Source organism: Doryrhamphus excisus, unplaced genomic scaffold (genome assembly GCF_037039965.1).
Source record: "Doryrhamphus excisus strain RoL-2023G ecotype Guam unplaced genomic scaffold, RoL_Dexc_Guam_v1.1 HiC_scaffold_24, whole genome shotgun sequence".
Classification (NCBI taxonomy): Eukaryota; Metazoa; Chordata; class Actinopteri; order Syngnathiformes; family Syngnathidae; genus Doryrhamphus; species Doryrhamphus excisus.
The window spans coordinates 711,957-942,406 of NW_027621862.1; the positions used below are offsets into that span (position 1 = coordinate 711,957).

General features: G+C 41.7%; 9 protein-coding genes and 2 long non-coding RNA genes across 18 annotated transcripts; 7 read left to right on the forward strand and 4 right to left on the reverse strand.

The window, feature by feature from the left end:
• Nucleotides 1-2,072: 2,072 nt before the first annotated feature.
• LOC131109946 (cadherin-related family member 1a) lies at nt 2,073-12,750 on the forward strand. 4 transcript variants are annotated; one of them, XM_058062520.2, is made up of 18 exons: nt 2,444-2,477; nt 2,566-2,661; nt 2,795-2,940; nt 3,016-3,066; nt 3,691-3,780; nt 3,859-3,945; nt 5,069-5,185; nt 5,386-5,529; nt 5,623-5,701; nt 5,773-5,873; nt 6,357-6,563; nt 6,655-6,807; nt 6,878-7,042; nt 7,113-7,180; nt 8,037-8,265; nt 10,154-10,408; nt 10,647-10,849; nt 11,668-11,812. In XM_058062520.2, exons 1-17 carry the CDS (start codon nt 2,459-2,461, stop codon nt 10,842-10,844), a joined length of 2,205 nt encoding a protein of 734 aa, XP_057918503.2. In that variant the 5' UTR covers nt 2,444-2,458; the 3' UTR covers nt 10,845-10,849; nt 11,668-11,812. The 4 variants fall into 4 exon arrangements, with proteins under 4 accessions (XP_057918504.2, XP_057918503.2, XP_078644945.1 ...); XM_058062521.2 differs by lacking the exons at nt 2,444-2,477; nt 10,647-10,849 and adding an exon at nt 2,073-2,279 and having other exon boundaries at nt 11,668-12,750; XM_078788819.1 differs by lacking the exon at nt 10,647-10,849 and having other exon boundaries at nt 11,668-12,750.
• Nucleotides 12,751-14,507: 1,757 nt separating this feature from the next.
• LOC144895249 (uncharacterized) lies at nt 14,508-16,067 on the reverse strand. Its single transcript, XR_013625743.1, has 3 exons — nt 15,867-16,067; nt 15,180-15,788; nt 14,508-14,833 (listed from the first exon to the last, which is right to left on the reverse strand). It is a non-coding gene; the product is annotated as an uncharacterized LOC144895249 (long non-coding RNA).
• An 836-nt stretch (nt 16,068-16,903) lies between these two features.
• On the reverse strand, nt 16,904-20,094 carry lrit1b (leucine-rich repeat, immunoglobulin-like and transmembrane domains 1b). Its single transcript, XM_058062380.2, has 4 exons — nt 19,837-20,094; nt 18,943-19,403; nt 18,525-18,830; nt 16,904-18,391 (listed from the first exon to the last, which is right to left on the reverse strand). Exons 1-4 carry the CDS (start codon nt 19,956-19,958, stop codon nt 17,352-17,354), a joined length of 1,929 nt encoding a protein of 642 aa, XP_057918363.2. The 5' UTR covers nt 19,959-20,094; the 3' UTR covers nt 16,904-17,351.
• A 1,099-nt stretch (nt 20,095-21,193) lies between these two features.
• Nucleotides 21,194-23,669, forward strand: rgrb (retinal G protein coupled receptor b). The gene is made up of 7 exons (XM_058062383.2): nt 21,194-21,531; nt 21,611-21,767; nt 22,230-22,351; nt 22,488-22,641; nt 22,710-22,827; nt 22,892-23,005; nt 23,080-23,669. Exons 1-7 carry the CDS (start codon nt 21,456-21,458, stop codon nt 23,218-23,220), a joined length of 882 nt encoding a protein of 293 aa, XP_057918366.2. The 5' UTR covers nt 21,194-21,455; the 3' UTR covers nt 23,221-23,669.
• A 2,294-nt stretch (nt 23,670-25,963) lies between these two features.
• Nucleotides 25,964-28,531, forward strand: slc18a3b (solute carrier family 18 member 3b). Its single transcript, XM_058062195.2, has one exon. The coding sequence runs from the start codon at nt 26,388-26,390 to the stop codon at nt 27,957-27,959; it is 1,572 nt and encodes a 523-aa protein (XP_057918178.2). The 5' UTR covers nt 25,964-26,387; the 3' UTR covers nt 27,960-28,531.
• Nucleotides 28,532-28,926: 395 nt separating this feature from the next.
• On the forward strand, nt 28,927-39,335 carry chatb (choline O-acetyltransferase b). Its single transcript, XM_058062194.2, has 15 exons — nt 28,927-29,059; nt 29,279-29,366; nt 31,366-31,557; nt 32,474-32,592; nt 33,932-33,985; nt 34,061-34,241; nt 35,088-35,265; nt 35,341-35,510; nt 35,569-35,669; nt 35,741-35,869; nt 35,931-36,053; nt 36,133-36,274; nt 36,351-36,413; nt 36,494-36,631; nt 36,711-39,335. The coding sequence occupies exons 2-15, from the start codon at nt 29,328-29,330 to the stop codon at nt 36,969-36,971; spliced, it is 1,890 nt and encodes a 629-aa protein (XP_057918177.2). The 5' UTR covers nt 28,927-29,059; nt 29,279-29,327; the 3' UTR covers nt 36,972-39,335.
• Nucleotides 39,336-50,289: 10,954 nt separating this feature from the next.
• Nucleotides 50,290-67,298, reverse strand: LOC131109258 (poly(ADP-ribose) glycohydrolase). Of its 2 annotated transcripts, none has more exons than XM_058061029.2 (17): nt 67,250-67,298; nt 66,729-66,809; nt 65,969-66,663; nt 65,762-65,878; nt 65,240-65,326; nt 65,003-65,077; nt 60,972-61,064; nt 60,337-60,491; nt 58,655-58,734; nt 58,509-58,569; nt 58,351-58,426; nt 56,920-57,067; nt 55,310-55,388; nt 54,754-54,862; nt 53,588-53,693; nt 52,245-52,373; nt 50,290-51,770 (listed from the first exon to the last, which is right to left on the reverse strand). In XM_058061029.2, the coding sequence occupies exons 3-17, from the start codon at nt 66,596-66,598 to the stop codon at nt 51,601-51,603; spliced, it is 2,115 nt and encodes a 704-aa protein (XP_057917012.2). In that variant the 5' UTR covers nt 66,599-66,663; nt 66,729-66,809; nt 67,250-67,298; the 3' UTR covers nt 50,290-51,600. The 2 variants fall into 2 exon arrangements, with proteins under 2 accessions (XP_057917012.2, XP_057917013.2); XM_058061030.2 differs by lacking the exon at nt 67,250-67,298 and adding an exon at nt 66,882-67,239.
• Nucleotides 67,299-67,602: 304 nt separating this feature from the next.
• adam9b (ADAM metallopeptidase domain 9b) lies at nt 67,603-77,034 on the forward strand. Its single transcript, XM_058061027.2, has 22 exons — nt 67,603-67,791; nt 67,894-67,952; nt 68,029-68,108; nt 68,173-68,233; nt 69,429-69,505; nt 69,599-69,791; nt 69,860-69,922; nt 69,988-70,059; nt 70,123-70,292; nt 70,389-70,479; nt 71,976-72,106; nt 72,196-72,367; nt 73,125-73,214; nt 73,345-73,540; nt 74,259-74,370; nt 74,484-74,664; nt 74,745-74,831; nt 74,893-74,998; nt 76,067-76,202; nt 76,273-76,366; nt 76,517-76,554; nt 76,634-77,034. The coding sequence occupies exons 1-22, from the start codon at nt 67,725-67,727 to the stop codon at nt 76,740-76,742; spliced, it is 2,385 nt and encodes a 794-aa protein (XP_057917010.2). The 5' UTR covers nt 67,603-67,724; the 3' UTR covers nt 76,743-77,034.
• Nucleotides 77,035-80,892: 3,858 nt separating this feature from the next.
• Nucleotides 80,893-83,828, forward strand: chst3b (carbohydrate (chondroitin 6) sulfotransferase 3b). The gene is made up of 2 exons (XM_058061036.2): nt 80,893-81,083; nt 81,914-83,828. The coding sequence occupies exons 1-2, from the start codon at nt 81,004-81,006 to the stop codon at nt 83,136-83,138; spliced, it is 1,305 nt and encodes a 434-aa protein (XP_057917019.2). The 5' UTR covers nt 80,893-81,003; the 3' UTR covers nt 83,139-83,828.
• A 33,527-nt stretch (nt 83,829-117,355) lies between these two features.
• On the reverse strand, nt 117,356-189,711 carry LOC144895252 (uncharacterized). The gene is made up of 3 exons (XR_013625747.1): nt 189,415-189,711; nt 179,635-179,842; nt 117,356-117,377 (listed from the first exon to the last, which is right to left on the reverse strand). It is a non-coding gene; the product is annotated as an uncharacterized LOC144895252 (long non-coding RNA).
• pax2b (paired box 2b) lies at nt 177,238-201,337 on the forward strand. Of its 4 annotated transcripts, none has more exons than XM_058061039.2 (10): nt 177,238-177,563; nt 178,572-178,737; nt 179,199-179,396; nt 181,584-181,663; nt 181,802-181,921; nt 189,439-189,614; nt 192,953-193,067; nt 198,108-198,209; nt 199,609-199,695; nt 201,181-201,337. In XM_058061039.2, exons 1-10 carry the CDS (start codon nt 177,521-177,523, stop codon nt 201,300-201,302), a joined length of 1,209 nt encoding a protein of 402 aa, XP_057917022.1. In that variant the 5' UTR covers nt 177,238-177,520; the 3' UTR covers nt 201,303-201,337. The 4 variants fall into 4 exon arrangements, with proteins under 4 accessions (XP_057917022.1, XP_057917021.1, XP_057917023.2 ...); XM_058061038.2 differs by having other exon boundaries at nt 177,239-177,563; nt 178,560-178,737; XM_058061040.2 differs by having other exon boundaries at nt 177,241-177,563; nt 178,560-178,737; nt 201,162-201,337.
• The last annotated feature ends 29,113 nt before the right edge of the window (nt 201,338-230,450 follow it).

The window sequence follows — 230,450 nt, forward strand, 5'->3', positions numbered from 1 at the left end:
GTAGCCCAACGTGCAGGTGTCTCATTGGTGATGTTGGCACACGTAGGAGCGGTGTTTAAAAATAAATAGTGAGATCACGTTCCTGTTGTTGTACACGCACTGAAGATGGGAGGTGTCAATAGAAGGTGGGTAAATAGGTCTATAATGTGGAATGGGCCATAAATTGGCATCAAAGACATTTTTAGATTAATGAGCAATGAGGGGCTGTAGTCCATTTGTGTCCTTATCATACTTTGACGACCCCCCCCCCCTTACAACTTGTTAAAACTACATTAAGAAAATACTATTTCTTGCTATGAAGTATTTGTCATAATTTGTAATTAAATATCAGTGTAATATGAAAATACTGGCTGGCGACCAGTCCAGGATGTACCCCGCCTCTCGCTCAAAGACAGCTGGGATAGGCTCCAGCATACCTGTGACCCTACTGAGGATAAGCGGTATAGAAAATGGATGGATGTAATATGAAAATATAAATAAAATACTACATATATGTAGTATCCATCCATTTTCTGTACTGCTTGTCCGCACAGGGGTCTCGGGCATGCTGGAGCCTATCCCAGCTGTCTTGGGGCGAGAGGCGGGGTGGCCAGCCAATCACAGGGCACATATAGACAAACAACCATTCACACTCACATTCATACCTATGGACAATTTGGAGTCGCCAATTAACCTAGCATGTTTTTGGAATGTGGGAATCGAACATCGGTCTCCTAGCTGTGTGGCCTGCGCTCTAACCACTCCACACCGTGCAGCGTTTGTGCGTCAAACGCTATTTTTACAGATGTGACAGTGACATGCATGACACCTTTTTAACAAGGATGCAGAACTACCCTGCACGGTAACTGAGCTCCATTAAACATGGCCCGAATTCGGATGATTTTGATATGATTTTTCCCAATCATATCCTGCTGTTCATTTTTTTTTTTTTAGCCTGCTTATTCGGCAAATAATTCTGGAGGGAAGGATTAGTTATCATTTGGAAACAAACATTCTCTCCATCCTGACACACTTTGTGTTAAGAAGGCTCAACTCACTGAGGGGGAAAAACACAAACAGTGCAGAAGCTTTGCATTTAAATGTTTTGTTTGTTTGTCTCAGCAGGAGACGAATAGGCCACTAACAGCTTTGTTCAGTGTGGAAATGTATGCTCGTTTTTTTTTTTTTTACTTTCTTCTTTATCGCCCCTAAATTCTGCCTAGCTACAACTGGCAACCACAAGGTGGGAAAAAAAAGTGTTGATTAAAATGTGAGATTTCTGGTTTGGGAAAAAAGCCGTATGGGAAGCCAATGCAGACTATGAACTATGGCAGCGCTACTATGAATAATAATACATTAATATGGAGGTGGGAGTGTGCAACATTATTGGAAGCGGCCAATAAGTGCTTTAGGCACACCTTGCAATCCAACCTATCTCAGTTTCACAGCGTCAGTGACTGATGTGTGGCTACACAGCTGCTTGCTACCTGTTGATGTCCAAGCAGAAGCTGCTGAGATTCTACATTGGATTAAGGATTTGTCAGTCAAACTTGCGCTTTTATTGATGCTCATTGCATTTGGCTAAGTTCCCCAAGTACCTGCGATCGGTGGTTCCACAACGTAACTCCTCCCCTGACCAACAGAGCCAAGAAGGTAGCGCTCGGACACAATCCTCCGTCGCCTTGCTGCACCGTGCCTGCAGAAATAAACAAACGTGGAAAATAGAGAAAAACTAAAAACAATAATAAAACCATAAAGATTTGTCTTTAAATATATGTACATATAATTTATATAGATGTTGTTTTTAATTATAAATGATTTGTTTTTATTATAAATATCAAAAGGCAGCTGCATAGCCCTGATGTGAATAGACAAAGATAAGTCATTGTGACTCCAAATTACCACCATATTACAACATAGGATAATAAAGACTCCTAGTCTCCTACTGTAAGAGACGCGTGGATTTAACACGTACGCAAAGGTGTGAGCGCCACATCCGCGCTGTGAGAACTCACTTCCAGGATGAATCCGAGCTGCACCGTACGTAGACGTCTGCCGAGGGATGGGATGCGTCACTGGATTAGCGCCTTGTGAGTCGCAGCCTCTTCTTCTTCTTGCTCCCTTCTGAGCTGCCTGGAGAAGAGAACGGTACTCTCACAGCTCACAACTCAACTCTCCACGCCGGCCCCAAGAAGCCTTTCCACATGGTCCAGTCAGGCCTCGCCTCCCCGCCAGGATGAAGAAAGAGAAGAAGAAGATGTGTCTTTTCACCTTTGTCCTCTTGCTACACTTTAGCTTGGGTAAGGTTTGTTTTCTTTTTGTCTTCGGGCCTGGATAATACTTCTTAGGCGATTAATCCTGCAGGGAAGGTCCATCTTAGCGCGTCACACCCACCCTGACTGTACTTTGTATTGAAATGTATATTCTTGGGCTTCTTTGAACACATTATTAACCATTCATATCTGTTTCCTTCTTGCCTATGCTTTCATCCTCAGCAAGTAAGTCCACAAGTCAGCGCTTACTATTAGAAATACTCTTGATGTCATATTATGTACATGCTCATTTTATGTTTGATTCCCCACAAAGGACTATTTGACTATGCCCCGTATTTCTACGACAACGGACCCAGCAGTACGAACGGGAACATGGCTTTGTTCAGCATCTCCGAGGATACACCAGTAGGTGAGTCACATAAAGGCGTATATTTGATAAAGCTGTAGCATCCTTTTATTGTGAAATGCCCACAGTGGAAGCCACTGATAATAACAGGTCCAATACCCGATGGATTGATATATTTAAAAAAAATCTTGCACAGGAACACAGCTCTACACCCTCAATGGTACAGATCCAGAAGGAGATTCCATACGATACGGTCTGATGTTTGAAAAGGGCTCCAAGGAGTATTTCAGTGTTGAGCCCAAATCAGGAAACGTCACGCTAGTCCTGGAGTTGGACAGAGAGGTGAGAAGACACCTCAACTCTCTCAGGAGCTTTGCTCGACATTAATGACGATGTCTTCATTCATTTATTTTGCAGAAACAAGACGAGATTTCATTGCTCGTCAGCATCACGGACGGTCGGAATAAAGTGAGTAAGCGGTGCTTATCATCATTCAGGGTCTGTCCCCACAGAAAGGTTTTCGGGTGGAAACATTCTTTTAGCCAGTGAAAAAATCTAATAACGGCGACTTGTCGTTTACGTATAGACAAGCAAACCGCTTCTTAATGAAAATGTTGACGTCACTGCACCATCGCCACCCACGTATGCGTCACATGACCAGAAGTGACAAGGCGACAAGTCAACAAGTTCAACTGGCATGGTGGTGCCGTGGCTGGTAGAGTGGTCGTCTCCCAACCTGAAGGTTGTGGGTTCGATCCCCTGTCTTTGGGCAAGATACTGATGGTCAGTAGGTAAATGTCAACAAGCGGTTTGAGCACCTTGAAGGACCATTTACCAAGACCACCACCCAGTTGTATTGGATTGGATTATACTCCAAAACTTTTACATCGTTTTCACCCAGCAATCTGTTTCCTTTTCCGACTAGTTACTAATCCAGAACAATGTAGACTCAAATTGTCTTCAAATCACTCTGAAAAAAAATTCCCAGGAACGTTTGTTTCCGTGTGGACAGGCTTTCAATGCCAGAGGTGTCCGATGCTAAAACCAATCCCAGGTACGTCATTCCAATACAGGAATATTTTGTGTTTTCAGGTGGTGGAAACCGTGAGAGTGTTTGTCACCGACGCCAATGATGAACCTCCTGAATTCCAAAACCTGCCTTTCATTGTTAATATCCCAGAGGTACGGCGTACTGGCATCAATACCAACCACATTTTGGAAAGAAAAAACCTCCTGACGGTCATGTCCTGTCTTCTTCAGGATGCCGTGGAAGGGAGCAGCATCTACAGAGTTCAGGCACTGGATAAAGACATGGGTTCAGGGGGAAGCGTCTCCTATTTCCTCCAGGTAAACCTGCGGATTTGAGTATTATGCAGATGATGTGGCACTTGTGATGCTTTAAACCGCTTTTGCGTTTGAATTCAAATAAATCCAAGGCTGCTCTAGTTTGGATGGAGATGAAAGAGCAAAATAAATTTGAGCGTGATCCTTTTTTCTGATGCTTTCATCGTTTTTCAGAAAAATATCGGGGTTCCTTTGGAATTTGGATTTTCAGTTTCAGGACCAGCAGTGTAGCAAATGGATGGATGGATTTCATTAATCCCAGACTCCACTCCAAGAATCGTCCATGTGGTAGTGGTCCTATGTGGTTCCTGATATCCGTGGGGACAAGAGTTCTTGTTCAAAACCCAGAACGGTGCTAAAATGGACGATTGGAGTTGCAGGAACCTGGCAAGGGTAGAGAATGGTTCTTCAATACCTGCTGAAGTCTGGTGCATGTCCATGACTGCCAGTACCAAGAACGTCAGAGATACTCAGTATTACCCAAGCCTGGTTGTGGTGAAAGAGGCGGGGTCAGAAGGTCTAGAGACTCTAGAATTTTCCAAAATATTTCCAAAGAAGGTGGCTGGGTTTTGGAGTGAAGAGCTCAGACTCTGGGTGTCAGATTATAGGTCTCCTTGAGAACCTTTCAGTGGAGGCCTTCTGGGTTGCTCCAACTGAATATGATCCAGAATATGATAGACGTCGCTTAAAAATGTCATTTGTTGATCCAGGGGGAGTTATTGGAGTTATTAGTTATTGGAGGATGTCGCAGGAAAAGACTGCATTGGGGACATTGGGGATCCCTTGGAGGTACAGACTGGAGTTCCGTTGTTTTCCTGCACATGAGCAAATATTTCCTTGCTCAAGGTCGAGCTGACATCACGGGGAGCGGTCATGTGGGTGGGAATAGCCCAAAAAAAAGGGGGCATTTGAGTGATGAAACAGCGTGTGCAAGAGAAACGATTAATCTCAAATGAACAGTCAGGAAAATGAGTTACTTGAGTTGATTAAAATTTTTAATTACATTTGAGCAACACATTGAAAGCTTAATGACAGCTTATGTTTGCTCGGGTCCAGCAGATTAAAACGCGAGAGACAAATGTCCGCTGCTGTAGTGAAAGTCAACAGAATTTAACCCTTTTGTCAGCCATCGTCAGTTGCCAAGTTCACCATCGACAGCCACAACGGGATCCTGAGGGTGAAACCCGGAGCGGCGCTGGACTATGAGACCACGCCGACGCACTTTGTGACCGTGGTTGCCAAGGTGAGAGGTCACCGTTGGGTGTTACGCTTTCAGATCATAATCTACAATCAAATACATTAACTAAAGACTCTGGAAGTTGGGTGTTGTAACCACTTCTGAAGTCACTTTGTGATCAACCACTCTGGCTTATTTATGGAGAATCTCTAGCAATACGCTTGATCGAGCTTTCTTGAGCATTCTTGATGATTTGTTTCCTTCAGGACGGAGGAGGGAAATATAAGGGTCAATATCAGGTTTTGACCTCCACGGCCACCATAACAGTCAACATCCTTGACGCCCAAGACTTGCCTCCATCCTTCGTAGGAACGCCTTACTTCGGCTACATCTACGAAGTCTCGGTTCCGGTGAGTTGCGCCTCTGGTCTTCCACTCATCACGTCATCAAGAACACATCAATGACTAAATATGCTGAAGTTTGATGTGTCTCTTGCCAACCAGGGCTCTGAGATATTTACCGTGTATGCCAGAGATGGCGATCAAGGCAATCCTAACCCCATTTATTACTCCATCATCGACGGTAAGAACGGATAAAAATCATTGTGCACTAAGATGACTCTTTCTGCAATAATACTTGAATATCCGTTTCAGGAAGTGATGGCGTCTTCGATATAAACGGCACAAGTGGATGCATCACCTTGACAACACATCCATCCCTGCTCAAAAATGAACTCTACGAAGTCAAAGTCAAGGTAGCCCTGATAGCTTGAAATCATTTTGGTTGCAGAGATAGTGTGCAGTGTTAATTTCATTGATGAATAATTTAAAGTTAATAACTGAGACCATAACTAATCAAAACTAGAAATCCAGTTCCATGTAATTTTGTCGTGTACATGATAGCCACAAGTTAGGAATATAACCAAACTGTGTTTGGTACATACAGTAAGTAGGCGATCCAATAAGAACAACTGTCTTTGTGAGATCGGACTGTTGGGAGTTTCTACTGCAAAAATCATAGAATATTTTGCAATTTTGTAGAACGTTACACGATGCAATATGTCTACACCAGGAAGAAAGAGAAGCATAGACGAATCACATGAGCCATTATCACTGCTAAAAACACAACCAACATCCTTTTCGATAACTAAAACCAAAATAATGACTACAACTAAATCTAAAACTGCTGCCAAAATAAACTGATGGCATGTGTTGACCCGTGTAATGTTCACACCAAGGCATCTGAGGTGGGTTCCGACAATCACTTGTTGAATGACTACGACATTGCTGTGGTGACGGTCCGAGTGGTGGACCTCAACAATCACCCGCCCACCTTTTATGGCGAGAACGGACCACAGAGCAAGTTTGAGGTCACCATGTACGAGCACCCTCCTGCTGGGGAGATCCTACGTGGGTTCAAGATCACCGTCAATGATTCCGATCAGGTCTGAAATCTGTAGGTTTTATACAGTATATTATATATACTGTACTTATGATTTACATTCATTTCCCTTTAAATATTTTTGGGTTTCTTAGGGCGCGAATGCCAAATTCAAACTGAGACTAGTGGGACCAAGCAGAGTTCTACGAGTGGTTCCCCAGACGGTCCTGAATGAAGCCCAGGTCACCATCATCGTGGAGGACACATCGGTTATCGACTACGAGAAAGGACCGACCCTCTCGTTCAAGGTCAGAACTCATATTAAAATCTATTTTTATAGTCTGTATTTATGATTAGTTTACCATCATGATCATGCAGCTGCTGGCGGTGGAGATTGACACGCCCGAGCGCTTCAGCGCGACGGCAGATATCGTGATCAACCTCATGGACACTAATGACAACACTCCGTCGTTCACGTCGGAGTATTACATCGCCAGGGTGGCAGAGAACTCTCCAGGAGGTTCTAGTGTTGCAGCTGTCATGGTGAATCACAACCAAAGTGTTCTTCTAGTGTCTCCATTTGACATTATTATGGTCTTGCTTGCTCCCGCAGGCAAACGATCCGGACTCTGGACCCTGGGGTGAAGTCAAATACACCATTTATGGATCAGGGTCAGATTTGTAAGTAAAAAAAAACACAACTGAGACTTCCTGGTAGTGAAGGTGCTGATCCATATTTTGGTTCTGGGCATGGAGGGTAGCAGGGAACGAGTACATTCAAGCACAATAGCCTCGCCCTAAGATGGCTGCATGATTCAGGCTAATCTCCTAATTGGATTGGAGGGTTAAAAATAGTCGGCGCGGCCCATCTCACATTGGAGAGAGCCAATTAACATGCAGGGTGACAGCTGGAGCCTGAGATGGAAAAGCAAAGAGAAAAGGTGGCAAAGAGAAAGTGCAAATTTATGCTCGTCTGCAGGCAGCCACCAGAGTTAATTGTGTGAAAGTTTGCATGCGACTCGTGAGTTATAAAATGGCAGGAAACGACGTCAAAGTGCCAACACAAACCACCAATGCAACTCTTATCAATAATAGAAGAAGAAAGAACGCATGTCCATCGTCTTCCATTGGAATTACTTTTGTGAGTCATTATGGAGTATAAGAACACAAAATGGGGATGAGATGGACACTTGCTATAAATGAGGACCCGTTACGGATAATGCATTCTTGGCGAGTACAAACATGAAACGAGTACATCTCGTTATGATCCGTAATCATGTATTGAGTCTTCGTGCAAATAGTGGTGTCGGCTCTCGACATAAAAACAACAAACCGGGGCTTTCGGATTTTCCTACTCTGCTGTTTCCGGGCACCCAGAACGCTGTTTCCGTGTGGATGAGAGGCTGAAAAGATGAAATTCTTTGCTGTTTTGACCTGAAAACTTTTCCATGTGGATAACCCCTTAATCTCTCACTTTAGAATTATTGATCTTCTTGTTGGATTATTGACTGATTGGCGTGGTGACCCCTTGGTGCAGGTTTTCCATCCACCCGTCAACTGGCCTAATCTCCACACAGCCGTGGACCACCCTGGACGCCGAGGTTCGCTCCAAGTTCAACTTCTATGTAAAGGCCGAAGACTCGGAAGGAAAGTACAGCCTGGCAGAAGTCTTCGTCACCGTGCTCGACATGAACGACCATTCGCCCGAATTTGACGACAAACTGCTGGAGAAGACCATGGTCATCGGCACGCCGGTCAAAGTGGAGGTACGTGATGACAACTGAGGTTTTCATTCGTTTTCTACCGCTTATCCTTAGGCATCATTTGAATTGAATTTTGGTTCCGATTCCTCCTTTCGTTTTTGGGTTCCTAATGATTATTGATTCCGATTCTTTTCATAGGTAGCGTCATAAAAAGTCTGTGTGATTTAAATGAGGGTGCTAAACAAAGTTCTTGGATGAAATGTCTGAACGTCTCCATGTTTGATGAGAAACTACGTAGCAACAGCGCTACCACTGATGCTACAGAGCCGTATATTCAATCACCACTCATCCGCCTTTGCACAATCCTATTTTTTTTGCACAATTTCAGCCAAACTAGCGAGCACCGTCGCACATTTTTTTACATGGTTGAAATGGATGAACAAATTCTTCCTGCCGCGTCTCCGAGAATCGGAATGTCAGAACCGGTTTCCATCGATGCTCAATGCCCAACCCAAGGTATCACTTCCAGTCTGGCCTCTCCAAACCCGTTGGTGATAGTGGACGGTTGGTAGTCCAAGTAGTCCAAACAGAAACTGTAGTAAATTTTACACTTGATCAAACTTACTTAAGATGTGTAAGAGATCTCTGGATGAGACTTCAAAACATGATATTAGCTTCCACTTCGCTCGTCCACGTCCCTACTTCCTGAAGCTGCACTGTCATGGGAATCGTGGGAAATGTCGTAACTATCAGACGCATCATTGTACAAGCTGTAGGGTTCAAAGCAATTATCATATTGTAATGAATTTAAAATGATGTTTTCATGGTTGTTTGGATAAGTGTTTCTGTGGGCAGAAAACAGGTCATAGTTTTATTTGAAATTCGTTCACATTTATCGTATTAATAACAGTATTTATCAGTATCTATCGACCTAAATCGTATCTTTACTACAATTGACTAACTTTACTACTGGGTAGAGCAACAATTGACTAACTTTACTACTGGGTAGAGCAACTACACTTAATTGGAATTGAGGAAATTCCATAGAGATTAAGGGCACACTCACACAAGGCCAATTGTGCCTTGGCCCACTTAACACCGAACGTCCAGCACATTTGGATAGTGTGAGCGCACTGTTACGCGCCCCATTTTGGCACCATTGGAAGAGGCACTTGAGGCCTGGAACGATTCCACACACACACACACACACACACACACACGTGTGCAATGTAGCCACTGTAATGCGATTGCTCCTTGCTGGTTCTTAATGAAAACAGACACAATTCAAAATAAAAATAACACAAGTCAAACCCACAGTATTTTAGCTCACTCATGATTTGTTTGCATAACAATGCCGTGTCATTTAATTCATGCAATGCCACAAATGTCGCAAGTGTTGCGGGAGCGAGCAATAGGCATGCTGACTGCACCCGTGAACCAGATGTTAATCTCTCTACCATACGCAGTCTCCAAAGGTGTTTCAGAGAATTTGGCCCACACCCAACCGGTCTCACACCCGCGGTCGTTGACTGGTTGGCATAACTGCTGAATTTCTGCACAAACTGTCAGAAACTTTCTCAGGGAAGCTGAGCTCGATGTTTGTTGCCATCATCAAGGTCTCGACCTGACTCCAGTTTGTCGTCGGAACCGTCAATGGCATCTGGCACTTTGGAGAGGTGTTATTTTCGCCGATGAATCACAGTTTTTACTGCGTAGAGCAGATGGCAGACGCCGTGTATGGCGTCTTGTGGGTGAGGGCTTCAAGTGGCCCGTGGTGATCCTGAAGCCACAACTGCCAACTCATGTGACAGCATGAGGCAAATGGCGATGCCACCAGATACTGCTCACTAACAAATGTACAGTTAGCCTTTTGGGTCAATAAAGACCAGCACGGTACAAATGGATCAGGGTGAGTAGACTCTAAAATGTTCAACGTGTGACTGCTTTGCAGGCTGTGGACGAGGACGCAGAGTCTCCCAACAATGTGGTCGAGTACTCCATCATGACAGCAGACCCAGACAATGCGTTTGACATAAACGCGGAGACGGGCGAGATCCAGCTGAAGCCATACATCAAGACCATGGAGATCGTGCACAACATCACCATGCAGAAGGACTGCAAGTGGTCGCTGGTAGTGCAGGCCAGAGACCTGGGTTCTCCGTCCTTCAGCACCACGGCTGTCGTCAACATTGACATCACCGAGGCGGTAAGACCTTCACTTCTTCTGCAGTTTAATGCTGGTAGCTCATGCTGATGTAGAGTTCTGCATTGTAGCATTTGGGTTGCTGCCTTGCTATGCTGCAGCTTATGGCATGGCACCGTTACGTTTGTCACAACAATGTCCGTTACCGTATCGTTCTGCTCATTCACTTGTCTTTTCATTGCGTCAACCTTGCATGTTGACAATGTTTCTGGTTTTGTGTGTTGTGCATCGTGCTTTCCAGATCAAGGAACGCGTCATTTCATACTTCATGGGCCTCAGCAAGCGTCCGCTGACTGTTTTCGGCATTTGTTTCAGCCTTGTCATCACTTTCATTATGCTAACCGTCTGCATATCCACCATCCTGTACTGTAGTGCTGTGAAAAGGTCCAGAATCAACCCGGAGAGTAACTATATCAAAGTGGTTCGCAGACCCAAGTGAGAAAAGTAATGCACTTCACTTTGTGTCTGTTCCATCTTTTTTATAAAAATATATTATTCCCTGGTTGGCTATGTCGAAAGAGTACTGGAGCATGTTTGGAAAAACTAAAACTTGTCCACTGAAATACATTTTTATCCAGGTGCTAGCCAGATGCTAGCCAGGCGGAGGACCATTGATCAACAGAACACTCGGTTGATTATCCATCCTTTGATCCATTTTATGTACAACTTGTCCTCAGTGGGATCATGGGTATGCTGGAGCCTATCCCAGCTGTCTTTGGGTGAGTGGCGGGGTTCACCCTGGACTGGTGGCCAGCCAATCACAGGGCACATATAGACAAACAACCATTCACACTCACATTCATACCTATGGACAATTCAGTCTCCAATTAACCTAGCATGCAAATTTTTGGAATGTGGGAGGAAACCGGAGTACCCAGAGAGAACCTACACATGCACGGGGAGAACATGCATTATTTATTTTTAATTTATCGGTTTATTATGATGAATATTACTTTTAGCCGCATCATGTTTGACGCTTGTTGCTGAGCAAAACGTGTGACTTTAATTGAACCAAATATGCATGCAACTTTTTGTTAAAGCAAATATGCTCTTGTACTCTGATGGGCCCTGTTCAGCCGCATGCCAAAGTCCAATCCACTAAGCATCAATGCACTGCCAGACGCACTCCTAGCGTCCTAGCGTAAAGAGTATTGTGCGTAGCGTAGTTGTTTGGGCCTCCTCAGTGCTTTGCTCACCCATCAATCATGCTTTGAAGCAGTTGGCGCTTGGATGATTCCAATTGTATCTGTGCTCTTTTCCAGACTCCTCTCAAGGGGCCTATGGCAGCCTTTTTAATGAAAAGTAGGGACAATCCAATGAAAGCTTTAGGCATGCTTACATTTATCATTAGCATGTTGGTAGGAGCCACTGTGCTCGTCTCCACGGTCATGTACATGCGCAATGCAAAGTCGCAAAACAGGATCACGCCGGCACGCCGTGTCATCAGGAGGCGGCCCAGGGACCAGCAGCCCTGGACTTTCCGTATGCCCGTCTTCAGATTTGGTAACCCCTCAGAGAAGTTCCTCATGGACGATCCAGAAGGTATCACCAAGCAGGAAAGCCCAAGTAGGCCAACCCCACCCTGCGCCCCGTGCCTGCCCCCACCGGCCCCACCGGCCACACGTGCCCCCGAGAAGCTCCGTGCTGTCCCGACTATATCGGGCACATTGGCCAGCAGAGGCTCAAAGAAAGGGAAATTGAGTCGCCGCAAGGAAGGCAACATGAGCTCGGCGTTGGTGTCTGAGTTGAAAATGAGGCTCGAGCAAAAAATCAACGAAAACAACCAAGGTTACTATTAATTCTATTCAAACAACCTATTCGTTTTTTCATGACGTTGCTGGATTTTGGTTTGGCAAAAGACGTCCATGACGGCAATGAAGGACTTAATGAGGGTTCATGTGTGGCCAAGAGTGAACTCCTCAGCTGACCTCCTTCCTTTCTCGGTAGATAATCACCACACTGCCATCTTGAGGAAGGATTACATCATCTTATCGACAGTGACAAGAGACAGTACTGAAAATACATATTGTATTTCCTCAAATAGTGGCCTCCGCTCCAATAAACACAATACTCCAATTAATCACTTCATGTAACACAATTTAACGTCCACAACAAATAATTCCACTTTCTATTACATAATATAACAAAGTGCATCATATTTATCACAAATACTGTATATATTGCAAAAAGCATGATACAAATAAAATAAAATATTTATTATTCTAATAATATATTTGTACAAAAAGTAGATGCAGTAATCCCTCGTTTATCATCCATGACAGTCGGAAGAAAAGTAGGATTCAATTTTCATCGTTACAACATAGAAAACCTGTTTATAACTTTCTACATACATTATTAGAGCCCTGTATAGATGAAATAATATAGTCATTTTTACACTATTATTCTTTGTTTACATTGTTTACATGACATTGCGCAGGCTACGGGTTCACTGCATAGACAAGACAGCTGCAGAGCTACCTAGTTAACCTCTACAATTTACTCATTCTAAGGGGTTTCAAACGGACTGGAGAAGGATAAAGAAGCCAAAAACTTAACCACTTCCACACAGAATGTGAGAAGAACCGCACGCAATGTTCGGCTAGTGACCACAATACAACATATAACTTGTCTTTCAATATTTTGGACGAATGATAGGCCATAGTCAACCGTGAAACATTCATTTTTCTACCGCTTATTCTCACGGGGGTCGCAGGGTTGCTGGAGCCTATCCCAGCTGTCTTCGTCCGAGAGGCAGGGTACACCGTGGACTGGTGGCCAGCCAATCCCAGGGCACATACAGACAAACAACCATTCACACTCACATTCATGACCTGATGAAAGCATACTTACGGAGAAATCATCTTACAGTTTTAGAAATGTTTCACGTTTAGTGTATTATTTTCCCATGCTGAATAGTGCTGAATATTTCATACCTACCCAAATTATCACGAGAACATGCCGAAAGCTGACATGTTTGCTTCTTTTGTACGATTACCATGTGCCACTGTATCGTCCTGCTGTAACACAAGCAAGCTAGCAGTATTTGCATTTGTGTAGTTGTATTATAAAAACATGCTTTTTTATCGTTTCAATTTTTAATGTGTGTACAGTTCTATGATTACATATGAAATTTGTACCTCCACAAATGGGGAGGAGGGGGGGCTTAAATGTATGCTTGGCATGTTCAAGCGCACTCTGCTGTGTATTGCAACTGCATGTACTTTTCCTTTGTAGAGAGTCAAAATATATGCACAAATGTTCACGGAAATTTCGCTTTAATGCCTTCAAATGTTGGCAAGTTACAGTCACGTGGTCCTTGTATTAAAGTATTAGCTCATACTTGACTTTGTAATAATACTTGGACATATACAACATATGAACTAGAAAAAACACTGCCTGGTTCTTGGATGTGTTCTTGGATGCATATTTGTACTGTCTTTGTATCGTCTTCATTTTCAATAAATATCACAACATAAAAATTAGGCTTGTGCGCCTACTTTTTTATGCCAAGGCTATAGTCCATCAGATTATTAGATTAATGCAAATCCTTAAAACATCGTCTGTGACGCAACAGGATTACCAAGGACTCATTAAGTCAGTGTGAGGTGGTAAAATATTGATCTCCCTGCTAATGTTGCTTCTTATTGTTGCTAATAGCGCACTGAGCTATTTTGATAGCATACTAAAGGTTTATGGACATCGATGATTTTCATTTCATCCATCAAGATCATTTCAGATGAAATCGTAGAACTAAAAAAAATATTTAAAAATGGTATTTTCCTTGATTTATATGATTTTACAATAGAAAACAAATGTAAATAAATGTTGTGTATTAGTTACATGAATAACTTTTGTATTCATGTTCTACTAAAATAAATAAAACGTTTTCTCCTGACCAATCAATGTGCAGGACATGTGCAGAGGGAGCTGTTATTAAATGGAAATATCATGTCCCGCTGACAAGGGTTCAGAGAGAAAATCACTCTAATCTGCTTAGCGGTGTATGGATAAATGCACGAAAATATATTGCTTACGTAACAAATCCTTTGAGTGATTGTGCCCAAAAAAAAAAAAAAAGAATGATGGCTCAGCATTTGTCTTTGACTGTCTCTTTTTAATCTGGAATGACACGATTATTCACAATACAATTTAAAATACATATACATTCAGTATCATAATAAAAATATATATAAAAACCCTTTGGAACATTGTAAACTCAATAAAATACAACTGAATGAAAATACTTCTTATAACAAATAGGCAGTTGAGACGATTACATTAGAAGAGATGAATCATCTGCTTGGCAATGCGGATGTCAATGGGGCAGCCATTGGTGGTGCGTTCACTGGGATGCCAATGAAGTTGTTGGCAGTGCAGGTATCAAGTCCTCCAGCCGCTCGGTGCAATAAGGGTGGAGTTAACCGTCTCCTACGTGGAGAAAATTGAGCAAGATTTATGCATGTTTTCGGATGCTACCCACTGGAGCTTGGTTGAAATAATTCAGTAGTACGCTGGATCAGTGGTTAGCACCATGATTTGGTCACTGGTCTCGGTTAAATACAAAGGCCCTATTCTGGAAGGTAACACGGTATTAAACTTATATAATGTCGTAGTAATACCAAAGCTGACAAGTATTGTCATGCATCCTCCAATGCACAAGTAGAAGCCAGATCTGTTTTTGTGGAGATCTGAACTGAACTATATCACTTGCAGGTCTGAGTGCTCTGACAGCAGGTTCTAATGGATGACAGTATGAAAAAAAAAAAAATCTTACCGGTAAATCCTCTTATAATCTTCTGACCGTACATCCACTCACTGGTCGGGCCTTGACTAAGTATGAAAGCGTTGTGTTTGCTCCGAAAGGCACGCTGATGTAAGTCTCAGGGGCAGAGGCCAGCAGCTTTGTGCATGTTTCAAAATGGATCTCGTGGAAAAACGGGGTCCGAACATGTCAAATGTCAAAGAGTTTGTCAGAATGATGGGAGGACCAACCACTCGGATGAACTCCATAAAACCTGAGGCGGTAGTCACACATTCATGGGTAGTTGTACAACGCTAAGACCACATTGGAGAACAAGTCCTTTTGCCAAACTCGCTCTGCCTTTTGGTAAAAGAGCCAGTACATGAACACATCATTAGATATAACAGTAAGTTAAATCTAAGTACGTCAGTGAAGGTAAGTGTTTCAGTGCTTGTTCTGGCAGAACGAAACAAAGTCCATGGTCATGAAGTCAGGTTGGTCAGCCCTTCCAAGCTTTTCATGTCTATTAGGGCGATGTCGGAATTTCGCCACAGGGCACCACAGAACAATCCTTGAGGTAGCAAAAAGTGGTAAGTTTTCCAGATAGATTCTCTGGAATTGTTGTCCATGCATATCAAAGACCTAGAATGGCAAGATATGGTTGGACTGAGAGGTAAAACTTGGTATAAGCAGGTATTCACCAAATTAGAGCAGACTCACCTTCCCAGGGTCTCATCAGCAAAGGTTCAACCCTTCAGACAAGTTGACGAGCCATGATTGACAAGACAGAACACAAAAGCCATACGTAACACGGCACAAAAGGCTTCCATGTTCTCTTAGGAGCATGTAAACCAGGCCCGTTGACTGCAGGACCATGCGGTCTATGTGGACCAAAGCCTATTATCTTAAGCCTCCTTGACGTAACACTTGAGGATGTGAGACATGCGAGATGAACTCAGGTGTTTTTTGCTCCTTCAAGACATACCAGCATTGAGCTGTTCCATTGTGTTGGGATTGTTCGGATACGTGGATCGTAACAGGGCCACAGAGCCCAACGGGAGCCTGAAGTGGGCTGAAGCCCATAAGGTTTCGCGGTGCGGAGAGGAGGGATGGCTGCTAGGGGGACAGATGTCTGGAGGGGACTGTAATCTGACCTCAATAATCTGCGACGTCACTTGTCTCGCAGGTTGTTCAATCACAATCAGTTGCAGTCTCCTTTTATTATTTATTCCATTTACCTAAATACATCATTGTACTTTTAGGAGTACTAGCGTCTTGTGGATGGTATGATGGTACCTTTGTGTCCTGGTAGCAACACTTATGTTGGAGTTCACCAATTATAGCTCAGAGGAACATTAGTCGAGAATAAACCATGAGGAACAACAATGGACTCCTAGCTAGTTTTTATTCATTCATTTTCTACCGCTTATCCTCATGAGGCTCAGGGGGGTGCTGGAGCCTATCCCAGCTGTCTTCGGGCGAGAGGGGGGGTCCACCCTGGACTGGTGGCCAGCCAATCCCAGGGCACATATAGACAAACAACCATTCACACTCACATTCATACCTATGCACAATTTGGAGTCGCTAATTAACCTAGCATGTTTTTGGAATGTGGGAGGAAACCGGAGTACCCGGAGAAAACCCACGCATGCTAGGGGAGAATACCGCTATTTTGTGTACCTAAAATAATGAAAAAATTGAGTACTTGATGAGATTTAACAAAACCTGGGACGTAAGAAAGAAGCAGGTAAAGCAAGTAAATACAAAAAAACTTTATTTACAATGCATGCACACATACAGTAGATGCCTCCGTTGACAATGTTTACAATGTTTAGAAAAAGTGTGAGTTGTACCTTGAGTGGACGGTAAACCTGGCACATGACGATATAAAAGAGAATAACAGTCGCTTGGTCTTTCTAAATAAGGTATCTTCAGGGTTTTACACAGTGTGGAAGTTACATGGTGGATAATATTACGGGTTGTAATGCAGTAGTTGAAAAGTGCCATTTGTACACATGAACACCACATGTAAATAACCCTTTCGCTGTGTAGAACTTCCCTTTTTTGCTGACCAATACATGGTTATTCTTTCACAGTATTTCCACAAGGCTGTAAAGTTATTTCATCCATCCTCAAAGAGGGATCGGTCTTCACTACTCCAGTCTCAAAGTGCATCCTCTAGAAGGTTGAGGCAAACATCGGGTTCTAGCAGAAGTACTCGTTTGGTGGCCCCTCAGTCCTAGTAATGGCCTCCGAGTCGACACTCGACCTGGCAGAGAGCAGTCGATTGGACTCATCGGGGTTCAGCCGGGTCAGATACTCGCCTTCCATCCCTTTAGCTTTAGCCCCGGGTCCCAGAGTCTCAAAGGTGACATAGGAATCCTGTATTTCCTTGGATTGCCTGCCCAAGAGTTTCTGGCAGCGCTTCTTTATGGCGCCACAGCACACGATGAGAGTGAGGGGCACGGCAATGACGCAGGCCACCGTTATGACCACCACGTTGATGAGCTTCTGGGTGCCGCTTGCGCTGGCTGCCTCATCCGTTGAGAAGATTACACACTGCTCCTTTTTCGGGATCAGGCCTTTGACGCAAACGCAAGCAATGTACTTTGTTTTTGGCACCAAGCCCTCGATGGTGATACGGTTTTTGCCTGCACCCACATTGATCCGACGCATGTCCCGCTCGCCAAACACGGCGTACAGGACACTGAACTCGGTGGTGTTGGTGGCAGTTGGGGCTCTCCAATTCAGTGAAACCGTGTGGTCGGTATCGCCGATCACCTTCACCGAACGCACAATCCTTCTCTCCGGAGCTTGTAAGGATGAGGCATTGGCCACCATGTTGCCCAGAGGGCTCTGCTCCATCTTCTCTCGAGAGCCGTCGGACACGCTGTAGCTCTCAACATCGTACTTCCCAGTGACTCCTTTTCCATTGAGGGGTTCAATGATGGGTTTGCCTGCCGAGGAAGTCGGGGGAGGGACATACCTGGCGATCAGTTTCTCCTGGTATGCGGCCCTCCCAATACTGCCGGCTTTCTTTCCCCTGGATCTCTTAGCGACCGCACCTCCTCCACCTCCTGCTTCTTCAGAACGAAACGAGTCTGTGATCACCAGGGAGATGATCGCGTCTGCTGTTCCGACAAAGTTAGCCGCTTTACACACATACTTTCCCGAATCCCGGTAGGAGACTGCAGGGACGCTGAGAATGGACCAAATGATTCCCTCCTTTGAGATCTCTTGCTGAACTGAAAATAAAGAAAGGGTTTGCAGGGTAAGCAGATTGGCACAAAGAGAATAACTTTAATCCCATTGACGCTCGTGCAGAAATAGATGCCATTCTAATCTTGGCACCGCTGGATTTGGTTCAGGAGAACTCACTCGTGCCGTTGATTTTCTTGCCGTCGGCACGGCTCCAGGACAGCTCGGGGATGGGGACGCCGACCGTACCGCAGCGGAGGAGCACGTTGTTGCCCAACGAGCTACGGACACGTGCAACGGCCGTGTGCACCCGCGGGCCCTGGCACCTCTGCAGCGCTGCTTCGGTGAAGAAAACTCCAGATAGACTCTCGGGGTCTGCACACCGCAGCCTGGGGTCTATTAGAGCCACAGATGACCTCGGTGACTTCTGAAACTGGACCAGATCGTAGAGCCGGCAGTCGCACAACCAGGGGTTGTCATGGAGACCTGAAACGCAAACGCATCCGTTGATCTCCGTTCTAACCAAACAGAGCCGTTTTAATGACGCTAATCCTCCCAAGTGGCGTCAAAAAGTAAATATGATAGCGAGGAGCCTCACCAAGGATGAACTTGGAGGAGTCCACATCCTGTGACGGTTTGACGCTGAGCCACAGCGAGAGGACGTCCACAGGGACAGTGGTGAGACTGTTGCTGGACAAATCCAAGTAGGTGATGTTCTTAATGTACATAATGGACTCGGCCGGGATGGCGGAGATCTTGTTGTTGTGCAGGTCGAGCAGCTTCAGGTTGGGCATGTCCCTGAGGGACTCCCACGGGAACGAGGTGAGGGAGTTCCCGTCCAGCCTCAGCTCGTCCAGGGTGGTAAGACCCCGGAAACTTTCCACGCTGAGCGAACTCAGGGAGTTGAAGGACATCCACAGGAACTCCATGCTGCCAAGGTAGCGGAAGTTGTCACTCGATATCCTTGTGATGGATGTCTTCTCGATGCGGAGCTTGGATGTGTCAGTGGGGAAGTTTGTAGGAATGACGCTGATCTCGGGATCATTGCAAAGTACACTTCTGCAGGAAGTAAAGGACAACTTTTGAAATGTGTTTTCTTCTTACTCCGAGGAGCATAGTATGTTTTATGACTGTTGGTTAGCATTAATGTAAATATTACAAAATACGCCTTTTTCCTTTATCTCCCTAGATGTCAGAATGTGCACCTGATCAAAATAAGGATTGCTCCCTATTGGAAACAAGTGCCATTCCAGCTTTGTAATGTACCAGCATGCAGATTAAAAAGATGCTATTTGAAATAAATAGTTCTGCAAAAGTAGTGGCCCATTGTCCAGTAACAAGCAAAGCAGATTAAAGAGCAACTCCAAGTTAATCCTCCACTACTGAAACAGCAACGGATAGTCAATATAAACATATATATACAGAAATACAAAAAAATATTGAAAACAATAATAATGAGCAAAGGGTAGAACTTACAAATAATCATATTTACCTTGCTTTTGATCCATCGCTCAGTTTGTGGAAGAAGCAGCTACACTGTGCAGGACACGAATTGCTCATGAGCGGGAGAAAAACCAAAGCCGCGTAAAGAGCACAAGAAAAATGTGGACGCATTTTAAATGTTACTACTTCTAGCCAACTTCTAAAAAAATAATTTAAAAAAAAGAGTTTGTTTAATTAAGGGGACCTGAGATGCATGCTGGTGCCAGGCGGGCTCTCAGCTCCATTCTGCTCCGCCTGCAGTGAATCCTCAGATAAAAAGGATGCACAGGGATTAAAGGAGAAGCAGGAGGGAGGAGGAGGAGGAGGAGGACTTTACTTTGGGGTTATTTTCATTCACACGATTAGAGCGTGGCTTCCTGGAAGCTGATAGGCTGCACACTTGTCACTTTTTTCCTCTTTCCAGTGTTGATAATGAGATAGACTGCAACACAACTACAGGCTGCTGGTGTTGCAGAGGCTGCAGTGTTTTGTTTTGTTTTTTTAATCACCACTGGGTGGAAGTACTGCGACAATTAGAGGGTTGGTGTTATTGAAATATTTGAAAAGTACTGCAGTATTATTTTTTTATTTTAGGGATAATTATTTAAAACTAACTTTTTTATTAAATTAACATTAATGATTGTATTTTGTAATCAATATATCATATGATGGAACAGAATGTTACACATTTAGGTAGGATTGGCCCATACCAATCACATGGATTAACTATGGATTAATTATTTTCATAGCTTATTTCAACCCAAACAAAGCCAATATGCTTGTTTTACCAGAACATGAACAACATTCTGGTATCCACAATTTACCTTTACTATTTCACAATGCATTTATTTCCATTCCTCTCACATTATTAACTGAAAATCTGAATGAAAAGCAGGCTTATTCACCTCTGCTGGGCCCCTGCAGCCGCATCCGCTGCCTTCTGAAGCACAGATGCCGACACCAACGCTTGGTGGACTTTTTCCAGCTAGGAGACCCGAGTTCAATTCCACCCTCGGCCATCTCTGTGTGGCATTTAAAAAACATGCTAGGTTAATTGGCCACTCCAAATTGTCCATAGGTATGAATGTGAGTGTGAATGGTTGTTTGTCTATATGTGCCCTGGGATTGGCTGGCCACCAGTCCAGGGTGTACCCCGCCTCTCGCCACCCGAAGACAGCTGGGATAGGCTCCAGCACCCCGTGACCTTTGTGAGGATAAGCGTTATAGAATATGAATGATTGAATAATTATTAATTACTAATGATAAAATGTGTTGCATGATTTTGTTCAGTTACTTTTTTTACTTTGAAATGAGTAGTAGTTTAGACGTGTAGTTGTACTTTCAACTACACTGCAGTCCCCACCTCCCTGCTTGCAGTGAAGCAACATGTGAACTCAAAGGAGGGGTGAAGACCCTCACATTTGAAGGGAGGGGGGCAAAGGCTTCTTGTTAGGACATTCTTGGGCGGATTGCTGCAGCTTTAAAGCAACTTAAAATCTCATTGTGCTGAGTTTTTTTCTTTCTTTCGCCATGTGACAGGAGTGTAACACAAAGCTTCACTTTGTAGGAGGACAAACATTGCAGCAGCAGCAGAGTACTTCGCTTGGAAGTTAGCTAAAGTGTGTCAACATGGCAGCGTACGTCTTACCTGAGGGCTTCACGGACTTTGACATGTTCTTGTTCGGTTCGGCGCTCTTCGTTGGCGGTAAGTAGAAGCGAGGACCACCGGGGAAAGTGCTAGCTCTTGGCTTTGCTAGCTGGGACCGTCCTCCATCTGTCCACAGGGGTGCTCGGGTTTCTGCTCAACGCGGTCACCGTCGCCTCTTTTCTGGGTGTCCGGGAGCTGAGGACCCCCAGCAACTTCCTGGTCTTCAACCTAGCCTTGGCCGACATTAGCCTCAACGTGAACGGACTCACGGCCGCCTACGCCAGCTACCTCAAGTACCACCACACGACACTACTTAGTCCATTAAAATATATGTATATATATGTATTATTCACGACACAAAATAGCTAATAATTCATCGTTTATTTTTAAAGGTGTGTTGTTGTAATACTATAAGCCTCATGGAGAGTCACAATGTTTTTGGCCTAAATGCCCAACAAGCAAAGTTCATAGGGCACGCGCTACAGGCCCACAAGCCAATCACATACGTCGAATGAGAAAGCCACGCCCATGAGTCTGTTCTTTGTTTACATTGCAATCAAGTATAGAATTTATGGCGGGAGGAGCAGCCATCTTAGAAAGATGACCAGAACAAAACAAACATTAAAAACGACGAAATAATTATAAAACTAAGGTTAAGCCAGATTGGATATGTATGTAATTTTCTAGTCTTGATTACTGATTAATTTTAAAGATTTTAGATACAATTTGAACTCATTTAAATTTTGTTTATATAGACATTGGCCTTTTGGTCAACAAGGCTGCGCCTATCATGGATTTCAAGGCATGATAGCTGTCCTGGCATCCATCAGCTTCATGGCGACCATCGCTTGGGACCGATATCACCAGTACTGCACCAGTGAGTGGCACTCACACTATATACGCGACACTATAGTGTATTTGTATGTGTTCGAGCACATCTGCTCTTGCACCAAATGGAGGGGCTGGTGGATCAGCTTTCCAGGTTTGCAACATGTTGTCTGTCACCAATGCAGGGCAAAAGCTCTTCTGGAGCACCGCCATGGTGATGAGTGCCATCATCTGGATCCTGTCCGTCTTCTGGGCCGCTGTGCCCCTTATGGGCTGGGGGGTGTATGACTTTGAGCCCATGAGGACCTGCTGCACCCTGGACTACACCAAAGGAGACAGGTAGGGGAGGAAAAACACCCAACAAAAGTGGAATGAGTTTTTAACAATGCTTTGCATCTTCTCACTAGGAATTTCATCACCTTCATGCTCACCCTGGTGTTGCTCTACCTGACCTTCCCCGCCTTCACCATGCTGTCGTGCTACAATGCCATCCATAAACACTTCAAGAAGGTCCATCAGCACAGAGTAAGACCTCTGAGACATCTGGAAGCATGCGCTATCATCTCTAACGTGGCTTTACTGTTGTCAGTTCAACACCAGCCTGCCCCTGAGGGTAATGCTGATGTGCTGGGGTCCGTACGTCCTCATGTGCATCTACGCCTGTTTCCAAAACGTCAAGGTCATATCTCCAAAGCTGAGGATGGTGAGTGTCATCATCTTTGTTGTCCAAGCTTTCTCTTTAATAATAATAAAACCAACTGCTCTGCTTCTTCTCAGGTTCTTCCCGTGGTGGCCAAGACCAACCCTATCTTCAACGCGCTGCTGTACTCATTCGGAAACGAGTTCTACCGAGGCGGCGTGTGGCACTTCCTCACCGGACAGAAGCTAGCTGATCCGGTTCTGAAGAAGTCCAAATAGTCCAAAAAAGTCATCTTGTTTGGAGCTGCTCATATGTCTGCACGGTTGACATACACAATACTCTCAGTACAGCTGAGTCATGATGAAACTGCCAGTAAAGACGCGCTTTTATTTAGGCAGGACGTTTCTGATGGACAAACGTATTGACAAATATCATTTAATTAGTGGGTGGAGTCAGTTTACAAAAATATTGAATTAATAAGCGCACCTGTAGTTGAATAATCACAATTAATGAACAACACTACTGGATACAACAGATCATTGAATTTAACATACTTGAGGAAAATGACGTGCAGCAGTCGGGACGAGACTATTACAGGCTTGACTATGTCAATAATTGATGAAAACATTGCTTGTATTGCATTTTTTTTCAATTACACTTTTTACCTCTAGGCCCCTCACATACAAGTCTAATAAAAATGTGAACAATACACTTTTTCTTTTTTTTTAACCACATCAATAACATCACAGATTGTGTGTGTGTTTATATATACAAAGAAATTAATTTTAATTCTTGCTGGGAATCACCAACTCCAACCACTTCTGTCTGAGCTTGCCATGTATAAACATTCCCTTGGAGCCATAGCTAACAACTTTAAAGACCGCAAACCAGAGCTGTGGGGAGGGCAGCCCTACAGCACATGCCCATATAATGAAGCCTGTGACATCACAGGGAGCCGGTGTTAGAAAAAGCTCTCTGAAACCGAGCGTATTGAGCCATCCCAAACTTCTCTCAGGGCTCATTTCCAAATACGCAAACCTCATTATCTGAAACTTTGGTTTCGTTTAGAACGAGAATACAACAATCTAACTACATTTATAGTTCATAAAAGTGGAAAAAGCATACTGTAATAGGTCATGATGCAATTCTAATGCAGAGTTGACTGAGGATGCGGAAGATTAGCGCGGCCTTCTGAGAAAACTCTACCAACAGCGAGGGCGGGTGGGGATTCCACGCAGCGCCTGGACTAGTGATCCAATTCGGTCTGAGCTCGAGTTAGAAGAAGCACTAATAGCTCACTCAGGAGAACACCTTGTCAGGGACGGATATAGCCACGCTGCAGACGGAGAACCTATGCAGTCTTAATTCATTGCATGACAATTTTGGGGGGGCCAAAGTAATTTATTTTTTCATGGGGCCCAGAATTCCCCCCCTCACTGCCCTGTAATGTGCATAAACACTCATTGGAATCACTTTAACAGCAATAATCATCAAAAAAAAAAAACTACAAATTACCGTAATATGTCGTATAAACACACAAAACAGTGTAAAGCCACATAAGGAAAGAATCTGCAGCCCACAAAGTTGAGAGTGCTGTTTGGAGTAACGTCCATGTGTCTCTACCGCCCTCTAGTGGTAAGCATATAAACATGCAAGGTTTACATCCTGTCCCCTGATGCGAGCATGGTCATTTAGAGCCGGTTTGAAACCATCTCTTTAATGCAGGGGTGTCCAAAGTGTGGCATTTGCAGCACATTGTATATATACATAATTTAAAGGGGACCTATTATTGTTTTTCCCCTTTTCTGATCTATAAATGTTGTTTGGATGTTGTATTATTGTGTTAAACTATGCCAAAGTTTCAGATAGGAAGTGAGCCCTGAAAGAAGTTTGGGATGGCTCTGAACGCTCGGTTTCAGAAGGGTGTGGTGAAACTGTCCCTTTGTGATGTCACAGAGGAGCGGATTTCCTTATATGGGCGTGTCTTTAAGCCAGATAGGCTCTGCGCCTGCCTACAAGCTCTGCAGGAAAGACATTTGTTTACAATTCCTAAAGACGCCACCAATCGGGAACAAGAGTTATCGATTCCCTACCAGGAAAAGATATGGATTTGAATCTGTCAACGGCATTTCACAATGGACTGTTTTGTGAACTTGGGCCAGTATGGAGCTGGACTAGCTGACAAACTTGTTGAAGCCCTACGCAGTCGGCACCAGTAAGGGCCTTCATTTGGAAAATGGATGTATAAATGTGTCATAAAAATGGTTATTTGTCATAATTGCAGATTCAGCAAAGGCCTGACAGCGGCGGAAGTGTAACTGTGGAAGTGAAACAAGAAGTGAAAACTCAAGACTACTACTACAACTACCCCCCCTTCCCACAAGCAGCTGTATTCTTCTACTCACCATAGTTCCCATTTTACTTCCCCTTTTGATGCCCATCTTAAGGTTTCATGCTTACAAAACACATTGTACACACAAAGCCCAAATAAATCATCCATAACTATAACTACAGAATGGTCAGCTATACCCCAGGAAGGAGACAAAAGGATAGATAATCTCTCATAGAAAACAGTTTGTTATGCTAGCATTAACATCCAATTAAGCGTACTGTGTAATCCGTGCTGTGCATTTCCCACTTTCCACCACAAGAGGTCACTACTGTTTTCACATTGAGTCCACACCAAGCTTCTTAGCATCAGTTTATTTTCTTATTGTTTTGAAATACAACTTGTGCCGAAGTGCTTAAATGCTCCTCGTTGATGATGTTTACTGTTTTTCTTTGCAAGAAATTGTGGTAAAAGTGAATTTCTTCCAGCGACGTAACTACTTTACCGTAATATAAATAATAAAGTGTGATTATCGTTATTGCATAAGGAGTTTTACTGGAATGGGATGCTTTATAAGAAGGAGGAAGAGGAAGAAAAAGCAAGATTTCGGTTTTCAATGGAGTGTCTCTCATTGGCTGAAGCGTCACGCTGGGGCGATTAGCATAAAGGGGGGGCAAAGTGTCGAAGGGATCCAGTCATGTTACTGGTCCTGATGTCACTTCTCCACCAACAGAGACAAGGAGGAGGGCGGAGGGGACCAAAAATAGCGGGTTAATGTGGTCCGATGCCCAGGAGCGCAGCACTGGTGCTGTCAGAGCCGAGCGCCAAAGTGCCACAGGTGATGAAGGCTGCGAGGATGGAAGTCTCCAGGCGTCCCAGCCGCGTAAAGCCTGCCCGCTCGGCGCACGGTGCCGCGTAAAAAAAAGGACCGTCAAGCATGGGACGCGCTGAAGAAGCCGATGGCTGCGATCTTCGCCGCGCATTTTACGCACAAGCGAGGTGAAGACGGCGTCGAGGCATGACACGTCGGAGGCGCTGAGAAAAAGCACAAATCTGCACATTTTTTGACGTTAAAGACTCACCGAAAAGAAGAAGGCGAACAGGAAGCACATCGTCATGAACGCCGAGGGTGGATCGTCCGGGCTGGCCGAGTCCGCCGCGGTCAAGCTGTCCGAGATGGGCGCCCGCACCAAGCAGCTGGGCACCGCCATGAGAGACCCGCACCAGCAGAGGCGCATCATCCTGGTGATCGTGTGCGTGGCTCTGCTCCTGGACAACATGCTCTACATGGTCATCGTGCCCATCATCCCGGACTACCTGGCCGACCTGGAGAGCGAGCAGGCGGAGCACGTCCACGTCGTCCTGCACCCCAACACCACTGCGGGCAACAGCAGCGGCCACGACGCAGGCAACAAGAACAACCTGGACATCCAGATCGGGGTTCTGTTCGCGTCCAAAGCCATCCTGCAGCTCCTCGTCAACCCCCTCAGCGGGACTTTCATAGACCGGGTCGGCTACGACATCCCGCTTCTGATCGGGCTCACGGTCATGTTTCTGTCCACTTGCATATTCGCTTTCGGGGAGAACTACGCCACCCTGTTCGCCGCCAGAAGCCTGCAGGGTCTCGGGTCCGCGTTCGCGGACACGTCCGGCATCGCCATGATCGCAGATAAGTACACGGAGGAGGCGGAAAGGAGCCGGGCGCTGGGCATCGCGCTCGCCTTCATCTCGTTCGGGAGCCTGGCGGCGCCTCCCTTCGGCGGGGTGCTCTACGAGTTCGCGGGCAAGCAGGTTCCCTTTCTGGTGCTCGCCTTCATCTGCTTGATGGACGGCTTCCTGTTCCTCACCCTCATCCGGCCCTTCTCCAACAGGACTCGAGAGAACATGCCGGTGGGCACCCCCATCTACCGGCTCATGATCGACCCCTACATCGCGGTTGTGGCCGGCGCCCTGACGGTGTGCAACATCCCGCTCGCCTTCCTGGAGCCCACCATCTCCAACTGGATGAAAACCACCATGCACGCCACTCAGTGGCAGATGGGCCTCACCTGGCTCCCCGCCTTCTTCCCCCACGTGTTCGGCGTCTACATAACCGTCAAGTTGGCCGCGCGTCACCCGAACCTGCAGTGGTTCTACGGCGCCCTGGGGATGGTCATCATCGGGGCCAGTTCGTGCATGGTGCCGGCGTGCAAGACCTTCGAGGAGCTCATCGTCCCGCTGTGCGGCATCTGCTTCGGCATCGCCTTGGTGGACACGGCGCTGCTGCCCACGCTGGCCTTCCTGGTGGACGTGCGCCACGTGTCCGTGTACGGGAGCGTGTACGCCATCGCGGACATCTCCTACTCCGTGGCCTACGCCATGGGCCCCGTGGTGGCCGGCCAGATCGTACACAACCTGGGCTTCGTGCAGCTCAACCTGGGCATGGGTCTCGTCAACGTCCTGTACGCGCCGGCGCTGCTGCTGCTTCGCAACGTGTGCCAAATGAGACCCTCCTTCTCGGAGAGGGACACCCTGCTGGAGGAGGCCCCGCAGGGGCTGTACGACACCATCCGCATGGAGGAGAGGGCGGCCAGGAAGAAGGGCTACAGCTCGGCGGGGAACTGCCTGCCGGTGGACGAGAACGGCTTCGACGCCTTCAAGGCGCAGCGGTCCCAGTCGGAGGAGTCGTCCGGCCCGGACTTCACTTGAAGCGGACGCAAGTCGCTAAAGACGCCCACTGGCCCCGTCCCTTTGTCAAGATCAACAAGTCAAATTGCAATACAAAACACTCAATCATAAAAATCACTTATGTGTCAACTTTCTTTTGATCTCGGTTGTGGTTTTATTGTGTCCAGTCGATGTTGGTCCGGAGTGTTTGTGTCTATAAAACTTATTGTCATGTACAAATAGATCAATGTGGGACCAACTATAAAGAGCACACAAAACAAGCCTATATTTTTAGTCTTCCGGAGAAATCAACTATTTTTACTCATTAAAAAAAAAGGCCACATTTGAGTATTTGTTGGTGGAATCATTTCATTTCATTTTTAACCAAAAAATAAATAAAAAAAAGGCCTAGCCGTGTTCTCATATTTTCTGCCTGTTTGTAATGAAATGTATCATCAGCACAAGCGGGTTTGTACATACGTGGATCGCACAAACATGCACAATGTAGACTAATGAATCAAGCGTGGACCACTGAAAAGTGCGAGTGAGTGTGTGATTATTGATAAATATATGTGTTCATTTATCGATTGTGGGTTTAATAAATCTGTTTGAATCTGCCAGACGGCTGGTTGTGTCTTTTCTTATTATTATTATTATTATGAATTTATCATCACAGGAAATAAACATAAAGTATTTAACTTAACTTAATACACACATAAACACAACTTCTGGTGTAGTTTTGACAGTTTTTTGTCCTATAGAAGCCTGCAATGAGTAAAAGTGTTGATATATTCGTATGTATGGATTTAATAGCTGAATGAGAGGATGCTGGGGTGGGAGTCAGGCTGGGATGGGATGGGGTGGGGGTCAGATATTGGATGGGAGGAGTTTCTCGCCTCCTGGGTGGGGTGGTAGTGTTGTGGTCGTGATGATGATGATGGAGTCGGGGTGGGGTGGGGTGAGGTGGGTAGGTAGACTATCCAACACCTTCCTCCCTTCAGCATCTTTCTCTCATGCCGCCTTTTCACGTGGAGCGTCACCATCGAGCCTGCATGGAAGAGCGTGCGTGCGGAGTGCGCCGGGGGGACATGTAGCGGGGGGTTCTCTCATGTGGGTCTCGCCGGTGGACCTCGTCTGATCCGGTAAGATGAAATTTAATTGCTAATTAATTGCTAAAAGTGATGTACCTAATTGCTATTTTAAAATATACTTTGGTTAAAAACTTTCATATTTATGTGGTGTGTACGGTACTATAGAATGGATCAATTTGAGTTCCTTTACTGCATGAAAATATATAATTTTGAGAGTGCATGAGGAAAAATATTTATATTATAATTATTATCATGACATATTCCATGCAGGGTATCAGCGGTATATTTGTCCTGGTTGCGTCGGACAGTGACAGTGGTGATGCCTCTTCTGGAAAGAGACACGGCCAGCAACCCAGAAGTATGCCTCCTATTTATATTTTTGTATTTTTATTAATTAAATTGCTCATTTTTAGATTAAACACTCACAGGTTTAATAGAAAAAAAATGTATTGATGTTGGAGATACAGTGATGCTGCTTGGAGCAGCAACTTCAGCACTCGGGATAGCTCCCTGCACTACATGCAAGTCACCGCTAGAGGCGCAAAAAACACAATATTAGGTTCTCCCTTCAGAGATATAACGGCAAGGTTTCTGGCATCACTTTATGGGTAATACAGTCATGGAAAAACTATTAGACCAGCTTTGTTTCTTAATTTAATGTTTATTTTACCACTACAAGTATGTTTCCTGGAGAACAACAACACGGAATGCCTAAAAGGGAGCAAAATGCCATAGCTACCCGATTGGTTGTTGTCAATAACCCATAGAAATGACGGATATGCACTCTTAAATGACACTCTTATGAGCTATTTTTGTTGTCATCATTATATTTGTACCTTTAGTTGTGCCAGGTAATAAACTGAACAAATAAACCGAAGAAACAAGGTTGGTCGGATAGTTTTTGTTCATGACTGTATAGTCATAAAGTAAAACAGAAGCAGGAGCGCTCTGCTGTTTTTGAAGGATCTTTTGCAGAAACTGAGCCATTTTTTAAAGCTTTTGAAGGCTTGCTGTTTGAGGATTGTTTTGCTTTTTGTCCTGAGCAGGGCGCCCCTGTCATATAAACGATTGTTGTTGCATAACAAATTCCCATAAACAGCCGATTGTTCTTCTCATACATTTTTGGGAATTGAGAGCTATGCCGTTTTTAAGAACCTACTCCAAATAAATTATTCAAATGTGCAAAAAATCAGCAAAAGGCAAAGCTCTCTGTTGTTTTTTGTAATCTACACCAAACACTTGAGTCAATCATCATATATATATGACAGGAACAGTCTGCTGTTTTTAAAAATCTGCTTCAAAAAAACTATATAGTCAAAGATCCTAAAAGAGGAGCGATGTGCTATTTTTGGGAATCTACACCACATATGTGACAGGACAGCTATGCCGTTTTTAAGAACCTACTCCAAATAAATTATTCAAATGTGCAAAAAAATCAGCAAAACGCAAAGCTCTCTGCTGTTTTTTGTAATCTACACCAAACACTTGAGCCAATTATCATATATATATGACAGGAACAGTCTGCTGTTTTTAAAAATCTGCTTAAAAAAAACTATAGTCAAAGATCCTAAAAGAGGAGCCCTGTGCTATTTTTGGGAATCTACACCACATAGTATGTGACAGGACAGCTATGCCGTTTTTAAGAACCTACTGCAAATAAATTATTCAAATGTGCAAAAAATTTGCAAAACGCAGAAATCTCTGCTGTTTTTTGGAATCTACACCAAAACACTTGAGCCAATCATCATATATATATGACAGGAACAGTCTGCTGTTTTTAAGAACCTGTTACACAAAACTCTAGTCAAATATCCTATATATATACAACAAAACCACTTTGCTGTTTTTGGTAATCTGCTCCAAATAAGCCAACAATCATCTACATGACAGGAGCGTGCTGCTGTTGCTAAGGAGCGATGTGATGTTTTTAGGAATCAGCTCCAAATATGCGAGTCAAAGATCCTCATTTGGAGTAATTAATGGAAGCCCACACTTATAGCTTTACCTTTCCAAAGCTTGGGTCAAACTTAACAGCTGGTTGCCCACGGCAACGCTATGGTAATGATCAAACATCACACAGTACAAGACTCTTCATTTGCATTTCCCTGCCTTAAAAAAAACAAAACTACAGTATCTTCCCGTCCCGATAGAGCGGCAGAATTTATTGACTAATTGGCCTTGAAGCATTAACTATGAATTATTAACTGTCTAATAATTACAGTGGAAAAGGCGACGCCCCTTTATCCATCTCACTAATGAACAATCACTGCCAGATAAGAGAGGGGGGGGTGAGACTGAACAGCTGTTGTGCTTTTCATGAGGATTCTAACATCCAACCTGTGTGTCTACCACATGAGGGGTTGCCAAAGGTCCCCGTGCCCCCACTCAAGCAAACCCTGGACACCTACCTGAAGTGTGTGCAGCACCTGGTGAAGCCTGAGGAGTTTGACAAAACCAAGGCCGTCGTGGAAAAGTTTGGTGCCACCGGCGGCGTTGGAGAGGTCCTGCAGAAGAAGCTCCTGGAGAGGAGGGACAAGATGGACAACTGGGTATGAACTGACGTGTCTCAATAGTCGTCAAGGTGTACAAACATTAAAAAACATTTAAAAAATTGCCACACACAATTCTCATGTTAGACATGAACACCGTTATTTTTTTGTGCGTTCTAAAGATATACAAACAGTTAAAACAAGACTGTTAACAATGCACATAATCGCGAACACCTATTCCGGCTATCTAGTTCTGAAAAAAAAAACCCTCCAAAAGCTTATTAAATGTGACCTACTACAGTCATCATTTTTTCGGCGCTCTGTATTGAGTTGTGGACTCCTATAGAGCAGCTACACACAATAACCCACACATAAAACCTTCTGGATCTCCCAGAATCTGCACCTATTCGCTCACTCCCACACCCTAAGTACTGTATTGAAGCGCACTTTGCAGATCAAACACGGGCCATTCTGTATCAATTCATTGATCATCTACCGTATTTATTAAGTCAAGTCAAATCAGGTCAAGTGTATTAATCACTAAAAGTCTCAAAGGGCCAATTGGGGAAAAAAGAAACCTTGAGTGGGGGCCGCAGATGGGAGGAATCGAGTCGAGTGGGTGACATATGACACATTAGAATGAAATACAAAGTCAATTCAAATAACATAATAGTCCAGTTCATAGATGAAGTGGCATCCATATATTTGATATTAGCTCAAAAATAAATGGAAGGATGCGGTAAAAGAACAAGTAAATAAGATTCATCAGAAGAGAGTTTGGTGGCAATGGGCCACAATCCAGCCAGCTTCAGTGATATCCATCACGCTCCCACTCTGGCTGGCGTTCACCCACGCACCTTTCCATCCAGCAGGGACTCGGTGTAATGGGAGATTTATTTGCTTGCACGCAGACCTCCGTTCTTAACAGTCCAAAAACACTCCATGAATGTCAGAAAAGTATTCATGTATCCTGCAGGTGTACGAGTACTGGCTGGAGGATATGTACCTTAGCAACAGGTTGGCTCTGCCGGTCAATTCCAGTCCTGTCATGGTGTTCCCAAAGCAGACCTTTAAGGATCAGAAGGACGCTCTCAGGTACGAAAGACCTTTACGTTTCATTCATTCATTTTCTACCGCTTATTCTTACGAGGGGTGTTGGGGTGCTGGAGCCTATCCCAGCTGTCTTCAAGCAAGAGGCGGGGTCCAATCTGGACTGGTGGCCAGCCAATCACAGGGCACATATAGACAAACAACCATTCACACTCACATTCATACCTATGGACAATTTGGAGTGGCTAATTAGCTTAGCATGTTTTTAGAATGTGGGAGGAAACCGGAGAAAACCCACACATGCACGAGGAGAACATGCAAACTCCAAAAGGAAACGGAGGAGTAGGAAGAAGCAAAGCTTATTAAATCCTACCCCTCCATCTGGTACTTTTACAATCACTAACTGTTACATTTGTTCACTTCCTGCTTTCCTAATATAATTTAAGTTTTGTTTTTTGTTTTTCTTAATGTATTTTATACATTTTTATTTTTTATTTAATTTTATTTTATTTTTAATTTTATTTTATTTTTAATTTATTTTTATTTTTAATTTATTTTTATTTTTATCAGATTCCACATGTCCAAAAGGAGTAGGAAGAAGCAAAGCTTATTAAATCCTACCCCTCCATCTGGTACTTTTACAATCAGTAACTGTTACATTTGTTCACTTCCTGCTTTCCTAATATAATTTAAGTTTTTTGTTGTTTTTTTTTTAATAATGTACCAACGTTTGAGATTTAATTCTGATACTTTATCTCTGGGATACATTGTGTTCGATTCCGTGTAAGTCCAGTTAATATTTTAGCCAAGTACTTTGGTAGAGTCTGAAGTGGACTACATTCAAGACTGATCGGAAACTAAAACCCACAAGAGAACACCCAAAATGTGCCCCAAATGAGCGACGGTGCGGCGAATACGAGAAAAGTCGACTGATCATCATTAGCTTTTGTCAGCTTCGATGCAGCAACTGAATATTTCATATTTCCAGAGCACCTGCTATCATCTAGCGACACACACGCTTATTAGATTGGGAGTGACAAGTCCAAGCTCTCCTTTGAGGCCGCTGGTCAGGCCTCATTTAGGTACGTGGTGCTCGGCGGACGCCCCCCCCCCCCATCCCATATCACATTGATGTGGCTTCGGAAAACACAATCATGGCAAAGACGAATGACGTGCGGCATACGAGCTGACAAGCCTCGGTGTTTCCCCTCGTGTCGCCCACCCACGTAAATGATTCCCAGTCCATGAAAGCGTTCCCTGTGTAGTCCGGTAATTTCCACTAATGTCATTAGCGCCGGTCCTTAAAGAGACGGGAGTGCGCCTCATCATGGCTGCTCACCGGAAGAGGCCTGAGGGAAAACCTTAACTTCCTAATTCTTTTCAGATATGCGTCTCGTCTCATCGAAGGTGTGTTGGAGTACAAGGCCCTCATTGACGCGTAAGTCGATTGACGTGCAAAAATACATCAGATCGCAATGAAGACTCAACGTGAGTGCCCACGAATGTCTCTCAGGCGAGCGCTCCCCGTGGAGTTCGCCCGAGGCCAGCTGGCTGGGACTCGTCTGTGCATGGAGCAGTACTCCCGCCTGTTCACCTCGTACCGCTACCCAGGCCTGAAAACAGACACGTTGAAGGTCCAGATGAAGGCAGCCTCTTCGACATCGGAGCATGTCATCGTAGCGTGCAAGAACCAGGTCAGTTGTCCCTTGTTTGAATGCTTCCAGATCCCAAATGGAATTCCCGCGATATAGAATTCAATATTTCAGCATGACTTTGGAAATACGGTTTTTAACATGATTGGAGTTCTGGAGACATGAAACAAACCTATGGTCACCTTTAGACCCCTAGTATCATTGTTTACAACACACTGCGAAACTCTTATGCCGCATAAACTCAAAACAGCCGCTAGCTAACGAGCTAACCTTGAATTTATTTAATCAAACTTAAGAGAAAAAAAAACCTTGGCCTAAAAAACTGGTGCCTAGTGACCAGAACACAACATATCACTTGTATTTCGATGTTCTGACTACCGATAGACCATAGTACTACCACAAAACAGCCATAATTTATTTCGGAATTTTGGAACAAACACGATATAGCAAAGGAACGATAATCGAATGGACTTTCTCTTTTCCAATCGTAGATCTACAGCTCCCCCGAGGGTTCAAACGATTAAGAACCGTCTTCCACAACAAACAGACTTCTGTCTTCAGAGCTAATTTATTAATTAGAGCTTCAGTTGCTAGTTGCTACTAAATGCTAGCTATTACGCAGGCTTCCATTCCAACTTGTAAATGGGCGAAGTTCAACAAGTCTGTTTTGAACGAGGTGTCAGGGTTTTTAAACCAACAAACCGAAGAACAACAGAGTCCTCTGGACATGGTTCTGAGACCTTAACTCAACTGACTTAGGACTGATCCGATTCTTTGAGTTTGTTTACCTGATTACCGGACATCCGAGACCTATTTTGGGGGGCGACGTTTGCGTCTGTCATGTAACCAAATGAGATGGTTATGAAAAGTCGGATTTTCCCATTGCAGTTTTTCGTGTTGGATGTCGTCACCAGCAGCAAGCCGCTTAGCGAGACAGAGATCTTATCCCAACTGGAGAAAATCACGTCAATGGCAGGAAACGAGGAAGAAAAATCCCCTCCTTTTGGTATCCTGACATCTGATGGGAGATCGGAGTGGGCGGAAGCCAGAGACACCCTAACAAAAGGTCTGTGGAAATGTCTCACAGGATATTAGAGCTAAGATGAAGACACATCAACAAGCCACTTTGTCTGTCCTCCAGAAAAGGACAACAGGGAGTCTTTGGGACTGATCGAGGGCTGCCTCTGTGTGCTATGCCTGGATGAAGCCGGTGGGACGAAGCCTAGCGACACCAACCGAGCCTTGCTGATGCTTCACGGTGGCGGTCAGGAGAAGAATGGCGCAAATCGCTGGTATGACAAGTCCATGCAGGTAAGACCGATGAAAGATCCACAGTTTGGTCCACATCGGGTGAAACACTTTCTCTCAGTTTGTTGTAGGCATGGATGGCGTATGCGGAGTGCTGTGTGACCATTCCCCGTTTGAGGGTGTTGTCCTGGGGCAATGCTCCGAATATCTGACTAAATACATGTAAGTGTTGCCACGAGCTGCAGGAAAGGACTCCGTAAGACGCTGAATAATGGCTTTCTTCTTCGAAACAGAGCCGGGACTCCATCAGAGGCTGTGAAGCAGGCCAGTGCAAGAAAGCTTCCCGCTCCGAGAAGACTTCTTTGGAAATGCACCGCCCGAATCCAGGGGCTCCTTGCGGCATCAGGAGAGCGACTCCAGAGGTAAATCTACGTTTTAAAGACAGGGAGTCCACAGTTGACATTTTTTGTGTCTTTCCTCCAGGCTGGTGAATAATCTGGACATGGATGTTTTCAAATTCAAAGATTATGGAAAAGAATTCATCAAGAAGCAGAAAATGAGTCCGGATGCTTTTATACAAGTTGCTCTGCAGCTTGCATTTTTCAAGTAAAAATAATCACCCAAAAATCATCAACTAATTTGACTTCCACAAAATTACGATGGCTGCTATGTCTTCGTGCTGCAGGTGCAACGGAAGGCTGGTTTCCACGTACGAGAGCGCGTCCATGAGGCGCTTCCGAAATGGCCGGGTCGATAACATTCGCTCGGCCACTGCTGAAGCTTTGGCCTTTGTCAAATCCATGACGGATGAAAGGACCGCTAACACCGTAAGACACTTTTCTTGCCGTTGACCTCCATCTTCTTACCATCAAAAATATGACTGGCCTTTATGTTTACTTCCAGGATATAGAAAAAATGAAAAAACTAAGAGATGCTATTCACGCCCAAACCAACTACACTATTGCAGTAAGTGGTATTAAATAACTACTTAAGTTACGATATTGACTGGATTCAGCTTAAAAACACTGAAATGAACCCATTTTAAGGCCATTACAGGAATGGCAATAGACAATCATCTCCTTGGACTACTGAAGACCTCCAAGGAGCTCAACATGGAGCGACCGGAGATCTTCTGCGACGAGACCTATCTCGCCAGTAACCAGTTCATCCTTTCTACTAGCCAGGTTTGGTTCACTCTACAGATCCAAGATCAGATCGATAACCCAGGAAACGCTGCGATTGATCATTTCCTTCGGTCTTCAGATGTCAACCACTTTGGAAATGTTCTGCTGCTACGGTCCGGTGGTGCCCAACGGCTACGGTGCCTGTTACAACCCGCAGCCGGATCACATCGTTTTCTGCGTGTCGAGTTTCTGGGAGAGCACGCAGACGAGTTCGGCCGTTTTCGTCAAAGCGCTGAATGAGGGCCTGCTGGAAATCAGGGACCTGTGTGGCGCCGTGACCAAGGTGGCGCAGGAAGGGGGTGGCCAGGAAGGTAGCCGGCCTCACAGATCGGTGACATAGCTCAACTTAAGCCGTCTCGACTCTTGCACGCATTTTGCCTCCGCATTGTCCCGCAGTTTTCCGTGACAATCCGTGTCAACAATGTCAATCCGTGTGTATTGTTCCCACATGGGTACGCGTCATCATCAGCGTTATCATCACTGCTTCCTGCATCAGTGAAGCAGTCCTGGCATCACCCCATTCTACGTTATATCCTCAGCTTACTAGATGTTGAACTCATGCAAAAACGAAAAGTAAGTGGAACGGTTGGAAAAAAAAAATGTCCGCCGTGATAGAAGAGTTTCGGCTAAAATGAAAGGAAAGGTATACAAAACTGTGGTGAGACCAGCCATGTTGTTTGGTCTAGAGACAGGAACCAGAACCGGAGGTAGCAGAGACGAGGATGCTGAGGTTCTAATTGGGAGTGACCAGGATGGATAGGATCAGGAAGGAGTACATCAGAGGGACATTACATGTTAGCCGGAGGAAGCAGAGATAAGGATGCTGGGGTTCTCATTGGGAGTGACCAGGATGGATAGGATCAGGTAGAATAATTATAGGTGCTGCAAATTAGAACATTTTGTCACGCAAAATTGCACAACGCCGCACAGCCAAAATGCGTACAAATGTAATGGAGGCTTTAAAATATGAGTTTCCTGGAGATGATCATTGAGTTGATTTCACATCAAGATAGGCCTTAACTCAGTACCGTATGTCCAGTAAATTACGATATTTGACCGTGTGTATCGTGTGTTTTGGAACTAGGCAACCACTTTGCCATTTTTAGGAATCTGAAGCCATGTTCTCTGTACGCCATCTTCTCTATCAGACTGTGACTGACAGCAGTGATATATTTATTTATTTATAGACAGTATTTATATACCATGTGTGTGTATATTTATGTATTTATTTATTGATATACTGTGTGTACATTATAGCGTAGTTCATATAAAGAGTAACGTAGCGGGTCAACTATTTTTGTTGAGTGTTTGTTGACTATTTGAACGTGACAAGATTGCAAATGAAAGCTACCAAAGAGACTGTGATGCTAATGCTAGCATAGAAAAAGAAGCGTGGATGTGTGTGTGTGTTCACGATAGCGATAGCAATAGTAATGTACCTTTAAAGGAAAACTGCACTTTTCTTTGGAAGTTTTACCTCATCATCCACAAACATGTTTCTCTTTACTGTGTGTTTAAAAGATATAAAAACAGCTAAAAAAAAGTGGCAGCTACAAATGCTCCATTACATAATCCGAGGTTGTAATTATACATTGTGGATTTATTGGCTGTTTTGGATGTTTTTCCGATGGTGGAGTCTGGAACACTGACGTTTAACCGAGGCAATTGAGTTCTGCAGTAGTTTGGATGTTGCTGTGGTGTCTTTTGTGACCTCTCAAATGAGTCGTGGCCGTGCTCTTTTGGGTTAATTTTGGTTGGCCGACCACTTCTAGGAAGGTTCACCGTTGTTTTCACCATTTGTGGATAATGGCTCTCACTGTGGTTTGCTGGAGTCCCAAAGCTTTAGAAAGGCTTTTCCGCACTGTGCTGCTATTCACTAATATTTCAATTTGTTTGTTGATCTGAAACATTTCAGTGTGGAAAAAAACAGAAGGGGAAGTATATCAAAACTTTTTGAATGTTTTTCCAAAAGGCTTTCTGAGTAGAATAAGCGCGTTTATGTCTCACATAAGGATTGTGGAAGACAGGCGAAATAAAAAAAGTGCAGTTTTCTTTTAAGCAGGCTCCAGTGTAAAAGTGGCGTATGAGGCAAACCACTGTGTTTATGTGTACAGGATTTTAGTTGTTTATTTTTTAAATCTAAAGTCGGGTCAATGTGCAATATCATATAGAAGTGCAGTGAGTCTTTATCTAGTTATATCACCATAAAGGAGCACATGTGCAATATTTAATAGTCGATTGTTTAACGGTTTGATGTTCACTGTGTAGAATGGGTGTTTTAACGTGGGTCAAAAAAAAATAACAATTGTCATCATGCCAAATTACGATGTTGTCATGTGTCTGTGTAAGTTGTTATTTTAATCATTTTTTAACATTCACTCAGCAACAAATGCATGATCATTATAATTGTTCAAATACTATATTGTGACATAAAATATATATTATTAAATATGCAGCTTAAAAAAAATGCAGCCTTAATATAAAGACAGTATTTTTGATCATATATCCAAACAATACTATCTAGTATATAGAAGTACTTATGTATAGGAAATACTAATATATTCCTATTTTTATTGTAAGCTGTAGGAAATTAAATTATGTTGGATTTGTGATGGCTATGCAGTAGTATTTTCTTGAATTAGGGTATTATGTGATTAAATTGTACTGTAATACACAACAACAACAAAAATAAAGTGACATGTAAAGCGTTAAATGGTTTTTCTTTGTTGTTATTTTTTGGCTGATAATTGGTCGGAACTCAAACTGGACTCTTTTGTACTGAGCAACCAGACCACTCCACTGCTTAGACCACTGAACCGGGTCGAGCGAGTACTCAAATGCTACATGGTAAGCCAAAACGTTGGTATCAACCCGATACCAACTTATGCTTCTCAAGTCTGATGTGGTAATGATAACCAATAACTTTCTTATATCTATTTTTTAAAAATTTTGATCTACCTAGATCCTGCACACCTAGAAGTAAGAAGGACTCGATCAACTTTGGATTTGACCAACTGTACCGGTTGATTTGTCCTCATCAAATATCGTGATATTACTACTACCACTATCGGGAGAACCAGAGTACAGAGCCAAGCAAAGCCCAGCAAGGAGCACTATGTTCGGAGACATGCTCCGAGCAGCCCTTGTGCCGCTATGGAGGTCAGGAGAACGGCAGGAGTTATTTGGTATGCTCCAGTATGGAGTATGACGCCACAGAGTTCTCTGCAAACCGTTAGCACTGTTCAAATACTTTAGTAACACATTTGTTGTGTTTTACTACGGCATCAACACCCTCCCCAAAAAACAGGCTGGATTTGCATAAAAGCCAACAATTACTTACCAAACTACCACCATCCTGATTTGCATTCTAATATGTTTGAGATGCAGACTTCAAGCAACGCTTGGAGATGGATTTGGATGCGGATCCATTTTGCAGAAAACTAATGGCCTCCATCATACATTTAATAAGCACTCATCCATCTATTTTCTTGCGCCTGCTCTGTAGAGCAATAACGCTCTCCTTCGTTTCCTTTGGGGGATGGGGGGGGGCAATCCGGGCTTCTCGGGGGTCGTGGGTTATGAAATAGAACAAGCATGGAAGGTGTTGAGAAGATCTTGATTGACCTTGTCGGTTCTTGGTTGCAACAATGAACAAACTCTACTATCACGCCGTAAGCCAGGCGTCTTATTATGGCTGTCCACTCTCATTGTAATTACCCAGAAGACCCCGAGGCTAAAAACATATTGTGTCTATCAGCTCATACCTCCAACACCCGCTGTGCAGCTTCCAGTTTATCGACAAGGGCGTCAACCAGGGTCGCTAAAGCCAATGCCGGCTGCGACAATGTCCGCTTTGGCTACACGAGGAGCAGCTACAACGGCTGCAGGGCTTTGACGTCCTGATCAATGCCGGATGCCCACCTGGGGAGTGATGATGGGAGAACATTTCCGGACTTGTTTGTAACCCGGGGAAAGCCGGGGACTGTTCTTCAACGCCGTTGAGAAGTGAGGCAGTAGACTTCTTTAAGAATATGACTATGGGTTATTATTAGTCATAGTCACGTTGAAATTATATTACTATTCTGGTCACTAGGTGAAAAAAAGTTATCCTCCCATTCTGTGTGGAAGTGGTATGTTTTTGGCTTCTCAAGTTTAATAAATTAGAGGCTAACTAAACCAAACCAACATCCGGCGTAACAAAGTCCCGCACGGAGCACTCATCTGAGTGCCGGTGTCGCATACAAAAAACTTCCACCCAGAGAGTTTGCTTTGCTACGTCCATGCCGGCTACTGAACGCAACCTGCGATTGGCTGGCCACCAGTCCAGGGTGTACCCCGCCTTTTGCCCGAACACAGCTGGGATAGGCTCCAGCACCCCCACAAATCCTCGTGAGGATAAGCGGTAGAAAATGAAAAGTGAGTATAAAGGTGACTATAGGGGTGTTGTTTCAATTCTGGGGGCTCTAATAATAAAATCTATAAAAATATTAAATTTGCAGTACAGGACAAACAGACAAGATTGTCAGGCACAATATTGTACAAAAACTGAGAGCGTGCATGCAAACCAAGGCAACCTTTTTCACGAAAACTAAATGATACAAAAAGCAGCTATTGACTGTTCTTCAATCCAAACACAGAATCAGCTCATTTGGAGGCAGCCATCTTTAAAAAGCTGACATTTTATCTCCAAAACGGAGCACCAATGATGCTGACATTTAAAAGGGAAGCCCAAGAAAGAGGCACCCGTCATTGTCGCAATCATTCAATTAAGGCGAGGCGTATATTATTAAGACGTCACTAAGGAATTGTGATAATGGCCTTTGTGGCATTTCTAGAGAAAGCACTCCTGGGGAAGAAGCTGTATTTACAAACCATCTTGAAGCCTAATTGGCCAAGAAATGAAGCCCCATTAAACCATAGGCGCCGATATTGTCTTTGTTTGTGTACTGTACATATATATAAAGGTTCCAGAAAATAATACTTGGCTGACAGATTCCACTTATGGTGAAAAAAAAATGTTATACTTTATAGTCATTAGGATTTCAATCGCAGCCTGAGCTGCATTTAGACTTTGCCTATTTGCAATACTGGTATTAAAATGACTCAAGCTGTCAAACTTGAAACTTGCAAGCCGATCCATTGAGGCTCAATAAAGCCAGCAGGACCGCATCATCTGCAAAAACCAGAGACCCAATCCGGGGGTCCCATGTTTATCCCGGGATCACACTGGATCCGTCGCAGTTGCGGTCCTGATCCAATCCGTCACTACAGCTAGCGTCCGTCAGTTCAGTCAGTCTCCTGACTACACAAACTGGACGTTTGAGCGTCACCCTTCATCAAATACAAACATAGGCGTGAACTCTGAACTACGGTCCGTCACTTTTAGACGTCCGTGTCAAACCCAAACAACAACAACATCTAGCCTTTTATACAGGAAGTTCTTGTCAACAATAGCCGTACTCGCCCTGTTACACAGCCTCTGTGTCTGAGATTTTGGTGTTTTTTTTGGTGCCTTTATGGTGCCCCTGTTTTAAAAGCAAAGCCACTTAACCGCTTCTCACTTCCTGGTTGCTAAACACTTGACTTCCTTACGTCCAAACACCGTGCCTTCACCGGTTCTAGCCTCAGCAAATCATGAGGAACTGGATGAGGATGCACCCGGACAGAAAATTGGACATAAAATTGGTAGAATAGCCGAGGTTTTTCCAGGCAGGGATGGTCTAGTATGCTAGTGTTCCCACTTCTATAGTACGTACTACATAGGTACAGTAGGTACACACAGGTAGTGTGTTAAGAAGACCTGTTCAGTTCGTGTATCCTCTGGAAATACTATGTTGTTGACAATATTACAGTTGTTGGAACTCATCCTTATTCATGTAAAACTATTTTCAACAATATTATTTCTTAGAAATGTTATTTGACTGACAAAAGGTACACAAACCGTATGCACCTTATTGTGAAGGACACTCAACAGGATGCTGCGTGTCCACCATCTTGACAAAACAAAGTGTTGCTCCTGATTTCAATAAAAAAAGGTGAACATTTAAGTTCCGGAAAAGTTTTCACTTTGCTCCACGTTCTAATGAGGCTCTGTGGATGACAACATGACACCCATTCATCTCAAGAGTACATTTATCGCTCTCTGAAAGTACTTTTTTTTTGCCTGCAAACAACAATCCATTGCTGATGTAACAGAAGCACCTCCACTGTAAATGTAGCATCTTCTCGGCAACAAATAATTCATTTTGTGATTGGAGGATCAATAACCAATTTGTAGATGACCCAGTGGATAAGGATCAAGATTGGCCGGGGGCCGCGTTTCAGTGTGCGGTGTAAATCTCGGCTGGTGGACGTGACGCTCAGGCCTGCCACGGCCGCTACTCTTGGGGATGATTTATGCCCCGTGGTCCCGCGACACGTCATCCAGCACCGGGACTCTCATCTAATAGAGCGGGGCTAATTTAAAGGGGAAAGAGGTAGCTGAGTGAAAAGTGGAGATGGCAAGAGAAAAGGCCAATGTGTTGAGTCAGGATGGGGCGTTAAAAAAAAAAAAAAAGTCATCATCATAATGGATTTTATTGAAGGACTGCGGCGCTCGTGGGAGCGTCATCCCTTGTGCCGTTGCGTTCGCTTGCATGCGGCGATGAAGGGACAAAGTGAGAGGTCGGATGCAAGTGAAGATCCTAGAAGGTAAATGGTTGTGCCAGGCGCTCATCTCTGACATTAGAGTCAATCATCCACAAAAGAAGCGCAAAGAGGCAGTCGCGTAAACGTTCTCTTCATATCAGAGTAACAACCGTTAGCTCGCCTGCCCCCCCGGCTAGCATGCTCCGAGTGACGGACATGACGGGATCTGAGGCGACAGCAGGGAAAATAGTTGGATGGAAGGAATTCATTAGGAGAGCCCATCTCGGGTAATGGCGAGGATTCATGAAGTGGCCGTGGCCTCCGAACGGAAAGGACGCCTCATAAGGTCTGAAAAGTGAAAAGCGCCACCAGGCAACTAATAGGCGCACTGTCACTCGTACGAGGCATGCCTTTGCATGCGTGTATACACTTTTTGTAATTCCGACACATCCGTTAGAGCCGCTGCGCCAGATGTGAGATGGCGTGAGTGTCGGCGTTCCGGATGCGGAGTGACTGAGAAGGAACTAAAAGAGGCGTGCTTCAGTGAGCGCTCGCGTCCCAAGAGGACATTTGTCCTCGTATCGCCGTCCCTGTGGAGTTTTCTACGTGGAAGTGTGACAAAGAGAGGCCCCCCTCGAGTCCACAGCTGGCAGTGACTCCATTACTCTGGCGAGTCCGGAAACTGAAGCGCATTCTATGGAGGACCTGACCAATCACACGATACATTAAGAAGGGCAATGTTGGCCTAACAGGTAGAGGAGTAGAGGTGTGAGGGTCCCACTGACACGCCCCCTTTTGTGACCTGGCCAATTACACGATACATCAAACCAGGAGGACTGCTGGTCTAACAGATAAAACACAGGTATGCTAAACGGTAAACTCAAAAAATCGGTAAGATTGCCTTCATTGCTTGCACTTGATCCAGAACCAAAATGGTACGATGTTCCCGATTTGCAAAGGTCAACATTGAAGGGCCCAGAAGTGAAGTCAGGGTAAAGTCCCAGTGACAAGCTGTTTTTTTTCGGCTAGCGGCTAGCGTCATCACATGACCAGCGACGACCGAAAGGTGACTAGGTGTAGCATTCCTTTGTATGTTGCTATGGGAAATCAATGCGCCCAGGAAGGACATTCCCGGAATGCTTAAAGGGACCAAAATTTGGCATATATAAATATTATATGTACCTGTTACTTCATGGTCCTACCATGGTTTTTCCTATCCTATCCGAACATGGTTTGCCCAGACGTTAGTTCTTTGAGTCCTGAGAACAAGCCATTTTCTGACTGGGTCACTGAAATTAAACATTAAGATGGGGGGGGGGGGGGGGGGGGGCTGCTAGTCCAACGGATGAAGAGCAGAGGTATGAAACCTTCTGGTGTTCAGAAAAGAAGGTGAAACTCTAAAATTGGATGTTATCACTGTTTGCACTTTATCCAGTACCAAATAGCTATTGGAGAAAATTGAGATTGAAGGTTCCAAAAGTCGATCCTTTGAGGGTAAAGTCCCGCTTTCTGACTCGGCCAATGACGGGATACATGAAGAAGGTGGGACTTCCGGTCCAACAGATGGTAGAGCAAAGGTCTGCGCTCTCACTTGTTGGGTATGGAAATATGACGTTGAGAAAAGGTGGTGACTTTCCATCCTTAGGTAGAATTTTCCACAAAAATCCAAACCCAAAAAAGCTCCAAAGGGTACAAACCAGTCCCAAGCCAGCAGCTCCTAAAAGTATAATACTTATTCTTATTTTTAAGCAACTTTTAAGTAGAATCCAGCTATACTTTGTCAAGTAATCACGGATATTAACAAGCTGTGAAAGCGATCTATAGTAAAAAATTTTGAAGTGTAAGCTCCGGAGAAAAAGTAGACCGATGCAAAATCCCATGTAGTCGCTACCACTTTTAAGTATTCAGAGAGATCCGGTATGATGAGCCATATTAAGAAAGTAATGGGCCACGCTGATGGAAGTAAAAGCCTTCCCAGGTTTGGCCCAGGTGCCGTCTGCCTGATCTTGAGCTCATTTATGTTTATTTACTTCCAGGGAGCTGTGAAGGTAGATGAAGCATCGGGTGGCGAGAAGCGAGCCGTGCCCAAAGTAATGGTTCCCTCTTTTAATGAGCGGCTGGGGAGCGCAATATCTGGTGACAGAGAGAGTCCCTCAGCTGAGCCTCCGTCACACCGGAGAGGCTGATCCTAAATCTTGCCATTATGGCTACAGGCGCCATGACTATATCTCACGCGGGAGAGATGTAACTTCAGATTTTTACGAGCGCTTGGGTAATTGAACAGCTGGGGTGTCTAATCCACTTATCCGGAAAGAAAGTGTATCCTAATGAAATGACAGGTGAATCTTCTTTAACCCCTCTTTGCTTTGGCTTTCGCTCTTTGTTTGTCACGTTTGTGGAACGCCGCCGCTCGGGCCAGGAGTGATGGCGTCTTTGGGGAAACGTGTCCCGGTGTAAATAAGTCTGTGTGCTTAGGTTGGGGTTCATATGTAACCACAGACAGGTTTTATGGCCCCTTGAAGTCCACTTTTCAGAGACACTAGCCCACAAGACAGCTCTAATGTCAACAGGGACGCTCCATAACAGATCCCAAAGTGACGGATATCTGACTCAGGGAATTGACTTTTGTTAGGGGGGGAGATCGTTCACTGTTTGCTCTTTCTCATCCTTCTCAATTTAATGTGTACCTGTGACAAATGTTCAGCATGTTTTGTTTCAAAATGAGGGCTGTAATTCATTCATTTGTTTGTTTTCTACCGCTTATCCTCACGAGGGGGTGCTGGAGCCTACCCCAGCTGTCTTTGGGGTGAGAGGCGGGGTACACCCTGGACTGGTCGCCAGTCAATCACAGGACACATATAGACAAACCATTCATAACAATGGACAATTTGGATTTTAACCTAGCATGTTTATGGAATGTGGGAGGAAACCGGAGTACCCGGAGAAAACCCACACATGCACAGGGAGAACATGCAAACTCCACACAGAGATGTCCGAGGGTGGGATTGAACTCGAGTCTCCTATCTGTGAGGTCTGCGTGCTAACCACTCGACCGCCGTGCAGCCTGACTGTAATTAATAATCCATAAAAACACAGCAGGATGTCCTCAAAGCCACCTGCAGCCTCAGCGCCGATTCGAACCCCACTGGAATAATAGAGCTTTCAAACGAAAGGTTCCTATAACTGGGAAAGCTGTCAAAAAAAAAAAAAAGTATCACACACCGAGGCCTGAGAGCAACTCATTTACTTGTGCCCTTTTGCCTCTATGGGCTCCAAATACATCCTGTCTAACATCGGAGGAAGTGGGTGAGGGTGGCTGTTACCTTGTGTGCTGTCACCATAAACGTGACAGCTCCATAACAACTCGGGTGCAACGGTGGAGCCCTGAGGTCCACTCTGCCAGTGCTTTTCATAGCGCCACTGACGTGAAATCCAACCGAGACACGTGATGGGCTATTCTGTGTGCCGGTTCCACTGCTGGGCCAAGTGATGATTCTGTGTTGCACAGTGTCGTCCGAGTACGGATCGTAAAATCTTGGAGTGGACGAGTGACTATGAGACCGGGGTTCGGTTAATTGGCAAATGAGATCTGTTTCTTTGTCAAGATCACAGTTAGCTCTGCTATTAAAAACAACAAGTCAACTATTAGCCAATTACGGACAAAATCTAACAAATCAGATTTGGCTATTAAAATTCGTAGTCAAACATAGCCCTAAAAATAAAGATATGCTTCACTTCTTACCAAAAGGCAAAAGGTTTTATTTATTTAACATTACTTTGGTAAATACTGTTGTATGATGACAACCGCTTAACCTGGGTTACTGTTATTTGGATAGTTTCCATTACCTTATTGACCTGAATGTAAGACGACAATATATTTTAAGACAAAACACAGTGAACACTGTCATGTGTTTTTTATATTTTTTCATAACATTTATGAGTGTTATGAGTGAAAACCGCCATCATAACTTCTCCTCTGTCGTTTGCTACGTTGTTAACAACCATTTATAACACATTTTCCCACTGCAAAACGTTGTGCGAGTGCCGGGAAGACAAGCTCTGAGTCGTTTTGACCTAAATTATTAGTTGGACTGTATACATTTTTCAAAACCAATCCTGAATATTAATATTTTCCGGACTTCTTTGTGGGGAAAAATGTACCCTCTTATGTTTGTGTCAATGTAATATAAAATAGAATAATTGAAGAAACTGAAAGCATGGAGCATATCTTTACAATTGAGACTTGTTTTGCTGCCATGTGTTGCCACTAATCACGTCCTGATCAGCGCCAAAAGGCTGTAAAATGTGCCCTTTGAAATGAGTGCGAAACATCTGGCATCTTTGGCAGTTTGGAAACATCTGCTTGAACGCAACCCTTCCATCGACGTTTGAATTCATCACACTCTTTTAAAATATCATCCCATTTAAAATATTTAAAACACGTGTTTGCTAGCAAAATAATTTGACTTCAAAAAAATCAACTTTGAACCGTTTGCCAAGGAGCAGCATATTATTTTCTCTTTATGAAATTACGATCGGTCTTGTGCGGACGGGGAACAGATGGTGTTATGTGCAGACAAGTCGGTGAGTGGAAGCCGCAACAAGTGTGCAATTAGATGCCCGAGGAGATGACTTCAGGTTGAAAAACATTGAAACATAAACCCAATCAGCCTTGTGCTGAGAGCATTAATAGTTCATCACTGGTGAGTTGGGACACTTTGACAAGCTGGATGCTAATATGGTAAGCGCTATAAGGAAATGAGCATGAAAGCTAATCATCTTTGGAAGTGGTCAGCATAATGTGAATTTTCTCTAAATGAGATGCTGATGTTGACAAAAAAACAAAACAAAACAGTCACTTTTGCCAAGGTAGTTACCCTAACGATCAGGCTCCACCTGACCTCCGAGCTGCAATGGCCTTGCTCCGTCTTTCATTCAGTATCAATCACATGATGGTTCAATGACACGTAGGCAATCTAGGAGCAAAAATAACTTCCCTCACTCAATCCTTGACCTGACCGAGGTGGCAGTCAGTTTGGTTAAAAGCTACGGCTATCACATAAAAATGGATTTTTTTCCCCTTGCGATCAATTGCAGTGGAAACGAACTAAAATGGCCATCGCTGTCACTGATGAATAATTGCCACTCAGAGAGAAGCCCCTGTCCTACACTACAGGAAGACGATGAGTTTTTGACTTCAGGGCATTTACGCCACAAAAAAAAAAAAAAAAAAATGCAAGCAAGTTTTGGCAGCAGGGAAAGGAAGAAAGGAAGTTGCCTTTGGACGAGGAAGCAGCTCAGCATGCATAAAGCCGTGGGGGGGGGGGGGGGACAATTACCATCAAACGTTCGTGGCTGTGCCGACAGAGGAAGTGTTTAGGTTCAGACACGCTCACAGCTACAACTGCGTGACTCAGAGGTCATCCCAGACCACGGCAGAATTCTCAAGTGGGGTGAATTTCAAGGCAAACACTCTGGAATATTATTATTTTTATGGAATAGTTGAAAGGAATCTTGCAGGAGGGGAATAATAGCCGGTAAACTATGCTTCCATGCAAAAAAAACACCTACTCAGTTAAAACAATGTCCTGCTAGTTGCTTTGCTTGCACCTGCACTAAGTATACTGGTCACAATTGTACTTCTTTAGCCAGCATCTAGTTTAGACTGACTAAACATCCCTGGTAGCAACCAGCTAAGACTGATAACTGATTTTTCGAGCACAAACCATCTGAGACTCAATCGACATCAGCTACAAATGACCACTTCTTTAGACAGCAAACTTGTTGAGACTTAATTAAAAACCAATGCAACAACCTCTTTCTTCAGTCAGCAAACTACTCAATCATCTACTGAAACTACGTCTTTAGCCAGCAAACTAGTTAAGACACAATTAAAAACCGCAAACAACAGCCCTGTTCATTAGCCAGCAAATTAGCTGGGACTGACTTGTAACTGTGTTAGCCAGTAAACCCGCTAAGACTGATTATGCATCCCTTGAAACCAGCCCTTCTTTAGCCGGCAAACTGAGACTCAATCAACTTCAACCGGGAACTACCACTAACTTAGCCAGCAAGCTTGAGATGCAATTAAAATCCGATGAAACAACCCTCTTCTTCAGCTAGGAAAGCCATTTGAGACAAACAGAGTCCATTGAATCAGCATCAGCATCACTTGAAACCAACTCTTTAGCCAGCAAATACCCTTCTTTAGCTACCAACACTGTAATGCAATGTAATGGAGATTTCCGTGATGCAAAGCTCATTTGCTGCATGTTACAACGACTGTAACGCTGCGGGTGTTATCAGCAGCTTTACTTCATGTTCTTTCTCTCAATAAAACCATGCTGTCGAGGAATCCCATGAATAATTTGCAAATGAGAGGCTCATGACTGGGAATCCTATTTTCGTCTTAAAGGCCTCAGTCCAAACAAATGTAAACCACAGCTTGCAGGGGTTTTTCATCAAACATATCAATATTCATCAAATAACGCCTTTAATCTAGGGCCAGCAGGATATTGGCTACGGGGGGGAGTTCCAACTAATGATGATAAAAAAAGGGCGTAAATAAGCGCAATTAATTTTAAATGGGCCTTCGTATTCATAATCAAGAAGGAGGTATTATGAAAGGCGACCTTCTTGGAAGGTACAGCAAAAGGAGCTAAATTACATAAGCTTTAAAATAAGAATGTGGTATCCGAGTGTCGGGAGTTGATTAATAAGTAAAACAATACACATAATTCCATGAATAAAGACTGAAAGTAGTTCACCAGTTGGAATTGAAGCAGACATTACGATGAAAACTTCATCATCCATGAGTGATACTGGACAATGATGGGCGCCGTAGAAGGGGGGAAAGTCAGGACAATTCCAAGGTCCCCCGACTGCCAGGTGGCCCACAAAATAAGTAATTACTAATAAAAACACAATAACCAATAAAAGAGGAAAGAGACAACGTGATTTATTTTCATATTGCTGCAGCCCTGCTATTGGCTAGATGATATGAAAAAAAGAAACAAAATTGTAGTACTTTCCCGCCTTACTGCAATAATAAACAAAGTATCTACATATCTAGCTATCTAATAAGAGGTGGGTGCCGCCACTGCAAATGGTAGCCAAAGGTCAATCATGCACCGGGATGCCCAGACATCTCATTTTTGAACTCCCCAAGCTACAAAGAGACAGAACCAAACCCCTCCAACCTTATGAGCCCCATGCAGACAAACAGCCCGCTGAGCTCCATTCATCCACCCCCCCTGCTCCCACGAGGAGGCCCCTTCAACACACACTGGTGACAACACTGCTTTAACCTTTGGTAAATAATATTTAACCCAACACACTCCTCATCTGTCGCGGCTAATTAGGCGTTGAACAAGATAAATCACTCTGTGAGAGGAAGTGGAGACATGCAGGCAATGTGTCAAATCATCACTGAGTCAACTTACCGTTTTGTTTTTTTAAATAAATAAGAGCTCCTGCAGAGGTGCTGACAAAGAGAAACAAGAATGAGTAATGAACACCAACCTGAACGGCGGATAGTTGCTTTCTTGTTGATGCATCTGATGCGACGTGGCGGCCTTGGTTTCCTTTTCCAGCTTGCCGCAGAACTTTGAGTGAGTCAGCGCATCGGCGTTATTAGCTTGTAACTCTGCACTGCGGGCGAAACGTCTTTTACTAAAATATTCCACCAGCATTGCTGAATAGCTTTGTCACATGCTAAATACAGCAGGAAGGTGTCAAGCCAAGTTACCTCAAAGGAAGCTGTATCTCGTTCCTTTACCCTTACCTTTGACTGGCTGGCCCTCCACTTAATGAGGTGTCATGTACAGTTCACATCAGAACATAAGACCTTATTAAACGGGTGAAGTAAGAGATGAGAGGGGAGCCGCATGGTCAGAACAGGAGCAGCTATCGTTTATTTTGAACTGCATGAAGTGCGTCACAATTAAACACTTAAAACGATGCTTCCTTGTGTTAACGAATATCCAATTAAGGACATTATACAGGCTTTTTTTCCCCTGAGATGACCTCAAGTTTTCCAGTGGTGGGCCTGGTTAACCTCGAACGTGATTTCTGACAGCCAAGTCAATTAAGGCTGGATTTGTGTGGGTGTAAAAAAAAAAATAAGACAAATGAAAAGGTAAAATGACAGAAGACGGATGGCAACCTTTGCTTCACCATTTGAATCACAATTGTCGCATTGAAGCTCTATCGACAAATTAGCAGCAGAACAAACACTAAGTCACACTAATCACCTCCATCATGAACTGAACGTGTTCTAAAGCCAAAGGGAGAACGTATGTGTTCGCCCTCCAAAGGCACGGTGACTCATGGGTCACCTGGCATTAAGAGCCGTCCGTGGGGACGCATCGTCTGGACGGAGTCGCCTGGCGGTGCAGCGGCGAGGAGCTGACCTGCTGGTAGATGAACGAGTAGAGGGTGGTGTCAGGACGCCGACCGCTGCAAGGTTTGCACACGGTGATGTGGTACTCCACCAGCAGATCATATACCTCCCCTGGGACACCAGGCAAAAAAATAAAAAAAAGGAAAGACATTGACACATGGCACATTCCATTCATGGTGTACTCAAACGTGAACATTTTGGGAACCGCTGTCATGCACCATAAATGGTAAAATAATAAATTATTTAATTGATGACAAATTATTACTAATATTATTTATTCAAAATTGCGGGAGCCAGGCAACAACATTTTGTTGGCAATTTCACTGCTGTGCTTTTGTGCAATGATAATAAAGGAAGGCCTGCAAACGCCTCAGGATCTGCTAGGAGTAGCTGATACAGCAAAAAAAACAGAAAAATAATAGCACAGACAACATAGTAATAGTGCATGTACCATTTTGCTGAAGAGTTTTTACCCCGCTTTAACCATATTTTCATACTTTTTCACTAAAGCCATGATTAGGAGTGCAATAAAAAGTACAGTTGCATATAAACAAGAAGCAGGTGGGACAGTGGCGAGCTCCTCACCGACACTGATGTTCCTCAGAGTGAGGAAGGAGTGCATGTCGTGGACATCTGTCATGAGCTGGCTGTCTCCGAAGGTGAAATAAGCCACATCGCGTCCCGCCTCGGCAGCTGCCAGCATCTGGAGCAGAGCTAGGTCGCAGAGGAAAGGAAAGTCGGCGTTAAAAGTCGGCGAGGAGAATGTTTTTTCCACAACCTCTGCCTCGCCTATAAACATGTAACCTTGTCTTACTTATCAAAAGAAGATGTTCAGTGTGTTTTACTTCATTTGAGTTTTATTGTAGTGGAAACTGTTCAAGTTTGGATAACTCATGTCGACAAAAGTGGGACAGGTGCGGCCTCTCTTCTTGCTTTTCTTCATTAGGGTCTTCTGAATCACTCTTGGTCCGGCCCGTCACCCAGGACCTGTTTGGAGTTTCATGTTTTCCCATTTGTGAATAATGGCTCTCACTGTGGTTAGCTGGAGTCCCAAAGTTGTATAAATGGTTCCAGACTGATAGATCTCAATTAATCTAGTTTGATGAGTTGAAACAAATTGTGACAAAAAAAAAAGAAATCAGGAAGAGGGCAAACACTTTTTCACCGTTACTAAAGCTTTTAAATTGGCGACAATTTGACCGCGGAACAAAGTAAACAATTGCTTTGAAGTAAGAACAACCTGGAAGTGAACCGGTGTCATGGAGAAGTGGATGGTGTTGGACTTTGGTGGCTATATGTGTATTTGCTAATTGAAAGGGGCAGCAGTAAGTGTTGTGGCATGAGAACTAGTTGGTGTCGCCACAATAATTAAGGTAAATGTGACAATGTCAATCCAAACAGTGTTACTTTCGTGTTGTGTGCTAAATCATTACCCAATTAAAAGACAGACTATAGGAGAGTACGGTGGATCCGTGGGGAAACGTTATAAGAATTACCAAGATTTCCCCGGGAGGCACATCATTAAGGAGACAGTAGGTGATAGGGCCTATGGAGGGCTGCATGTTGCTACAGATAATTAACAAATATGCATGAAGTGCACGCGTTACATCAGCTTCCAGCATCTCCTGCACAGAGACAGAGGTGTAGCACTTCTGCTGAAGAGCAAGTGGCAGATGGATGGACTAATGCAGGCGATCAATTTCACTATTAATGAACCGTATTAGCTCTGTCACTTGATCAATAGGAGGATGACGATGAATAGGCCATAAGTAAATGAACGTATTCCCGCAAGACAAATGAGCGCGCTCGAGTGCCGGAGCCTCTCGTTCTTGACATTTATTGTGTTCTATCTATCTGGGAAGATGGCTCGGCATGAGGGGGGGGGTGAGCGCAGGCACTACTTGCGTCGGCGTCATGACACTACTTGCCTTTAAGACGGGTGTCGCCTCCGAAAACCCCGCAGCCCCAGTTTCCTGTTGCTACCGCTGCCAGATTGTCGCTGTGCTGGTCAGGGCGGTCAAAGCCGCAGTAGGCCTGCGTTAGAAACAAAGAGCAGATATGAACCAGTAGAAAAACACATTTGTCATGAACATTTGCTGGACTAACTGCCAACCAGTCCAAAGTCAGTCCTATGAAATATTATATGGTACATTGATTTTCATATATTAATTCTTGCTAAAAAAGGCCCCCGTATTTGAATAAAACCACCAGTGATTGGTCAGCTGCTGCCACTTGAATGCAGAAGGAAATCCAGTGAAAAGTTGGCAGAAGTTGGCTCCAGTCCTGCTCCAGGTCATCGGGAGGCCTCGTGAGAACATTACATTACATTTCAACACAATCCAATGTAAACCGAATAAAGAACGCAACAATGTAATTCTATTTGCCTGCAGGCCTACGCTTGACAAGTCATTCAACGCATGAGCACATACAGGTTGGTCCACGGTGCTCGGCATACCTTATACTGATATCATATATCAACCTTCCGCAGCCACGGATGACGGCACCTCAAGTGCACGTCGCTAATAGCACGCTGACCTCAGCACTTTCATTTTTACACTGGACTTTTTAAACAAAGACAACGTGGACCACGCCCGCCGCCGCCCCCCCACCACCACAACCTCTTGGCCGGTCATAAATCCTTCCGGAAGGAAGGGCAGACCGTGGCATTTATTGTCACGGTATTCCAAACGGGATTGATCTTCGTGTTGGGCGCATTCCTCACTTGCTTGTCAGAGCTGTCAAAAACCTCCAAGATGCCTGACAGCAGACTTGACAACATCAACATCTTCATTTCCTGTTACAAATGGAGGTCTCTACCTGGGAAGACTGCTGCTTTCACAGAGAGACAGCCCGTGTTTAATTGCTATTCAATACACATATCTGTTTGGATTACATGCATGGAATACGCTAATATTTATTATACTGGGAGATGTCTACTAGACTATCAAACACGTGTATTGACACCATAGCGATGGTCAGGCCGAGTGGCGTCGACATAAGTGGCTTCCACTATATGTGTTATGCTTATTTTAAGTTAAAGACCCCCAAAAAACTAAATAAATAGGCAATAAATAAATAAATAATAAGAAGAAACCTTGTTGAGCTCCCGGTTGAGTCTCTCCGGATGAAACTGTTCCAGAAATGTTCTGAATGGCATCGCGTCAATGGCCACAATCTCTATGCACCTTCTGTGCCAGTCGTCTCTGAAACAAAACACTTTGTCACATCATACTGTATTATACAGTATAATACATCACATCATACAGTATAATAACTTCCAAAATGCTGCTTTATAAACACTGTGCGGAAGAAAGTATCTTCAAAACAGGTTTCTATAATTAACAAGCATTATGGGAGTCAGAAGACACTCATTTCACTCAACGAGATTGGGTCTACGCTAAAGACACAAGATGACATTAATGTTACTTTTTCAAAAAGTTCAATGGAAAACTATATGAAAGTATGTTGTAATCTAATTTAAGGCCTGCAACATCACTCTGTGTGTATACTGACGGCCCCGCCTCCACCCACTGAGACACAGAGACTGTTCATAGTAAACCTTTACAACACTTTCATTACAACACGCACACTTAAATCAGCAAAATGATGTAACGGCAGGGCTAAAAATAGAGCATTATTACAGCCAGTACCTCGGGGTTGTGTCCTGATGGCTGCCGATGAATTTGAACGTCTGGGAGTAGCCTGTGTATTTGCTGTACTGCTGTGCTCCTGCAAATATTTAAAAACACACTTATTAGCCACATGTATTTGTATTAATGTCGTGTTGGGTAATGGGGATGTTATCTGGGGTGGGGTCGGGGGGGATGGAGTTGTCATTGTTACAACATACAAAGTCTGTTTGCGTGTGTGTTGTGTGTGGGGGGGAATGTCACTATTAGCTCCCCCCCACTCATTAGTGAGCTGGCTGTCAAGAGCGCTTGCTGAGATGCTCCACACGCTGCAGTCAAGTGATTAGCAGTGGGGGCTTGGTCCGCAGGTACTGTATATTGGGGAGGGGGGGGTGAGTGACAGTTCTCAAAATAATCCTGATTTCATCTTTTGAGATCAGCAAGAATATTAACAGACATTTCCAAAAGGTTCTGCCTTTCATGTGGAAATGGAGGAAAATAAAGAGAGTTTGGACTTAAAAGGTCTTGGCTGAATCTCTCCTAGTTGGCATTTATATGTTTGACCGCGCTGATGTTGGGCCAGATATCTAGTAATCAATTCAATTAGGCCGATTTCACTGCCGCTGCTGTAAGATCTATTACCTTGCCTCCTCCAGCGTGCCCAAAAGCATCAGCAAGGTAATATGATTTAGCACACGGCCACAATGTCGCTACAGCTGGGATGCCGTAACAGGGACGAGAGAGATATGAGCAAAGGGAAGGGTGGGGGATGAAAATGATTGGAAGGGAAAGTCCATTAGTGAAGCAGATATTGGGCAGGTCCCTCCAAGACACATTTAATTCTGGGCTGCTGTAATAAAGTTAAGTGGCGCAAGTGGAGGTGACTCCATGAGAGTGACGCCCCTTCCTGTTTAAGCCCCACAGGGCAGGACACCAGTCAGTAACCTCAACTTTCAATGATCGCAATCAAGCCACTGCAAAACTGTGGCGGGTAACAAGACAATGCAAAAAAAAAAAAAAACACCAAAAAATGTGGAGTCCCAGCAGGAGGTTGACGATCTGCAGATTTGTCCCGACCCTTTGCACGACGTGTTGCCGCTACTCAAAGCCTGAAGGACAGTCTGTGGTTGAGAGCCAATCAAGAGGAGACAGGGGCAATTGCCATAAACATCCCTTCGCCCCTTGGAGGGTTGAGGGGCACAGGGGATCAATCATCCCGGGGCCGACATTTTCCCATGGTCATTAACTCATTCCACACCAAATATGTATTTATATGTTTTTATTAAACCGAAAGCCCGATCCCAAAGATGTATTTAGACATCTTTTTAATAAATATATTTTTGACTCATCTGTGACCAACCAGTTGAGAAATACTTAACATAATGAGTGCATGTGTGTGGGTTACGTGGGGCGTGGCTTATGCGCTCAGAGTGGCAAAAAGGGCGGGATGTAATGATTGATGTCCCCTTTAAACAGGTTCCACTGTATATATTTCTACATTTTGACGATACGACAACTCGATAATTTATTTGTGTGGAAAAAAACTGTCTTACATTCAGGTGAGTATGATAGAGGGTCCTTGAAGTGGACGTCGTAGTTTAAAAAGGGAGACGGAGCCAAGGGTTACACACCTGTGATGATTAGACATTCATCATGATCCAGAGCTTCAGTAAAGAGGCGAGACACAATAAGCTCCGGGTTGATCAGGAAACGGATCTCCTCTTGAACCAGGCCGGAGCTGGTAACGCCCCCTCCGACGTACTTATTGGCAAAATCCACCTACAAATCAACAAGAAATAGGATTTTTTTCCCAGCAATTTTTCTGACAAAGCCCTTGACAGGCTGATTGTGAAGGTGGCCTGAGGTGGCCGACCCCCAACATCAAGACAAGTTCCCCTTCAGGAAAACCACTTGACGGCAGTCCTACGGTCTCACATTGCTAAATTGACTGCAAAGGGGAGCATGAAGGATATCCCCTGTAATCTTTCCAGCAGGAAAAGATCAATGGGCCAGCATTTATGATTCATAAGAGCAGCCGCTTTCTGTTCACGCAGACACGTGACAAGTCGGAAAGCAGCCACGCGGAACTTATTATTCTCCATTTGAAGACTGGAGAACCGCCGTCGCAATCCCTGCAAGGAAGCCACATCTCGGGGCAGAGCTTCCCAAACTGGTCCCTCAGCTCCGAGGACAGCGAGGCAGGCCTCCAAAGTCTACTTTGACAGGTTGTCAGTGTCCACTGCTCCGCCACCAGCAGCCATCAATCGGAGCCGTGGCGTTCCCGGGGGCTCGTCAGCTGTCAGCCGGTGGCAAACAAAAGGTGAAAGGCAGAGCGGGCCGTACTGACAAGAGAGCAGGAAGTATGGACGACGCGGAAGCGGAGATGGCTCGGAGGCCTCGACCCCGTTCCCGGCGCACCCTCCCAAGGCCTTTGTAGCAGCAGTAAGCATTTTTGTGAAGAACTGCGGAATGCAGCGACTCGGTGATAGCATGTCTTAAAACTGTGGGTGGGGAACTGTTTCCATGAATTATTGTTCAACTGTTGGCCGCCCATGAAAACCTGGTAACAATGCACTTTAAAAATGTGTTTCATCAATTTTGACCAAAAATGTGTACTGCATGCAGTTGCTTTTTTGGGCGGGTGACGTGACGGCAGGTCTGGCTGTTAAGTGCAGCTCATGTCCTATCATTTAGCTTGTTAGCTTCCCCTCGTGAGTGAACGATGCCAATTAAAAAGGAGATTTTTATTGCGGCTGCAACTCATTGATCCGTGACAATAGTCAGTACATCCGAAATCAGAGGAGGTGTTTGCTCAGTTGTGGTGTCGTATAAAAAAAAAAGGAAATGCCTGAAAAATGTACTCATCTCAACAGTCAGTGTCTCGGCAGCATTTTTTCTGCAGGTGCACGTTAAGCTGTTGCCCAAGGGTTCAGAGGCGGAGGAACGGTTTAAGCGTACAAGACTATTCAAGGGTCAAAATTTGTGCTGTGCACCAAAAATGTCATCCCAGAACAGTGGGGTGGGGGACTATGAAGTGGTGATCAAGTCCTACACAATCATACCTGAAGCATCCCGTAGCCATCATCCTCAATGGTGCCTTCGCATGTAATGTGCAGCTTTGTGAGTAGAGTCTGTGAGCTAAAAGAATGAATACATTAGCATTTCATATACTGTAAACATGAATGCGAAGACTGTAATGATGGCATTCATTTTTGAGCACCTTTCCCAGTCTGGAGGATCGTCTAAGGTTTTTCTTGTGAATGTCACCAGACCAGTCGGCTCTGAAAACGGAGAGCATGAATGTCCAGCTCATTAATATCTGGGCTAAATTTCAACACTTTGCTATACAAACAATACAACACATACTTTGCTCCGTGACACTTCTGAAGTAACACAAGAGGGTTTTCAACTTCTCCATCTTCCTTGATGAGGACCCTTCAAACAGCCTGGAAGCAAAGAGCACTTGGGATTTAATTAAGTGCCTACCGGTGGTCGCATTAGATACACCCAATTTTGACTGACACACTTTGGCAGAATTGTTGATGCAGCATCTTGTTAAGACTGTGCCGGGTATCTAACGTGAGTGTAAAACCAGAAGCATTTTTTTTAAGCAGGAGGGTTGTTTGTGAGTTCACAACTCTCTGAGGATATAAAAGTGTCGCAGAGATCCAAGTCTACGGCCTCGTGAGTTCGCTCATGCTTTAACATTTGACAGGAATGAGTTCATCCCTCGCTCACTGGCCGATTATGTAGCATCTCCTCCGCTGCCACAATGGAGTTGCCTTGGGCTTGCCACCATTTGTGCCACTTTGTAGCACTCGCACTCATACACAAAAAGCAATACGCATAGCTTGGGGATACATTAAGGTGTCCCGTGTTGCTTTTAAGCCGAGAGAGGGGTCAATCCCCTCCTTGCTGAAAACCGGAAGGCACAGTGATGCTGCTCACGGCGAGGGTTTGAATGCACATTAAAGCCAAGCTGTAAAGGCTCCCCCGCCTCACATGGCAACATAAGGAAAATGACATGACAAAAGCTTGATGCTCTGAAAGCCCCCCTCCTCCCACCTGGGGGCCCCCGAGTAACTCATTCATCGAAGTCTCATTTTGGTATGGTGTAGGTCCTGAGGGCAGAGCTGTCTTTGACCCGACTTGCTGGTGAGAGCAGGCTTTTAGTGAGGATGGAGAGCAATATAGTGTTCTCTAGGGGATTTTACATTGATATGCAATTATATAATATACAGTATGTGGTAATTAATGTGCTAGGTAGGGATTTACAAGGGTTGTAAATGTATTTGGTGGTTCTTGAATGCACCATTAAGTATACTGTATTTTCACCTCACATTTAGTCCCAAATGCTGATACTATGTGGGACTTAGACTCTGACTTAAATTCTGCAAAACCTCAAGTTAATTGACGCTATTTATATTGTGCTATATACGCTATTATATTGACGTTAATTCACGCTAGCAAACAGCGAAGTATAATTTTATCTGTGAAAAACAAATTCCAGGCTCGGACTGGTGGATGGTGGATCTGTGTTCATTTGGTGCTTTTAATTTTATGCTCGATACATCTAAGGAGTTACAGTATAGCTGATTCTTATCGATCCAGGAGCCTGCTACTGGTGCAGCCGTTTTGCTCGCTTGTCAAACCATATATACAGTCACATTGGTTCATCATTAATAACCTGAATGTATACATTGTAATATAAAAACGTGAATTTAGCATACATATAAGACAGACATGAGGTGTCATTCCATCTGTATCATAAAAAAACATTTGAAGTGAAGGAGTGGAAAGAATGCCACTGCACACTGTCATAGTCTTCTAACCCAAACAGCCAATGGCATTCTCCGTTTGAGTCGATGCTAATCCAATTCCCTCCTCCTTTTAGGTAATTACACCGCCACGCCAAAGGAAATGAGTGATGACACTATCCAGGCACTTGTACGGAGTTAGGTACCCCTGCACAAACATTTTTAAAAATATAATCACGCTTGGACACTGTCAGAGATGTATGAACGTTCCGAGATTTGTAATGCTGTTACCGAAAGAAGTGGATGTCTGGGTAGTTGCTGTACTCGCTGCGTCTGGAGTTGCGCCGCGGGAAGGTGCAGAAGAAGGCGTTGGCGAGCAAACAGGCCGCCTGCTCCTGCGACATGGTGATGGAGTGGCTGGCCCCCCTCTTAAGGAGCGGTATTGGCTGGGAAAAAAAAAAAAAAAAACGGGTGGTGGGGGAAGCAGGGAGGCACGACCGAGTGAAGGTCAAAATAATTTGCTTAGTCCATTTGCCAAATGAGATGCTGAAGGATGGCGCGTAAGAGTACTAATTTGGCGCCACTCCCGCATCCTCTTGAATCATGGTTACAATCAAGGTCCTCCAAGCATAGAGTATTAGTGGGAATACTGTTGTTTAGATATACAGATCAGTTTTATGTTCTTTGGCGAGCCGTTTAACTGTTTAATGAACCCAGCTGGTAACCCGTTTAATACATTTATTTCAATTTAATTAAGGGATTACCAGCTGGTTGGCTTCACTGAAGCACAACCCACCACAACGCCCGTCAAGACCGTTAAACACGTCACTAGCACACGCCTTGACCTCGTGGAGGATCATTAGTCATGCCGTGACCTTAGCGTGGCCACGTGGAGCCGGCGACCACTGGTTAGTGATGGCCGTTACCTTGGTGCACAGTTCCGACGCCCTCAGTGCTAATTGCACCATGTCTGGCAGCAGGGAGCCAAACAGATGTTCCGCTGCATCAGGCTCCAGGATCTTGGAAATGGAGGAAAAGAAGAGAGGGGGGGGGGGTATCAGTTTATGGGTGTGTTGCTAAACTTACAAGTGACACTACTAGCAAGTCACAGTACAAAGTGAACAGCGATATTTGGGCTATAAAGGGTAGAACTGGTTTTGTACACCTTGCAAAATGAATGAGAGTCTGCACGTGGTTCAAATTAGACATGCACAATATCTTCTTTTTCAAACCAATTTTTTCTTTACTTTTGTAAAATTTTGATTTAATTGTAGTTTGTGCACACCTGGAAGTCATCTTCTTTCTCTTTGGGCTTTTCCATTGAGGGCCCGCCACAGCAAATCTCCTCCATCCAACACAGTCTTCTGCATCTGTCCCTCTCAAACCAACTACCCTCATGTCCTCCTTCACTACATCCATAAACACCTGGCAGCTCTAAACACAGCATCCTTCTACCAATATATTGATTATCTCTCCTCTGGACATGTCCCAACCATCTCAGTCTGGCATAAAGGACTTTATCTCCAAGGTCTGTAACATGTAATTTCCCTCTGATGTACTTGTTCCTGATCCTATCCATCCTGGTCACTCCCAATGAGAACCTCAGCATCGAAGTAAGGTGAACAAATGTGGATTTGACTGATTTTACGACCGCATCACTACTATCAGCGCCTCCTTAGGGTGACATGTTCTTTACCACTTTGTAGATCAGATGTTTGTTCACGTACGCATCCACTGCTCCTGCGTGTGCTTCAGTATCACTCCCCATAATATGCCGAACAAACACAAGAAGTGGGTGAGAAGTCATATTCAGTTGTTTTCTTATGTGAGCATACAGTGACGGAGGAAAGCAGACATGAGTGGCACAGAGTGACTGGCTTTGACGCTTCCTTTTAAATATTTATCACGGGCCGAGCGCACGTGCCACGCATCACAAAAGCCGTTGACGGACAGTTCTCCTCGACCGTCTGCCCGCCGCTCGTGTTTGCGGTTATGAGCCTGTTTTATTCCTTCTCGGCCCGAGCGGATTGTTTTACTGCTCGGACCGGCGGCGGCTAGAAACAGGAGGTGCGCGCGCGTCAACAAACACATCTCCGCACGGCAACATTGTCAGTTTGGCGTGATGTACAGACCCAAATCAAAAGACGCGCAGTTAGTTCAGCTGATTTGATGCGCTGCCTGCCGCTGATTTAAAAGGGGGGGGGGGGGGGCTCGCCTCGTACCAGCTCTACTCTATCCGCCGCCTCGCCCTGCCAAGTGCCTTCATTTATCACGCCTGGAGGAGTGCAGCTCATTACTTACGACAGTGTTTAGTCAGGCTTGCTTTAACCATAGCATAAATGTCCCAGGCCTGGCAGCCTCCTTGTCCTGGCAGGTCCTCTGCTGCCCTTGGACATTTGCATTTAAACACCCACCACCGGATAGAAGGTTTAACGACTTGGCTCGGCCTGGCAGTCCTGATAAGATCTCGGCTGTGATTGATCTTTGTGGCATTTCTTCGCCAGTGGGGGCGTAAATATGTCATATATTTCTCAAGATGCGTCCTCTACGTCCCCATCAGTGTTAAGTTGTGGCTTGTTATCATTTCTCTCACATCAGGCAAAAAATATGTCATTCGTTCTGGTCAGACAAAAACCAAAACGTACGTAAACAGAAGTCATTTTTACGATGGGAAATAATGTAAATCCAATTATTAAATTAAATGAACATTTTTAACAAACATTTCCCGCATTCTTTGTCAAATTGCTGGCACTGGCAACTTTCTTTGGCTCCGTGGCAGGTTATTTATTCAATAAAAATACATAACAGTGAGTCGGCAACACATAAGCATGTGGTTTGGGCACCTGATTTCGCAGAACAATACAGTATACAATACAGTAACAATACTTTCCAGACTGTAACAAGATACTATTTTGGACCTTGTGGCTTAAACAATCATGTAGCTAATTTACGGCTAAATGATCTCCAGGTTCCCATTACGCTTATAGTGAAAAAAAACATTTCCCATATCACCAGAGCTAACGAGGGAAACTGGGAACACCGAATGCAGGTAGCATTGCAATGTTTATAGTGTGTCTCTGTGTAAATATCAAATACTGTATGTGTCACAATGTCGACATTGTCCTATATACAATGGTGTGAAAAAGTATTTGCACCCTTCCTGGATATAGGAGTGTGTTGTTTTGAAAATGCTTCCGGCGGCCGCAACGGATTCAGTGTGATCCTGAGGTCACGGATGATCGGAATTGGAAGCATGAAACCCTGACGGGAATATCCTTAAGAAAAAGTGCTAAACAAAAATTTCACTCAAGTCAAACGTTTTACAAAAATATGGAGATTTTTTTACCATACCTGATTTATGACCCATGCATGTGACGCCCGATTGACTCGACACTAAAAGGGGGGCGGACTAGAGCGTTCTCTAATGTCAGCCATTTTCATTCCTGACAAGTTACCAAATGTGACCTTTTGGTGAGAGATTCAATTATTTCCCCACACTCCCAATTTCCTGGTGGAGGGGCGGCCACGTTGGTTTCCACGTGAAATACTTTTTTTTCTTTCTTTTAAAATAAGATTGACAGTAACAATTTTTTCATCACTGTATCTGCATTGTAAAGAAAATCTTCCATGTATTTTTCTCCTATTTTCCTGAAGTGGGATGGCATCAAAATGGCATCAAAATGTGATGGACTCTCGACCGGAGAAAATAAAGCGTCTGATATGTCTCACGTTACAAGCTCAGGAGAGATTTCTTGTCTGTCAAATGGAACCAACTAATGGAATATTCCCAGATCCTCTCGAGTCACACAGCCCTGCCGGAGTCGTCGACACCAGATGACGCACGCTTTGCCGCATCAAAACTCTGGCATGATGGATGGCCTTTGAGAGGTGCGCCACAAAAAAACACTGACAAGCCGGAGCAATCGTCAACCAGATGTGATTCAGGGCACCTTTCAACTTTAAAAATCCCTTTGGTCAGGACGACAGGTACACAAAATCAACCTCTGTGTTGTGGCATATTAGTGTCCATTAGTGTTCAACAATGTACTTATAAGAGCGCGTTTAAAAAAACAGTACAATCTGATGGTGTTTTCAAGCAGCTGAATGGAGCGTTTGATATCATTCATCCTGAATTCGAGAAAGTGTCTGATATCATTTATCCTGAATTCAAGAACCACAGTGTCTAATGAATTTTTCCTGAATTTGTCCTGAATGTTTCATTTATTATCATTACATTTATGAACCATATACTTATATAATTTAGAATTAATTAATTAATCATTTTGTGAGCACCACTGATATCATTGATCCACAATTTATGATGAATCCATTCATTTATTTTCATTTAATGAGACCCGCAGTGCAATATAATTTATTGAATTTGTTAATTTATCGTCATATAATGAGTCATTTAATGTGAACCGCAGTGTCTGATATAATTTATCCTGAATTTGTTTTTATTGTCATTTAATGAGAGCTACTTCCTGATATCATTTCATGAGAATCACTGTTTCTGATATATAATATGCTAAATATTTTATATAATAAGAGCCAGTGTCTGATATAATTTACCCTGAATATATTAATTATAATGTCACAAGAACAACAGTTTGATATCAATTGAATTAATTAATTATTCATTCATTCATTCATTAATTCTTATACCGCTTATCCACACTAGTGTCACGGTATGCTGGAGCCTATCCCAGCTGTCTTCGGGTGAGAGGCGGGGTACACCCTGGACTGGTGGCCAGCCAATCACAGTGCACATATAGCATATACATGCAGTCAAATTGCATATAAAACAAATCGCCCTAAAAATGGCCTTCCTTCTCGTTTTCGAGCAAGTGTAACCACGTGATGTTCCTTCATGTAACTTTGCTAAGCATGCTGGAAGTAAATGACACCATATTCATTACACAAGTGAGGAATCATAAGCAGTCAATATTTTGCTTACCTTAGTGCAGTACAAATGCAACGCAGTGAAGTCCCACTTTTTGGCTGTGGAAGTGCAGTATCTCAATATTGCGCTCTGCAAAAGACCAAAACAAAAATACATGCATTATTACTGCGTTAAAGTAAAAATAAGAATAATATGTGCTTTAAAACAAGCACACGTCCAAGCGCTGCGTGCCAGTCACGTTTCTGGATTAAGGGCGCCACCTAACGGCGTCTTTTGGTAACAACAACTTGCCTTCAACTCGGGAACGTTGGAAATTCTTTTGGTTAAAGCCTGCTTTATCAGGTCCCACCGACTCTTATTCTGAAGTTGTCTTGTTTCCTGTGAGGGGACAGACTTCTTTAGAATCATAATAAAACATTTCTACAAAATAAGCTAAAATGTATCAGGGAAATAGTATGTATTATTTCACACATTATCACAACTGTATATCAATGTTAAGGGTGCATTCATTCATTTAGGGTCGCAGGCATGCTGGAGCCTATCCCAGCTGTCTTCGGGCGAGAAGCTGGGTCCACACTGAACTGGTGGCCAGCCAATCACAGGGCACATATAGACAAACAACCATTCCCACCCACATTGATACCTATGGACAATTTGGAGTCGCTAATGAACCTAGCATGTTTTTGTAATGTGGGAGGAAACCGGAGTCCCCACGCACGGGTAGAACATGCAAACACCACACATAGATGCCCAATGGAGACCACGACAAATAAAATATAAGCAAAAACAAGCGTTAATGTGTGTTGTAGATACCTCATCTTGAACAGGAAATAGATTTCTGCAAGAACAAGGCATTTTGACATGGAGATCGTCCCAGGTATCTTCAAATGCGGCAGGAAATGGAACAGTGGCTTGACCAACAAGGTCTGTCTGTCAGTAATAGAGAGCAAAGTAAGCACGTGTGGTAAAACATGAGACAAACGATGCGTTTCTGTGATGTAATGAAGAAGGATCTGCAACCCTGGTCATCACAGTGTGCACGCCGAGAGCATCCTTCAGCGGAGGAAGTCGTCTGCCGCATTCAGGCATCCTCCTCAGCTGGCCTGGCGGCGTCCCCAACCAGGTGACATCAGGCCCGCTTTTCCCTGATGCATTCCCATCGTCTGTATCCCGTTGTTCCGGGCACGGATCCACCTTGCGTCGACTCAAAGAGGAGCCAGCGGACAAAGCCCCCGAAAAGAAGTCTGTGATTTTGGTGAAGCCGCCCGAGCTTGTGGTACCCACTTTTCGTGTCCCTGGATCTTGGCACATGCATTCGCTGTCTGAATCTGATAAGAGTATTGGGACAAGGTTGTCGCAGTCTAGGTCTTGTGGGGTTAAACGTTGCGTCTCTTCATCCGAGTCGGATATGACTTGTGGTGAAGTATTTTGACCACCAAGAGAGCGAGGACAACTATCTTCATCCATCATTTCTGTATCCTCTTCATCCTGGCACGTCTCTGAAGTGCTTGTTCTTGGGGTGGGCTTCAGCAGCCATCTTTCCAGAGTGTTTCTCAACCGGGTTTGCTGCCTGGGGCTGATCCTGTGATGTGAAGTCTTTGTCCTGACACCTCGTAAAGCATCGGTGTCAGACTTTGGCCTGGTATCCATCTTATTGTTGTCTTCTTCTGGCTCTAATGTCCAATTGTCATTGTTATGAATGCATGGCGATGAGCCTGAAGCACAAAATGTATTTTGTTTGAAAACTGGGTGTATAAAATGCCACAAAATGAGTAATTACCTTGTAATGAGGACGGTGGGGACGTTGGGGCTTCTATCCTGGCTCTTTCCTGGAGGTTCAAAGTCTGTCAATGCATTCATTCTAGAAAGAACCAAAACAAAATGCAGTCAAACAGAGATACATTACAAAAACAAACAAGGTCTTTATACTTACAAAGAAACTTGACACGGATGACTGTTTTTTTCTGAGGTTCTTATCAGTATCACATGGCTATTAATAATATTTAATTTTATCTGCAAAACGTATTGTAAAATAGTGTTCATTTATGTTTACGTGAAGCAACTGGCTTTACATCGCATCACATCACATCAGGTGGCAGCTAGCTACCGTAGCTAACTAGCATCCTAGTTAGCTTTACACGCGTTTACACAGCTAAAGCCGTGCTTGGATTAAAACGCACATTATGGCTTAAATATTGAGACATTTTCGTTCAAAGTATGAATGTCAGGTAGAAACAGAACCCTTGAGTATGCCGAGAACACCTGAGTTGTGTGGTTAACTTGAAACTGGCTTGGACTTACGGGTTGGGTGACGTCAAATCTCGTAGCATATCGCGACAGCTTCACAACGAAGTCGGCAGCAGGCCTGTTTTTTTTAATTCAGTATTTTGTGTTAAGTTGGTAATATTCCAATTCAAACAGATAAAAACAATGTCGATTTAAATTACTTTGAAGTTATCTTTATAACAAACAAAATACAATTTGATGTATTTTGTTTGTTTTTTGCAAAACTTTATTTAACCATATTTAGACACAAAAATACTAAAATAATTGTGGGGAAGTGGCTGGAAACAATAATAAAAATGAGTCACTTTGAAGAATCTCGCTTTTTAATAATTGTTTGCTGCCTCCACTAAAAGACGACGTCAATAGCCACGCCCACTATGACGCACCTGGCCAGGAGAAGGAAGCTGGTGTTCGACGATTCACTTAATTAAAGCCGGACTTTGGACTTAAATGAACACTCTGGCCTGGACTTAATCGCCTCTACGAGATAATGACCAGAGAACCTCTCGCCATCCTTGTTTTATTGCTTTTTTGCACTCCTGGAATTGACAACACAGGTGAGGCGTTTGTTGCCAAATCCTCGAACAGAGAACAAGCATTAGCTGAAGAACACTGAAGATGTGCAAATATTGATTTACCTGTTTAATGTTCTCTTACAGATATTACTGATGGGCTTTCCAACTATTCCATTGTGCAGCCTCAGCTGCTTCCTGTACAGGTATGTGACTATGATTTCAAACAACATTTTTTTAATCTTCAATAAACATGTAATGACATAATGTGTATTATTACAGAAATCTGATGGTGATGAGGACATTTCATATGCGCTCAAAATAAACAACAAACCGTACATCCTTCATCTAAAGAGGAACAGGTGAAGACATTTGAGTAAATTGACACGGATTGATTCTTGTTATAACACATTTTCTTCCTCTCAGAGACTTTTTACATCCTGATTTGTTTGTGGCTGACGCCCCCACTGCGACACATCCCAAACATGTGAGTTCATAAATCTCATATTGTCTTTTAAAACTTGCACATTCTGCATCATATGAAATGATTTGATGCGGTGAAAGTGAAAAAAAGTATTAAGATACAGTACAGTAATTGCAGTTTACTTTCACTTTTACAAGATCGGCCATTTTGGAGAGCATATAAGCATATTCGGGAGTCAAATTGGTAATAGTAATGGTTTAATTCATCTTTAATACTTTAATATACAATCACAGTGAGCCCATTACACAATTCTGCATTTCCAAATCGCAGCAGGAAGAAGCGTGTTGTATGTTGAGTACTTTAAATGTGTACATGTTGGTAGGTCTGCATTAAAATGAAAACCTCTAGTTCCCCGCCACGGCCCCACCCCGGGGGCCCGTCCAAATATTTGAGAAGTACTGTTGTAAAGTAACTTTTAAAAGTACAGTAGTTTTGTTGGCTACTCCACCCATATCTAAGTAGATAATTCATGCCATTTCAAAGAAGCTGGTGAGGTCATTATGAGCTCTGATGTTGTGCTCCTTAAAGGTAGGGCCTAATAGCCTTATAATATAAAAGGATATTTGTTGTTTTGTTTCTTTCAATATAATATAATTTGACATTTTTTTGTTTCTTCCAATATAATTTAATTTGACATTTTTTGTTTTGTTTATTCCAATATATTATAATATTTTTTGTTTTGTTTATTCCAATATAATATAATTTGACTTTTTTTGTTTTGTTTATTCCAATATATCATACTATTTTTTGTTTTGTTTATTCCAATATAATATAATTTGACATTTTTTGTTTTGTTTCTTCCAATATTCATTCATTCATTCATTTTCTACTGCTTTTTCCTCATTATGTAATATTTTTGTTTTGTTTTTTCCAATATAATATAATTTGACATTTTTTGTTTTGTTTCGTCAGATATAATTTGATATTTTTTTGTTCTGTTTCTTCCAATATAACATAACATAACATATATTTCCATATACAGTATATCTATCCACTTTGCACTGTACATACATATCCCATAGAAACCCATCTATGCAGTAAAAAATAGATAATGTATATGGTTAGGTTTAAGTGTGGAGTGGGGGGAAAAAACAAAGTTACAATTTCACGAGAAGCGTTTGCGGCCTAAGGGTAAAACTAAGGGTAAACGTGTTTCTGTATTTTAAGACACCCTGAAGACACTTTGATTTCCTCGTAGGTGAGTTGTTATTTTCATGGACAAGTGGAAGGCTATGAGGATTCAATGGTCGCAGTCAGCACATGCTACGGACTGAGGTTAGCATACATTTTGTGTGGAAAAACGTTCCTTATTTGGGTTTTAGCCTTTGCTCACGTTGTTGTTGTTCCATGTTTACCGTTTCTCTGAAGGGGTGTGATACTTTTTGCAAACGAGAGCTATGGACTTGAGCCTCTTCCTCAGTCTGCTGAACATGAGCACCTTCTGTACCGTCTAGCTGACTTTGACACGGGTCCTGCTTCCTGCGGAGTCCTCCACGAGGACACGGAGACGCAAAGCCATGATTGGTTTGAGGCTGGGAACTACATGGCTGCTCTGCTGCGGGTCTCGATGTTTAACATTTGCGTTGTTTTCTCGTTGAAGGGACGTTTCTAACTGTGTTGTTTCTTTAGACAAAACGCAATCTTCCTCAGACCAGATATGTGGAGCTGGTCCTGGTAGTGGACAACCTCAGGGTGAGTTTTTATTCTACTGTAGAACTACAAGTAGTACTTTATATCATGATTCATTTCATCAACAGTATCAGTTCAGGCAACAAAATGAGACGGCAATACGAGAGGAGATGGTGGAAATGGCCAACCTACTCGACGGGGTGAGAACTTTCAAACGGAGAAACCATTTGGTTGAGTTTTGAATCACGTCTTTGCTGTTCTAGTATTACAAGCAACTCAACATCCGCATCGCCCTGGTGGGCTTGGAGATTTTTAGAGACGCCAACCCTTTCCCGGTGGAGGGCTCTGCGGGCGACGTGCTGCGTAGCTTCGTCCGATGGAGGCGGTCAGAACTGTGGCCGAGGAAACGCCACGACATGGCTCAGCTTCTGGTGTGAGTTGACGCTATGAAATGATGAAATATCGTGTACGTCTTACTGACGCTCACATATTCAAAGTTGTTGGTGGTCTTTTTGTTGATGTTATTTAGTGGTCGGCCCGGTTCATTCCCAGGAAATGTGCTGGGGATGGCTTTCGTTGGGTCGGTGTGCTCCACTACCAGCGCTGGAGGAATCACTGTGGTTAGTCTGACTGCCCTTTTGGACTCCGAACGCATCATCACCACGTGGAGTTTCATTTTCATTCATTCATTTCCTACTGTTTGCCGTCACAATGGTCGCAGGGGTGCTGGAGCCTATCCCAGCTGTCTTAGGGCGAGAGGCGGGGTACACCCTGGACTGGTGGCCAGCCAATCACAGGGCACATATAGGCAAACAACCATTCACACTCACATTCATACCTATGGACAACCTAGCATGTTTTTGGAATGTGGGAGGAAACCGGAGTACCCGGAGAAAACCCACGTATGCACCGGGAGAACATGCTAACTCCACTGAGGGTGGAATCGAACTCGGGTCTCATCCCTGTGAGGCCTGCGTGACAAACACTCTTCTCCGTGTGTACTTTAACTCATTTTAACTCCCTTTTAACTCATAATAAGTCGTGACTATATGGAGTTTATCTCCATTTAAAGGGGATCTTTGCCCGTCATTCACAATCCTTATGTGAAACATGAACACATATATTTCCCTTTTCTGTACGTTCTAGCATGAGAAAGTTTAATATGAGCTAGCTAACAATGGACATCATGGGAAGTACCTATTTTGATGCTAAAGCCCTCATAAAAAAAACGTAAAAAAAACACCAACTGTGTTCCATTTTTACATAACGGACTTCATATTAATCAAGTTACAGCGATTATTATTGTTATAGCTAGCATAAAAAGCTATATGGCGGACTAACACGACCGCTAGTCTCGGCGTCACTCATAGACGGAGGAGTGGATAGCTAGCGAATACCTCAATTTCACAATGAAGACTCAACAAGCATTCCCTAAGACTTCCAGGCTACTGCCGAAACCCACTTTCTAATTTTGTCGGTATGGGAGTTGATAATAAATTAATAAACCATTAGTACTTGAAAAGGGCGGCACGGCGGTCTAGTGGTTAGCGCGCAGACCTCACAGCTAGGAGACCACTCCGGTTTCCTCCCACATTCCAAAAACATGCTAGGTTAATTAGCCACTCCAAATTGTCCATAGGTATGAATGTGAGTGTGAATGGTTGTTTGTCTATATGTGCCCTGTGATTGGCTGGTGACCAGTCCAGGGTGTACCCCGCCTCTCGCCCGAAGACAGCTGGGATAGGCTCCAGCACCCCCCACGACCCTCGTGAGGAAAAAGCGGTAGAAAATGAATGAATGAATAGTACTTGAAAAGTGGTTAGGAGTTACTACTACTACTATTTTGCGGGACTCACATGTGGGGAGCGTGATCTCTAGCATGGAATCTGATACTCATTGGATTATTCATGGGGAGCCCCATTGACTGTGGACTAAGGAGAAGGCAGACCAGTTTGACAAGACAAAACAAAAAAACACTGAAGGGCCATGACAAGGCAGATTTTCGGTGTGGACTTCCTGGAAGTCTTGAGCAGTGCTAAATATGTCATGCTAAATATTATTGTAGCGACGGGATATGTGTTTATTACTCCGGCTCACATCTGGTGTGTTTTGGCAGTTTGGTAACAACCGGCTGCTGTTCGCCTCCACTGTCGTGGCCCACGAGATGGGTCACAACCTGGGCATGAATCACGACAACACCCGCTGTGACTGTGATGGACAACCATGCATCATGGCCGCCAGCGCCAGGTAAATATTCCCATTAGGAGCGATTACGTGGAACGTTGTCGTCGACGTCAAAGGATAAATAACGATGCTGTTTCCTTGTTGCCGTTTAGTGGTTCCACAAGTTTCAGCCGCTGCAGCGCAAACGATTTTGAGGCACTCGTCCTCAGCGGGAGAGGGGCGTGTCTGACAAACCAGCCCTCGCTCACGGATGTGGTTGACACCGCAGAGTGTGGCAATGGCATGTTGGAAGAGGGCGAGGAATGTGACTGTGGAACACCTGAGGTAATGTAAGATCAACAAACTTTTTTTTGGCGTTGGCCCAGTGGTGGGCAAACTACGGCCCGGGGGCCACATGCGGCACACCAAGTGTTTGAATCCGGCCCGCCAGTTGCTTTCTGAGTATTTCATTACATTACTCTTGTATTGACACTTAGCTATAACGCGCTCGCTTGCTACTAGCTGGCTAGTGACTAGCTTACTGTGCTTTTATTTACGAGTTTGGAAAAGTTAACGCGAGGTGTTTTGTTTCTACGACGTTGCTATGTGAAATCGATGCACGGAGCAAGTAAGTTTGGCTAATGCTAATCATCGCTCGCTGTGGCTTGTGCATGTGGTGAAGATGTCTGCAACGCTAGCTAGAGTGTCTGCTGTGGAACACGGACTCAAACAAAATGGTAGCAACGCTCGCATAATGACTCCATCTTCACCACATACACAAGAATGGACAGACAATAGCTCTACCTTTGTAGACGGCCATTACGGTCACTCCTGAGCTGTCGCGTTTTATCTGTTTGGATATCTTTAAAATGCACAGAAAAGACAAAGATCACATTAGGATTGTGTATGATGGGCACATTTAAAAAAAAAGTCAAAATAAAATATAAAATAATTATTTTATTTTATTTTATTTTATTTTATTTTATTTTATTTTATTTTATTTTATTTTATTTTATTTTATTTTATTTATTTATTTTTAAACAAACTGTAAAAACAAAAGGAAACAGACATGCCCAACATTGCAATGTTTTACATTCTCCAGGAATGTCGGAATGACTGCTGTAACGCTGCCACTTGCCAACTGAGTGCCGGGTCCACCTGTGCCCAAGGTGAATGTTGCAACAACTGTCAGGTGAGCAATATATAACATATATATTTTTAGTTAGCGTGCTAAACTAAATGACTAATATGTACACAATATGTGTGCAAAGTGCACTATTAAGTTAGCTTGGTCCTTAAATGTGATGGTGTCCTCGGTCCAGCTCAGAGTGTCGGGGACGCCGTGCAGGGAGGTGGTCAACTCCTGTGATCTTCCAGAATTCTGCAATGGCACCGGCGCCTTCTGTCCCGATGACTACTACATGATGGACGGCCTGCCCTGTGAGAACAATGCCGCGTACTGCTACGAGGGCCGCTGTCAGACATACGACTCGCAGTGTAAACGCCTCTTTGCACCTGGTACGGTTTTGCTTTTGTTTTATTTCTATTTTATTTGCATGCAGCAAAACACACACAAGCATATTAGGGATAATGCAATGTTACACATAATGCATATTTGAGTATGAAATGAGTACATTTCATCATTATCCGTGTTTAAAGAATGCTCACTCTGGACTGGTGGCCAGCCAATCACAGGGCACATAAGGGCAAACAACCATTCACACTCACATTCATACCTATGGACAATTTGGAGTGGCTAATTAACCTAGCATGTTTTTGGAATGTGGGAGGAAACCGGAGTACCCGGAGAAAACCCACGCATGCACGGGGAGAACATGCAAACTCCACACAGACATGGCCGAGGGTGGAATCGAACTTGGGTCTCCTAGCTGCAAGGCCTGCGTGTCAGCCCACATCCCTATTTATTATAGATAAAAAACACATTTCCAGATGGGATTAATTGTGAGTTAACTATGGACTAAATTAGATTATTGTAAATATTATGTACTATATGGAAGGTACACTGTGCTGTACAAATGAATTGAAAATACTCACCATGTTCTTATACTGTATGTAACACATTAACGGAATTTTGCTTTCATTTTTTTTCCAAATCCGATTATGATCTGTGGTATTAATTCAAATGTATCATAGGAAATTTAACGTATGCGCCATCTAGCGGCCCCCCATGAATGAAACTTTACCTTAGTGGAGGTCTGTTGGCATTTTTTGGCAGATCCGGCAACAAAGGCGGCAGACACTTGTTTCCAGCATCTCAACACAAAAGGGAACCTATTTGGGAACTGTGGGATCACCAGCAGTGGAGATTATATCAAATGTGCTGTGGCGTGAGTATTACTATGGAAGTAATACTCATTGTAGATGATTGTATTGTACAAATGAGGCTCTTTTATGATGAAGGACTGATTATATAAATAAACCTGACCTGACTTGATTGCAGGGACGCCATGTGCGGGAAGGTGCAGTGCACGAACGTGGACGTCAACCACCCTCCTCCCGACGCGCACGTCAGCATCCAAGTGATAAACGGGTCTACTTGCGTCAACGCCGACTTCAATTTGGGTCCGGACGTGCTGGACCCGGCCTACGTCAATTCAGGGAGTCCTTGTGCTGAAGGCAAAGTAAGCAGTAAGCAGTGAGGAGCGCAACCAGGAAGTAGACCCGTGAGCGATGGCATCATGTGACTTACCTCTACTTGTAGACCTGTGTTGATTTTAAGTGCGTGCCCGCCTCGGCTCTGCTGCCCAACCTGGACTGCGACGCCCAGCGCGACTGCAACGGCCGCGGGGTAAGGTCCCGGCGTTTCTTTGGCGCTCTCTCGTGGCGTCACGCTAGTTGATTGTCTCCAGGTTTGTAACGACCAAGGGAACTGCCACTGTGACGACGGCTGGAGCCCACCAAACTGCAACAGGGCCGGGACAGGCGGCAGCATCAACAGCGGTCCTAATAAAATGGGTGAGAGAGAGAGTCGTTGTTTTACCAATGAGATCATATTCATTGAACGATGTAGTTATTGTGGTTGCACTTTGCATACAAAAAAACACACGTTCAATACCTGACATGACAGAGTGAGGCAAAAAAAAAGTTCTCCTGCCACCCGTGTGGAAGTGGTACGTTTTTGGCTTCCAAAGTTTAGAATTTAATTGGTTTTAGACTTTAATTGGTTAGCCTGCTAGTTTGCTATAGTGTGCTATAGCCATGCTATTTCATGCCTATATTAATAATAATAATGATAACCTCCATATTCAGAAAGTCCTAAACAGGTTTTATATGCTCTAAAACTACAAAAGTATTTAATTTTTTAACCTAGAAATTAATTTATCGCTGTCGGGTCTGGAATAAAGTCAAAATATTGTAGGAATTACGTCATAATTACGAGAAGAACATTTCCAAGAAAAAGGATGCTATAGTTGAAATTTAAATTTGATAAGAATAAAGCCAAAATGCGAAGACAAAAAGTAAAAAAAATTACAATAATAAATAATGTCATTATTAACTATAAAAAAATAAATAATAATTCCATATTCCAATTCCATATTCAGAAAGTCCTAAACAGGTTTTCTATGCTCTAAAACTACAAGTATTTAATTTTTTAACCTAGAAATTAATTTATTGCTGTCAGGTCTGGAACCAATCAACCGCTATAAACGATGGACGACTGTACAGTGTTATGAAAATAAAGTTATAATATTATAGGAATTAAGTCATAATTACGAGAAGAACATTTCCAAGTAGAAGGTTGCTGTAGTTGAATATTTAAATTTGACAAGAATAAAGCCAAAATGCGAAGAAAAATTACGATAATAAATAATGTCATTTTAGTAAGCATGGAGTTGAAATATTAAAATATTTTATATATTTTTAAAGTCCTAGCAGTCGTAAAGATTATTTTAGAAGAAAGTTAAAATATTTTGAAAATTAAAAAAAAAAAAACAGCAAAAATGGGGAAAAACAACGGCAACAACGCCATCGAGGTTGCATGTTTTTCACCAATTTCCACCCTTCACAAAATGTCTGCCTCAGACTTCTCCCTCAGAAACGGCCTGTTGATCTTCTTCCTGGCCGTCGTCCCTCTGCTGGTTCTTGTCGTTCTCCTGCTGCTCTTCCTCTTCAGGAGGGAAACGTTCAACCCCTGCATTAAACCATCCCGGCGTTCCAGGTATGTGAAAACATCAGCCCCGCCCACGTCCATGTCCACGTCCACCCATTTTTAATAGCGTTCCTCTCAGGTCCAGTCATAGCAGCAATGCTAATGGACGTTCAAACGGTAATATGGAGACACACGCTACAAGTCGTATTCCCAGGGACGTTCCTCCTCAGAGGGTAAATATTCTCTTTAACCGCCATCACTGATTTGTCATTTTATTTTTGCAGTGCATCGAGCTGGTAAATATATATATTTTTATTTTTAAGTAATTTGCCCAACGTTGGTGCTAGACCGCTCAGGTTGATGCCCTTTTCTTTCATTTTTAGCTTGACTACCCCCCGATGTCCTCAGCCCCAAACGCCGGGTAAGACCATGCAGGCCTGAGTCCATCGTGTATAGAAGTACATAGATCTCCAAATATTCATTTTATCTTTCAATTTCAGGTATGGAGAAGTTGATTACTGGAACACAAACTCCACCTCTGCGCACGGGCAGGCACCCAGGCAGGGCCCCGGGGTCCCTAGACCAATTCCCTCCAAATCACCAAAATAATAACTACTTTTATACAAAACTTTTTCTTGGATTTGCAGTGTTTGTCGACCAGATGAGACACTTCGGGATAAGAATGGATTTAAACTCACTATATAACATGGTGTAATATCATAAATATTTATTGGGATCTATGTTATTAAATTCTTCATGAATGAAACTGTAAATGTGATATTGTATTTAAAAATAATGTTATATTTTCCTAACTATTTTATTGATTTTTGTGCATTAAAAAAGAGATGAGAACTGTGACAAAACATTGAGCTGACATTTTCAATTCAAGTTTTGGAGCTGTCGCACGGTGTCCGAGTGGTTAGCATGTTGGCCACACAGCGAGGAGATCAGGAAGACCTCTGCTTGGCCAGCTCTGTATTGTCCATAGGTTTTTAATGTGAGTGTGAATGGTTGTTTGTCTATATGTGCCCTATGATTGGCTGGCCACCAGTCCAGGATGGACCCCCCCTCCCCCATGACCCCCCCAAAAAAGAGAGAAGACAACAAAAAAAACTGAAAATCCACCTGGGAGCCTAAAGATGTAAAAAAGTGTAAAAAAGTAACAAATGTATTTGAAAAAGAAATGTAAAAAAAGGTTCTCCTCCCATGTCGTGTGGAAGTGGTAGGTGTTGGTAAATTTGAGGTTAACAGGATTGATCGCTGACATCACAAACAAGGTAAACGGAGACAAAAGAACCAGCTCTCTCAAAGCAGACTAACTGATGCAAAGCCCCCCCCCCCATGAACAAACATGGTGGAAACAGGTTAAAGACCCTTCAGTGGGTAACACACCAACCTGCTCATTCTCCTGATGTTACTATTGGATTGTTTGTGATGTCAGCGATCAATCCTGTTAACCTCAAATTTACCAACACCTACCACTTCCACACGACATAGGAGGAGAACTTTTTTTTTTTTACATTTTTTAAAAAATACATTTGTTATATGGTTTGAGTAATAATAAACCATAGTCTACCACAAAGCTGCCATAACTTATTATTAAAAAATACCGGGGAAAAAATCCGGAAAACTGCAATACTGCGAGGGATGACTGAATATTGTCTTTAAGAAGTTACTTCACTAAAATACACACTGCTACATTTGTAAACAGTGACTTTTGCAAGTGCTCCTCATGTGTTCAAATCTTGTGCACGTTGGTATTTTGTCCACAAGAGGGTGCCATTCCCCCTTTGTTGTCTACCATCATCATAATAAACTGTGATAATAAAACCGATTTTAAACAACTTTTAATGTTTGGGATACTAAGTCAACATCATTTCTGCGCCACCTGGTGTGCGTTTACGCACTTTATTTAGCTTTTACGATAAATTCAGGAAGCGGTGGGAGGTCTCGCCAAAAAAGGAACCTTCCCATGTGACCTCATGAAACGCAACAGTTGGTCCTAAACTTTTTATTCAGTTCATCGTGCGGAGTCGGACCTGCAACTGCACCCCCCACCCCCCTAGTTCTTTTTTTTAAACCAACATGCTGCCTGATCGTCCACATCTTTGAAATGCAGCCTGCACCCACACCTTATTGGAATGCTCTTTGTTCCTCAAGAAGTGAAGCCATGGGATTAATAATCCGAGCAGGATTAAAAATACGTGGACAGCGACACATCGGCATGGTGGGTATGCGTGACGGATTTACACCTGATCAGTGAATGCGTGGAGACTAAAAAGCAAAGTATTTCATTGAAAGTAATTGAATTATTTAGTCATGACGAGTAATTTAGTCATCATGTAAACACAGACGGTATCGGTCAAAGGTTTTGACTGCTGGTTTATGGCCCTATTAAACCCTTAAAAGGGTCAAATAAAAATCTAATTAATTAATAAAATTGTTATGTTGCCTTAAAAGTGGTCAAATTTAATTTAAAATGTTACAATAAGTAAATAAAATAAAAAATATAAATCATGCATGTCCCCCAAAAGTAATTAAATCATGAAAAAATAAAATATAAAATAAATTAAATGAAATAAATGCATGTAAAAAATTTAAATTACTGACATAAATGTCCACAGTGTCAAAAATCATCATGTCACCGTGAAAAATGTAGACACACTCCCTCAACGCGAATGAATGAGATAATGTGGACAAACGTCTGACTGGTTAAATTGGGATTATTCTGATTATTGTGAGTATTCAATAGATAAAAAGGGAATTTAACAAAGACTAAATTATAATAATTGCTGAAAAATATCTGTGGCAACATGTACAGTTAGTAGCGGTCAAAACTTTGGAGTTATGTTGCTGAATGAGAACATGTGTCCACATTTTTAATTGGTTTCCATTGTAGGCGTGTCGTATAAAAACTGACGAGATTATATATGCCAGATTGGGTCTATGAGATATAACGCTACTTGTAATGTCTTCTAAATGTATTTTATTTGTATTTTTGTTCATTTTGCCATTTTTATGTTTGAAAATGCTTGATTTGGGACAATAATAACTGCTCTGTATATGAATATGTTTTGACTAACAGACCGTATTCAACCATGAAATATTCATTCATTCACTTTTGAACACCGCGAGGGAGCGACGGACAGTCATTTTTCAAGGTTCTCCTCCCATGTCGTGTGGAAGTGGTAGGTGTTGGTAAATTTGAGGTTAACAGGATTGATATAACGCTACTTATAATGTCTTCTAAATGTATTTTATTTGTATTTTTGTTCATTTTGATGCTATTTTTGTTCATTTTTATGTTTGAAAATGCTTGATTTGGGACAATAATAACTGCTCTGTATATGAATATGTTTTGACTAACAGACTGTATTCAACCATGAAATATTAATTCATTCATTTTTGAACACCGCGAGGGAGCGACGGACGTCATTTTTCAAAAAGTTGAGTTTTGTGTGTCACATTTGAAGTGTACTTCAGATGGTGTAAAAGACTGGCAGGAGGCTGCTGTCCGTCCGTCTGCTTGGAGAGATTTACGTTTGACCCCGTGACATGCAAGTGACCCCTGGAGTTTTTACGTTCGGCGGGGGTTACTTTAGTGTGAAGAGACCTTTTGTGGTTGCGGCATGCAGCAGGGTGGTGCAAAACTAAGCTCAAATCTTACTTCAGAAGCAGTGTCCGCGCATGCTGAGTGTTTAGACTGAGTGCAGAACTTTAAAAAAAATAATAATTTGGACGTGCTTATATGTTCTCAAATGAGCCGCGGCGGAGGTTCGGGATAGGAAGTGAGTGGGATTGGGCAGAAATAACTCAACATGACATGGAAAGGAAGGAGAACTGTTGAAGATAAGCAAGTCCCACCAGTTATTAATCACAACTGCCACTTTTCACAATAGAAATAAACTGAAAAACTCTGAAATAATACATTCATTCATTCATTTTCTATACCGCTTATCCTCACTAGGGTCACAGGCATGCTGGAGCCTATCCCAGGGGTCAACCATGGAATGGTCGCCAGCCTATTACAAAGCACATATAGACAAACAACCATTCACACTCACATTCATTTCAATTGGCGACAATTTGGAGTCGCCAGTTAGCCTAGCATGTTTTTGGAATGTGGGAGGAAACCGGAGTAAACATGCAAACTCCACACAGACATGCCTGAGAGTGGAATCGAACTTGGGTCTCCTAGCTGTGCGGCCTGCACGCTAACCACTCGGCACACGCACAAGCTAGGTATCTACAAACGTACGCAAAGATACGTGTCAGTTATTGACAACCACCCAGAGTCCAAATAGAAGCGGTAGTTTTCCCAACAGAGCTAAAAAGATCTCCACAGGAAGTTGCCAGTTAGGGGCACTAGGCAAGAACAGGAAAAAGGGGGGCTGGGTAGGAACTAAATTTCGACCCTGCAAATAGTTTTCGAAGCTAATGAGAGTCCTATTTAAAGAACACCAGCCATGGGCAGACTCCAGCCAGCCATCACCAGCGAGGTGGGTGGGCACATTTCCGAGATGCACGGCTGCACTTAAGATAACACACACTTCCTGGTGGTGGAGGTGGTGGTGGAGGTGGTGGAGGTGGTGGTGAAGGTCTGACTCGGCCATGCTAATCTTACTTCTTCTCCTTCTCAGGATGTGATATTCATCAGAGCGGTCATGACTCTGCAGCAGCGACTGTGACTTGCAAGATCAAGTATGAAGTGAACGCTCATGTAGGCTTCACTTGCAGGTGGGAACGTGGGAACGTGGGAACGTGGGAACGTGGCAACGCGTCCGCGGCGGCTAATCCAAATAACGGCGAGGCTCTTTAAAGACCGGCACAGAACCCGTTAGAGAGTTGGCCCGTAGAAGCATCCAAGAGAATGAGGATCAAGTACACCATACCCGTGGTCTTCTTGGTGGCACTCGTGATCATCGAGAAGGAGAGCAACATCATCTCCAGGTGAGTCCGTACGGGATCGATTCCAAATTGGACCAAAGACGTAACGTTAGATTTCGTACATTTCTAGCAATACCAGAAATAGCTTGAGCAGTTTGAAGTATCCTTCCATTGGGGCAGGGACCCAGAAACACCTGTGTGAAAGGGAATCCCGCATTTTCCCACCCTTTCCCTTGCGGAAGTGACCCAGAAACACCTGTGTGAAAGGGAATCCTGTATTTTTCCTTTGCGGCAGGGACCCAGAAACACCTGTGTGAAAGGGAATCCTGCATTTTTCCACCTTTTCCTTTGAGGCAGGGACCCAGAAACACCTGTGTGAAAGGGAATCCTGCATTTTTCCACCTTTTCCTTTGAGGCAGGGACCCAGAAACACCTGTGTGAAAGGGAATCCTGCATTTTTCCACCTTTTCCTTTGAGGCAGGGACCCAGAAACACCTGTGTGAAAGGGAATCCTGCATTTTTCCACCTTTTCCTTTGAGGCAGGGACCCAGAAACACCTGTGTGAAAGGGAATCCTGCATTTTTCCTTTGCGGGAGGGACCCAGAAACACCTGTGTGAAAGGGAATCCCGCATTTTTCCACCTTTTCCTTTGAGGCAGGGACCCAGAAACACCTGTGTGAAAGGGAATCCCGCATTTTTCCACCTTTTCCTTTGAGGGAGGGACCCAGAAACACCTGTGTGAAAGGGAATCCCGCATTTTTCCACCTTTTCCTTTGCGGCAGGGACCCAGAAACACCTGTGTGAAAGGGAATTCCGCAAAGGGGTGTCGAAAGCATCTGCATGCCATCTGTTCTGTGTGAAAGAGGCTTTAAAACTTGTGATTCCTCTGTCAGGGTGTCGGATAAGATGACGTCGAAGCAGACCCCCCAGACCCCGGTTCAACCAGGCGTCCGGTTCAGCACGGCGAGGAGGCGCAACGCTTCTGTGGCTTCGCTCGGCAAACTGAGCTCGGCGGTGACGCTGATAAGGCGTCGCCCGGACAACGACAGCGACTACCAGGCGACAGCCAACGGCAAGAAGCACATCCTCCTCCTGGCAACCACCAGGACGGGTTCCTCCTTCGTGGGCGAGTTCTTCAACCAGCAGGGTGACAACATGTTCTACCTGTTTGAGCCTTTGTGGCACGTGGAGAAGATGCTGACGCTGGAGACGGGCGGAACCAACGCCACGGCCGCCGCCAAGGCGTACCGTGAGGTGCTGCGGCAGCTCTTCCTGTGCGACTTCTCCCTGCTGGAGAGCTTCATCCACCCCCTCCCCGTAGACCATGTTACCGCCTCACTTTTCCGCAGGGAGTCCAGCAGCTCCCTGTGCAGGGAGGCGGTCTGCAGCCCCTTCGTGAAGGGGGTCTTTGAGCGCTATCACTGCAGGAGCAGGCGCTGCGGGCCCCTCAACCTCACCATGGCGTCGGAGTCCTGCCTCCGCAAGGAGCACAGAGCTATCAAATCGGTCAGGGTGCGCCAGCTGGAAAACCTGCGCCCCCTTATCGAGGACCAGCGACTGGACTTGAAATTCATTCAGCTGGTTCGGGATCCCCGCGCCGTGCTGGCGTCCCGCATGGTGGCCTTTGGCGCCAAATACAAGAACTGGAAGCAGTGGGCCACGGACGGAGATGTGCCCATTGACGACGACGAGGTCAAGAAGCTGAAGAGCAACTGCGACACCATCAGGATCTCCGCCGAGGCGGGCTTGAAGCGCCCGGCGTGGCTACGTGGACGCTACATGCTAGTGCGCTACGAGGACATCGCCCGTTTCCCCATGAGGAAGGCCGCCGAAATGTACAAGTTCACCGGGATCCCCTTCACGCCCAAAGTGAAAGCGTGGATCCTGAAAAACACGCGGGCCTCCAAGGAAACCGGTGGCGTTTACTCCACGCAGAAGAACTCCTCCGAGCAGGTGGAGAAGTGGAGATTCACGTTGCCCTTCAAAATAGTGCAGGTGGTCCAAGAAGTCTGCGGACCCACGCTAACGCTTTTTGGCTACAAATTTGTCACAAGCAAGGAAATGCTAACGGACAAATCCATAAGTTTGATCCAGGATAAAGTCTTTGACTTTTTATAGACTTTTCCAAACTCTAATATTTATTAGCTTCTAGAAGTTTTTTATCCTGATATTTAACATATTTAAGATAGTCGGTGGATGTAGTGTTGAGCACGGGTAAAATATTAGCATCCTAGCCTGTTCCTTGCAGGTCAAAGCTAGCTTTGTTTGTGCACTCCGGACTATTCCGTCACTCCCAAACACAACGTTCCTTGTCGTGAGAGCAAATATGAGCATTCCTTAAAGAGAAAGTTAATAGGGGTTGTAAACATTAACAAGCTAGCCCTGGGAAACTCCGCTAACTGTTTATGTTGCGCAGCTCCTGACTTGGCTTTTTAACGTCCAAATTAAATAATAAAGTGGTAGCTTTATAAATAAATAAATAAATAAAAAGAAACTGGAAGAGGAACTTCCCTGGACATTCCTCTTCCTGTGCGCTTTGCAGGTTCATGCAACTTTAAGCTAACTGGGAACTTTGAAGTCCCGGTGGTGACTTTAAGGACCAATTTGGCCCAAAGCAGATGTTTACACTGCTGCCCGAATGCAAACATGGCGTCTGCAGCTGGTTTGCAGATTGGTGCAAAGTTTGTTTGCGAGTCTCCCGTCTGTTGACACACGTCTCCTGGCTAGTGATGGACACGGACGGAACCAAAAGGAGGTCTTGATGCTTCCTGGTGATCCAGATTGGGTCTTCTTCATCGCAATAAAGTTGCTTTTACACACGCTTGTAAGTCCTGTCATTGCAGACCAGGGCGCGTGGTTAGCACGGCGTCGCTTATGCTAGTTTACGACTTTGCCGCTCTTATCTCTTGGAATCATCGTTGAGCAATGGCGGCGTAATAAGAGAAGTGAATGTAGTCCATCAAACACAAATGACCCACTTCTGTTTTTTGGTTACTTCCTGGTTCACGCTATATTTGTGTGTTTTCTTTATTCACTAGGCAACCAGCTAAATATTGTTTGAATAAATATCATACTTTTACTTCTTTGGTTTCAGGGAATGGTGGCTGAATCCGCAAGCTAACTCGCTAGCAACCTAGCTAGCAATCTAGCTAGCGAACAATCAATATAAAACCTCAAAGCTTACCACATTTAGTAAAGTAAACACATATAATGATAACTATTAATGCTGTAATTTATAAGAAAAGGTATAACAATGTCCAATTTTATTACATTTATAATAAAAATACCAATTGAATGCTATAAGTTAATGCTACATGCTAACAACTTACATTTGTTTTTGTTGTGAGCTCACTGAGTATTTCTTCTCAATAGCTTTTCAAATTGTATGAAAGATTAAAACAGCAATATATTTGTTCATGAACTCAAACATGAATTATGAAAAAAAATAGGAATTATGATGATAAAATAAAATTATGATGGTCTATGCTGGTCTAAGCTAGTTTAGCTGGTGGACCATGCTGGTTTATTCTGGTTTATGCTGATGGACCAGCATAGTCTGGTCTCCAGACCAGCAGGACCAGCATATGTTGTGTTTTCGTACTGGTATGCTGGTCTCCAGACTAGCACAAGTTGTGTTTTTGTGATGGTCATGCTGGTAGCTGGTTTCCAGACCAGTATACCAGCACAAAAACACAACATATACTGGTCTTGATGGTCTGGAGACCAGTCTATGCTGGTCCATCAGCATAAACCAGAATAAACCAGCATGGTCCACTAGCTAAACTAGCTTAGACCAGCATAGACCATCATAATTTCCATTTTTTCAGCAGGGAAAACTGCAAAAATTCCCAATTTTTTCATAATTCATGCTCAAGTTCATGACCAAAAATATTGCTGTTTTAATCTTTCATACAATTTGAAAAGCTAGTGAGAAGAAATAGTCTTTACAATACTCGTTGAGCTCACAACAAAAACAAATGTAAGTTGTTAGCATGTAGCATTAACATATAGCATTCTATAGCATTGATAACATATGCTGGTCTCCAGACCATCAAGACCAGCATGAAAACACAACATATGCTGGTCTATGTTGTTTTTCCAGCAGGGTTTTTCCATCAGTCAAATGTTTGATTGTGCTATGTGAGTGTGTCAAGAAGGCCTTCTGTGAGACTGAATTTAAATAACAATCCCCAGTATACGTATCTACATAATAACAGAATACATGTCTTTGCCAAGGTTGAATTCCGTGGCTACAAAAGCTAGCGGGCTAGCGCTAAAAACATTTCAAATCCCATGTATTCTTCCTTTTACAACATCGAAGTAGCGTCTTAAGACTTTTGCACAGTACTGTATGTAGCGCCACAAAAATGTACATTTTTTCCGGGGAGGGGGGGGGGGGGGGGGGGACACAGGCTGGTCTGTCTGGCCGAGGACGGCGGCTGTGGAGAACTACTGTGTGTTTACCACGGCGGTTTGGGCTATTTACGTTTGGCAAACTAGTCATTAACTAGACTTTGGATATCATGTGGTCGGCCCGAATGGCCGTCACCCCGCCCTGACGTTTGTACACCATTTCTCCTTCACACTAAATACTTTTCTGCCTTTTTAACATCGGTCACTGTCAAATTACTTTTTTTTTTTTTTTTTTTTTTAATACTCATAGCATAATTGAAGCGATCCTTTTCTGTACGTGGATGCAGGGTGGAGTGTGAGTGGGATTGTATAAATAGAAATTATTCACACACACCCACTCGCCCTCCGCCAGAGGACATTAAGTTGACACGCCCTCGCCACATCAACCCCAAGGAGGTTGGAGATTTAAAACAAACGTGAGTCGGGCCATGCATCAAACCAGCAAGGAGTCATTGCGGCTGCTCAAGAGTTCCAGGAGGCTGCTTGACCTTTGCTTGGGTCGCATGTGGAATGCGTATCCACATGGAAAATCATAGAAATATAATAAACAGTTTTAGCAACATTTAAGCACAGTTTCTAGCAGGGGTTTCCATACTGAAGAATCCAACATTGACATTTTGTAAGCGGTTTTTGTTTCCTTTTCTACCCATAGACTCTCCTCTCTTTGTGTTATTTTTGCATTGTTACTTATGTTTTTCCCGTCTATGGATGTCACCTTTTGTTATTAAATTATTTTTATATTGAATGTGTTCTCTATGCTTTGGGATACAAATAATTACTGTAGTAATATAATGATAATCCAAATGTGACCAGGTACATTTTCACAATTATCCTCTAATCATGAATAAAGTATACAATAATGTGATAATACAAACATACTTAATACTAAACAAGCTGGTAAAATTTGGTTGAATACTACTTCCTGTTTTTGCTTTAAATTTTAAAACATTGTAATGATTTGTTTGTCAGACATGCTTAAAGGAAAACTGCACTTTAAAAAAAAAAATTGCTCATCATCCACAATCCTTATGTTTTTCTCTCCATTCTAAAGATACACAAACAGATAAAAAGGCACATAATGGGACACAGCTATTCCACCTACAAATTCATTTTCTATACCGCTTATCCTCACTAGGGTTGCGGGCATGCTGGAGCCTATCCCAGCTGTCTTCAGGCGAGAGGCGGGGTCCACCCTGGACTGGTGGCCAGCCAATCACAGGGCACATATAGACAAACAACCATTCACACTCACATTCATACCTATGGACAATTTGGAGTGGCTAATTAACCTAGCATGTTTTTGGGCGACATGAAGCCATGTTGGATTTTGGCCCCCGGAGACCAAAAGTGAAGCCGTGACCCCATCCTGACCCCATCCTGACCCCATCTGACACTCAACAGAGTCCCCAAGCAAAATACACTCCAATGTTTGGTTCTACTGCTTTTCTTTCTTAGCTTTTATCGCTTTTAGCCGTTATGACCTCATTGTTTCTACACAGCCTCACCTCTTACTAACTTATGATAACGATAACATGAGGCCATGATCATGTGGTCCAGCATTCCCACCACCCTCGTCAGGATAAGCCGTACAGAACATGGATGGATGGATAATAAAGCTTTTTTAGGGATGTCCCATATTGGCTTTTTGGCTAAAAAAAACGATATTGTCCAACTCTCAATGTCTGATACCGATATCAGCCGATACCGATATGTGTAACGTGATATTGCCCATGGTGGAATGAACACACATGTGATGTATGCAGTATTTTTACGATATTGGCAGTGTAATAAATCTAGGATGTATTTTTTGATTGATATTATGGAAGAAAATGAACTTTGACAATCAGCAGGTTTGTATCTGATTTAATCTGACAGTAATTTCATGTTAAAAAAAATAGGTTGCATGGCAATAATGTACTTTTTTTAAACTAATTATCATATTATTAATATTAGAATTATCACTTATTGTAATTTATTAGATTTTATAATTATAATAGATTTTTAGCAACTCTAATAATTATTATATTTTAGCACAGTTAAATAATATTAATACATTATTAAAAATATTGATAATGCCATTCTCAATAAATAATAATAATGCAAACATAATTTTACACAATCATATATTATAACAATACAATATAATATTTAATTATCCAACAATAATAATTTTTTTAGCTAATTTCTTCATTATATTATTAATATTATATTTATTATTTATTATAATTAATTTGTTTTCACAAGCATTATAGAATATATAATAATTATTATAAATACATTTCTGCCAAATGAATAACACACAGTTAAATTACATTAATAATAATAATAATAATAATAATAATAATACAATGCAGAACATGAATATCAACATCCATATTGATTAATTTTGGATATGATATACCATATTATAATAATATATAGTCAAATGTTTTAATTATATAACAATAATGAAATATTTTAACAAATTAATTGATATTTTTACTATAATTTGAGCCAAATAGGATGGCCATAATGCCATAAAATTGATTTTGCATCCTAATAATAAGAATATTAATACAAATGAATGGGTAAACAAATATGGTTCTAATTCTAAAAGTGAGGGAGTCCTTGAAGCTTTTTTGGTGAGTGGGAATATTCCTGTGTCCCTGTGTGTTCCCATCCGGGTGAGGCAGTGGAATCCTTCACCACAAATAGCAAAGTGACTAAAGTCAGCTTGATGCCGTTTGACAGCAAAACGTGCTAAAGTAGCAAACTAGTATCTGAAAGTATCTTTTTCTGTAAAGTTCAATATTTGTGTGGATTTTTTTTTTTTAGCAAGCTAACTTTATCCAAACACTTGAGCACAAGATGTGGTGTGAGTTTTTTGGCTTCCTCAGCCGGTTGAGGAGCACAAAGCTTCTCAGTTTTCGCTCGGTTGGTGCATCAATAGCTCCTTTTGTGGGAGACTCGAGTAAAAAAAAACAAAAAAAACCCAAAAAAACTCTTGGAGCCATTGAATGGACGCTTCCCGTTTGTCCCCGCATGGCTTCCATCCAAATGGAGCGTCTGGGTGTCACTTAGCGCTGAAAACAACAACGCTGTCACCTTCTTCCCACCACGACTACACCACTACTTTGACTCTTTTCCTTTCAGGTGAGCAGTCAGGCTCCATTTTAGCACTTTTAATGTACAACATGTATGAAAAATCTTATTTTTTATGTATATAGAATACCAGTCAAAAGTTTGGAGACAAACTTTTGTATTCTATATACATAAAAACAAGCAGTTTTATTACATTTTGTACATAAAAAATGATCAAATGTATGAAAGAACATTTTTCAGACATTTTTGTACATTTAAAAAATGCTAAAATGTATTAAAAAAGAACACTTTTTATACATTTTAGAATTTTTGTATTCTTTTTCAAGTTGTATTATATATATCTATTAAAAAATAAAACATAATACAACATAAAAAAGAACACTTTTCATACATTTTAGCATTTTAATGCATTTTAAATCTACTTTTTTATGTACATAGAGTACCATTCAAAAGTTTGGAGACACTTCCTCATGTAATACAATGAACAAGTGTCTCTAAACATTTGACGGGTACTCTATATACATTTAAAAAATTGCATTTTTCATACATTTTGTGCTAAGATGTATGAATTATTTTTTTAATTTTTTATATATATAATATAATAATAATAATAATTAAATTAAATATAATATAATAATATAATATAATAATATAATAATATAATTAAAAATAAATATATAATTTTTTTTAAAGTTGTGTTATATTTTTATTTTATTAATGGAGTACCAGTCAAAAGTTTGGAGACACTTCCTCGTGTAATACAATGAATAAGTGTCTTTAAACTTTTGAGTGGCACTCCATATACATAAAAAATAAAAATTATTTTATTTATTTAATGTTCATGTTAATATTTATTTAATGTTAAAAAAATATGAAAAAAAAGTTTTTTTTAAGTTATATTTATATGTTATAGTTTGCTTTTTCCTTTCAGCTTTTGTCTCCTTTTCCTTTTCTTCATCCTTTTTTCTTGTTTCCTCATTTCCTCGACTTTCATGTCCTTCCTTTTCATGAACTTTCCATCCGTATCCTCTCTTTCTCTGTATTCCACTTCCTTTTCACCTTTTCCTTTGCTGTCTTATTTTCCTTTTCCTTTACGCCTCATATTCCCATGTGACCGCCTGGCCTTTTTTGGCTACCTTTTCATTCCAATTGAGATGAATTATTTTAAATATATTCATCATTTCCTGACTTTAAACGGCAGCCACATTAACGTTCGACCCTCAGCCGCAGCATCCTTTGTGTTGTTATCTTCTCTTCTTGCACAAAAGACCCCCCAAAGAGCCCCCCCCCCCCACCCAACCTCCCCTTTTCAAGCACCTCGGGAAAAGAGGCCCCTCTGCAGGGCGTCGCTTTTACACGGAGGCCCAACGCTGAAGCAAAGACGTTTCTGCTGACCCTCAAATGCATCGAATCAGATGTCATAAACAACCAAACGCCACATTCCGAAGGCAAAATACACTTCCCGTAGTATTCCCATCGTATGGCAACATGATCATCTTCATGCAGGATACGTGAGCTACGTGGATACGTGGTTGGGCTCCGTTGCTCCTCGTGGCCATTAAGCGAGGATTAGTGCTGCTGGGGGCGCCACACCTCCCTGCAGAGGGGCCTCATTCCTCCCTTCCTTCCGTGCTTGCCGACGTTTCAGGAAGCAATCACACAAGGAAGCATGCCGACGCTCCTTCACTGGCAATTAGTCAGTAGGAATGCCGGCAAAGTTCAATAAGAACGCGGTTGCCGTGCCAACAACACACGTGGCAACAATATGCCCGCCTTTGACGTGTAGCGTGCGTTGGCCTTGAGCTAGGATTAATTAGCATGTGCAATATTATGAACAATAATTTCATGTTATTATTATTATTATATTAATAATATCATGACAATTATTATATATTATTATTATTAATAATTGTCACTTATTCTAATTTATTAGATTTTATAATTATAATAGATTTTAGCAACTCTAATAATTATTATATTTAAAGCACAGTTAAATAATACATTTAAAACATTGATAATGGCATTCTCAATAACTAATAAATAATGTAATTTTAAAAATAATTATATATCATAACAATACAATATTATAATATTTTATTATCTAACAATAATTAAAAATTTAGCTAATTTCTTCATTATATTATTAATATTATAATTATTACTTATTGTAATTAATTTTTTTCACAATTACGTCTATGTCTATATTTTTAACTATAAATTATTATTTTTGTTATAATTTCCAGTGTGTGTAATTCTACTTTAAAATGTATTTCAAATGTATTTCAAGACTACTCCCTCTACTGCCGCCCTCTGGTGGCTCTACACTGAAGTGCAGCATGTAAACATTCTTATTCACAATGCTACATGCGTATATAAGTCTGTTTCTGGACTGCACTATAGGTAAAAATGATTGATATGATGTAAAAAAATATGAACATAAAGGATGAGTAACATGCGTGTAAACAAAAAGATGCCAAAACTATTCCACAACATTTAACATGCTAACATTTAACATGCAGCAATTCAACTGTGTTAGTTATTAATGAGCACAGATGATTAGTCATTCATGGATTATTCCAATATTTATGAGGATGTGAATTCATAATTTAGATGCATTTAGCTTGTGCTGATGACGCCCGCATGCACAAAAGTGTGACGGTCATTAGAACCTGTTGCAGGTGTATCCTTATCTGATATTTGATGTATTTTACACCCCGAGTACTCGTCATTTGGAGGGAAAAGAGCTGATATGATGCATGATTGGTCGTGGATCACAGAAGTAGGAATCTATTCCTTTTTGGAATATTTTAGGCAATGCATTTTTATTTAAAAAGACAAGAAAAATGACAAAAATACAGTTTATTTTGTTTAAAGATGTACTTCACTGAACAATATTTATACATTTAGTTCACTGGTTAGAATAAAATACTTAGAATGGAAATTTGTATTGAATTTTAATAAATTTTTGGGAATTTGTGTCCTCATTTTAATGATTTTTTTGACTCCATTTGTGAGTTGTTTCCTATTTAAAGTTAATGCAGTATTTCTCAGCTATAATGTACACAAACCTTTGAAAAATGACTTCTTATTTTACATGTCTGTTGTTAGTCCTCAGAATTTGATCAAATTGAAGTAAGATTTTGTAATTTTACTGATGATTTTTTTTTTTTCAGCGTATTCCCGGAATGTTTATTTGAACGTTTTTGTCGACCTTTCACCTTTCACTCAGTCGTAAAGCACACTTGACTTCTGATGAATGCATCTTTTACACAAACCCACGCTGGAGTGAGAGGTTTGGGTGTGTTCAAGTACACAGTACAAAGTGTTTCAGACCGGGGGATTACACCACCCCCCCCATCACTCAATTGTGGCCACTCTTTGGGGGCATTTATCATTTTGACAGTTGCAGATAAGGCAATTATTTTCCACCAGCAAGTACAAAATGTAGACAAGTGTTTCTGTGACGCTACGTGTCTTTGACATGGTGTGTGTGTGTGTGTGTGTGTGTGTGTGTGTGTCAAATAAAAAAATATTTGGACTTCAAATGTAGATAATTTTTTTTCCCTTTTGCGTCCGTCAATCCATCTTCTATGCTGCTTATTCTCAAGATGTTTGCAAGTATGCTGGAGCCTATCCCAGCCGGCTTCGGGTGAGACTGGTCGCCAGCCAATCCCTGATCTCCTGACTATTTGGTCACCATGCTAACAAAGACACCAACTATTTCTACAATAAACAGCAAAATAATTGCTGCAAATTCTGCATGTTAAGCTTTTATTGCGTTCACATTGCAGGAACTGGTAACTGCAATCGTCTATTGAGCCGCTAGAGGGCAGCAAAAGACCAGTACATTAGAGCATTAGGTGGCTATCCATAAGACTTCATAGACTGGAAATGAATCAGTATTATCCAACTACAGACTAGCACAACATCCATCCAGTCATTTTTTTTTAGTTTATTTTTCTCATCATCCACAGTCCTTTTTTTTCTCTCCATTCTAAAGATATACAAACAGATAAAAAGGCACATAATAGGACACAGCTATTCCACTTAGAAATCCATCCATTTTCTATACCGCTTATCCTCACAAAGGTCACATGCATGCTGGAGCCTATCCCAGCTTTCTACGGGCGAGATGCGGGGACTGGGCACATATAGACAAACAACCATTCACACTCACATTCATACCTACGGACAATTTGGAGTAGCAAGGCAGGTTTTAGAAACATTAAAAACATTATTTGTGCATAGAAAAAAAATATATTTTATATTCGGTTCTCACAGCATTTCACCAGATGGAACCATTTACAAGATTTGTGGGCACTAGGCCTTGGTTTCAGCACCTTGGTGCATTTGTTTCATAGAACAACGGCATGAACAGAGTGAGTCCTCCTCTCAGTCATACAGTCTCTTTGTGTCGGTGGGTGGAGGCGGGGCAGGTAGCATACACACAGAAGAGTGTAGCCTCGTGAGGAGCAACGCATGGTAACATAAGTTGCAATATAGCGTCGTTTTATTCTACTTTCCTAAAAAAGAATGTTTCATTGTTAATTAGAAGTTAATTAAAAGTGTGCACGTGTGTGGCTTTGAGGCTCGGAGTTAATAAAAGAGTGAACAAGCACAGGATGAGACGTGAGGGCTGAGCTCACTTCATTCTGTTATCAGATTATGATTAATATTTTAAAAAGGTAGTGGCGGGTGATGGAGGGCTCGACTCTGGCCTCCCTTGGCTGTCAGCACATTTTAATGACGGTCCAGCCAGGTCCTTCCTCCGAAAAACAACCTTAGGCGTGCATACTGTACTAAACACTCGGTTGTGGGTCAGTTTCATGCTGCAGACGTTGCAGAAAGATAGTATGTTTTATGTTTTTGTTCATTTATTGTCCTACTGAAGCACGACTTATTGTCATAAAGCATCGTGTTGATTCTGAACTGAAGATTCACAAAGAAGAAGCTGCATTTGGTCACAAAAAATTGAGTATAATAATTTAGTGTAAGAAAATAATAATGTAATAATGTAAGAAAAACACATAATAATTTAGTGTAAGAAAAAAAAATTCACCTCTAAATTACCATATAAAATGACTTAATTTTACTAATTACTTTTTGTATCAAGTATTGTTTACACTTTCATTTAAAATAAAATATGTTTTTATAATATGTTTTAATTTTAATTAATTAATTTAAATAATTTAATTTAAATATTTTCTATATATTTTAAATGTGTGTGTATATTAAAATACATTTGGAATTAGTGGATTTTAGGTATACACTTTAATGAAAAAATTATGTATATTCAAATGACAACAATTCCTCTGTTTAAACATTTTTAATTTAATTTTTATAATTTTTAAAAAATGTTTAATTACATATTTTAAATGTATATATATTTTAATATTTTTAAACACATTTTGAATATAAATATATTTCGAATGACTTGTATTAAATAACGATAAACATATGGAATACAGGATTCAATAAGGAAGCATTTTCGATACGATTGTGTTTCCTTGGAGCGAACGCTAAAGGACTAAAGGAGACCAGACCCGTGCAAGGAAAGGACGTTATAGCACAGACAGAGTCTTCACCAGGCCGCCTCCATAAATCAGACGGCAAAAAAGAAGGCCGGGGCCTTTATGGGAGGGAGCGCCACCCATATATTGACTGCACATCATCACGGGCCTCCGTTTCCTGGCTGGATAGTAAATCCACTTTCTAAAAAGACGTAGTGGACCTGCCTCTGCTTCTAAAGCCCACGGTGGAATCGGAGAGGAAGTAGATAGAAGCAGATTACCTTCTCCGGGAGGGAAGCACATCGCCGCCGTTCACTCGCCCGACATGCAAGGAAGCAGCGCCCGGCCCGTTGGGACAAAAAGTAGTTCCTGTGGAGGAAAAAAGAGAGAGATCGTGAGCATGGTCACCTGAAACTGGCCTGGTCCAGACTTTGGTCTTTGGTCTTTCCCGGCTGGCTGGTCTTTAAACAACAAAACATTTTTTTTTTTAAACATAAAATAAGCGCTACATTTGATCCTTAGTGAACTTTTATCCAGAAGTCCCGACCCAAACTCAACAACAACAACAAAAATGGCGGACGAGCTGAATGGAAAAACACTATTACTACAATTGTGTGTTATTGTCATTCTGTTTACTACCATTGTTAATATTTTCATTACTACTATTACCACTAATTTGTTTGACTATTGAGGCTGTTTAATAATTTGTCTTCTACATTATGGTCTTTTATAACCATCATAGACATTTGCTAATGTAGTCATATTTATTTCTGTTGTTATCATCATTGAAATTGTTGTTGTTTTTGTGTTTTTTTTGTCCCAGCTACTCCCTCCTCTGTTTTCTTTTTTCTTATTTTCTATCCCCTCCTGCTCCGGTCCGGCAGCTCCAAATTTCATAGCAAAAAAAAACCCAAATAAATCAAATAAAGCCAAATAATACTCCATATAACAGGGAAGGTGTAGCTTAGACTTAAAAAAATAAAGTTTATTTACAAGTGAGATCAGGGGAAGTTGCGACATCTCGGGTAATCTCGCCTAATTGGAGCGATTTCCTTAATTAGCTATTTTTTAATGTTAGCAGATTTTATTGGTATGTCATTATAATTTGTTTATGCTAGAAGTCCACTGGGCCGGTGCCACTTGGTGCCAGTTGGCGGCAAAGATTATGTGATTTCCGCTGTAGCATCATTGGTGCATCTTGGCTCGAGCCATTACATTCCAGTAGATTCCAATATGCGGATTGTTTGCGACATTTGGTTCCACTTGGTGGACACTACGAAGAGTTTAAACATTTTGAATTTTTTTTGAGGACAAACTACATTTTTGTCGCCGTTACGGGCCACCTCGAGCCAGTTTGAGCCATTGCACGCCACTGGGCACCTTATTGGTGACACAGCAAATTGCATTGGCGCCAACTGGCACCGGCTTGGTGGACTCTTAGCATTATATCAGCCTAATAATTATCCCGCACCTAAAAATTTTACCATTTTTTATTAAGTTTGGATAGTTGATATTTGACTATTTATTAATTGTGTAAAACAAACAAAGTTTCTATTAATGATAGTGTTTTTTTTGTTTGTCCATTTTGCCAAATAGAGGTCTAAAAATGATTTCTCTCCCCCTAACTATTTCTTCCCAAGATGGAATGGAAGCGAATGGAGGTTATTACTCTCCCTAAACTTCCTCATTAAGTCGGGCGAGGCCGTGATGAATCTCCCACTAGCGGTAAAACACACATGCATGCAAAGGCGGCCATCTTTCACCAGCATCGATTCCCTTCCCAGCGCTCTTTTATTTATCCTCCTCCTCTTCTTCCCTTTTAGAGCACATCTCCAAACTCTTTGCATCCATTTAAAAAGTGAGCGAGGCGACGGCGTTGGAAACATTTGTCAGCGTCCTCGCCTGACTGAGCGCCATAGATTATCGAGGGCCGAGTTAAACACACTTCATTCCGCAACGTATGGAAAAAGTTGACACAACACGTGGCGATGCGTTGTGTGTTGTGCGGTGTGCGTTTGTCGACTGACTAAATGTTTGGGGCGCCGCTGAGGTCAGTTGGTGGCTTCCTTCAGTAATTCTTGGCTTCCTGGTTCTGCTTCACGGAACGTCCTATTATCGCAGCCTACTGAACGGGACGCTAGCGCCGTGTCTGCTTCCGTTAATTAGAGCGACTTGGGCTCCTCCTGAGACAAAGTCGGAGCATTTGGAGCAGAATAATAGAGACCCTGGCTGGTGTTCCTGGTTCACCCCAGTGATGTGTTTACATGACAGAAAAATGCCTTTCATTTTTTCTAAATAATCCAAATTCTAATTTGTTTCCTATCTCGACCTGGCATGCTGACATGCATGTTGTACTTCTTTAGGCAGCTATTTAAGACTCTCCAGTTGGCCTCAGATGCGATTAATCAACTATCACGTCCTCAAAATGATCAAAGGTTCAATTAAATTAACGCACTTCTCAACTCCTATTGGACACCCATGCGGCCATGTACTGTGCAGAATAACTTTAGCACGCTCCGGTTTGCCTCCATTGCTTCCAGACGAGATTAATCCACAATTAATTCCAACGATTAATACATATATGGGAGAAGGTTCTGAACTCCTGTTTCAATGTCATGCAGCGATATAATGTTGCTCAGAGACTGGCTCAACGACGCCTCTGCTGGTTGCAGTCAAGTAGTGCACTCCATTTTGCTGAAATCGCTTCGAGACACGATTAATCAACAATTAATTCCACACAATTGGCAAAAAATATATTGGAGAATCTGTCCTTGAAAGTTCTGAACTCCTGTTTCAATGTCATACAATGGTATAATGATAAATCTCAAAGCTCAGCCAAGTTGGGCATTAATCACTTTGAGACACGATTAATCAACAATTAATTCCACACAATTGACAAAGGAGCAATCAATATATGGGATGGTCTGTCTTTGAAAGTTCTGAACTCCTGTTTCAATGTCATACAGCGGTATATATAATGTTGAATCTCAAAGCTCAGCCAAGTTGGGCATTAATTGCTTTGAGAAACGATTAATCAAAAATTAATTCTCCACACTTGGCAAAGGATCAATCAATATATGGGATGGTCTGTATTTGAAAGTTCTGAACTCCTGTTTCAATGTCATACAATGGTATAATGTTGAATCTCAAAGATCAGCCAAGTTGGGCATTAATTGTTTTGAGACACAATTAATCAACAATTAATTCCACACAATTGTCAAAAAAATCAATCGATATATGGGAGGATCTGTCTTTGAAAGTTCTGAACTCCTGTTTCCATGCCATGAAGCAGCTTAATGTTGCGCAGAAATTGAATCTCAAAGCACTAATCACTTCAAGACACGATTAATCAACAATTAATTCCACACAATTGTCAAAAAAATCAATCGATATATGGGAGAATCTCTCTTTGAAAGTTCTGAACTCTTGTTTAAAAGCCGTGCTAGCGACACTGAGCAGAATAATGTTGGTATGAAGTGAGCTATTGTCCTTGCTGGCTTCAGTAATGGGGGGGGGGGTGAATAAAAAAGTCCTGGGGAGTGTTATGACATGAGGCTACGGGTGTCCTTTCATACCTAGAGAGCCCCTTTGCCTCATTAGTTAACACACTTTCTTAGTTTTGAACAATACCTTAGCTTGGCTTCCCCCCCCCCCTTTGGGTTCAGTGTTGGGCCTGCAGCAGCACAGTTACAGAGACACTGGAGCCCCCCCTCTGTCCTAACAGCTTTAATACTTGTAATTATCTCTTGCTGGGGGAGGCTGGAAATTGGATTAGGGTGGTGAGTCTCAGCTGAATGAATTACCTCCATCTCCCCACTTGGTGGGCCACACACTGATAAAGTACTGGGGGGGGGGGGGGGGGGGGGGGAAGAAACAGGATTTGGATAAAGCCTTAGCATTCATGGCTTCCTTGTGGAAAAATGAAATTTTCCAAGAGAAGGGAGCGGCGTGCCGGCAGTATCTGTCCACAACATGTTTCATCTGCTCCCGCTCTCCCGGAAACGCAATTACCTGTTATCATCGCCTAAACGGTGACGACTTTGGCAGCAGGCATCACGCCACGCTCTTCTTTGGCGTTTAACCCTCACTTTTAACCCCTTATTTCCTCGACGTACAAATCTGCCGCACAGCATAAAAACATGGCGCGACAAGTCTTGGAGAGTAAAGGTGGACTTCAGGTTATGTTTGAGTTCCGTTCTTGGACGAGGTTAAGTGTAAGTCAAATCCCAAGTCAATCAAACTGTACGCAGAACACGCCAACATCATACGCTACCGTAATAAAAACACGGAATGCCAGAATTCTTATGGAATCTTTCCTTGTCAATAAGACAGCTGCACTGCATGGAGAAAGTCTGTTTTGCTGGTCTCAAATTGTTCATTTAAAAAGTGTCTGCACGGTGGTTAAGTGGTTAGTGCGCATGCTTCACAGCTAGGAGTCCCGTGTTCAATTCCATCCTTGCTCATTTTTGCACGTTTTGCCCGTTTTCTTTGGATTCTCCGGTTTCCTCCCACATTCCAAAAACATGCTAGGCTAATTGGCCACTCCAAATTCAATGTGAGTGTGAATGGTTGTTTGTCTATATGTGTCCTGTGATTGGCTGGCATATTTTTTGAGTAAGTAGATAAATGACATCGCTACTTATGGACTGCTAAGTTGATGTTATACTTTTTATTATTTTTCCCTTTCGCATTCACTCTATTAATTAACATTTGCAAAGACCTCAAAATGTCAAAATTCTTCTTTGTCTTTTGATAAGCTGCACACAGACACCCCCTGCTGTTATGATATGAGTACTGCAATTCAAATTAATTATTCAATAGTTAATAATAGTCAAAAATCTTGTTATTTCGCACACAATTCTGTTTGTAACTTTACATTAAAAAGTGTCTGCACGGTGCTTAAGTGGTTAGTGCACATGCTTCACAGCTAGGAGTCCCGTGTTCGATTCCATCCTTGCTCATTTTTGCATGTTTTGCCCGTTTTCTTCGGATTCTCCGGTTTCCTCCCACATTCCAAAAACATGCTAGGCTAATTGGCCACTCCAAATTCAATGTGAGTGTGAATGGTTGTTTGTCTATATGTGTCCTGTGATTGGCTGGCATATTTTTTGAGTAAGTAGATAAATGACATCGCTACTTATGGACTGCTAAGTTGATGTTATACTTTTTATTATTTTTCCCTTTCGCATTCACTCTATTAATTAACATTTGCAAAGACCTCAAAATGTCAAAATTCTTCTTTGTCTTTTGATAAGCTGCACACAGACACCCCCTGCTGTTATGATATGAGTACTGCAATTCAAATTCATTATTCAATAGTTAATAATAGTAAAAAAACTTGTTATTTTGCACACAATTCTGTTTGTAACTTTAAAACTGTATTTACTCCAGCTAACGTGCTAACGTCCTGGCTGGTTCACCGCGATTATGCTACTTATTAAAATAGTTTTCCGTATTCTCCCAAGAACTCCAACTGTTATGTTGCGTGATAAACACAAATTAATTTGTTCAGACCAAATTATTAATTATTTTATTTAGAATTCATCAAATAAAGAAGCTAACGAATAATATTTTGTGTTATTCTTATTTTTACACAAGATTATGCATAGAAGTCGGAAGAATAACATGAGACCGGCCCGGCGCTACACAAGTATGCACTGTCACCATGACGACGCCCATGCATTATCACAGTTTTTGCTTCCTCGCATCTCCACCCTACAAAAGTGCCGCTCCGAGTCTGCATACATTTGCAAGCTAACTAGTTTGGAATTGGGATTTTATTAGAAATCATCAAACAACGAAGCCAAAACGACCTCAACTAAGCTGAACTAAAGAGCCGCTTTCTCAGCGGGGCGTTTAAAACGCTTTCACTTCATTTGGAACGCGGCCAACTTTGTTTTTCCCGCGTCCTTTATTTATTTCCACGCTCGCTGTTCATTTAGCGGCAAATTCTGTTTCGGATTGAACTTCCTGCTGTGTCACTGTGGATCAAACAGGGGACAAACTAGCCCCTAATCAGACATGCCCCCCCCACGTCTCTTTCCACTTCCCATTCCTTTAACCCCCCACTGAGGACAATCCTTGAAGGTAGATAAAAAGAACAACAAAAGATAATTAAATCTAAAAAAAAAAAGAAACAGTTGGAGGTTAGATTTGTGCACAGTGAGAGTTTGGGCTAATTTATACAAAAGCCTGATGGGAGGCCTCCAACATTTAGACTAAGGGAATATATTCCAGAATATTCCTCTAATTGTCCCCATTTAGGCGGCCTCGCCTTATCGCAATAAAAAGACGCTCCTATTTGCATTTGTCCAATTTTATTTATTTAAAAAAAAAATCATTTACGACGGGATTATTGCCAGAAGTAGAGATTGCTCGGACGTGACGTGTTCCGACTCGCGCCCGCTGACAACATCTTGAACGATAATGCAGTAATGCCGCAGCTATTTAGCCTAGCAGGATTTAATATTCATTGCTTTTGCAGCTTGGTTGATTTTAGGGTGCTATCACCCTTATCCACCCTCCTCACGACCCCACCCACTCGCCATCGCCACCATCTACACTCACCGACTGCCCCCCCTCCTCCCTCTTTCACTCACCCCCCCCCCCCCAAACATTCTGTGTCGGTGCTGTCCCCAATCACTCTCCCTGTCCTTGTTTTTGATCTTCAAACGTTGGTCGGGATAATGACTACAAATCAGGGATGAAGGTGAGTGATCACAATGTGGCCCACCCATCCCAGCTGGCCTTTTTACACCCCTCCCATGATGCATCTTACCCACGCTGGCCGAAAGCTCCAGCAACTGACGGCGCTTCTTTTTGGACTTGACCCAACTGGAGGATGGAACTAACTTCAATACGCTCATTCATGCTAACGGCGTCTTAAATAGTTTTAACATTTTCATTGAAGTGTTGAACTGTTAGCATTAGTAAGTATTAGCATTAGCAACTGTTAGCATTAGTAAGTATTAGTATTAGTAACTGTTAGCATTAGTAAGTATTAGTAACTGTTTGCATTAGTAAGTATTAGCATTAGCAACTGTTAGCATTAGTAAGTATTAGTATTAGCAACTGTTAGCATTAGTAAGTATTAGTAACTGTTTGCATTAGTAAGTATTAGTATTAGCAACTGTTAGCATTAGTAAGTATTAGTAACTGTTAGCATTAGTAAGTATTAGCATTAGCAACTGTTAGCATTAGTAAGTATTAGTATTAGTAACTGTTAGCATTAGTATTAGTATTAGCAACTGTTAGCATTAGTAAGTATTAGTATTAGCAACTGTTAGCATTAGTAAGTATTAGTATTAGCAACTGTTAGCATTAGTAAGTATTAGTATTAGCAACTGTAAGCATTAGTAAGTATTAGTAACTGTTAGCATTAGTAAGTATTAGTATTAGTAACTGTTAGCATTAGTAAGTATTAATAACTGTTAGTATTAGTAAGTATTAATAACTGCTAGTGTTAGTAAGTATTAATAACTGCTAGCATTAGTAAGTATTAGTATTAGTAACTGTTAGCATTAGTAAGTATTAATAACTGTTAGTATTAGTAAGTATTAATAACTGCTAGTATTAGTAAGTATTAATAACTGCTAGCATTAGTAAGTATTAGTATTAGTAACTGTTAGCATTAGTAAGTATTAGTATCAGTAACTGTTAGCATTAGCAAGTATTAGTAACTGTTAGCATTAGTAAGTATTAGTAACTGTTTGCATTAGTAAGTATTAGTAACTGTTAGCATTAGTAAGTATTAGTATTAGTAACTGTTAGCATTAGTAAGTATTAGTATTAGCAACTGTTGGCATTAGTAAGTATTAGTATTAGTAACTCTTAGCATTAGTAAGTATTAGTTTTAGCAACTGTTAGCATTAGTAAGTATTAGTATTAGCAACTGTTGGCATTAGTAAGTATTAGTATTAGCAACTGTTAGCATTAGTAAGTGTTAGTATTAGCAACTGTTAGCATTAGTAAGCATTAGTATTAGCATCTGTTAGCATTAGTAAGTATTAGTATTAGTAACTCTTAGCATTAGTAAGTATTAGTTTTAGCAACTGTTAGCATTAGTAAGTATTAGTATTAGCAACTGTTGGCATTAGTATTAGTATTAGCAACTGTTAGCATTAGTAAGTATTAGTATTAGCAACTGTTGGCATTAGTAAGTATTAGTATTAGCAACTGTTAGCATTAGTAAGTGTTAGTATTAGCAACTGTTAGCATTAGTAAGCATTAGTATTAGCATCTGTTAGCATTAGTAAGCATTAGTATTAGCAACTGTTAGCATGAGTAAGTATTAGTATTAGCAACTGTTAGCATTAGTAAGTATTAGTATTAGCAACTGTTAGCATTAGTAAGTATTAGTATTAGCAACTGTTGTCGGAAGTGTATATATAGAGCAGCTACACACAATAACCTGCACAGAACGCTTTCTAGATCTTCCAGAATCTGCACCTATTCCAGCTTTATTTCCTTGGATTTAGGTGTGAAAAAAAAACGTATTTTTGATCGAAATGTTTTGAATTTGCGGTGTTGAATCGTAATGTCAGCTTCCTCTAAAATGAGTAACAAAAGTTGGATTTGATTCATTTTAACACCCAACTTGCCACATCCCATCATTTATGAAGTGCTAAAGTGTACTTTTTATGAGATCTAAAAGAAATTTTGTCTGGGGGGGGGGGGGGGGGGGGGGGCAGGGGGGTCCTATAGGCCATTAAGCAAGAAGTAATTTTATCCTTGTTTGCTTAATGACGCCATAATGGCGAGTGAATTTCTTAACTAAAGACCAGAGAACATGGTGAAGGTCAGCTTCATCTGTCGACTCCCTCATGCGCTTCTCCCAGAGATTGGAAAAGTCGGCGTTTTTTATTTTTATTTTTTGAAGAGTCATTAATAACGCTAAAGCTGAAGGCCTATTTGCGTCCTCGCTCGCTACCTTTTAATGCCGGGGTGCCTCGCCTGTGTTTGGCGTCCTCTCTCATGCAGAGAGAATGAAGAATGAGAGCGAAGAAGGGGGGGGGGTGAGGGGGGGGGGTAATGGCAGCTCGGTGACATATAGTGATTTAGACGCCGTGCCTTTTGTTATCACTCCAATCATTTTTGCCTTATTGCTTTTATTTGGCCCATGGAAGAAACACTGGATGGGCCCCAAATGCCAAGTGGAACTTCGGCGTTCCCGACTCAGTCTAATGAGAATTACAATCCTGCTGAGGCTTGAAATGCTCACCGCTTCATCCTGATCGCCTTAGATATTGTTCCCAGTCAGTCATTTGTCACTGCGGTGCACGCTGGGACGGCCGCTGCTAATCAACGCTGCGGTTTCTGACGTTTTTGCTGCCATAGCAACTCTGGTCCAAGAAAGCCTGCAGGCCTCCAGTCCTGGACTTGTAATATCGTCCGTTTGTAGGACTTAGTGCCACATTAGTAAGCACATTAGTAAGATGGTTGGGACATGTCCAGAGGGGATCATGAAGGGAAAAGCCCAAAGAGAGGAGTGTTTTTATTGTTTTTTTTTTTAGTTATTTTGTTTTGTATTTGATATCCTTCAAGTACTCTGTGTACAGTGTGAGTGGTACTTTTAGGTACTAGTCCCGACTTTTGTCATCGACCAAGTAAGAATTATGAGCAGCAAAGAATTACAAGGTGTACCTAACGTCATGAGCGTAGAACTTGCGACCTTCATATTGCTTCTGGATAAGAGGGGAAGATGAAAAAGACGAAGCTCCGCTGAGGTTTTTTCATGGCCGCCCAAAGCCTCTAATTTGTGCCCCTTATTACCTGCTGTTGGAATGCCAGCCTGGATGCCATGCAAGGATCCAGACTTATCATAAAAGGGGGGAGGTGGGGGAGGCAAAGAGGGTGCCAGAGAGAGAGATATAGTGTGTTTATGTGTGTGTGTGTTCATGTGTGTGTGTGTGTGTGTGTAGTGCGGTAATGGCATTTGCTCTCTTTAAACTTTAATCTTTCCTATTAATTCGCTGCAACTGGAGAATGTACGAGAGTTAATGTCCCATGAACGTGTTTCTCACTCCGCAATCTCTTCAAGCTAATTACCTTCAGGTGCTAAATGGTGGGAAATTGCAATCCATTTGGAGGAGAAAAAATTTCACCCCCCTGATCCCTAGCGAAACATTTTTTTTTGGGGCTGGGCACATTAAGAAGAAAGACGTAAAGGGGTTGGGGGATGAGGAGCGAGGGGGGGGCGATCAGTGCGGGCCCTCCGCCGAAGTAAACAGTCTTTGTCAAAGTTACTCCAGCCGGAGGTCATCTGGAGGTCAGCAGCAGGTGCGCCTGCTGATAAAGCGCAATGCTGAGCAGATGTTTGATTGGCATGAATCATCCAAACAACCCATTAGGAAGTTATGATGTGAAAGGAGACCCGGGACACTTTTTAATTGGACCTCTCCTCTCCAAGCGGCTCGTCCACTAAAGTCTCGCCGAGGGGACGCGGGAACTTTCAACTCTTGAAGACTTGCACACTTTTAAACACTTTAAAAAGTATGGATGCTACCGTCAATCAGCCGGTTAGGATCAGCAGTCTGTCATCACCGTGGTAACCACGCCGACCGCACCGCAGCAGAAACGCCGCTACCCAACACTGTGTATTGGAGTAAAGGTCCTACGACAAGTACTACTGACAGTACTACTCCAGTCATAAATCATCAACAAACTTAACTATAAGAGTATTTACCTCTTTTTGGTCAAGGTTTTTTTTTTAATTAGGTTTAGGTGTCGACCGATAATGAAACACATTTTTTTAGTTTCCACGGTATTATCAAACTATAATTATAGAACTATAAAAACATATTTTTTGATTTCTGTAACAGATATTTTGGATTTACATTATTTCTTATGGGAAAATATATTTGATTAGCATATGTTTTGGTTAGAGTCGGACCTTCTGGAACAGATTCATGATACTAACCAAGGTTTCACGGTATATACTTTAATGTAAAAATCAATGCTAAAAAAAAACATTGGGTAAAATGGGTAAAAAAAAAGTCGATTGTTCAAAATTATATAATCTTATATATGACTAATATGTCTTTTCCCTTCAGACATGGAATGTCCCTCTGATGTACTCCTTCCTGATCCTATCCATCCTGGTCACTCTCAATGAGAACCTCAGCATCCAATAATAGAAAACAAGCTTATTTTGTTAGAGTAATTTTTGGGAAATGCATTAGCAAAGACTGAAAAATTGCAAAAAATTTCAGTTAGCATAATAACTTTTTCCGGGGTTTACGTCAAACATTTATGCCAAAAAAATCCTGGTCACTCCCTGGTAACAATGTCTAATATCTCTTATTATGTACACTATATTGAGCAATACAGTAAAAGTGACTATAGTGGTGTTATTTCATGTCTATATTGTAAAAAATATATATATTTAAGTTTATGTTTAATTTTAGTCAGGTCTGGAATTAACAGCTGCTAAATTTGGCTCGGAATTGTTTTGTTATTATGAACACCACAACAACTGGCAACCAGTTGAGCTTGTTTGTTGTGTTCTGTATTTAAAAAAAAATAATTGTTGTTAATAAAACATTCAATCAGAATAAGTCCCAAGTTGAATCACATTTAAAGAATTTCATCCGGGACGTCTGAGATGGTCTGCTTTATTTGTCTTTCTCCAAATGTTGTCAAATGAACTTTGCTAGGAAAAAGACCTAACATGGCAGAATATGCCTTAAATAGCCAAAGACATTTTCTCCTTTCTTTCCCTTTAACTGAGATTCACTTTGAAGAGGCGCTTAAAAAAAAAAAAAAAGTTAAACCGCTGTGACAAGATGATCGATTACCTGCAAGTTCACCTGACACAGAAATTAAGCTTTTTTTTTAAATGACGGCCTGCCTCGTTTTTTGGACACGGAATTCAAACGGCGGGCCAGAAAGTCTACCTTCAGACGTCACTTGTGCCGCCGTGCTCTCAACGCAGCCACTTTGTCTTTGTCAGCACTCAGAGGACATTGTTATTAGCCGCGTGCCTTTCTACTCGCCAATTACGCCGCAGTGCGAGGAACATCTCCCTGACACACAATACGGACAATATTTTTATGCATTATTATCTAGATGACGCATTTCGAAAAGTACAGTTCGGTAATTGACTTTGTAGAAGCGGGCATCAACACGTTTCTTTTATATACATTTATACATTTTGACATTAAAATTACAATCCATGAAGGGGTGCTAATTTACACTTCATAAAATCCACATCATTTTAATTTATGATGGCATGCTACACTTATTGGGACTATTTTCCTTCTGTGTTGTCCCACCCCCATCTTGGTGGTCCGCTGGATGAATGGACGTATTGATCCAGTTATCATGCTTAGATCATCACACCACGGACACAAGCGACAAAGTGTGTCATTCACTGACCTGAGTGGCAAAACCTTGTAAAGTATGTGAATAAACAAGAATATCTTACAGAAAAAAACTCTAGACCTTACGTGGAAAAAAAATCATAAAGGTGTTAGAATAAACAAATAAATCCAATGGAGAAAAGTTCCAACTTAAAAAAACATGAAATTATGAGACAAATCATAAGCTAACAATCAAAATAAACATCCTACAGAAAAAAAATTGTAGCCTTATTATGGACCTATTATGCTCATTTTCTGACCTTTGTATTGAGTTATGGACTCCTATAGAGCAGCTACACACACTAACCCGCACAGAACGCTTTCTAGATCTTCCAGAATCTGCACCTATAGTCTGTTTTAATTTTTTTTCCACCCACGAACCGCCTCCGGGCATGCCCACTCCAGTGTCAGTTTGTACAGATAACAGCTTGTACTCGGGCATGCCCATATAAGGAAGTCACTGGCTGGAAGGAGCCGGGAACTTCTCACAAAGTCACAAGGAGATAGTCAGTTTGAGAAAACTTTCCGAAACCGAGCGTTGGCATCGTTTAACACGAGAATACGAAGAAAAAGTTGTAAAGCTCTGAAAAAAAAATAGTTTACCGTACAGAAAATAGTTGTGACCTTAGGAGATTAAAAACAAGTATACAAAACAAATATATTAAAAAGTATATCCCACAGAAAAATGTCAGAACCTGACAAAGAAAAAATCGGAAAGGTATGAGAATTAAGTAGTGTATCGTAAGAAAAGAGTCGTAAGCCTTATGAAGAAAAACACTTAAAGTTCAGACAATAAACTAGTAATATATATCATACAGAAAAAAGTTGAAATCTTATGAGAAAAAAGTCGTAAACTTACGACAAAATTAGCATATTTTACATAAAACAGTTTTAACCCTACAAGAAAAAAAAGTCTTAACGAGTATATCTTACTGGAAAAACTTTTAAAACCAACTAGTACTGCTCTCACAAAAGGAATGACACAGAAATATTGCAAGAAAACATAACGTATATTAATTTTAGGATTAAAACCCGGAATATTAACAACGTAATGCCACAATCCACCGCTGTAACCATTGTACGTTTTTATTTTTATGCTTGTAATATTAGGGATTTATTTTTGTAAAACTTTTGTTTTCATCACAGTACAATTGTCGTTGATATTTTATAAAACTATATATTTTTGTCATTATATTACAGGCTAATAAAACAACTTATTTTCATAATAACTCGAAAAATCTTTACTTTCATAGTGTTATTGCTAACTATTTAGCTAGCTACTATTAATAGACAGTAACATTAGTGACTGGTAGTTAAAAATATACCTAGTAGCAGATATTATGGTTCCATTTCTAGTAGAGTACGAAGTTAAGTAAGTATATGTTAACTATTCAGACCATCGCGTTAGCAAGTGCTAAACATGCAAAGCCCATATCGTCGCGGCGGAAACAAATTGTCCAGGACATTGAAGGTACGGCACTGGTGGAGCAGGAGCCATAAAAGCCACCTCACCTCAGTGGCTTCTATGCAAAAAGCGGCCATATTTCCTTTGCTTGATCACTTTCCCCATCACGGTAATCACTTTCCATGCTGATTTATGGCGTCCGGGGTCACAGTGCAGTGGAGGTGCAACGCTCTCCAGATGTTCGCCGCCTCCTAAGAGCTTTCTGCTCACCTGCCTCGCTGGCTTTTGTCTTATTTAGAGCACCGGGAACGTGTGAGGCGACAGGCGACGGGTGCCCTCATTTGTTCTGTCGATTGCCTCGCGCACACCCCCCCACATGGCCATGCCAGTCTAGCGGATCAACCCCCCCCACCCCCCCCCCCCCCCAACACCCACCCTCGCCTCCCTTCCGCAAGGAGGAGGTGGGCATTGGGCCGTGGAGATCAACCGCCATCACCTTCCCGAGCGTAATGATGTTTATGGCGGTTGTCAGGCCATATTTCCCAAATCTACCGCCCACTTATAGCATACGTTCAAGCTACGCTAGGTGATCATCAGAAGACTTCCATGTTGTGATAGCATGCTAGCATCATTAGCTGCTCAGTTTGTCATTCATTATTGATAAGAAACAAACGTAAACACAACTTATTTGCTATTTTAGTTTCCAAAATATTTAGTCCAGGGGTCACCAACACACCAAGTGGTGCGTAAGAACCACTTACTTCCATGTTGTGTTAGCAAGCTAGCATCATTAGCTGCTAATTTTGTCATTGTGAACCAACGCATGAATTATTGATTATTAACGATTTTTGTGACTTTGCCGGTGAAACACAAGAATATAAACTTATGAGTACACCAAGTGGTGCGTAAGAACCACTTGCTTCCATGTTGTGTTAGCAAGCTAGCATCATTAGCTGCTAATTTTGTCATTGTGAACCAACGCATGAATTATTGATTATTAACGATTTTTGTGACTTTGCCAGCGAAACTTATAAACTTATGAGGACACCAATTGGTGTGTAAGAACCACCTACTTCCATGTTGTGTTAGCAAGCTAGCATCATTAGCTAGTCATTTTGTCATTGTGAACCAACGCATGAATTATTGGTTAATTATTAACGATTTTTGTGACTTTGCCGGTCAAACACAAGAATATAAACTTATGAGTACACCAAGTGATGCGTAAGAACCAACTACTTCCATGTTGTGTTAGCATGCTAGCATCATTAGCTGCTAATTTTGTCATTGTGAACCAACGCATGAATTATTGATTATTAACGATTTTTGTGACTTTGCCAGTGAAACACAAGAATATAAACTTATGAGTACACCAACTGGTGCGTAAGAAACAACTACTTCCATGTTGTGTTAGCATGCTAGCATGGGTGCGAACAAGGTTTACGTCAATGTTGGACACAATGAGAAGCAGTTTCTGCCAGTTCATTGGCTAGCTTAGCTTTCTTAGCTGCTCATTTTGTCATTGTGGACCAACGCATGAATTATTGATAAAAGCAAACATAAAAACAAATTATTTGCTATTTTAGTCGCTAACATATCTAGTCTAGGGGCCGAGTGGTGCTAAGAACCACCTACTTCCATGTTGTGCTAGCATGCTAGCATCATTAGCTGCTCATTTTGTCATTCATTATTGATAAAAAACAAACGTAAACACAACTTAGTCACTAAAATATCTAGTCTAGGGGTCACAACAATGATTTTTGTGACTTTGTCGGTAAACACAAGAATATAAACTTAAACGGAGTACATCATACTGAAAAAAGTTTTAAACTTACAAGGAAAAAGTGGTAAAGTTAGAAAAGTAAACTAGTATATCGAACAGAAGAGAGAAAAAATCATCAAGTTATGAGAATAAATGTTTATCTATGTCACTCAATAATAATTGACAACTTTGATTACTTCCATAGTCGGCTCGACTTTAACCATAAGCAGCGAAAACCAACAACAAGATCAAATATTACTTATTGCACCTTTAACCCACATCGACAGAAATAATGCTGACTACACAAAAACAAGCAATTCCATTACATTTCTTTGAAAATGCTAACTGTAGCCGCGGAATACGAGCAACCCCCCAACCCGCCCGCCCCAATACATACACCATTATTGATGATTTCATTACTATATGACTAGGATCCCTTGGCAAGTAATAAACCATTATATTTATTCTATTTTTTTTTTAGCACTGGCGGTTGGAAAGGTTAGGTGATTTGTTTTAATGTTAAAAGTGCTAGTCGCTACATTCATGCACGGGTTGCTTGTGAAATCCTCACCGGAGGCTTGCCGCGACGCCGGAGTACCTGGTATGTAAACCAGGTATGTGTACAATGTGCCTGTGAACGGCACAAATAATTATAATAAATAAAATAAATACAAACAAATAAAATAAAACTGGAAAAATCACACAAAGAAGCATAAAGTAGCTAAGAAAAGACTAAAAGTTGTAGAAGATTTGATATTAAAAACGAATAAGTCTGGCAGATCACTTACACACATACGCAGTACATATATAGATAGATAAGAAACAATATAGCAAATCCACGTTCATTTCACTTAAACTAATTTCCGGTTAAACCATGCTAATTTCTGGGCAAATTACGCCCACGTCCGGGTTATACCCCACCCTTTCCGAGTCCAGATCCAGATAATTTTGCTGCGTCAGCAGATACATATAGTAATGTACTCGCTCCTCTCTAATTTTTAGAGTGAGTTCCATTAGAAGCCATTTTTTTTTTACAAGCTTCTACTACGACATCACGGCAAGCTTCAAACTCAACACTTTTTGATGGTTATATCCAAGGGTTCCTAATAAACTGGCAAGTGACTGTGTCCTCCCACTCGTAGACAAAGGAAAAGGCGATGTGGAGAGGTAGGGGGCTGAACCAAAAAAAAAAAAAAAAAAGGACTCTCCACGGTTGAGTGCATTTAAATCTTTACAAACTCTCCGCTTGACAGTGATGAATGTTACAATATGCTTAATGCGCAGCTCTGTTAACTTAACTTTTCTATTCAGCCGCCGCACGTTAGACATTAGAGCGTAACAGTACCCTGCCCCGTAATAACAATACAAATGAAGTCATGCCTGCTTTTAGAGAATGAAAATTATATTTTTTCTTTGATCCCCTAAACATGATTATGTTATTTATTTTATTCTATATTCTAGCCTATTCTGCTTTCATTGTCTTCCATTAGTGTTGCATATCTTTCTCTATTTTATATTTGCGCTTACTAAACACTATTTTAGCAACATCAAAATAGAAATTATTACCCAAACATCACTTTATGTTTAGCAGTCTGGTGTCATAAAATGTCATAAATGTCATAATGTCATAAAATGTTGTGAGAATACACCACTAAAAAAAAGGCAGCTAGCATGCTATGCTAGCATGCTAATACAAATGTTTGGTCCCAAGATGGTCGCCTCTTTTGAATCCACCATTAAAACATATTCAAAAGTGTCATAGTATAATATAATAATAGTAATATAATATTATTAATATTATTAATATTTTAATAGTATAATTTTGGTACTTTCCAGATAGATTAAATGTACATAATTTTATATTTTGTTTAGTTCAGTCCTAAAATTGACATTTAAAAATGAATGAAAGTAAGTCAGCAATGAAATTAATTAGTGTCAACAATAACAACAATCTGTACAATTTAATAATATTTGCACTTCCACAAAGCTTCCCTATTTAAAATAAATATTATCAAAAAAATACATTTTATTATTATTTATTTATTATTATTTTATTTTGTCATTTTCTTTGTATGTTTTGCAAAGTCTTTGGAAGGTGATTGTTATAATAATAATAATAAAAAATAATAAAAAAATAAAAATAATAAATAAAAAAAATAATAATAATAATAATTATTATTATTATTATTATTGACAATATTTGAACATAGAGCAATGAAATGGTTTTTAACTGACTTGTCTTTGCAGTAGCAGCAGAGTAAAAGTGTTTACTTAGTGTATAGCGGCAAAAGGGTTATCTGTTACACACACACACACACACGCACACACACACACACACACACACACACACACGTGGTCAGTCAGCCAAAGCTTATAGATTGAGGCAAACGGCTTCGGTGTCAGCGTATCCCACGTTTAGAGTGTGTCACCTGACTTGACATTGACACAAATACTCTGTGGTCCATATAGGACTAGCACCTCTGCAGACATTATGTGTGTGTGTGTGTGTGTGTGTGTGTGTGTGTAAGCGAGGTGGACCAATTAAATGATAAATGAGATGCTTAATTCATAATAAAATGAGCATCATGTCGGGAAATCCAAGTCAACGATCCCGTTTTATGACCTTGATGCCAATATAACCGCTCGTGTAAATAGAATAAAAAACTCTCAATGCACGATTAAGCGCGTTGGTTTCTTCTAATCTGCGGCCATTGTTATCGTATCGGATGAGATTACATGGTACCGCGCGGGTGTACCTAATGTTGTGTCCGACCACAATCAGATACGCCTCCGCTTGACGGGCGCTTTCTTTAGCTTTATGAGGTGTGCACTGAAGCAAGGTGATGATGCTTTACCCTTCAGACCAGAGGAGAGGGTGTAAAAATGTAAACAACAAGCACAGTGGATTTACAGCCTCCATTGTTTCACCCCCCCCCCCCCCCCACCCCGACTGGTGCCTTCTTGTATGTCATCACTTTTAACTACACGCGTGTTAAAGTTGTATCACAGGAAACCACATCAAGCATATCTACTCGGTTTTGATTCAGTGTATGTCTTAGCCCCCCCCCCTCGCTTCCCGACTTGGAGTGGAGTGAGTTGGGGGTTGGGGGGGGGTTTAGTCAACCACCAAAGGTGTTCAACATCTGCTGTCACTGAGCTTTAAAGAGTCATAATTAAAGGTTCCGACTGAAGGAACCCTCTTCAATGTCTATCCATCTGAACTTAAAAAGGGGGGGGGGGTGAGGGTGCAGCAATGCAAGCATCTGAACCCCCACCCGACAAGACCCCCATTGCATCTTCACCCACTCACACTTCAGACAAATGCAGAGGACTGACTCCACAATGACTCCTTAGAAGCCATCCTTTGAGTCTTTAGAACCAAATCCTTAGAACTACATTTAAAAAAAACACACAAATCCTTCATACCGGATCAGTAGAACCAAGACCTTCAAGCCAAATCCTGAGGACCAAATTCTCAAAAATTGTTAGACCCAAATCTCATCAGGTTTGTAAACTGTTCTGTAGTTGTTGGGAATAAAGTTGATTAAAAATATCATTAGGTACAGAGCCTTGTGGACTTGTTTGTATCGGATGGATACAAAATACTGGATCATTGCAGGAAAGACGTGGAAGTGGCGTCCCACCAGACTCGTTTCATTTGTATGCATCGTAACGCCGCTCGCCCAATTCCCACGTGGCGCGCATCAAAAGAGAAAGCGATGAAGTGTTTCTTCCGTCATGCTAACTGTGTAATCCTCACAAGAGGCTTGTCGCGCCGCCAGAGTACACCTCAACCCGGTCTGTGCCCACTCCTCCTCCCTGTAAAACATGTACACCAGGTATGTCCAAATTGTGGCCTGCTGGTCATTTGTGGACGTGTACAAACAAAATATGAAATAAAATTGGAAAAATAAAAGAAAGAAAGTAGCTAAGAAAAAACTGAAAGTTGTAGAAGTACTAACTAAACTAACTAATAAGTCTGGCAGGTAACTTCCGGTTTATGCCCCAACCTTTCCGAGTACAGATCATTTAGATGGGTCAACAGATACAGATAGTGGTGGACTCGCTACTCCCTGATTCTTTGAGTCAGTTCCATTAGAACCAAATTCTTGGAGACAGATCCTTAGAACAAAAATCCTTCGAACCACATTCTTCGAGCAAGTTCTTAGAACAAAATCATTAAAACCAAATTCATAGTCAAATCCTTAGAACAAAAAATCCTTCAAACCACATTCTTCGATCCAGCTCTTAGAACGAAATCATTAGAACCAAATTTATAGAGTCAAATCCTAAGAACGAAAATCCTTCGAACCACATTCTTCGAGCAATTTCTTAGAACAAAATCATTAAAACCAAATTCATAGTCAAATCCTTAGAACAAAAATCCTTCAAACCACATTCTTCGAGCAATTTCTTAGAACAAAATCATTAAAACCAAATTCATAGTCAAATCCTTAGAACAAAAATCCTTCAAACCACATTCTTCGATCCAGCTCTTAGAACGAAATCATTAGAACCAAATTTATAGAGTCAAATCCTAAGAACGAAAATCCTTCAAACCACATTCTTCGATCCAGTTCTTAGAACAAAATCATTAGAACCAAATTCTTAGAATCAAACCCTTAGAACAAAAATCCTTTGAACTGCATTCTTAGAGCCAATTCTTAGAATGAAATAATTGGAACAAAATTCACATTGAAATCCTTTGAACAAAAATCCTTCAAACCACATTCTTCGATCCAGTTCTTAGAACGAAATCATTAGAACCAAATTTATAAAGTCAACTCCTTGGAACAAAAATCCTTCAAACCACATTCTTCAAGCCAGTTCTTCGAACTAAATCATTTGAACCAAATCCTTAGAACAAAAAATCCGTCAAACTGCATTCGTAGAGCCAATTCTTAGAACTAAATCATTGGAACAAAATTCAGTCAAATCCTTACAACAAAAATCCTTCGAACCACATTCTTAGAGCTAAGTCTTTAGAACAAAAATCCTTCAAGTCAAATTCTTTGAGCCAATTCTTAGAACTAAATCATTAGAACCAAATTCTTAAGAGTCAAATCCTTAAACAAAAATCCTTCAAACTGCATTCTTAGATCCAATTCTTAGAACTAAATCATTGGAACAAAATTCCTAGAGTCAAACCCTTAGAACAAAACTCCTTCGAACCACATTCTTAGAGCTAAGTCTTTAGAACTAAATTGTAGAACCAAATCTTTTCAAACAAAATCTTTAGAACCTCACTCTTAGAGCCAAGTCCGTAGAACTAAATCCTTAGGATCACTTTCTTGGAACCAAATCCTTTCAAACTAAATCCTTCGAACCAGATTCTACTGAGTAAAAAACTGTAAAACTGAAAGTAGCCGTGATGAGTGATCGTGGCGGGTGTGCTCTATTAGTTGCGAAGCCGAATCCCAATGAGTCCCGATGACAAATATTAGCGTATCGCTCTCTCAGCAGCTTGACCTTTTTAAGAAAAATCATGGCACGTTTGCATGAAAGTAAAAATGAGCCGGTGTCACGAACGCCACGTTGGTAATGATGCTGACCCGCATGGTTCTCGAACGGAAAGACGTGTGATTACATTGGCGCCTTGGCCGTCATGGCAACAGATGCTGCGGTTCTGGCTCAGCATGACTCTGTGATTTGGTCTTCGAAGGGCGTCCACGCCCGGTGCCACGTCGGCTCCTCGGTCCCTTCCTACAATTGCTTGAAACTGCTCATTTTTCACGAGGATCCCTTTTGACAGGTCGATTCTGACAGCGCAGGGCCTCGCTCATTAGAGCTAATATCACGTTTCTGTGGCGATCCCTCATCATTTTTGGGCCTCATTGACTATTTTTCCTCATAAGATATTAAGCATTCAGAGCTCATTTACATCCTTATTTTTCAATTTGCTGCCGCACTAGTTTAATTTATTCCATATAATTTCTTTTTCTGAGAGGGACATTAATCATTGCCTGTTCCTTTTAGTGCCTCTGGGACTTTTTCCCTCCTCGCTAAATCAATAAAATAAAGTCTCTTCCTTTGCTGAATATGATAAAAGAGTTTTGCCAAGGGACATCAGAGTCCGAGCCTAACACCCACCCCCACTTCTTGTTTTATTCATTTGGGATTCCGCGCTTGTTTATTTGTGTCTTGAGCTAACGCATGTGCTTTCACACGTGCGCGGTGCGCAGGAAGGGAGGTCACTCCATTGGCGGGACGCAGCCATTCGTTTTATCCTACCCGGCGAGCGGCCTTCCTCTTGATCATCTTCATAAGACGACATTTTTTCCCTGATTTTATATTTTAATAGCTGGCCTGAGATAGTCAAGTGTGAAGAAAAGGGGGAGGTTGTTATAGGAATTTAACTATCCTTTACAAATTGATTCACACTTGAGCAGCACACAAGGTCCGCTAGGTAAATTACCAGGAGGACACAATCACCCTCGTCCTTTCGATGGACACTAGCTTTAATAAAAGATCATTTCCTTCAACAAAAAAAAAAAAAAAAAAAGAGACTTCTTACTTTTTAGTAGCGGCCTTGCTCATTACCATGGGGCGTTAATCTATATTAAATTCTTACCCCTCCAAAAAACGAGTTCAAGTCTTAATGGCATCATTCCTCTGCTGTCATTAAGGATATTAAAAATGCATTAAGAGTCAAAAGTACTGCTGAGTGGCAGAGCAGCCGGGGTTGGCCCTTTTTCACATGTAGGAAAAGTTGGACAAGTACTTTTTAATGTCCTTACAAAAGTCAATTTTGTTTACAGGTCTAGAACCGTCCCGGAAAAACTCCCTCAAAGAGACAAAAACTACGTAGTGTAATTAGTGAAATAAAGAGCTATCTGGGTTTTTGTTATTTATTTGGTCTGGTGTGTACCAAAACCTACGAAAACTGAATTTTTCCATGAAAAATACCATAATTTCGTAATCTGTACCCACTAAATTTTAAGAGCAAAAACGATTTCTCCATACTTGATCTGATCTGGAGCTGATGTCTGATTGTGAACTAAGTGATTATGACCACACAGACGAGGGTCTTCAGTCATAAGGGATGCCCCCGGCAACGTTTCCACATAGCCAATTGACGCCCCTGCACAACCTGATGCTCCATTGTTCCACTGAAAGATCATGATGGCCCCCCACTTCCCCTGTGGAAAACATTTCATGTTAGATCTCATTGTCATGCCAGTAACGTTGGAAGCCATCAGGACCGACAAGGTTACATTTTTTCCTCGAAACTTTCTTCCACCTTTCAATGTCCCATCTTTGGCACTCTTGTATAAATTCAAAAATTTCGATATGAGGTATTTGAAGATGTTTTTTCTTCTTAAAACCCTTCTCTGGCAGATGCGGTCTAATAGTTATTGGGCAACAGTAACAACCTACATTTGGGTCCCGGTCATCTGACTTTTTTGGGGGTCTACCGCTTGATGTTTTTGTTCCACAACCCTCAAGGTCTCTGAAGAAGTCTCAAATGTCTTACTCCATTGAATGTAACATGCATGTTTTTGGAATGTGGGAGGAAACCGGAATATCCGGAGAAAACATGCATCACAGAAAGATGTTACACATAAATATTTTTAAACTTTTGATTAAATGTTTTAGTCCAAGAGCATCGTAACACGGCTAGGTGAACAGTGTAAGATGGTGAGTTAAACGTTAGCTTAAATAGTAGCCTACCTGTCATTAATCGCCATCGTCTTTCTTCTCCTACTCCTGGGAGCGAAAACCAGTCGTCTTGACAGGAATCACAATTAAACAGCATCACGAGTTCTTCGTCACACACTTTGTCAGCCTCTCTCTCCCTCTGTCTTTCCCTCTTCCTTGTCTCTTCATTGCCTGTTGGTTACAATGGACGGTTGGTTGGTCATCCAAGTACTCCAAACAGAAGTGTAGTAATTTTACACTTGCTCAAACTTACTTAAGATCGGTGCTTAAGACTTCAAAATGTCACATTAGCATATTAGCAAGCATGTGCATGCATTAAAAGTTGCCTTCAAAAGTTGCATAAACTTGTGCATGCAAAACAACTCAACTGGGATAGGCTCCAGCAACCCCGCGACCCTTGTGAGGAAAAGTGGTAGAAAATGAATGAATGAATGAATGAATGAATTTTACATTTAAATTAATTTTTTTTTTTTTCTGTTTTTTGACTTGCAAGTCATGTTGCCAGCTTGTATGTTAAAAGTTGAAATACTTAGAAAGCAACTGGCGGGCCGGATTCAAACGCTTGGTGGGCTGCATGTGGCCCCCGGGCCGTAGTTTGCCCACCCTCGGCTTAGAGGAATGCATAGCTGCTAAAAACCATGGATCTCCACTTTAGTAGCAAACTTCTCATACAGTTAGATTCCCCTGCATCCCCCATGTTTAAGTCTGTTTGTTTGGTGTCCTTGAACGCACCAGAGTTGTGTGCTGAGACAATAATAAAAAATAAAAAAAAATTGGTGCTCTTTTATATTGCTATTTATGGTAAAATATCAGAATCACGGTAAAAAAAAATAATACCCCCAATATTTTACCTGGTGAGCTTTTTGAGTTATTTCAAGCCCGCCATCGTTTGGGCCGGCAGGAAATGAAAAAGAGGAGCGGTAACGGCGATGCGTGAGGCCCGCCTCGCTCAATGGGACACACTTGGCCAGACCGGCTGGGCGGAGCGGTCGTAAAAACTGATGAGGTCTTAGCGGGGCGATCTGATTCTAATGTGAATTAGAGTTAAAGAGTGCTTCCTGCCAGGCTCATATTTAGGACAATCTCTGTGGCTAGCAGGCATCCATTGGTAATACGACACTGCTAATAATAATCACAGAGGGGGCCATCTTTTATATGGCTGCAAGGGAATAAAAAAAGAAGAAATTTTGCTTAATGTTTATCTCTGGGGAACGACACACAACGCCACTTTCCTAATTCTCTTTGTGGTTTGTTTACAAAGGAGGTAGGTGGGAGGTGCTAATGCTGCGAGACCATTATGTTGCGATGGTAAATCTAATAAACAAATCATCAATCTTCATGTCAGGGAGGATAGAGAGCTTCCAAATACCACGACTCTTATTTGTCCGTCTGTGTGCGAGGTCACTGAAGTACACGCTTGGATCACGTTAGCCAATTTTGGCCTAAAAACCATTAATCACCGAGACTCGCTAACGGTCTTCAACAGAGTTGTTGGGTACACGGAATGCATGAATTGGATTTCCGTTATTTGCTATGAGAAAACTTGCCTTGGTTAGAGTCTGATGAATGACGCTAACCAAGGCACCACTGTATCTGTATGGAACTGTTCTATATAATAATGTCCATTTGATATCAATACGAATCAAAACATATTGTAAGCAAAGCTGTTGTTCAAAAATGAAATCCCTGCAACCCCGGAAGGAATCAGCAACCCCTGTTTTGGTGTCTCTAGTGTACACGTAGCAGGGGTAGCATGAGCGCTATTTTCCTTGGAATGTATTTTTGTCTTATTCCATGAAATCATCATAAACCTACAAAATATAAGAATTTTGTTCATTTTCAGTTGACGGTGGTAACATTAACCGTCACAACATTAGGTACACCTGCACAGTAGCTACACCAAACAGTGCCTGTATGCCTATGGCCAAATATTACACCCCTCTCAATATGTTGTAGTCTTAAACTTCTTTTGGAAGCGATGCGTTTCACAAGAGTTTGGTGTATTACTTTTTTTTTCATTTGCTGTATTTAGCTGCTGAGATAAAGTCACTTGGAACACTTTGATTCAAGCACTGAACGCTTTGTTTTTTGAGAAAACTACAGTGAGTAAAGCTGACTGATGAGTTCACTGTCTGCCATCATTGCATGTTTTCATGAATCAGCAACTTCACACAAATAATTTAAAAATAAACTTACACACATACACAGTACACAGTACACAGTCAGATTAATAAAGGGTTTTGACATTGAAGGGATTTCATTTGTGACGGAATAACTTATTCTGTTGTCCAAAGAGTCCATGGAGGCTATCCCGGTTCCTGGAATCATCCCCCAACAACAACGCCACCCCCACCAACACCGACCCGATTACACACTCAAGCTGTTTTTTAAAAAATAAAAATTAAAACAAAGTGCTTGCTTCAGTATGGTAACATATTGTTAGCAAATTAAATGCTAATTAGCGATGAGTGTCCAGACCGTCAAGGAAATGCAAAAATATATGAGACTTTAAGTTTAGATTAGCCTACGGAAGCATTTCTTTCTTTTATACGCGCCGTGGACGTAAAGCCACAGCGGCTCTCTCTAATCAACCAAGCGTGGCCCCTCCCCTTGAAGAATAGGAAGACATTATTCAGCTTCCTCCTTCTGATCTGGAGGCCACAACAAACCGTGTGCAAGGCATGGCTGACTGCGTTAAGCAGGAAGAAAGTTGAAAAAAAAGATGGAGGAAGGAACACAATGTCCTCTTGTCGCTGGCCACAGACGCTTCAGACGGCACCTCCACCGTGGTGGCCCCACGCGGTCAGACGTCCTGAACCCTGACGCCTGACTCGGAGGCAAGGCGACAAAAGAGGAAATGCCGCTCAAAATATAATGGCTTATTTTTTTAGGGATTTATTGGAGCTCCATCTTCTAATGAAAAGTATGTTTTTGGATAAGACAGTTTTTTTTCTAACAGCAGCTCCCTGTGACATCACAATGAACCGGATTTCCTTATATGGGCGTTTCAGGATACAAGCTGTGTGTTTGCACGGAGCTAGCGCTAATGGCGTCCATTAAATATTCATTCCGCTAACTTAGTGGCAACCAGAAATGGTTGAAGATTCCAAGTTTTCCACCAAACTGTTGCTGAAGTCCGATGCCTTTCCAAAGCTGCTTGCAGTCAGAAGTGCGAGCTGTTACTGTGTTTATTTTCCGTAAGCAATCGGTCGTCTGTGTAGCATTATAGAGTGTGCATACAGGAAGCGTCTTACCTGCATGCGTGCTAATTACAAGCTCACCGATGTTTGCACTTGTTCTTGTGTCTACCCAAGAATAACGTGGAATAAATGATAACAGACCGTTTTGGAAAGACAAGGAAATACAGCTGGAATAGGTGCAGATTCTGGAAGATCTAGAAAGCTTTCTGTGTGGGTTATTGTGTGTAGCTGCTCTAGAGGAGTCCTTAACTCAATACAAAGGGAAATAATTCTTAGAATCTAGGGCTGTTGATCGATTTAAAATGTTTAATCATAATTAATTGCATTTTGTCCATAGTTAACTTGGAATTAATCACATTTAATCGCAGCCACAAATAAGTTTTTATTTATAAAAACTACAAACGATAAACATCAAATTGGCCAGTATTTATAAAATAATATACACTCAGAGAGCATATTTTTAATTAATATTTTTCTTTATTATTAGCATATTAGCTCTTAAATTCGCCCACGAGGTTGAGCAAATGAGCGAATGAGAAAGTGCCTCCCACAATGACACTAAAATGTTTTTTTTTTTATTAAAGTGTCAGCTCAAAGTAAGATTTGTTTATTTATGATACTGGATATTCATTATTTTTATGTATTGCACATAAAAGTAACAAAAAGTGTATTTGATATTTTTAATTTAAAAGACAACAAATAATGAATACATTGTTATTGATTAATTTGACAGAAAATACACAAAAATCTTCAATTCATTGCAATATTTTTTCATTTAATTCATTCATTCCAAAATATTGACAAAATGAAATGAAATTAAATATAGTTGGTGTTCGTATTAGTGGAAACATAAGTTACCAAAGCAGTACTTTGATAGAAAAGTGAAAGTTTTGAATTTTGAATAAATGCGCTCATCCCTGAATTAGCCGTAGTGGCGTATGGCGCGGAATGTTAAACGGGTAAAGAGCCCTGTGGCTGAGGCATTGCCCCCCCGTTTCCACTTAGCCCTATTTGGCCATTCTGGCTCACACTCATCACGCCCCCCCCCCCACCCCTGCTGTGATTATAAATGGGCCCTCAATCAATAGTGATAGAGAGGAATGAAAAGAAAGCGATGTGGCGACGACCTGCGGGCGTATCTCGGGGCCAAAACATGATAGCATTAAGGGGGGGGGGGGGGGCAGCAGCAGCTTGAAAGCGGCTTTTTACTCTGACAACATTGTAATTGTCCCTCGGGGGGACCGGCGGCTCTTGTTATTAGAAAAGAAACTCTCCCTGTTGGCCACTTGGGCTGCACACTGCAGCGCACGGCGTTATGATGAATAAACGCCACAATGAAAGCACACTTCTTATTTCTCGTAGGAGGGGGGGGGGGGGGGCTGGGGGTGTATTCATACTGTAATAAAATTAAACTTTAATTTAAAATAAAATTTAGCATATATCCTGAGCCTAAATTCCTGCAAGATTAAAATGTGACAATATTTCTAGTTCAGAAAATAAAATGTCTTGTGGGCACTCGGCCCGGGACGATAATAAATAAATGACTTAATAAATGACACACAATAAATGAAAATGATTTTGCTTATTTTGCCGGGCTCCATATATTGCCATGAGCAAGCGTATCGGTTTTCTTCGTCTCCTGCCTCCAAACAGACTGGAAGAGAGTCGTCACTTCAATGGCCATCATTCACTACTACTACACAGGAAGCTAAATAGCTAGTCAACAAGTTGGGGTTGCTCACTCTTGGGAAACACTTCCCACTAGAGTTTTATTCGAGGTGACATATCAAGTTATTAGAATCAACTCTGCTCTTTGCTCTTTTTTTCTTCGATAATATAAATATAAATTAATAATAATGATAATAATAATAATAATAATTAATAATATAAATTAAATAATCTTAAATAATCATAATTCCCGTAATATATTAACTTTTCCCCCAAACTAATTATGAAAAAAAAATAAACTTTTGTTGTGTTTGTTTCTTATGTTACGACTTTAAAAAAACATATATTTTATTTGATATTTTAACTATGCAACTATAATAACATTTTTTTTTTTTTTACGCTTGGAAAATTCAAATTTATTTTCTTTAGACTATGATTTTTTTCTCTCAAAAATTTTGGCTTTAAAATTAAATCCCTCCCACATTCCAAAAACATGCTAGGTTAATTAGCCACTCCAAATTGTCCATAGGTATGAATGTGAGTGTGAATGGTTGTTTGTCTATATGTGCCCTGTGATTGGCTGGCCACCAGTCCAGGGTGGCGACCCAGCCTCTCGCCCGAACACAGCTGGGGTAGGCTCCAGCCTATTCCTGTGACCTTAGTGAGGATGAGCTGCATTGAAAATTGGTGTATGGATGGATGTATGGAAGTTGCAGTGAAGTGTTAGCTAGCTCGTTGTAACTAGCGGCAAAAAACAATTAAAAACTTTATGTGGTGTAGTAAATGATTGAATTGGGACACCGCGTCATCATTCTCGTAAAGTTGCAAAACCTTGGGGTAAGGGGTGCAATTGGGATTCACCCTTTTGATATTTTGACTTTATTCTTGTAAAATTGAGGCTGATTTTAAAATGTTTGCTGTTGTTGTTGGGTTTTCTTGTTAAATTATATTTTTAGAACATGCCACTTTGGACACCCCTGTTTTTTCCAAAAAGGTCAATAATGTTCTTGGGAAAGTAACTAGCAAATATAGCTTTCTTTAATTTTAAAGTAATTTGCCCAACATTGTTCCTGAAATGAATCATTGGGCCAGTTCCATCGATCCATGCAATATAATAACTATTAGCACGTGTGATAAATTAGCTCATAATCTAAACGGCTGAGGAGGAAAAAAAAAAGAAAATCGGCCATTAGCATTTGGCCACATGAGTTTGTGTGGATAATTTAAGACATTTAAGTGGAAATGAGCTTCTCCATCAAACGTCCCCACTGCTTCCATTTACATTTCTTGCATACGAGTCAATTTGTAGCTGCCCCGCGCCATAAATCATCGCCACCGGAATGCTGCGTCGGTACCTCTGCACATTACCCCCGCTGCCGACTACTTTAAAAAAAACAATTTAGAACTCAATTTGTGAAAGGATGAAAGTACGGCTCTGTGCTACTTAAAATTGTGCTTTTAGCGGCTAACAATATGTTCATATGTTCATCACGGCAGCCACTTCCTGTACAGTAATGGCCGCGTGACAGAGAGACGGCAGCCAGCCGAGCAGAAAGCAGCGGTCAGTAAAATAGGTACAAGATTGTCTCACATATCAGGAAATAATTGATGACCTCCCTTTTTCCGCTGTCTTTCTCTCCGTGGGAAATCATTTTCAATCTATGGCTCAGCAGATGAAACAAATGCTGCTGGCTTGCTTTGTCAATTCGGGCTCCTCCGGGTCAAACAAAGCGCCTTCGCCGACCCCCCCCAACTACCCCCGCCGCCCCCCCACCCCCGGCTGTCGGGCGAATGTGCTGGGCAGCCATGCTGAAAATGTTCCCTTGTCCTCCACAAAATGATACGAGCGACTTTGTCTTACACCAACGCTTTTGTTGTTTGTCATTGACAAACTTCTTATAATAATCATAAAAATATGGCGGCCCACGTATTATTTACTTCATATGTTGATTACCACACGCGGGAAAGAGAAGTACTACGATAAGTTGGAATCTCGAGGGGACGGTTTCAGGGTCCGGGGTCACGGGTGTGCTGAGCCTATCCCAGCTGGCGGGGTCCACCCTGGGCTGGTGGCCAGCCAATCACAGGGCACATATATGTAGACAAACAACCATTCACACTCACATTCATACCTATGGACAATTTGGAGTGGCTAATTAACCTAGCATGATTTTGGAATGTGTTAGTGTTCTTACAAAGAACACTAAACTCATCACACACCAACTTGACACTCAAAAGGTATAATTATGAAACCAGCTCAACCGAATCATTCATTTATTCATTCATTTTCTATCCGCTTAAGTTGACATCCCTCGGATTGGTTTACTAATGTCGACATAAGCGGATGTTGACATAAGCGGTTGTCGACATAAGCGGATGTCGACATAAGCGGATCTCAACATAAGCGGATCTCAACATAAGCGGATCTCAACATAAGCGGATGTCGACATAAGCGGATGCCTACATAAGCGGATGTCGACATAAGCGGTTGTCGACATAAGCGGATGCCGACATAAGCAGATGTCGACGTAAGCGGTTGTCGCCATAAGCGGATGTCGGCATAAGCGGTTGTCGACATAAGTGGTTGTCGACATAAGCGGTTGTGAACATAAGCGGATGTCGACATACGCGGTTGTCAACATAAGCGGATGTCGACATAAGCGGATGTCGACGTAAGCGGTTGTCGACATAAGCGGTTGTCAACATAAGCGGATGTTTTAGAGCAAGCAGCTGATTTCCCTTTTGACACTTCATATGTAAAAATGTGCAGCGTCATTTATTGCTTATGAAAAACGGCGTCCACGCTATGCTCATCAACGTCACGTTTTAATTGAGGGGTGAAACGAGCATACCACGTACACACGGGACACCCCGCCACCCTCTTTCTCAAATCTTCCACGCAGCAGGACCAAGGGGGTGAGGAGGGGGGGGGGGGGGGGGCAAGCTCTGAAGGGTCCGCCGCGGGTGGGTGGTGGTGGGTCCTGTCATTGTCGGACATTACCAAGACAATGGAGCCATATGGGGAACAGAAGGATGTCCCACTCGCCTTTTTTTTTTTTGGGTGTGGGGGGGGCTTATTATTCCCATCGGTGGTCACTTTGAGGTTACAGTTTTTAGCATAACAAGTGAAGTGGAAGATGGGGGGGGGGCATTTATTGGCACGGCATAAGGAGGGGAGATTTATGGGCTTTGAACAAAAGTCAACACTCTTGACGTAGCTCTTCCAGAGTGGGAGGAGTGGGTGTGGGGGGGGGGGGGTATAATGGTGCGACATGATGTTCATCAAATCAACATTATGTCAGCGCCGCCGCTGGTATTGTCGGCCGCACAAAGGAAAAAGCGACGCAAACAGCGACGGCGTTCCAAAGTGTGCGAACATCTTGCGTGCTAAATTGGAAAATTGGAACGGCGGCGTGACGCCGAGCATCAAAGCGGGACAGGAAGTCATATGGTGAAGTGTTGCTTGAGCTAGTGCATTAATTCCTCCGGAGATGCCGCAGAAGGGAATCTTTGAATCCCGCCAAAGTTCCACCTGAGGCCATTAGCGCACCTCCAGTGTCAATAATTATTCCGCTATCTGCATGTAATGAATTGACCATTCCCATAATCTGTCTCATAATGGCTTTAGGACACCGAAGGGTCCTCTAAAAGAAGATGAGAGCATATTGATCCACAAGATGAATGCTCTTTAGGATGTTAATAGTCTAATTTGCTTTAATGATTTTTCCCAGCACTTTGCCAGTCAAGGACAGGATAATATACACTTAAAAAGGCATTCCCGGGCAGAAGCGGAGCAACTGGACACTTCCTGCATGAAAATGTAGGCCATCCTCGTGCTATGTTGAGGAGCGGGGGGCAAAGCGAGGGGGGATTTATGATCAAGCCAGCCATTAGTTTATCTTTATTTGCTTCCTTCCGAGGTAATTATCCTGAATTAATGCCTTTTGCGGAGCGTCGTGGAAAATAACATTAGCCGTGTTCATTCCCACCATAACCTGCTCGCACCTCATAAGCACAATTGTAATGTTCTTTATTCTTTTTGTGGCGCTCTAAGGCTCATGCAGAACCCACTTGATGACTGGCTTGATGCATCATTCAATTAAATAGCAATTAGCCGGCGCCGTGTGAAATACATGATGGCATTCCACAGTGCAGCCTGCAAGGTCTGTGTGACACTATTTGGGGGGGGGGGGGGTATGCCTGGAATTATGACTTGGGATAAATCACGAGTGTGTTTTGCTTTTTCTTTGGATGTGATATCACTACAGAAGGATGTAGATAGTTTCAAGATAACTGCAATTTTTTGGTAGTTTTGTAGTTTTATTTTTCTCTTTTCTGTGTGTTCTAAACATTCATTCATTCATTTTCTACCGCTTTTTTATTAGATTTGTAATAAAAATGATTACAGTGATTTGTATTAGAGTCCTCTAGACACAAAATAACACCCCTATATTCACCTTTACATTCATATTACCCAATATAGTAGATATTCATTCATTCATTTTTCTACTGCTCATCCTCATGAGGGTCGCAGGGGGGTGCTGGAGCCTATCCCAGCGGGGTCCACCCTGGACCGGTGGCCAGCCAATCACAGGGCACATATAGTCAAACAACCATTCACACTCACATTCATACCTATGGACAATTTGGAGTGGCTAATTAACCTAGCATGTTTTTGGAATGGGGGAGGAAACCCACACAGAGATATCCGAGGGTGGAATCGAACCCTAGCTGTGAGGTCTGCATGCTAACCACTCGTCCACCGTGCCGCCTGTTATATTCTGAACATATAAAAACAAAATACATGTATGCAGCTAAGAATGCATGCAATGGGACACACCTATTCCAATTCTAAATAAATTGTAAAAAATAAATAAATACCCCAATAACGAGGTAGCCTACCAAAATGTGCCCCCCCCCCCCCCCCCCGGTGTCGATGAGCTAGGAATTCTACAGAAGTCGAAAGCTAACCAGCCGCGAGCGAGGGGTCTGCTCTTTGTCGCCGCCGCCGCCGCGTCGATATCTCGGTAAAACTATCGACATCATCATAATGGTCGCCCTCTATCAAGCGCGCGACTCGGGAACAATCTCCATGGAATGACAGCTTGATAAATGCGCCGCGGTCAACCGAAAACAATTGCGTCAAACAAAATCATGAATGTTCCTGTACTACATGGTTACAGCATGGATATCAAACGATACGTAGAATAGCTTCGTCCCATTAGGGGCCTGTTTTTATCTGTTTTAATATCTTTAGAATGTACAGAAAGGAGAAAGACATGCGTTCATGTCTCAGATAACAATTATGGATGATAGGCAAAATGAAAAAAACTAAGTAAACACAGACCCAGGTTTCCAGAAGTCCTCAGGAGCGCTTGGGAGTTTGCTCAATCTGTACTGTACTGTATACTGTATACTGTATTAGAGTCCTCTAGACACAAAATAACACCCCTATAGTCACCTTTACATTCATATTACCCAATATAGTAGACATTCATTCATTCATTTTCTACCGCTTATCCTCACGAGGGTCGCAGGGGGTGCTGGAGCCTATCCCAGCTGTCAAACAACCATTCACACTCACATTCATACCTATGGACAATTTGGAGTGGCCAATTAACTTAGCATGTTTTTGGAATGTGGGAGGAAACCGGAGTACCCGGAGAAAACCCATGCATGCACGGGGAGAACATGCAAACTCCACATGGGGGGGAATCGAACCCGGGTCCGTGCAACCAGGACGCAATATGTTCACAAAAAATTGTAAAAAAAAAATGGACAATTTGGGGTTGCATGTTTTCGGAATGTGGGATGAAGCCCACAGAGATGGCCGAGGGTGGAATTGAACTCAGAGCTCCTAGCTGTGAGACCTGCATGCTAACCACTAATCCACCGTGTAGCCTATAGTAGATATAATAAGAGAAAATAAGCCTTATTTATAGTACACAGAAATAAACAAAATATAGACTCACTCAGATAACAGCGTTGCCAGGTACGCTTATTATAAAAAAACTACTTGTCTTATGTAAAGTTGCTTCCAAATTCCAAGTTACTTCACTCTTTGTTACTACATGGTCACAGCATGTATATAAAACTATAAAAGCTTGTTAGTATGTTTTTTTTCCTATTACATGTATTAATTACCTGCCTCATTTTATCTGTTTGGATATCTTTATAATGCACTAAAAAGAGAAAGACGTGTGTTTCGTGACGTGATGCTCATGGATGATGGGCAGTTTCCCTTTAAGATGAAACAAAGGCGGCGTGCTGTGACAACATGAGCCATCAACCGCAAACGACGACTTCCTTGAGATGGAAGTCTTCGGCACGTATTCGCCCGCCGCTGACAAACAGCTAAGGAGTACTTTGAGTCTCCTCCCCCGTCTCCTCCCCCACTGCAATTTTTACATTTTATCATTGAAGTCAATGAGGCAATCTGCAATTGAGAGCTGGATGAGTGTATTCAGAACGCGGTCACACAGCCAATCTCCTGCTAAAGAGCAGCGATAATGTAATAATGCCCCGACGATGTGGCGGGCTGTAATGGTGCTGAACATCTCCCATTCATCCGACACTACCTGATCATTGCTTTAACGGAATAATACATTACGCCGGGAAATGGCTGTAAACCTGCAACTTTTTATCCGGAGGATGTGGACTCCTCGAGGTAACGTCGCCCGGATAACGTCCTGTCGCCTCGCAATAAAAGGCAGAGCTATCAGGATGAAATGGAAAAGAGATTGAAGTCCTTCTGTCAATGCGTCTTATTTTCTAGCCAGGAGGGTGTTTGCATTATTCCGAGAACGGGGGGGGGGGGTCCTTTTCCCAGCAAAGAACACAAGAAGCGGTTCTCCGCTCCGGGTATGACTGTAAAGTAGCTTTGATTGAGCGTTACTCGACAGGCCTTGTCAATTGCTCCTTCCTTGACAAACGACACTTAGCTGTCTGTCAATAATGGCCCACCTCCATGTGCTTAAATGGGCCCGGGCGCACCAATGTTATGGCCGTTCATTCTACTTAAATGACTCCTCTTCCTTACATAATTACCGAATGACCCCCCCACCCCACCACCCCACCAAGGTAGCCCCGCAGAGGTCACGGTTAAGGACACGGGAAAAAATATGACAGAGCAAACAAAAGCTTAACGATAATTGAGAAAAGAGAGAGGCGCAAAAGGGGTGACATCCACCATTAACCTTATATCGGGCCATTTTGTAAATCAATGTCACTCACATTTAATAACAAGTGTAATCAAAGAAATTATGCAAATTTAATTTGATGCCTCTTGCATTATGCAAATCCCCAGCCAAATATAATGAGCGCCGACACCTGACCAGCCCCTCGTTGTTAGCGGCGGGGAAGGCAAAACGCTACGTGTTCGCTATCTTGTTGTTATGATAAAGACATTTGTACTTGGGCTATTTCAAGCTACACTGGCTGTTATTAAAAAGGTCTCCAGTCAGGCAGGAAATGTTTCGCAGAAATAGAAAAGCAAACAACAGCGAGTCATTTTCCCCCCCGCTATTGTATTGTTTTGTATTAGTGGCGGCTTACAAGTGCTCCGTAATAACAAAGTGACTCGCTACATCCGCTGCTAGCAAAATAACTCAATGGCGGGGAACCAAATAGCATGTCGCCCGGTGCAGCACATGCAGTATATGAATATGGAGGATGGATGGATGGAAGAGATCGATGCATCTATTTGGAATGATTTCTCGTGGTTGGATTTATCAATGAACTAATTAATCAATCGACTAATTGATTGGATGATTGATTTATTTGATTGATTCATTTACACAATTATGGGGGCTCATCCCTCAATATAACAGTCTGACTCACAGTGTCATTTTACAATAACGACTAAAATCATCACACAGTAACTTAACACTCAAAAGGTAGCTAAGAAATATAGTACCAATATATATATTTTAATATTCAAATGATGTATTTTATCCATTTCATTAATTATAGTATAGCTACCCATGCGCTGCAATACTGCCTCTGTCCACCAGAGGAGCCCAGAGGTAGGCTGACATCATCGCAGCACCGCAGCAGGCATAACCGACGAAATGCTTTATGGGAAAATATTACAATTGTTGCTTTTCATTTTATTGCTACTTGTATTGTATATTTCTTAGCTACCTTTTGTGTGCTAAGTAAGCAGCTTATACATCGAAAATTATGGTATTAATGTTATTTGTAGTTTTTTAACAGAAATATACACATAATATACATTTTAACAATTGTTTTACCAATTAACATTATAAATAATAATAATAATATTAATAATAATGGTGGATGGATGTAGATTTATTGATACATTAATGGATGGTTGGATAGCTATATAGTGGAATCTATTGATGGACAGATGGATTAATGATTTGGTAAATTGACGTATTGATGGCGAATACTGATGACGGATAGCCAACATGACATAAAATGTCATCAATCAATCGTTTTTGGGTAGATGTTGCTATGGAACAGATACCGCATAACTCACTGGAGGCTGGAGAAAATGATTAGTCGATCATGTGATGTTGCCATCTATCTGCCGGTACCTGCAGCATTGATGACTTCTGCCTGTGTGTTTTACTCCTTGAGCGAGTAAAATGAGCTTCGATCAGTCCCGGCAGTAGCCCATCAAGAGGTGGGAGGTTAGTTGGTCGTCACGGCCATCAAGACCCCGGCCCGCACACAAGACGCCTGCCAGGATCAATGCTAATTATGCTGCCATCTGTGCAGGCTTGACACCTGTTCGCTCGCAAGCGACGTGGGAAGACTCCAGTCTATGAAGGAGATGACTAACTCCGTGTTGGAGAAACACTTAGTGGCTTTGTTGGATAAGTCAACACAAACACAAAATGTTTAGGAGTGAAATGTGATTCCGTAATTTAAAGAATAAACACGAACACGTGGTTTCAGACTCGATCGGAATCGGACGTTATCTCTCAATCGGGATAAATATGTATACTTATTCTCATTGCATATCATTTAACAGATCTTTAGTACAGAGTGAGACCTCTTCACTCCATACCGCACAAAAACAGCAACATGTACAGCATGACATCACTCGTGGTTTAATGCCATCAAGGAAGCAGAACACAAAAGTCGCCCGACTCCCGAAGTCTGCGGTGCGGAGAATTTGAACGTGGATGACAAAAACCTTGGAATTGCAGAGTCTTAACTTTGGTGGTATGACACAAACCTGCTATGACACCTAAAAAAACAAACAATACAGCGATTTTACCCAAGCAAGGAAATCGTTTTTTTACTTTTTTTTTATCTACTCTACAATTTTTAGTTTGTGCACACTGGGAAGTAAGAAGGACTTGAACTAATTTAGATTGGACCAACTGTACCTGTTGATTTTTTGACTACCAGGAGAACCAGGATATACATAGGGAGGAGCCACCTGGCGTGGCCCAGCAAGGTGCACTGTATTCGGGTACACTCCCTGAGCAGCCGGTGTGTTTCAGGTGGCCGATACGTTTTTTTTTTTTGTGCTCAATTTTTTTTCCCATCATTGCAGAGCCTTTTTGGTACTAGGACTTCAGATGCCTCCCTCTTAAAGGGAATGTTTGTTATTGGTTGGCGTAGAAGTTATTAGCTAATGTGCATTATTTGCATATAATGTAACAGATTCTGAGGGAAAAAAGTATAAACTCGTAGAAGAGACAAAAAAAAGTGACTTTTAACTCTTTAATTAAATCCAGTAGAACAAATAAACTTGATTCTTGGTTTGTTAATTTTAATTAAAATTTTTATTTTATCTCGGCCTTTCAATGTTAAGAATTCGGACCTCCTGTTTAATTCATCACACGTCCTCGTCCCGTCACACGTCCAGTATCAGGTAAGATTAAGATGCTTAAGATAAGATAAAACGTGCTCACGTGCTTTCACTTTTAAGTCCCTAAATACCAGCTAACTCTTTGGAATGTTGCCGGATTTTGTGACGACATCACTGGTGATGACCCACATTAGTGGGATAATCATGCCCCCCTCGTGTGAGCGTACATGTCTGTGGAGGAAACTGGAGTACCTGAAGAAAATCGAACAAAAAGGCGCCCAAAAAATGGATGCTAAGCGCAGAATGAAAACCAGAAGCCACCGAGTTTGACTTGACCAACTGACCGAGCCGACTTGCTTGCAAAAGGAAACCGATAAAAAGCTGTTTGTCTGTTTGCTCACCGAGGCCAAAAGGCCCGTCAATTTTTTTGCGCTCCTTGAAAGAGACCTGCCATTAAGGTGACGTGAGAAACAAATGAGGCCAATTTCTCCTCCAATGTCCCCATCTGATATGTCAATAAAAAGGCCCGGCGGCCGCAGGATGCTCACAGATGGATTTTTCCTGGCAGCCAGACAATCAGTAGAATGCATCCAACTCGCCTTCGATGAGAGTAGGGGATGTGGGGGGGTGGGGTGGGGGGTCACAAAGATAAAACCGATTGACTAAAGGAGCAACGGCGGATCGGTTTTGGTGAAATATATGATTTAGTGTGGAGGTTTGGAAGAGATAAGGAACACAATGCATGTGAATGATGTTTGCACGTCTCAGTGGAAGATTCCTATTTTGCACAGATATACCGTCTATTCATATTTCATCATTTTTAAGCTTATTGTTTGTCTGCAACAATTGCTTTTCACTTTTTTTCACTCACATAGTAGAATTAATACATTTCAACCTGCAATATTGCAAAGGATTACTGTATTAGAGTCCTCTAGACATGAAATAACACCCCTATAGTCACCTTTACATTCATATTACCCAATATAGTAGACATATAAGACATAATATGCCTTAGCTATAGTACACAGCAATAAACAAAATATAGATGCACTCACATAACAGTGTTGCCTACTGAAACTTATTGAAATTGTTTTATTTATAAATCAAATATTTTAGTTAGAGCACAAAAGACCTTTTTATCACCTTCTTTTAGCCTTACTAGAGCCCTCTAGACATGAAATAACACCCCTATAGTCACCTTTGTACGCATATTACCCAATATTGTAGTATATAATAAGAGAAAATAAGTGTTATTTATAGTACACAGAAATAAACAAAATATAGACACACTCACATGACAGTGTTGCCTACCAAAACTTATTGAAAATTTGTATTCATAAATCAAATATTTTAGTTCGAGCACAGAAGACTTTTTTACCACCTTCTTTTAACCTTACTAGAGCTCTCTAGACATGAAATAACACCCCTATAGTCACATTTACATTCATATTACACAATATAGTAGACATAATAAGATATAATATGCCTTATTTATAGTACACAGCAATAAACAAAATATAGACGCACTAGCATAACAGTTGCCAGAGTTGCCTACTGAAACTTATTGAAAATCTGTATTCATAAATCAAATATTTTAGTTAGAGCACAGAAGACTTTTTTTTACCACCATCTTTTAACTTTACTAGAGCCCTCTAGACATGAAATAACACCCCTATAATCACCTTTGTACGCATATTACCCAATATAGTAGACATAATCATATGCCGCAGTTTTTGTAAGAGTTGGTCTTCATGTAAAATGTTCATAAAAAGTTTGCCTCGATTTTTATACACTATCTCGGTCTCCGTACAACTAGTCCATATTTCCTGTAAAACTAGAATATTATATACTATAAATATTCTCGATGAAATGTATTTTTTGTTAATATTTTGGGGAGTCTGGAAAGGATTGATTTGATTTACATGATTCACGACTTGTACCTAAAAACATAAACATAACAAGGGCTTTCTAGATAAGCGGCCATTTTGTCAATACGTCCTTACCAGAAGCTGACTTTTTGCTTTTTCGTGTCCATCCAAGAGAATCCCAATAACTTGTTCAAATATGACACTGCCTACTTTCATTACTAAGTTGGCACGCTGCCACGTTGATCCACGTTCTTTATTGCCCTACATGGGAAAATATGGCTAATATGGAGCACGGATCAATTATTTGATCCCTAATGGGGAATAAACGTCAATGGTGATAACATTTTCCCAAGCAGGCCAGGACGGACGGAGAGAAATGAGAGTAAATCCCAATTAGACGCCGACATTACGAGGCTTTACGTGCGGAATGACGGTATCGTGTGCCGTCGATCGGCGCTCATTACGTATGTCGCTCATAAACTCAAATGTTTTTCAATAAATATCAACGGGGGAACGAGGCTGGGAGAGGCTTGGCACGGTCTGAGCCGCAATGGCGGCATATGTTGAGGTGGGTTGAGTCCTCGGGCTCACGCAATCTGGTCCCATCTCTTCCCGCTTCCGTGATAAATCACGCTAGCTATTTTTCCCATTATGTTAATCAAAACGCTCGCCATATGTATTATTATTATTATCGGAGCGAAGGCTCGGTGTCGGAGTGAGAACCCGGAGCTTTAATGGACAGCGTAAGGCGGTTTCGGGATAATCCAACATCTGCTGTTATTTATACATCTTGTTAGCATGTTTGATGTGCTAGGTGTGCTAATCTCGCTTCATTTAAGTCCAAAGTGGTCTCGGACCCTGTACCCCCCAGTCCTGTCTTAAATCCCAAGGTTGCTTCAGTCCTTGACTGAAGCCAGACGCTAGTTTAGAACCGGCCGTTTGGCTAACAAAGTCATTGTTATGGTCGTTGTCATCTCAATTAGCAAGCGGGTGCTAAAACAGCGGAGCTCTAAAGAAGCGTCACTGATGTCAACGCGGGACACAAACGCCGCACGTCATAAACCCGAGCACTCGTGCCCGCTGCTGACGGTGCAGTTTGCCTGAAACGGGACCTGAAGGTTTCGCTAATGGTGCATTCCCAAGCTAGCAATGTTTTATCGTCTGTTATATCTCGTTAGAATAGCCAAGTGAAAATACGATAATATGTTAATAAGTCGTTGGTGATGCGGGAATGATACTGATGTTTGTTTTTCCTGATTTTGGATTGGTCATCCGCATACTGATTTTGGCTTCAGCTCTTCCGGATGAATACCAATGATGCTAAGTGGTGCAGATTCTAACCCATGGTGTTAGCTCTGAAGTCCAGAATGCTAACCACTACACCACGGTAAACAACCATTCACACTCACATTTGGAGTCGCTAATTAACCTAGCATGTTTTTGGAATTTGGACGGATTTAGCTAGAACACCCGACGAGACGGAGTAAGCTAGTTCACATTTCGAAAAGATACTATTTACCTTTATTTACCCAAATACGTCGGTAAATTTCGTAGGGCAAATGTTACTGCCCCCGCAGATCAAAATAAAAAATCAAAAAAACAGAAAAACTCCAAAAACTTTGGACTGGGGCAAGCTAGGCGGCTAATGTGGTATCTGTTGTAGCGTACACCAATAAATTCAAATAGTCGTCACTACGAATCTACGAATCAAATTGCTTCCTAAACAATTTGGTTTATGGTTTTCAACTCTGCGAGTAAAACTTGACATTCTTCAAGTGCGTTCATGGCTGAGCTAGTACCCGGTTGCCCGTGTCGCCCTTAAGTGCTCTAGACCGGTATTGCTAGCAAAACATCTTGCAGTTCAGTTTCAGTAAGTAAATATATATACACTAGGAATGTCCAAAATTTTTTTTTTGTCAAAAAAACAATCTGCCGATATTGTACAACCCTCAATTTCCGATACCGATATCAGCCGATATGATAGCAATATTAGTTACATGACATACATATATTTTTATATTGTTTTTCATGATCGGGAAAAATGTGACACCAACATCAACTGTTATTTTTATTTTTTTTCAACCGGTATTTTTATGCTGATATCGAAACGATAATTATTGGCCATCCTTAATATATACATTTTCTTAGATCGATTCTCGGAATCTGTATATAAAAGGTTTTCCATGCTTTAATGACAAATATATCCATAGTGTTTTAACATTAAATCCAAACAAGGGAATGTTTGTCTTATTTTTCACAACAGTGAAATCGGTATCGGTAATGATACCAACATCAACTGTAATTTTTATTTATTTTCAACCGGTATTTTTATGCTGATATCGAACCGATAATTATCGGCCATCCTTAATATATACATTTTATTAAATCGATTCTCGGAATCTGTATTTAAAAGGTTTTCCATGCTTTAATGACAAAAATATTGTCTTATTTTTCACAACATTGAAATTGGTATCGGTAATGATACCAACATCAACTGTTATTTTTATTTCTTTTCAACCGGTATTGTTATGCTGATATCGAACCGATAATTATCGGCCATCCTTAATATATACATTTTATTAGATCTATTCTCGGAATCTGTATATAAAAGGTTTTCCATGCTTTAATGACAAAAATATCCATTATGTTTTAACATTGAATCCAAGCAAGGGACTTTTTGTCTTTTTTGTTTTATTTTTTGTCTTATTTTTCATTATTTTTCTTATTTTTCAGTGAACAGTGAAATCGGTATCGGTAATGATACCAACATCAACCGTTATTTTTATTCTTTTTCAACCGGTATTTTTATGCTGATATCGAACCGATAATTATCGGCCATCCCTAATATATACATTTTATTAGATCTATTCTCGGAATCTGTAAATAAAAAGTTTTCCATGCTTTAATGACAAAAATATCCATAATGTTTTAACATTGAATCCAAGCAAGGGACTTTTTGTCTTTTTTGTTTTATTTTTTGTCTTATTTTTCATTATTTTTCAGTGAACAGTGAAATCGGTATCGGTAATGACGCCAACATCCATCGGACTTCTTCGACTTCTCGAAGCTACCTCAGCATCAAGAGCTAACATTTATTTATCCCGGCTGCTCACCTCGTCTTGCCGGCGTCATTAGAACAGCTCGCCGCATCCCATCGGCCGCCATTAGCTGCGCTATCAGCGCCGCACAGCAAGATTCCAAGCGGGGCTATAAATACTCGGCCTGGACCGCATGCTGGCCAGGACATCATCTCTCAGACACAGCTTAATGATGGGAACCAACATCTAATGTCTTTTTTTTTTTTTGCCCACTCGCTTCTCACAGCAACAACAATAAAGTCAGCAAACTTGGGGAAGTCACATGCACATTTAGATGGGGGGGTGGTGTGGGGGGGGGGGCAGTGGCACCTAAGCAACATCCAGGAAGTGTCAGGAAATGATCGATGATAGATGTCCTGATTTATTTTTTTTCGATTGCATCAGGGTCAGCGGCGCCGCAACTAGGAATGCAAAAAGGACGCTTTATCTGAATTGATTATAAATGGATCTATATCTTATGTTTAGGGCCAAGGACACCATTTGTATCACAATGCAAATATCTATCATTAAATGTTGACACTTCATTTTTCTCAGGTAAAGTAAGAAAAATGTTTCGTGTTGAGGCACCCGAGTGGATTTTTTTGTTGTTGCGTTGGAATTGAGCAGTTTGTCGCAATTTCCTGAGGTGAAAACTATGGTACGTCGGAACTTTGCAGGTATGATTAATAATGCTAAATATGACATATAACACATAGGGACCGCTTCCGTGGACTGTATGGTATGGTATGGTATATTTTTTTATGTGTACTTGAATCAACACATTTTTTTATACTTATATCATTATAATAATAATAATAACAATAAAAATAATGACATTACACTTTTCGTTCATTGTACTTTTAAAAATTACGATTACTATAATATTATTATATATTAAGCAACAATTTTTAAAATATTGTGCTACACATCACCACGCTATTTAAAAAAAATATATATATATTTTCCCTTTTCCTTACATTTTTTATTGCTATATTTTTTGAATAGTATACAAAATTGTGGTGAGACAGTAATAATAATAATAATAATAAAAATTACATTACATTTTTCCTTCATTGTACTTTTTAAGATTATTATTAATATAATATTATTATATATTAAGCGACAATTTTAAAAATATTGTGCTACACATCACCACACTATTTAAAAATATATATTTTTGTTCCCTTTTCCGAACATTTTTTTATTGCTATATTTTTAAAATAATATACAAAACTGTGGTGATACCAGCCATGTTGTTTGGTCAAAAGACAGGAAGTAGAACTGGAAGTAGCAGAGATGAGGATGCTGAGGTTCTCATTGGGAGTGACCAGGATGGATAGGATCAGGAAGGAGTACATCACAGGGACATTACATGTTAGAGGCCTTGGAGATAAAGTCCTTTAGGCCAGCCTGAGATAGTTGGGACATGTCCAGAGGAGCGCTAGCTGTTTGCGCCTTTTTTTTTTTTTGCTAGTTTATTGCCTCCTTCCTGCTTCTTCTTCTTCTTCTTCTCTGGAGTTCAATATTTCGTAGGTCTCTTGCAAATTGAAGAATTAATGATGCTACTGTTGTGGGACACAGCGGGACCAAATAATGTCACGACTAATTCACCAGTACGAGTGGCGGTGGTGCATTAATGCGTACCATTTCCGGTCATTAATCGGTACGTAAACTAGTACTTACATAAATAAATGACACTTATTGCCACGGGAGACAATGCGGAGGTAAAATGTGTGTAAGTGTAAACGCTGCTTTATTATTCCGACTATATTTGGTCATTTGTTTGACTATAGGGGTGTTATTTCATATCTAGAGGGCTCTAGTAATGTTAAAAAACATATTTAGAAGGTTCTAAACAGTTTTTCTATGTTCTAACGAGGAATCCTACTTTGCGGAAATTCACTTATCACGGTTGGGGTCTGGAACCAATTAACCGGGATTACTGGACACAATTATGATTTACTTTTATTTCATGATATGACCTTTATAACACCCCTATAGTCACCTTTAGATTCATATTACCTAATATAGTTTCAACTTTCATTCATTCATTTTCTACCGTTTATCCTCACGAGGGTTGTTGGGGGTGCTGGAGCCTATCCCAGCTGTTTTCCGGCGAGAGGCGGGGTCCACCTTGGACCTTCAGTCCAACTTAAGTAAATAGAGTATGGTTCCTCGGCCTATAAAGTATGACAGGAAGCGCCGGGGAAAGGGGGTGGGGGGGGGGGGGGGGAATCAGCGTGTCACGGTGTTGCTATCTAAATAACGGCTATAAAGTGGAGCTAACGGTGTGCTCAGGTGGAAAGAAGTAGATAAACAAGACGGCCACCACGGTGCAACCTGACACGGAGGACAAAGCGAGGGCCTCATTTCCTCCTTCTAATCAGTGTTTACATCCAGCAGGACATGTATCAACCACTGAAGGCTACCTACCTCGCCAGGAGGAAGGCGGGAGGGGGGGGGGGGGCTTCGTGTCATTCCTCTTAACCTCTTCCTCCGCTCTCTGCAAAAGCTAATCAAGGATGCAAGTGGCGACTTGTTAAATTGTTTCTTAGCTCAGCAGAAAATAAAAGGATCATCAGAGGAGGCAATGACAAATTTTACTGGGGTTTGCTTTATTTGCATTCTTACGCTAATTAATTCATGTGAGCGCCAAGCGGACTTCGGTGAGTTCTTTTAATAGGTTTTTGTAGGTGTACCTAATGAAGTGTCCGCTGACTTCTAATAGATAATAAGCCCCCCCCCTACCACACACACACACTCAATTTGGAGCCCCCCGTAGATTTATGTTTGCTTTGCCATCGATTGAAGTGCAGGAGCTCATCATTCTCTCGGCTTCAATCCATTTACATTTAAGCACAGCTCGGCTCTGCTCGCCACCTAATTAGCTCCACGGCTCCATTAGTCTACATTGTGTTCAAATCCATTCATCACCAAGCCCATTTCTCTCATTCTGGCCCTGTTATTTGACTATCACTACCAAAGCCTTTCAAAAAAAAAAAAAAGAGAGGGTTTCTCACACATTTATAAAGAGCTGGGAGACAATAGCGAGTGAGTCTGGTGCTAACGATGCCTGTGTTGAGACTTTGCTCGTTTAGCCCTCAAGCTGCTAACATGTCGAGAGTATACCTCTCGGTAATCCCTCCTTCGTTACGGAGCTGATCATGGAATGGGAATTTCCGCCAAGTAAGGATTTCTTATTTCTAAATAGAATATTTTCATAGACGACCTGTTGACGACTTTTCAATTTATGGTCGTGACCCAAATAACGAGATTGCTGAAATGAGTTTCCTCCATAGGATGGCTGGGCCTCACTCTAAAATATAGAGTGAGATACAGTGAGATACAGTGAGGGCCCCACTCTAAGAGATAGAGTGAGATAGAGTGAGGCCGCACTCTGAGATATAGAGTGAGATAGAGTGAGGCCCCACTCTATGAGATAGAGTGAGATACAGTGAGGCCCCACTCTAAGAGATAAAGTGAGATAGAGTGAGGCCACACTCTAAGATATAGAGTGAGATAGAGTGAGGCCGCACTCTGAGATATAGAGTGAGATAGAGTGAGGCCCCACTCTATGAGATAGAGTGAGATACAGTGAGGCCCCACTCTAAGAGATAAAGTGAGATAGAGTGAGGCCACACTCTAAGATATAGAGTGAGATAGAGTGAGGCCCCACTCTAAGAGATAGAGTGAGGCCCCACTTTAAGAAATAGAGTGAGATAGAGTGAGGCCCCACTCTAAGAGATAGAGTGAGATAGAGTGAGGCCGCACTCTAAGAGATAGAGTGAGATAGAGTGAGTCCTCACTCTAAGAGATAGAGTGAGATAGAGTGAGGCCCCATTCTAAGAGATAGAGTGAGATACAGTGAGGCCCCACTCTTAGAGATAGAGTGAGATAGAATGAGGCCCCACTCTAAGAGATAGAGTGAGATAGAGTGAGTCCTCACTCTAAGAGATAGAGTGAGATAGAGTGAGTCCTCACTCTAAGAGATAGAGAGAGATAGAGTGAGGCTTCACTCTAAGATATAGAGTGAGATAGAGTGAGTCCTCACTCTAAGAGATAGAGTGAGATAGAGTGAGGCTTCACTCTAAGAGATAGAGTGAGGCCCAGCCAGGAGCCCCAAATCCTTGGTTCAAACCTTATTAGAGCCCTGTAGACATGAAATAACACCCCAATAGTTACGTGTACACTCCTATTATTCTTTGATTACGTCACATTGCTCAGGCTACGACATCGCTGCAGGGACAGCTAACTAATTTGATAATAATAATAATAATAGGACATAGTCAACCATGAAACAGCCGTCATTTATTCATGAATTAGTATTATAATATATTATATTTGATTCCAATCAATGGATTGTCCCTTGATAGATACACAATGTGTTGCCCTGGATGTATTTTCGGAATTTCGTCATGCAAAGGCCACGCCCATTTTATCGCAATGGCCGCGCCACACCATGCATCCATCTTGGAAATATACAGAAAAACATAATTTATTTTGTACTTCCCAGATAATTTGCTTCCCCGACCCCGACCCCTTTCTCTTTCCTTTCAACGGGAATTCTCCATTTCCCTATAAAATGAAAATTCATCTAGAATTACATCTTATGTCATCATTATGTTTATTAAGCGTGGATGATGTATATGAACAGCGCTGGCTTGCCGCTGAGTGCTTAATGATGCATAAGATTAAGCCGAGGCTCTCAGCTGCGCTGCGACTCCCCTCTGGTGCCGAGGCATGCTGGGAGTACAAGCTCCGAACGGCCATCAGGTGAACGCTGTCTGTGAGTGCGTCGCTTTAAAGTGCCGTATATCGTAGAACACAAGCAACTTCCTTTCCGTCCCCACAGCATCCACAAAAAAAAAACATTATCTTTGTGCTGCAAAACAATCCAATAAAGTTCCCCGAGGGGGGAAGACGGAGTTAACCTCTTCTCTCCTGACTTTCACCTGCCACGCCGAATTCCAATCATTAAGTCTCGACTCCCATCAGCGTCTTGGGACGGGAGAGAAAAGTTCTATTAACGACGGAGACCTCACAAGAGGCCCTTAACCCAATTCCCGGTGGAGAAATCCCCAGCAAAAAACTAATTCTACTTTTAATAATCTGTCATCAAGACCAGAGGCAGTCATAAATTACGTGGGGGAGCACGTGCTCGTGTCACGAGGGGGAACAAACGGGACCAAGAAACCCCAAAGCCAAGTTTGACAAAACTTTCCCGGAGGTAAATAATGACTTTGCCGTCGGTGTTGCTTATGTTTGGTCACGGCTGAGCAATCGAGTCGCAGCAATCAAACTAGCAAATTCAAAAGGTAGGGCTCATCAGTTGGTCTTTTATTTTTTAAACGCACGCCGCCTTTTATTCTTTCACTTCATTACGCAAGCGACTCAGAATGCTTCTGTGCTCCTAAATCTTTTGTCCTCAAAACCAAAGATGACTGAAGCAAACTTGCCTATGTTTATCTAATCTACCTAGCTAGCCTCCTAGCCACTTTTCAAGTAGCTCTCCAAAATCTGTATTCATTTATCCTCAACTCCTATACTCCCAAAATTAGAATGTGGGGTTCGGCAGTAGTCCAGAAGTACTCAGGAGACCTTGGCAGTGTGACCAATAACAGACCGTGGGTGTAATAAATTAAAACAGAACATTTTGGATACCCAAGGAGTAGGCATAGATTCTGAAAGATCTGCAAAATTTTCTGTGCGGGTTATTGTGTGTACCTGCTCTATAGTGTAGAAATCCTCCCCCTGAGGACTCTAACTGGCTTTCGAATAGAGGATAAGGGAATCTTAAAGAACCATATTGTTTATTGACAACAATACCTAATACAGACGTCCGGGCTTATCTGCAGTCCCTGTATGCCTACAAATAAGCGGGTCTTATTACAGAGTAGCTGCAAAAAAAGCACCCTTCCTTTCCCTTCCCGGTCTTTTATACACTCGAGACCGGAGTCCTGGACCAATCAGCTTTCGCCACTGCCCTTGCTTGAACTGCTTTTATGTGTTTGCTTTTATCTTTAGCTAGCAAAATTGAGCTAATATCTTCAATAGGACGACACAACTCAATACAAAGGGCTGAAAAATGAGCATAATGGGTCCCCTTTAACTGTTTAAATACAGAAGGTCCCTTACCATCCGGGCCTACAACTGAACGGTGAAAATACACAAGTAATTGATACGCCCGTAAAAATGGTCTGCAGATGTGCTTTTACTTTTCCGGAGCTACAAGCTAGCATGAGTGGGCGAGCCTATAGCGACCTCCTGGTTGGCCTCAGCAGAACGCAGAGGCGATAGAAAACAATAGCCCTCCATCATGTGGACACACCAATGGCATTGCACGATGAGCTGTGTGAGTGCACTAACCAGAGGTCCGCCGGTGTTTATTTAACGCTGAGGAGTGCGTCTCTCTTGATCTAAAAAGTTTTCTGTGCAGGTTATTGTGTGTAGCTGCTCTACAGGAGACCACAACAAAAATGAGAATAATAGGTTCCTTTTAAAGGAAAATTTTGCACATCATCAATCCACGTGAGACATGAACACGTCTGTTATAACGTAAATAATAACAACAATATTGCTGGGCCATGTAGGCCACAGGAGATGGTGAAGATCTGGGTTCCAAACTCCATTGGTCTCCATGTTCTCGTTGTGTGTGTACGTTTTTGCATATAAAGCTCTTGCCATGGCCTCCAACGCCATCATTTAGAAGGTTAAAGAGGCCATTATTACAAGCCCGGCACAGCCCATCTGAGCAGTGATGAGGTGAGCACAAATAATGTGCACCCCCCCCCCCCCCCCGACCAACCCCCCCCCCCTTCCACAGTGGGAAGATACGGCCGCTTGGGTGCGGGTAGGGGGCGGTCGAGGAGACGATGTCGCCCGGGATGACCTGACCTTGACACGTGTGAGCACAATGGCTGGCGAGGCTAATAGCTCATCATATTGACTTTGAGTCTGCCGTGCTTTGCCGCCATAAAACAAAGCATAACAGTGTGGACAAACAGTCGTAAACTAGCGCAATTAGCATACACCCTTCCCCATGTGACCAAAATCACAGTCTGCGTTAAATCAGAACCAAAACTATGACGGATCTTCAGACGCGCAGGCCAAAGACACGGACTCACACGTGGTTGCGTCGTAAAACGTGGACATTACAAAGCAAATTGAAACGTCCACTCACCTGGAATCGGGATATAAGTCATCATATCAAGTCCAGACGCGAGCGTCGGACATTACTCAGCTGAGGACGACAAGTGGAGCTTTTATTTATCACCTCTTGGGTCAAAGTAAGGACAAAGACAATGAAGATGGCTGCCCTGTCATACTTGGAAAACGCATGAAGTGGGCACAAGTGTCCTACAAACCACAAACCAAACACGGGTTTTTTCGGTGGGAGGATTACCGATGTAAACATTTAGCTCTGGGATTATAATTTTCTCTTAGAATTGGGGTGTCAAACTCAATTTATCCTAACATTTTTATCCCATGGAATATAACTGGAATATAATGAATCCCCGTGGTTGTGTTTTCAGATTGGGACAAAACGTGCATGACATCTGGTGAATGCGTTTTACGTGGACACCTTTTTAAGGTCTAATAGTTACCGTGCTTCTGTTTTTAGTCATTTACAGTTATGATAGATCGCAACTGGACTGCTCGGGTTATCTTAGAAGACGTTTTATCGATTCATGAATTCATGGTCTGAGAACTCGGTGCAAGATCCAACGGATTTATGCTCTAATAGAGGAGACAGGAATTGTTTTGACTGTTTTGTGGTGTCATTTGCCAGTCATTGGGATACAATGGAGTTGGGCGGGGGGGGGGGGGGGGGGGGGGGGGGGTTTGCATGCCAACATTGGTCACTTGGGTATCATGGCTTGAGCCAACATATTTTGATGGTTGAAGTAGCTGTCCTGAAAAAAGGGACACATAATCATAAAAATGAAAAAAAATAAAATAAAAATAAATAAAAAATAAATACATACATAAATAAATAAATTAAACAAATTAAATAGATGAAAACATATAAATAATGGTAATAATAAATGTAATTTATAACGCACTTTTTACATCAAATAAATGATCTCAAAGTGCACATATAACAGATTGCATGATACTTTTACAGATACAATAATCAATAATCCCCCCCCCCCCCCCCCGTCAATTTTGTTCAATCAAATGAATGCGGCCCGCTAGTCAAAACGTTTGCCCATCCCTGGGATAAATGATCGAATCTTTTAGGAAGGAATGAAAGGACAACATTGTATGTGGGAGAAAGGTGGTGCCACACACCCCCTTAGCCCCCACCCTACCCCCCACCCCCCTCCGCCCCCCGTCTGTACAGAGATGACTTCTCAACATTAACATTTAGCATTTTTTTAATTTTTTTCTACTGCTTCTCTTGTGTAATTCATATCCAAACATCTATAGTGTAGTATAGGAAACGGCTGAAAGGAGGAAAAGTTAGCAAAATAAAAGCATGATATGAATTTGACCTGTTACATCATGCACCTGCTAAAAAATAAAATCCATGTTGGATGCAGGAAGTTGCAAACAAACGAGTTGACTAGACCGCAGTGCAATAGTTAAGGCCATCTTCATATGAATGTTAATAATAATGAAGATACAGTATGTGTGTGTGTGTGTGTGTGTGTGTGTGTGATACCAACTCGTCAGAAAGGGTAATTAACGGCAGTGTCAGTAATGGTGTATTAATAGCATGGCGTGTACCATCAATTTAGCACTTTTGACAAGGAGTTTTAATTAAACTATCGCGCAAGAATGAAAGGCCTTCATTTTGGTTGGGCCATCAAGTACCATCTGGTATTTTTCTATGTACATATATTATATGCATAGATTATTTTTTTTTTCTGCAATTTCTACACCTCACTAATGAAAAGTAATGTCGAGAGAGTCGGCGACACAGACAAATGTGAATGTTGGTTGGTAAAAGTGTAAAAAATGGAATAAACAGTGGCCATCGCTGATGTCATCAGCAAACAAAAGTGTGTAATTGCGTCCGTCGGCCCGCTTTTACATGCGCGCCATGCTTTGTTTCACCTGACGTGCAATTATTTTTCCCATTAAACGCACACTTTGGCTTAATTCTTGCCAGTGAAATTTCCATCGGAAGGCCATTTGCTCTGGTGGAGAAAGTTTGGGGGGGTAAATAACAAGGGGAATAATGCTCTGTCATTTGCAAGAGGCAGGTGATGCATTATGTTCAAGTGTCACCGTACACAGGAGGAGGAGGAGGAGGAGGAGGAGGAGGGCGAGGGAAATTAATAGCTTTCTGCCATAAGCATTCTCTGATAAATATGATTACATACATTACATACTTGCATACATCATGTTGTTCTTGATCTGCTGTCTGCAAGACGCACGAGATGCTGCACGCTCGCTTCCGAAAAGTCAAATGAATTTGCTCGAGTCTTTCAGGTCTCATTAGCGTTTATTTTAGCGTTGAAAAAATGGAAATGAAACTATGACTCAGGATGGCCATGTTGCATTAATAACATTAATAACTTGAATTTGTTTCATAGAATTGTACGAAATTATTGCCAACAATTTCTTTCAATGTTAGATTTTTTTTTGGTCCAATCAGCTTCTGCTAGTATCTGTTGCCATGGCGATGTAATCTGCCCAGAATGCTGACCCGATGTCACTCAAAGAGGACCTATTATGCTCATTTCCGTCCCTTTGTATCGACTCCTGTAGAGCAGCTACACACAATAACGCGCACGGAAAGCCTTTTTAGATCATCCAGAATCTGCACCTATTTCAGATGTATTTACTTGGATTTTCAAAACGGTGATTGGTCACAGGTGCTCCAGAGTACTTCCGGACTACTGCCGAACCCCAGTTTTTTTGTTGTTGTTGTTGGTATAGGAGTTGATAATAAATGAATGAAACCTTTGAAGAGCTACCGGACAATTTTCGGGATTTTTTTTTTAAATGTAATTCTGCCTTTTCATGTTAAACAGGAAGCTGCTTTGTGTTGTTTTTTTTTTTTTTTCAAAGAAGCATATATTCTTGAACAAATCGTTCAAAAAATTTTTTTCCCGAAAATTGTCCCTTATTACCCCGCCGTCCCTTATAACCCCGTTTTACGGGACTGAGGTGAAGCCAGACGTGAGGGACGTGGCCTCCACCTGGCCTGCCCGATGAGCAGCACTCATTGTCGGACACACTTTGTCAAAAGCAACGCTGGTAAAATGGAGCTCATTATCACATAAACTGTGCAGGGCCTGTTGCGACATAAAGAAAAGTTGCTCTGCGACTTTTCAGGGACATTTTCCATACCTCAGTTTGTTATCATGTCTTTTCCAGAAGTTGCTTTCTTCAGGATTCCCACAAATTCACTACAAATACGACTAATGTGCTCATCAATATTTATACAATATGTGTTTTGTGCATCATTAACTTATCAATACCACCATTTGATGACGACGAGGCTCTCAGTCGTTGCTTTGATTCACCGTTTGACCCCCAAATGGACATCACAAGCGAAATGGATCGCGGCCCCTCGTGTAGATCACTGAACATGGCTGCCCTCATGCGGGCACGATGCCATTTCGTGATGTGGGGATTGAAGTTACCCGGGTCTTAATCTCGTAATGGAGGCTTCCTTGGAGAACAAGTGCATCAGGAGCGTTCACAACATTAGGTACACCAAAAAGTTTGTTATTGTACTATGGGAAAGTACTGCCTCATACTTGTAATATTCTGGTTACTTTTTATAATGTTCATTGCTCAGTTAATATTTCCCTTCATGAATGGAAATGCAAATGACTGAAAATCCAAAATGTCTGATGGAGCAGACCAGACCGAGGTGCCAATCACGGGGCGTCGTATCCAAGACTAAGAGACCAATAAAGTCGCTTAGGGTCTGCTCCAGACATTTATCAAGTCCGCCCCGACCTCTGAGGGACAGGCCAGTCCCAGACTCACCTACTGCCGCGTGGAGGGGGGGTTTGGGGGGTTGGGAGGTGGGGGGGGTATGCAATATGTCCATTCTAGGCCTCTGGTGAGCCCAGCAAAAAACTGCTGATGTGCCCAACTGCTCTTAAGTTTGATGGATTTGTTGTTGTCATTTGCTTTGCTTCTCTTCCACAACCCCCCCCCCTAACCCCCGTAACAAAACAAAAGGCAATCATTAACTCCTTTGTGGTGCACGGGACTTTTATGGGATGACGGTGGGGTACAGATGGGGTCACCTGGAGCATTCTGCTCTCCAGAATGGGGCGTCCAGCATGCATGGATGGTCCCGCATAAAAGGGGCTGATTAGAAGATGATTTAGAGGCTCGGCCCGCCGTCCTTTTCCAGGAACCGACGGTGTCTTTTTCATATTTACAACTTCAATCGTCCGACGTTGGCCGCGCTTTGGAGACCGAGCGCCATTACTGTGCATCATCAGCGTTAAGAGGCCCGCGGTGTGCACCCGAGTGCGACCGGTTAGCTCACCATGCTAACAAGCTCATCTAAATGCACTCGGCTCAACTCAAACGTGTCCTTTCATTCAGCGCACGAATTACGATCTGACAAGAGTACCGCCACGATCATTTTTTGGATATCTTACGATAGAACAGGGGCGTTTTAACTATTGGCCACATTCCAGTTATGTGATAATTCTCTTTATAATAGTTTTCTTCATAATAAATAAGAATTAAAAAATCATTTTAATGAATAACAAATAAAAATATGAATTTAAAATTGAATTTCACAACTAAAAACATTAACTTTTCACTCAAAATTGACAACAAATACATTCAGCAAGAAGGAAATGTCTTTTTGAGATTTTTTTTTCATATTGTAATAATTATTTTATTTACCTAAATATAAATTTAAATGAGTAAAAAAGGAAATATATAATAATAATTATTATTAAGCTGAAAGAAACACATTTTGCTATTATTATTATTATAAATTGAATTTAAAAATAAGATTACTAACAATACATCAAATAATAAAATACCAATATTCAATATTAAAAAACAAAAATAATTAATAATTATAAAATAAATATATTAATCATAAAAGTAAAATATTTAAAAGTATTTGTAAAAAAATATATATTAAAATACATGTCTTCCATTATTTATATGACGGGCCCAATCCAGCCCTCGGGCCTTCAGTTTGACAGATTGCTCATGAGCTACCAGTAGCTCCAACCAGACTCCAGACTTTCCAGGTATGAACTCAAAGAAAACCGGGACGTAGTCCTCTAGCTGTACCCAATGCTTTTACCCACCACTGACAGTCCCGTGTGAAATGCCGTTGACAAATGAAAATATTTTTCTCTTGCTGGGAATCACCAACCCCAACCACTTCTGCCTGAGCTTGCCTCATTAAAAAGGTTTCCCGGGAGTCAAACTGTAGCTAACAACCATGAACAGTGTGAAGCAGCGCTGTGGGGAGGGCGGTCCCTGCCAATAGCACATGACCATATAAGGAAGCCCGACTCTTTGTGATGTCACAGGGAGAGAGTGTTAAAGAAACTCCCTGAAACGGAGCGTTCGGAACATCCCGAACTTTTTTCAGGGCTCACTTCAAAATACACAAATGTCATTATTTGAAACTTTGACATCCTTTAACAGGAAAATACAACATTTAACAACATTTTAACAACAATAAATGTTTTTTTTACTTTACTTTAATAATAGGCCATATTCAACGGAGAAACAGTAGTATATTTGTTTCAACAGCGTCGTGCTTTGATACGGACTCCCGTTTATGTCACATGGCAAGAAAACAACAATATTTCATAATGGACCTTGGTGGACTTTTATGCTCTGTGAGTAGCCGCAGTGCTTACTGTCCAGTAATATGAATCATACCTTACAAATGGACACGTGTGGTTAAGGCTAGTCCGTCACGGAGTCCGAGATTTACTTCCTCAAGGGGGAGCGGACGATCAAGACGGATCCTACCGTCTTCTCCGCCAAATCATGGCAGTCTGAGATGGAATAGAAATTGAGATGGTAGCAGATGGGGCTGGAAGGGTTCTGGGGGTGGGGGGGTCGGTGTGGGCGTGATTGAGTGTGTGTTTGAGCGCTTAGGGCCGAGGGCTAACAGTACCGTTACACAGACAAGGTCGCCTCGGCACATAATCCCGGCATTCCCTGACACAAAAATGGATTAAAGTTGCAGGACAGAAAACTTCAAAGTACAGTATTCCAGTCACATCTTGGAATCTTTGACCTATTTCAGTGCAAGAAGCAATAATAGGAATACTACACTTGACTACACAAAAATATTTCATCAATACTGACCAGCAGCTCGCAAAGTTATCTGCCATATAAAACCGATTGCTTCCTTTTTATTAATGAAACAGACTCGGATGGAAGCTAGTAATTCTTTCCATTTGTTGTGTTTGGACAAGTCATTACTATTATCATTTATTATCATTAGCTCTCTTCTCTTTGCATGTAAACAAATGTGGAGCTGCTGAAGCATTATATTCATGTTCTTGGCGGCTAACAAAAGCTTTCAAATGTATTCCTCGTGAAATATTACGATATTTTATACAATAAGCCTTCCCTGGACATTAGTTGCCACTAATAACAGCATCCAGGAATGAAAAAAAACAAATTCTAAACATCCCTAATTCGTTCATTTGTTAATTAATGCCGTGGAAACTTACTGAAACGTTTACATTTGCTAACCTCTTAATTACTGAAGCCTTCAAAAACAAAACAATAATAATTTTTATGTTAAAATATAGCAAATTCCTATGAATTTCACCTTTAAATGAAGCAGGGCTTTGTAGCGTTATGTTTAAATCCCATTGTTAGTTCTTTTTTGGCCACCCTGTAATTTCCTAACTAGCTTCACAAATCAAATAAACAAACAAAAAAAAAACAAATAAAAATCCTCAAAATAAAGAAATAAAGTTATATATTAAGGCCTTACATCAGTCATTGATAGCTAAAAGCTAAAAGACATCCATATTTAAATATTAGCATTCTAAATGCATTTTGTAACTGGTTGTGCTGACTCGTGCTAACATGCTAACATTTTACAGCTGGAAAGAGAGCAACAAAAGAAGAGTTTTCAATCAAATGAAATGAAATGATACAAGGTACACTTTCATATTTTGCACTGCAATATATGTTATATGATATGATAAGAAGTTATATATACCGTATATCAAGAAAAAGCCTCTTATTAGTAGCTACTTCTGACTCTTTTCCCCCCATTTTTGCTGTTGTTTTTTTTTTAATTTCCAAATATTTCCAATTTATTTTTAAGTAATGTATTTTTCTGTAATATTATTTTATTTATTTTATTTATTTTATTTATTTTATTTATTTTATTTATTTTATTTATTTTATTTATTTTATTTATTTTATTTATTTTATTTATTTTATTTATTTTTGTATTTATTATTATTTTAATTTTGCTTTGTTTCTCATATTACGACTTTTAAGCTACTAAAATGATATTACTTTTCCTTATAACATTATTATTATTATTATTATATCATTAGAGTTTATTCTTGTAAAATTACACTTTTTTCTCATTAGAATATTATGTTTTCTTGTTTTTTTGTTTTCTTATTTTATGTTTTAACTTTATTTTTGTAAAATTACTGATCAATTTTCCATTGTTGCTGTTTTTTTTTTACTTTTCTCGTTATATTATATTTTCAGAATGTGGCTCGGGCTGATAAAAAAAAGCCACGTGCTGCAAATGGCCCCTGGGCCGCACTTTAGAGGCACTCCTGAACAATACACCCTCCTAAATTATAATGAAGCCTATAATAAATGAACACTAATAACAAAAATCATAAGCTTAACTTTGTTTATGACCTTTTGACTACACGCTGCCGGTCCAATAGTATTGTTGCTATTTGTCTGGCTGTCGAGCTATCTATCTATGCCCCCCCCCCCCCCCCCCCCGAATATTCAAAGGTGACAAACAGACAAATGATGAAGAAACATCAGCTTTAAAAGAGTCCCCCGTTTCCCCCTCCAAGGCGCCTTCTTTCCCATTTGCGCTGCAATTGATATTTGGGTAATTGATTATCCCTTTGTGAGCGCCGTTGTCAGGAGCGTGCCACCTAAATCCTATTTTGTCGGCCATCTGGGCTCGGCAAATTGCTCCCCGGAGAGCGGAGTTTATAGAAAGTAATTATTCAGAAGTGGTTTACCTTTAGAGGTGCTTAGCGCTGACCTGGTTCGCTGCTAAAAAACCGCTGATGGCGCACCGCCACTAAAATATGGTTGGACTCCTTTTGGGTGGATTTTTCACGCAAACTTGCTTTCGTTCATGCAGATGAAGCTGACTGACTGATTGACTGACTGACTGACTGACTGACTGCTGAGGCACTTGGTCAAATTGATTATTCAGTCAAGTAATTCCCAGTCTATGTTTAGCTAAAGTATGATAGACTCATTGTATCCCGTGGGGGCCATTCTCATTTGGGTGTCTGTCTGTGGAGTATTTATGTGAGTCACGCCGAAGCCCCATCCACAAAACTGGCCCAGTGGTGCACGATTGAGCAATCTGGGGCATTTTGTGGAGGCCATTTTGGGGCCTAATCCAAAGGATGCCGTGTTTACCGGAAAGCACAATAATCAGACTTGGAAAGTCACAGGACTTTCGCCACTAGTCACCCCCCCCCCCCCCCAAGTGTGCGCAAGTTAACATGTTAACATTGCACACAAAAGGTAGCTTTGATTTGGAATAAAGACGAAATACCTTGGTTTTCATGATTCATTCGTCCCAAAACCGAGGCAATTTTTCCCCGAATACTAGCTCTGCTTTGCTGTCAATTACTCCAACAACAAACATTATTTACTTTATTTACTGTCTTTTGTTACGTAATGCTGCAAACATGTTAACTTGCACACAAAAGGTAGCTTTGATTTGGAATAAAGACGAAATACCTTGGTTTTCATGATTCATTCGTCCCAAAACCGAGGCAATTTTTCCCCGAATACTAGCCCTGCTTTGCTGTCAATTACTCCAACAACAAACATTATTTACTATTATTTACTGTCTTTTGTTACGTAATGCTGCAAACATGTTAACTTGCACACAAAAGGTAGCTTTGATTTGCAATAAAGACGAAATACCTTGGTTTTCATGATTCATTCGTCCCAAAACCGAGGCAATTTTTCCCCGAATACTAGCCCTGCTTTGCTGTCAATTACTCCAACAACAAACATTATTTACTTTATTTACTGTCGTTTGTTACGTAATGCTGCAAACATGTTAACTTGCACACAAAAGGTAGCTTTGATTTGGAATAAAGACTAAATACCTTGGTTTTCATGATTCATTCGTCCCAAAACCGAGGCAATTTTTCACATAACAAAGTCATGTAAATAAAAACAATTCAGTTTATTTATATAGCGCTAAATCACAACATATCGTGGCACTTTACACATGAATTTGTGGAATATTACAATATTAAATTGTAACAATAAAGGTGATTAACTTCTTTTTACACTTGTATGATAGTTAAAAAAGTTAAAAATCAAGATAGAGGAGGCCCGTATCCGATGTAAATGTTCTTTCATTACACCGTTGTTATTGCAGTTAGTGTTGTATTGTTTTTAGATTCTAATATTAAAGCTGGCTAACTTCTTTTTACACTTGAAGGATAGTTAAAATATTTAAAATAAAGACACATGAGGCCCATAATGCCATGTAAATGTTCTTTGATTATATCGTTGTCATTACAGTTATTGTTATGTTGTTTTTAAATTCTAATATTAAAGGTGGCTAACTTCTTTTTACACTTGAATATAGTTAAAAATGTTACAAATCAAAATACAGGAGGCCCATAATGCCATGTAAATGTTCTTTGATTATATTGTTGTCATTACAGTTAAAGTTATGTTGTTTTTAAATTCTAATATTAAAGGTGGCTAACTTCTTTTTACACTTGTATGACAGTTAATCATTTTTTAAATCAAGCTACAGGAGGCCCGTATCCGTATAAATGTTCTTTGATTATATTATTGTCATTACAGTTAGTATTCATTGTTTTTAAATTGTAATATTAAAGCTGGCTAACTTCTTTTTACACTTTAATTATAGTTACAAATGTTGAAAATCAAGATAGAGGAGGCCCGCATCCGAAGTAAATGTTCTTTGATTATATTGTTGTCATTACAGTTAGTGTTATGTTGTTTTTAAATTGTAATATTAAAGGTGGCTAACTTCTTTTTACACTTAAAAATATTAAAAATCAAAATACAGAAGGCCCATAATGCCATGTAAATGTTCTTTGATTATATGGTTGTCATTACAGTTAGTGTAATATTGTTGATGGAATATTTTTTAGTGTTTAATATGGCTTTGCTTATTTTTACACTTGTATGGATATTAAAATGCTACTTGAAATGTGGTTAATGGAGGTTTAATATGAGCGTTTACCCCCCCGATTACTATTTCTATTTGTGTTATTTTCATGGCCAATCGCAACAAACGGAGAGCTGGGCCTTGAGGCTTTGGCACTAAACACGGAGCACCGCAGGGAATTGCACGTCCTCGTCTAAATGAGAGCCATTGCCCCTATTAGCGTGAGGTTAGCAGCCATTTGCAGACCACTTGAGCTGATTTGAATGTCTTCGCCAAGCCAGCACTCTGAGGATTTAAATATTTTAATTTTGACCAAGATTTTATGTTCATTCTCGGCCCTGCAGGCGCAAAGCGACGACATTTGGAATAATTGTTGTTGCGAGGGAGGGGGGGGGGGGGGGGGAAGCGGGGGCAAAAACCAGTCGAGAAGATTTGAGCAAATGACTGTGTCAGCTTCTACTTTACTTGCCAGAGGCGGCACTCGGAGACGGCATTAGGAGAACGCCGCAATAAAGACGAGAGAGAGAGCACGTAGCCGTTGTGGAAAAGTTAGCGTGTAATGCGACGAGTTATTATCAAAGGGCTCCCCGCGGAGGCAACGCACCACACACGGGGGGGGGCGGGGGGTTTTAACGGAACGCGCCAGGAGAGGAGAGCCAATTACGCAAAAAGAGAGGGGCCATAAATAGGTTGCTATAGTCGGCGATAGCTCAGTGTCGATGAGTCGCTATGGCGATGCGTGTCTCATTAACGCAAAGTGCCGACGCTTACATGGAGGCTGTACAGTAAAACGCCACCAGCGTGGAGAAACGCTAACAAAGTTCCAAACAATAACGAGGAAGTGGCTAATTTGCGATATTTCTGCGCTTTAGTTTATGTCCGAGTTTAACAAAACAATCGAATTTAATGTATGCAAAAATAACGTTGAAATTTTGGCCATTATTTTCTGACTATTGGCTCGTCAATGTAACAATACTGACACCTAGTGACCACTGTGGAATATTACATGTCACATTTTTAAATTATTTTCGTTAATTCAGCATTTTTATGATTAAAAAGAGCTAATTCTGTTATTTTTCTTTTAAAAAATAGTTCAAATTTGTTTAAATAGTACATTTTAGCTATGATGTATTAATATATTTCTGAAAAAACATGACTTCATGAAGCTGCAAAAAAAAGTGCAGAGGGACGACTGTACTATAAAAATCAGTAATAGTGGAAATAAACTACAAACTATATTTTTAAATACGCAGTAGATTCCCATAAATTGGCGAATCAGCATTCACGGCCCCGCAAATTCGCAAATATGTCATAATAAATATAAAAATATTTATAAATATTAAATATTTTAATCAAATCAATGAATTAATCGTGATTAATTACTGGGGACATCCCTTCCTGTCTTCTTTATTATGACTGCTATACTAGGTAATACCAGCGTGAAGGTGACTATAGGGGTGTTAGTTCCTGTCTGGAGAGCTCTAGTAATGTTTCCAACCATATTTAGAAGTTTGGACGCATTTTTTTACGCTCCACCTAATAAAATATTCTATTTAAAAAAAGGAATCCTACTTTGAGGAAATTCAATTAACCGCGTCGAGTTTGTCGAATTAACCTTTGGCTGAGAACGTAAGACGCGAAAACGACTTAATATCGTTACATCGCCTCATTAACATGCTAATTTCTTCACAATTAAAACACAATTTTAATCCTTTTTTTGTTTTAAAAGCCTTCCTATCTGACGTCTCCAAGTCGATATCGTTAAAAAGTGTCGCTTAAAAAAACAATAAATATGTACAAAAGTCATAATCCGCAGGAAGAGACACTTTTTTTTTGTTAAATCCCTATAGCCACTCAAACGGGGGACAGGCTTTTTAAATCTGGGATTAAAGGCGCTAGGAGGCGGGGGCCCAAACAATGAACAGGAAGTGGCAGCTGCATTAATTAGACGCCAGGCGAAAGGAGCTAGCGCGGCGGCGAGGCGGCGGCGAGGGAGGGCGGCGAGGAGGGATGGAGTGTGTTTGTAGAGGCTGCCAAACAAACGGCGCAGGTCCCTGTGGGGTAGAGATTATTATGGGCTCTGTGTCTGTCAAACATGGGGGAACAACACTTGGGTGGGAGGGGGCGACTTCGTCGGGGGCGCACCCTCCGCCAGGACCCCGAGCTCGCTACGGTAACTGCGGCCCTGCTGAAGAATGTCTGTAATCCCGTGCCCCCCTTTGAAAAGCAAAGAAGGGAGCGGGAAGGGGCGCTGGGGGACGCCCTTTTCTTCAGGGCCCCGGATTTATGAGAGGTGGTCGCCATTGTGCAAAAACAACAATTGCACTTTTCTGATCTTTTGTGCTCTCCTGTTGACGGTGCTTATTGACTAAGCGGTTTGACATGGAAAGGATATGACCCCCACCGCCGCCCCCCTTTCTTAGGGGCAGGGGGGCTGTATTAACAAGAGAGGAAGCAGGTCTGAGGTTTACATGTAGAATTAGACTTAAAAGGCTTAGAGAGGGGTGGCGGCTTTCAACGGTGAAAGTTAGAAGGAAGAAGAATCATTTCTTCTTCTTCTTCTTCTTCTTCTTCTTCTTCTTCTTCTTCTTCTTCTTCTTCTTCTTCTTCTCCGCAGCAGATGCTCGGGCAGATGGCACCCAAACTCGCCGAAAAACGGGCAAAGGAGAAATGAGAGCGTATAAACGAGAGGTCTGGGGAGGATGACCAAATAAAGATTAAAAAGTGCCACATTCCAGAGGAACGAAGACCCGTCTTCCAGTTCCACCAATCCCTCCATCGTGTCCTAGGTCTACCCCAAGGACTACTCCTGTCTGGGCATGCCTGGAACCCCCGACCGGCGAGGCGTCCAGTCGGCATCCGGACTAGATCCGCCAGCCATCTCAATTCAGCCCGTCCTGGATGAGTGAGGTCTTCACCCCGTCTCTGAGGGTGAGTCCAGCGACCGTACAAAGGAAACTCATTTCAGTCGCTTGTACCCGCAACCTCGTTTTCCCGATCAGGACCCAAAGTTCATGACCTCAGGTGAGGCTGGGAACATAGATCCACCGGTAAATTGATCCACTCGGTCCCGTACAGCTACCTCGATCCGCCTCGCAAACATGACTCTCCAAACTTCCCAAAAACCAAAGACTCCAAAGACCCCCGAGGTACTTGAACTCCTCCACCTTCAGGTAGGATCTCATTCCCAACCGGGATAGAGGACTCCACCCTTTTCCAACCGAGAACCATAGCCTTGGAGTAACTGGAGTAACCGAGTCTCATCCCAGAAACTGAACACTGAACGCCCCAGTAGAGGCTGAAGGTCCCAGCCCGATGGAACCATCAGGACCACATCACCAGCAAACAGCAGAGACCATATCCTAAGCCCCCCCCCGACCCCAGAAACAAACTCTTTCCTGGAAAATGATGAAGAGAATCTCTGACTGAGGCCAACGTTCACCGGAAGCTGGTTCAACTTCCTGCTGGCAATGCCAACCAGAGTCCTGCTCCGGTCCTGCACGCAGTAGCACACCATGATTCGGTTTTCAACAAGTCCAATTGCCCCCATACCGTAATCCTTCCACGAAATCATGTGCCCAACCGAAGTTTTTCTCTGATGATACAGTATGAAGTATTTGAAGTAATATTTGCGTAAATGTGACTATAATGGGTCGCGGGTATGCTGGAGCCTATCCCAGTTGACTTTCGGTTGACTGCATTTGGCGCTACACAAATAAACTGAATTGATTTTATTTTCATGAGTTACTATGGGAAAAATTGCCTCGGTTTTGGGACAAACGAATAATGAAAACCAAGGTATTTAGTCTTTATTCCAAATCAAAGCTACCTTTTGTGTGCAAGTTAACGTGTTTGCAGCATTACGTAACAAACGACAGTAAATAAAGTAAATAATGTTTGTTGTAGTAATTGAGAGCAAATCAGGGCAAATATGAGGGGGGGGGGGGGGACAGACAGACTAATTCCACAAATTCATGATTTTATTTACATGACTTTCTATGGGAAAAATTGCCTCGGTTTTGGGACAAACGAATCATGAAAACCAAGGTATTTCGTCTTTATTCCAAATCAAAGCTACCTTTTGTGTGCAAGTTAACATGTTTGCAGCATTACGTAACAAACAGTTATTAGTTTGCAGCATTATGTAACAAAACAAACGACAGTAAATAATTTTGTTGTTGTAGTAATTGAGAGCAAAGCAGGGTAATATTGGGGGGGGGGGGGGGTAACAGACAAATTCCACAAATGCATGTGTAAAGTTCCATGATATGTTGTGATTTGGCGCTATATAAATAAACTTTATTTACATGACTTTCTATGGGAAAAAATTGCCTCGGTTTTGGGACGAACAAATCATGAAAACCAAGGTATTACGTAACAAACGACAGTAAATAAAGTAAATAATGTTTGTTGTAGTAATTGAGAGCAAATATGAGGGGAGGGTGGAAAAATTTCTTTCTATGGGAAAAATTGCCTCGGTTTCTGGACAAACGAATCATGAAAACCAAGGTATTTCGTCTTTATTCCAAATCAAAGCTACCTTTTGTGTGCAAGTTAACATGTTTGCAGCATTATGTAACAAATGTTTGTTGTTGTAGTAATTGAGAGCAAAGGAGGGCTCGTATTGGGGGGTTGGGGGGGGTCCAAGCGACTCCTGCACCGCATCACGGTACTTTTATTAGACTATTAGACGTGGCTCGTACCACTTTAGAAGCAAAGTAGACATAATAGCGGAACATTGTAGTGACGACTTTCACTTCTTTTCTCATTGGGGCCCAAATTGAAAGTCGGCGTATGAAATGACAGCAGCATTAGTAGGATATTTATATTGATATATATTACATTTTCAGCCGCTAACACATTAAAGATCTTTGCTGCTTCCAGCCCACAAAAGGCTGATCAACATCCAAGGCTCCTGCTCGTCGGCCCCCAACCCTTCCACCCTTCCACCCTTCCACCCTTCCACCCTTCCACCCCCCAGCTCTTATATAAAGATAAATGATATTATGGTAAATCCCACTTAATGGTACATTTTTAATTTTCCTCACATGGCCATCCTCTGGTTGAGGACGGGGTGGAAGGAGCTAATTATGAAAAAAGAATTCCTGCTCATTTTCCGAGATAATGGAAGAGAAATGTTGGAGATTAATGGCACTATTTATCTTTTTGAAATGTATATCTTTCCCCGCTGATGGCGGTGCTCCCTGAGGAAAATATCCATAAAGTGGTAACTTTTTTTTTTCCTATAGAATTTGGTGGCGGCAATTTATATTTGGATTGGAATTTTTTTCCATGATATTTAAAATAACCACAGACCATGCGTCTTTGTCATGGAATATGTTCCATTGTAATTTTACAGCAGGGTAAATTATTGAAGAAAAAAAAAAAAAAAAGGCCCGTGTTGGCTGCCGACAACACCTCCAGCCGTGAGCCATGTGTTTCCATTAGGGGCCCCGGGGCCGTCCAGGGGTTTGTTCGCTCTATTATTTTCCATTTCAGTCTTTTATCTTGATTTAACGTGAGGTTTCCTGAATATTCCCCTCCTCCTCCTCCTCCTCCCGCTGTTGTCATTCAATTTCCCTTTTAGGCTTCGGTGTATGTAGAGGGGGGGTTGGTGGGGGGGGGCTCTCAGGGGACGCCATGTAGATCGGTTCAAGGTGGAATAACTATCTTTAGACATGCTGTGTGTTTGGAAATATATGCTGTATTAAAAAAAATGGAGGAGACTTATTTTCAATGTCACAGGTCAAACTGTTAACCTTATTTTTCCATTATGAAGCAGAACACTGGCCTACATATTAATCGGTTATTTTTAACATGAAAAAGTATATTTGTACATTCCAACTTTCTCTACATTTGGAATAATATACTATAATAATAATGTATTTTGTCCATTAAAAGTCAAAAAAAAAATAATAAAAATGTAAAAAATATAAATAATAAAATGTAAAATAATCAGGTAATTAATAACAACTGTATTCATAATTGCACCATAATTGTACATTTAATATAAATGTCATGATACATACATGTGAGTATTTTATGACATTTTTGCTCTCTAAAAAAATGTTATTTTGTTGATGTTATATTATGTTATGTCATGTAATGTTATGTTATTGTAATAAAATACAGTAGCTATACCTAATACCTATAAATAAAATATGTTGCTCATATTTTTTCCACACAAATTCAAGGTTAATAAGGGTAATATTTTTCTGCAGTCCCTCTAAAATAGGCCATTCTTTTGTAGTATGAAGCATATATATGATGGTGAAGGCATCATTAGTGACAAATGAAGCAGAACACTGGCCTATATATTAATTGGTTTTTTTTACATGAAAAAGTGTATTTTTTACATTCCAACTTCCTCTACATTTGGAATAATATACTATAATAATAATGTCTTTTGTCCATTAAAAGTGAAAAAAAAATAATAAAAATATAAAAAACATAAATAATAAAATGTAAAATAATCTGGTAATTAATAACAACTGTATTCATAATTGCATCATAATTGTACATTTAATATAAATGTCATGACTATTTTTTGCTCTATATAAAATGTTATTTTGTTGATGTTATATTATGTTATGTCATGTAATATTATGTTATTGTAATAAAATACAGTATCTATACTTAATACCTATAAATAAAATATGTTGCTCATATTTTTTCCACACAAATTCAAGGTTAATAAGAGGAATATTTTTTGCAGTACTTCTAAGATAGGCCATTTTTTGTAGTATGAAGCATATAGTGATGGTGAAGGCATCATTAGTGACAATCTCACAAAAGCCCCCCCATGACCAAAAAAAAAAGCATGTCGGTTTCACCACTTTTATCTTATTACATAAACTCTGAGAAATTGTTATATTTCGCTCTCCGGTCACTTCACACTTAATAACGTTTTCTTCCTGCCTTCAAAAACGGACAGAGTGCAAATTTATCATTTCTTGGACAAGAGCTGTGCGGCATCCCCTCAAGGATTGTTGTTCTCTCTCCCCCCCCCATCTCCGCCCCCCGCCCCCGCCCCTCAGATTCCTATTTAGGAATTCTATGAGGTGCAAACCTTAAAGAAAAAATAAAATATCAGGATGCTCTCCCAATCCTAACCTGTTTATTCCGTGTAAAGATGATAGGCTGTCAGGCCCTCAGCGAAAAAAGGCAACCCCCCCACCTCACCCCACCCCCACCCCAGGCCCACATCCTTTAAATTGCCAGGGTGATAGTTGCAGATAATACAAGAAATAAATCAGACGAGGGGATGGAATATTTCATTTGTTATCCATATTCCTTATGGGCAAGGAGAGAAATGATAGCAAAATGTAAAAACTGATTTTTTTATTTTTTTTTTAGCCCCTGTGGAATTGCAACACTTGAAATGCTGACCCCCCCCCCCCCCATGTGAAGACAAAGTGCATGCTTGCTGCCAGCCTGCAACAGATAAATGGAGTATGGAAGAGACAATTACTGCTGGTCATCTGGTGCATCTTCTTCACCTCCACTCTTTATTTTATGGGCCTGTCAAGCTTTCACGCTGATGGATACGACTAAGAACACTCGGGACGTCTGGCATCCTTTATATTTACACCCAAGCTATTCATACGTACGTTCCATTTAAATAACTCAATAAGATGCCCTATGAGAAGAAAACTGTTATCGGTGCAATAAAACTGCAATAACTAATAATTCTGTGATGTAATATCTTCAGCAAATTGTGTATGAATTACTTCAGTGTTTGTTTTTAACTTACCAAAACCAGGTCAGATTTTTCCATAAGAACTCATGGAAATCCAGACGCCCAAAAATATGATTTAAAAAAAAATAAATAAAAATTTGATCAACTTTTAGTTTCAGTTCAAATGAAAGGAAAGGTATACAAAACTGTGGTGAGAGCAGCCATGTTGTTTGGTCTAGAGACAGGAAGCAGAAGCGGAGGTAGCAAAGATGAGGATGCTGAGGTTCTCATTGGGAGTGACCAGGATGGATAGGATCAGAGGGATATTACAGAAAAAACCCAAAGAGAAAGAAGAAGATAAACAGCTTTTTTGTTTTTTTTTTGGCCCCATGGTGGGTTATTTAGCAGTAATAAAAAAAATGCACTGAGAGTCTGTCAGCATCATGTCGAGGGGGGGGGGTGCTTTGTGTGGGCTCGGGCAACATTGTATGAAAACCGAGGTAGGATTTTAGCAACAATTTTCGTTGAAAACGCACTAAAGTTTTTGTAGGTGAATTATTTTTTACTGTTATTTAAAAAAAAAAATGTATTCCTTCTGTAGAAAACAAAACAAAAAACAAAAAAGAAAACAAGGTTTTTTAGTTTTTTAGTAATTGATGCATTTTTATGTAATAAATGCGATGGATTTACTATAACTTTATTATGATTTATTACAATACATAAAAAGCAATTGAATAAAATTTTTAAGAAATGTATGAATTTCTTCCCCTTATTAATTTATTTATCTTTGATGGCTTCATTTATTAAAATTTTTATTCATTTTATTATTTATTTATTCATTATTTCATTTCATTTAGTCATTATTTTATTATTTATTCATTCATTTTTATTTATTATTTTAATTTTATTCATTTATTAATCATTTTACGACGTGAACAAACTTTCCGTCAAATTTGGAACTCTCTTGACGTCTTTAAGGCCGACTAGCTAAATGTTGCTTTTGCTAAATAAATACCACCACATTTTTATGAAACCACGTGATGTCATTCCGTCATGGCGCAACATGTCGGTCATCTTCCCGCCGCACGGCACAGCAGGCCGTCCATTACCGTTTAATTGATCGTGGTGAAAAGAACGGCGGGAAGAAATGGAGCTGATAATGGCGCCAGAAACCATTTTGTCTCGCTCCCGTTACACGCTAACAACGTTGTTGTTTAGTTTTGGGACAAAGAACTTTGATGTTCTATCTGCATTGGATCGCTTTGGTATGCGCGGGGGGAATTGAAAGCACAAATTGAACACATAGAGCAGCTCCACACAATAACCCGCACAGAAAGCTGTCTAGATCTTCCAGAATCTGCACCTATTCCAGCTGTTTCCTCCATGTCGTATTAGGTCGTAAAATATGTACAGTGGTACCTCGGTCTTTGGGATTTATTTGATACAAATTTTCAGACGAAAACAGAATACATTTTTAGGAAATAATATAATGACACCGGAAAAAAATATGAACAAAAAATACATTTTATAGAGAATTATTATAGTAGAAAAAAGTGAAATAATTACAAATGATGAATCAAATAGAATTGATATCACTTTAATATAGCATATAATATATAGCAATGTAATATCATTATTTAATAACGCTCGATTCTGTAATAATTGTACATAATGTGTTGCCATTTTCATTTATTTAGCAGTCACTAAATCATAGAAAAAAAACACTGTTTGATATATCAAATTATATTTTATGACATTATTTTTTTTCTAATATATTATATTTTAATATTAAGTGATATACTGTATATTATATAAATATTATACAATATTTTGTATATCCATATATAATTTTTTTTTTAATCTTAGATCAAATTTCCCTTTCATTTTACAGCACTGATGATTATATTAAATTCTAATCCACTTCTGTTAATTCCTCTAATAATAATATTTGGGTTTTTTAAAGATAAAAATCGTGTCCAAGCCCCTCAAATTAACCACTTTCATGCCTGTAATTTCCAAATACTTCAATCCAGATTGATTATGACTAAGTGACTTATTGTTTATGTTTATGGTCCTACTACGCACAGCGGGGGCTTGATTGCAGACAGGAAACGTCGCATTGCTCTTTAACAACTGACATCATCATCATCATCATCATCATCGCAGTCGTTTCAAAAGGCAGCGGCCTAACTAAGAAATGCACAGGCTTAGCATAATAATCCCATTTTACAGCAAAGTGCAGTTTGGACGGCGGCCATGATGACGCCGCTGCTGGATGCGTGCGGCTGGAAGCTTCCAGCGGCGAGATAAAGCGCATCCCGGCGAGCCGTGCCAGAATGCAAAGCAGGGCCATCTGATAGCGAGAAGGCAGAGCAGAAGGCAGCGAGGAGGCATGCGTCTGTGGCGGGCGGCGTTGGGGGGGTGGGGGGGGGGGGTAACGACGACGACAAAAGGCTTCTTGCTCGACGCCATTCAGGGCCAATTTGTAAGGCCGGCTGTTGAAGTTGGGCCAAAGAGCGGCGAACAGCTGGAGCCCCGCCGTGATTGATCAGTGAGGGCCTCTGAGAACTTCATTGTGATATGAATGAAGACAAAAGGAACGACAACATCGAAGCCGTATTTAGCGCCAGCGCCATTAAGTGGCGACGGCGGGCCGACGCCCTCCGAGGTCAGAGCCTTCTGGTCATTAGCATTTTATGGACAAAGTCATCTCGTTTTAAAAGGGATCTATCATGCTTATTCGGCCCTTTGGATTGAAATGTGGACTCCTGTAGAGCAGCTACACACAATAACCAGCACAGGGAGCTTTCGAGATCTTCCAGAATCTGCACCTATTCCAGCTGTATTTCTTGGATTTCGTGCTTCCTGTGAAAACGGCCTGTTTGAATTTATTCCACCCAGTCCAGGGTGTACCCAGACAGCTGGGATAGGCTCCAGCACCCCCCTGGGACCCTCATGAGGATAAGCGGTAGAAAATGAATGAATGAATGAATAATTGCTACAACAACTTTTTAGCTGTACTTTGAAACGTTACATTTTACATTATCTCTTATTATTGGAACTTTACTCTTCTAATTTGGCAATATTAATGTTGTACATTCATTCATTCATTTTCTACCGCTTATCCTCATTATCTCTTACTATTGGAACTTTACTCTTCTAATTTTGCAATATTAATGTTGTACATTCATTCATTCATTCATTTTCTACCGCTTATCCTCATTATCTCTTATTGTTGGAACCTTACTCTTCTAATTTTGCAATATTAATGTTGTACATTCATTCATTCATTTTCTACTGCTTATCCTCATTATCTCTTACTATTGGAACTTTACTCTTCTAATTTTGCAATATTAATGTTGTACATTCATTCATTCATTCATTCATTTTCTACCGCTTATCCTCATTATCTCTTATTGTTGGAACCTTACTCTTCTAATTTTGCAATATTAATGTTGTACATTCATTCACTCATTCATTCATTTTCTACCACTTATTCTCATTATCTCTTATTGTTGGAACTTTACTCTTCTAATTTTGCAATATTAATGTTGTACATTCATTCATTCATTCATTCATTTTCTACCGCTTATCCTCATTATCTCTTATTGTTGGAACCTTACTCTTCTAATTTTGCAATATTAATGTTGTACATTCATTCATTCATTCATTTTCTACCGCTTATCCTCATTATCTCTTATTGTTGGAACCTTACTCTTCTAATTTTGCAATATTAATGTTGTACATTCATTCATTCATTTTCTACCGCTTATCCTCATTATCTCTTATTGTTGGAACCTTACTCCTCTAATTTTGCAATATTAATGTTGTACATTCATTCATTCATTCATTCATTTTCTACTGCTTATCCTCATTATCTCATATTATTGGAACTTTACTCTTCTAATTTTGCAATATTAATGTTGTACAACTGCCTGTCCTTTTTTGGGGTCCTTGGAACCCAGTTGTCTTCCATCTTCCCATACTACATGACATCACAACATCAAGTTGAAAGTCCAAACATGCTAAAAGTTTGCGACTGCTGCTCCGGTGAAGCCGCATCTGCGACTCAGCGCTAATCAAATTACACGGCGCCCACTTTGTCACACTAATCACGCCATAATAACCACATTTTCCACAGCCGCCACCAACACTAGTTTTGGCCGCGTCCTCGCTCGTCACAGGGTTCTGCGGGCGCACCGACCCACGCGTCCAAGCGTCCGACATGGGTCAGTGAAAAGGCGCGAGGTGGCGGTCCGCCCCCGCCTCCGACCCGTACACTTACTGGGTTCACCGGCTTTTAAAGCTAAACCTGAGATGTCTCCATCACATTGATTGCGTGGGATCAAACCATTACGGTAAAATCCCGACTGATTATGCGGTATCATGTTTTATCAACACAACGCTGGATTTCCTACATCTGTTTTATGGAGTGGAGAGCAGCGTGACCTATTTGATGGTTGCATAGCGGCATCGAGCCGTGCGGGAAAATGGAAAGGTTCTCCATCATTACTGCGACCACAGTGGATGCAGGTGAGGATTATATCCGCCATTTTTTTTACCCCTTAAAATATTCACAATCTCCCTTTTCTGTGCTCTCAAAATGTGATCAATTTCACTTTGCAGCCATAGATGGAGTGGGGGTGTATATGTGGGGGGGGGGCTCCATTTGTTTGTGAAGGATGTGAGGCGTTGTCTAAGTGACTGAGGCGATTCTTCAAAAAAGATGCTTGCCACTGACACCCCCCAACCTCCTTATTCATCGTACTTTTAGGACCGTCTTTTTGTCTGAAACTTCATCAGTTCATGACAGGTCTAGTCCCACAGTCGCTGGAGCCTACATGGCCCAGAGAGACGTTCAAAGACTCCGTAGGGTAGCTCTAGTTTAAGACCGGATAGAATAGCTCTAGAACCTTAAGGCTCCATCGCTGGACTGGTCGTCTTACAAGACTCTCATACAAGCAGGTTTCATCAGGTCAGCTGTAGACCCATAGTGGGTTAGGGTTAAACGGTTAGGTATAACTCAAGAACAGTAAGTCCTATTGACACGAAGAACCAAGTCCTACCCCTCCAAAAACGTCCACAAGCTTTTGATTCGGACCCCCGACTTCCCCTCTGAAAAACAGCCATATCTACAGAACCGCTAGTCGTAGCCTAACGGGACTAGAGCTGTCCTATCTAGTCCCTGAGCATAAACCGTTGAAATGCAAAACATTTTCTACCGAACCCCAACAGTCCAGTCACGATGGATTCAACATCTACATATTTTAACTGATCTTTCAAGGCACACATATTATTGTGTTCTATAGCAATATATGTAAAAAACAAAAATGGGGAAAATCTTATTGCATTGATACATATTTATGCTAGTACATACGTAGTAGCTAGTACATATGATACATACTTATGCTAGTTCTGTCAACAACAATGGCGGCGACCATTGGGATGGCTGTATCTTCCAGCACAAGACAAGTGGGTCAGTCCTCAGGTGAAAAATGCTGACAACAAACAAGCATCTCTTTAATTTAAATGTTATTTTCTTAATTTATTTTTATTTATTTTTATTTATTTTTTCATTCATTCATTTTCTACCGCTTTTCCTCACAAGGGTTGCAAGGGTGCTGGAGCCTATCCCAGCTGTCTCCAGGCGAGAGGCAGAAAACCCACGCATGCACGGGGAGAACATGCAAACTGAATTGAACCCTGGTCTCCTTGTTGTGAGGTCTGCGCGCTAACCACTTGACCGCCGTGCAGCCCTTATTTATTATTATTTATTATTATTTATTATTATTTATTATTATTTATTATTATTTATTATTATTTATTATTATTTATTATTATTTATTATTATTTATTATTATTTATTAATAATAATTTTTGTTTGTTTTGTTTTACAGGATGATTTTTATTATGAATTAACTTCATTTATTTATTTATGAATTAACTTTTGTACAAATTGTTCTCCATGAATAAACGTGCCTATTTAGCTAGCCTATTGACTGCAGGTGAAGTTGTAAACAAAGACCATCTGACCCCTGGGGAGCTTTAAACACATCATTGTCCAGTGAAGGGTATGAATGTGAGTGTGAATGGTTGTTTGTCTATATGTGATTGGCTGGCTCGCCCGAAGACCACCCTAATGAGGATAAGCGGAATAGAAAATGAACGAATGAATCAGCAATCATGTTTAACAGCGTCACTCATGCATGAGATTTGACTGGGTACACACCTCAGAGTTGTTGACTGAAACCCAGACGAGACGTCGCCTTGCTCGCTGTGCAACTAGCCGAGCAGCAGTCATCATCATCAACACACAAATTAATTCACGCCAGACCTCTCGGGGCACTTTGTTTTCTGTAAGTACTATACGCTAACTAATTAAATATGTCAGGATACACAAAGTAGCATTTTTTTTTTAAACAAATACCCGGAACAGGAAGTTGTCTTGTGTTCATAAATTTCCATTTCCTATCTGCAACACTCAGCTCTGCATGCCATGCACTCACAGATGATGATTCTTGAATGAATTCTCCATCGGCCTTAACCAAGGTCACAAAAGGCTGAGCAGTGCGTCCAAGGCTGGCTGCTCTGGGCCGCCATGGAGAGGAGATAGTCTCCAAGCATGGCTGATCTGAATCATGAAGAATAATGTTTAGGCTGGAACATGACTGGGGGTGTTTCATTTTTTTTCTTTTTTTGAGTGGGGGGGCATGGACATTCTGGCTGCCCAGACCAGGATCTGGCATGGGGCAGACTCCTGGCTGCTCCATTTGCCTGTTAATGAGCGCTGTTGTTGGAGGTACCCATGTGTGCCATGTCGCCCTGCTCACAGGCGCACACCTTCGCCTGACGCCGTGACCGCCGAGGAGGATGGCAGCCGCCGTGACAGATGTTCTCCATCCTGGGGAGGGAGCCATACAGTCACGAGACCCGGCAACTGGCACAGATAGTCGATCTACGCAAATGACTGCTTGCGTTTTGCTATTTAGTGGGAGGAGCCAAGGGGATGGACGGCGAGGGTCGGCAACATGAAGTGTATTCATGGAAAAATTTCTGGAAAAAATTCTGGAACCGTTATTTGGATCCTGACCAAACGTTTGGGTGCCTTTACCAGGCACATGCGGAACCCCTTCGCAAATAAAACAAACAAATAAAAATCAAAATATTGTATGAAACTTATGAATTCCTGTTCAATCCGATTTGTTGACGTGCAAACTAGCTACATGCTAGCTAACTGCAAAATAAAAGTACTTGTGCAACAGCGGCTTTCCAAAAGGCTCAATTCCGTCTCTTAAATTGTAATTGTTATAACTTCTGTATAATAACTTTATTTATAAATGGAATATGTTTGTAGTTAAAGCATAAAAACTTGTTTACGACCTTCAAAATACACTTATTAACATTATGAGAGCTCTATAGCACCCCTATAATCACCTTTTCACCATTTTATTACCTAATATAGTAGCATAATAACAGAAAATAAAACATAAATAAGATTGAGAATAATATAGACTCATACATTAACATTGGGAAAGTTCTTTTTCATTTTTTTTAACTTCCTGTTTTGCGCACTACTTCCTGCAGTGGCTATTGTCTCATTAATGTAACATTACTGACACCTAGTAACCAGTGTAGAATACATGCCATTACAAAGTCTTGGCAAAGGTATCTGTGATAAGTGATTTTCTGCTCAGTGGGTTTCAATATTAATAAATATAATATTTTCATAGTTAGAGCATTATGACGTTATTTTTTTTACCATTATTAAAGACATAAAATAACACCCTGATAGTCACCACTCCAATTGTTGTTGGTTTACAACACATTACAACTGGCCACGGGGACATACAAGAGATCGCCACTGTTAGCATAGCAAGCTAACGAGCTAACGAGTTAGCCTCTCCAATGTACTTATTCCAATCTTTTCAAAAGGGTTTCAAACAAGAGTAGGGAAGATGGACAAAGTAGGAATCCAAAAATGTACCACTTCCACATGGAATGGGAGGAGAACAATTTCATGTAATGTAATCTAATGTCATGTATTATCAATATAATATTACTGATGCCAAAAATAAGTAACAATTGCTCAAATATTCAACCACGAAACAGTATAATTGATGAAAGTATGAAAATACAAAGTATTCCAAGTGCGAGGGATTACTATAGTATATATAGTACTGTATTGTACTGTAGATGGCGGCGATATATTAGTTTACCCTGGAGCCGCGCTAACTGCCAACAAGCGGGTCTTGTTAAGTTGAAGTGCTGAAAACATCAAGCTAGCCGTTGTGTTTATTTACGACAGCCATTGGGCGCAATGGGCCAGCATCAGCTAGTCGACTCCTTTAGCGGAACCACGTCATACAGCGGAGTCGTAAAAAAAAAAAAAAAAAAAAAGGTCTAAATTGTAATGACAAAAGAGCTGATGTGAGATGTGCCTCATGCCTGGTTAAACTTGTACATCTCTGCAGCCCCTCCGGAGCACGGAGCTCAAATCATCTGTGATGTGCCAGCAGCTCCAAACTGTCATGGAGACCAAAATACAGCAGAAAAAGACTATCTCGTGTTTTTGCATTTAATATACAGATGTAAATATGTTTTCCCTTCCATCTGGCAGACAACACTTGTTAATGATGAATCCATGAGACGCCACTGAGCATTACAAATGCCACATTTTATTGTCTCTTCCGTTTTTTTTTTTTTAGCTCCACGCATCCCACCGCCACTCAGCATCGCGCCTGCTTCCCTCCTTGCCGTCATTAGCCTCCGCGCATGCCATCATGGCACCATATGACACTGTCATCATTTGGTAATTAAACCTTTGTTCGTCGTTAAATATGAAAAGCTGGCAAGGTTGCAGTCGTAAACAATGCAGAGGCGCAAAGCAGATTTTTAATGGGAAATCGAGCAGTAGAGGGAAAACAACAAGGCTGCGCTCGTGCAAAAGCGATACAATTCACATCCAGTAGAAGGCACTTGAGTTGAAAATATGGACATATTATTATTATTATTATTATTTTTGGAGAGTAGCAATTCAAACCCATTAATTGTCACCTCTCTCGACCCTTTTTCTGCTATGTGGGGCAAACCAGCCTTTGCCCCAATATGCACAAGAAACATGGAAGGATAAATCAAATTATTTTCACCCCAAAAATTCAGCCAAGCAATAAATGCGTCATGACCAGAAAAATAAACCAGATGTGGGCAAACTTGGGTTAAAATGGGTTAAAAAAAAATGTGCGGAGGCGCCATTTATATATTGGCGGCATCAAGCTGAATGATATACAAAACAAAAGCAAGTTAGCGCATCACATAAGCGCTAAACATAACACGTAACTTAAAAATTTTATTTTGCCAATGCCCGCAAGGCATGCTGGGAAGTTCAGCTGCAACAAAAAGCTACCTAGCATGCCTTGCGGGGCCTGATGTGGCCCGCGGGGCGCAGTTTGCACATCCCTGGCGCTATAGAATGTAAGCCAGCGGTTTTTGCTGTTTGCTACATGGACAAAAAAATTAACGTACAACGGTAATTACTCACAAATCGTTAATATTATATCATATTAATTATATTGCAGACCGAGAGCATCAAACGTGCTAATTGACTTCGAAAATGTGAAATAAAACGTGGATATGAGGTGATGATGATGATAATAGTGCTGACAATTTGTGTCAACTAAACAGAAAAAAGACAAAGTCAAAACCATCAGGTGCACAATTTAGAAAAAAAAGAGTCAAAAGGGGGTCAAAGGTAAAGGTATGGCGCTATAGCGTCATTTTATGTACACCATATTATGAAATGTATATGATCAAATAAGCTAACGTTATTTGGTGCTTCTCATTTATTTATTTTTTTTAATGGTTGTTTTTGTTGTGTAAATGCAATTTAAGTGATTTAATTTTAAGTGAAAATTAAATTGACATCGAAATCACATTTTAATTTGAATTTATTGATAATATGAATTTTCACATTTACGCTGTGTGTTTTTACTTCTGTTTTGTAGCTGTATTTAATGTATGTTTTTATATTTTTTCTATGCTTTGCTTGTATTTTTAATGGTGGTTACTGTTAAATGGCTTTATAAATAAAGTTGGGTTTGTATAATAATTATGCAGATATATATATATACCCCAGAAATGATAACTGCAATTGTAGCTGCTTAAGGGAATCTTAATAAATAAAACATTCAAGATTATGAAAAATCAGACTTTTGCTAATAAAAGCAAGAGAAAAGTGTAACCTTTTGAGGTTTTGACAAAAAAAAATAATAATAATGCACTTGGCTGAAAGCAAAAGAAAAAAAAAAATGAAAGTCATTCTTTTTGACCCCATAAAAAATCTAGATGATACTTTTATGGCCTGGGCCTTTTGAGTGCAGAAGTAAGCAATGACAATAAAGCAGCGGATGACAACAACACCAACATGGAATACAGTACAGCACGCAATAACATCACAGCGCTTCCGTTACTTTAAAGTTCACCCTCACACGATAAGCACAGGACATAACGTTAAAAGTGTTGCCGTGCACGCGCTCACAGAGGCCGGCGGACGATGAAATGTCCTCGCCGCCTGAGGACAAGCGCCGAGGATGCACACAAACATAAGAGAAAAAGAAGGGGAGGTTGGGGGGGGGCGCCATTACAAGCCAAACTACCGACTTCTTTATGAGCACTAAACAATCCTAACGTCCCTTTGGAGGAGGAGGAGGAGGAGGAGGAGGAGGGAGGGGGGACCCCCCCTCTCACTCTCGGTCGGGCTTGCGTCAAGGTCACCATTTTGTCGTTACGACACTGAAGGTGACAAAATGACATAGAGCAGCCATATACTGTATCATTATATCATTATCCAAAAGATAATAGTGTGCCTTTTCATTGACACAGTGAAACCATGTGATTTCTCTTAGCCAATCAGTGAAGCCATAGATGTTGTCCACTCCCCAAATACATACAGAAAGATGAATAATGCTTGATATTATAGCTCAGTGCATTGTCAATCTAAATGCCTTCGTAATACACACTTAGCGCAATCGGAGTTGCACAACACATACATACGACCGATGGGGAAAATGCATTGTTCTCAGACCTGTACACACACATAACTTTCACTTCCGTGTGCAGCATACCCTCGCTCACTTTAACCAGATTGTTGCCATCTTTTCCAATCATGTGACCATCGACTATTTCTCTAATAGCGATGCAATCCAAAGAACTACAAAAAAAAGGCCAAAGACGTACTTATATGTTGTTAAAAACCCAAAGTCTGATCCCAACAATGTATTTATACAATAGTTATAAGCTGAAGAACGGGCTGATGCAACTCCTCGCCAATGGATTAATCTTGAGAGTCATTTTAATATCATGAAAATGACCACTAGGTGGCAGGAGTGAGAGAAACACACGACAGGAAGAAATTGTAAATTCTTATTCATTCATTCATTTTCTACCGCTTATAGTCACAAGGGTCGCGGGGGGGGTGCTGGAGCCTATCCCAGCTGTCTTCGGGGCGGGGGGCGGGGTACACCCTGAACTGGTGGCCAGCCAATCACAGTGCACATATAGACAAAAACTGGAAACCTACGCATGCACGGGGAGAACATGCAAAGAGAGATGCCCGAGAGTGGAATTGAACTCGGGTCTCCTAGCTGTGAGGCCTGCGTGCTAACCACTCGTCCACCGTGCAGCCCTAAATTGTTATTTTGATGTTAAAAATTTGTATTGTATTATTAGACATAATAGTAATAACACTTTTTAGTCGGAAACTGATATTTTCCTGAAACTGACCTATGTTCTGCTGCTGATTAGTAAGTTCATCACACACACATCAATGTCTTCTGACAAGAGCGGCATTACCACAAGTGTGTTCGTCACATATTGTTTACTTTAATTGCCCCAGCAACTAAACAAAAACGTCTTCCTTATCACCAAAAATCCGACCGTTAATAAACTACACATGTTGATGGGGATGCCATACAACTTCAACTTAAGTCAACAACGGCAGCATAAAAAAACGACAACAATGTCCGCTCTCGTTGCGATGGCTGTATCTTCCAGCACAAGACGTGTAATCCAGTAAAAATGTAAAAGTGAAATCCATAAATATTTTTAAGTGCAGTTTTAAGTGCGCTCAAACAGTTTGTTGTAAAAAAAAAAATATTTAAAATTAAAATTGAAAATAATTTTAAAAATAAATGTAAGGTAATATATTATTTTTACTTTAATAAAAAACTTAACTTTCCAGGCATATTTGGTTTTGACTTTATTTAAACATACTTTGTAACAAAACGTCAGAATATACTGTATATACATAGTATATTGATGTTCAACCTAAATATATCAGTATATGAGTTTTGGTCCCTAGCAGGAAGATACCGGGGGTTTAAAGGCCCCCTCTAATATGACCTCCACCCCCCTGCAGGAGGCGAGTCCTCCATTATGCACCCACATGGATTCAAGCTCTGGTTCCCATATTGCTGACATGCGACTGGAAGCTGTTGGCTGTCTGCTCGGGACACCTCCCGAGCCGCCTCGGGCTCTTCCACACACAAAACACACAGCGGGACGCCATTGTCCCACAGAAGCACACACACACAGAAGGGGGGGGGCGTCCTCCTTCCATGCTGTCTATATACGCAGCATTTTTTGGGGGAATAAAATAAGAGAAAGTGTCCTGGTAGAATAAGTTGTATCAGTGAAGGAGGGAACGGGGCGAGGGTTGAGCCTATCCACGTGTAAAGCGAGCTTCACCTTACGTTCCCTGCAGAAAGATAAAGTCATACTCTTTGCGGAGAAGACTTTTTGACAGGAAATGGTCCTATTTTTAAGCCAGCACTGCAGGGCACGATTAACAATTAGGCTCCAATCTGCATAATGAATTGAATTAAGAGGTATGCGTGTATTTTTAAACCTCTAAGGTCCTTGATGGGATGGTGATATTTCATGGTTTGTCTTTCTTTTTTTTTTTTTTCAGAAAATACATTCATATCATATTGTGATTCTTCATTCATGTTTAAATGCAAATGAGATGTTAATTTCTCTTAATGATTTGTTCCATATACCCGGGGCATACCAAACTCAGAGTCTGACTGTTTTTGTGCTCAGGGTGCAAAAAGTAATTTAACAAAGTGGCTCCTCATCAAAGTAGATTTGGAATACACTCATTTAATAGTAGTGTAGTGTGTATTATGCCACAGCATGGGGTACACTTGCACAATATGCAATGAGATCCTAAAAATTCAGCATAAATACTGCAAATATATGTTGTTGAATTATTACATATGTGATGTTAATTTAAAAATATGGTGGTCTCATTAGATGCAATTGAGGGCCAACCATTCAAGGCTGTTTAGTGTCTTTTAAAGGCCCAAGAAAATATCATGGAATGTTGTCCAATTAAGCTTATGTAATTTAAGAGTACAAAAAAATCAAAAATTAAATAACTAATTTTACAAGTTATTATGAGTTATGTCTTGAATGTTATTTTGTGATTTTAAAAAAACACTAAAATTAATCTTTGTGTTATATAGGAGATACAAAATATATAAATAAAGGTAATTTAATTAGTTGTTTTTTCTTGGAAAATAAAAAAAACAGTAAACAAAAAGAGTAATTATTTACTTTTGTTGTTTTTTATATGTATATGCTATGCTAAATAGCCTATGTAATTAAATATGAACACAATAAACTGTTAAAAACCTCCTATAATATGCCGGTGACGTCACCACCTACGGAGGAGAAACGGGGCGTGGTCTCGAGGTTCGAATTATTGCTCGTTCACGACAGCATCGGTGATGGTGGTGCGGGTGAGATATGATGATGATGATGATGAAGGTGGACCCCCCCCACACACACACACACCTCCCACGTCTGAACACGTTATGGGGGCGTGGCTAAAGATAAATGGCTCCCTGTCAGAGCAAGTAAAATGGGAGCATCCGGGGCCTTGAAACATTTTGCCAACATTTTGACACGCACGTGCGAAATAATAATTGAATTTAAAGCGATATACACGGAAAAATGTGAACGAAAGAATACCTTTTATTCGTTTTTTTTTTCAATAGGGGGTCACATTTTGGGGTGTACAAATAAGAGGAGAGAGGGGGGGGGTGTATAGAATAAAAAGCATGTTGCTTTAAGGGAAATGTGCAACCGAGTGTGAAATTACAGCCTATAGTGCAACATATTGTACCAGAAGCCCCTCCAAAAACAGTAACACACTAAAAAAAAAAAATACCCCCCAACCTGACCAGCAGGCACTAATTATACCGGCCAAAAAAATGCCAAAAAATTATAACAAAACGTGCATTTTAACACATTAATTAAAGCAATACTGGTCACTTTTTTCTTGCACATTGCCCATATTAAATGGCACATAAAAACTCTATATGTTTTTAACGACTCCTCGCGATAATTATTGTTTTTAAAGATTTTAAAGATTGTACATCTATATGATAAAAAATATATACAAAATGTATAAAAAATGTATTAGCTTCTGCAGCATTTATGCAAGATACATAAATAAAAATGCAGTAAAAATCCATATATATGACAAATAATAATAATAATAACATATAGAAAAAAAAACAAAGTGAGGAAAATAATCCTGCATATCCAAGTTTGACTTTTTGGGTGGGAGTGGTGGGGGGTCTGCAAGTCATATGTTCATGATATGAACCCAAACAGCGCCATCTGCAGAAGCAATGTGGTATTACTCCTTGTACATCACCACCAGCACCATCATGACTGTGATTATCATTATTATATCATCACCATCTCTTCACCTTCATCGGTGCCCCCCCCCCCACAGCCCCCCCACACAATTTGGACCACTGCAACCAGCCATCACACACTCTCATCAATAGAAATATCACTTTAAGTATCAATATTTAGACACTTTTGGATACAAGACTATATGTTCATTAAAAAAATAGTATTTGATTTATAAAAAATACGTAAAAAATAGTATATTTAATAATATAATTTAATATAATATATTTAGTATAATATTTAATATAATTTAATAGTATATTTGTGGCCCTTCCCTGTCTATAAGGTGGACTTTTTGTTTTGTTTTTGCATTGGCACGTGTATTTATTGCCTTTGTCTGACAAGTCAACCACGGGGGAAAAGAGAGAGGGAATGAAGTGGGGTGGGATGGGGGGGGGGGGGGTGCAGCAAAGAAGAGGATGGTGGGGTGTGTGTGTAGGGTGGGGGGGGGATGCCTTCAGCTTTTACAGCCACTCACACCAGCAGTGGCTTCATTCTCGGTCCAAAACCTCCCCACGAACACATCCACGCAGTACAGCAGCACAGCAGTCAGACCAACACTGCCATCACACCCCCCCCCAATACGGATTCTGTGGAGCTATACTGACTACTGACTCGAGCCGGAAAGCGCTGACAGCGGGAAGAACCCAACGTTTTTTGGGGGGGGTCATTTGGGGGGGTGGGACAGCACGCAGCACACCTGCCAGCCAAAATCCGGGTCCGCATTGCTCAACTTTTATTTAGTATTTTTAATAACGGAGGAAAAGAAGGCAAAGTTGCTGCTTGGAGGTGGTGGTGGTGGTGGTGGTGTTGCGGGGGGGTGGGGGGAGGCACAACGAAGGAAGACCCTCCGATATCTGCCTTTTTATTTCTTCTTTTTTTTTTTTCTTCACATTTCCAAGCCCCGATAGGAAGACGACACGGCGACTTCCGTTGATTTGTTGTCTTTCCTTTGCTATCCAATGGATATTCACTGCAAGGCTGACCCCTTCACGGCCATGCACCGTAAGTAGCACAACACCGGCGTACACATGACGGCTATTAAGTCACCTTTAAATATCTTTCCTCCAAATAACCATACATATTTATCTCTTTAACGTCTTACCCGTCACTATTATTATTGTTAATTCTTTCTAATACTAGTAGTATTTCGTGTACGTCGAGGCGTTTAAACACCTAGCAAATATAAATCAAACATGCTAGCTTAATTTGAGTGAATAACCCGAATAATAAGATGTGAGTCAAATGATTCAAAAATGTATTTTTGAGTCTTATTATGAGTATTATTAAAAACAACTGCGGGTAAATAAAGAGGAGTATATGTCTGTAATTATTAGTGAATTATGTTTATTTTCAATAATAACTATTATGCATCCACAAAGACTGTAAACTGCAGGCATCGATGGTCTGTAATGATTCTTTTTTAAACGAGTCTCTAATTAATGTAACTCCAGCCACTGTAATTCAAACCTTTCAGTGAATTTTGTACTCTTTTAACGCATAAAAAGTACATAAAAAACTGCAGGTAGCTAATGATTCTTTTTTTTTTTTTGAACGAGTCTCCTTTAAAAAATACCCGTTAAGTGAAATTAGCAGCAGATATAATATAACGTCTATTTAGCGTATAGCATGAATTAGCAGTGAATTAATGTTTTTTTTTAATTCATTTCAGCGCAATAAAATGTACTGATATAGGAGTTATTAAAGCTTGGTAAATTATTTACCAGTTAAAGGATTTTTTAATTTGTGTGTATTTTGCATTTGAGGGGTACTGTTTTAAAATATTACTATTATGAGTTTTAAAGTCATGTCAAAATGAGGGGTAAATCTGTGTTATATTTTTGCATATCCACTTCCCTCATTAACTGCATGAATTGAATATGGATATATATATATATATATATATATATATATATATGTGTGTGTATATATTGTGGTGCATGTCCACACTTTATGGCTTTATGTAATGTTAGGCCGCTGTGTGTGCATATGCTGCTGTTGTATCCCACGTAGGGCACGGGGGTGTGAACCAGCTCGGCGGGGTGTTCGTTAACGGCAGACCCCTCCCGGACGTGGTGAGGCAGCGCATCGTGGAGCTGGCCCACCAGGGGGTTCGACCGTGCGACATCTCCCGGCAGCTGCGCGTCAGTCACGGCTGCGTCAGCAAGATCCTGGGCAGGTAAAGGCTGGCCGGTGCATGCATTGGCGTGGGGGAGAGGTGGGCTTCCGTGCGTGGGGAAAGGGGGAACGTACTAAATTTGACTGTAGGTACAATGAATGTGGACTAAAAATTTGTTGTTATTTTTTTAGGGGATATTTACAGAGAAAGTTTTTTTTTTACCAGCTCCAATTTTTTGTGGCAGCAGTAAACGTAGCACAATTTAAACACAATGTTATACCCTTATTTTGAAAACCATTTGATAAAGGTTACCAACGATAAAGGTTAGTTGGGCACAGCACGTGCCTTGCCCTGGGGTGCCTCCAACAGTAGCTACGCCCCTGCTCACGTGCAACCCACTCTCAATTTAAAAGGTGTAAAAGTAAACGTTTAGATTGTACAGTTTTAAACGGGAGAACTAGCAAAGCATCATTTTAGCACATTTTGTATTAAAAAAAATCACGTGTATTTTCCCTCTTTAGGTACTACGAAACCGGAAGCATCAAACCGGGGGTAATAGGTGGCTCCAAGCCAAAAGTGGCCACGCCGAAGGTGGTGGACAAAATAGCGGACTACAAGAGGCAAAACCCCACCATGTTTGCGTGGGAGATCCGCGACAGGCTGTTGGCTGAGGGCATCTGCGACAACGACACCGTACCCAGCGTCTCGTCCATTAACAGGTAGGAGGCCAGTTTTTACAAAATAAACCCGCAAAATGCACAATTCGTGGGGTGTATTTTTATAAAAATAGTAATTAATGCGTGTATTATAATAAATGCATATATTGTGTTTACTGTTGCACGGCGTGACATTATGATGTTTGTAATATTTCTAATAAGCCAAAACATTTTGTTAAATAAAAAAAGCACATGTTCAAGGTGTACCTAATGAAGTGTCCTGCACATATGCTGTACCTACCTGGTTCCGCCCACCTTGGAGGTTGTCCAATGTGTCCGTCAACAATCAGGGTCCGTGTGGAGTCCAGATGAGGATGGATCAATAATAGGTGACCACTTCCCGTGGCGCTATAAAGCAGGCCAATTTTCCTGAGCACATCTAATGCGTGCAGTGGGGGGGTTGTGGAGGTCTGGTGGGTGCGTGGGTGACCACTGCAGGCTGACTTTCTCTGCAAGATTTTAAAAGAGAGGAAAAAAAACAGCTTTAAAAACAATATTATTTTAAATGAACGTAACATGCAGTAAAACGCTGGTGGTGCATTCAAGGCATCATTTTAAATGGGAGAAATGTGTGTTAAGTTGATACTATGATGGCCTATATTTTGGTTGTTTTTGTGTCAATTCACACATTGATCAAATCTTCATAAATGTGGATTATGATGCGTTCAAGTTGCTTTTAATGCACATTTTTATCTAAACAGTGCCTGAACTGCGACATAGAAGCCCATGCATGAACTTTGCTTAAGAGGCACTGTTCCATAGAGGCATTACATTTTAATGAGCTAATGGGGGGTTGGTGGAAGGGGGGGGGGTTGTGGACAGGAGCGACATCTTTTTAAATAAGAAAGGGCTGCGTAGAAAATTCATTTCATGCTCCATGCTCGCTTAAAAAGGCGACTCCAGACACACGTGTGTGAGATAAGTCCAAAATGTACATTAATGGCATTAAAAAAAAGACTCCCCCCTGAACCCCCATTCTTTTTTTCTTCTTCTCATTTTCAATTCCAATTAAAGGATTCTATTTGGCTTTGTTTATGTGGGAAATTGAATTGTGAAGTTATAATGTTATCAGGCAAATATTAATATTTGAGAGACTTTCAATTGCTATATGAGGATGGGGGGGGTCATGAGAGGGCATTTATTTTTGATGTATCCATTCAGTATCGTTTAATATGGGGCATTTAGCGCTTTAAATTTTAGCGCTTTAAAAAGGGCTGCACGGTGTAGGAGTGGTTAGCGCGCATTGGCCTGACAGCTAGGATACCGGAGTTCACCCCGCCTCTCGTCCAAAGACAGCTGGGATAGGCTCCAGCACCCCACCCGCACCCTTGTGAGGATAAGCGGTAGAAAATGAATGAAAGAACCCCCCCAATCCCACCCTCCCAACCACCCAGTTGAGTTGAGACAGGAGCTGGGCTCTTTTTCCACTTGAGTTGTCACGCTGGGGGGGTTGTGGGGCTGGGGGGGGCTACACAGTCTGACCCCATGATAGTTGACAAAAGGGGATGCTCCGGTGAAACACCTTTGGCCTACATGCATTATTAAAGCTACAATGTCCAACTTGATGGGACACCGACAAGAATGTAACACAAACTCTTAGGGGGGGGGGGGCATAATATTGAGTCAATAAATATAGTCATTTTAATATTTCTTCAAGCAAAGCCAGGTCATTCATTCATTTGAAATTGCATCGTCAATAAGAAGAAGATGGACAGCTACAGTCGGATGATGTGAATTTCGGGTATTTTTTCCCCAGGCGTCGTTTAGGAAAGGCTGTGTTAGCAGGAACGCAGTAGTTGAAGTAGAACAAGAACTGATAAGTACTTGGAGAGTTTACAAATTACGGCGACAGTTCTCCTTCTCCCCGGGTGCCGCTCAGACGGAACAAATATAACGTGAGCTCATGCGAAGGGTGGGGGGGTTTTAGGGGGGGGGGGCAATAAGGAACTATTGCTTTCCTGTCACATGTAATTTATAGCTCTCTATTTGCATCTCTTTGCCCGCGTGGCCTAATCCCAGACTTTACCGATCAATATGGACTCATCCGTATTGGCACGTAGGGAAGGGGAAGGGAGATGCTGGTGCTTTGCGGGGGGGGGGGGGGGGGGGGGGGGCACACATTGGTGGTTGCAGGGTATATAACCGGTCTATAGTGACCTTGCAGACATCTTCTCTGACTTTGTTTTCCAGGATTATCCGAACAAAAGTGCAGCAGCCATTCCATCCGTCGCCCGATGGGACGTCCCTGTCGACAGCAGGCCATACCATAGGTAGGATCCCACAGTCGGAACATCATCATCATCATCATCATCATCAACTACTACCGTGCACATCTTCTGCGTCAGCGGGAAGTCAAAATGGACCCACAGCAGGTCTTCATTACATTTTCTGTTCCTTTGGCTTTTCAGTGCCAAACACGGTGTCTCCGCCGGTAACCAGCACCTCCAACGACCCCGCGGGATCCTACTCCATTAACGGCATTCTGGGTATCCCACGATCCAACGGGGAAAAGAGGAAAAGAGACGAAGGTAAGATGTGTTTTCACGTCGGAGTGCCGTTAGAAAAGTCAAATGATCTTATCACTGTGGTGGTTCTTCTTTTGGATCCTGGATGCGTACCCGTGTCTTTAAAAACCGATGCGCTAGGTGTCCTTTAGTGTGGTGTTCAGGGACTCCATTGTTGTATCCTTAGGGAGGCAAGCTTTTCACAAGGGGTGGTGTCCTTAAAGGTTACACTTTTGTTCCCCTGACTAGTCACTAGCCACGTTTACATGAGGAGTTTTTCCTCTTTCCGAATGGAATCTTTCTGAATGGCTTTTCCGAAAACAATGGTATACATGGAAAGGAATATTCCAATCTCCTGTCTACATGCGCCATTATAATCCAACAGAATAGTCATTGGGGCATGCCCAGTAAAACGTAAACATCAACATCACATGATACCAAGTTTTTCTACTCCGTGTTGCCAGTTTTTCGTTCATCCAGTCTTGAAATTTAGTTTGGATCAAAAACAAACTTTGCTTAGGAGTCCAGTACCGATTGCTGGCCTCCATTTTTAAAACTGAAGAACATCTGGAGCGTTACGTCATATCTGAGCATGCGCTGAAAGAACGCACTCGGGATAAATTTAAACAGGAAAAGATCAAATGCAATCTTGCTAATATTTTATCATTAAACTTGGGACATTTTTTATATAAATATATATTTTTAATAATTTTTTAATAAAAACTGGACTTGTGAATAAAGTATAGAAGGTTTTAGATTCTGCTCCACAGATGGCGGTAATGCAAACGCCAATAAACAACAGAAGAAGAACAACTTTCCGTTTGACAAGATACCTCAATCGGATTGGGGAAAGGAATATTCCACATTCCCTTTGAATCTGATGATATGTTCATTCGGATTGGCACTTTTCTTTGGGAATGAGGTGTATACAAAGGTTCAATTCTTTCCGTTTAGGCAATTGGAATATTAGTGTCCATGAATACGTGGCTAATGTCCAAAAAAGAATGCGTTTACACGGGATTGTTACCTCAACATTTCCAGAGGTTAACTTCCGTTGGAGTCAGTAATTATCTTCATGTAGATTTGAAGGACAGAAATGGATTCCCGCACCGCGTCGGATTGTAATCTTCATGCGCTGTGCTGAAGTTGCAACTCTGGAGCTCTAAAAAAAAAAAAAAAAAGGCGCTCACTGTTCCAGGCGACGACCCTTAATAAAACACCTGAACTTGGCTACAGCGCTGTGTCAATCCACCGAGGAGGCTTTTTTTGATTTGAAGGCACGACCTCCACTGTTGTCTCCTGCAATTAATCTTTATGGAAGTGATTAAAGGGCTTTAGATAATTACATGTCAAGATGATGTAGCCGACCACCCGGGTCAGTCCAGAAAGCCGCTATAGCTCTGGGTTTCTTTTTTTCTCCTCTCCCCCTTCTTGGTTCTCCCTCTCCTGCAACTCTGAGGCCTGAGGCTTTTATAGATTATTGGTTGTGTAAGAACCAGGCTTCCTTAATGTTGCTACATACACCAGGAGATGATGAGCTGTTTTGAAATGATGGGAGGAAGGTGAGCTTTATTTCTGCAGCATGAGATCTAATCGGAGCGTGGTTGGTTTTTGTTCTGGCGTTTTGCGGGATACCATGGAGAAATTGATGTTTTTATGTGTGTGTGGGGGGGCGAGGGGGTGGTGGGGGGTAAGGCAGAGATGACTAACGACCTGTCAGAGGTAGATTTCCTGGCAGAGATATAAAACCCAGCATGACGTGGGCACAACAAAATGACATAATCAAGCCTTTTGGCGGGAAGCAATACGGCGGTGAGGGCATAATGCAAATGTCTGGTGTTCCCGAGGTTCATTTGGAGCCGTCGGAGGACTCCTCGTATTAAGCGTAATGTCCCACCCCGCCACCCCCGCCCTATGCCCAACCTGGAATGATTGAAGGTGCACATTTTTATGCAGATTGCTACTGAAGGGCACGGCGATATTAAGGGCACGGGGAGGAAGATGGCCTGTTTAGTGGGGGAGTCCATTTCTAAAAGTAGGTGTGTGTCTTATAAGCTTTGTTTCCACATTGCGCTACAGTTTGATATGTATTTTATTCCATTTCCATCGTAAAGGGTTCCCCAAATATCCAGTTCAACTGGCTATCCGCCTGGTAGCTATCCATCGTCATCCTGCTGGAAACACCAGCTCCATGCGTATTTAACTGATATCAACCATGTTGCCGTGAACCCAACTGATATGTGCAGTTGGGTGGAAGCGTGGATTTCAATGTGCGGGTTCTGGTGACACCAGATTGTTACATTTAGCATGAAAATAAACCTGTGAATATGAGACTGTTGTCATTGAAATGAAGTAGTATTTCCTGACCCCCAAAAAATCAATTTTAGGCTCACAGCTAGAAGACCCGAGTTCAATTCCAGAGTTTGCATGTTCTCTCCAAGCATGCATGGGTTTTCTCCGTGTTTTCCTCCAAAAAACATGCTAGGTTAATTAGCGACTCCAAATTGTCCATAGGTATGAATGTGAGTGTGAATGGTTGTTTGTCTATATGTGCCCTGTGATTGGCTGGCCACCAGTCCACCTCTCGCCCGAAGACAGCTGGGATAGGCTCCGGCATACCCGCGACCTTAATGAGGATAAACGGTATTGCTGGAGTTTTCCCATTGAAAACGAATGGACAATTTATTTTGGTGGCCCCATGTGCCTCCCTATTATTTTGCATTATTGTAACATTTTGCAGTAGAAAATGAATGAATGAATGAAAATTGATTGTATACTCTAATGCACTAATTGTGCTAAAATGTTTTTAGCCAATTTCAAGGAAAAATGTATTGTGTTTGAGTAGTTTTCAGCATTATATGTGAGCGATGGTCATGGATACATAAAGTAGTAATTTTGTCACTTTTGAAATAGTCCAAAAGTATATTTATTGCGTTTTGTGCAATTTTCTGTGGCTCTCCCAAGACTGTGGTTGTTTTCATGCTGGTAGATTATGTCATGTTGTGTCATATATGACCTTATACGAGCGTGTAGGGTCATTTTTGTTGCCCTGTTTGGACTTGGATTGTGTGTTCAAGACAACGATGATGTTTCACAAAGAAATAGCACAAAGGCAAACACAATGCCCCCCCCCCCCTCCCAGTCAGCTAATGTCTCTGCATGGCCTCGTTTGCCAGTAGTACATATTGTGCTGCGCTCACTAGGCTGTGGTCCAGTTAGTCAGTAAACACCAGGACCACCACATTTCCTCACAGCGCAGCCTCATTTAACTCGGTAAGCCGCGGGATGATTACGGCAGAAGCGTTAAAAAAAAAAAAAAAAAAACACATGCAAGTACGGAATATTTGTTCCTGTGGCGCTCCGCCAAGTTTCCAAGTCAGCAGTGCCCTTAAAGAAAGGTCCCAAATTACGGCAGCCGTGTCGGGATAATGCGCTGTGACACGCGTTATGTACACTGGGACCGGGCCAGAGGCGCTTCAGGGACACAGGTGTCATAAGAGCCATTATCTGCTATTGTGTTGCGGCAAATTAAAAGTAGCATGTTACACTTGGCAGCCATTGTCGTAAGGCCGGGGGAAAGATGGCGTCCTCAGTGACCATGGCTGTCCAAGCTGTCGTGCTGAGGTGACATGTATTAGAATGTCTTCCACTGCTGAGAGAAAAGCTATTACCGCGCGTATTAATGTCCGTGTACACCCCACTAAGACCCACCTACTTGTAAAGACTACAAAAACACAAAGGAAAGAAAAAAAAACGCCATTCACGTCCACTGGCTCTTCAAAACAATGCATCCATAGGGTGTCATGTGTATGCCAATCCAACAGGTGACGCTCTACAATAAATCCATCATATGCAATCAGAAGTGTGTTTGAATACTTGAATTTAACAGTAGAATATCAATATTGACACGCATACTCACATAGCACAATCAGAGTTGCGCAACGCTAAGACGTGAACTTAGTCTAACAGAATAAAGTTGTAGTATTTTGAAAGTCTTTCAAAGTCACACGCTGGCCAACAAACCGCTCAATCCCACCCGCCGTGATGGCTTCGTTGGATTTGTGTGTCCGTGTGGATGGATGAGATTCCGATGTTTGGGATGCAGCTACCAAGTCATTATTCCTCATCTGTGAGCGCCATGATGAGGGTGCTGGGTTGGGATGAGATGATGATGGAGTACTACAAAACCGACTCGACTCCAGGCTGTACAAAGTAGGGGTATTATTCCAAGTACCATAAAGAGTGTATGACAAATGTACTCGCTACTTGTCTATCTATGAATTATCAATAGTATTGAGGTTTACGCTGCTTGTCTGTGTATGAATTATCAATAGTATTGAGGTTTACGCTACTTGTCTATCTATGAATTATCAATAGTATTGAGGTTTACGCTGCTTGTCTGTGTATGAATTATCAATAGTATTGAAGTTTAATCGTTCCAGTTCATGAAAAACATGTTTCCTTGTCTTTGCAATTAATCCACTCAGCATAAATAATGCACACAACCGTCAATGCGGAACACACAGATGATGTATTTCATTTGTGTTTACATCGTTGAATGATTCAATTACCCCCCCCCCCCCAACATAGGTTGAGGCGGGAAATGACAACACAACAATGTGATGAGGGAAGACGAGCATATTTGTGCTGGCATGTTGTTTAAACAAGGAAGTAGACTACAAGGATTAGACCAATCCACCCCGGGGTGGGGGGGTCACGACCCACACCGCTTATTTAATGGTGTGGAAAAAAAACCACAAGCTTTTATTGTGTGGGAAAGAAGCTACTCTTGCACTCACTTTGTATTTGCTTGCTTTTATTTTGACGGGCACTCACAGGGGACCCGGTTGGCTTGAGTGCCCTACTAGGGGTTGTGACCTTCGGGTGGCGAACCCGCAGAGAGGCGTCTTCTCGGTGGGGGTGGGTTATCTTATCTGGAGGGGGGCGGCTCCCTCATTACTGGAGAGTTGTCGAAATCAATAAAGCTAACATAGCCACAACTTCTTGTAGTAACAATAAGTCCTCAGATATTTTCCAGTTCTTAACGGGTAAGACTCCACTAGTAGTTTGAAGGAGAACCATCATGTACCTCAATACTAGGACGGCTACAGATTTCGAAAATTGACTGCACATCAGCAGCGACCTTTGAGATGCAGGTTGCCTTGACCAACCATGCATTTGTCATTTTGTTGTTTTACGTTGAGAAACCCTGGTAAAGACTCTACAGGGCATCTCCATCTACAAATGGTTGGAGTCCAAGATGATGTTTGGCTTTCTGAAAGCTACTTTCTTATACTGTGTGCGCCCGGGTGGAAAATTGCGATTAAAAAAATCCGACAAATGTCATTGATTATGCCAAGTGGAGTTAGTTGTATTAGCCTGTTAGCCAGAGACAATGAAGTGAAAAACTTGTCCTTAGTAACAGTCCTACCCCTGTCCAAAAAAGGGTCCCAGTAAGCCTTGTGACAGCATTCCCAGCAACTTGTTCCACGGCAAGGCTGGGGTCTTTTCCCAAGTACATAAGGTATGGCAATCCAAGACTTGAATCCAAACTTGTGAGGTTTAGATCCAGTATACCGAGGAAAAACACATCAGACCTTTGACCAGCAGTCACGCATCAAAATACCATCAAGTTTTTGTCTGCGACTGGAAAAACCTTTGTTCAGTACGCTTTCGCCATTGTGCTTGCACCAAAAAAAGATCCCCAGAATGTTCGAGGGCGGGGCTTAAGGTAATTTGCATCTCAAAGTTCCAGTCAATAAGGTGATCACCAATTTGGAAACCTGAGGCGGATTTCCACGGATAAAGATGTTCTCCCAAAAATCCTGACGGTACAGAATCGATGCATCACTTGGGAATGGGCAGCACATGGGAAGGCAGACGTCGCCTTTCGTGGGTGTGCCTCCCACGTTGGCCAACAGCAAGCACGTGGGCGGTTATTGATCACAAATAATGAATGACTCTGTTCATGCAGGAATAGTGTAAGCTAACCGATGAGACATCTAGGACTCTAGGACTGTCAATGACAACATCTACGTTCTGTCGATACGGTCTCACACACACACACAAAGTCCAAGTCCGGACTTGTGACAATCCGGGGAAGGATGTACTGTTTGTGAGGAACACGTTGTCACCTGTTGACGCCACATAACCATCATCAGGGAATACCGGAGAAAGTTATCTTGCATCATCTGAGACTACTTAAGGGGAACGGAGATATTGATCAGGAGACTGGAGGAGAGAAACTGTTGCGGGGGGGGGGCACGGAAGCTACGATTCTATTCTGTCTGATTTGTTCTAAATCTGATACTAATTTGCGAGTCTTTTTCCCCTTCTCATTACAAGAGTAAAGAGTAAAGAACACGTAAAACGGGAAATTAAATTGGCTTAACTTAAATTACTTAAGTGGCCCTTTTGCCTTTGTTAGCATGAAGAAAAATGTCAGTTTCAAAAGCGTATTTTTAAAAAATAGTTTTAGTAGCGCCCATTCTCTTTTGTTGTATTGTGTTGTGTTAATTCCTGAGCTAAGTTAGCCTCATTAGCATTGCCACTAATACATGATATTGTTTAGTGTGTTTAGTGTACAGCCCATCGCTGAGATGTTATGTTGCTGTGCATGTGTTTATGTTTCATTTTTCATTTTTCTCTTTTTTTTACGTTTTCTTTTCATCATGGCGTATATACCCGCGAAAATCCACGCATAAGTGACAAAGTCATAAAAATGTCCACTTTTGACACAATGACTTGATATTGCCTTTCTTGTGAGATTTAGGATCAACATTTGCAATAAAAGTCATAGTTGTACTTATTCGATTCAGCCTTGATTAACTTTATTTAAATTTTTTAAGTTAATAAATACAAATATACGTACATACATAATGCTGCCCTAGTAGCATATTTCAGACATAGTGTGGTGCGGTGATTAATCATGATTAATTGAAAGCCGTCATTAATCTGATTACCAATATTAATCATTTCACAGCCCTATTCATAACAAAGTATTTCCAAACCGTGACAATCAATAGTTTACAATTACGCTGCTAGCTGGCTAGTTAGCATATCCAGTCCAAGATGCTAACTACCAGCGACACTGAAGAACACTGCACACTGTGTCACTTCCACGTGTCTACTACATATTCTGCTTGGGAAAAAAGCGGTATGGCAACATAATGGAAGAGCAATAACACTCCCAAAAGGCACTAGAGTGCCGACATGATTGATCAATTGAATTCGGCGAGAGGGGGGGGAAGAAAAGCGGCGGGATTAAGTAGAGTATTATACGCACAATGAGTTGAGGCAGGATGTTCATTTCAAGTCCATTTGAGCTCCCTCTTGCCGCCAGATCAGACAATCAATATGCCTTGCATATCATACATCACCCCCCCCCCCCCCACACACACTCCAGCTCACCGAGGGGAGAACATAATCTGCCGCAAATTTAGAATGACAGATTTGGAAAGGCGGGGGATGCCTTCAAAGACAGAAGGAATATTGGGATTTGGAGTTGTGTAAATTACCGGGGTCGCTCTTTCCTCTCGTAGATGGTTCAGATGGTTCTGGCCCAAACAGTGATTCTCAGGGTAGTGTGGAGAGTTTACGCAAACACCTGAGGGCCGACGCCTTCACACAGCAGCAGCTGGAAGCGCTGGACCGGGTCTTTGAACGCCCCTCCTACCCGGACGTCTTCCCTGCGTCGGAGCACATCAAACCAGAACAGGTCAGTAGTGTTCTTAGTCTCTTCTCTTTGTTTTTCAGAAAACACACACACGTAAAAACACTCCTTATCCAGAGGCTAATTAAAGCTGGCTGAGACGGCAGGCCAGGGGGAAAAAGCAGGAGGGATCACGGGGAAAACTCCCACGCGTTATTGATTTTGCGACGGGAAAAACACATTCCTTGCATCCCTTATAATGGAGAATAACAGTACGGCCGCGTGAAATAAATCAACAGATGCCTTTTAGCGTCGTATGACAGCTTTGTGCGACATGGAGGAATTTAGTAGCATTTTATTTGTCTATTTTTTAATTTGACATGAATAAAGTTTAAGTATGACAGCATGAGAAGACACAAGGATCCTATTTTTTTTTAATTAATTCATTCTTTTTCTACGGCTTATCCTCACGAGGGTTGCGGGGGCGCTGGAGCCTACCCCAGCTGTCTTCGGGCGAGAGGCGGGTGACAAGTTTCTTGACTTTTTTACGAATTGTTATGGTCAATTTTTGCGCCTTTAGCGCCATTTTACGCACCTCTGGATTGTGACTCAACTCTAAAAAAAAATGTGCACATAATTTAAAATTGTTATTTTTATAGCAATAAAGAATACAATTTTTTTTAAATTTTTTTACAACAAATTTTTAATTTTTTTATTAATTTTTAGCCTTTTTATTTAGCATGTTTTCATTTTGTCATGGAGTATATAACCGCGAAAATCCATGCATAAGTGAAAAAGTCCACTGAAAATGTCCACTTTTGACCCCCCCCCCCAAGAAACCCTCCTGCTGACTTGATATTGCCGTTCTTCTCAGATTTAGGATCAACATTTGCAATAAAAGTGATATTTGCACTTATTCGATTCAGCCGCACAGCCCTGCTTTAAGTCCCAAGTATGCCTCACACACTTATTAAACACAATTAGTATACAAATATAGAACTACCCCCCACCCCCAACTAATGATCGATAATGTAAGACCATTGATGAACACATGGAGTCGGGTTATAGACAGTCAAAGCACACAACTTCAAATGGCAACACTTTCCCCCCGTATTATCACATAGTGTAATGACAACTATGGTGTATTCAAGGAACGCCAAACACTGGAAAATCTCAACGCTTGAAGAAAAAACATTATCAGTGAAGCAGCAAAAATGTGTGAATTTACACGATAGTGAATACCGAATGTGCGGGGATCCGCCGTATAGCAATTCAACTTGAACACGGAATGAAACAATTAGCATACAATTATGGGTGTCTTTAAGATATACAACCACCCTCCATCTTTCAAAAATGAGCCCCCCCCCCCACATACCCACCCCTGACGGCGCTTATTAGAAGCTGCGGTTTTATTACAATGGATAACTTTTATTTACATTCATTATACTATTAAACAACAAGAGACGATTAATTTCTTTCAGCAAACTACAAGTCGGAGCCATAAAAAGCAAAAGCAAGTGGCCTAATTGAGTTAATTTTAATCTCTCTGCAATCAGGCGGAATTAGGCAGGTGATAAATCAGTGGGACAGGCCTCACCTCCAGAAGAGGGCCTAATTTGCACCTAATTACAAAACTGATTTCTACTGCAAGATCAATACCAAAACCAATTGGAAATGACTTGCAATCACAAAGAGCGTCAGGGAGAGTATTAAAAGGCAAAGGGATTGGGAGGGGGGGGGTTGAGTTTTAAAAAAAGGGGGGTGAAAAATCAGTTTTAATTTAATGCAATATTAATCAGGCCACCTTCTCTTTTAGCGGGGGCCTCACTCGATACACACACACCCCCCTCCCAGCCCACCCCCATTTCTCTTCCTGTGCAAAATGTGTCCCCATTTGCCAAGTGTCTGCGTCGCCGTAGTGACGCATTAAAAAGTCATTCTGCTGATGCAAAACTCAATGGACGCAGCCCTCCCACACTTCTGCTTGCCATGTGGTCATCCCTTTCACCGCGTCGCCTCTTATCTGCATGAGAAAACGTCTGCCGGGCGTCTGAAGCCTCGCCCCAATAGAGCAAAACATCCGACCTGGTGCCAGGGAACAGTTGTAGCAGACAATTAGAGTTTATCGGCCACAGAGGCAGACAAGAGTGGGGTCAGAGCTGTCTACATACCCCCCCCCCCACCCTCCGTGGGCCCCGATCCCATGGGGGGGAGCGGGGCCCGCTGAGACACTCCCCTGAAACAAACAGTGTCCCACTCCGGAAGTCTCATCTCATTAAAAGCATACAAACATGCTAACATCTGCTATCACGACTAAATAATTACATTACATTAAATACTTAATTGAAATGTGGGAAATGAATAAACTCTTATATGTGATAATTATACAATATAGAAATTATTCAAAAAAATTTATTAATAATTTTCATGATTTTTCAAACATTTTTTTAAAATATTTTTTTATTTTTTTATTTAGCCAAACAAAGCCAATATGCTTGTTTTACCAGAACATAAACAAAATGATGATATCCACAACTCACATTTTGTATTTCATAATCATTTATTTCTAGTCTTCTTACATTATTTACTGAAAACCTGAAAGAAAATGAATGCCTGCCTCTGCTGGGGCCCTCTAGCCGCATCCGCTGCCTTCTAAATCGCGGATGTAGCCCTCTTTTCACTCATCATGGTCCACGCAAGCTCATTGGACGGCCGAACTGGGGCAGTGCCGAGACCAACAAGCACCCACCTCGGAGTCGGAAGTGGTTGCAAAGGGTTCGCGCGTCACACGTCATCCGTAGCCCAACGCAGCCCGGCACACAACCAAAGTTCCTCCTGCACTAAAAGTGCTACATAGTGTCTGCATGCTCCAAAATCCGCATCCCCTAATTTCGCCCACACTTGCAAGTACAGCGGGTCGGGACCGTAAAACAAGAATAAACTTTTTGTACCAAAACAATGCTCTTCATCGTAAATCCTGCAAAGACATCAACATTTCTTGCCCCTTTAAACCTCGCTAGCATGACTCGGACATTAAAAAGGTAACAAAATGTGTAAGTCGGGAGCGCCGTACAGATCGAAGTCTTCAAGTGTCAGCGGGAAAAGGCCAATGGTAACCCTCACATGGGGCCCACATGGCGTGCACACAACAAAGCGGATCGGCTCTAGAAGGCAAATCCAGCACAAAGGGGCCAGCTGACGCCCTGGCATCACATTCAAACCCCCCGAAAAGCCCACTTCTTCTCAGACAATACCCAAATAAATTCATGATATGCTTCAACTGCGACACACACACACCCACGGTGCTCTCATCCGCACGAATACCGCAGCACGTAACGCACACGCCGGGCCCGGCTTGGTGGTTTTGTTGCGGTTTTCTAACCACTCCACTGTCCGCTTCCCAGGCTAACGAGTACTCGCTGCCTGGCCTCAATTCCAGCCTGGATGAAGTCAAGCCCAGTTTGTCGTCTAACGCCAACCCAGACCTGAGCCCTAGCGTGTCGCAAAGCTACCCTGTAGGTAAGATCTTGGCCCCCACCCACCCTCAACTTTGAACATTAAAAGCGAGTCAACCAACAAGCCAAGTGTCCAGGAGTATTTCATGTCCTGTCGTTCACTAGAAGCTATCTGTCTGTCTCGGACAGCCAGGAAAGCTGGAGCATCTGTCGTCCCGGCACTGTTTCGCTGAGCAAGCAGCTCAGGAATTGGGGGGGTTGTGGGGGGGTTACTGTTAAGTCATGGTCGGGCAAGGTCCTTTGGGTGTCACTGGATCAGATTCATCAGAGCGGCAGCGGCTGTTGGTTGGCTGCTTCTGTGATTTGTTCACTTTGTCACCTGGATAGGTGGGGGCGGTGAGGGGGGGCGGGGTGCGGGGACTTGTGTGTGTGGGTGGGGGGTGGAGGGGGGGGGGTGTCGGCAGTTTGCAGGAACACAAGTAATGTGCCTCGGTAAATACGCTCTGGCACCTCCGCCGCCTCACTCTAACACCGTGATCATTTACTTCACCCTCCGATGTCACCCTACAAAACACCCCCACCCGGCCCCCCTCACACTAGCCCACCCCTGCTCGGTCACACTTAATGATCGCCCAGCTTATTGAAATATTGTTGTTTTGTTGCTATTAAGCTTTAAATTGCCTCACTTTTATTACCTGTTGGGATCCTTGTTCCGCAAAAACTATTCAACGGTTTTCCGTTCACACTATAAGGCTAGGACTTGGACTAAAGAACCGAAAAATTTGGATGAGCTGTGGATCAAGCATTGCATTAAAAATGCACGACTTCAATGAATTAAGCATGAATCTCCCGGTACAAACATTCCGCCTTGTAGCTTTAGCTCTACTGACGACCATTCTGGAACATTCCAGTATCTACTTCCCTCCCGCCCCCTTTAGGGGGCTTTACTCATTGTTATGTTGGCATTACGGTTATAGCATCATCTTGTTTCTGGGGCCAATAAAAACAGTTGCTAAGCAATAAAGTAGAATACTGAAATACTGTCTGAGGATCGAACCAGCAACCAGCCATACAGTCATTTAAAATGTAAATTAAAAAAAATCACGGTATATATTGATAAAAATGGTGGAATTTGAAAGTTTTGACAACTGTGCTGGAGACTCAGCAAAATGTTACAATAATGGAAAATGTCAAAAAATTATTTCCCACCAATAGGGGGCACCAAAATAAATTGTCCGTTCGTTTTCAATGGGAAACTCCATCAATCCATTTATTTTCTATACCGCTTTCCTCAGTAGAGTTGCGGGGGTGCTGGAGCCTATCCCAGCTATCTTCGGGTGGGGTACACTCTGGACTGGTGGCCAGCCAATCCCAGGGCACATATAGACAAACAACCATTCACACTCACATTCATACCTATGGACAATTTGGAGTGACCAATTAACCTAGCATGTTTTTGGAATGTGGGAGGAAACCAGAGTACCCGGAGAAAACCCACACATGCACGGGGAAAACATGCAAACTCCACACAGAGATAGCCGAGTGTGGAATCGAACATGGGTCTCCTTGCTGTGAGGCCTACATGATAACCACCAAAACTGTTACAGAAAATATAAAATGACAGTAGAAACAAAAAGTCTTGATAGGTAGTCAACGTGGATTGTATTGTTTTGAATGTGGCTGATGTGTTCAGGGACAAAATTGAGGTGTAATAATTGTAATTGTGAGTGTTAGGTCTACCCCCAATTACAATTGGTGTGTGCATACCCCCGATTCGGGAACCTAGGATTTAGAGGTCAAAGTAATGACAAAAACACCCCTAAGCTAATAGCTAATATAACCAGAGAGAACTACGTCTTGCAGGGCAAAACAAAAAAAGTAGCAACTGATGTGCAGTATTTAGGCCAGGATCCAATTCTGAATTAATTATGCTTTAACGAGAGGAGAAAACAACTTTTTTTTTTATCCCACAGAAGAACGTTTTCATCATTGATCACGTTGATTTTATGCCCCAGAATTAGCATAATCTATTAGACTTGATTCATGAAGTCATGGCCAGAGATCGGGATTGCGGCAGCACAGATAGAAATCTTTTGTGTCCTCTGCTTATCCTATTAGAGGCTGAAAAGCAGCAGGGCCCAAGCAGAAAGGATTTAAGGGCATTGTGCGCATCATCGAAATTCAGAGGCAAGACGCCTTCCTCTCTCTTGCGCTCCTCTCCTCCACATTAATGTGAATTACCTTCTAAATAGTCCCTCTTGGCCCATAAGGCTCCATGAATATGTGGCTAGGACAATTGCATATTGTCAGGTAATTTCTATTGTTGATATGGGAAGTCATTTCTTTGATGAATCCCCCCCTCCCCGCAAGAGAGATGGATCTCATCAGAGGTGCTCCGTCTTCTTTTTTTTTCCGGCCCATTCAGACTGCTTAAGATTCAAATAGACTTCCATGTGTGTGTGTGTGTGTGTGTGTGTGTGTGTGTGTGTGTGTTAAGAGACCGAACTCTGAACTTTTTGTGTATTTTCCGAGGAGTTAATGAAGAGATGGTCTCGATAGGGACGATTGTTGTCCACTCGCTGTATTGAGGTGTTTTCTTCTGGTGCTTCAATGGGAGCGTGCCACATCTCCACTCTGCATACTGACAACCCGAGGGCGTGTGTGTGTGTGTGTGTGTGTGTGTGTGTTCCCTACTGGGCCGACTAATGGAGGTCCCCAAAGGCCTTTAAAGCACATGTCAATGACACTTGGCTCGCCGCTGTGCAACATTCGCCTAACAACATACGTGTTCAAAGTCTGGGGTCTGTATCTGACCCGCACTGCAGTTCCAGTTTGGAAACGGTTTGGGAAAAGAGCATGGAGTCGGCACAAAGTCTGACAGAAGAAAAAAGGTCTGAAACTCATGGACCGCCTGAAAAAAAACTGAAGAAGAAGAAAAAATGAATAAATACGCATAACTAGCAGACTCTTTTGACTTTATGGTCAAACTATTCTTTTGGTTACTGACTTTGCAAAATTTCAATGTTCTCCATTTAACTTCCCTTAGACAAATATTTGCATGTTCAGTATGTAGTATTTAGGAATTTAATTTTATCAACTTCCAAACTCTGCCTTAAATTTCTTTGTTTCCGGTTCGGAAACAGTTGGGAAAAGAGCATAGAGTCGGCCCAAAGTCTGGCACAAAAAAACGTAAAAAAGGGGTTTCAAACTCATGGACCGCCTCCAGCTGACTCTTTTGACTTTATGGTCAAACTACTCTTTTGGTTACTGACTTTGCAAAATTTCAATGTTCTCCACTTAACTTCCCTTAGACAAATATTTGCATGTTCTGTATGTATTTAGGAATTTAATTTTATCAACTTCCAAACTTAAATTTCTTTGTTTCCAGTTTGGAAACAGTTTGAAAAAGAGCATAGAGTCGGCACAAAGTCTGGCACAAGAAAAACCGTAAAACAAGGGTCTCAAACTCATGGACCGCCTCAAAGACTAGTGTAATTGAAAAAGAAATCACTGAAGAAGAAGAAAAAACTAATAAATACGCATAACTAGCAGACTCTTTTGACTTTATGGTCAAACTATTATTTTGGTTACTGACTTTGCAAAATGTCAGTGTTCTCCATTTAATTTCCCTTAGACAAATATTTGCATGTTCAGTATGTATTTTGGAATTTCATGTTACTAACTTCCAAACTGCCTTAAATTTTTTTGTAGACAGACGTTTAATGAAAACAGGGCATCTGGTGATGTTATAGACTAGACTCTACCTCCAGGGGCCGCCACTGAAATTGAATTTGACGAATCAGATGGACACAAGGGTTCAATGTCGGTCTGGGTCTTTTCCAGAAGTGACTTTCTTTGTTTATTGTTTGGAAAGACCCTCCAACCCGGGGTTATATAGCGCCTCCTGTAGTTTGGGTGTGGTTTTGACAAGCCAGCATACGTCTAGCCTCAGCAACCAGGATGAATTACGAGTCTGTCCTCTCAAAAGCAAACTAACCTTTGAGCGCACGTTTGATAATGACTGACTTTCAGCCCGTGTTTGGGGATTTAAGCAATTTGGCTCACCAAACATTCTTTACTCCCTTGCAATTAATTAGGATGTTTTTTTTTTTTTTATTGGACTCGCAAACGCCTCAAAGATGGAGGTCAAAGATTTGCGGTTGTTGCGGCAAACATGAAGGTGTCCCCGTCACGCTACGCTGCGTCCTGTTTTGAGCTAAAGAGGCAGTCACTAATGGCCTTGCGCCGGTGCCAAATGAAGATGAAGTTCTGCCGCTGTTGTTGTCCTCCTCAAACTTGTAGGGATTGTTTTGCTGTTGGTAAAACTCGATCCCCTGATCTCGTAAAGCAAGACGTTGCTCACCTTATTACAGGTGATCGTAATGGTACAATTTGCGTTACGATCTTTTCTCGCTGGGTCAAACCGTGTTTCCTGATTTCAGAGTCGCATACTGATTTTGGCTTGAGCACTTTATATTCCGGATGTCCTTCCTGACGAATACCAACGATGCACCAAAACGTGTTTAGAAAAGAAGTCAAAAGAAGGATTGACTCTCTTCAAGGCTGCAACAGGGATCAAAGTTCCAATACGAGGGGTTAAGCGACGAGCGTTGCATCGACTCCCTGGTCAAACTCTGGATCACTACCTCAGCCAACATTGATCTGCTATTGGCTACTCATGTCTGGTCCCGAGTTAGTGAAATGTAAATGAAAGTATTTGGATCACAACAGTAAACCAGTAACTTACTCGCACAGAATGGCGTCAATGCCTGGTGGACCGCAAGGCGCCACTTGTGGCACACCAATTCTTTTTGTCAACTCCGGGCCAATATGGCCTCCCGTTTGTCTAAGAAGACGCTTTAGAAAACAAAAACACATTTAAACTGATTAGTATTCTTACTTCTCTACGCATTTTGACTTTATGGTCAAACTTTCTTTTGGTTGCTGACTTTGCAAAATTTCAATGTTCTCCATTGAACTGGAAAAACATGGAAAACTGCCTGTTTTGGATACCTATAACAAACGCCTTAGTTAGCAGTCATTTAGCTAACACTGCTTGAACTTGAACCCTGACCTTGTTTGTCGTTTGTGTTGTTTTGCTCAGGTCGAGATATGGCCAACACAACCTTACCCGGGTACCCCCCTCACGTTCCCCCGACAGGCCAGGGCAGCTACCCAACTTCCACGCTCGCTGGAATGGTTCCTGGTGAGTGACAACAATTACGATTTCCTATGGAAAAACTGCATCAACTCTTGTAGGGATGATCCCATCGGGATTTGATGCTGCCGATACCGATCCTTTTCAAAGGGTGCGGAGCTGATCGGGGAAGGAATATGCGTTTTAAAGCAAGTATCGGTCGATACGGATCGATACTGTCCTGATATCGATTGGTGGCCAATCGATCGCATCCCTAGTATTACGCAATACCGCTACCGCTACAGAAGACGGGAGTGGAATATTGTCAACTACATTTTAAACCAAATGCCCACCCGACAAAGTATCACATGACTTAACAACCAAACACATGACTCGACTATCTTGCTCCATTTATTATTTGTATATCTTTTAAGCTAGCCGCTAAGCTAGGAGCCTTATTTTTCGCACTCCGCGGAAGTCTGTGCTCAATTGAATACATTTATAAATTAGATGTTTTCTCGATTAATCAGATTAATCACAAATCGTAATTTAATTAATCGCAATTAATTACCATTTGCAACTATGCCTGAAATATGCATATGTATTAACAGAAAGGATTCATGAAATGCTTCATGAAGTATTTTTGTTACCGCCGTTACATCGTATTTGACATCCCGAATATAAATAAAAATTAAAATTAAAAAATAAACGTTTAAAAAAAAAAAAAGGTCAATTTGACCAAATCCGAGATCTGTCGAAAACCAGTTCTGGAAAAGGCCCATTAAGGCTGAAAGCTAAAAGGATGCTTCCAGTTGTCGTGCGGCGTTCCGGCCCGTTCACCCGGCACACAAGGAATAAGATTTAGTGGCGGGCGCCAAACACGGTTAAAGCCCGGCCATTCCTCACCAGCTTCATATAAATTACAGCCTTTATTGTCTCGTAAAGGAAAGAAAGGTGTTGAACCAACGGCGGCGCACGCCGACACCGTCGCGCCGCGACTTCTCTTTTCCAATGAAATCCCGTCGCTGCAAACGACGGGAAAAGCTCGGCGCAGACGCCGTCTCTCAGGGAAAGGCTGCCGGATTTACTGCGGGCCGATCTGAAATGCATGCATGAAACCGTTTATTAACACCGGCTGTTTATTACGGCAGCTCGGAATTAAAAACGGGGGAAGAAGAATGGCGAGATATCCGTAAATGGGATGCGGAAAGGCGGGCGCACCGTCACCTCCTGTATTGTTCACTGTTGCATAACTTCAATGAAATGAAAAAGAAATAAATTACTTGCCAGAACGGTCACATGGCCATGACTATTGCTCCACCCCCCCAACCCCCCCACCCCATCTTGGATGTTAGCACCATGAGAAATGACGCCATGCAGAAAGGGGAAGCCGCGTATGATTATATCATGTTTAAGGTATTGAAATATTGATAATAATATTGATTTGCTGTTTTTTTTTCTTTTACAGGGAGCGAGTTTTCGGGGAACCCCTACAGTCATCCGCAGTACACCACCTACAACGAAGCGTGGCGATTCAGCAACCCAGCGTTACTAAGTGAGTGCCGATGCTAACGATGCTAGCTTGGTCACGTCTACAGCTCATCTTCTGTCGCTAGATTGGACAAAACACACGCTGGGACGCTGATAAAACGAACCTCGATGCTAACGAGACACGAGTAGACACATTCCACAAAGATGGCCGACATGTTACTATTGAACTTTACCGTAAGATCAAACCAATTACAAATCAAACATACTCTAATAGTCTCCTAATTAACTAGTTAACACAACAAAAAAACTACACAAATGTATTGTAATGTCATGTAATGCATATTATATCATATCATATATATAATACCAGATAAAATATGATATAATATCATAATGACAGCACTGCAATTGGCTGGCGACCAGTCCAGGGTGTACTCCACTGGGATAGGCTCCATCATACCCTAGTGAGGATAAGCAATATAGAAAATTTATAGATGGATAATGACCGCAATACTGATTATTAGGTGTCTACAGTGACATTTATTCATTCAAAATACTTAAAATAATAATTAGATGAATAGTTCAAAACGTGAAAAAATAATTGTATACATTTTATTTAAATATAGAGTGGAACCTTGGGTAATTAATTTGTTCCAAAATCTAACAAAAAAATAAAAATAAGCTTGTTTTCTATTACTGGATGCTGAGGTTCTCATCGGGAGTGACCAGGATGGATAGGATCCCTTCCAGACACCCAGAAATATGAAGATAGAATGGATAGGATCAGTACATCAGTGCATCATGTTAGAGGCCTTGGAGATAAAGTCCTTTAGGCCGGACTGAGATGGTTTTGGACATGTCCAACACAAAAAGAAGGAAAATGTGTGCACATTGAAGCAAAAATTTTGGCATAAATATTTGACGTAAACCCCAGAAAAAGCTATTCGGCGTGTATGCTAACTGAAATTTTTAGCAATTTTTCAGTCTTTGCTAATGCATTTCCCAAAAATTTACTCTAACAAAAAAATAAAAAATAAGCTTGTTTTCTATTACTGGACGCTGAGGTTCTCATTGGGAGTGACCAGGATGGATAGGATCAGGAAGGAGGGACATTACAAAAAAATAAAAATAAGCTTGTTTTCTATTACTGGATGCTGAGGTTCTCGTTGGGAGTGACCAGGATGGACAGGATCCCTTATAGACACTCAGAAATATGAAGAAAAAATACATTATTATAGAGAATAATTATAGTTTTACATGCAGAAAACACTGGAAAATCATGATACAGCTACATAGATCAATAGTGTTTCTCAGCTTCCTCATCAAATTCATGCAACTCAAAACTTTCTTTGGCCCCGTGGCAGGTTATTTGGCAGTCACTGTTGTCAGTCTGTTAAAAACAGTACAGTACATGCAGTTTTGTACTGAAACCAAAGCAAGTTTTGGTATTACAGTAGTACAGGAGACTGTTATGAAATTGTACATTTGAAGGTAAAGATGCTATTTGTCGTTTCTTCTGTTAACTTTCAGGTTCCCCTTATTATTATAGTGCTGCAACCAGAGGCTCCGTCCCCACTGCTGCCACTGCCTATGACCGTCACTAGTTACCATGGAAACCAAATCAACCTGCAGGACCGTGGCCTCGGCAGGCTCCACATTGCCCCAGTTTGAGCACACAATGAGACGTGTTTTTTTTTTTTTTTTTTTTTTTTAGGGGGGGTGGGGAGATGCTCTTCCTAGTTAAATATGAATAAACAATTACTGAACCAAGTGGGGGAAAAATGTGTGGATGACGACTGTACATTCCTTTGCTTGGCAGCGCCCAACAGGGACTGTACGCAGCATCAAAATACCCCCCCCACACACACACACATAACCCCCCCCAACGACTTGAAATGCAGTGAGAAGCTGCATTTTCCTCCGTCATCCAGCAAGCATGGTTGATGCCACCGGAAGATTAAGACTCTGTGATACACAATCAAAGATGTAAAAAAATTAATGAAAAAAAGATAAGTAGTACAGTACGTTGCCATGGAAGCAAATGAATCAATTTGATTCCTTTTTTTCTTTTTTAATAATAATTTTTGTGTGACGTGTGTGACGAAATGTCAGCCGTCATGTCATTTTGTGTCGTGATATTTGATATTTTTGGTTTCTTTTTGCACTATTTTTTTGGAGGGGCGTTCTTACATATGCAGGAAAAAAAAAACTGTGCTTTTTATTTGTATTTTTTGGGTTTAATGTCTGTCTGTACGTTTGGCACTTACACACGAGTTGTGTCACGCGCGCCACTCTGCTGGATGTTTCATTTAAGTTGCTTAAGTCTTTGGCAGGACAGGATCGAACAGCCATCATCCCGGCCGAGTCGGATCACCGTCGTCAACTGGCGCCAAAACAAAAAGAAAAATACATAAAATAAAAAAAAATCAAAGTTGACAGCCATGGAGTCAAAAAGCAGTTAAATGCCTTAAAAAACATCAATAAAAAAATAATAATATTTAATTCCAGATGCAAAATCATCATGTTTCAGGCTTTTTTTTTCTTTTTTTTAACTGAATGTATTTAAATTTGCCAAAGACTTAGTTGTGTTTATTTACAGGCCACCAATCATTGAGAGCAGTGTTATTTTTTGTTATATTATTATTATTATTATTTTTATTAGAGACAACCTACATGGTTGCTAAGGAAGTGTATGTATAAATTCTATGCAGTGCAGATGGTCAACATTATGCATATTAAGCCTAAAGGTACAGTACAGTAGGTGGAGTTTATTCAATGTTATGTTCATCATTTTGTAACGTGTGTGTGTGTGTGTGTGTGTGTGTGTGTGTGTGCGAGCGAGCGAAGACACTTCTCGTGTAAATACAGTAAGTCTTTAATGTTCATGGGTATTATCTCTTTCATTCACACTTGTACAATAATAAAAAAAAAATAGTGTCGGAAATGTTTTACAAAAAAATGGCTGCATGGTGTTTTTCATGACGTTTTTAGAAATTGGAACTTGAGGGCTTCTTTTGTTTATTTAAGAAAGTATTTATTAATAATGTAAGTCTTCTACTGTATGGGAATATATAAGACAGTTTATTAGGTTGGGCTCATTGATTGGAAACATTGAGTTCTTATTTACCTTTTTTTTAAGTTACATATAAATTAATATAACTAGACGTTTTTTTTAAATGTACTGTAAAACTGAAATTATTGCCATGAGTATAATATAGTAAGTACATTAACATATATCTACAATTTTGAAAAGTGTTTTGTACCTTTTTATTTTTAATTTATATTTTTATAGTAATTATATTATTAATAAATTATATTAATTTGTATCATTAAAACAATATAAAAATTATTGCCTAAAGTATAATACTTAACATAATAATAATAATATAATACAAGTATTATTTAAATGAAATATAATTGCAATTTATTTATAACATATTTATTCCATTTTCATTTATTTCTTTATTTTCTTCATTTCTGAAGGATTAAAAATATGTCTGTTATATTTATCCCTATGTTAATATTTAAGTATAATAATTAATATAATATACTAATTGAAGTAATTACCATATATGCAAACATTTGTTAAAAAGTTTTTGTTATTTTAATTTAAAAAATGTTGTATATGTATTTTGATTATTTCATGTCATTTTTATTTTTATTTATTTAATTTCCCAAGGATTTCTAAAGTACCGTATTTACGTATATTTCTATATTTATCAGATTTGACACTTTAATTATTAAATGTAACACTGCAATTATATTATTAAGTATAATAATAATTATAATATAATAAGTAGGGGTGAAGAAAGACGATATACGAGATTGGGACTACGAGAACGAGACATTTATAAATTAATAAGTAAAATAAGTCAAATGAGACTTTCATTACCTACAGTCGTTGTTTTATGTGAAAAATATATTATTATTATTTTATTTTTTTATTTTGTGCCGTAGAAATCATTTAAAAACGCACCAACGACGTGCCCCCCCCCCCCCCCCCAAACGAGCCCATTTAGAGAGAAAGCAATTGACTTTTCAGGTGTAACCACCGTCACCTGCTCCAAACGTGGGGAGCCGAGGTGCCTGGGAATGTTTTCACGGATTTGGATCAGCGAGCAGCACATAAAGTGTTTAACCTCTCTCGGTGCTTTGTAAAGTTGAATTAATTTTTTTCCCCACTCACCCACCCCCCTCTTCCCCCCACCCTCCTCTTCTAAATTCAATTTACTCTTAAGTTCCCGCCGCTAGATTTACTGTATGTGTGAAATCCTCCGCCTTCTTCTTCTTCTTCTCTCCGTAATCCCTCCCCGCCTCGTACGACTTAGTTACGTCGTTATTGATTCACAGGCGGTGGACATCGTCTCGATTAGTCTTGTGCAATTGGGGCACTGTAAAAAGCTTGGTGTGCATCTCACTGGGCGGGGGGGGGGCACTAATGGGACGTTTAGTCCACGACGGGGGTACAGCAGAGTCTGTTTCTAACCCTCAACCAGCACTTTTGTCACCGATAAGGATAATTGGGGGCCTTTTGTGACTCCAAAACGGTCCAGGTAAGGCATCCCGATGGGAAGGATGCAGCTAAGAGGTTCCTTGAGGCGAGTACTGATGTTTAGGACAAAATACAGTTCTAAGTACATATTGGGGTGATAGCCCGGAGGTATTATTTGTGCAATTTTCTGTGCTGTTATTGATTTCATAGCCGACACAAGCCAAGTGTCAGGACTAAGAATTCCCTAAAGCAAAGCAACTTTGCGTCTAAATTGGAGTTTCTCTCTCCTGTAAAGTAAAACCAGGTGGTATCTGTCAATCACGTTCAACTCCACCAGCATCCTGCGGCATATATAAACAGATACAGCGGTTTGCTTTCAACACAAAATGTTCTTGATGATCAGTAACGTACATCTGAATCAGTGGGTGGCCTTTGGGCTTTAAACACTAGAGAACCTCAAAGGTGCCATTGGCGGGTATCAACCTCCAGTTCTACTTCCTGTCTTTTCCTCAGTGGCACTGTCTCTATACCCAAAACTGACTTTAGCTCCAAGGCCTCCTTCCTGATCCTGTCCATCCTGGTCACTCCCAATGAGAACATCAACATCCAATCATAGAAAACAAGCTTATTTTTATTTTTTTGTAATGTCCCTCCTTCCTGATCCTGTCCATCCTGGTCACTCCCAATGAGAACATCAACATCCAATAATAGAAAACAAGCTTATTTTTATTTTTGGGAAATGCATTAGCAAAGACTGAAAAATTGCTAAAAATGTCAGTTAGCATACACGCCGAATAGCTTTTTCTGGGGTTTACGTCAAATATTTATGCTAAAATTTTTGCTTTAATGTGCGCACATTTTCCTTCTTTTTGTGTTGGACATGTCCCAACCATCTCAGTCTGGCCGATAACTGACTTTATCTCCAAGGTCTCGAACATGTAATGTCCCTCTGATGTACTCCTTCCTGATCCTATCCATCCTGGTCACTCCCAACGAGATCCTCAACATCCAATAATAGAAAACAAGCTTATTTTTATTTTTTTGTGAGGGTAATTTTTGGGAAATGCATTAGCAAAGACTGAAAAATTGCAAAAAATTTCAGTTAGCATACACGCCGAATAGCTTTTTCTGGGGTTTACGTCAAACATTTATGGCCAAGTTTTGTCCCAACCATCTCAGTCCGGCCGATAACTGACTTTATCTCCAAGGCCTTGAACATGTAATGTCCTTCTGATGTACTCCTTCCTGATCCTATCCATCCTGGTCACTCCCCATGAGAACCTCAGCATCCTCATCTCTGCTACCTCCAACTTTCCTCTATTTTGTCTCTATACCAAACAACATGGCTGGTCCCACCACAGGTTTGTATACCTTTCCTTTCACCCCAATTTGGATGCTAACCAAAAAATGCACAAAAACCAAGGCAAAATGTGGAATAAATTGTCAACGCCAAAGTAAAAACGTGTCCCAAATAGACATTTTCATGGGCGTTTTAATGACTCGTGTTTCAATACGCCATCCCTAACCCTCCACAAAAAGTGTTGAAGCCGAAATCGCCAAAATCGTGATGCTTTCAGGTGCAGTCAACAATCCTGATGGACGTCCTGTGGACGGTCTTCCACGATGGGAGCCCAAAGAGTCTTATTAAGTGACGTAGTGACATTGAAGTAACGCAAGTCGGGATCGGTGTCGGACGTGTGTTATGATGTCACAGCAGCAGAAGTCGCTGAAGCGTTTCTCTGGGAACCGTTGTTGACCTTTGTAGCTGCTGACTGCAAGGCGGCGTGCTGCCATGAATATGCTGCCACGGCCGAATGCTAATTTGGTTAGTGGCGTGTCAAATGCACCATAAATCCTCGAGATGTTTTTTTTTTTTTTTTTTTTGCAGTGAGAGAGACATGGAGAGCGAGGGACCGAGAGCGGTGTCGGAAATATGAAAATGCATTCCACGTCTTCATATTGGGAATGAAAGGCGAATGAACGGGTGTAGTTTTATGTGCTGTATCTAATTGGATGTGGCAAATGCGTAATACGATTCTCCGGTATCCATCAATCGGCGTGTTAGACCTGTTTGTACGGACGTGTCACAGGGGCAGCCTAGCTTGTTATGACGCCTGAGCACCAATTATGAGGTGATTCTCCACACGGCGTGAGGATGTCCACGGATACTCGAGGGGAGGTTCCTAATGAGTGAGCATTGATTGGCTGGAGCGTGGGAACAGAAGTGGGAACACAAGTAGGAGAAACTAAAAGAACACGGGGACCAGAGTTCTTTCATCGACTATACCAGCAAAATGAACCATCAATGTGTTTGGGCGGAAGGCTCTCGGACCATTCTGAACTCCTGTTTCAATGCCGGTGTTGCTTCAAGACCCAATTCATCAAAAATCAGTTCCACGCAGACCTGTCCAGGGTCTGGACAAATCTGTCCAGACAAAATTAGAGGACGTCAACGTCAAGTTAGCAGAAGAAACTGGAGTGGGAGGAGAGCACTGTTTGTCACAAATTAATATTTTTATTTGGCACATTTTTGGCGCCATTCCTGGACTTAACCGCAACAAAAACCACGGATCGACAAAATTTACTGCAGCTACGCTAACTTTAGAGTGTGTTTACGCAGGAATTTAGAATAATTTTCAACAAAATGCTAAGCTAATAATAGAAAACTAGCTTATTTTATTTTTTTGTTAGAGTAATTTTTGGGAAATGCAGTAGCAAAGACTGAAAATTTGCTAAAAATTTCAGTTAACATACACGCAGAATAGCTTTTTCTGGGGTTTACGTCAAACATTTATGCCAAAATTTTGTCCCAACCATCTCAGTCCGGCTGATAACTGACTTTATCTTCAAGGTCTCGAACATGTAATGTCCCTCTGATGTACTCCTTCCTGATCCTATCCATCCTGGTCACTCCCAATGAGAACCTCAGCATCCTCATCTCTGCTAGCTCCAGTTTTCCTCTATTTTGTCTCTAGACCAAACAACATGGCTGGTTTCCTTTCACCCCAATTTGGATGCTAACCAAAAAATGCACAAAAACCAAGGCAAAATGTGGAATAAATTGTCAATGTCAAGGAAAAACATGTCCCAAATAGACAATTTCATGGGCGTTTTAATGACTCACGTTTCAATGCGCCATCCCTAACCCTCCACAAAAAGTGTTGAAGCCGGTCGGTGCCAAAATGGTGATGCGTTCAGGTCCAGCCAGTTAATAAAGACCCTAATGGCTACGGTGCGCAATTACAGCTTCACTTAGCGGACGTGTCAAGCGCCGGGGGTCCCGCGTTCACTACATTGACTGGCCAATAATGGGGGTATAGCCCCCCCAAAACAGACAGAGGCGTCCCTCTAATCAGCTGTCAGCCTCACATTCGGGGGCAGCTGGGAAATATTCCGAGAGAGGAACTGGGAAGCGGATGCAGGCTCGGAAGAAGTAAAAGGGGGCAGAATCATCAACCCCCATTTTCTCCCAGTATAACCCCAGACTTCTTCCTGTAACCCCCCCCCCCCCTTTCTCCGCCGTGCTCCCAACACCCCCAGTCACTGTCAGGCCAAACGCATGATGAATTGCCCTGTCAACGCAATTCATTCAGGGACCAATTAATTCACCAGAAAATCAACTCGACCCATCAGTCGCTGGAAAACCGGCGGCAAAGCCAGCAAAGTAGCTCTCGTCGGATGAAAGAGATACGGCGGCGCACACGTGTGCGCACGGTGCCGGTACGAGAATAAGAATGAGGGCGCCGAGGGAACGCGGTGGAAGTTAGCCTGACAGGAATTGGTCATTTAATGCTTTGGCGCACCAGAGACAGGCCCCCTTCATCGGGGAAGTCGTGACAGGACTCCCCTGGTAATTTATTTATTAATTATCCCGAGCGCCGAGGGGGCATTTAACTGTCTCACTTCCAACCCGTCAACTCGACTTCTTGTCATTTTAGTCTCCACAAACGGGTCCTCCAGGGGGCGCGGTCCAAGTCAAAGGGGGGGAAGATGTCATTCCGTGCACGTAGCACAAATATTTTTGTTTGCAATCAGTTGTCACGCAGGGCACCGCCCAAAACAACTCCGCTGTTGCATGCTAGCTCATCGTTTTTACCGTTAAACCCAGGCCACAAGCGGACATGCGATGCAATGGCGGGTTGTGGGGACCTCCAAGGACTAAGTCACATGGGGCGTACCATCCATGCACATGACTTCACAGAATTCCTGTCTGCGCCCCTGCTACTGGCTATCACCCGGGCTCCAGCATATCCGCGACCCTTAGAAAATGATCCTGTCCATCCTGGTCACTCCCAATGAGAACCTCAGCATCCAATAATAGAAAACAAGCTTATTTTTATTTTTTTGTAATGTCCCTCCTTCCTGATCCTGTCCATCCTGGTCACTCCCAATGAGAACCTCAGCATCCAATAATAGAAAACAAGCTTATTTTTTATTTTTTTGTAATGTCCCTCCTTCCTGATCCTGTCCATCCTGGTCACTCCCAATGAGAACCTCAGCATCCAATAATAGAAAACAAGCTTATTTTTTATTTTTTTGTAATGTCCCTCCTTCCTGATCCTGTCCATCCTGGTCACTCCCAATGAGAACCTCAGCATCCAATAATAGAACACAAGAGTTAGAGTAATTGTTAGAGTAATTTTTGGGAAATGCATTAGCAAAGACTGAAAAATTGCTAAAAGTTTCAGTTAGCATACATGCTGAATAAAAACTAAAAAAAAAAACGAAAAACCCACCTGTTTAAATCCGTTTTTAATGTCTAACTTTTTATACCTGACTGCTGTGCAGTAATTATTATTGTTATTATTATTATTATTATTATTATTATTATTATTATTATTTTGACGGTTACTATGGTACCCATTATGTCATTGTATGTTCATATCACCTCCTACTTCGGTATTTGACAAAAAATGTAAACAAAAAAAACCTTCAACTATATTAGGAAAGCAGGAAGTGAACAAATGTAACAGTTAGTGATTGTAAAAGTACCAGATGGAGGGGTAGGATTTAATAAGCTTTGCTTCTTCCTACTCCTTTTGGACATGTGGAACAGGGAACTGATTATGGGATGCACTCAATTGTAATCTGATGCATGTTCAAATGGAATTAAACCATTACCATAACATAACCCACCAAAATTGGCATTTACATTAAAAAAATGTGTCCTATGATACGTGTAATCACAGAATATGATATCAATCTCCGGATACGGGAAAAAAACACACAGAGGTCCGCAAATGAGCACAACTTTGGACACCCTTGCTCCAGGAGGAGTCCCCCCCCCTCCATGTTCACAGATAATGAGGAGGAAAATCCCTGGCTGGCATCATCCTCAAACAAAAGGCCCCCCCTCTCCCGGCCCCCCGTCTTCATGGGGTCTTAGTTTACTGTTGCTGTCACACACATATATTCCTCAGAGGTTTCATGTGACAAAACACAGAAAGTTGCTTTTGTCCTTCATCTTGTCACGTTCCACTCCTTACTGCCTTCTTCTTTTCCTGGCTGTCTGCGCTGTCAGCTCCTTGCCTGGCACCTGCTCTCATCTTCCTAATTAGTTGCATTTCATTAATTATATACGCCGATGTGCGGGATCTCTTTGTTTCAAACCCGCAGTGGACGATGGCGGCACTGCTGAGAATAAACTGGTAAATAAACATTTTATCGGAGTCAAACCCGAAGGCGGTTATTTTTCGTGAAGGTGGAATTGGTGGATAGAGCTAGCGAAGACCAGGTGGGTTTTCTGGCTGGGTAAAGGAACACCCGACCGGCGTGCATCCAAGCTGCTCCCTTCGGCGTCCTCCTGTTACGCAGGGGACGCTAGAAGGCGCTAAACAAAAGCTTCCATCAAATATTTATCAACCCGATCACACAAACAACACAAACTGGGAAAGATCAAGCTGATTGACTGAAAAGGTCAACAAGCTCGCTCGCATCGAGTTTCCAGCAGGGAACAATGGAAAAACAATAATTGGGTGCCAAAGAAAATTAACTGTTGATTCAAAAAATAATAATAATAATGATAAAAAATTATGAAATTCTGAAAAGCTGAAGCTGGGCTGAAATGCTGTGGAAATACGCTAAAACGTAGAATGAGAGTAAGAGTAAATTGGTAGTTTGAGCTCAAATCAGGAATTGAACCAACCATATCTGGGTCTGGATGTAAGCACTCTACCAGTTGCCGTATGCCACTTTTATGAATTTGGCATAATTGGGGGAGTAGTAGCATATGCTAAATAGGTCTAGCGTGCTTTCCTAGCATGCTTTGCCGCACTCTTCTAAAAATAGTTGTTGTGTTTTTTTTATGGTCGACTACAATAAATGCAACAATATGTAAAATGATTATTTTTGTGGCAGTCATGAAGAAAAATGTTTACAAAATGTGAATTGGGAGGTACTTGTCACTGCCGTACTTCCATAGTATTTTATACAGAAACAACATCTGTTTAACAGCAAGTCAAATGCATTAAATAGGACATATTGTGCTTTTTTTACACTTTTGTGCCTTAGTTCCTATTGGCAAGGCATCTATGGCTCGCTTCTCCCTCTTCTGTCCAGAGAGGACTGAGAAGGGGGGGGGGGCATGGCCTATTTCATCACAATTTGCTGGCTAACCACTTACAAATGTGGCATGTGATGATCGTAACGAGCCCTGATGCCACTTAGCTATTTCGCTGTGGGCCGTGGCGAGCGGAATAGCTAAGAAGCGGGGATGTCGGGAATGCCGCAGGTCGGTCACCCGCCACCGAGAGGAGGTGACAGACACCTCCGTAAGAGCGAGCGCCACCTCCTTAACGGCGTTATAACGTACTGTACATCCTATTTCTGTCAGTGGAGCCGAGTGAGGGTAAAATTCCACATCGGACTATTTATTCATGTACTTATCCTCTCTGCGCTGGCGCTCCTCCGACAAATGTGGTGGCTTTTCCGGGACACATGGACGGATTATTTTGGAATTGGATTTGTCAGGGTAGACTGAAAAAGCCTAAAAGTGTTGCTGTTGTATTTTGGCCTACAGGAGACACAGGAGATACAGTACTTTCTAATACACTTGACACTCTGTCTGTAAGTAATGTGCAACTATAATGATATGATATTTCTGGTGTAATTAGGACACTAATTGACTACTAAATACTAGCATTGGATTATGTCAATATATGTCAATATAAAAATGATGTTTTGGTGTTGAAATATGACTGTTTTACATATTTACTTATGAAATGTCTTGTCACGTATTAAAAGTGTTTTCTTTGAGGACATTCTGATATGTATTTAGTTACCAAAAATGTATGCTTTTTTTATAATTTAAAGAATTTTAAATAATTATTTACAAATTTATATACTTGAAAATTTTGACCAATTTCAGTTTCTGTAGCCACAATTGTGGCTGTTGTTTTTTTTTACTCTTCATGACACAGTTTTGTATTTATAAATTAGTTATTATAATAATTATTATTATTAATAATATAAAAATAATTTAATTATTATTAATAATATAATAGTTTTATTATTAATTATTAATTAATTAATTGTTAATATAATTATTAGAAAAATGTCAAGTTTTTGGAGAAGGCGTCACAATTTTTTTGACTATATTGTATTGATATATTAATAATAATATGTAATTTATTCATTCATTCATTTTCTACTGCTTATCCTCACAAGCGTGCTGGAGCCTATCCCAGCTGTCAAAGCTGGACTGGTTCACCAGCCAATCCCAGGGCACATATAGACAAACAACCATTCACACTCACATTCATACCTATGGACAATTTGGAGTGGCTAATTAACCTAGCATGTTTTTGGAATGTGGGAGGAAACCGGAGTACCCGGAGAAAACCCACGCATGCACGGGGAGAACATGCAAACTCCACACAGAGATGGCCGAGGGTGGGATTGAACCTGGGTCTCCTAGCTGCGAGGCCTGCGCGCTAACCACTCATCCATAATATGCGATGACCTGCACAAATATTATATCTGGAGCTAAATTGTGCATGTTGCTAGATGATGGTGCGATTTTCTCCCAAATGGTTTGTAAAGGTTTCTCCAAGAGAAGCACATTAATGAGTAATGATTGAGTTTGAGGCTCACCTGCCTGAGCGCTCAAAACGAGAATGTCAACTTTGCGTAATGAATAACAAGTGACAGGAAATGGATTTTGTAAAGGGTGCGGAAAAAGTCATTTCCTAGCTAACAACGCCACGAGTAATTTAAAAGGAACAAAGTGACTCGATTTGTTCTCCAGTGCAACTGTTAATTTGGCCAAATAAAAGAAAAAGTAGAAGAGATGGGGTGCGGGTTTAATTATCAGGGGATGACTGTGACTGTGCATCATCATTAGTATGACTAAATAGCGGCGGTCAGTGACTCAAGTGGTGGTAAATGGCGCAATTAGCGGGCCGAGCGGGGCAGAGGTACATTCAATTTGAAAGCCTTCTTTCTTAATCCATCTCCTGTGATCACCACAAGTGCTGAGCGCCGTGCTTCTACGCTCTGCGACATTAATCGCCTTCATTCCAAAGTAAAATGTCAACATTGTAATCAAGAGCCAGCGCACTCGGGCTGAATATACGAGCATTGACAGCGACACGGAATCAAACATGACTGGCATCTTTCCCTTTAAAAGCTACGTGGTAACAAACAATGGAGGGAAAAGAAAACAAAACTCCAGGGAGGAATTGACATGCTTCCTTCACATGAAACTGTTCTTCCATGTTCCGCCCCCCCCCCCTCCCTTCCCCGGTGCCCCCAGAGTTTAATCCCTTGCTGCACCCGCTCAGTAACCCCAGCAGGTGCAGTGGGAATCCATAAACACAGCTGGTGCGTCTCTGCGACGGAACGCTCGGATTTACCCTCACCTCGCAACCTCACCCTTTTTTTTACCGGAATACCAGGCATAACACGGCTTCACTCCTATTAGGAATCCACAAAATAAGCATCATGCGATTTCACACACATATCTTGGCAAAATATGCCCAGTGGACGCATATTAGTATATACGCTAAGATACGCTTTTATTAAATTATGATATTTTATTGTTTATTTTGCATCATTAGCTATTACTTGACTGGCGACCATTGCATTGTACACTGCTTCTCGCCCAAACACAGCTGGGATAGGCTCCAGCCTACCTGTGACCCTAGTGACCCAAAAATAGCTGGGATAGGCTCCGGCCTACCTGTGACCCTAGTGACCCAAAGACAGCTGGGATAGGCTCCAGCCTACCTGTGACCCTAGTGACCCAAAGATAGCTGGGATAGGCTCCAGCCTACCTGCGACCCTAGTGACCCAAAGATAGCTGGGATAGGCTCAGGCCTACCTGCGACCCTAGTGACCCAAAGACAGCTGGGATAGGCTCCAGCCTACCTGCGACCCTAGTGACCCAAAGATAGCTGGGATAGGCTCCAGCCTACCTGCAACTCTAGTGACCCAAAGATATGTGGGATAGGCTCAGGCCTACCTGCGACCCTAGTGACCCAACGACAGCTGGGATAGGCTCCAGCCTACCTGCGACCCCAGTGAGCCAAAGACAGCTGGGATAGGCTCCAGCCTACCTGCGACCCTAGTGACCCAAAGACAGCTGGGATAGGCTCCAGCCTACCTGCGACCCTAGTGACCCAAAGACAGCTGGGATAGGCTCCAGCCTACCTGCGACCCTAGTGACCCAAAGATAGCTGGGATAGGCTCCAGCCTACCTGCAACTCTAGTGACCCAAAGATATGTGGGATAGGCTCAGGCCTACCTGCGACCCTAGTGACCCAAAGACAGCTGGGATAGGCTCCAGCCTACCTGCGACCCCAGTGAGCCAAAGACAGCTGGGATAGGCTCCAGCCTACCTGCGACCCTAGTGACCCAAAGACAGCTGGGATAGGCTCCAGCCTACCTGCGACCCTAGTGACCCAAAGACAGCTGGGATAGGCTCCAGCCTACCTGGGACCCTAGTGACCCAAAGATAGCTGGGATAGGCTCCAGTCTACCCTCAACCCTAGTGACCCAAACATAGCTGGGATAGGCTCCAGCCTACCTGCGACCCTAGTGACCCAAACATAGCTGGGATAGGCTCCAGCCTACCTGCGACCCTATTGACCCAAAGACAGCTGGGATAGACTCCAGCCTACCTGCGACCCTAGTGACTCAAAGATAGCTGTGATGGGCTCCAGCCTACCTGTGAGCCTAGTGACCCAAAGACAGCTGGGATTGACTCCAGCCTACCTGCGACCCTAGTGGCCCAAAGATAGCTGGGATAGGTCCCAGCCTACCTGCGACCCTAATGGCCCAAAGATAGCTAGGATAGGCTCCAGCCAACATGCGACCCAAGTGAGGACAAATGGATGGATGGGCAGACTCACATGCCGAGACAATGAAGGCTATTTGAATCAGGTGATAAGCATGTGGAGGACTTGTTACGGAGACAAGAGGCCTCTATAGCGGTTCATCACAGTAATATATTCCCCATCTTATGTCTGTCTTTAATGTAGCATTTACCTTTTCAAGTCGATGTCAACACCTCTTGGGGGTTTTATCGCCACCTTTGCATTCCAACTCGTTAAAGTGTCGCGGCCCGTCGCTGTCCGCCACCGTTAGTGCTGATTGCCTGGGAAATTCAGCGCCTCCTGCGTGTAATGAGAGCGGACAGAGGTTAGAACAGCTCAATACCAGAGATAACCAGACTTTGATCCAAACTGCCATGCAGAACACACCTGCCGATACCGCTCACAAAATGTACTGTCAGGAATTTGGATTTTAAATTAGACCTGATTAACCTGAAGCGGGGAGGGAGTTTGGCTGACTAAAAAAAAAAAAAAACTTGTAAAGTTTGTTGCGTGGCATCTCAGGGAGACAACTGATGAAAGCTCAACACATGAATATGACTACATAATATATATACTATATGTATTTGACTGAAAAGCAGGCTCTCTGTGTTGAGGGACTTGGCTTCAATGTGTCTGTCATTCAAAAGCCTGAGAACAGACTTTGGTGATCAAGATCACTGAACAGACTCATTTTTACAGATGTCTTCTTGGTTGTTAGGAGAAACCAGAAAATGTGAGACAAAGAGACGTAAATGACAACTATGTTTCAGGTTTTTTTTTTAGCTTCAACAGCAGCCATATTTCAGCCAATATTCCATATTCCAACGCTAGCAACATCAATAACAAGCAGCGATCATTCTTACACTGTTTGTGGCTTTTTATTTCCTACATCATCATATACTTGACGTAATTCAGTAGTTTCAAGAGAATAACCAACAAGAGTCAGAGTCCCCGAGTCCGTGACAAAAGAACAATTTTGAGTTAAGTGGCAAACTGTGATTTATTGTGATACAGGTGGTCCTGGTTAACTGGTTCCAGACCTGAACAATTTACCTAAAGTAGGATTCCTTATTTATAAATCAAGTATTTTTAGTAGTTACAGCAAATGAAAATATGTTTCCGACCTTCTAAATATAGTTTTTAATATAATTAGAGCCCTCAAGACCTGAAATAACACCCCTATAGCCAATCACCTTTACACTGGTATTGCTCAATATTCATTTATTTATTCATTCATATTCTACCGCTTATCCTCACGAGGGTCGCAGGGGGGTGCTGGAGCCTATCCCAGCTGTCTTTATACCTATGGACAATTTGGAGTCACCAATTAACCTAGCATGTTTTTGGAATGTACTGTACATTATGATCTGTATCCTGAACATTGTTCACCACATTCGAGTGTTTAGAGTAGTGTAGTTAGCCTTAAGTAGCATTAGCATCCAAAAATGGAGTTGATTTAATGTTTGTATTCCAAAGTAGAAAACAGGAGCCGCCATCTTATACTGTCAATCATCAAACTTTGTGGTTTCCAAATAATAAAGATAAAAGCCATAGACCAAAAAAAAACGGGTCCTGGAAGTGCGGCCTTGTAAAAGGCTTATGGAGTCATGTGGGTCGGTGCTTCAACCATGGCAGGCTAATGGTGTTCATGTCTGTTCATCTATTGCCTGGTCTTTTCCAATTTGGACGGCGTATCATCACCAGCAGCTGTCTTTACGCTACCGACCAGGGAAGCAGAGCGTGATTGCTGGGAAGGACGAGGCCCGAGCAATTAAGCAATTAATATGTTCCATTTCTCCGGCCAAAAGAAGGCAACCGGATTGAAGTCATTTGTGAGCACTGATGGTCTTTTAGATCTGCTGAGTCACTTCGGATTGTGCGGAGTCTCTTGGCTGGTCAGAGGGATGAAAAGACTGAAGTGGGCTCTTTAGGGGGGTCCTTAAGGAACTAAAGCACTTTTAGATTCTGGGGTTTTTGGTTATGGTTTTTTTGGCAGACACGTGGACTCCAGTCAGACTCGATTCATAATCACTCGACCGCTGTGCAGCCCGCGACGTGACGTCACCACGAATAAAAAAAACGTTGGCCGAACACAGGATGGACCAAACGGCGGTGTCAAACAGGATATATTACGAGTTGGTTGGCTTCTTGTTTTCAAAGTAAAAGCACTGATTTATCACTATGTTTTTTTTTGTATGAGAAAAGTAAGGGGGGGGTTTATTTTGTGAAAATAAGTCTCACCCAGACCCGAGCTCCAGCGGCCCCCAAGTAAATTGAGTTTGAGACCCCTGTCCTAAACCATACAATGCACCGGTTTAGCTTTTAGAATGTTATTTTGTATTTTATCCATGCAGTATGGAGTAGTACGGGCATGGAAGTACGTAGTAGTTAGTATGCGGTTTCCAACACAGCCTATGTCTCTTATTTGGCCTGGGAAGTCCTTGGGATCCACCGTTGCGGCTGCCCAAATTCTTGCCGTCATCCCGCGTTCAACACCCAACTCTGATTCAAAATTGAACTCAGATTGGAGCTGTGCCAGATTGTTGCTGGCTTGGAGACTCGCAAATATGGGTGTCAGGCATGGTTCCGATCATACTGATTGGGGCCTTTGTGCTTGGTGCCCTCCCCCGGGGACGATACCCATCATTGATATGTACGTCACATAACGATTAACTTTGGTATCAGCTTTTCAAAGAATAAACACACTTTTAAAAAAAAACACAACAAGTTCCAAATTTGTTGAAACTTTAAATTGACGGCTTTGCACCTGAGTTTTCCAAACAGCTCCTTGTATGACCCCGTGATTCCCGGCTTACGCTCAAATTTGGGCAGCATAATGAAAGGATCATTGTGGGACAGCAAGTATGTGATGAATGTTTAAATTGGTTTTAGCCGTAAGGCCGCCCCGCATCAGACGACTCCTCTCAGGGCGGATGAGTCGGAGGGTCTTTAACTCGCATGGCTCTAATCCCGCACGAAAAATGGGCATTAAGTGAAAGTAATTGCTCTCATGAACGTCTTCATGTTTGTTATTATATCTTGAAATCACTTTGACTCTTTACTTTTTTTAAGAGTAACCGTCTTGGATAAAACACAGAGTTAGCTTAAGGTCGACGATGACAACCGCAACCGAAAACAATCTTTGTTTACGTGCGATCTGGACGAAACAGATTGTTTGGAGTTGGAAGTTTCTGGTAGAACAATAGCTTTCGACATTTTGGACAGATTTAGTAGAGATACTCAATAGTACTCATCATTAAATGTACACAAGTACACACAATCTACACTGCAAAACTGCTAATCAAGCTCTGGAACCATTCTGTCCAGTGGACACTTGTTAATAATATAATAATCATTATTATATTATTAATTAGTTTATTATTATTTCTATCATCATTATTCTTCTCCTGATTATTACTACTACTAGTATCAGAAGTAGGCTAGTATTAGCTTGCTTATTAGCCTGCTTTTGCCCTATTATATGAAATTTGTCCGAGATTTTTTTTTTGTAAAAAAAAAAAAAATCAACAAAAAAATATCAAGTTATTTAGGGGGTTTTAAGGACATTTTAGGGGGACTTCAGCCCCCCTAAAATAGGCCTAATGACCCCACTAGCTTTAGACAAAGCTAAATACACTGCACCGATTTGGCGTGAAATGGATAATTTAACGGAACGAGTTTGTTAGACATGGTTTCGTAAAATGACCTTTTATAGTCACATGATCAACTCCAAATATTACGTTGCATATCCGTTCTTCTCAGCATGAGGGAAGTCGGCCATTGATTTAAAAATATAACATTTCAAAGTACAGCTAAAAAGTTGGTGTAGCAATTATTCATTCATTCATTCATTTTCTACCGCTTATCCTCACGAGGGTCGTGGGGGTGCTGGAGCCTATCCCAGCTGTTTTGGTACACACTGGACTGGTGGCCAGCCAATCCCAGGGCACATATAGTCAAACAACCATTCACACTCACATTCATACCTATGGATAATTTGGAGTTGCTAATTAACCTAGCATGTTTTTGGAAGAAAACCCACGCATGCAAGGGGGAGAACGTGCAAACTCCATACAGAGATCGCCGAGGGTGGAATTGAACTTGGGTCTTCTAGCTGTGAGGCCTGTGCGCTAACCACTTCTCCACCGTGCAGCCATATAGCAATTAATTTTTGTTGCCAAAAGTTGTCAAGTGGTACTGCTAGTCCGTGTCCACTGAGTTCCTTACTCCAGGGTGGATCTCTAACCTGCTGAGAGCACACATGAGTGGTCCACCAAAAGGGCGCCAAACATCATCATCAAAATCCCACCCGCTGACATGGAAGCTATGCTAGCATGTGTTCCCAGGACAGGCGGCCTTCCTGCCGGAGCCCCGCTCACATTAGAGGAAATTTGTACCACGGTATTGTCACCTCCTGCTTTCCGGGCACAGAAGGCAGAAGCAGACATTTGGGCAGCGGCCAAGCCTCTTCTCCCCCCCCCCCCCACCTCAAAAGGGTCCTCCTACTTCGGCACCATGTGTGAAAACTCGACCCCCTGCCGCTCCTCCTGAGCAGCACAGCTTTCCTGACTGATGGGACAAATGGCGAACGAATGGAAATAAACTTATCTCATTTAGATGACAAGCCGCTCCCGCAGGTCGTACCATTCCGAAGAAGCAATTGTACGTTTCCACTTCAACCGAGGGGGGGGGGTCCTCAGCAGAGAAAATGCCTGAATTGCATGAACTCGCCTGACAGTGAATTTGGAACAATTTGCCGTATTGACTCCCTGTGTGTTTAGTGTAAAGTATCAGGCTAGTATGGCGCCGCCATTTTTTTCTATTAGGGACGCTAGTTTATATCTCAATGCTTTGTCTCGCTAGTGTTTTCTCTTAGCTTATTTCCCCGAGTGGTGGATGCTCCACATGATTGATAGCCTCAGTGGATGATCTCCAATACAAAAGTCATTACTGAACAGCAGGCCTGCCGCTGTGTGTGTGTGTGTGTGGGGGGGGGGGTCCGAGGGGGGGGATTTCTCTCTTTGATTTAAGTAGTATATTTTCATGATCTATAAAGAGGCCAGCTGGAGAGAAAATGGTTTGCTCTCAAACATTTAGTGTCTATAAGCCATCGCACTCGTGATTGGGGAAATGATTGCCAACCCTTTTAGAGTGGGTTTTTTTTTTGCCGCTACGCTAGTCACGGCCTAGCATCCTCTCCACCAAGCAAATTGGTAATAACTAGCTAGATTAACCCCAATACAGTCCTGATTAACATTAGCTTGCTCAGGCTAAATAAATTCTGCTACGAGTGTAATTGAACTTATGGAGAATATTTAAGCGAGACTATAATCTTCTTCTAATTGTGTGCGCGCTGGCTTGTGTAAACGCCTTTGCAAAAAAAAAGTGTTAATCACGCTTTACTCGCCATGTACATTGCGAAAAGGATGTTTCAATAAAATAATTAGCCTAACTGCTATCTGTGGGGATACGCTGGATTCATTAGTGCATTCATTAGTCCATTCTTGTACACCAAACATGCGTTGAAACGGGCCAAAAACGGTATCTATTCTTCAATTTTTAGGAAGTTATGGCCTTTTATTCTCATAGATTGGCTAGTATTCCACAACCACGTATTCCTAGTATTTTACTGTCAAGGTGAATCACTAGCAAGTGGTGCGTCAAGTACGTTTTAATAGCAAGTCAAGTCTCGAGTAAAGACATATAAGTCCAAGGCTGTGTTGGAAAACCGCATACTAAGTACTACATACTTCCATGCCCGTACTATGCATACTTTATACTGCATACCCGATCCATCAGACAATATGCAAAGCCTTTACACTACAGCGTACTGCATGATAACCCACAATGCATTGCGCTCTTAACCGAGCCCAAATCCAATTTAGCTCTAAACCAGGGGTCTCAAACTCAATTTAATTGGGGGCCACTGGAGGTAGGGTCTGGGTGAGACTGGTCCGTCATCAGGTCCCCCCCCCCCCCAAAAAAACAAAAAAATTTATCTTACTTTTTATTTTTCTACACAAAATAAGATGAAAAATAAACAAACAAATCAAGAATAAAGAAAATCAATCAATCAGTAATAAATAAATAAATATAATAATAATAATAATAACGACAAATAATAAAAACTTAAGAAACCACATATAGTTGGTGGGTAGACAAATGATTTTTTTCAGATTAAAATGAACAAAGCATTATTAGAGCCCTGTAGACATGACAAAACACGACTATAGTCACATTTATACTCTTTTTATTTACAACATATTGCGCAACTGCAGGGTCTTGAGACACATGCTAACTCGCAAACTAGAGAGCTAGCCACCTAAACGGTAGACTTCAAGTTATTTCCTTTAAACTTAAATAGCCCAAAACGTACCACTTCCACACGGATAGGGAGGATAACTATTAACAGTTATTTAACCTTTAACATGAACATTAAACGTAATAATTTTTTCTGGGTACATGATACCATACAGCATCCATATCAAACTTGCGCGGTGCCGCACTAACATTAAACTTTCGCGTGTTTGAGACCCCTGGTTTAGGACAACGTAAATAAGCTTTGTTACCAAGAAACATGACGTCCACGATTGGGATTTTTCTTGTTAGTCACACTCCTTGTATTGTGCCGAAGCCCATTCTAGGAAATGTTCCAGCTCCAAATCCGAGCTGAGCACCGATAAGCGTGCAAGTACACCCGGGGCCATTTTCCGTGTGTAATAAACCCACTTTGGAACGGGGCAGAACAACACCAAAGTTAACACGGAAAGGAAACAAGGAAGAAGAAGAAGAAGGGAGGACTTGTATGGTCTCAAATGAGCAGTCGGGGGGCATTGCAAGCACCGGGGGTGGATGAACAGGCATCCCCCAGGAGGAAGAAGAGGAGGGTGGAGGGTTGGGGAGCGGGGTCTGATATCCATAGCAACAGTCGAGTCCCCAGCTGTCATGTTTGGGCTGAGATAGGTGCCGTGAGCCCAGGGACCACTTAACCTCGGCCACACTTCAACTCAGGAAGTGAAGATGCGGTGCCGGCGCCTCACTTATAATGCTAACTTTTACGCCCTCCCCTCGGGAACAGATGCTTTTCCATTTTTTTTTTTTTTTGAATTAACCCGGCGAGCTATGCAAAGAGGTCTCTTCTCAGAAATAATTAACCATAAATGCTCGGGGATGTCATTGGAATTTAAAAAAACGGCCCAGATGATAACATCAAGCTTAGCATATAAACACAATGAATCGGCAATTAATCACCTCGTGTCCTTGGCAATATTTGCTTGTTGACATTTATTGTTGCTGGTCTCTCTTTTACAGCGTTCATTTATACAAGATTTAAATCCATATTAAACCTATGCAAGCTGGAATGTCAAAATACAAGTCTGTTTTAAATACTTCAGCTGTACTTCTACAATTTTTATCTCATTTTCATGACTTTTCTACCCAATTATAAAAGGCACTGAAGGTCCTGAGTAGCCAAAGCATTCAGCTATCAGGGTCTGCAGCCAGAAGGAGAACACGGTTTTATTCCAGCATTAAAAGCTCATTTAAGAGGAGTCTTTTTTTTTTTGAATAGACATAAAGAAGCTAATTCAAGAAGTTTGGATTTTTTTTTTCCCGATTACGATACAAATTCAGGGGTAGGATGGGCTCAACCAGCACTTAAAAATAAGACACAAAAATGTAGACATTCTAAAAAAAAACATTATTTTTACAGATCTGTCTGTGATTAACTGCAATTTTTAGTTAACTATAGACAATATTTGATTAATCATGATTAAATATTTTAATTGATTCACAGCACAGGCAAAATGATCTGACACATTTGTCAGTTAAATAAAAGGCAAATAAAGTAAAGAAACATAAAAGTGTTTTTTTTTCCCAAAAAGTACAAATAATGCAATTTTGCTTTGTTTAAATATTATATTTATAATGCCATTGTTTTGGTTTGTTTTTCAGTTGCTGCCATGAATTGGACCGGTGAGCATCGTGCTTTCATTGTGGAAACGTTTATCAAAACAAACAAATCTGTAACTGCAACACAACGAGCGTTCCGTTTGTACTTCAATCTTGGTAGCTATGATCCCGTACCATTCCGAAACAACATCTCCGTATGGGTTACCAACTTTAGAGCTACTGGATCTGCATTGAAATGTAAATCAACCAGCCGACGTCACACCACCAGAACTGATTTCATTTTTAAAACATAATGAAACATACATGAAAATAATGTTTTACTTTATTTTTCTTTTATTTAACCTACAAATATGTCAGATCGTTTTGCCTGACTCTATCAGATCGCAAAACATGCAGATTTTTATGTTGTCACTGGTCAGTCTAAAGTCGTGGTTCTCAATTATTTTCTGTCATGCCCCCACTGGGGGCCCCCCTCTCCCAATTTGAAAACTGATAATATCTATTTATTGATCTGTGCGGTAAAATCCAAACTGAAACCAACAAGAGCCGTGATGCATTCAAGCGTATTCAAGCGTCTGGTCTGCACTAATATTGAAAGTCCTACGCGCCTCTAACGCCCCCCCACCCTTGACAGTTCCCTGCGTTCCCCTCACTATTTGAGACGCACTGATTTAAAGGGATTAGGCTAAAAACAGACCTTACTGGAACCTGGATTGCATAGAAAGAGACCAACTGGTATTCTCAGACCAGTTCCCCGTCAACGCTAGTATGGAGTGTGTGGGCTCCACTGGTGGGTCGGTTGTTTTGCAAGGGAAAAACCGCTGTATTGTCCCTCCACGGCGGTCCCCTTCTGAGCGTGAAGGGCCACCTAATCAAGCTCTCACTTTCACCGCAGCTGGTTTACAGCGAGCGGCGGCTCTGACCTCTGAGAGGGGGGGGGGGCTCTCCTCCCACTCCTCTGCTCCTTTGGGACCCTTCAACAAGCTTTAGAGGCCAAATGAGGTGTAAGTCTATTAAAAGGGAGTTTGTGTGTAGATCACAGTCCCTCTGGGGGTGAGAGCCTTTTCGCCCTGTCATTCAGGTGCGGCTAATTTCCTTCTGCTCGGCGCACAGACGTGAGGACCCGCCCACCGCCCTCAGACCAGGGGGGCCCCCGTTGCTAGAATTTCAAATGACGAGCACGGTGATTTATTATTAGAACACAACGCTGACACAAAGAGATGTGGGTTTTAATGTCATGGATTCTGTTTGATTCAGTGGCCAGCATGTGGCAATGCCATGTGCGTAAAGCCCCCGCCCCTGCCCCCTTCCAATTCTTTTACGAGGCTCGTAACTACAGTGCAAATATCATTGCATGCAAATGAGCTGGGAGGGTACTTGAAGGGGTCCTTTTAAGAAGGAACACAGCCGTTCTAAATATTACAGAAACTAATGAACAATATGATTATTCTTATGTCACTGCTATACCGCTTATAGCCACTAGGGGGCATAAATGGACGAGTTACTCCTCAAGAGCCAATAGTGATCTTGCAGCTTTTAAATGATATATTATTATATTTATCTTGGAGTTTTCTTTGTTAATATACTGTGGTGTAGAACCTCCTTATGGGTTGTTACTAATCCTGCACCACCCGAGTAGCTCAATACGGTAAAAAATATCGCATCGGACGTGATTGGCTGTTGAGGAGGCAACGGTACACTGACAGTTTAACTGATCAGAAAGGAGCGTGGGGGAAATTTGCCTAAGGAGAATTGACAGAGTTTGTCAGAAGGGGAGCGGGGGGTCAGCGGTGCAGTATTAACCTCAGGGAGGCCATCTCTGTGCAGTGCATTAGTCACACTGGGGTAGGGGGGCTTGATGGGGGCGGAGGCACCCTGTAATAGATTATTGACTGGCGGGCAGCGGCCTGCACCGCAGCGTGTGGTCCTAAACCTGCACTGACCTCTTCCTCCCCAACGGAGGAGGAGACGGAGGAGGAGGAGGAGGCCCACCTGCAGTATAGTACAACGTATGATGCAAATGTAATATTCCCCATAGTGACTAATGAGCAAAAATCCAAGGCAGTTAGCAGGACCAGGATGTACCTGGGGGGCTATGAAAGCATATTCATCTATGGCTATAAAAATGGCAAGTGGCGGCCTCATCAAATTGAAAGTGCTGAGGGAAAAAAAAAACACCACAACCACAACAACAATTGCTTCCACCGACTTAGACTAGCTAATTAAAAAGCAGGCAATTTCTCTCCAACAGTCACACTCAGGATCTTTAATTGAAATCAAAATGAATAGCGTTTGGGGGGTTTGGGGGGGGCATGTCAGAGGAGGAGAAGGGAGGCAATGGAAGCATCGTGGGACATTTTACTGGTCTCACTGGAAAATGGTGTTGATACTGATTTGTTTTTTGTTTTTTTTATAGGCTATAAAAGGACTCCGGGAATGGTGGTGGTGGAGGGGGTTGAGTGTCCGAATGATCCTTGGAGCTACAGGATGTTGACCCAAGGCAAACCGGTCCTAGGTGACGGGCCAGACAAAGAGATTCAGAAGATCCTATGAACAAACAAGACAAGGGACCAAGCGCCTGGTGGTTGGGCCTTCACCTGTGGGGCCCTGCCAGACCCAGCCCAAACAAACCATTCGGGATCCCTCCCCTCGCGTAGAGCCACCGCCTGCTAAGAGTCTTGGGTGGCGGTCAGGGGTGGCCGCCTGGGCAACCTGGACTTTGGCGGCCAAATCTGGTTCTTGGGATATGGAATGTCACTTCTCTGGTGAGGAAGAAGCCTCAAAGAGGTTCAGAGATTCCGAGTAGACACAGTCAGACTCACCTCGACCCACGGTTTGGGTTCTGGAACCAACCTAATCGAGAGGGGCGAGACCTTGTTCTACTCTTGAGTTGCTGCAGGGGTCTATATTGGAGTCCTATCCCTACACCTTTCGGGTTGGGGAAAGGGTCCTGACTGTCCTGACCGGCTGGAGATCACAGATACGAGCGGCTAAAATCAGTTTCCTTCGTAGGGTGGCTGGACCCTAAGAGAGACACCGAGTCGTTTGGCCATCCAAGAGGGGTTCACAGTAGAACCACTGCTCCTTCACATTGAGAGGAGCCGGTCAAGGTGGCTCGGTCATCTAGTCCTGATGCCACCCTTGGTGGGGTGTTCTGGGAATGCCCAGCCCTGAGAAGACCCCGGTCAGACCTAGGACACGGAGGGATTACGTCTGGGAACACCTTCGTCTTCCCAGTTGAACTGGAAGAGGATGCCAGAGACCAGAAAGTCTGGACTTTCCTACTAAGATTGCTGCCCCCGCGACAGACGGACGGACAGATGGGTACTGGGGGCGGGCCTATTCAACTACGACCAAATACAAGGGAAACAAATAGTTCAACAGATTCTTTTTCGTGCAAAATAACAAACCTTAGGATCAAACCTACACCATTTGCATTTTAAAGGCAGCAGCTGTACCATTACACCACATACATTTTCATATTTTCATACAGTCTACATACGTAGCAACTCGGATGTGACCACACAACAGACCATAATAATATGCAATTGTGACTTCCTTTGGCTCGGCCTTGCTTTTTTGTTGCCGTTGTTTAATTGTTTGATAATTCATCTGCAAGCACTAATTTACCCCCCGCGGTGCGCCCTGTATGTTCAGCCACGATGTGTCACACGTTGCTGAATTTCAAATGAGGACATAAAGTACCGTCGGTATTTTTGGCCGTTGTGTTGTTATTGTTTGCCTTCCATCGACAATTAACCCTTCGGGCAACGGATGTCCGTTTGTCGTCTCTTTCCAGAGGAACGTCCTTGAACGAGAGCCGGACGTCACGCTGCTTTGGGTCTGGTTGTTTTCTCGCTAAGTGAGACCATATTAAGAATTAGCATCATGAATTAATGACTTTAATATAATGTGGCCTGACTTGGAAAGGACAGACAATGACCTACAGGATGCGCCTCTACAGGAAGTGGATGTGTGCTATTTAAATGCGGGTTCACCAAAACCTGACTACAGGCACAATGGCGTCCCCACCTGCGTGAGGGATTGCGAAACTAGGTAAAAAGACATCTGACCAAAAGTGCCTCGGACTTGCTCCTGCACAAGGTGGAGAAGACAAATCCCAGCAGCTGTGTATCATTCTTCCCGCTACATTAAACTGTTCAAATTGGGTTATCATTTGTGATGTCTATCAGTCCATCCATTTTCTATGCCGCTTATCCTCATTTCTGCATCATCACACACAACCTGGCCTGGCTCACTACAGTCGCCCCTTGCAGTATCGCCGTTCATTTGTAAGTCCCTCGATCTATCATCATTTTTCAAATTAATTACATTAATTATTATTTTTTTAATTAATGAAATAATAAATTATCACGTTCTGTTGTTGACTACGGCGTCATATTTGTCCAAAAAATATTTAAGGTCAAAGGAATATGTAGTATTCTGGGCATGTCCAACATGATGGTGAAACAAAGGTCTCCTCCCATGCAGTGGGGAAGTGGTCATTTTTTGGTTCATTGTTTGCCCTTCTTCCCACTCCATTTCAAGCCTTTTCTTAAGTTTAGAATACAGTTTTTTTTATGTACTGAATTTCCTTTTTGTGATATTTTTACTTGATTCCTGTAACAATAAAAATAATAATAGTAATGTAAGTTTTCTGAGACACATTTTTCAAATTTTATAGTACTGAGATGTGCAAAAAAATTCTTTTACTATTTTATATTTTTACTATACTATTTTTCCCTCATGAGTTTAGTCTCAGAAATTGGTCATTTTTTTCTCATTAAATTAAATTTTAAAAAATTCTATATTTTGACTCATAAAATTAAAGCTTACACACATAAATTTGTTTCTTGTAATGATGACTTTATTCCCATAATATTTTAACTTTATTCTCATTAGATTACAACTTTTTCTTCTTAATATTTGGACTTTATTCCTGTTTTTTTTATTTTATTGTACTGAGATGTGCAAAAAACAATTTTACTATTTTATATTTTTACTATACTATTTTCCCTCATGAGTTTAGTCTCAGAAATTGGTCATTTTTTCTCATTAAATAAATTTTAAAAAATTCTATATTTTGACTCGTAAAATTAAAGCTTACACACATAAATTTGTTTCTTGTAATGATGACTTTATTCCCATAATATTTTAACTTTATTCTCATTAGATTACAACTTTTTCTTCTTAATATTTGGACTTTATTCCTGTTTTTTTTTTTAAGTTAACCCCCTTAACCCCCTGTTATAAAGGCTATGCTGGCTTGACTCTAAAATTGACTGTTAATTACATGATCCACGGGTATAAAATTTCTTCAATGGTTTGTGTTGTCTTCAACCTTTACGTAGTCTGCTGTTTTTATGTATACAAGCCACAAAAAACAGGACTTTAAACCGGTAGAATACACGGACAATATACGGATAGTACAAGAAAAAGAAATGTATCCCTCGTGCTGAATGTGCCATTAGAGACCTTAACTTTAACGGCCTTTAAAATATGTGCAGCATTGTGTTCCTCAAAACACCATGAACCTGTCAGCGTGACAACAACAAACACGCACGTAGGCACGCAGGCAGGCAGGCAGGGATTGGGAATCCGAGGCTATCAGCGCCAACCCTGACATTACATTGACTGGTGGAGGTCTTCACTGTTTTAAGTGGGGCTGCCTGCTGAGGTTTCCCTCCTCCTCCTCCACCTCCTCCTCCTCCAGCCAGCAGGCCTATAAGAGTGGTAAGTGGCAGTGATGAGACACTGTCCCTCGTGCCTCCTTCAGCTGCCATTGCCTTTAAATTGAAACAGAGCCCTGCAAATAAATGCCACGTTCAAGGGAGGGAGGGGGGCATGTGAAAGTTGCATTTCATATAAGCACCCATCGGGGAATTAACTTTGATTCGCTCTGTTTTTTGTTGTTTATATGATGAAGGGCTCCAAGAGGGTCAGCGGGTGTTCATTTATCTTTTTATGTTGGGTCTTATAAGGCGGGCAAGTGCAGTAAAAACGAAAAAAAAAAAAAAAAAGGCATCAAATTCTGTATACATATTGAATTGGAAGTCTGATGCTTTCACCTCTCTCAGCACCAGCCTGCATTACTTTTACTTGCTGCTCATTAGCTTTAAATGGCGTCTCTCTTTAAGATTAATTGGAGCCGATATAAAACCAAGATGGCCCCCGAGTGCGTCCTGCTGTTTTGTTATTTGCGCCGCTGCGGAGAAAAAAAAAAGCGGCAACAGTAAATTCTCCAAGTTGCTGTTAAACTGGCTCTATTACCATATGTGTCCCATTTCCATAGAGTGACATCCACCACCACCACCGCCGCCGCCGCCGCCATCGCCGCCGCCATCGCCGCCGCCACTCCTGGATCAAATGGGGACTATTGATCCTGCAGCACTCCATTTCAAGTTAATTGTGCTTGAAATGAGGTGCACACACACTCAAGCATACCTATGTCGGGAAGGTTTTATTTATTTATATTTGTCAGGGAACCTCCGTGTCAGATAAAAAGGGAAAATATTCAATTCACGGGGCGAAAAAAAAAAAAAAAAAAGTATTCAGGAGACTCACAAAATATTTCTAAGTTGTTTTGTGACTACCCTTGCTCCCTCTAACGGCCAGTATGGCACATTACATTGCAATTATAGTAATATAAATAACAGGGTCAGGTAGAGTAGGCTCCAGCATATCGCCTGCGATCTTAGTGACTAAAAGCGGTAAAGAAAATGAATGGATGGATCATAAAAATACACAGAAATGGTGTAACGGATGCATTAAAATGGCGTACACATGGAGGCAGGATTTAATTTGCATGTCAGATTAGCTTGCTCTAAGGGTCGGGCTGGTGCCCGAGGGCGGCCTGTTCATTAATAGTATCTAAGTCTCTTCATATGCATTAAGTCAATTGAGCCCATATTCCACACGGTGCCATTCCCTTAAACGCAATGCAAGGTGTACAATACAAAATACATCGACTAGCACCACAGCTAAGATGTACTAAGTCAAGCGTCTATCAAGGAAATGGAGATTCAGTACCTTCTGTTATCATGGGAAACGGGACTTCACGATCAACAAGCCGGCGAGAACATCAAGACCTTCAAATTTGTGCTCTACTGAATGGCGAAGAGCTAGCGTCCAGCGGCCAGGAACACAGGAGGCTGTGGAAAAAACACAAAGAACATGAGCTTGCACTGTAGGTCAACAAATTGCGGCGTTATCCTCACCAGGTCAACATCAGAATGTCCATCAATACGCCATTTTTTAAGTATTGCTTTTTGTTATCATGAAAAAATGTCTACCAATATATTTTTATGCTATATCAGGCCGATATTATCAAACATTCCGAGTTCTTAGTTATCTTTTTTTATGTTTTTTTAAGGTTAAATCAGCATAAACAGTCTGGCAGGTGGCTGGGCGGACGCTAGTGCATCCAAGGAGGCTGCCATAGGAAACTCAAACATGAAGGTGTTGTAATGGAAGTGGACAACCACACTAGACATTAAAAGAAACAACTAATTTTGTCCAATTAATGATGTTTGTCTATGAAGGGAACCCATGTTGTTGACTTTATCTCCACGATGCAGTAACAGGGATTACATTGGAATCAGGTAATGTGAACAATGGCCTTTGGGCTGCCTCTAAAAATGCCGTTCAAAAACACCCACCTGGTATAAAATGCCATGAGTATAATTTTAATTTTAATTTTAATTTTAATTTTAATTTTAATTTTAATTTTAATTTTAATTTTAATTTTAATTTTAATTTTAATTTTAATTTTAATTTTAATTTTAATTTTAATTTTAATTTTAATTTTAATTTTAATTTTAATTTTAATTTTAATTTTAATTTTAATTTATTTTTAATTACATTTTTCCAGTTAAAAAAAAAGTAAAAACCCACCTCTTTAAATCTGTTTTTAATGTCTAACTATTTATACCTGACTGCTGTGCCCCGCCCCGCTTTTACTCATGTTTTAACTGTGTATAAACGGATGAATATTGTATTTAAATGTATATTTTACTCTGTTTACTTGCTTTTATTCAACTCTATTTTTCTGTGTTCTGTGTTCTCAAGTGTCTTTGAGTATTTTGAAAAGCGCTATACAAATAA

Excerpts from the sequence above, each read along its gene's own strand:
- LOC131109946 (XM_058062521.2), top strand. The coding sequence starts at position 2,216 with ATGAAGAAAGAGAAGAAGAAGATGTGTCTTTTCACCTTTGTCCTCTTG. Across the intron at positions 5,530-5,622 it reads TCTACGAAGTCTCGGTTCCG|GGCTCTGAGATATTTACCGT; the intron begins GTGAGTTGCGCC and ends CTTGCCAACCAG. Across the intron at positions 10,409-11,667 it reads ACATTGACATCACCGAGGCG|ACTCCTCTCAAGGGGCCTAT; the intron begins GTAAGACCTTCA and ends GCTCTTTTCCAG.
- lrit1b (XM_058062380.2), bottom strand. The coding sequence starts at position 19,958 with ATGCGTCCACATTTTTCTTGTGCTCTTTACGCGGCTTTGGTTTTTCTC. Across the intron at positions 19,404-19,836 it reads AGCGATGGATCAAAAGCAAG|AAGTGTACTTTGCAATGATC; the intron begins GTAAATATGATT and ends TACTTCCTGCAG. Across the intron at positions 18,831-18,942 it reads CTCCTCCAAGTTCATCCTTG|GTCTCCATGACAACCCCTGG; the intron begins GTGAGGCTCCTC and ends TTTGCGTTTCAG.
- rgrb (XM_058062383.2), top strand. The coding sequence starts at position 21,456 with ATGGCAGCGTACGTCTTACCTGAGGGCTTCACGGACTTTGACATGTTC. Across the intron at positions 21,532-21,610 it reads TTCGGCGCTCTTCGTTGGCG|GGGTGCTCGGGTTTCTGCTC; the intron begins GTAAGTAGAAGC and ends ATCTGTCCACAG. Across the intron at positions 21,768-22,229 it reads GCCTACGCCAGCTACCTCAA|ACATTGGCCTTTTGGTCAAC; the intron begins GTACCACCACAC and ends TTGTTTATATAG.
- slc18a3b (XM_058062195.2), top strand. The coding sequence starts at position 26,388 with ATGAACGCCGAGGGTGGATCGTCCGGGCTGGCCGAGTCCGCCGCGGTC.
- chatb (XM_058062194.2), top strand. The coding sequence starts at position 29,328 with ATGCCTCTTCTGGAAAGAGACACGGCCAGCAACCCAGAA. Across the intron at positions 31,558-32,473 it reads GGGACAAGATGGACAACTGG|GTGTACGAGTACTGGCTGGA; the intron begins GTATGAACTGAC and ends TGTATCCTGCAG. Across the intron at positions 36,414-36,493 it reads AAACCAACTACACTATTGCA|GCCATTACAGGAATGGCAAT; the intron begins GTAAGTGGTATT and ends ACCCATTTTAAG.
- LOC131109258 (XM_058061029.2), bottom strand. The coding sequence starts at position 66,598 with ATGGATACCAGGCCAAAGTCTGACACCGATGCTTTACGAGGTGTCAGG. Across the intron at positions 55,389-56,919 it reads TGAATGTCTAATCATCACAG|GAGCACAGCAGTACAGCAAA; the intron begins GTGTGTAACCCT and ends AAATATTTGCAG. Across the intron at positions 52,374-53,587 it reads AGGCGACACCCGTCTTAAAG|CTCTGCTCCAGATGCTGGCA; the intron begins GCAAGTAGTGTC and ends TCTGCGACCTAG.
- adam9b (XM_058061027.2), top strand. The coding sequence starts at position 67,725 with ATGACCAGAGAACCTCTCGCCATCCTTGTTTTATTGCTTTTTTGCACT. Across the intron at positions 68,234-69,428 it reads CTGCGACACATCCCAAACAT|GTGAGTTGTTATTTTCATGG; the intron begins GTGAGTTCATAA and ends ATTTCCTCGTAG. Across the intron at positions 69,792-69,859 it reads ACATGGCTGCTCTGCTGCGG|ACAAAACGCAATCTTCCTCA; the intron begins GTCTCGATGTTT and ends TTGTTTCTTTAG.
- chst3b (XM_058061036.2), top strand. The coding sequence starts at position 81,004 with ATGAGGATCAAGTACACCATACCCGTGGTCTTCTTGGTGGCACTCGTG. Across the intron at positions 81,084-81,913 it reads GAGAGCAACATCATCTCCAG|GGTGTCGGATAAGATGACGT; the intron begins GTGAGTCCGTAC and ends TTCCTCTGTCAG.
- pax2b (XM_058061038.2), top strand. The coding sequence starts at position 177,521 with ATGGATATTCACTGCAAGGCTGACCCCTTCACGGCCATGCACC. Across the intron at positions 179,397-181,583 it reads AGCGTCTCGTCCATTAACAG|GATTATCCGAACAAAAGTGC; the intron begins GTAGGAGGCCAG and ends TTTGTTTTCCAG. Across the intron at positions 181,922-189,438 it reads AAAGAGGAAAAGAGACGAAG|ATGGTTCAGATGGTTCTGGC; the intron begins GTAAGATGTGTT and ends TTCCTCTCGTAG.